Source organism: Bos indicus x Bos taurus, chromosome 11, assembly GCF_003369695.1.
Source record: "Bos indicus x Bos taurus breed Angus x Brahman F1 hybrid chromosome 11, Bos_hybrid_MaternalHap_v2.0, whole genome shotgun sequence".
In the NCBI taxonomy this organism is placed as follows: domain Eukaryota; kingdom Metazoa; phylum Chordata; class Mammalia; order Artiodactyla; family Bovidae; genus Bos; species Bos indicus x Bos taurus.
Genome location: NC_040086.1, coordinates 12,813,396 through 13,083,118, shown reverse-complemented (window position 1 = coordinate 13,083,118; position 269,723 = coordinate 12,813,396). Strand labels below are relative to the sequence as shown.

General features: G+C 49.5%; 1 protein-coding gene and 1 pseudogene across 24 annotated transcripts; both read left to right on the top strand.

Moving 5' to 3' along the window:
* The first annotated feature begins 31,916 nt into the window (after positions 1-31,916).
* On the top strand, positions 31,917-256,390 carry DYSF (dysferlin). Of its 24 annotated transcripts, none has more exons than XM_027554906.1 (59): positions 31,917-32,544; positions 57,768-57,823; positions 60,147-60,238; positions 83,555-83,660; positions 91,443-91,557; positions 92,712-92,804; positions 93,143-93,354; positions 95,313-95,441; positions 95,829-95,891; positions 96,554-96,604; positions 98,400-98,430; positions 99,036-99,151; positions 104,626-104,752; positions 107,412-107,515; positions 115,471-115,539; positions 115,685-115,728; positions 119,109-119,191; positions 126,435-126,476; positions 128,060-128,175; positions 128,682-128,795; positions 130,230-130,407; positions 130,943-131,067; positions 132,960-133,066; positions 138,155-138,347; positions 140,686-140,841; positions 144,089-144,220; positions 144,305-144,471; positions 145,275-145,389; positions 145,667-145,772; positions 146,023-146,165; positions 147,856-148,029; positions 162,729-162,822; positions 163,265-163,342; positions 171,645-171,826; positions 174,505-174,645; positions 175,450-175,479; positions 177,132-177,161; positions 183,518-183,583; positions 186,184-186,285; positions 186,395-186,556; positions 187,583-187,748; positions 188,202-188,278; positions 194,847-194,909; positions 219,684-219,695; positions 221,042-221,140; positions 226,911-227,039; positions 227,356-227,511; positions 230,851-230,942; positions 233,778-233,948; positions 234,561-234,703; positions 236,723-236,862; positions 238,085-238,173; positions 238,413-238,508; positions 238,922-239,063; positions 242,937-243,036; positions 249,086-249,264; positions 250,895-251,004; positions 252,399-252,546; positions 256,124-256,390. In XM_027554906.1, the coding sequence occupies exons 1-59, from the start codon at positions 32,457-32,459 to the stop codon at positions 256,160-256,162; spliced, it is 6,483 nt and encodes a 2,160-aa protein (XP_027410707.1). In that variant the 5' UTR covers positions 31,917-32,456; the 3' UTR covers positions 256,163-256,390. The 24 variants fall into 24 exon arrangements, with proteins under 24 accessions (XP_027410707.1, XP_027410722.1, XP_027410718.1 ...); XM_027554910.1 differs by lacking the exon at positions 31,917-32,544 and adding an exon at positions 44,196-44,414 and having other exon boundaries at positions 183,518-183,559; XM_027554905.1 differs by lacking the exon at positions 31,917-32,544 and adding an exon at positions 44,196-44,414.
* Positions 39,941-40,344, top strand: LOC113900667 (annotated as a pseudogene).
* Positions 256,391-269,723: the final 13,333 nt, after the last annotated feature.

Sequence of the window (269,723 nt, the reverse complement as noted above, 5' to 3'; positions counted from 1 at the left end):
TGAATTAGAAAGATACTTTTTCTGCTTCTGGTAACAGCTGTTTTTGCCAGGACCCATTTAAGGTGATTCCTAGCAAGTCATTTTATATTACCTTGAAACTGTGAAGACAGAACAGCTTTTACTTCCTATAGACCACAGGAATTGCTTTGTAAACCGTTTGAATTATTATTGAATATGTTCGTAGGGAGTTGTAAAAGTGCAAAAAAGGAACTCACTGAATTGTTAGGTGCTGGACACAGTCCTGTACTGTGAAGTTGTAGATGAAACTGTGCTTCAGACATAAGCCTACTGACTTTGAATTTTTAATATCTGATCCTTCCATCTCTTAATATTGCTGTTGTTTGAGTTGCTAAGTCATGTCTGCCTCTTGTAACCCTGTTAACTGTAGCCTGCCAGGGCCCTCCATCCGTGAAATTTTTCAGGCAAGCATGTTGGAATGGGTAGCCATTTCCTTCTCCCAACCCGGGGATCAAACCTGTGTCTCCTGCATTGGCAAGCAGTTTCTTTACCATTGAGCCACCAGGGAAGCCCCTCTTTTTATTAGAATGCACCAATTAACAAAGAGGGTGAATGGAAGGAAACAAAAAACAACTATTTGTTTAGATCTCTTACTCCCATAACAGCACACACTACCTCACAGTCAGCAAGAGAGAAATGAAGAACACAAGACAGCATATTTCTGTTGTTGCTCACCACACTAAGTGCACACTCAGTTCACACTTAACCATAGCCTGAGCAAAATGGCATATTACCACATGCGACAAACTAAGGAATGGTGTGTGGAGAGGGATGGCCTATGAATGCCAAGAGTCTATTATAATTATTAAAACCATATAGCTGAATGAGGTGACAAGAGAGAGAAGAACTCTTAAAACATTGGAGTATACGGTGCTGGCAGGCACTTTCACTGCCAAGGCTTGCATTCATTCATTCCCTGGTCTGGAACTTTTATTTTTGCTGTGCCTTTTCCAGCAAAGGTCCATCTAGTCAAAGCTATAGTTTTTCCAGTAGTCATGTATGGATATGAGAGTTAGACTGTAAAGAAAGCTGAGCGCCAAAAAATTTATGCTTTTTGAACTGTGCTGTTGGAGAAGACTCTTGAGAGTCCCTTGGACTGCAAAGAGATCAAACCAGTCAATCCTAATGGAAATCAGTCCTGAATATTCATTGGAAGCTGAAACTCCAATACTTTGGTCACCTGATGCAAAGAACTGACTCATTTGAAAAGATCCTGTTGCTGGCAAAGATTGAAGGTAGGAGGAGAAGGGGACAACAGAGGATGAGATTGTTGGCTGGCATCACCGGACTCGACGAACATGAGTTATGAGTTACCTCCGGGAGATGGTAACAGACAGGGAATCCTGGTGTGCTGCAGCCCATGGAGTCGCAAAGAGGTGGACACAGCTGAGCAACTGAACTTAACTGAACTGTGGCTTTCAGAATCACAGTTCCCCAACCAGGGACTGAACCCAGGGCATGGCAGTGAAAGCATAGTCCTAACCACTAGATCACCTGGGAATTCCCTAATCATAAGAGTTTAAATGTGAAACACTGATTTCCTTCAAACTAGTTATCGGGACATTGAGATTCTAAATTAAAAGGAGCTGTTAAAGTGCAAAAGTATAGTAGAGGTGATTTATGTGTTTCATCCTAGTAACAGATGTTGATATTTTCACTATATGTAGTAAACAATGTCCTCTCTGCTGCTGCCCATATTTAAAACTGGGAAGTTTTATCTTAGGGCTCCAAATACGAAAGATTTTTATTTATATCCCCCCCCCCCCAATAAGCATATATTCTTTGCATATAATCTTAGAAGTATTCTAGACTTTTCCAGAAAAGCTTGAAAATATCTCCCTTTATTGACACTACACACATGGACTGTCATTTGCATAGTAGTTCTTAATAAGCAGGATATAATTGGATTGCAACTTTTATCATTTCATCATAGTTTGTGTCATTTCTTTATCTAGACACCAGAGCAAGAAAAGGTTGTGTTCAACACCTCTATAAAAGCTTTTAGATTTTTTTATCCTTTCTGTCAAAGAATGTGGTGGAAATTTGCCTCTCCAAAACGGCTCCTTTTGAGTTCTTTTTAAAAAAAAAGTATGAGAGTCAGGTTTTAAAACTTAGAATACAGTAATTTATTTATACATACTAATTACCTAGTTTCACTTCTCATTGTAAAGTAAATCTCAGCATGTCATTTTACCCATAAATGTTTCATTATGTATTTCTAAAAGATAAAGATTCTTAACCGATAATATGATTAAAAATATTTCTTAAATAAAAATCGAGTTCACATTTTCTACTCTTTCATAAATGATTTTTCTTTTACTGTTTTAATCAAGATCAAAGTTAGATCCATATATTGTTAGTATTCATAGGTCTTTTAAATTATTTTTAATATATAGACTCTCTTCTGGTATTTTATATAATAAAGAAATGAGATACTCAGTTCTGTAAAGCCATGCTACTCAGAATTTGGTCTTTGGATCTAGGGCCAGTCCACAAACTGGTATTAGTACAGAAATTGAAAGTGTTGGGAAACTTTATCACAGTTTGACAGAGACTGTCTCTTGGATCTAATAATTTTTAAAATTGGGCTTGTATTTTTTTTGTTGTTTTTTATTTGATTAAAAAAATTGTACAAATATTAGTCTGTGATAGATTGAAAAATAGGGTTAAAAATAGATTAAAAACTAAACTGATCCATCACATAGTTTGAGAAGCAAATTTTAAGTATTTGAATTCATAAATCTTAGTATATTTGTTGCAAAACCTTTGCAGTATTAGCCTGTTGATGTTCAAATTGTTTGATTTTTGGCCTTTTTGATTTGACTTTTCATTCTTTTTAACATGACACAAGTAATTTTCATAGGTTCCTTGCTACTCGTATGTGAAGGTTTTGCACACTTGTTTTATATACCTCCTGCCCTAGATCTGAAGTCAGCCATTTCTTAAAGAACAGTGGCTATTTAGGGTGTTCATTGCTTGTATTTGGTTATTGCTCTTTAGTAGATGGAACTTGGAATTATATGTTTTGTTTTTAAAATAAAATGCATCATGGAGACTTCCCTGGTGGTCCAAAGGGTAAGACTGCGCTCCCAATGCAGGTGACCCAAGTTCAATCTCTGGTCAGGGAACTATATCCCCCATGCCACAACTAAGACCAGATGTATTTAATCTCTTCTGTCTTAAATCTAAATCAATCTTTGTCCTATGTTAGAAATTCTGATTCTTAAGGACATCAGTTAAAATTAACAATACCAAGAGCACAACCAACAATGTGATTATTAAAAACAAAATTTTAAACTTAAAAGCTTTTCCATATAAAAAGAAGCCATAAGCAAAATGAAAAGATGATCCTCAGAATGGGAGAAAATATTTGCAAACAAAGCAACCAACAAGATTAATCTCCAAAATAACTGGGCTGGCCAAAAGGTTCTTTCAGGTTTTTCCAACCTGAGCAAACTTTTGGGCCAAACCAATACACAAACAGCTCATGCAATTCGATATCAAAAGAAACAACCCAACAAAAAACAGGTGAAAAATTTTAATAGACATATCTCCAAAGAGACATATACATGGCCAAAAAAGGACATGAAAAGATGCTCAGCACCATTAGGAAAATGCAAATCAAAACTACAATGAAGTATCACCTCACACCAGTCAGAATGGCCATCATCCGAAAATCTATTAATACTAACAGAGGGTGTGAAGAAAAGGGAAACCTACACTGTTGGGAAGGTAAATTGGTATAGCCACTTTGGAGAACTGTATGGAGGTTCCTCAAAACCTAAAAATAGAGGTACCGTATCATTCAGTAATCCCAATCCTGGGCATGTATCTAGAGAGAATCATAATTCAAAAAAATAGATGCAGCCCAGTGTTCATTGCAGCATTATTTACAATAGCCAGGACATAGACGCAACCTAAATCTCAATCGACAGAGGAATGGATAAAAGAAGATGTGGTACGTATCGACAATGGAATGTTAGCTGTAAAAAAAAGAATGAAATGACCTGATTTGCAGCAACAGGAATGGACCTAGAGATTGTTACACAAAGTGAAGTAAGACACAGACAAATACATGGTATCGCATATAAGTGGAATCTAAAGAATGTTACAAATGAACTTACCTACAAAACAGAAATATGTATTTGTATAACTGATTCACTTTGCTGTATACCTGAAACTAACACAACATTGTAAATCAGCTGTACTCCAATAAAAAAATTTTTTTCTACTTTCCTTTCACGTTGTCTTCAAAGTATAGGGCTTTCAGGTCACCTCCAATAGTTAGGCTGTCATCTAGATTAACATTGAGGTTTATTTAATTTCATTTTTATTTCTAAGGGTTACCTTTTCAATTTAATTTTGTGTTACATAAAACATTTTACATGGTTCTAAAGTCACACTTAAAAAGAAGCCTGGCTTCTATCTCCATTCTCTTGGTTTTCTTTCTGATACAAGTAACCTTTCTTTGTTAAATTTGTAATATATTTTTATGTATATATGCAGTCATACCCATGGGATAATCAAATAACCTTGTGCTGTTGATTGCTAACCTAAATGGAGATCTTGTGCATGCTTGTGTGCTCAGTCATGTCTGACTCTTTGTAACCGTATGGACTGTAGCCCACTAGGCTCCTCTGTAGGATTTTCAGGCAAAAATACTGGAATGAATTGCCATTTCCTATACCAAAGTATATTGCTGACCCAAGGATCAAACCCATGTCTTTTGGGTTTTTGGCCTTGGCAGGTAGATTCTTTACCACTGTGCCACCTGGTAAACCCAACCTTAATGGGGATCCAGTGACAAAAAAAAACAGGTTGAAGGTGGAGGAGAAGCTGGGAATATCTGAATCCTTTATAAACATAGGAGGGGATTTGCCAGATGCTGAATCTTTCATATATTACAAAACTGCTGAAGTTAAAATTACATGTTCCATGAGCTGAAGTACATCTTTTAATAAAACTTTAGTATTTTTTTTCTTAAAGGAGTGGTTTTTATAAGAAGATCTTAAGATTTGAAAGGGGAGAGTGGGAAATGGAAAACGAATTCTGTGCTACAGAGTCCATGAAAAAAGGGAGATAGGGTTCTGTGATTGACTCTCTACCATTATACTCTGCCCTGACATCTATGAATCTTGATCAGCAAAACATTACAGGCTTCTGAGGTATTTGCTGAACTTTTAAAGGGTATGTGTATATATATTGTATGTAAATCATGTTCCTGTCTTTTTCAAAGGATTATATGGTAACAAAAGCATAAAAAGAGAGTTGACAACTTCACGTATGCTGAATGCTGAGAGGTATAGATGTTGAGAGTTGGAACATATGGAAAAGTAAAATATGGAATAACATGGAAAAGTAAAACATGGAAGTAACATACGGAAAAGAAAAATTACAACAAAGGGGGAAGGTTAGTAAAATGGAATTATGCTGTTTTTAATTTTTATATTACTTGTGAAGTGGTATAATAACTCAAGATAGATGGTGATAAATTAACCATCTACCACCAAACCAAAAAAAAAAAAACATTTAAAAAATCAACAAAGAAGATAAATGATTACTAAAAAATAATATACCACCCCCCCCCCCAAAAAAAATGAAAGGGCAAATAAAGGATTAAGTTTTCTATTTGAAAACATACAGAAAGATGATAGACTTGGACCTTATGTGTATCAATAATTTTATGAAATGTCAATGGACTATACATTTCAATTGAACTAAAGTATACTTGAGGCATGAACTGAAACTAAGTGGTTGGCACATCCTCACTTGGCCAGCTTCTTGTACTGTGGTGGGCACGAAACTTGTAGATGAAGGTTTTACTTGTCTTAAATTTTAAGTTTTCATACAGAGAAAGTAATACAACCTGTGAGTAAACAACTCCAATGACTGTAGACATATAATTTGTATGAAAATTCTTTCTTATGTAAGATGAGCTAATTTATCAAACTAGACATTGGAACTAGAGTCAGGAGTGAGTGGAAAAAATAATAGTGTCTGGTAGAGTGTGGACTTGTAGTATTTATTTCTCATAATCTAGGAGTATGTGGAATATGAATCTTATTTATGTGCCAGAATGCTAAATGTTTTGCAGCATTCTCAGTTAATCCTTGAAATAATCCTAGGAAATTGATGCTATGATAATTCCCATTCTACTTAATGAAGAAGCAAGCTCAAAGAGATGGTGACTACATCTAGCAAGTGTTAGCACTGGGATTGAAAACCGTTATCCCAGAGCCCCATGCTTTTTTTACCCTTCAGAGTTCTGGTCAGCTGATTAAACTCCTTGGAGTCATGAGGAAGAGAAATTGATAGATAAAACATAGTGATGGAGTCAAGAGAAGGAAGAAGGATGGCCTTCCTTGCGTAGGGATGGAGTATTTTGTTTACTTGGAAAAGCATTAGTGGATAAGGTGGAAAATCTTGGTAGCTCACTGGTAGGAGTGGTCTCTGGGAGGGTAGGGTATTTTATTACTAATATTGTATAGAGTTGCCTGCAGTAAATGATGATGATAAAAAGCAGTCATACTCAGTTTTTTTTATTTTTAAGTATTTTACAGACTGCCCCTTTCCCAATTGGGCCTTTATGGAATAGACTATGCCCATTGCTCTGCCTTTGTACACTCCTGCTAGTGGGCTGCATCCCCCTAGCAGGGGCAGCCCTGCTGCATCTAGGGTGACTCCTTCAGCCTGTAGAACAGCTGCAGCCTCTAAGCCTCTCCTCACTTGCCAAGAAAAGCTTCCTTGTGGGCAGGAGGGGGCACCTGGAGTTTGTTGGTGCCTTTTTGGAAAGATTAGCCAGAGGCTTGAGTGGAAGTGTAATTGTAATTCATGCACCACCTCTTCCTAGGCTTGGTTGCAGCTAAGACAGCCTCTTGACTCCAGGTGTGTGTAGGCCCCAGAGGTGGCGCTAGTCATGATTTAAGGACCAAAGAAAAGATGCCTGGCTTGTAACAGACACTGCAGGGACTGACTGGGATGTGCACTCAAGTGTTATCTATCCTGTTATGGCCCTGTTGTCCGAAACTTTCTAATTTTCAGTCCTCTAACTCCCAACAGCGGAGAAGGCAATGTCAACCCACTCCAGTACCCTTGCCTGGAAAATCCCATGGATGGAGGAGCCTGGTAGGCTGCAGTCCATGGGGTCGCTGAGAGTCGGACACGACTGAGCAACTTCACTTTCACTTTTCACTTTCATGCATTGGAGAAGGAAATGGCAACCCAGTCCAGGGTTCTTGCCTGGAGAATCCCAGGGGCGGTGGAGCCTGGTGGGCTGCCATCTATGGGGTCGCACAGAGTCGGACACGACTGAAGCAGCTTAGCAGCAGCAGCAGCAGCTCCAACAGACCTGTTGCCACCACCTTCCCGAGGCAAACCCCTGTGGTCAGCTGTCACAGCCAAGGAAGGAGGGGGTCAAGACACCACAGGGATGTTGCAAAGGTGAGGTTCAAACTTTTGCACTGAGATACAACTACTCTGCGGTTATAGAAGTGGCGCCATACTTCACTGTGAGCTGCTGGGGCTCTTGTTTAGTGTGACCCAACCAAGTTCTTCTAACTCAGAATATTTAAAGCTATATTATGTTAGAAAACTGAGGAACACTTAGACAAAAGGAAATGGAATTCAACAGAACAATGTTGAATCTCCTTTTCTTTCTTGGAGCCCTTGATTAAGCAATTAGCTTGTATTTCAGGACTTTCTTACTTAAATACATTGTGTCATTAAACGTGGAATTATACCTGTGACCTACAGTTTGAAGGAAGGCAAAAATCATGCCTTCTTGTGTTCACCCAGGGCACCTTTCTCCTTGAGTAGAAGAGCTTAGTACCTAAGTATTTCAAACTTCCAATCTTATCTGTCCAGCATGTCAATTAAAGGGACATATACTGTAGCTCCAAGACCTGAGAGAGAAGGGTTGATGTGGTGGGGAAGTGAGGATTAGAGGTGGGAATGAAAGGTACTTAGGAGGGCTTGTATATGTGTGATTACTGATGCTTTCTTGTGAAGCACTCATTTCTTCCCTTCTAGGTAGTCCTGCCACTGGGGACCAACGTGGAAGCCACCCTACCTCTGGGTTTTCAGTTCTGAGAACTAACACATTTTCTTAGGTTTTGTCAGCATTCTCTCAGACTCATAGCTTTAGATGTTGAGGTAAGGAATTTGAACTTCATCCCATCATCAAGGGAAAATTTGCAGAGTTTTGAGAGGAAATCTCATATTTAGGAAAATGACATTTACACGGTGATTTTTACATTCCACCTGCTCTGACGCTGATGTAAGGGAAAGGCTTTTTCCCCCCATATTTTCTGTAATGTAATATTACTGCTTTCCTTGTTCATCTGTGGCTGATGTCCACTAGTCTCTTATCTCTTTCATCTCAGCCTTGCTTCAGGCATCCACACACACAGAGTAACTGTCATATCCTGTGGATAACCCCAGTCTGCTTCCTCCGACTCCCGCCTGAGCCCTGATGCCAGTGGTTAGGACCTCCACACTGCCTGGTTTCCCTGCTTTTCAGGCTGTTTGTTGTGGTTGTCTTGGCAGTGGAATCTCAGTTCTGGGAGGGCTGTCAGAGGTCACCAAAGCAGTCCTCAGAAGCTTGAGATTCTCTGTGGCATTTCTACCACAGAGTGTCCATTGAAGGAGTATTCTCTAGGGCCTGGGTGCTCCCACTGTGGACAGTTCCAGTTTTAGATAGATATAGTTATTATAACCCTCTCTTTATAATTTGAGTGTTATAAACCTAGAGATAATCCAAGAGAGAAGTCCTTCAGGTTAGGAACTGTTAAGATATTTTTTGTTTGGCCTTCCAGATCCACTCTACCCTTTCCCACCCTGCTTTCTGCCTAAGAGGCTAACGTATGTGAACTGCATCCCTTGCTTGTCCACTTCTTACTGGCTTTGAATAATGAGGAGCCAGGGCAAGAGATTGAATAGAATGAGGTTAGAGTATTTCTCCTGGCTCCCTCCCTACAGGATCACCTCAGACTGGCTTTGTACTTCAACCATAGATCAATATTTTTTATCAAGGCTGTGTGTTCTTGATCAGATCAGATCAGATCAGTCGCTCAGTTGTGTCCGACTCTTTGCAACCCCATGAATTGCAGCATGCCAGGCCTCCCTGTCCATCACCAACTCCGGGAGTTCACTCAGACTCAGGTCCGTCGAGTCAGCGATGCCATCCAGCCATCTCATCCTCTGTCGTCCCCTTCTCCTCTTGCCCCCAATCCATCCCAGCATCAGAGTCTTTTCAGTGAGTCAACTCTTTGCATGAGGTGGGCAAAGTACTGCAGTTTCAGCTTTAGCATCATTCTTTGCAAAGAAATCCCAGGGCTGATCTCCTCCAGAATGGACTGGTTGGATCCCCTTACAGTCCATGTGACTCTCAAGAGTCTTGTCCAACACCACAGTTCAAAAACATCAATTCTTCGGCACTCAGCCTTCTTCACAGTCCAACTCTCACATCCATACATGACCACAGGAAAAACCATAGCCTTGACTAGACGAACATTTGTTGGCAAAGTAATGTCTCTGCTTTTGAGTATGCTATCTAGGTTGGTCATAACTTTCCTTCCAAGGAGTAAGCGTCTTTTAATTTCATGGCTGCAGTCACCATCTGTAGTGATTTTGGAGCCCAGAAAAATAAAGCCTGACTGTTTCCACAGTTTCCCCATCTATTTCCCATGGTGGGACCGGATGCCATGATCTTCGTTTTCTGAATGTTAAGCTTTAAGCCAACTTTTTCACTCTCCACTTTCACCTTCATCAAAAGGCTTTTTAGTTCCTCTTCACTTTCTGCCATAAGGGTGGTGTCATCTGCATATCTGAGGTTATTGATATTTCTCCCGGCAATCTTGATTCCAGTTTTTGTTTGTTCCAGTCCAGCGTTTCTCATGATGTACTCTGCATATAAATTAAATAAACAGGGTGACAATATACAGCCTTGACGTACTCCTTTTCCTATTTGGAACCAGTCTGTTGTTCCATGTCCAGTTCTAACTGTTGCTTCCTGACCTGCATACAAATTTCTCAAGAGGCAAATCAGGTGGTCTGGTATTCCCATCTCTTTCAGAATTTTCCACAGTTTATTGTGATCCACACAGTCAAAGGCTTTGGCATAGTCAATAAAGCAGAAATAGATGTTTTTCTGGAACTCTCTTGCTTTTTCCATGATCCAGCGGATGTTGGCAATTTGATCTCTGGTTCCTCTGCCTTTTCTAAAACCAGCTTGAACATCAGGAAGTTCACGGTTCACATATTGCTGAAGCCTGGCTTGGAGAATTTTGAGCATTACTTTATTAACATGTGAGATGAGTGCGGTAGTTTGAGCATTCTTTGGAATTGCCTTTCTTTAGGATTGGAATGAAACTGACCTTTTCCAGTCCTGTGGCCACTGCTGTGTTTTCCAAATTTGCTGGCATATTGAGTGCAGCACTTTCACAGCATCATCTTTCAGGATTTGGAATAGTTCAACTGGAATTCCATCACCTCCACTAGCTTTGTTCATAGTGATGCTTTCTAAGGCCCACTTGACTTCACATTCCAGGATGTCTGGCTCTAGGTGAGTGATCACACCATTGTGATTATCTGGGTCGTGAAGATCTTTTTTCTACAGTTCTTCTGTGTATTCTTGCCATCTCTTCTTAATATCTTCTGCTTCTGTTAGGTCCATACCATTTCTGTCCTTTATCGAGCCCATCTTTGCATGAAATGTTCCTTTGGTATCTCTAATTTTCTTGAAGAGATCTCTAGTCTTTCCCATTCTGTTGTTTTCGTCTGTTTCTTTGCATTGATCGCTGAAGAAGGCTTTCTTATCTCTTCTTGATATTCTTTGGAACTCTGCATTCAGATGTTTATATCTTTCCTTTTCTCCTTTGCTTTTTGCTTCTCTTCTTTTCACAGCTATTTGTAAGACCTCCCCAGACAGCCATTTTGCTTTTTTGCATTTCTTTTCCATGGGAATAGTCTTGATCCCTGTCTCCTGTACAATGTCGCGAACCTCATTCCATAGTTCATCAGGTATTCTATCTATCAGATCTAGGCCCTTAAATCTATTTCTCACTTCCACTGTATAATCATAAGGGATTTGATTTAGGTCATACCTGAATGGTCTAGTGGTTTTCCCTACTTTCTTCAATTTAAGTCTGAATTTGGCAATAAGGAGTTCATGGTCTGAGCCACAGTCAGCTCCTGGTCTTGTTTTTGCTGATTGTATAGAGCTTCTCCATCTTTGGCTGCAAAGAATATAATCAATCTGATTTTGGTGATGTCCATGTGTAGAGTCTTCTCTTGTGTTGTTGGAAGAGGGTATTTGCCATGACCAGTGCGTTCTCTTGGCAAAACTCTATTAGTCTTTGCCCTGCTTCATTCTGTATTCCAAGGCCAAATTTGCCTGTTACTCCAGGTGTTTCTTGACTTCCTACTTTTGCATTCCAGTCCCCTATAATGAAAAGGACCTCTTTTTTGGGTGTTAGTTCTAAAATAGGAATCTCCATTTAGGTTCCAGCAGCTAGTAACTGCTGATACTCATCCTAAGGTGTTGAACTACCCACTGTTCCCCCAGAGCCTCCACACCTTTATTAAATCTTCCTAATATCAGTATGCTATTTCTTTTTTCTTTTCAAACTTAATTGTATTGGGGTATAGTCAGTTAACAACGTGGTAGTTTCAAGTGAACAGCAAAGGGACTCAACCATGCACAGACATGTACCCATTCTCCCACAACCCCCGCTACCATCCAGGCTGGCACATAATGTTGAGTAGACGTCCATGTGTTATACAGTAGGTCTTTGGTGGTTATTCATTTTGAATAAGGTGTGTACATGACCTTCTCAAACTCCCTAACTATCCCTTCCCTACCAGCAACCGTAATTTCATTTTCTAAGTCTATGAGTCTTTTTCTGTTTTGTAAGTGAGTTCATCTGTATCATTTGTTTTTAGATTCCACATATAAGGGATGTCTTATGTTTTTTCCTTCTCTGCCTGACTTCACTCGGTGTGACATCCCTAGGTCAATCTATGTGGCTGCAAGTGGCATTATTTCATTCTTTTTAATAATTGAGTAATATTCCACTACATATATATATATATATATATATATATATATATATATATACACACCACATCTTCTTTATCCATTCCTCTGTTGATGGACCTTTAGGGTGTTTTCATGTCTATTGTAAACAGTGCTGCAGTGAACATTGGGGTGCATGTATACTTTCATATCATTTTTTTTTTCTCCAGTGATATGCCCAGGAGTAGGATTGCAGGGTCATACGGTATCTCTATTTTTAATTTTTTAAGGAACCTCCATACTGTTCTCTGTAGTGGCTGTACCAATTTACATTCCCCTCAACAGTGTAGGAAGGTTCCCTTCTCTCCACACCCTCTCCAACTTTTGTTGTTTGTGAAATTTTTGATGATAGCCATTCTGACCAGTGTGAGGTGATAACCCCTTGTAGTTTGATTTGCATTTCTCTAATAACTTGTGATACTGAATATCTTTTCATGTGCCTGTTGGCCATCTGTGTGTCCTCTTTGGCAAAGTGTCTGTCCAGGTCTTCTGCCCATTTTTTAAGTGGACTGTTTTGATGCTGTAAAATGTCATAAACTTTTTAAATTTTGGAGACTAATCCCTTACCAGTCATATCATTTGCAAATATTTTTTCCCAATCGGTGGGCTGTCTTCATTTTGCTTATCGTTTCCTTTGCTGTGCAAAAGCTTTGAGTTTAAATAGGTCCCATTTGTTATTTTTGTTTTTATTTCCATTATTCACTGTGGTGTTTCTTACTGAGACAGATTGAAATCAGTACTGGAAGTGGCTCTAGGAAACTGTACTTCAAAACTGGGCTACCAGTTCTTTTAAACTGGCTATATTAATATCAGATAATTATACTCTAAAGCAAAGTGTATTACTCAAGACAAAGAGAACATTGCATGACAATAAAAAGGTCAATCCACCAAAAAGATGTAGCAATCTATGTGTTTAAAACCAAGCAAGAAAGCTTTAAAATGCATGAAGCAGAAACTGATAGAGCTAAAAGGAGAAGTAGAAAAATCAGTTATTTTTGGGAACTTCAACACCACAATCTCACTGACTGATAGAATTGCTAGAGAGAAAATCATCAAGGATATAGAAAAACTGATGAAAATCATCATATCAACAGGAACTAATTGGCAGTCATAGAACACCCAGCTATAGCAGAATACACATTCTTTTCAAGCACATATAAAATGTACACCAACATAGACCATAATGTGGACCATCAAACAAACCTTGACAGATTTAAAACAATCAGAATAAGGCAAAATAGGCTCCTTGATCCTAATGGAATCCCACAGAAATCAACAACATAATGGCAATAAGAAAATCACGAACACTTGGAAATTAAACAATTTAAATAATCTATGGGTCAAAGAAGATTTTTGAAGGAAAAAAAGGAATGAAGATGAAAACATCAAAATCTGTTATTGTTCAGTCACTAAGTCACATCCAACTGTTTGCAACCCCATGGACTACAGCATACTAGGCTCCCCTGTGCTCCACTATCTCCCAGTTTGCTCAGATTCATGTTCATTGAGTTGGTGATGCTATCTAACTATTCAATCTCTGCCGCCCCTTCTCCTTTTGCCTTCAGCCTTACCCAGCATCAGGGTCTTTTCCAATGAGTTGGCTCTTCGCATAGCTTCAGGATTAGTCCTCCCAATGAATATTCAGGGTTGATTTCCTTTAGGATTGACTCATTTGACCCCTGCAATTCAAGAGACTCTCAGGAGTCTTCTCCAACACAATTCAAAAGCATCAAAACTCTTCAGCACTCGGCCGCCTTTGTGGTCCAACTCTCACATCCATACATGACTACTGGAAAAATCACAACTTTGGCTATACGGACCTTTGTTGGTAAAGTGATGTCTCTGCTTTTTAATATGCTGTCTAGGTTTGTCATAGGCTTCTTCCAAGGAGCAAGCATCTGAATTTCATGGCTGCAGGCACAGTCTGCAGTGATATTGGAGCCCAAGAAAATAAAATCTGTTGCTATTTCCACTTGTTCCCTATCTGTTTGCCATGAAGTGATGTGACCAATGCATGATCTTAGTTTTTTGAGTGTTGAGTTTCAAGCTGACCTTTTCACTCTCTCCTTTCATCAAGAGGTTCTTTAGTTCCTCTTCACTTTCTGCCATTAGGGTGGGGGTACCATTTGCATATCTGAGTTTGTTGATATTTTTCCTGGCAATCTTGATTCCAGTTTGTGATTCATCCAGCCTGGCATTTTGCATGATATACTCTGCATACAAGTTACTTAAGCAGGGTGACAGTATACAGCCTTATCATACTCCTTTCCCAATTTTGTACCAGTCCATTTTCCCATGTTTGGTTCTAGTTGTTGCTTCTTGACCCACATACAGGCTTTCAGGAGGCAGGTAAGGTGGTCTGGTATTCCTGTCTCTTTAAAAATTTTCCACAGTTTGTTGTGATCAACACAAAGGCTTTAGCATAGTCAATGAAGCAAAAGTAGATGTTTTTCTGGAATTTCCTTGCTCTTTCTGTGATCCAGTGAATGTTGGCAATTTGATCTCTGGTTCCTCTGCCTTTTCTAAATCCAGTTTGTATATCTGGAAGTTCTTGGTTCATGTACTGCTGAAGCCTAGCTTGAAAGATTTTGAGCATAACCTTGCTAGCATGTGAAATGAGTGCAATTGTATGGTAGTTTGAATATTCTTTGGCATTGCCCTTCTTTGGGATTGGAATGAAAACTGACCTTTTCCAATACTGTGACCACTGCTGAGTTTTCCAAATTTGCTGACCTATTGAGTACAGCACTGTACTGAGGGAAATTTAAGTGCTTACTTTGTAAAAGAAGTATCTCAAATCACTTAAGTTCATAGTTAAAGAAGCTAGAAAAAAAGCAACAGAAACCCAAAAAAGGAAATTATAAAGAGCAGAAATTAATGAAATTGAAAAGAGGACTATGAGAGGGAAAAATTAATGAAACAAAGCTACTCCTTTAAAAAAACTCAACAAAATTGATGAACCTCAGCAAGATTCACAAAAAGAAGACTTCCCTGGTGGCTCAGATGGTAAAGAATCTACCTGCAATATAGGAGACCCAGATTTGATCAGTGGGTTGGGAAGATTCTCTGGAGAAGAGAATGGCTACCCACTCCAGTATTCTTACTTGACGAATTCCATAGACAAAGGAGCCTGGTGGACTGTAGTCCATGGGGTCACAAAGAGTCGGACATGACTGAGCAACTAACAAAAAGAAGACACAAGCTACTAATATCAGGAATGAAAAAGGAAATGTCACAACAGATACTGTAGTTATTAAAAGAATAATAAAGGAATACTATGCTCAAATTAAAAAACTCAGAAGAAATGGACAAGTTCTTCAAAAATCTAAAGCAACCAAATGAAGCCAGGATGAAGTAGAGAACCCAGATAATGCTAAAATTGAATTTGTAATTAAAACACTCTCAAAAATAATAATAACTCCAGGACAAGATAGTTTCCCTAAATAATTTTTTGAAACATTCAAAGAAGTACTTTATACAATTTCTTTCAGAAAGTAGAAGGAATACTTCCTAACACATTTTGTGAGAGATTTATTCCAGATGCAAGGCTGGTTCAATATGGAAACTCATCAATATAATCCAACATTATCAAGAGGCTAAAGCAGGAAAGAGCCATATCTTTTTATTCAGAAATGACATTTAACAAAATTCAGCACCGATTCATGGTTTAAAAGAAAACATTAAAAATAGATGGGAAATTCCACAGTCTCATAAAGAGAATCCAGTTTGGAAAATCTACAGCTAGCATACCACTTAACACTGACAGTTCTCCCTCTCAGATCACAGGTAATGAAAGGCTGGCCACTCCCACATCTGTTACTCAACATAGTACTACAAACTGTAGCCACTGCAAGAAAAAATATATAAGCACAAATTAGAGGAAATAGAAATCTGCAGATCATATGATTGTCTACATAGAAGACTCCAAAGAACCTACAACAAAACTTCTAGAACTACTGTATTAGTTCATTAAGATATATGAGGAATAAAAAATGAATTTTTATGTATTTTCTATTTACTGACAATAAGTAGAAACCAATTTTTTTTCAAATTCAGTACTGTTTACAATTGCTCCAAAGAAAATGATTTAAATGTAAATATACCAAAACATGTCAGAGAAGGCAATGGCAACCCACTCCAGTACTCTTGCCTGGAGAAGCCCAGGGACGAGGGAGCCTGCTCTGCTGTCTACAGGGTTGCACAGAGTCGGACATGACTGAAGCAACTTAGCAGCAGCAGTACCAAAACATGTACAGGATCTGTGGGTGGGATGAACGGATAGAGTAGCACGGAAACATATACAATACCATGCATAAAATAGATGGCCAGTGGGAATTTGCTGAATGACTCGTAGCTCAAACTGGGGCTCTGACAACCTAGAGGGGTGGGATCAGGTGGGAGGTGGGACATATGTATACCTGTGGCTGATTCATGTTGATGTATGGCAGAAACTAACACAATATAATAAAGCAATTATCCTTCAATTAAAAATAAATTTAAAAATATGTTCAGGATCTATTTTGAAACTTACAAAATGCTGATGGAAGAAATTAAAGGGAGACCTAAATGAGAGATTTATTATGTTCATGGATGGAAAAATGTAACACAGTAAAAATGTTAATTTTCCTCTAAATTTTCTATAGGTTGGTGCAATTCCTGTCAAAATCCTAGCCAGCTTTTTATTTCTGTAGACATAGACAAGTTTGAAGTGAAGTCATTTGTGTCCGACTCTCTGCGACCCCGTGGACTGTAGCCTACTACGCTCCTCCACCCATGAGATTTTCCAGGCAAGAGTACTGGAGTGGGTTCTACTGTATATATGGGACACATAAAGTTGGAAGAGTGGAGAAGGATTGGCCAAGATGCTGGAGTAGAAAGACCCTGAGCTCACCTCCTGTCTTGGGCACACCAGAGTCACAAATACTTGCAGAACAACCACTGGTGAAAAGACCAGAGCCTATCCAAGATAAAAAAATGATAAATCATTTTCTCATGTTAAGTCTTAGATTTAGGTGCAGCAATCACTAGAGCATGGTACTGGTAGAGGGAGAGGTACAGAGAACAATGAAACAGAAAACCTGGAAATAGACCCGTTCAAATATACCCAGTAAATTTTTTACAAAGAAGCAAAGGCAATTCAGTGGAAGAGAAGTAGCCTTTACATTAGATGGTTTTGGAGTAGTTGGACATCCATCAGCAAAAAATTGAACCTCAACCTAAACTTCAGACCTTACATTAAAAATGCAAAAGTGATCATGGATTTAAATGTAAAACATAAAACTATGGAACTTTGAGAAAAGAGTGTAAGGAAAATTTTAAGGATCTAGGATTTGACCAGAGTTCTTAGACTTGACACCCAAAGTTTAATGCACAAGAGGAAAAATGGATAAATAGGATTTCATCAAAGTGAAAACTTCTGTTTTGTGAAAGACCTAAAAGGATAATAAAGGTAAATTATAGATGAGCAGAAAATATTTACAAATCACAAATCCAACAAAGGTCTTATGGTTAAGAGTCCGTCTGTCAGTGCAAGGGACACTGGTTTCAGCTCTGGTTGAGGAAGATCCCACAAGCGGTGGAGCATCTAAGCTCCGTGCCACAACTACTGAGCCCGAGCTCTAGAGCCCATGCTCTGCAACAAGAGAAGCCACCATGATGAGAAGCCTTCACTTCGCAACTAAAGAGTAGCTCCCACTTGGCTTGATGAGAGAAAGCTCGCTAGCAGCAAGGAGGATCCAGCACAGCAACCAACCAATCAATAAATATTTTTAAAAATCTATATTAAAGAATGAGAGAGAGGATAGGTGTAACTATAAAGGGGTGATGTGAAATAGTCTCTGATAGTACAATTGATTTTCTTGACCATGGTGGTGGTGATGCTGCTGCTAAGTCCTTCAGTCGTGTCTGACTCTACGACCCCATAGAAAGCAGCCCACCAGGCTCCCCCGTCCCTGGGATTCTCCAGGCAAGAACAATGGAGTGGGTTGCCATTTCCTTCTCCAATACATGAAAGTGAAAAGTGAAAGTGAAGTCACTCAGTCGTGTCTGACTCTTCACGACCCCATGGACTACCAGGCTCCTTCGTCCATGGGATTTTCCAGGCAAGAGTACTGGAGTGGGGTGCCATTGCCTTCTCTGTGGTGATGCAAGGCTATACAAAAAAACTGCATAGTGCATATACACACAAGTGCATGTATAACTGGTGAAACTGAAAAAGCTTCATGGGTTTTACTAATAGCACTGGGTGATTTTCATATAGGTCTATAGTTGCTTAAATGTTAACATTGGGTGGGGGGAGTTGGCGGGAGGGTGCATAGAACTTCCCTATGCATTTCTTTGCAACTCCCTATGAATCCATAATGATTTCAAAGTGAAAATTTTTAAAAAGTGGATTCTTGAGTTGTGTTGGTCATTTGTTTGAATATTATGTAACCTCTTTGCCAGGGATGAATGGGACACGGTCATCTGGTATGCAGTGTCCTCACAATTGTTCCAATTATCACCAGTGGTATCAAGGAATGATACTTTGTAAAGATACCTTGTATAAAGGCTTTGGAAGACCAAGTATCTGTGGCACTTAAATCACTGTAACAACAATAGTGATTATAGCACATTTAGGGGAGAAGAGACAAATTATTAGCCTACAATTAAAACAGGCATGGAGAACCAGAAGGCCTCCATAGCAATTCTGAAGTAGTACCTCATTCGGTGTCACAGAGCAGGTAAGGGTGAGGAGCCCCAGTATGACACATTCCCCACAGATCCTCCCAGCCACTTGGTAGCCTGTCTCATCATTGAGGGTACAATGCTTTGTCCTCACCAGGGATACATACACATTTGGGGTATGGATTTGTCTTCCCTGAACTCAGGACTTCTGATCGTACCACCATTTTTAGACTTTTGGATGGACTTAACCATCACCATGGAATGACATTCAACATCACTTTGACAAGGAGATGTGTTCTTTGGTAAATGTGGGCCATGGGCTCATGCCCACAGATTTCACAAGTTTTACCATATGCTGCGTAATGCAGAAGCAGCTGGCTGATAGGGACAATGAGCTGCTACAAGATTAGTTACAGCACAAATTGGAGACAACATTTGGAAAGTGCGGTTGTTGTCTTACAGATGCTTTATATACCTTAGATAGAGGCCAACAGGTACCATCTCCCCCAGTGGCCAGAATGCATAGGTTTGAGAACTAAGGAGTAGTAACACAATTGAAGGATTTTTATTTCCCATCTTTGTGACCTTGGCCTCAGTCTTTGGAAGTTCAGGCACCCAAAGGAAGGATGCATCCACCAGGATGAATTGGAAGCTGAGTGACCCTGTCACCTTTTGGGGTTCCTCATGCCACTGGACCAACAGAAAGGAAAAGAGATCATTGTACCTGATGGGTGATTGTTTTTGTTTACTGGGGAAAATGAGTTGCTGCTACACAGTCGGGGTAAGAAGGGCTATGTTTGGAAGCCAGGAGATTCATGAGAATATGCTTCTTACGACTCACTTGGCCAATAGCCCTAGTCAATGGAAAATTGCAATAATCCAATAAAGACAGGACCAGCAAGGACTCAAATCTTCCCAGCATTCATGCTGGGAGAGCATAAGCAGAAAATGGAATGAGTAATGGGAAAATTAAACTGTGATTATCAATATGGGCCTTGTTACCAGATATAGAAGTGGAGACCATAGCAATCATGTTATGTGATTCTTTTTAAAATCTCTTTTCCCTCCTATTATTTTACATGCTGGGTGTGACAAGCTAAGGATACTCTGATGAATACCCAATTCTAAAAGCAAGGGACTTGAATATTAGTAAAGATTGATCCCAGAGCCTAGGCTTGAAGAGGATCACCGTGGAGGAGAAAGTGTTCTCAAATGTTAGGATGCCAGTAGATCTGATCTCTAGATCAGACATCAGGCAATGATTGGGCAAGAAAGAAGAGCAACTGTGAAGTGCTGTGGCTGGGTAGGAAGTAAGAACCTCAGTATCTTCCTCAGCTGACGCTATAAAAAGAAAGCTCTTGGTAAGGGTGGGAATTTGCCAGGATCAAGGAGTTAAGTGGATTCCCTGGATTGGAGCGAGCCTAGTTGTGAAGAAAGTTGTGGAAAGACAGAGTCCTACTGAAATCACAGAGTTTGAGCCTTGAAAACCAGTTATCACCCTGGGTTGTGTTCATCCAAAAGGTGATTCTCCCCAGGCTTCCTCTTGTGCCTGCTTCTCCAACCAGTTCTTTCTTGTCGGGCAGGATTATGCTCCATCTAGCAGGTCCGTTCTTTTTCAGTTCATCTTCTAAGTGATGGAATGGTCCCTGAGGTAAGTCGAGATATTACTAGATGTGTACATCTGAGCTACTGTAACTTCCCCCAAATGTCTAGAGAGTGGAAGTCTCTCCTCAGCACCTGGGCCAGCCCTTACCCTAGAATCATCATCTCTAGTAATCATTTTCTCCAGTGTCCCCTCTCCTGTATTCCTCACCTACAGCCCCTCTTGCATGAATCTTGGTGAGGATTTCCATGCAGGACTATATCTTCTTGATCTGCAGCACTCTCTCCTGCCTCCTGGTAGTTATGCTACTTGGAACAAGGAGTATCTTCCACCACTTTTATTGTTGTTCAGTCGCTAAGTTGAATCTGGGCTTCCTGCGTGGCAGGTAAGAATTCTACCACTGAACCACCAATGTCATGGCTTTACCACTTTGGATTTCTGCAATACTTCTGTTAAAACCATAAATGCTTCTGCTATAGTCTGAATGTTTATGGCCCCTCAAATTTACATGCTGAAATCCTAACCCCTAAAGGTGATGGTATTAGCAGGTAGGACCTTTGGGAGGTATTTACATGAGAGTGGAACCCTTATGAATGAGATTAATGCTTTTTAAAGAGGCTCCAGAGATATTCCTAGTTTCCTTCTACCATGTGAGGACACAATGAGAAGTCTGTGACCCCTGGAAGAGACTTCATTCAACCACGTGGGCTCCCTGAGGTGAGACTTCCAACCTCTGAGTGAATCCAGGTAGTCTGACTCGAGTCATCCTTTTACACTGCTGCCATTGTCCTTTTCTTGTCCTACTGGTTTTACTGTTTTTAGCTGAAAATTATCTTCCTTACCTTTTCTCCTCCTCCAAATGCTCCCTTTCTTCACTTCAAGCCAATCTCCAGATAAACATCATCTTCTCAGTCCTTGTGAAATGTACACCCTCTGGATTCAAGAGTGCATTCAACTGTCATTTAAAGTAATAATCCAAAGAGCCCAAAGCCTGTGTTTTGACACTATTTAGGTCAGTGTTTCCTGGTCTTTGGTCCATATGAGAATAACTGGGGAGCTTTTAAAAGCCAGATTCCTGAGCCATTTGCAGACATTTTGATTCAATAGTAATCGGGAGTACAGAGGAACCCAGGTGTCTCCATTTTTTACAAGAATTCAATAAGGAGACTTTTGGATCAAGCACACTTTAAGAAACACTAATGAGTCAGATGTTCACTTCTCCTGGTGTCCTTTCTCCCAAAGTCTCAGCCTTCAGGCAAGGAAGGCACACTGAAAATGCCAACGGTTTGTTGCCCTCTTAAGTCCTGGAAATATTCTTGAGGCCTTTTCTGGTGGTGTCTGCCCAGGTAGCAACAGGAGTCCTTTGGTGTGTAAGTTTCAGAAAGCTCTGTGGCTCAGCCCTGCCCAGAGATGCACAGTAGGTACCCCTCACTGCTGCTGCTCCTCTTGGGCACCCACTCTGCCTAGACCTTCAGCTGTGCCTCAGCAGGGAGCCACTTATCACCAGGACCTGCCTCCTCCTCTCTGCCAGGGCCTGGAACTGCATCCTGGGATGTTGTTGACTCTTCCCGAGGATGAATAACCTTACTGGAAGAAGTTTATCTCTTGTTCTTTTCCATCATTACCTCGGTTTGCACTCTTGCCCTCTCTCCCTTCCTCCAATGCCCCACCCCATGTACCTGTGGATGTGTGCTTTCCTCCATCCTCTCTAGAGACTCCCCATCTTTTGGAATTGCTTTGAAAGGAGGATGGTGCATATAGATGGACCTGCTTCTGGTAGTCCCGGGGCGGTTCTCCCTGCACTTCAGCCAACAAGCTGCTGGGGCTCTCAGGGAGAATTTCAGACCATGGGAACCCCAACCCTCCTCCCATTCTGAACACACACCTTTCAGTATCCCAGCCATGCCTGAATGGATAAAAATAGTCTGTCTTTGGGTATTTACTAAGTGTTTCAGTATTGGGTATTTACTTGGTATTTCACTTCAGTATTCTTGCCTTGAGAACCCCATGAACAGTATGAAAAGGCAAAAAGATAGGACACTGAAAGAGGAACTCCCCAGGTCAGTAGGTGCCCAGTATGCACCTCCACCTTTAGTGGAGAAATAACTCCAGAAAGAATGAAGAGATGGAGGCAAAGCAAAAACAGCACCCAATTGTGGATGTAACTGGGGATAGAAGCAAGGTCCAGTGCTGTAAAGGGAAGTATTGCATAGGAACCTGGAATGTTAGGTCCATGAATCAAGGCGAATTGGAAGTGGTCAAACAGGAGATGGCAAGAGTGAATGTCGACATTTTAGGAATCAGCGAACTAAAATGGACTGGAATGGGTGAATTTAACTCAGATGACCATTGTATCTACTGTTGTGGGTACGAATCCATTAGAAGAAATGGAGTAGCCATCATAGTCAACAAAAGAGTCCGAAATGCAGTACTTGGATGCAATCTCAAAAATGACAGAATGATCTCTGTTTCCAAGGCAAACCATTCAGTATCACAGTAACCCAAGTCTATGCCCTGAGCAGTAATGCTGAAGAAGCTGAAGTTGAAGAGTTCTATGAAGACCTAGAACTAATACCCAAAACCAATGTCCTTTTCATTATGGGGGACTAGAATGCAAAAGTAGGAAGTCAAGAAAAATCTGGAGTACCAGGCAAATTTGGCCTTGGAGTACAGAATGAAGCAAGGCAAAGGCTAATAGAGTTTTGCCAAGAGAACACACTGGTCATAGCAAACACCCTATTCCAACAACACAAGAGAAGACCCTACACATAGACATCACCAGATGGTCAACACTGAAATCAGATTGATTATATTCTTTGCAGCCAAAATGGAGAAGCTCTATTACAGTCAGCAAAAACAAGACCAGGAGCTGACTGTGGCTCAGATCATGAACTCCTTATTGCCAAATTCAGACTTAAATTGAAGAAAGTGAAGAAAACCACTAGACCATTCAGGTATGACCTAAATCAAACCCCTAACAATTATACAGTGGAAGTGAGAAATAGATTTAAGGGACTAGATCTGATAGAGTGCCTAATGAACTGTGGACAGAGGTTCGTGACATTGTACACGATCAAGACCATCCCCAAAGAAATGCAAAAAAAGCAAAATGGCTGTCTGAGGAGGCCTTACAAATAGCTGTGAAAAGAAGAGAAGCAAAAAGCAAAGGAGAAAAGGAAAGATATACCCATTTGAATGCAGTTACAAAGAATAGCAAAGAGAGATAAGAAAGCCTTCCTCAGTTATCAGTGTAAAGAAATAGAGGAAAACAAAAGAATGGGAAAGACTAGAGATCTCTTCAAGGAAATTAGAGATACCAAGGGAACATTTCCTGCAAAGATGGGCTCAATAAAGGACAGAAATGGTATGAACCTAACAAGCAGAAGATATTAAGAAGAGGTGGCAAGAATACACAGAAAAACTATACAAAAAAGATATTTACAACCCAGATAATCACAATGGTGTGATCACTCACCTAGAGCCAGACATCCTGGAATATGAAGTCAAGTGGGCCTTAGAAAGCATCACTACGAACAAAGCTAGTGGAGGTGATGGAATTCCAGTTGAGCTATTCCAAATCCTGAAAGATGATGCTGTGAAAGTGCTGCACTCAATATGCCAGAACATTTGGAAAACTCAGCAGTGGCCATGGGATTGGAAAAGGTCAGTTTTCATTCCAATCCCAAAGAAAGGCAATGCTGAAAAATGCTCAAACTACCGCACAATTGCACTCATCTCATATGCTAGTAAAGTAATGCTCAAAATTCTCCAAGCCAGGCTTCAACAATACGTGAACCGTGAACTTCAGATGTTCAAGCTGGTTTTAGAAAAGGCGGAGGAACCAGAGATCAAATTGCCAACATCCGATGGATCAACAAAAAAGCAAGAGAGTTCCAGAAAAACATCTATTTCTGCTTTATTGACTATGCCAAATCCTTTGACTATGGGGATCACAGTAAACTGTGGAAAATTCTTCAAGAGATGGGACTACCAGACCACCTGACCTGCCTCTTGAGAAATCTGTATGCAGGTCAGGAAGCAACAGTTAGAACTGGACACGGAACAACAGACTGGTTCCAAATAGGAAAAGGAGTACGTCAAGGCTATATATTATCACCCTGCTTATTTAACTTACATGCAGAGTACATCATGAGAAACGCTGGGCTGGAAGAAACACAAGCTGGAATCAAGATTGCCGGGAAAAATATCAATAACCTCAGATATGCAGATGACACCACCCTTATGGCAGAAAGTAAAGAAGAACTAAAGAGCCTCTTGATGAAAGTGAAAGAGGAGAGTGAAAAAGTTGGCTTAAAGCTCAGCATTCAGAAAACTAAAATCATGGCATCTGGTCCCATCACTTCATGGCAAATAGATGGAGAAACAGTAGAAATAGTGTCAGACTTTATTTTCTTGGGCTCCAAAATCACTGCAGATGGTGACTGCAGCCATGAAATTAAAAGATACTTACTCCTTGGAAGAAAAGTTATGACCAACCTAGACAGCAAATTAAAAAGCAGAGATGTTACTTTGCCAACAAAGGTCCGTCTAGTCAAGGGTATGGTTTTTCCAGTGGTCATGTATGGATGTGAGAGTTGGACTACAAAGAAAGCTGAGTGCTGAAGAATTGATGCTTTTGAACTGCGGTGTTGGAGAAGACTCTTGAGAGTCCCTTGGGCTGCAGGGAGATCCAACCAGTCCATCCTAAAGGAAATCAGTGCTGAATATTCATTGGAAGGACTGATGTTGAAGCTGAAACTCCAATACTTTGGCCACCTGATGCAAAGAACTGACTCATTTGAAAAGACTCTGATGCTGGGAGGGATTGAGGGCAGGAGAAGAAGGGGACGACAGAGGATGAGATGGTTGGATGGCATCACTGACTCAATGGATGTGAGTTTGAGTAAACTCTGGGAGTTGGTGATGGACAGGGAGGCCTGGTGTGCTGCCGTCCATGGGGTCGCAAAGAGTTGGACACGACTGAGCGACTGAACTGAACTGAGCTGAACTGCTAAGTGTTTCTTATGGTAGAGCCTCTGGAAGGTCCCTTTCACGGCAAATTGAAAGCTTCTGACACTACCATGAGTTGTTCTCCTCAGGGAAAGCAGATGAGATGACCAGAGTATGATCAGGGTCTGTGGTTCTTAGCAAGCTTGGCAGGGATGTGCGTGGCTGAGAACATCAAAGTCATGGAGTGTTTACAAATGCTTTCTTCTTAATTGGCAGGTAGTTGGCAGGTACTGAGTGGGCATCTCTGTATTTGATAAGAAATAAAAGATGAATAAAATATTTGGAGCAGCCTCTGTATCCCGAAATGTTGCAATTTTTTAACCTACTGTAATTAAAAAAAAAAATCCTATCCAGTCCAGAAAAGCTTTAAAATAGTGTTTTACATGTATTTTATCTTCATTTTACCCTCACCACAAACTGTGGTTGTATTTATCTTATAGATGAGGTTGTATTTATCTTATAGATGAGGAAACTAAAGCTCGGTGATATTAAATCTGACCATCATATCATGGTCATACGACGACTGGGAGCTAACACTGATACCACCCCTGCTTTCTGTCCCCAGTACACCTGACTCTGGATTCCAACACAGAGCATGTGGTCTTAGAGGAACTGAGCTCATGGAAGCTAAAATAGATCGACCTTGAAGATTCAAATAGTTTTTAAATTGCCTAAGTTGGGAAGGGTTCTACTTATTTACTTTCTTTCCCAAAGGAGAAACCAAACTGTAACACCAGAGAGAGTTTTAAGAATTGAAAAAACCTTACTGGTAACTATAGGTAAATCTAAGCAAATCTTGATAAATCTAGGTAAGTCATCTTGTAACCTTGGATGAAGCAGGGATTACTTATCAAGACAACAAAAGTAGACGCCATAAGGGAAAGGACTGATAAATTTAACTACATGAAGGTATATAACTTCTGTATGTCAGCCAAGCTATCTACAGAGTAGAATTCAGCTTTGAAGGCTTCCTGAGCTGAAGCTGACTGACTGCCTGTTTAGTACCTTTAGCTAGAGATCCTGACTTTGACAGTTATGGTTTAGGAGGGTCAGCATGTATCATTAGTTCAGTGCACTACCTGTGCAATCGTACCTGGCAGCCCCTGTTATTCTCTCATGATGCCCCAATTAAGGGATAGACACTAGCCCACAAACTTCTCCCCCCCAACAAAAACACACAAACACACACACACACCCCTAGGAATTTTTCTGAGTTACATCAAAGCTCTCAGTCCTCATGTTCTCCACTTCTTTATGTCTTTCCTGATCTGATCCCGACCGTAGTTCCAAAGGAGAGAAGATATATAAGACTCTAGTGGCGCTTCATATACCTTGAAAGTCATAGCCAAGGTTTTTTTCAATAGCAAGAAACAGAGTTATGCTTCAAGTTGCCCTAAATAGGATATGGATGGATTCACTCTAAAGACACTGGGTACAGTTGGATTCTTGGCTGCTAGCAGTCTCACCCAAGCCTGGGCATCTGAGTCAAGAGAGTATTACAGGAGAGCTTTGGGGGTTCACAGAATGGAGAGAAGCTGGCAGTGTTGGCTTGGGAAACAAACAGAACTCAGGGCAGCAAAAGTCACAACTGTGATCCTTCATCCTATAGGAGGAAAAGACTGGTCATTTGCTTTCACGGCAGCTGTCATGTCTGACTTCCTGCTTAAGCTCCTTAAGGACTCTGAAGCCCTGGGAGAGACTGTCCAACTGGCTGAGCCTTGGCCACACTGCACAGTGACAGGAAGGGGGTGGCCCTGACTCTGAAGTTTCCAGAGAGGTGGGCATTTCTGCTCTGAGACCACTTACGAGAAGTGGTGAGAGGTGTTTTAGGAAGGAGAGGTTGAAAGCTGGGAGCTAAAAATGATGAATATTCACCTCCAAGGCCATCTCATAATTCATGGGCAGAAAGACTCATGAGGGATGGGATCCACAAATGCCTGAAAGTGTGTCTTTCTGTCCTCTGTCCCAACCCCTGTGATCTTTTTTTCTCTGACTGCTGAACTTTCTCCATTTCTCCCTGCATGGGGTGCCTTCTGAGCCTCCATTTTAGTCATCTGAGTTCCAGCCACGCACAGAAGCTAGCATCTCTGTCCCAATTCTAAATTCTTGGGCGAGATCATCAAATTGCTTTGACTTGAATCAAGTGTCCCCCCAGGGGGTGGTCTCAGAGAACATGTGTCTTTTAAATAGAGAAGAAAACCCAAACGTGCCCTATGTTGAGCAATAAAGTTGGGGGGCATTCCCACTAGGGGTTCATATCTGTACAGATGAGGCTGTGCATAACAAATTTGAAGAGAAATTGTTGCATGAATAAACAGCATAGAGAAGTTGCAAGGGGGATGTTCAACCTATAAAGAAAGCTGGTTCCTTTTAAATCACTTTAGTCACCATGTCTGCAAGCAGCTAAATGTTTCTTGGATCCAATTTTAGCTCAGCCTTACAGCAGGTTCATGTTGCTTTATGCATCTGAATAGAGCCAAACTGTACTTCTTTAAAAATAGACCATAATTTGGACTTTCCCTAGAGCAATAGGGCCTCTTGTCCTTCTTCCCATTGAAATTTTTACTCCCTACTTGGTACCCTCCTCTAAAACTGAAATCTGCACACCCTGCCATATATGAGGCACCCTATACATATTGGTTAGGGTTTCCCCAGTGGCTCAGCAGTAAAGCATCTGCCTGCCAATGCAGGAGATGCAGGTTCAATCTCTGGATAGGGAAGATGCCCTGGCGAAGGAAACAGCAACCCACTCCGGTATTCTCTTCTGGGACATTCCATGGACGGAGGAGCCTGGTGTGCTGCAGTCCATCGGGTTGCAGAGGAGTCAGACACGACTGAGCGACTGAAACAACAATCCATATTGGTGAATAAATGAATGAATCAGCCAATGACTTCATCCATGCCACATGTTTTTTCTCCAGTAACACATAAAGGCCAAGTTGAACAGCAGGAAACTTGATCTCCTCCACCTGCTCACAGAATGACCCTCCTACTTCCTCCCAGCTTTAACTTCAGTTCCATCTCCTCTTTCACCCCTGTGGGCCAAGTCACCACCACATCTCACTTTGACCCTCTGCTGTGGCTTCTAACTGGCCTCTTCACCTCTTCACCACTCTGGCCCCTTGCACCCCATTCCCCCAAATGCAGCCAAAGGGAGATGCTGAAAAGTAAGCCAGGTCCTGCCATTCCTCTGGACTTGGGCCACAGGCAGCTTCGCACAGGCCCTGTGTGCTTCTCCAACCTCACCTCCTCCAATCCTGCCTCCTCCCAGTCTGTACTCCAGCCAGGGTGTTCTCTCTTCCCTCACTCTTCCCAGGACCTTGACTCAGAGCATTTCCTTCCTTCTCTTAAGAAACCTCTTGTCCTCTGCTCCAACCTCAGTCTTTACAATCTGAGCCACCAGGGAAGCCTCCAGTCTTGCCCAGTGAACTAATTGGCCTTCAGATCTCACCTCAAATACCTCTTGCTGTCCCAGGACTGGATAAGGGCTCCTTGCTATCTGCTGTCACGCACCACCATTTTCTCTACTTTATTGCACTTACTGGAATGGTGTGAGATTGGCTTGGTTACTTGATAAGCACCAGTTTCCTCTACTGAAGTGGAAACTCCTTGAGGTCTAGGTCTATGTTAGTTTTCTCTGGCTGCCATAACAAAATACCACAAGCTGGGTGACTTAAAACGACAGAAGTTTGTCTTCTCACGGTTCTGGAGGCTAGAAGCCTGAGGTCTGCTCTCTGCTGAGGTCTCTCTCCTGGGCTTGCAGATGCCCTCTCCTTGTAGTGTCCTTGCATGATCTTTCCTCTGTGTGCATGCCTCCCTGCTACTAATATCTCTTCATTTAGCCAGATTTCCTCTTCGTATAAGAACCTGTTGGGTTGTATTAGATTAGATCCCACTCTAACAGCCTCATTTTGACTTAATCACCTTCTTAACTGAGGTCAGTGCTTCAATAGCCAAGTTTTGAGAGAACACGATTCGGCCCATAACAGGGACAATGTCATGTATGTTCACCTTTGTGTCATCACCCAGGACAGAGCTTGGCATGCTCTAGGACTCCATACATATCTGTTAAATGAATGATTAAGCCCGCTCATTTTCCTTCCCCCCCAATCACATATTGTGCTAGAGGCAAAGAGGCATGGATTGTAGCAGGAGGACCATAAGTGATCACAAGAAATGTCTGCTATTCTGATCTTAAAATCACAGTTCTTTGGGGAAGCATTGCTACCTCCTGCTACCTTCACATGAGGCAAAGCCAGCATCTGATCCTTCCTGCCCTGGGAATGTGTGCTACCCTAGTGGGCTCTTGGGGGAGGAGTTTTGCTGACAGCTGCTCACCCACACCCATCCAAATGGCCCACTTTAGAAGGTGAGTCACCCAACTGCTGGGAGTGGGTCCACACAGCTCCGGGAAAGCAGTTTAGCAACAGGTACTAGGACCTAAAAAAAGGCATGTCCTGTGCCCTTATAATTCCAAAGCTAGAAATCCCAACTGAGGAACAAGCAGAGAGGGGCTCAAGACAGGTATATATCCCAGTTTTTATATAAAAAGCAATTTCTCACTACTATTTCTCACTACTGGAAAGAACCTAAATATGCTGCAAGAGGAGAAAGCCTTGAGAATTTAATATATTCATATGATAGAAAATTAAGTAGCTATTGAAAAAAAACTTTATAAAGAATATTTAATAATGCAAGGAAATATTACTTGAAAAAGCAGGACACAGCACTTCACAGACACTTTGATGTCACTCATACAATAAAGAACGTAACAACATGCATCAGTTCAGTTCAGTTCAGTTCAGTCGCTCAGTCGTGTCCGACTCTTTGCGACCCCATGAATCGCAGCACGCCAGGCCTCCCTGTCCGTCACCAACTCCCGGAGTTCACCCAGACTCACGTCCATCGAGTCAGTGATGCCATCCAGCCATCTCATCCTCTGTAGTCCCCTTCTCCTCCTGCCCCCAATCCCTCCCAGCATCAGAGTCTTTTCCAATGAGTCAGCTCTTCACATGAGGTGGCCAAAGTACTGGAGTTTCAGCTTCAGCATCATTCCTTCCAAAGAAATCCCAGGGCTGATCTCCTTCAGAATGGACTGGTTGGATCTCCTTGCAGTCCAAGGGACTCTCAAGAGTCTTCTCCAACACCACAGTTCAAAGCATCAATTCTTCAGCACTCAGCTTTCTTCACAGTCCAATTCTCACATCCATACATAACCACAGGAAAAACCATAGCCTTGACTAGATGGACCTTTGTTGGCAAAGTAATGTCTCTGCTTTTCAATATGCTATCTAGGTTGGTCATAACTTTCCTTCCAAGGAGTAAGCATCTTTTAATTTCATGGCTGCAGTCACCATCTGCAGTGATTTTGGAGCCCCCCAAACATAAAGTCTGACACTGTTTCCACAGTTTCCCCATCTATTTCCCATGAAGTGATGGGACCGGATGCCATGATCTTCGTTTTCTGAATGTTGAATTTTAAGCCAACTTTTTCACTCTCCTCTTTCACCTTCATCAAGAGGCTTTTTAGTTCCTCTTCACTTTCTGCCATAAGGGTGGTGTCATCTGCATATCTAAGGTTATTGATATTTTTCCCAGCAATCTTGATTCCAGCTTGTGCTTCTTCCAGCCCAGCATTTCTCATGATGTACTCTGCATATAAGTTAAATAAGCAGGGTGACAATATACGGCCTTGACGTACTCCTTTTCCTATTTGGAACCAGTCTGTTGTTCCATGTCCAGTTCTAACTGTTGCTTCCTGACCTGCATACAGATTTCTCAAGAGGCAGGTCAGGTGGTCTGGTATTCCCATCTCTTTCAGAATTTTCCACAGTTTATTGTGATCCACACAGTCAAAGGCTTTGGCATAGTCAATAAATAAAGCAGAAATAGATGTTTTTCTGGAACTCTCTTGCTTTTTCGATTATCCAGCGGATGTTGGCAATTTGGTCTCTGGTTCCTCTGCCTTTCCTAAAACCAGCTTGAACATCTGGAAGTTCACGGTTCACATATTGCTGGAGCCTGGCTTGGAGAATTTTGAGCATTATTTTAGTAGCATGTGAGATGAGTGCAATTGTGCGGTAGTTTGAGCATTCTTTGGCATTGCTTTTCTTTGGGATTGGAATGAAAACTGACCTTTTCCAGTCCTGTGGCCACTGCTGAGTTTTCCAAATTTGCTGGCATATTGAGTGCAGCACTTTCACAGCATCATCTTTCAGGATTTGAGATAGCTCAACTGGAATTCCATCACCTTCACTAGCTTTCATATATACATGCAATTCACAGGAAAAAGTCTCAGTTGGTAAATAACCAAAGTTAATATTGTATTTTTTTTTCAGACTCAGCGATTTCTTTCTTTTATGCTTTTTGTTTAAAGTAGTATGTGTTGTTTTTACAACCAGAGAAGAAGGGTAGAAAGTTTTTAAGGCAGCCAGCGCTGCCTCTCAATGAAATTCCTCAACTCTGTCTGGAAAGCGCCGGCCCTGCGCCTGCTCCCCAGAGCTCCCCGGGGCGGTCTGGCTGGCGGCGAGGGAGAGTGCTGGAATCCCCGCGGTGGGAGGCCACCGGATTGGAGTCGCGCACTGCCCGAGGTGGAAGGTCAGGGGAGGGACCAAGTCTTTCTCCCGTCCTGGAGCGAGATCTGGACTGCGCTGGGCGCCCGCAACCCTGGTGCAGTCCTCAGCCGTCGCGGCCGCCGCCCAGTCCGCTGTTCCACCGCCAGGTGCAAAATGCCGTGTCATTGGGAGAGTCTGCGACCGGAGCATTGAATTACAGCTTAGCCAAGCTCGCGCAGGGCGGCGCGGGTGGAAGATGAGCAGAAGCCCCTGTTCTCGCAGCGCCCGCTGACAAGCGGGCTGAGCGTAGCCCGGGGCGCGGACCGAGTGGAGGCCACTGGAGCAGCCCGAGACTGGCCTGTTTTTTCTCCTTCAAGAGCCGTTGCTTTGAGCTGGGAGTCAGTGATCCAAGCCAGTCTCCCTCCACCAGCCCTCTGCTGTGAGGGGACCCACGAGCTGCGCCTCGGCAATCCCCAACCTTCCCCAGCCCTCTCCGCGCCCTGGGTGCTCGGGATCCTGACTCCCATCAGTCATGCTGAGGGTCTTCATCCTCTACGCGGAGAATGTCCACACCCCTGACACCGACATCAGCGATGCCTACTGCTCCGCAGTGTTTGCAGGTAGGAGGGGCCCGCGATCCTTCCCGGGAAGAGGGGGTGGGAGTTGGAGAGGGGACGCCGCGGCTCTCCACCTCGAACACCGGAATGTGAGAGATAAGACTCCTCGGCCAGATTGACTTTGAGTGTTCCAAAAACACACTCACTCGGAGAGAGGCGACTCGGAGAAATGGAAGCAAGAGGCAGAGGTGGTCAGTGGCCCAGAAGCTGAGCCCCGGCTGGGGCTAGGAAGGGCCTAGGGGGCAAGACCAGCATCTATCCTCCCACTCGCTGGATCTCTTAAAAGAGACCTTTTTGCATTGTGTGCTGCAAAGCGTTGTGTTGCAGGGCTCCCCGCCTCTCCCCGGAAGACTGGTCCCAGGGCTATTTATAATCCAACTCTCTTGCCTTGGCCGGGGCCTGGCGGCTGCCCTCGCCCTTTACTCTCTATCACAGGCTGGGCCTGCAGGCAGGCGCACACTGGGGACAGAGGCACCGCCCATCGGTCCAGGGGTCCTACTCTTGCTTTCGGGCACAGGATGCGGAAATTCAGCATTTTGGGGGTGGCATCCCCGTCATCAGGTGGAGGAGCCTGCTCCCCCATCAGACTGAGACCTTCCACAGGAAGGTCTTTCATGGTGATGAACGGACTCCTCCAGGAGGTGAGGGCTGGGCTCAGGCTGCTTCTCTGGGACTTCCTGTGGGCGAAGCCAGAGCTGGGGTCTATGGGCCTGTGTGTTTGGAGCCTTACTGGAGGACAAGGACCAGAGGACTTGTGTGGGCCCGCTGCCCCACCCACCCTGTAGGTTTGCTCTCAGCCTCTATACCTGTCACTCCCTTTCTCCTTCAAGATCTAGCTACATCCCAGGCCTCCGGAAATCCCTGGCCATCCAATGGACTCGTTTTAGCTTCATGAGCTTTTGGTTCCCTGTTCCCAGACACCCCTGTGCCCATAGGCGCCCAGACACATGCACACATGAAATGCAGGTGACACTTGCAAGTTCCAAGGAGTAGAAACTCACAGAATGCAAGCATGTGTCCACAGCAATGTGCTTGCGTGCGCACACACACACACAAACACAAGCACACACACACTCCTGGGGGTGAGATTTCAGGTTTCTCGAGGAGGAGCTGCTGAATGGGCCCTTGGCCTGGAAAACAATGTGCTCCAGGGTGAGGGGTAGGGGGTGGTGACACTCTGGATGTGCTCTTTTCTTGACACCTTGCTTTGAACTGTTCTGACCAGTTTCCTACAGTTGCCTTCGGAAATGCGCTTTATCAAGGTGTTTCCAGGGGGAGAATGAGGGCGTGAATGGGGTGGTGGGGTGGGGGTGGGGGGTGTGCCTCCACACTTCTTCTACAACCTCAGCTCTGTGCAGGCCAGGACAGTGGTTCATCTGTAAGGGCCGGATGTGCAGCCTAGCTGAGGGCCCTGGGCTTGGAGCTGCAAGCTCCTGGGAGCCCCGTCCACTCTGTAAATAACCCCCTGGCTAAGGGGATGTGCAGCCTAGCTGAGGGCCCTGGGCTTGCAGCTGCAAGCTCCTGGGAGCCCCGTCCACTCAGTAAATAACCCCCTGGCTGAGGGGAAGGAGGATATGCTGCTGCCAGAGGGAAACAAGCACCCTGGGCTTTGAGCATCCGTCTCCCTCAGCTCATCTGCCCCACCCAGCCCTTCATCCCTGTCCCAGGGCTGAACCCACCCTGTGGATGGCACCCTCTGGAGCTGTCTAGTACAAATGAAATGCAAGAAGGGCCACTTGGGCGCTCCTGCCTCTGTTCTCAGGGGCCTTGTCTCCTCTGATGACCACTCAGCTTGAACCAGATTTTCATTCACCTTCTCTGACCACACTCCCACCTCCCAACACCTCCCCACAATACACACACACACTTTCCCCAGATTTCACAATGCCCCCACCCAGACCAAGCTCAGAACCCTAGTAAGAGAAAGGAAAGAATGAAGAATGGTTAATGAAAGGGGAAGCACTTTCTAACCTTGGAAGTGCTTTACCCACCGGAAGTCCCTCTGGCATGGTTCCTCTCCTTTCATAATTTCCTACTTCTGCCCCAGGGCTGTCTATGGAGCAATCGCTCATCCTTTATCCTCCCCCCACATGAGTCCCGCCCCCCCATCTGTCTGCTGTCAGTCTGTAGTCCTCCCCTTTGTCTGCAGCCAGCTCCTCTGAGAGGGCTCCCCCTTCCCTGGCGGTAAAGGAAATATGTTGTCTGTGCTGACTGGGAGTGCCCCCAGCCTTCAGAGGGGGCTGTCTGGATGCCCCAACTCCCAGCCATCACAATCACTGCCAGGCAGTCATGGGGAGCTCAGGCCCTCCCTCCCCCAGCCCTGGCCACAGTCCACCTCCTGTGTGTTGGCCAAGCTCTTAACTTATGTCCAAATTCGGCCTCCCCGCAGCATCAGACTAGCTCCGCCTCCTCCTCCCGGCCAGGGACAGGTTGCTAAATGATTACACAGAAGGCTCTGGTCTCAGGGACACACTACTCAGAGCAGAATGGCCTTCTGGGAAGCCTCCCCTCACCAACTGGCTGGGAACTGGCCTTCTCAGACCTGTTGGGTTTGGAAACCATGGACACCCCTTCCCCCTCCACCCCGCCTTTGGCTACCTGTTTGGAATATCCTGTAATTTAACAGGTGCCTCCATGCATGCCTAAATTCACTTCCTGTTCACAGTAGCTTTGTGAGGCCATTGGGCAGGGATATTATCCCCTTTGACAGATGAGCAGAGCAGATAGGCCCAGAGAAGGGCAGGGGCCTGGCCAAGGTTACACAGCGGCTAAAGCACCCACCACACCACCCCCATCATCATGCCCTCTGTTGTTCTCAGCGTCTGTGCTCATGAATAAGAAAGTGCTTTGAAAAGCATACCATGCACTGCCCACACACGAGGCACCCTGGACCCCAGCCAGAGCTAGGGAGGGCTGTGCGTGGGGTACCCAGGCTGGGCTGAGTCAAAATGGGGGGAGTGCCAGGCTGCAAGGAGTGCAGTGTATGACAAATGACCCAGAGATGGGGATTCTGATTCTGAACATGTGTATTCATCACAGTGAGAGAGAATGGTCATTCATTAAGCACAGTGTACTATTTTCATACGCTGTCTCTTTAAAAGCCACAACAATCCTATGAGATGTACTTAACTGATACTGTGCTTCCTAGGTGTAAGCTCTGTTCTAAATAGAGCTCACTTACTATGAGCTCTATCATGTTCAAGTTGCTCAATTTGTACCAGGCCCTTATATGTATTAAGGCCCTCCTTAATCCTTCTAGCAGCCATATATGGTAGTAACCATTATCACCCACACTCTACAGCACACAGACGTTAAGTCACACTAGTCATTAGTGGAGTCAGGATTCAGGCCCACATACTCTGGCTCTGGAACCCTGTTGTCTTTAACTGCCCTACCACTTCCCTCTGGCCTTGGCTCTGATTTACAAAAGAGTGGAGAGACAGCAATGAACCCGGCTTTGGCTCACACCCTGGAGCCCCTCACACCTTGTCTTGCCTCACACTTTTTGTCCCTGCTGCCACTGGCTCTCTTTCTCCCTCGGACTCTGACATCCTCAATCTCATTCTCTGGTCTGAAGGATGCTTTCTTATCTCAGAGGGGTCTCTGCCCTTCTGCATCTTGCAGAACCAGTCACCGCTTGGTCCAGGGTGCTCCCTCTGGGCAGAACTCTTGTGTTAGGCCATTTCAAGCCTTCTGTTAGGCCTGTGGTGGCTCTTAAGGGTCTGATAAGCTGAGGCTAGGGTCATGCATCTCATGGCACTGAGGTGGGCAGCCTGCAGTGGGGGTGGCAGGCACTTGGGGGGCTCTGAAAAGGGAGCACTGTAACCTTAGGCCCCCAGCTTAGCCGATCCATTGAGGGTGGGGTGGTGGCACTCAGGAGTGAAGCCTCAGTCACATTCCAGTGGGATAAGAGCACTGAACAAGAGCAGAAGAAGGATGGTAGCCAAGAGTTCTGGCTGTAGACCCAGACTACCTGGGACCTTGGGTGTGGAATTCCAGCTCCGCTACTTTCCAGCGGTGTGTGTGACTTTGGGCAAGTTACTTAACTACTCTGTGCTCGGTTTCTCCACCTATGAAATGTTGATAATAATAGTACCTGTTTTGGAGGGATGGTTCTGAAGAGTTTATGTGTTAATCCATATAAAGCACTTTGAATAATGCCCGGCACATAAATACACATTAACTATTTCACTATTATAATATATGATTATATATATTTAGCTCAGACAGTAAAGAATCTGTCTAAAATGCAGGAGACCCAGGTTCTATCCCTGGATTGGGAAGATCCCCTGGAGAAGGAAGTGGAAACCCACTCCATTATTCTTGCCTGGGAAACCCCATGGACAGAGGAGCCTGGTGGGCTACAGTCCATGGGGTCACAAAGAGTTGGACAAGACTGAGTGGCTAACAACATTCTAATTATTATCATGGTTAGCATGTATTGTACATATACTAAGAAATCATTGCACACATCCAAAAAGTCTTTCACAATCTTTTTGGCCTGGTCAGTCCTATCACCAGCTCTGTTGGTTCATTTACTGTCCAATCAGACTGGGCACACTGTGCTGAGCAGTGAGTGGTCACCCCTTCAGCCCCAGGGGACTCTGGCCCTGTCTCCTCTGGGAGCCCTCCCCAGGGCAGTCCTTTCTGAGGCCAAGGCATTTGTCTACTTACCTAATGGCTGGCTGTGGCCATCAGGCTAGCTGGCCCTCCCCATCGGACTGGATCTTCCTTGGAATGAGCATCGCTCCTGTGACTCCCTGGGCCCACAAACCTTCTCAATCTCTCTCTCCAGGCCCAAATCTCTCTCTCTCTTTTCTTCCTGCATACTGGTCTCTCCCCAGACGGGTTCATTAGGTTGAAATGTTAACAGTTGTGCATCTCCTGTGAGCCAGGCAGGCTCTGGGCTGGAAGCCCTGGTGTTTGCTTTAACCATCCCAAGAGCTCTGTGAAGTAACATTCTCTTGATTTTACAGAAGTGGAAATAGACTCCAAAAGGTCAGATCTCATGCCTTGGGACACACGGCTAGAAAAGCAAGGACTGCAATGGACGCCCAGGGCCATCTAATTGTTCCTGCAATGGGCTATTCTTCCCGGGCAGTTGGTCATGTGGTCATGGCCGTAACCAGAATAATTGTTGCCTGACACCCCTGACAGACATGTGTGGGTGCCTCTCTAATCCCAGCTGGTTGTATTGGGATATCCATGGGACACAATTTCTTCAATGAATGTGGAGGTGGGGCAGAAGGATGCATTGGACTGTTCATACTCCTGTGAGTCTTTGGACTTGGATAAATGTGCCCTGAGGAATCCTGGAAGCTCACATGCAGAGTGTTCATCTCAAGGTTGGTGTTACTGGAAGCAGAGGGCAAGGTTTATTTGCTTCCTGGATAACCCATATGAGGCTTTGGGGAAAAACAAGGCCCAGATATTAGGAGAACTGAGCTAGAGGAGACCAGTGGACCAACTCCAAGAACAAAAAGAGGCTCTCCTTGAAGTAACTCGTCTTGACTGGCAGGGAGGAAGGACCCCAAATAGGGGACAGAAGAGGGTCATAAGCCCACATCCCCAGGGGAGCATGGCAGGTGGTATAACTAAGGCCAGAGGGAGGAGCACATGCATATCTGGGTGAGTGGTGGTGTAGGGCGAGCTGAGATGCACACTTCCAGCCAGAGGTGCTAGGTAATAAGTGTTGGGCAGATAATTAGGGCTCACAGGCCAGGTGTTCTGATTTTTCAACAGATGCTATAAATCCAGATCTCATAATGTTTAAAGTACAATTTTGTCATAAAATGTTGTGTTGATCAAAGACAACAGGTCTCTGTGCTGGGTGTGTCCCAGGAGACACCAGTGGCAGGATCTGATGGCTTCCACTGTGTTTAATCCTGGAGACCTAGGTCTGTGTCTCTTCAGGGAACAGGCAGCCAGGCTCCTCACTTGAGATGATCAGGCAGCACCTATCTGTGACTACACCACTGGGATGGCAGGGGTGAGCTTTAGTCCCCTCCCCTCTTACCTTTGTTAGCTCTGAAATGTCATTGTGGTTAACATGAAATTTTAAGTAAAAACTGGGCTTGCTATGCAAACTCAGCTTCAAAACAGGTCCCTTTCAGGCAGGAGACAGACAGGCGCCAGGCTGAACAGCTAGATTTTGTCTGCTATGGACAGATACCCCAAAACAGCAGGAGGGAGGAGAAGCAAAGCATGACCAGATAAGAGATCAAAGACCACATATTCCTCATTCTTAAAATCAAGGACACCTTCCCAGTTACACATGTGCAGAAAAGCTCCTTGGAGGTCAAACAGGGAGGGGCCTCCACCCCATAGTAAGTGATGTCAACCTACCCATAGGCCTCTTGGCTAGAATCCATCTTGGCTAAGAGATGCACACATACATGGGAGGACCCTGAGATAAACCAAGTACAGATCAGAACAAGGCAAAGCAAGATGACTGGCCACAGGAAACCCAGAGGAAATGCCCCATAAAAGCAATTTAAACTACCATGAGGGTGCGGCTCTCTCGCTTAGCCTGCCTGTGTGTCTGTCCACATGTCCTCTTTTCCCTCCTTGTAAACACTGTTTCCCTACTTTGTTTCTTTGTGGAAATTCATTTTCCACAAAGCCATATGGGCCAAGGTCGTTTCAGTGGCCAGTGGTCTCGCGGCCAGGACTCAGAGCTCTCATTAATTACTGTAGCCTGACTTCAGTCTCCGACTGAGAACCGAAATTGTGCTTCAAGCCACTGTAGGTCAAGAAGACCTTTATCCACTTGCTCCCCGATGGTGACTCCTAAGCCAGCCCTGTCGCCTTTGCAGTGGGGCTGGAGTTGTCTAGGGTGCTGAGGAGCTGCCCTTACCTGGGCCCTTAGGTAGGATGCAGATTTGGCTGTTGGTTAGCCAACCTTAACTGAGGGTGGGGGGCATGCATGATGGTCACTCTCGTAATGTTTGCTGCATAGGCAGCCCTGACTGGTAAAGTTCTGACCCACTGGGCTGCCCAGGCCTCCGGATCCTTCTGTCCTGTTTCTCTGCTATAACTTGTGGTCCCTTTGACAACATGGTTGGTGTGGTGGACATTGTGCTTGGCTCTCCAGTGTCCCTTCCATACCGTGATGAGGCTAAACCAGTGGTTCTCAAAGAGGATAGTACTGCCCCCAGCGGGTATTTTGCATATGATGATTTGGGATATGTTTCCACTGCAGCCTGGGCAGGACAGCATTAGCCTTCCTGTTCATTGAGGCTTCCCTGGTGGCTCAGACGGTAAAGAATCTGCCTGCAATGCAGGGTAAAGAATCTGCTTGTGCTTAAAGCTAAAGCCGGGACGTGAGTCAGTCATCTTAGCTGGGTGAGTGCTGTGGTCTGAGCAGGGGCAGCAGGACAGTGGGAATAGACTGAAAAAAATGTAGACCTCCGGAGCACTACTCAGTCCTCCCGCTCTGATGTGCTCTTGTACCAGGGGTCTGATCAGGCCTGTGTCTGCCTCCTTCCTGAGTAGGCCAAAGAGCCCATCTGAACAGCCTTCCTACAGCAGTGTCTCACTCCGGGTGGCTTGACGGAAATTCCAGACCAGTGTTGTCTCCTGGCACACTGACACAGTGGCCAAGTTTACTGGCGCTGGGGCTGCCACAGTTGGGATGGCTGGTTCAGGGGCCGGCATTGGGACAGTGTTTGGCAGCTTGGTCCTTGGCTATGCAAGGAACCCATCTCTGAAGCAGCAGCTCTTCTCCAGCACCATTCTGGGCTTTGTCCTGTCTGAGGGGCTTTTCTGTTTATGGCCACCCTCCTCATCCTCTTCACCACATGAGGCTCCATGGAGGTCACCTACCCGCCGCTGCTGCTTTGACTCCAGGCCATGCTCAGTGCTGGAGCGTGCTAACTTCTACCATTAAACACAACGTTTCTCTTTAAAAAAAAAAAAAAAAATTGACTTGCAATGCAGAAGACCCAGTAAGATCCCTGGGTCAGGAAGATACCTGGAGAAGGGAATAGCAACCCACTCCAGTATTCTTGCCTAGAGAATTCCATGGACAGAGGAACCTGGCAGGGTTTGCAAAGAGTAACCCAGTCCATGGGCTTGCAAAGAGTGGAACACAACTGAGACAATCACTTTGGTGTTGGAGAAGACTCTTGAGAGTCCCTTGGACTGCAAGGAGATCCAACCAGTCCATTCTGAAGGAGATCAGCCCTGGGATTTCTTTGGAAGGAATGATGCTGAAGCTGAAACTCCAGTACTTTGGCCACCTCATGTGAAGAGCTGACTCATTGGAAAAGACTCTGATGCTGGGAGGGATTGGGGGCAGGAGGAGAAGGGGACTACAGAGGATGAGATGGCTGGATGGCATCACTGACTCGATGGACGTGAGTCTGAGTGAACTCCGGGAGTTGGTGATGGACAGGGAGGCCTGGCGTGCTGCGATTCATGGGGTCGCAAAGAGTTGGACACAACTGAGTGACTGAACTGAACTGATTGTATAGGTTATCATTTGGAATGCTGGCCACATCCAGCTGTGAGGGAATTCTGGGAAATGTAGTTTATCTATGTGGGTGACCATGTGTGCAGGTCGGAGTCCTTGGAACATTTCTGTGGAAGGAGGGGAGAACGACTTTGAGGGGGACAAGTGGAGATCTCAGCACACTGTCCACAAGAGCTACATTCCTGATGCAAGTCCCCTTGGGAAGAAGCCCCAAGGATTTGAGGATTTGGCTCCAGGATGACGTCTCCAAGGGATCAGTCAACCATCCAATCAGGGAGAAGTGAAGTTGGAAACTGGAATGGGAAAAGAAGCCTCAGGAAGTGTCCAGGGCTCATGCCACCAGCTGCTGTTTTTCTGGTGTACAGAGCAACTGTGTGAAGACCCTGTTCCTTGGAAATAAGCCAAGTGTTTGTAAAAGTTCCACAGATTGCCTATGCTGCCTCTGACCCAATTAGAGCAGGTCTGGGGGGCAGGGTGTGGTGTGCTGGGGAAAACAGCAAAGCCAGGAATTACTGTGATGGTAAAAAATATCCATAGTCATCATATCCAAAATTCCCCGTAGAGGGCAGTAGTATCCTCTTTGAGACCTGCCTGCCTAACCATATCCTAGGGTGGAAGGGACACCGCCAAGTACAACGTCCACCACACCAACCCCAGGCCAGCCCTTGCTTGCACTGGAAAGACTTGGCTGCCTGAGACAAACTTGGTCTCCCCTCAGTGACCGACTTCACCGTCTAGCTAGACATCAAACCAGCAATAAACAAATAGGTATTGCTTACAACTGGGGTGAAAGCTAAGAAGGAAAAGTGCTGTTGTGCAGTGATTTGCCAGAAGAGCCAACCTAGATCAGGTCAGAGGCTTCTCATGGAAGCGATGAGGCCTGAAGGATGAGTGGGGGTGGCCCTTTAAAAGAACGGGAAGGCAGGAGAGCTCTGAGTTTGGAGGGAGCTCAAAATATTCCAGAAACTGGAAGTCACTGGAGCTCAGAGAGTGAGGGGCTGAGTGCTCTTACCTTGTATGCAGGGGAAAGGGAGTTGGGCTTTATTCCAAGAGCACGGGAGGCCTTGGAGGGATTTTACAAAGAGTGTGTGTTTGTGTGTGTGTGTGTGTGTGTGTGTGTGTGTGTGTGTGACTGATTATATTTAAGATCACCTGGCTCCTGTGTGGAGGCACATGGATGCTGTGGGCACATAGACGGTACCAAAGTCAGCAAGGATATTTGTAAGTGAAATCCTATCTCAAAATGACTTTAATAATAAACAGTCTTAAAGTGATCTTCATTCCCAATACAAGTCCTCTGGGGAGGAAGCCCCGTTAGTATCAGGCCCCAGTATGATCCAGAGACCTGGTGGGCTCTGGGCACATAGAGTGGACAGCTCCAGTCATCCCGGACACAGGCAGACTCCATTTTATTTTTCTCTGGTCTGCCATCCTTGGTGTCTGCTACATCTTAGAGCTGGCTGACAATTGGATCTACACACTTCCTTATTCTCACAAAGTGGAACAGGGAGTTGGGCTTGTCCAGTCACGAAGAACAAGTTATCCCTCCAGGAGAACAACTTGGGACATATATGCCCATCGCTGAACCAAGAGCTATTGCCAGGTGATGGGCTTAGTTAGGTCAGGATCTGGAGCTAGGGCTGGAAGTAGTACCCAAATAGTTGGGTTCGGTTGAGAGAGAGGAACTTTGGATGTTGGAGAGGAAGTAAATGGCCATCGTATTATGAGAGTGAGTGGGGTCACTCAGGGAGAGCGGAAGAATCAGGAGGAAGAGGGCAGAAGCCAACTGGAGGAGGGATGGCCTTTAACTGGGGAGAGGACAGCCTTAGACTTGTCATTGAGTGGGTGAGGGGGGTAGGATCTAGCGCCCAAGCTCCCAGCCGGGCTTTGCAGTACAAACGATTCATTTATTAACAGCAGGAGAGCAAAAGGTTTGGGCACAGAAGCTGGTGGGGTTTAGGAGCCTGGGAGCCTGGGGCGTTCTCTCCTTTGCATACAGTAAGCAACCTGAGAGTGAGGGTGGTGGTGGGGTGCTGTAAATTTGGGGAGTGAAAAGTATGAGGTCGTTGTCTAGGAGAGAGTGTGATTGATGAGACTTCGGTCATGTAGGGTCACTGCTTATTGGCAGTCAGGATCCCCCTGAGTCTGGGGTGGGACAGAGCAGGTGAGGCTGGTAGGGTAGCTGTGTTATTCTCCACCAGTTAGCGCTTAAGGGAAGGGGTGGAGGAGGTGAAGCTGGATTTCACCAGGTGGCAGTCACCTGAAAATGCTGGAACCTCAAAACAAGACAAGGGGAAGAGAGTTGGGGTCTTGTGCAGCAGAATGGGGATGACTGGTCACGGAACGGAGGCCGAGTGAGGAAGCCATTGAGCACCTGGGAGGTGGGAGGAAGGGCAGCGCCTGTCCAGCGCTCGGTGCAGGTCTACAGGTGGGAAGCCCGCCACCTGTGGTCGTCAGCTGGAAAGGAATCAGACTTAACACGGGAACGCATGCTAAAGGCTGTCACCGCTCGAGGCTCACACTAAAAGCAGTTCCCCCCATGGAGGGGGGGTGGGGTGGGGACAAGGGACCTAGAGATTGCTTTCGGGATGTTGCAGAGCAGCTCCAAGAGAACAGGACACAGACCTCCGCCTCCGGAGATGAGTGACCCCAGATCACTGATCTGAGAAGGCTCAGAGGCCCTTCCCCAGAGTTCGAGCGTCGGAGTCTCTCGGGTCTCCGGGAGCACCGAGGGTGGGCCAAGGCGAGCGGCGCGTGGGGGCGGGAGGTGCCGTTCGGCCTTCTCCTCCTTTAGAGCTCCCAGCGCGTGCAGTTTTCCGCGGACACACTGTGGTCCCTGCAGCCAGGTTTCCCCCACCTCGCGCCTTCACACCCAGTTCCTTGGCGCGCCACCCTTTGCGCTGCGGCAGGAGAGCAGCGCACAAGAAGGCCCTGGTGCGCTCCGGGCCCAGGCGCTGGCCGCTCTGGGAGCCGGGATGGTACTGACTGCCGCTTCCCTGCTGCTCAGCCGAGCGGTGCGCCCGGCGTCAACGGCGCTTCCATTCCTGGCGGGGGCGGGGACCGGCGGAGGGGACCAGCGCCCCCGCCAGCGCCTGTCTGAGCTTTGGCCCGTCCCGCCCCCCGCCGGCAGGGCGGATCCGCATCGGAGCCGGAGGGGAGGGTCCACCCAGAGGGTGTCCGGTGTCCTCTCCGCGGCCTCTCCCAGGCGTCGGGACTTGTCCGCGGAGGCCCAGCGGAGGCGACAGCTCGCTTCTCTTTGGCGCGGCTGCTGCGGGGCCGGACGCTTGCTCGGCGGGGGCCGGCCGAACCATGCTGAGCTGCCAGCTGGTGAGGGCCAGCAACCTCCCCAGTCTGAAGAAGGACCGGCGCAGCGACCCGGTCGCCAGCCTGACTTTCCGAGGTGAGAGCCCCTTGGCCGCCGCGACCGCTCGCCCTCGCCACCCGCCAGCGCGCGCACCGCTGGGTCGGCCACCCCAGCTAGCGCACTAACCAGGCCAAAGTTTCCTCCCCTGTCAACAAGGACAGAAATCTCAGAGAAATCTCGGTCCTGTCTTCTTCAGAGGGGGCAAGGAGGATGCAGTCGAGCAAGAAAAATGCCATGGTGCTCAGAAATTTTGGAAACCGAAAGCGCCGTAATATGTCGATAGTTGCACTTCTAAGACCGATACTCAGGGATGATACCGTGCGAGCCTTAGCAGGCAGTGATGAGGGTGGGCTGGAGGATGAATGCAGAGAGAGAAGAGGATTGCTTAAAAATTGGGCGTGGAGACCGTGAGAGTTGTGTCTTGGTTTCATTCATTCATTCGTCCGTCTTTCTTCAACACTGGCCGCCTTGAATTCGTCTCAGTTGGGAGGAAAAGGGATAGAATAGGGTGGATATGGCTTTGATACAAGGAATTTTGAGTGTTTTAGGAAGTCTTTTAAAATGCCAAGATCCTAAATGCCGTCTGTGGGTAATTAGTCAAGAGAGAGTCTACAGTTTGGGGAAAACACCCCAAAGGACTCACATCCGCCCCCTTCTCACCAGACACCCGCTCACTTAAAGGCGGACATTCCCGTGGGAGGAGGTGTCTCGAGAGGGGAAAGGGAAGAGGAAGGATCTGTCAAAATTAAGAGAAGGAACAATGGCTGTGAGTCAGGACCCCAGTTCTGCAAAGAAAGATAATTAAGGAAAGGGGAGAGGGTTTTCCTCTTACCATATCCTATGGCTTTGTGGAAGTACAAATATCCTGTGGTTCTGTGGAATTAAAAATTTGCACAGCACAAAAGGTGGTCAAAGGTAGAGGGATAAATGGCTGGTGTTTTCAGGAGGCTTGGAAAAGGTGGGGACACCATGGCGGCTTTTTAGTTCTGACCCATGATATCCATCTGCTCCCCCCAGCACCCCAAAATAGTGATAACCATAGATGAAAGACACAGTTTGGCAAAATGAGAGCTAACTGTAGCTTTTATTCTTTGTTATGGGACAGTTTTCATTTTATTTCTTTTTTGAAAAGTGTGAGTTGAAACAGTTTAGAAAACCTTTCTGCTTCCATTAATTGGTGCTATTCCTGGGTGCCTACTATGAAATGCAGTGTCAAGACGAGGTCCCTAGCTGTCCCTTAGGCTCAGATTCTGACTAAGCCATTCTTGTGTGAAATTATAGGGTCAACTGGCTGGGAAAGACTTCCCAAGGACCCTGAGCCCAGGGCCCTTTATCAGCCTTGAGTCTCCTAGATGCTTTGGATCTCTTCTGCATCTTTTTACCACTCTCTTTCCCTGGTTCTCCAACAGTTGTGTGGTGGCTACTAATCTCCCTGTTCTTCAGGCAAGGAAATGGAAACCTGTGGAAGTTAATTAAATGCTGTGTCCCAATCATGGCAGGGAGCACTTGAGTGGGCAGTGCCCTTGAGTCCAAATCTATTGAGGTCCCTCTCTGCAGTTGAACCTGCCCAACTGAGCACGTGCACCTGTTGTCCTCTCCCCAGCTCTGCATTCCCCACCCTTTATAATGCCTTACTATTTATTCTCACTGGTAAGCTCCTAGCAAAACTGAAATATAGTGGGATGTAGCATCTCCAACTGTTCAAAGTCTGTTCATCTTTCAAAGCCCAGCTACAATGCCACCTTCTCCGGGAAGGCACCCAGGAGTCCCTTGACTGTCATTAGCCTCTCCTCTCTGGATGCACAGCACCTTGTTGCCCTCTGCATACCGAGTGCACACACCCCTGCTGACCTGTGCTCAGTACTCTGCTCCATAGTTAAGATCACATGGCTCCTTGCTGGTAGCGACTTCACCAGGATTCCCAGTGCTAGCAAACAGGGTGTATTCTCTAGTGTGTGCCCCTTCTGGCCCAGTTTCTTACCATCTTCCAGAAGTGCCTGGGGGTTGCAACAATCTGGGGGGAGTGGTCCTTATGTTTTACTGTGCCTCAGAGTCTTCTGGAGAGTGTGCTTGACAGACAGATTCCTGGGTCCCCTCCGTAGAAGTTCTGATGCAGCAGATGGAAGTGACCTAAGAATCAGCACTTCCACACCTGAGGCAGGTCATTTTGGAACCACATCTCGAGAGAAATTGATGTGAGATGTGGTGAAAGGTGAAATTAATGTGACTTCCCCCACCCTATGGGGATATTCATGCTGGAGTTTGGGGCTGAGTGGATGCTTAGGGAAAGAGGCTGTTGGAATCAGACCCAGAATTTACAGATCCTCTAGCCTGGGGTACTTAGCCCTGGCTGCACATCAGAATTGTGTGGCGGAGCTTTTTAAAAGACCACAGCCAGACTCCTTGTTCCTCCTGTCTTGAAGCTGAGTTTCTGGGAGGAGGGGCCCAGATACAGGTATTTCTAAAAAATCTCCAAATGTTCAGGAAGCGTACTTGTGGGGTGAGAAGCCTTGCTGGAGCCTGTCACAGCACAGAGGGGATGGGCCTGCTTGCAGAGAGGTGGCCACACCGAGTGCTGGGCTCCCATCCGGAGTCCGAGGTGCAGGCGCCTGGTCAGGCCCACTGTCTCACAGTTGTTCCTGGCATTTCAGGCTCGGATGTAATTTCAGGACCTGCTTCCCAAAATAGACTATGAGCTCTGGGAGGTTGGACTCTGAGGGTGCTTTTTTGGGCTCCCTCTCTGGGGGCTTTAGGATAGAGGCTTTTAATGAATACTTACCATCCCTTTGTTCTTGTGTTAATTAATTAGTTAGCATGACTAACTACTACTACAAGTCCCTGAGCTGTGGTAGAGATAGTTCCCTGACCAGCTTCGAGAATGAACAGCTTCATTTCCTAGAGCATTTAATGATCTGTATCTTTCTTCTGCCCTCTCTATTTTCCACCCTCTACAGTCATGATTTATATCCTTTTATTCACTCATTTTGTTACTGAACAAATATTTATTGGGTATCTACTACATGTTGGGTGATGCTTGGGGGTCTGGGGATACATCCAAGAACAAAACCAGATCCCTGTTCCCTTAGAGCTCAGACATCTAATTTCCTTGAGGGTTGGCTCTGCTGTGCCCCCACTTAGTAACTTTCTACCCTGCTTCCCCCAGGCTCACCAGCCAGAACCCGAATCATGACTGCCCTTTCCTTCTGCTTCCTCCCATCAGGTCCTCTCTTCCTCCCTCTGTCTTACCAGTTACTCCCTCTCCCTTCTCCCTCCCCTCTCTTCTATCTTCTGGGGAATCTTATCGATCCATCTGTAGGTGGACCCACATGACTTACCTGTATAGGGAACGTGGGATGCAGGGCCACTGGACTCTCTGAATCTGGATTTTTGAATAGTAAAAGTAACTTTAAAACATTGACAATAGCTCATTTTCTTTAGATGAACTTAGTATGTAGTCAGTGTTAAAAAAAAAGGATATATTACATAAAGGAATGGGGCTTCCCTGGTGGCTCAGACAGTAAAGAATCTGCCTGGAATGCAGAAGACCCGTGTTCAATCCCTGGGTCAGGAAGACCCCTTGGAGAAGGGAATGGCAACCCACTCCATTATTTTTACCTGGAGAATCCCATAGACAGAGGAACCTAGCGGGCTGCAGTCCATGGGGTCACAAAGAGTCGGGCACGACTAAGTGACTAACACTTTCATTTTCATGAGGCAACAGTAAAAAGTAGCCCCCCTGCCGCCATTCTGATGCTTCAAATTAACTTGTTAACAATTTGACATATTTCCACCAAGATTCTTTTTCCTCTTTTTTAAAAAAGCAATGTTAGTGTGAAATTTAACACCTAAGAAAGTGCATAAAATACACATGTACAGTTTGATGCAGTGGTTCTCAGTTGGGGGTGGTTTGTTCCTCAGGGGCATTTGGCAATGTCTGGAGACATGTTGGGTTGTCACCACTGAGTAAGAGATGAGGTGCTATTGGGATCTACTATGGGGGGAGGCCAGGGATGCGGCTAAACATCCTAGAGTGCTCAAGATGGCCCCACAATACCCATAACAAGGAAGTATCGAGGGCCAAGGTTGAGGAACCCCACTTCAATGGATAAATTATGAAGGGAATACTCATGTACATTGCCCAGGTCAAGGAATTGAACCTTACTCATCCCCCCCATCCACCAGAAGTCCCCAGACCCCTTGCCTTCCTCTCTAGAGGTAATCCCATCCAGATATCTTTTTCTTTCTTTTTTTTTAAATAATTTTATTCAGACATCTTTTTCAAATGTTTGCTTATTTACATTTTCACTTAGTAATAAGCCAGGGAGATTTTTGTATGTCAGTAAATATTCTACACACTTTTCATTTTTATTATAATATGAAAGTGAAAGTGAAGTCGCTCATCGTGTCCGACTCTTTGCGACCCCGTGGACTGTAGCCCACCAGGCTCCTCCGTCCATGGGATTCTCCAGGCAAGAGTACTGGAGTGGGTTGCCATTTCCTTCTCCAGGGGATCTTCCCAACCCAGGGATCGAACCCAGGTCTCCCACATTGTGGGCAGACACTTTAACCTATATTATTATATGGGTGGACCATAATTCAGTTAATCAACCCCCTATTGAGGAATGTTTAAGTTGTATCAATTTTTAATATTTATATCCAATGCTTAAGTTATAGTGTTTCTGCAAGAAGTATCCTGGCAACTAAATCTTTGCCCAGATATTTAGTAATTTCCTTTAGGTAAGTACTGGAAGTGGTATTGCTGTGTCAGAAGTTATAGACATATTTAAGACTTTGCTGTTTCCCAAATTGCTCTCCTGATGATCTGTATCAACTTTGTCTTCCCGTTAGCTGACTTCAGGGGCTTATTTTCTTATAATTCTGCTAACACAAAGCATAATTATATTTTTATGATCAAAGCATAATCAAATTTTTAACAATTTCTTAGGTTCAAGTAGTATTTGTGATGTTTCAATATTATTGCCTATTTGTATTTATTTCTTAACGAATTGCTTTTTTAATTAAAACATTTTTATTTATTTATTTTTGACTGTGCTGGGTCTTCATTGCTGCGCGTGGACTTTCTCTAGTTGTGGGAGGCAGGGGTCACCCTCTAGTTGCCGTGGCTTCTCATTGCAGTGGCTTCTTTTGTTGCAGAACGCAGGCTCAGTGACGCATGGGCTTAAACAATTGCAGCTCGTGGTCACTACTCTGCAGCATGTAGGATTTTCCTGGACCAGGAATTAAACCCTTGTCCCCTGCATTGACAGGTGGATTATTAACCACTGGACTACTAGGGAAGTCCCTACTGCTTTTTAATTTGCCCAGTTCGGGAGGGAAGAGATGTTTGTCTTTTTCTTAATTAGTTTATGAGTACTCTTTACATATTAAGGACATTAAGATTTTTGTCATCGGTGTTTCAAATATCTTCAGATATCTTTGATAGTTTCAAATAGAACTATCTTTCAAAGTTCTGTTTGGCCTTTTGAGTTTAAAGACGTCTCTTCTCAGACAGCATTCCATCATAGCCCGTGTACCCACTTGCCACCACTCTTTCCTGGCTACTTGTTTTCTGGAAAGTATATTTTCAGTTAAGATTTAGAAAGGCGGAGATTGGGATGGGAGTTCTTGAGATGACAGGAGTAGGGCTCTTATAGGGAAGGCGGGGAGTGACTGCTGCCCAGTCTCAGGGTGTGCAGGCTTGAGTTAGGGAACAGGTGGCGGGCAAGTATCAGAGTTATCTGAGTCTGCCGACCCTTTTTGTTAGCGGGTATCTGTGCTAAGAAGTAAAGCAGACCTTCTTTCAGCAGAAGCCATTCAATTTCCACCATGTTTCGGTTTCTGCTGGTAACTTTGAATTCTTATCGCTTTGATTATCTAATGGGTATTCTAATGAGGTGTCAAGAGAGTGCCCAGGACAGAGCAAGTCCTCAATAAATATTTGTGGACTGGATTTCCCTGATGGTATAGTAGACAAGAATCTGCCTGTTAATAAAGGAGACAAGGGTTTGATCCCTGGTCCAGGAAGATCCCACATGCCACAGAGCAACCAAGCTTGTGCGCCACAACTAGCGAGCCCGAGTGCCTAGAGCCTGTGCTCTGCAACAAGAGGAATGACTGCAATGACAAGCCCGGGCTGTGCAGCAAACAGTGGCCCTCGCTGCAACTGAACAAAGTCTGCTAGCAGCAGTGCAACACCCAGAGCAGGCCCTGCTTCCCCCAGATGTTTAAAAATATGTTTGTGGAGCAAATGAGAGGCTGCATTGAGGCTGCCTGCAAGATCTAAAGGTGCCCTGCATCTCCATAGTGGATCTGCTACCTGACTCGTGGGCAGAAACAGCCCGTATCTCCCTCTCTCTGAGTCCCAGACGTCCCATCTCCTCTTCCATCTGCTCCATCTCTAGGTGAACGGTCCCTCCAGCCACCCTGAGTGCATCCATGTCAGAATCTGAGATGGGCTTTCCTCTTGCCCCAGCCCCCTTCCCCACCCAGTTAGAAGCATGGGAACAGGTTACAGACTGTGATGTGCACTCTCAGTGAAGGCCCTTGCTTTGGCTTTTATCTTCTCTGTGATCCCACCAGCTCTGAAGATTCCACTGAATGAGTGTTACAAAGACAAGCATTTTGTCTGCTTCAGAAATGTACCTCAACCTTATCATTGTGTAGGGGGAGGGAGTCTGTCCCATCACTGCTATGGGGAGACTGCCCACTTGTTCTGCCAGAGATTGGGGTGCTCCCTTCCACTAGTAACCCCCATCCTTATGTGTTCAGGCCTTAGCAGTGGGGGCGGTTCACAAGTGTCCTAGACCATTGAAAGGGGCTTGTTCCCCAAGTGCTCTGTGTTCAGTAGCTTGATCATGTCTGATTCTTTGCGGCCCTGTGCACTGTAGCCCACCAGGCTCCTCCATCCATGGGATTTCCCAGGCAAGAATACTGGAGCGGGTAGCCATTTCCTCCTCCAGGGGATCTTCCAGACTCAGGGATCAAACCCTCATCTCCTGCACTGCAGGCAAATTCTTTACCAACTGAGCCATCCGGGAAGCCCTGTTCCCACAAGATGGGCTTGAAAAGGTGAACGAGCCATGAGGCCCAGACGGCAGCAGGGACAGCAACTGGCTGCTGACAGGTAGACCTCACCAGGTGGAATGTGGTTCCTTGTGTGAGGCCATGACTGTGTCTGATGCTCAGGTGTCAGATGTGTGAGGCTCCTTTCCCCTGTGGAGACTGCTCAGCCGGGTGGCCCCAGGCACCGGCTGGGCAGGATGGGCTGTCCTCTTAACTTCACTTTGCTCCGTGTCTCTAAGCCTCCTTCCTATATCCTCTCCCACAGCCCATGGTCTTAATCAGAATTGGCTCCATAGGGGGCTAGGACAATGTACTATATCTTTTTCTGTTACATACCTTGCCTCTCAACATTCAAGGGCCAAGATTTCTTTGTCCTCCAGTTCTCCTCTGACAACCTTCCTTTAAGTGATCATTTTCAAACTTTGGGGCTGTTATCTACAACAAGAAATGTATTTTACATCAAGATAGACTACACACATAAGTATATATGGGAAAATATAACCAAAAGTTTTGAGTAATAGTACTTTCACATGAAAGATGTGCTCTGACATTTTCTTCTCTAGTCTAGCCTGTCATTAAAAAGACATATTGGTTAACTCACTCAGCTGATGTCATGGGCTGCTAATGGTTCCCAGTGAGCAGTTTGAAAAACATTACCCTACAGCCATGGGTGACTCTGGTAGGAATGTAGGGTTGAGGTGGGGTGGGTGGGTAGGGGAAAACAAGTGAAGAATTTCCATGGGGCACAGAAGAGTCCTCCCATGGTAGGCTCACTCCTCTTCACTGAGTCATTCAGTCTGGAGGGACACTCCAGGGTTCCAGCATGATTCTCACAGATGCCCGCCTGCCCCCAATTCTGCAATCCCCTCTCCACACCCCTGGCAGGAGCTGTGAGTGCTCATCTATCTTTAACTATTGAGTCTGTTTATTTATACACATAAAGCCACATCTCTCAAGGCCAAAACTGATGATTAAGGACAGGAAAGGTCTAAATCCATGATGAGGAAGAAACTATTTCCTAATTAGCAGCCTGCCTTCCTTTTCCTCTGTGTCTGTAAGTCATGTGATCGTGCGGGGTTAAAGTTTCGTTTCTTTCTGTCCCTTCTTTGGGGCTGTAGAGTCTATCGGTGGCCCCTCCATTCACATCATCCAGACGGTCCCAGAGTCGGCTCTTCTCACTGGGACTTAGTGTAATCATATTGAAGGCCTTCGTTCTCATCTGCAGGGAAGGCAGAAAGTAGAAAATGTCTAAAAGACATTTTGCACAGGGCTGGCACATGGACACTGCTTATTTGCGACTAGCCAGAAGCACCAAGTTATGTTTCCAAGTGGACAATTCAAGAGAGGCTGCAGATGGAATTTTCCATGTTACTCCTGTAGGCCATGGAAAGTTGATAGGGGAGGGGAAGTGAACACTGAGATAGCATCTCATATCCCCTCAAGACCAGTGAAGTAGAGATTCTTTTTTTATTATCATTTTACTGCCAAGGGAGCTAAGGCTTTTGAGAGGTGCCAAGTTTTACTTTAGGTCACTTAGTAGTGCCTGCTGTTTGAATGACTCCAAAGCCATGTGTTTAACCCCAGCTGGAGCCACACCAACATGGCCCTCAAGGGGATTCAGAGCGATTCAGTCAGAGCAGGCCTGGGACAGCTTTCATAAGATCACTGGGCCCCCTAAGGACATCTCCCCCTCCATTGTGCCTCCTTTACCCCTCTGTCTGTTGACATATAGCCAGACTGTGAATGTAGTCTCTGACGTTCCCTGAGAAGCGTGGCTCTGCCCTCTAGTGAGGACGTGAACTTGCACCCAACTTGGGAAACAAAAGGACCCATTCATTTCACACTCAATTACTGGGTACCTTGCTATAATAATCTGACCGCAGTGCGGGAGATCTGGGTTCGATTCCTGGGTTGTGAAGATCCCTGGAGAAGGGAATGGCTACCCAGTCCAGTATCCTGGCCTGGAGAATTCCACGGACTGTATAGTCCATGGGGTCGCAAAGAATCACAACTGAGCAACTCTCACTTGCTATATTCTAGGGTTCCTACCATGAGTAAGGCATGGTGCCTGCCCTCTGAAGCTCACACTCTAGTTGGGAGACAGACATAGAAGTGCAGCGTTGTCCTGCTGTTCGATATATGTTTTCACCGATTGCAACCATCTCTGTCTGGGGGAGTCAGGGGAGGCATATCAGAGCAGAAACAACTGAGCTGGGCATTGAAGGATCAGTAGGAGTTCACTACATGCAACAGACTGAGGCTCAGAGGGGAAAGGAGGGGAAGCGAACTCACACTTAATGAGCGTGCTGTGTGCCAGGCACCTCTCTCATCCTATCTTGTTTAATTTTCATGACAACCCTGTAAAGAAATATTATTATGACCTTATGCTAAGTGCGTGGTGCTAGTCGTAAAGAACCTGCCTGCCAATGCAGGAGATGTAAGAGACGTGGATTCGATCCCTGGGTCAGGAAGATCCCCCTGGAGAAGGGCATGGCAACCTTACAGGTGAGGAAACAGATGTTCAATGAATTTCCTGAGAGGTTCTTCAACTGTGGTACATGGACCTGTGGGGGAAATCCCCAGAACTTTGAGCAGGTCAGCAAGGTTAAACGTGTTTCCACAATAACACTAAGATGCTGTTTGCGCTTTTCACTGTGTTGATATTTGTACCACTGGTGCAACAGCAATGGAAAAGTGAAACTGATGGTGCCTTAATACTAACAGGGCTTTGGCACAAAAGTTGTACTGGTTGTATTTTTCACCAAAGGTCCATCTAGTCAAACCTATGGTTTTCCCAGTAATCATGTATGGATGTGAGAGTTGAACTGTAAAAAACGCTGAACGTTGAAAAATTGATGCTTTTGAACTGTGGTGTTGGAGAAGACTCTTGAGAGTCCCTTGGACTGCAAGGAGATCAAACCAGTCAATCCTAAAGGAAATCGATCCTGACTTTTTGTTGGAAAGACTGATGCTAAAGCTGAAATTCCAACACTTTGGCCATCTGATGTGAAGAACTGACTCCTCTGAAAAGACCCTGATGCTGGGAAAGATTGAAGGCAGGAGGAGAAGGGGACGACAGAGGGTGAGATGGTTGGATGGCATCACTGACTCACATGAATTTGAGCAAGCTCCAGACAGGGAAGCCTGGTGTACTGCAGACCATGGGGTCTCAAAGAGTCGGACACGACTAAGTGACTGAATAACAGCATGTAATTTGAAGGGGAAAAAAAGAGCCAGTACTCACAGTTTGAAAAAGAAAAGCTAGTTTTATTGAAAAATGTCCCTGATAAAGCTGTGCAATCATTGATTTTACTAATCTTGATCCTGGAGTACCTGTTTTTGTAATGTTTTCTGTGTTGAGATGGGAAGTATGCCCAGAGCACTTCTGCTGCCCCTGGGGAAATGACGATTGTTGCAAGAAAAATCACTTGGTGACTGCTCAAGTGGCATGTTGAACTAGCCTTTTGTTTTAAAATTTAAAAAGTGGAATATTGTTTTTACTTGAAAGAATGACTGACAAGCTATGATTATTCAGACTTGGGCATTTGATAGATATTTTCTTGGAAATGAGTGAGCGAGCCTGCTACTTTAAACTGACATTTATCATTTGTTACCCATCATAAAAGTTGAGCTTTCAAACAAACATTGGAATTTTAGAACACTTCTGTCTTGCGTTTCCCAGTATTTAATGACTTTTCTGATGAGATTACTTCCCAAATGACCAACGCAAGATGTTACAGAGTCCTGCATGGGTGAAAGAGTTATTCAAAATGCAAGATAGGACAACAGATTTTAATGTAACAGTACGAAATGTTTATCACTCTGCTTTCAGATTTCACTCTGCAGTTAACCTTTAAGAAATACTACTTGTCAAGTTTTGGTGTAGTATGAGAGAATATCCACAGTTATCTGAAAACTTATTAAAATGCAACTCCTTTTCCATCTATATGTCTGGTTGGATTTTCTTCATAGATGTCAACTAAAACAAGACATCTCAATGGACTGAATGTAGACAAAGATATGATAATCCAGCTAGGCATTAAAGAGTTCTGCAAAAAGTAAACAGTGTCACTTTCCTTTTTCCTTTGTTTTGGAAGTTATAGTTATTTTTCATAAAAATATGTCACTTATGTTAACATGTACTGGGCTTATTTTTGTTAATGTAAAATTAATTACCAAATAAATATTTTAAAGTGCTTCAGTTTTAACCTCAAATACAGTAAAAGTCGATAGATACAAGTTACCTTAGTTTTACTTAAGCTCCTTAGGGTTCTTAATTTTTAAGAGTGACATTGTGTGACCAAAAACTTAAGAACTGCTGCCCTAGGGTCTCTGATAAAATAAGTGTTCTATGGTGATCGGTGTCATCTCAAAGTCCACGTGCTTTTCCCTCAACAATGATTTTCAGCAGGTGGTGGAGTGGGTGGGGCTCATCCTCTCCCGCTGGGGAAGATTTATCAGGACCTCTGAGGGGACTCAGGGGGCCTGAATCTTTGTCTTAAGTCTACCAATCCTCCATTGGATGTTTCTTTCTCCTCGATTTTCTTTACTCCTTTCTCTGTTGTTGCATGCATGCGTGCTCAGTCAGTTGTGTCTGACTCTGTGACTCCATGGATTGTAGCCTGCCAGGCTCCTCTGTCCATGGGATTTCTTAGGCAAGAATACTGGAGTGGGTTGCCATTTCCTTCTCCAGGGTATCTTCCTGATCCAGGGATGGAACCCGAGTCTTCTGCATTGGCAGGCGGATTCTTTACCACTGAGCCACCTGGGAAGACATTGTTCCCTTCCTCCAAATCTGTCCCCAGACCTTGCCTGTGTCCATGACCCCAGCTGCTCCCCTCTTCCCTTCCTGCTCGGAACTGGGCCGTGGGGGCTGGACCTGCAGAAAGGAAACAGACTGCTCAGCTTCAGAGGACTCAGGGGTCCTGGGGGATGTTTCCAGAGGCTCCAAGGGTCAGTCCAGGTAGGACACTGTGAATGCTGAGCAGTCTGGGTGGAGCCACAGGCTTCTCACTGAAGGGTCTTGCACAGTTGGGGTTGAATTGGTGATCTTTCATATCCAACCCAAATATAAGTTCTGTGTCTGGCTGAACACTTTAAATCGTTTATTAAGCACAGAATCATTCCCGTCCTGATGCTTAATGGAAAAGCCAGACACGTTTGGCCCCTCCTGTTCCTCTCATCCACCCCTCAGGCCCAAACACCACAGGAAAGGCTCAGCAGGCTCCCGCCTGGGGCACTCAGCAGCGTGAGTTCTTGTCCCTTCTGTGTCCACTCACCCTAGCCCTCACGAGCAGGTAAAATAGCCCGTTTCAGATAGATGCCTTCAAGGTGAGAGAGAGGAGGATCCTTTTTTTTAGATTGAGGTAAAATTCACAAACCCTAAAAGCCACCATTTTAATAATTTAAAAATGTACAGTGCAAATGGTCTTTAGTACGTTCACTATGTTGTACAATCGTCATCATTATCTAATTTCAGAACATTTCATCACCCCGAAAAGAAATCTCCACGAAGGATTCATTTGCCATTCCCATCTCCCTCTAGGCTCCTGGAAACACCTAACCTATTTTCTGTCTCTGTGGATTTCCCTATTCTGAACATTTCACATAAATGGAATCATACATTATGTGGAGATAGATTTTTTTAAAAGAAAAATGGAATATTTTCTATGAAGATCATTCATTCTTAGAATCAGAAACTTGACAATTTCAAGACTTTATTTAGAAATTCTGGAGGAACAATAACAGACTCATTAAGAAGAGTCAGGCTGAGTTTGGGGAGAATGTAGATGTTGGCTGAGTCCCTTTGCTGTCCACCTGAAACCATCACAACATTGTTAATCAGCTATACTCGGATACAAGTAAAAAATTAAAAAAGAAGACCAGGCTGGCACTTCCCTGGTGGCCCAGTGACTGAGACTGAGCTCCAGTGCGAGGGGCCTTGGATCCCTGGTCAGGGAACTAGACCTCACATGCGGCAGCTCAGAGTGCCCAGCCACAGCTAAAGATCCCATGTGCTGCAACTAAGAGCCAGAGCAGCAACATAAATAAATAAAAATAAAATATTGAGAAAAAGAAGAGTTAGGCTGGGTCTTTTCCTTTAGATGATCCTTCAGATGGGGCTGCTGTTTCTCCATCCCAGGGCTGAGAGGCGTGTGTGATTGGCATTGGGCTTTCACTGCAGACCAGGGGCATTCTCAGGGACCTGTGGGTTTTGTAAGGTTTCCTTTGGGGGCCGGCTGCAGTGCGCGTCTGGGAACTGGTCCTCACTTGGGGAAGGTGCAGAGTGGGGTATGTCTCTTCATTCACCTTCTGTGTCTCTTGTAGGTGTGAAGAAGAGAACCAAAGTCATCAAGAACAATGTGAACCCTGTGTGGAATGAGGTATGTCCTCTGCAGGACGAGTCAGGGGGCTCGGTGGCTTTTCCAGTGGTGTTGTCATCCAGAGGAGGGGCTCTGGTCTGGCTCGCCAAGGAATCCTCCGGGCACGAGGAGCCCGGGAGGAGAGGCGGTGGCCTGGCCGGGGTCTGCCCTGTGTTGTGGCCGCAGCGTGGAGAGGAGTGAGGCGTGCACTTCTCTGCTCCTCTCTGGCCAGGCCAGCCGGGTGGAGGCTGTGTTCAGATCGCCTGTCTCCCTTACACAGGCTGTTGTCTTTACCCAGAGCCTCCTCCTCCCCACGTTGCTCCCTGGCTCCTCCTCTGCCTCCTGCTGGCCTCTGCCCCCCTCCTCAACCAGCTTGCTTGCTTTTCCATTTTTAGTTTGGGTTACATTGAATACATTGTTTTAGAAAAACTGACAATGTTTAGGTAATTTAAACCACAGGAAGTAATTGCCTGTTTGCAGTAACTTATCTGTGCAAATGATTTGCTTAAAGCATTTTGCAATAGGCTTTAACAGTTTTAGTGACTAAATCTCTGTTGGGAGATGCTCATTTATTTGCTCACCAATTCAGGTTCTTGTCGGTCAGTGTGTTATCTGCTCAGAGATTCATCATTCTCTAATTGGCAAAAGAATTGGCTCCCATCGGCTGTATAACTTGCTCTTGTTTGAGACTTAGTCAGCCAGCTTTCTTTATATGGCTCCCTGGTCATCTTTGGAAGCCCTGGCTGCCTTGTGTGGGTAGGGTCGAGGTGCATGGGGTGCCTTTGCTCTGAGAAGGATCCTGGGATTATGGGAGACCTATGTGGCACTAAAGCATGCTGTCACCAGGGGCCTGACTGCTCCATGAGCACATTGAGGGCCCTGCAGAGTCACCTGGCGTTTTCCCCATCTCTGCTCCTGGTGACTGGTAGAATTGAGTTGTGGGGAGGGGGTCACGGGGGTCTGGCCTCTTCTGCTGCCTTCAGCTCTCGCTGTCAACTTCTGAAGCCCTGGGACCCTGCCACTCACGTATTCATTCTTTTTTTTTTTTTTTCTCTAATTTTATTTTATTTTTAAACTTTACATAATTGTATTAGTTTTGCCAAATATCAAAATGAATCCGCCACAGGTATACATGTGTTCCCCATCCCGAACCCTCCTCCCTCCTCCCTCCCCATACCATCCCTCTGGGCCGTCCCAGTGCACCAGCCCCAAGCATCCAGCATCATGCATCGAACCTGGACTGGCAACTCGTTCCCTGCATGATATTTTACATGTTTCATTGCCATTCTCCCAAATCTTCCCACCCTCTCCCTCTCCCACAGAGTCCATAAGACTGTTCTATACATCAGTGTCTCTTCTGCTGTCTCGTACACCGGGTTATTGTTACCATCTTTCTAAATTCCATATATATGCGTTAGTATACTGTATTTATGTTTTTCCTTCTGGCTTACTTCACTCTGTATAATAGGCTCCAGTTTCATCCACCTCATTAGAACTGATTCAAATGTATTCTTTTTAATGGCTGAGTAATACTCCATTGTGTATATGTACCACAGCTTTCTTATCCATTCATCTGCTGATGGACATCTAGGTTGCTTCCATGTCTTGGCTATTATAAACAGTGCTGCGATGAACATTGGGGTACACGTGTCTCTTTCCCTTCTGGTTTCCTCAGTGTGTATGCCCAGCAGTGGGGTTGCTGGATCATAAGGCAGTTCTATTTCCAGTTTTTTAAGGAATCTCCACACTGTTCTCCATAGTGGCTGTACTAGTTTGCATTCCCACCAACAGTGTAAGAGGGTTCCCTTTTCTCCACACCCTCTCCAGCATTTATTATTTGTAGACTTTTGGATCGCAGCCATTCTGACTGGTGTGAAATGGTACCTCATAGTGGTTTTGATTTGCATTTCTCTGATAATGAGTGATGTTGAGCATCTTTTCATGTGTTTGTTAGCCATCTGTATGTCTTTTTTGGAGAAATGTCTATTTAGTTCTTTGGCCCATTTTTTGATTGGGTCGTTTATTTTTCTGGAGTTGAGCTGTAGGAGTTGCTTGTATATTTTTGAGATTAGTTGTTTGTCCGTTGCTTCATTTGCTATTATTTTCTCCCATTCTGAAGGCTGTCTTTTCACCTTGCTAATAGTTTCCTTTGATGTGCAGAAGCTTTTAAGGTTAATTAGGTCCCATTTGTTTATTTTTGCACGTATTCATTCTTCTGCTCGTGCATCCCTCCCTCCCCCAGCAGTGGTCGCAGATGCCCCCTCAGTGCCAAGGGGTAACCAGACACAGTCTCTTCTCTTCTAGGAGCCCACGGATTAAGACATCTTTTCTCCTTTTCTTCCAGGGATTCGAGTGGGACCTCAAGGGTATCCCCCTGGACCAGGGCTCCGAGCTTCTTGTGGTGGTCAAAGACCATGAGACAATGGGGAGGAACAGGTGAGGCCATGGTGAGGGGGGGCTCTGTGACCTGTGGGTTTGTGTGGGTAGGGTCGTGGCAGACGCCGATTCCGGAATCTGGACTCTGGAGAGCTGGAGTTTAGTGAAGACCTGCCACTCATGGGCCTGGCCCAGAGCGGGAGGGGAAAGGCTTGACTGCAGCATCAGAAACTCAGCTGGGGTGAACTGGCAGGGAAGGAAGATGGGCTAGAGTCAGATGGGAGCGTGTTTCCCAGGACAGCCTGTGCCCCAGGGAGCAGGGAAGAGAAAGCTCTCTGGGTCCTGCTGCAGCCCTGAGGTGCCTGGCACGGCCGTCTCTCCCCACCCACTGCCGGTGACGGGCGAGCAGAGCAGCCACTGGCGGGAGCGCTCCAGGAGGGCTTCATGCAAGAGGTGGGACTCGAGGTGAGAGCTGTGGTTTAGAAGTCAGGACAGTGATCGCAGTCCACGCTGGCTGCCCACCGTCCCGTGGCAATGTTTCCTGATGTCATTTCATGTGTCATTGTGTAGTGGGGAGGGTTTCCAGGCAGGGGAAATAGGAGGAGCAGAGTTCCAAGGTTTGTGGTGGTAAAAGTAGGCTCTTTGGCCGATGGCAGGTCCTTCCTCTTGTACTGAGCTCCTGGCCTTTTGTGTGCTGGTGGTCAGGGTGCGGGGAGTGGGCATGGCCAGCCGAGCTTGCAGACTGATGGCCCTGTTGATTGCGGGGTGGGGTGGCCTGGGAGATACCAGGTGTGAGGGCACCCAGTGCTGAGCCTTAAATGTGATGGTGGGGGTTCAGCAGCCGCTGCTGGGTCTGACGGTGCCGGCAGGAGTGGGTTCCTGCCCTCGGTGCCATTGGCCGAGGTCCAGACCCAAGAATCAGGCATGGGCTTGGCTGTTCTGTGACCTGCTGACAGTGGGGCTTTTGTTTGGGAACTGGGTGAGCCGGCGTCTGGGGCCCGGCTGTCTTTCCCTGGGGTGGGGGAGGGGAGAAGGGAGGAGGGAAGATTCTGATCTGGGGAAGGCCCACAAGGGTCTCAGGCTGCAAAATATCCGGAAGTTTGAAATCTTAAAAAGCTTGGAAAAAACCCAACGGCCACAGTCTCTGCGGGCCGTGAGTGCAGAGCTTGGTACGTGTGGGGAGGACGGGGGTGCTTTCAGTGCGCCCTCCCAAGGTGGGGCTGCAAGTGTGGGGCCCAGGGCGTCTTGGGTCCGTATTGTCCAGTCTGGACCTCAGCAGCCCCCACCTGCACAGGAGCAGGGTCCGGAATTAGTTCACACTAAACTACTCCAACACAGTCGTTTTGTGGGAAAAAGGCAGCTTCTGACAAGTATGGATGGTGGACCTGCGGGTGAGGGGGGAGCAGCGCTGGAAGCTTTCCAGGTAGTCCTGGAAAGCTTCTTGGAGGAGGGCCACACAGGCTGAGTCGGAGGCCAGAGTCGGCTTGAGAGAGGAGAGGAACGGAGGGCCTTCCGCTGTCAGTCACACAGGGCCGTGGGCTAAGGCCTTACAGGTAGGACCGAGTCACACAGCTTGTGCCGCCCAGTGAGAGGGGAGCAGGGGGGCCCGACTGGGAGGGGGCCTCCAGCATCAGGCTGAGGATAATAATAGCAAATCCACAACAGCTGATGTTTACCGAGAGCTTAGCCAAGTGTCTGGTCCTATGCTGAGTCTTTATATAAAGGATCTTTTTTAATCGTTAGGGGTTGCTGTTATACCTGTCATCATTACAGAGGGAAATCGAGGCTCCAGGAGGCCGGGTGATTTCCCTGAAGGTTAGTGATGGCAGAGCTGTGATTGAAGGGCGGGTCTTCAACATGGTCAGAATCACTGTGTCCCTGCACCTCTCAGAGTCTCCCGGAAGCCCCAGGCGGGTGCTAGGCCCTTCTGGAAGGAGCTTAGCAAGGCAAAGGCATGCATTTCCTCTGAAATGCAGGTTTCATTTTCATGATCATATTCAGCATTTTTCAGGCCCTGTGGGGAGATTTCTAAGACCAGGAAGGCAGCAGGGTTCAAGAACACATTTTTGATCAGTTCAAGAGCCAGGCTGGCCTTCGGGGTGATACCAGGCCAGTGTCACACATGGATCGGCCTGGCCCTGTGGGTTGGAGGTCACAGGAGGGACAGGTTGGATCGCACCTTGGAACCCTCTCGTTGGCCCCTGTGGGTGTCCTTTAGCTCCCAGGGGGAAGTCAGCTCTCTGAAAACCAGTTTCCCCCATGACCAGGTCACTGTGAGACCAGTGTGCTGGAAATCAGTTCCTCAAACATTAGTCTGCAGAAGAGCTAATTGACAAAGCTTTCTAATTTAAACAGAAACTTCTTTCCCATAACTATTTGATTGTTATTTTTTGAGTTTTATAAACAGTTATCTTGATTTTGTATTTCTAGCAGTTAAAAATTATTAATGGGCTTCCCTGGTGGCTCAGCTGGTAAAGAATCCGCCTGCAATGTGGGAGACCTGAGTTTGATCCCTGGGTTGGGAAAATCTCCTGGAGAAGGGAATGGCTACCCACTCCAGTATTCTGGCCTGGAGAATTCCATAACTATAAAGTTCATGGGGTGGCAAAGAGTCAGACATGACTGAGTGACTTTCACTCCACTTCAAAAATTATTAAAGTTTAATTCAGCTGAATTTAAAATTACATTCACAAACACCTGAAGAATTTCAGGAATAATAGAGTTTTGGTTTCGCTGTTGGAGCTGTTGCCAGAGTGGGGTATGCAGGCTGGAGAGCAGTTTGACTGGATGGAAGGTGTATGGGGGTAAGCCCGGTGGAGCCGCAGAGGGGAGGCGGGTACACACAGGTTCTTCTGTCAGGCCCCCATGGTTGGACCACACAGCACATTCACTCTGCTCGTGAAATGTGAGAAAAGAATCCCAGATTAAAGTTATTAGCATTTCTAAGGCTGTGAAAGTGAGGAACCTTTCCAGGAAGCGACAAGAGCAGCCACATGACATTTTACATTCTGAAAGATAAAAGGGAAAAAAAATAGTGAATTCAATTTAATGAACATTTTATGTGAAACACCTACTTACTACCCTCAAGTTGTCAGTGTCTGGTCAGGAAGCAAATAGGGAAATAATGGGTGTGACGTTGACCGTTGCCATCAGACTGTCCTCGGTGTCAGTGAGGCCCACAGGGTTGTCACGCAGTGGGCCCTTCATCCCTGGCCGTCCCAGGTACTCTCTGAGCCCCACCAAGGGTCCTCCCAGGTCTTCTTCCAGCGAAGCCTCTGCCTCCCCTCTGCCTCCTCCTCTCCTTCTGCCAAACCTCCATCCCTGCCTCCTGCTGTTCCTAGAGTCCCCTCAATGCCTCACGCATTCTTTCCAGCCCCTCACTTGCACCTCTGTCTCCAAAGGTCTTTGGCTTTGCTCCCTTTCCCTCCTGGCCCCTCTCCTTTTATCCGTTCTCTCCTATGACTCTTCCCCCACTTCCACTCTCCTCTCTTTCCCCGTGGTTTCTGTGTTTCCTCCATGGCTGCTGGCAGTTTTGAGTGACCTTGTTGTGCCAAACTGGTCTGCTGGCCTGGAGTGGGGTCTTGGAATCTCTCAGGAGGGGAACCTTTCAGGCGGGTTACTATCTCTGGGCCATTTAGCATCCCACCCACCCTGAACCGACTGCAAGGGTGGATCAAAACTGTGTCCATAAAATCAGATTTCAAGTGCAAAAAGGAAGCGTCACTCCTCTGGATGGGAGACACTTGTGCCGATCCAGCTAGGGTGGGTCCTGGACTTGTGTCCCAGGCTGCATTCAACAACTTCCTGTTTACTCTGGGCTTCTCAGAAGGATGTTGGAGGGGAAGCTGACCTTGATCCCTGACCAACTGCTTGACCGCTGGAACGCTGAGCCCAGAAGTTCCCAATCCAGGCTATGAGACACAGTAGCACCATTGGCGGTTTTGACACAACACACCAGTGCCTGGCCCACCTGCAAGTTCTGACTTAACTGGGGCCAGGGCCTGTGCATCATTACGAACTCCCGGGTGTTAGGGAGTGAGAACCAGTCATCTCCACTCTAGACCAGTGCTGCTGGATAGAACTTACTGAGATGATGAAGTCATTCTGTGTTGGCTAGTGTAACTGAGGAACTGAATCTTAAATTTTGCTTAATTTAAATTTAAATAGTTCATTTGCATGTGTAGTGGCTCTTTGCTGTGTGGGACAGTGCAGCTCTAGATTTTTGGAACAGAGCTCCAACCCTGGGTGCATCTTAGAATGACTTACGGGCTTTACGATAGATCAATGTCTGGGCTCTGCAGCAAATTGACTAAAGGAGAAGGTAGAGTCGAGTGCAGGCCTCAGCACTTCTTGAATCCGCACAGGGGAGGGGAGGCCAGTGTGCACCAGGGCTGAGCACCCACGGCATTAGCGCAAGGAGTGGCTCTCAGTTTTTTCATGGATTAACTAAGAAGTAAATATAATTCTTGCTGTAGTTTATCGATGTAGTTATTGGTAGAAATGATTACCATACAATAATCATGGGCAAAATTGTTAAGGAAATTAAAAGACTGACTGAGGGATTCCATTGGTAACTGTGAACATTGGCCTGAGAGAATTAGACTTAACAGAATTCCACAGAAGAAAACTCAAGAATGGGAGAGACCTATAGTTGATAAAGCTTGATCTTTTTGTACCAGAAGATGGAAAAAAAAAAAAAAACAAACAAACAGCTTTGCACCAAACCTATGTTGGGAATGTAAATAGAAAATAATTGTTACCAATGAGAATAATTTAGGTAAAATAAAAATGAAGATCGAAAAAAGGAAAGAGTTTAATTACACTGTATAGAAAATACATCAACAAATTAAATGGGTTTAATTTAATTTGTTCTGAAAAATGCCTTTCCAGTGGAAATTAATTAATGTAGGTGTATTTTTTTAAATTTAAATGTTTGGTAAATATAAATATGGACACAAAAGTCTCCTTGGGGTCAAAGTATCCACTTGTCAAAACACCAGGGTTACAGAATTCCCTGGTGATCCAGTGGTTAGGATTCTGTGTTTTCCTGCTTTCACTGCTGAGGGTCCAGTTTGATCCCTGATCGGGGAACTGATATCCCACAAGCTGAGCGGCATAGCAAAATCAAAAACAAGAAGCATGAAACATCTGTGTCAAAATGATGCTCATCTTGATTACGGTAACTCACTGGCTCCAGGCCTAGCCAGGCCTGGGGTAGGGTGGCCAGATTCAACAGAGAAACATACAGGACAGACAGTTAATTTCGAATGTCCCAAGTATTGCATGAGACATACTTATATTAAGAAATTCCCCATTGTTTATCTGAAATGAAAACCTAACAGTCAGTACTGTACTTGAACTGGCAACTCTACCCCAGGGGGCCTGTGCACCCAGGCCCTTCAATCAGACAGTAAAGAAGGAGACCCAGGTTGACACCAAGAATCAGCTAGAAGGCACATTACTGTTTTCAGGAAGCATTCCTTTAGGCGCTCACTATAGCATTTTCTTTGGACAAGCGTGGTCCACCCCCAACCTTTCAGCAACCTGGTGACTCTATAAAGTGGGCCATTGAGGGCTGTCTCAGCCACACACAGAGGCTTGCCTGCCTTCGTCTGCCCTGCGACCTGGGTTGCCTGTGTGGAGTCTGCCACTGAGGAGGGCCCAGAAGGCAGCTCCCCACGCTCGGTGCTCCCCGTTCTTCCTCCTCAGCTGCTCCTCCTCCCACCCCCTCGTTGGGCCCCGTGAGCTGATGGAGTGGAACCAGTATAGACTGTGGGAAGATGTGCAGTCTAGTCGCAATAGCCCTGCTGCCTTGGCGGGTCCTCACGTCAGCTCCCTGAGCCTCCATCCCCTCCTCCTTATGCAGCGTTAACTCAAGTGCACAGGCCCATCTCAGGGCCCTGCAGAGGGCTGCTCCATAAACGGCAGGTGGCACTTCCTCCAGGCACATTTCCTTTTTGTCCCTCATGTGCTGCCTCTGGCTGTCCCGGTTGCTTTGAGTCCCACTGCCCCAGCCCTTTCCAATCAAAGGCTCCTCTTAGCTGTCGTTGAAAAAGACTCATTCATTCTCAAGTGTCGGTGGCAGCCTGTAGCTTAACTTTTGCTTTTTCTTAGACATGTTGGGGATGCTGCTTTATTCCCCAGTCTCTGCTTAGACCAAAAGAGAAATGATAATGGTGAGGGGTTAGGCACCACAATGGGCTGTGAGGAGACATTTTGGGAACGGTGGATCTTCCTGACATAGGTGACTGTCTTCTGTAGGGACAGCACTGAGTAGGTCTTGGCTCCCTCCCACCCCAGGTGGAGGTGGAAGGGGTATCCTGGTGTCTCCTGGGACAATGGGCTTAATCTGTGGAGGGAAAATGGGGCTTTCCAGGAAGAAGCTGAACATGAGTCAGTCGCATGCAAGAATGTAAGGAAGGCCGCAGAGGCACCTGGGGGAGCAGGTCTGGCCAGTGGGTGTCTGCCACTCACCCCTGGAGTGGGTTGATGTGGCTGAGGGGTCCCATCCTGGCAGGAGCTGGTGGTCTTGGTCCTCTAGGTTGTCTGCATAGCTGAGCAGGGCAGCAGTGGTGGCTGGCATGAGTCAGGGTCAAAGCTTCTCTCAGGAACTCCTCTGTCAGCAGTGAGTCTCATCCTGGCACTGCCTATGACCTGGACCTCTCTGAACCTCTGTTTCCGCATCAGGACAGAGGCAATAACCGTACCATAATGCAGAGTTGGTGTGGATGTTTTAATGCCTACCCCATGCTTGGCACATTGAAGGTGCCCAGGATGTGGTAATAGCAGAATCCATATGGATGCACATAAGAAACCACACCAGCGTGTGAATATTGCAGCAAGCACATGCTGCATATGGACGCGTGCTATACATCAATTTGCACACATTCTTTTATTTATTTAGCTATGTCAAGTCTTAGTTGTGGACGCTGGATCTCCCTTGCAGCACTAGGGCTCAGTAGTTCCGCAGCACGTGGAGTATTAGCTTTACCGTCGAGGATCAAACTTACGTCCCTGCATTGGAAGGTGGATTCTTAACCACTGGACCACCAGGGAAGTCCCTGCACATATTCTTCTGTTTAAAAAAAATTTACAGAAAGCCCACAAGAGTACAAAAATTATTTTTAGAAACATAAGCATAAATAAGCTCCATTCTTAAAAGGTCACAAAGGAAATAGTCATGTTCTCCCATTCACTCCTTCCCTTCCCTACAGTGATGTCCACTGTTGATCACTTGGTGCGTGTCTTCTTCATCTGTGAGCATCTGTTTACATACAAGTATATACATTTACTGACACAAAAGTGAGTCACGCCGTGTAAAATGGTCCACGTTGTGTTTTTCGTCATTTTATCGTGGACCGTTTTCCCAGGTCAGAGGGTATTGATCAACCTCATTTTCAGTAGTCGTGTTATGTTCCATGGCATGAGTGTACCATAGTCTATCCCATTGTGCCCTTATCCACTGGTGTTTAGTTTCTTTCCTGGTTTTTCACTGAACATCTTTAACCAAATGTTGTTATGTTCTTATACTGTTTTTCCTTTAGGATAGGTCCTTAGAAATGAAATAGCATTTTCATCAGTTCTGACAAATGACTTTTCAAAGAGATGTCCTGGTTTACATCTATCAATAGTATTAAAAAAAAAAAAATCAGTGTTTTACGTTTGCTAGGTGTTTCCTTGATTGCTTGTAAAGTTGGGCGTCTTTATCGCCCAGTCGTATTTCCTCTTCTGTCAGTTGCCTGTCCTTCTGTTTTGAGGTGCTTGTTTTTTTCTTACTCATTCCCAGTAGTTTGTACACGTGGGATCTTGTCAGGAATATTGACCCCCAGTCTGTTTTAAGTGTGGAGGGTATTTTCTCTCTGTCTTTCTATTGGTTGCTTTGTCCTGGTGTCTTTCTTACACGGGAATGGATGTTCACCCAAATGTGCCTGTGCGCATAGGCATTAAGAAAGGCAGAGAGGCAGTCTGTTGTTGCTAGAAGTCGGGGAAAGTAGGCCTATGTTCCACTTCCAGGTTTCAGCAGGCCAGTTGGCTGGCCTCCGGAATCCTTGGGAGGAAGGTGATTTATTTCTTTATGACTGCTCCGGTCTTTGTTGTTGCACGTGAGCTTTCTCTAGTTGCCGCGCGCGGGCTTCTCGTGGTGGGTTCTCTTGTTGCGGAGCAGGGACTCTAGGCATGCAGTCTTTGGCAGCTGTCGTTCATAGCCTCAGTATTTTCAGTGTGTAGGCTCAGTAGTTGTGACACATGGTCTCAGTTGCTCTGAGGCATGTGGGATTCTTCCAGACCAAGGATCCAACCTGTGTCCCCTGCATTGGCAGGTGGATACTTAGCCACTGAGCCACCAGGAAGCCTGGCAGGCAGACTCCTAACTACTGGACCACTAGGGAAGTCCAGGAGGCAGTTTTGAGGCAGGAATATTTATAGTTCACCATCCTCTTGTTCCCAGCATCCTCAGAAGCACTGACCATATCCTTATTTTCCAAGGATTTTTATAACTATGCATTTTGTCCCGGATTCTATTCAGGATATCCCTGGGTTTCAGAATAGTTTTTCTTTTGTCTTTTTTTGGACTGAAGTGGACAACTATTTAGAGTTACCCTGGGCACCCCTGGGGAATCAGATCCTGGCAGGAAGGCCACCAGAGGCCAGGCAGGCTGGGTGTGTGTGTGTGTGTGTAATATCCGGCTCTTCTCATTTCCTGCTCCTCATGGCTAGGTATGCATGGCTGGAGGGACCACCACTCATGGTGTCTCCTCACCGGTGTCCTTAAACTTCCCCCGAGTCTGTGTGCCTGCGTGTGTGTGTGTGTGTGTGTGTGTGTGTGTGTCCTGCCAGGTCAGGGGCTATCTGACTTTCCTGTTGTGCTAACTCACCAAATCTAATGAGGAAGGTGCAGCTGAGTCACTGATGAATTGGTTTGAGTGGTAATACATATATTTTTAGTTGATATGTCTTTTTCTTAGTTTAAAAGATAAAGAATGAGAAACTGACACATGGAGACCCTTCTAGAGTTTATCTGGGGAAATAATTTCAAACCCAGAGAAATTTCAAAAATAGAACAAAGAACATTCACACACTCTTTACTCAGATTCACTTATTGATAATGCTCTATTCCATTTTTTTTATTATTCCATTTTTTATTCCATTTTTTTTATTCTCCCACTATCTCCTCTCCCTCCTTCCTCTTCTTTTCTCTCTCTCCCACTTGATGGTAAGTTTTACTCATCATGGCCCTTTATCTTTAAATACTTCCATGTATATTTCCTAAAAATAGGGATTTTTTTTTACATAAGTGCAGTAAGTTACCAATTTCAGTAAATTTAACACAGTTGCCTACTTTAATCTACTGTTTGTATTTTAATCCCATCAACTGGCCACATTATGTCTTTTATAGCACTCCCCCACCCCCTTTTCCTGTAGAGGATCTCCAGTCTAGACTCTCACACTGAATTTCATCATCATATTTCCATAACCTCTTTTACTTTGGTTCACTTCCACAGTTGTAACGGTTTATATTTTTGAATAATGTGTGCATGTGTGTGTGTGTGTGTGTGTGTGTGTGTGTGCTTAGTTGCTCAGTCATGTCCGACTCTTTGCAACCTCATGGACTGTAGCCCACGAGCTCCTCTGTCCATGGAATTCTCCAGGCACAAATACTGGAGTGGATTGCCTTTTCCTCCTCCAGGGGGTCTTCCTGACCTGGGGATTGAACCCAAGTCTCCTGTGTTTCCTGCATTGCAGGTGGATTCTTTACCTGCTGAGCCATCCAGGAAGCTTTGAATAGTATAATACCCCAATTAACAAATCGAACATTCCTCAAATGAAAAAAGAGTAGTCCTCATTTGGAGTTTGCCTGATGTCTTTCTCATAATTAGATTTATGATCAGATTGGGTTACTGACTCCTGGCTGGAATCTGTCATAGTTTATCTCCTACTTGTGCCACAGTTGTGTTTTGTCTCGGTATCTGGAGATACATGGTATCCCTCCTTGGTGATATTCATTTCAATCACCTGTCAAGGTATTGTCTAATTTTTCCATTGTGTCTTTACTTTTATTTTTCCCTCCTTGAAGTATATTAAGAGACACTTTAATACTCTGCAAATATCCTGCTCCTCATCAAAATATCCCTCTAGATTTAACATCCACCGGTGCCTCTTGACTGACTCAGTCTTTACCATGAAGGTTGTGAACTGGTTCTCCACTGCCAGCACTCCCTTCGTAATTCACCAGTCTGGGCTGTGGAAGCCTTTCCCGTGGGAGGCTGTTGTCTTCTTTGGACTGCTGCACCTGTTCATTCTTCAGCTCATGGCACCACGGCAGAGGGGAGACCTGGAGTACTGATGGGGGATACACACCCTTGCAGGTATGGAGGCCACTTTCAGTGGAAGAGCCTCTCTCTTAGCCTCTCCCTCAGCCATGCCTGCCACAGGCCCGGCTGCCTCTCTCTGGCTGGCTGCTTTCTCCTGGGGTCTCAGCCAGACCTGTTCCCCACACAGGACCCTTCCCTTCCTGCCTCTCATCAGTTCCCTAGAGGAGGGGCAGGCACTGGGAAGCACCAGGGTCAGTCATGAGGCAGAGGGGGTGAGAGGAAAGCGCGTACAGGAGCCTTTACTGTGGTTTCCTCAGAAAAGAAAGGGCTAGACAGGGTAAGCAGAAAGCAAAGAGGAACTAAAGAGCCTCTTGATGAAAGTGAAAGAGGAGAGTGAAAAGGCTGGTTTAAAACTCAACATTCAAAAAACTAAGATCGTGGCATCTGGCCCTATCACTTCATGGCAAGTAGATGGGGAAACAATGGAAAGAGTGACAGACTTAATTTTTTTGGGCTCCAAAATCATTGCAGATGGTGACTGCAGCCATGAAATTAAAAGACACTTGCTCCTTGGAAGAAAAACCATGACCAACCTAGGCAGCATATTAAAAAGCAGAGACATTACTTTGCTGACTAAAGTCTGCCTAGTCAAAGTTATGGTTTTTCCAGTAGTCATGTATGGATGTGAGAGTTGGACCATAAAGAAAGCTGAGTGGTGAAGAATTGATGCTTTTGAACTGTGGTGTTGGAGAAGACTCTTGAGAGTCCCATGGATGGCAAAGACATCCAACCAGTCAATCCTAAGGGAAATCGATCCTAAATATTCATTGGAAGGACTGATGCTGAAGCTGAAGCTCCAATACTTTGGTCATCTGATATGAAGAAATGACTCCTTAGATTGAAGGCAGGAGGAGAAGGGGACAACAGAGGATGAGATGGTTGGATGGCATCACCGATTTGATGGACCTGAGTTTGAGCAAGCTCTGGAAGTTGGTGATGGACAAGGAAGCCTGGCGTACTGCAGTCCATGGGGTTGCAAAGAGTTGAGCATGACTGAGTGACTGAACTGAGCTGAACTGAGGCAGGGTGAGTGGGTTTAGGAATGGCTGTGAGAGTGAAAGTGTTAGTCGCTTAGTCATGTTTGACTCTTGGTAACCCCAAGGAACTGTAGCCTGCCAGGCTTCTCTGTCCATGGGATTCTCCAGGCAAGAATACTGATGTGGGTCGAACATGGGTCTCCTGCATTGCAGGCAGATTTTTTAGCATCTGAGCCACCAGGGAAACCCTTAGGGATGGCAGGTCTGAATAATTTCAGTGGGCTGTGGGGTGCTGGGCTGCATGGAGTTTTGTGTGCCTGGTCCTGGGGTTTCAGGGCAGGGGAATGTTGGCTGAGTGGGAGCACTCTGTAGAGGAGTGGTGGGGGTGTGGGCTCTGGACTGGTTGGTTTGCATATGAAAGGTGCAGTTGCCAGTGAGTCCTTTACTGTCTCTAGGAATTGGCCAGCCCTGGGAAGGGCAGCCTCTCCAAATGAGCAAAGCCTTAGATGTCAAAATATGTCATGAAAATATAGAAAATAAGAAGGCATGATTAATACACCTCAGAATTAGATTTTTTTGAAAAAGATTGCACCATATCAAATTTATAGCCTGGGTTCCTGTTTCCATGGATGAGGCAAACCAAGGATTTTTTTGTGTCTTTCACGATGTGCTCACAGGGCTCCGAGGTATGTCCGCTAGTCCATGATTGGGTCTAAGGCCAGGCCTTTGGATTCTGGCTCTGTCTGTTATTTGTGTGAAATCAGAAAAGTTAAATGCCTGAGTCCCAGTTTCCTCATCTGTAAGATAAATTGAACTAACACCAGTACACTACCCCACCGCTGTGACAGGTATAGTTGTAGAATGCTTGGCAATGTATCTAATGTACACTCAGTCAGGAGGCAGGCAGCTGTTAGTAGAATGTAAGTTCCATGAGGTCAGGCCCAGTATTTTGTCTGATGTGCTAAATAAGTATTTGTTGAATGAATAAATTATAAAATTTAAAAAATCTTTTTATGCTCCATTTTTAAATTTAATTTTTTAGTTTGAAAAAAAAAATTAAGGAGCTATAAAACCAAAAATGATTTTTAAAAATGCAGCGAAATTCTGCCCTTTGTTTCTCCATCTGGTTCCATTTTTCTCTCATGGTTATAACTGTTTTTTGTTTCTTCTCTATCACTCATATTATTGCTTAATCACCAGTATAAATTCTGACTTTCCTATTTTCACACAATAGCTAGTATATTTATTTATTAAAATAGACTTTTTTGTATTGTGGTAAAATATAACATGGACATGGAACAACAGACTGGTTCCAACTAGGACAAGGAATACATCGAAGCTGTATATTGTCACCCTGCTTATTTAACTTCTATGCAGAGTACATCATGAGAAACACTGGGCTGGAAGAAGCACAAGCTGGAATCAAGATTGCCAGGAGAAATATCAGTAACCTCAGATATGCAGATGACACCACCACCCTTATGGCAGAAAGTGAAGAGGAACTAAAGAGTTGGCTTAAAGCTCAACATTCAGAAAACTAAGATCATGGCATCCAGTCCCATCACTTCATGGCAAATAGATGGGGAAAGAGTGGAAACAGTGGCAACAGTGGCTGACTTTATTTTTCTGGGCTCCAAAATCACTGCAGATGGTGATTGCAGCCATGAAATTAAAAGATGCTTACTCCTTGGAAGGAAAGTTATGACCAACCTAGACAGAGTATTAAAAAGCAGAGACATTACTTGGTCAACAAAGGTCCGTCTAGTCGAGGCTATGGTTTTTCCAGTGGTCATGTATGGATATGAGAGTTGGACTATAAAGAAAGCTGAGTGCCAAAGAATTGATGCTTTTGAACTGTGGTGTTGGAGAAGACTCTTGGGAATCCCTTGGACAGCAAGGAGATCCAACCAGTCCATCCTAAAGGAGATCAGTCCTGAGTGTTCACTGATGTTGAAGCTGAAACTCCAATACTTTGGCCACCTGATGCGAAGAGCTGACTCATTTGAAAAGACCCTGATGCTGGGAAAGATTGAGGGCAGGAGGAGAAGGGGACGACAGAGGATGACATGGTTGGATGGCATCACCGACTCAATGGACATGGGTTTGGGTGGACTCCAGGAGTTGGTGATGGACAGGGAGGCCTGGCATTCTACAGTCCATGGGGTCGCAAAAAGTAGGACATGAGTGAGTGACTGAACTGAACTGAAGATATAACAATTACCATCTTAACCATTTTTAAGTATATATATAGTTTAGTGATATTAAATACATTAGCATTGTGTAACCATCATCCCCATCCATCCCTGTAACTCTTTTCATCTGTAAAACTAAAGCTCTATACCCATTAAACAGTAACTTCCCATTGTCCCCTCCCTCCAGCCTCTGGCAACCAGCATTACACTTTCTGGCTACTCTAAGTAACAGGTAGCATATTATACACACTTTTTTGAACTTGGTTTTACACTTAACAATGTATGTTTAAAAAAAAAATCAATCAATATTAAAAAAAATTGAAGTATAGGTGATTTACAATGTTGTGTTAATTTCTCCTGTGCAGCAAAATGATTCAGTTTTACATGTATATATATTTTATATCTATATATACACACACACAGACACATATTCTGTTTTTCTAAAATATTCTTTTCCATTATGATTATCATAGGATATTGAATATAATTCTCTGTGGTATATAGTAGGACCTTGTTGTTTATCCATTCTGTATATAAAAGCTTATATCTACTAACCCCAGCCTTCCATTTGACCTACCCCCCCAACCCTCTCCCCCTTGGCAACCACTGTCGGGAGGCGCGTTAGGCATTACTGACAAAATGGAGGCACGGCCCTAACCCCCTCCCTTTGTTCTGCAGGCACGGACCTGGAATGAAGGAGTTAGGCTTTATGATTCTGACTTGTTTTTTTCCTTTCCTCAGCTGAGTTGACTGAAAAGAATATTAAGGTGCTTATTGTTTTTGAGAGGAGCATGAGAAGGCACAAAGCCTTCTGCAGGCCGTAGCTTGAGGCCATGGGAGGGATTGCTATCTGAAGCCCATTTGTGAGGAAAGTGTTTATGGCAAAGGAGTTCGCTGAATTTAGGGCTTAGGAATAATTAAAATAGTTAGAAGCTAAAGAGTTAAGGATTGCTGTAATGTTAGCATATTCTACTATAGCTTATAGAAATTAGGGACTTTAGAGATTATTAGCTGGAAGCCCTTTCTAAGTAATAGTGAGCTTAGGATACGAGGGGCAAACAGGACTTAGAAAATAAGAAATAAACTGAGGAAGGTGGTATGCAGCCCAGACATTAGCATGAGTTACAGTGTATTCACAAGGACACATGAGAAAAAGTAGATAAGAGAATCGCTGAGGAAGGAGCTCCTTTTGAGGGGCAACAATGATTTATGGAGACAACAAATCTGGGTCAGTGGGAACTGAAAATATCAAACCTCTGACCTAATGCTTTTGTAAAGGTATAAAAGAGAATCATAAGCTTGAAATAAACAGGCAGTCCAAGAAAACTGAGAGGCTGCCTCAGTTTCTCGCCGACACTGCTCATCCCTTCAGGTTGAATCCCTGGCTGCTGGAGCTGGACTCCGGCAAACCACCAATCTGTTCTCTATGTCCATGATTCTATTTCATGGAGAGGGTCATTTGCATCATAGTTTAGATTCCACATATAAGGGACATCACATGGTATAAATGACATCATTCTTTTTCTGACCTACTTCACTTAGTATGAAAATCTCTAGTTGCATCCATGTTGGGCTTCCCTGGTGGCTCAGACAGTAAAGCGTCTGCCTGCAGTGTGGGAGACCTGGGTTCAATCCCTGGGTTGGGAAGATCCTGTGGAGAAGGAAATGGCAACCCACTCCAGTACTCTTGCCTGGAAAATCCCATGGACTGAGGAGCCTGGTAGGCTGCAATCCATGGGATTGCAAAGAATCGGACATGACTGAGCAACTTCACTTTCACTTGCTGTGAAATGGCATTATTTCATTTTTTATGGCTTAGCAGTGCTCATGTGTGTGTACACCACATCTTCTTTACCCACTCATCTGTTGATGGGCATTTAGGGTGTTTCCATGTCTTGGCTATTGTGAATACTGCTGCTATGAACAAAAAGGTGCATGTATCTTTCTGAATTATTGTTTTGTCTGGATGCATGTCCAGGAGTGGGCTTGCTAGATCATACAGTAATCTGTATTATCTGTATAATCACACAATGTAATTCTGTTTTCAGTTTTCAGAGGTACCTCCATACTGGTTTCCACAGTGGCTATTCCAACTTGCATTCCCACCAACAGTGTAGGAGACTTCCCTTTTCTCCACACTCTCACCATCATTTATTTGTAGACTTTTTAATGATAGCCATTCTGACTGATGTGAGGTGGTACCTCATTGTAGTTTTGATTTGCATTTCTCTAATAATTAGCAATGCTGAACATCTTTTCAGGTTTCATTTCAGTAGGCCATGTGCCTACTGGCCATCTGTATTTCTTTTTTTGACAAATGTCTGTTTAGGTCGTCTGCCCATTTATCAGTTGGGTTGTTTGCTTTTTTGTTGTTGAATTGTGTGAACTGTATGTGTAGTTTGGAAATTAAGCACTGTTGGTTGTGCTGTTTGTAAATATTTTCCCCATTCTGCAGTTTCTCTTTTCATTTTATTGTTTCCCATAATGTGCAAAAGCTTGTAAGTTTGACTAGGTCCCATTTGTTTACTTTTGTTTTTATTTCTATTGCCTTGGGAGACTGACCTAAGAAAACATTGGCATGATTTATGTCAGAGAATGTTTTGCCTTTGATCTCTTCTAGGACTTGTATGGTATCACGTCTTATGTCTTTAAGCCAGTTTGAGTTTATTTTTGTGGTGAGAGGGTGTGTTCTAACTTCACTGATTTACCTGTGGCTGTTCAACTTTCCCAATACCACTTGCTGAAGAGACAGTCTTTTTTCCCATTGTTTATTCTTGCCTCCTTTGTCAAATATTAATTGGCCGTAGGGGTGTGGGTTTATTTCTGGGCTGTCTATATTCTGTTCCATTGATCCATATGCTTAACAATGTATCTCAAAGAATTTCCATACATTATAAATCTACAGTGTAATATTCCCATTATTTTTATAGCTGTAGATAGTGAAGGACAGGGAAGCTTGGCATGCTATAGTCCATGGGGTCGCAAAGAGTCGGACATGACTTAGTGACTCAGCAACAACATGGTATTCTGTTGTATGTCTAAACTTATTCATCTTCTCTGCTTGACATTTGGGTTGCCTCCTGTGTTTTGTTCTTATAAACAATGATGTAAAATGGCCCACTGTTTTATTTATTTACTTATTTATTTTAACTTTTATTGCAGTATAGTTGATTTACAGTGCTGTGCCAGTTTCAAATGTATAGCATGCTGAGTCACCCACTACATATATCTACTCCTTAAGATTCTTTCCCCGTATGTGGCCAGATGTTTTAAAATAAAATTGTTTCGATTTCTTTGTGCTTTGTTAAAATCAACTTACTTGGCCACCTTAATTCTTACCCTCCCACTTAAGGCTCAGACTTGGAGGTCACCACCTCCCATTTCTGGCAGGACAGTAACCTGCCTGGGTTATGAGTTTGAATGAATTCTTTTTTCATGAGGAAAAGTGTGCCTGTCAACATGGAAGCTGCTTTTGACCTTTCCCTCCCTCCTCCATGCTGATTCCTGACCTCACTTTCTGTCTTTGGGATGGCAGCAGCTCTTTCAGCCCCCAAACTTGTGCCCTCACATGCCAGTGGCTTCAGAACACAGCACAGCCAAGAGGGATGACGGGGTCTGGAGAGGCTGGGCAGCGCATTTTTCTATCAGTAGGCTGTGAAGAGTGGGGGTGGTGGGGCAAGGCTCACAGGCTTTTATTCCAGCTTACTGGGCTCCATACACACTCAGAGCTGACTCCCAGGCCCCCAGGCCCATCCTTGCCTCATTTGTACTGAATCCTGCCTGCCACTAAAGGTTGGTACCCACCAAGTGTGCAGCATCCCTCTTATGCAGAAGGCTGGGTGCCCTAAGTTCTGTGTCTCAGTGTTGATCTCAGGATGGGTTGAGTCTCCTCAAGGGTCTGCATCCTCCCAGGTCTGATCCCCCTGAATAACACCATGTCTCCTCTGTCCTCCGTGAAATGATTGAATGAAGAGTGGCCCATCAGGGTTTTTCCATCTCCATCAGCCTCAGACTGTCCCTCTTCCCTCCTTCCTCCACCCACTCAGAGGATGCTCTGCCTTTCTCAGATCTTGACCCCACAGCCGGCTTCTTAGGCTTAGGGACGGGCATTCTGCCTCCAGACTTTCCTTCTGGAGGAATTGGGGGCTTGTGAAGCCACCCAGCCCCTCGGAAGGGCTGACCCCAGGGCCTATGCAGGGCTGGGAGGTGGGGGTATTTTATGACCCAGAAAGACGTTAAAGGGAGGAAATAACAAGCAGTCCAAGGAGCAGGCCATAGAGGTGCCTGTTCCCCGGGCTGGCAGGGGTGGCGTCACCGCTTCCTCCTGCATTTCCTCCCATTGTTCCCGCCCCGCTTCCGGGAATTCTCCTGGGCGGAGGGCTGCGCGGGCGTCGAGGGAGGCAGAGAAGGCTGGGCTGCTCTGTGCTCAGCGATCCGCTGCGTTCCGGCTGCAGCTCCCAGGTTGCACCGCCAGGCCTGCCATCCCTCCGCTCCCTTGCCCACCCTGCCGCTCTGGGAATTTGGGGACCAAATTTGTCAACCAGAAAATAATGCACGAGGCTGCAGATAAGAAAATAGTTTATTTGGGATTTTAAGAATTGCATTTCAGGGGGCTTCCCTGGTGGCTCAGCGGTAAAGAATCTGCCTGCCAATGCAGGGGACACAGGGTTGGATCCCTGATCTGGGAAGATCCCACATGCCTTGGGACAACTAAGCCTGTGGGCACAACTACTGAGCCTGTGCTCTAGAGCCTGGGAACCACAACTCCTGAAGCCCGTGGCCTGCACCCTTGGGGCAGTGCCCACAACTAGGGAGCAGCCCGGCTCACGGCAACTACAGAAAAGCTGAGCAGCAATGAAGACCCAGCCTTGCCAAAAATAAATACACATTAAAAAAATGTAATATGGGAGACACAAATTCAGGTACCTGTGAACGTATTGGGAGAAAGAAGGGCTTATAAAGACAAAAAGCCTGGAGATTGTTAAAAGTTGCCCAGAGAGAATTGTGGTTGACTTTGACAATATTTGTGCTTTAAGTATTACAAGTTGTTTCAGGGTAGGGGTCTGATCGATGGGTAGACTCTCACTGAGTTATTTTAGGGTAAAGGTCCCATAAATATCTTGGCTTCTGGCAGGTGTTCTGGATGACTTCATCAGGTCAAAAGGTCAGATTAAATCCAGGACGAGCCATATATGAATCACACTTCATTAGTGACCTCCCAGCTCCACCTTAGAGCTCTTAGCAGTACCGACTCTGTCGCACAAGTTCTAGGGCAGGGTCCTCCATCTACCATCTGCTCAGGCAAGTCCCTCCTTTCTGCTGCCCTAGGTTTTCAGTGTCACATTGCTACCCAGAAACTGGGTTCGCCTCTTAGCGGGTATAGAGCCGAAAGACACAACGGAGTCAAAGATAGGGAGAAGGAAGGATTTATTTCTTGCAGCAAGTAAGGAGAACATAGGGAACGTTTCCCAAAGCAGTGTCTCCCCAAACAGCAGAATTGGGGAAGTTTTAAGCTAAAGGGTATATGCATATTCATGAAAGGGTTTGGGCAGTAGGCAGAGTCCAAGTTTTAGTTGATTGAAGGACGAAGGGTCAGAGAGGGTCAACATCGTTATCCCTTATATTCTAGCTGACCAAGTTGTTGCTGTTATTTAATCTCTATGTTGTGTCTGACTCTTTTGCAACCCCATGGACTGTAGCCCACCAGGCTCTTCTGTCCACGAAATTTCTCAGGCAAGAATACTGGAGTGGATTGCCATCTCCTTCTCCAGGGGATCTTTCCGAACTTGTGTCTCCTGCTTGGCAGGTGAATTCTTTACCATAAGTACCCAGGAGTGGTATTTAAACTGCAAAACAGCTCAAGAATGTGCATTAAGCTAGTCTTTACCATTGAAATAGAACTGGGAGTCTTTACAATTGATTTATTTTTGTTATTATTACTTTCACCTGGTAAGCTTGTCCTTGTGTTTTCTTAAGACCATTATTATTGAGACTTGTTCAAAGACAAGTACTGTGGCCAGGCTTAGATCATCAAATGACTTAAGCCCCAAATGGCTTCTGTTGTGTCAAGAAAGCCATTCCTCGTTCTCTTTCTCCCAGGGACCACTACCCTGTCTGCTTTCAGCATGGATTCCTGGCTCCCTACACTTACTCTCTGGTATTCTTGACATTGCTCTGGTTGTGAGAACACTTCAGTCAACACACTGGTGACAGGGACCTTCCTCTTGCTGACTCTGGGGTGGAGACACTCCAGGAGGCCTGCCTTAGTGAGCTATGGCAAAGCCTGCTCTGCTCTGCTCTGCAAAGGAGCATAACACAAACTGTTGCAGGAAGGAGGACCGCGTCCAGGGCCCAATAGTGGGCTCTTGTCTAACACTTGGAAATGAACTGTCCCAGGAGACACGTGCTGCCAAAGCAAGAGATTTTATTGGGAAGGGCTCCTGGGTGGAGAGCAGCAGGGTAAGGGAACCCAGGAAAACTGCTCTGCTACCTCACTCACACTCTCGGGTTTTTCCCGGTTGTCTCTGGCTAATCGGTCTGACTAGGGTCCTTCCTGATGGTGACATTTGCATCATTCAGCCAAAATGGAGTCCAGTGAGAAGGATTCTAGAAGGTTGAAAGAACATATGGACTGGCATCTCCCGTCTTTTGACTTTTCTCTGATTCTTCTGGTTGGTGGTGTTCCTTACCAGGACCTCCTGTTTTGTAAGCTAACTCATGCCAAGTGGTTACTGTCAGGCCTGGCCAGGGTAAGTCAGTTTCAGTCAGCGGTTCCCCTAACAAAACCAGTCTGAATTCTAGAAAATGTGATTCCTAGCATCCTGAGTGGTTTTAGAACTCTGGAATGAATATTAGCAAACACCTCTCCCTTTAGCTTTGTTGAAAAACAAAATTGAACCAAGTAAATCTGAAGATCTAATTGGTTCTATTCAATAACTCATGAATTGACTGGACTTCTTTGGTGGCTCAGATGGTAAAGAGCCCACCTGCAATGCAGGAGACCTGGCTTTCATCCCTGGGTTGGGAAGATCCCCTGGAGAAGGGAATGGCTACCCACTCCAGTATTCTTGTGTGGAGAATTCCATGGACAGAGGAGCCTGGGAGGCTATAGTTCATGGGGTTGCAAAGAGCCGGACAAGACTGAGTGTCTAATACTTCCACTTTCACAATGACTCATGAATTTAAAGCAACTAGAAAGGTGCTCCACGGGGTTGTACAAAATGGAAAGTTTTATAGGCAGAAGGTAGGTGGGGCAAGAAGATATTAACAAAAGAAAATAAAGGGTTATTTTTAAGCCAGGACATCAAGTTTTTGGGAGTTGAGAAGGGATCAGGCAAGGGTTTATCATGCTGATTACCTTGTCTTCCACTGGCTGTGGTGGGGGTGGGGTAGAGAGGGCCCACATGACACATGTCCATTTTGGTGCTTGACCAGAATATTCCAGACTGGCCTATTAAGGTTACATTTCTGGGAAAAGTTGAAACTGCAGTTAGACCCATAATTAAATCTAGGTTTGGTACTATGGGCTTTAGCAAGAATGACACCATTTTGGGCTTGTGGTTTTCTTTTTTACGGCATCTTCTGTAAAGAAATGTTAGAAAAATTGGTCTTGAGTAAATATCAGGCTGGGCTTTCCCGGTGGCTCAGTGGTAAAGAATCCACCTGCAATGCAGGAGCCGCAGGAGTTGTGGGTTTGATCCTTGAGTCAGGAAGATCCCCTGCAGGAGGGCATGGCAACCCACTCCAGTATTCTTGCCTGGAGAATCCCATGGACAGAGGAACCTGGCGGGCTACAGTCCATAGGTTCACAAAGGATCAGACACAGCTGAAGCTATTTAGCATGTACACACGCATGTATGTGTCAGGGTTATTGCCTTGCTAACAAAGAAACTTGCAAAGCAACTAAGAGTCTGCTGGTTCCAAGAGGGATGGAGATAAGGGAATTTTATTGCCAAGAAACTTACACAAACAGCTAGTTTTTAAATTTATTTTTATCGTGATAAAACATACATAACAAAACTTACCACTTAACCGTTTTGATGTTCAGTGGTGTTAAGTACATTTACAGTTTGTGCAGCCATTGCCATTATCCATCTCCAGAACTTTTCATCTTCCTTAGACTGAAACTCTGTACCCCCTAAATAATGACTCCCTCTTCCCTCATCCCCTGCCCCACATAACCACTAATCTGCTTTCTGTCCCTATGGATTTAACCCCTCTAGGTCACCATACAATATTTGTCTTTTTGTGTCTGTCTTAGTTCACTTGGCATAATATCTCCCAGGTTCATCCATGTGTAGCAAGTGTCAGACTTTTCCTCCTCTTTAAGACTCAGTAATACTCCATTGTGTACATTTACCACATTTTATTTATTCATCTATTGTTACACACTTGGGTTGCTTCCTCCTTTTGGCAATTGTGAATAAGGCTGTTACGAACCTGGGTGTCCAAGTATCTCTTTGAGTGCCTGATTTAAATTCTTCCGGGGATCTACTCGGAAGAGGAATTGCTACATCCTATGGTAATTCTGTGTTTAAGTTTTTGAGGAACTACCCTGCTGCTTTCCATACTTGCTGCAGCCTTTTCCATTCCAACCAATGTTTCAATTTCTCACCACAAGGGTTTCGGTTCCTCAACATCCTTGCCAACATTGGTTGTCTTCTATTTCTTTTTTTTTTAACTTTTTATTTTATATTGAAGTAGAGCCGATGAACAATGTGGTAGTTTCAGGTGGACAGCAAAGGGACTCAGCCATACATGTACATGTCTCCCTTCTCTGCTTTCTGTTTCTTGATAGTAGAAGTGAATGTGAAGTGCTACATCATTGTGAACAGCCAGTTTTAACAATTAGTTGATTAGGTCAAGATGGAAGTTTTATTTCATGAGTCATAAAAATTCATCTTCGAATCAGGTGTTGTAGACACCAGGAAGATGGAGGTCCCAGATAACAGGTGTGCTACTTACCCATCAGGAAAAAAATTATGAAGCAAATGATGAAGCGCATCTGTGACTGGTCGTTCAGGTCCCGACAGTAAGGTGCGGAATCATGCCCAAGTTGGATGCAGACACAGCCGCAGTTCTGACTGACCAAGCCACTTGCTGCTCTGATGACCTTACTGCTGCAGAACACACTTTGCTCACTTTTTGGCTTAGAGACACAACCTTTTCCCTTGGCCCCCTCGGAAGGGTCCCTTCACTGGTCATCAAGTGACGACCTTCTCTTTCCTAAGAGACCATCCATTTATGGGCCCTCTCCCCTTGGTCAGAGATATGGCCTCGCATGTGTGGGTGATAGTCCTGGGCCTCTGGGAGTGGGGCAGACTTCCCCGCTCCAACTTTCCTCTTTCCCTGTGTCTGGAGATAGGAGGGTCTGTGTGTTTTCCCTTCACCCTCCTTGCTGGCCCAGCTCGGGGACAATAGGTGGAAGGTCTGTGTAGTGGCAGGTCAGGAGAGCTGCGGAGGGAGAGGAGAATGCAGGTGTGCTTCCAGGAGGGGCTGCTCTGGTGGACTGTTTAGGTCTGAAGGGTAGGACAGCCCAGGCACGTGGGGGTGGTGATGTTGGGACTCTGGGGAGAGGCATAAGGGGTCAAAGTTGACCTTGGGGGGAAAGGAAAGCGTCTCTTATTCTTCTGGTGCCCGGCAAGGGGCCTGGCCTTCCAGGCCTGGTGATGGGGTAACCGCGGCAGACTGCAAGGGAAGTCCTGAGGGTTCCTAGGTGTTCTAGGCAGATCAGCCTGTCCATGGGTTATCTGAGAGGTGGCAGTGATGAAGGGTATTTGGGAGAAGAACAGGGCGCATTTGGCTGCTTTTTGACTTTCTACTTTTCTCTCTTCTCAGGTTCCTGGGGGAAGCCAACATCCCCCTCCGGGAAGTCCTCGCCACCCCCAGCCTGTCTGCCAGCTTCAATGCCCCACTGCTGGACACCAAGAAGCAGCCCACAGGGGTAAGTGTCCACTGGCCTCTGTATCCGGCCGGTTTCTGTCAGAGGCCTTGCTCTCTGACCCCAGTCATGTGTCAAGGTCCAGCCCCCAGCACCCAGGCCTAGCCCACCCTGATTGAAGCTCTGGGTGCTCAGGAGGGGCCCAGGGGTGGCTAGGATGGGAGGGGCAGAAGAGGGAGCTGGGCCCCACCAGCAGGGCTCGAGCCAGCCTTGCCTCACACCAGTCTGCCCCGGGTCACCTCCTGGGACTGGTGTTTCACTGGAAACCTGATGCCTTCCCAAGCTTCCTGGCGGCTTTGCTTACGGCACCCCAATCTCCCTGGTAGTCCTTCCTTATCATCCAGGCCCTTCTTCGGGTCTGGAATAGCTGAGTCATCTGGGTCACAGATCACAGCGGGAGGGAGGCAGACATCCCCCTCCCCTGCCCGCCGGGACCTGTCAGACCCCCCTACCGTCCACCATTGTTCATCCTGCTCCTCCCCCAGCCTTCCCAGTGTTCTCCTAGCCCTCCCAGACAATTCCCAGCCCTCATCCCCGGCCTTCCGTTATTTTTAGTGAGCTAAATATACCCTGCGGGGTCCTTTCTTCATGGTCTGTAGAATTCCTGACCTTTCCTCTGGGTCAGCCCCACCTCCCAGCATGCACTGGGGAGTATATTGATTTGGAAATACTTCCTCTCGGTGGGGTCCTGGGGAGTCTCTCAGAGTGTGGCCACCTTGTCGAGTGGATTGTGTGTGAGGTTGGGGGCTCTTGGCTGGCTTGGTGAGTCAGGAAGTGGCCGGTCCGGGCAGAGCTCTAGAGAGTGGAAGCACTGCTTGGAACTGGGAGCTGGAGGAAGAGAGTGAGTGACTGAAGTCACACGGTGAATCGGTGTCCAGATGGGGACGAATCAGGGGGTGTGTCTCCTGACTCTCAGTGGTTGAAGGGACTTGAGTGGACTCTGGGGTCACTGCCCTTCTGATACTGGAGTTTTCCCCAACCATGTCTCAGGCTCCTCAAGGCTGGGATTCTTCTCTGATGGGGAAATGTCTCTTAGAGAATCCATCCCTGTCTCAGACAGTGCTCACTGGTAGAACATTCTAGTCCGTGCAGAGTGCATCGCCTGCTGAATCCCTTTTGTCCTCCCTTGGAACTCTTCAGGAAGAGCTCTAGGACTTCTGAGACTTCTGAGCTGGCCCTTCTGGGGATCCTGAAGATGGCCAGGGCAGGCTCCAGAGACGCAGAGCACTGATGGAGGAGTCAAGGAGGGCATCGAGGCAGCAGGGGACACAGGTGTTTGGAGTCAGGGGATCTGCCTGGTGGTTTCCCCCTGCTCTCAGGGATGGGGGGTGCCCACTTTGCCGTGTGTCAGGCCCCCAGTGCCTCCAACCAGAGTCTTTCGCTTCCTGACTGAGCTGCTCAAACCTCTCTTCTCTCACACCCTCTGTGCATCTGTGAATTGGTGTTTTCTGCCAGCCTGCCCGCCCCTGCTCCCCTCTAGCTCAAGGGCCCCCCCAGCCCCTGAGACACCGACCATGGGGCTGAGCCTGGCTGTGACTCCCCAGCTGCCTCACCTCACCTCCTCTCGCTGTGTTCTGGCACTCTGTCTGCACTTCCCAAGCACCAGCAAGGAGCTGACTGCCTTCTCTTCCCTGGGCTGGGACTCCTGGCTGGCTGTGGAGCTTGCCACTCCGTCCCAGACCATGTCTCCAAGAAGGGTGTGAGAGCCAGAAGGTGATGGGTGGGAGTGGAACACGGGGTCCCTCCCGGACCCACCTCCTGGACCCACCTCCAATGTGTGTGTGTGTGGAGGCTTCTCCATGCCAATCAGCAATGCCCAGATACCAGCTGGGTAGCAATGATTCAACTCAATTCTGACACCATCTACCTGGCTATAGCAGCAGATCCTGAGGGTTAAGGGCTCAGGCCTGCCCCCGCCCCCTTTCAGATGCTAGTGGCAAGCCCAGGCTGTTACCTGTGCTTCTAAGCAACTGGCTATAGATCAGAGGTTCCCAGGACCTCCTCCTCAGGTTCAGGGAATTTGCTAGAGTGGCTTACAGAACTCAGGGAAACATTTTACTTGCTGGATTATGGGTTTATTATAAAAGGATATATCTAAGGAATAGCCAGACAGAAGAGACACCCACGGCAAGGTCCAGGGAAGAGCACAAAGCTTCACGCTCTCTCCAGGAGCACCATGCTCCCCAGTCTCCACCCAGAAGCTCTCTGAATCACATCCTTTCGGGATTTCATCGCATAGGCATGGTTGATTAAATCACTGGCCATCAGTGATTGATTCAACCTCCAGCCCCTCTCTCATCCTTGGAGGTTAGGGGCAAGACTGAAGTTACAACCCTCCAGTCACAGGTTTGGTCCTCCTGGCAATCAGCTCCAGCCTCAGATGAGGTCCAGAAGTTACCACATTAACATAACAAGAGATACCTTTGATACTCTCAACACTTAGGAAATTCCAAGAGTTTGGGGAGCTGTAAGCCAGGAAATGTGGACAAAGACCAATTATATATGAAAAATATGCTTTGGTCGTCTCAATGACGCAATATATGTCTTATAAATTGCAGTATAGCCTGGTACCTCCTTCCCTTCAGCCCAAGAGGTGTCTCTGGCCTGTGGAGAGTGTCTGGGACCACCCTCTAGCCTCTGTGATAGAGCTGAGTTCCACTGCAGCCCCAGGCAGGTCCCGAGACCCTCTGAACTGGGACTCCCCACCCGGGCCTGGGGCTAGTTGCACGGCAATCAGGAGCACACAGAGCAGGGGATGTGGTCAGAGGGACGGAGAGCCCCGTCAGCAGCTGTGGATTCTCACTGGCCATTTTCTGAGGTTGGTTTCTGGGCTGAGTCTGGCGGGCAGAGCTTGCCAGACATCCCCAGTTAGCTGTGGCTCAGATGACCTCAGAGGGCCAAAGGAAGCTGCTGATGGTGTGATGGGAGATTGTGAGGCTGACTGTGGGATCGTTAGGAAACCCAGCAAGACTGAGGAGGAGGGGGGAGAGCCTGCAGTGGGCTGGCCTGTGGGCTCCACCTGCCTGTCATTCTCACCCAAGTCCCTTCAGACGTGGCACACTGGGCTGTGTGCCACGAAAAGATGCCAACTTTATCCAGACGCCTCTAGCCTGAAGTGGACAACACTACCCTTGTCCTGGGGGAGTCTCTAGGCCCACGAGGGCACTGGACACACATAAAGGAGAGCAACATACTCACAAATGTGTTTCCATTGCAGCTTACTGATGAGGGTGTGGATGATACACCATGAAAACCATGTCAGTAGCTCCTCAGCCTTACAAGCTAGAGTCTGATCAGAAAGGGAAACCCGCTGGGTGAGAAGAGCGCATGAAACCCAGTGGCGGGATGGGCCGGGGAGCCAGATGGGCCCTGCATGTTGGGAGCAGGCACTGAGGTGCTCTGGTGAATCCCTGAGTATCCTTCAAGTGACCGAGATGCCGCCAGCCACCCCTGCCCCAGCTCAGGACCGCATCTTATCTTCCTGCCAGCTTCTGGGTGTTGTCTGAGGGAAATGTAAATGTGACCCAGGCGTGTGAAGTGTGTTGGGAGCGGTGGGGGTGGGTGGGTCCAGGGTTGGTTTTCCTAAGCTCAGGGTTGGAGGGCTGTAGCCCAGCAAGCAGGCAGTGAGCAGTGGGGCTGAACACGGCAGGGTAGGCGAAGGATCTGGGAGTTGGGGCCTGTAACCTGTAGGAGGATCTGATGAGGCTGTCTGTCTTTTTGCCTTTCCTGGTGTCCTGGTTTCCTGGACCCTCTTAGCCTGCGGGCCAGACAGGACCTTCCAGAATTCTGTGGTATTGTTGACTGTGAGCCCCAGATAGCAGACCATGTAACTGAGGTTACCTGCTCCAGGGCAGCATGCTTTGATGGGCTCATGACTGACTGATAATGGCCTGTGACAGGATGCATGCGTGGTCACCGGTGCTGGGGCTGAGGAGCTGAGGGACAGGGCTGTCAGATGGAGTGCCTTGATATGGAGGGCCTTAAAGAGGGTCCCACTGGGGGCTGGGGGCCAGGGTCACTGTCTAGGAGAGCATGGGGCTCACATATATCCCACAGAAAGAGAATCTCAGCTCTGGTTATGTCTAGAGAAGGGGACAGGCTATGAGATATGATGTCCCAGTGAGGATGGGAGGTCCTGACCCTGAGTGAGGCCCACAGACAGGCCCCGTTTCCCTAACTCTCAATAGAGCTAGAGGTCTCCAGAATTAACCAACCCTGGGCATGAAGCAGTGGACCCTGGAGCTTGCCCCCTGCTGCGAGATCTATTCTAGATCCCGGGCTCTAGGTCCTTGGAAGCTGCCAGGAATGTTCCTGTTGCTCCTTGATGGGCATGTAAAAGATGGAACTGGCTTTGTGCCTGAGGTCTCTTCACGTGCCTGGAGCCACCGGCATGTTGCTAAGTCTTCAGGAGGTTGGTGGAGGCTCTCAGTGTGGAGATCTGATGCTCAGGAAACTCCAGGAGGGGAGGGATTACTTGGATGGTCTTGGGCTTCAGAGGCTACTGCTAATGGCACCCAGTCCACAGCGTGGAGCAGTTACACTCACACGGCTCCACTTCTGCACAGAGATGATGTACCGGAAGCCCCCAGGTGGTGGCTGGGCAAGGTGAGCCCTGAGAAACAGGAAGTTCTTGTTCTTCAAAGGAATCTGGTCCTAGGGTCAGAAGCCCTCAGCCACCACATGTTAGGGGGGCTTCATTCATCTCTGTTAAATGAGATTCCTGTGGTTATAGCAGAAGCAAATTTCTCAGATTTTCAGAACCTTCTATTTTAAAATAATTTAAGATTCAGCAAAGCTGCAAAAGTGGTTGAAAGAATATTTTGTTCTAAGCCATTTGATTCCTTCTCCTGACTCCTCATCCTGAATTTAGTGTGTATTTTCCCTGATTAAGGACTTTCTCCTACATAACCATAACGAAACCTTCAAAAAGAGGAAATTAATGTTGACGTGACACTACCATTGAACCCACAGATTCTCATTCAAGTTTTATCAGTTTTATCAACAGTGCCCTTTATAATAAAAGGATCCAATTAAGGATCATGTGTTGTGTTAGTCGTTTCCATCTCTTTAGTCCCCATCTCCCTGGGAGAATTCCTCAGTCTGACTTTTATAACCTTGTCACCTCGAGACTTTGGGGAATCCAGGCCAGTTTTCCTGTAGGATGTCCCCCTGTTCATATTTGCTTGCTGTTTCCTCATGACTGGGCTTCCCTGATTGCTCAGATGGTAAAGAATCTGCCTGCAATGCAGGATTCCCAGTTCGATTCCTGGGTCAGGAAGATCTGCTGGAGAAGGGATCGGCTACCCACTCCAGTATTCTTGGACTTCCCTTGTGGCTCAGCTGGTAAAGAAGCTGCCTACAATTAGATTTAGGGTGTTTATCTTTGGCAGGAATAGAACACCGCAATGCTGTGCTGACCCCATCATGTCCTAGAGTGGCAGGATTTTGATTTGTTTCATTTCTGTGTGATTACCCTGCATCATTTGATCACCTGGCATTTGCTGGGTTTCTCCACCAATCTTGCATCCATTCCCCTTTCTAATAAGTAAGGATTTGGGGACAGGGGGAAGGTGCTTTGTGACTCTAAATACTTTGTTCCGTATCTAATATTTATCCAGCAGGTTTAACACTCACTGTTATTTCTTGGTTGGATTGTTGCTTCGATGCTTGCCAAATGGTGGTTTCTTAAATCAATTATTAATTTTTTTCTGCATTAATCATCTGGCATTCCACTGTAAGGAAAAGTGTCCTCCTGTCGTATTTATTCATTTATTTCTATATGGATTCATATATTCCTGTTTTATTCAGTGGTTTAGTCTGTTACCATCATCATTCATTTTCATGTTTAAAATAGCAAAACATGTCAAAAGGTCCTGTTGGCACGTTTCTATATTTCTTTGAATATTTCCTTGTTTTCTGGCACAAAAATAGATGTTCCTGGGTCATCTACCTTCTCTGGCCTAACCCTGGAATTCGTTACTGCTCCGAAGAGCCCAAATTGCCTTTGGATGAAATGAAGAAAGGCCACCCCAGACCGGAATTGGCGGCTCAGGGAGATGGGCGTGGCTGTGGGCGGGTCTGGTTATCTGGGGCCGCCTGAGCGCCTGTTCTTTGTGTCGCTAGAGCTTGGGGTTGGGGGCGCGCTGGCAGCTCAAGTGGCGACACCTGGTGGTGGTTCAGGAACCTGCACGGCCGTTAGGATAATGCCTTGGATCTGGGACTTAAGGGTCTCATTGCCTTGCTGGGCCTCCTACTAGGGCTCCTGGGATGGCGAACTGCGTCCAGCCTCCTTCCTCAGTGTTCTGAGCACCCTTCCTCACCCACCACACACACCCCCGCCCTGCTCTCCCTTAGCCTGGCTGCCCAAGTCCAGGCCCCAGCCTGAAGGGTTCAAGCTCCAGAGGTGGATACACCCAGGACTGTGAGCTCCTTCCATCTCAGGACCAAGATTCGCTCCAAGGGTTTCCGGACATCCCTAACATTACTCAGCAGAGATGGCTGTCTAGTGAATTACACTGAGTTGCTCAGAAGATATTATGCATCATTAACAGTTATATTTATAGAGTTTATCAAAATTTGGGGAAATGCTTATTGTCTCATAAGAAGTAAAAGAAAAATATTTGATGTACAGCAGAGCCTGGTAGGCTGCAGTCCATGGGGTCGCTAAGAGTCGGACACGACTAAGCGACTTCACTTTCACTTTTCGCTTTCCTGCATTGGAGAAGGAAATGGCAACCCACTCCAGTGTTCTTGCCTGGAGAATCCCAGGGACGGGGGAGCCTGGTGGGCTGCCGTCTGCGGGGTTGCACAGAGTCGGACACGACTGAAGCGACTTAGCAGCAGCAGAGCTGAACATTATTCATTTAAAAAGACTGGAGAGAATTATATCAAAATGTGAATAATGGTGGGATTATGCAATTTATTTTCTTTTACATTTCTTTTACATTCTGAAACTTTCATGCTTTGGAGTTTTTCTTACTCTGATGGATTAAAAGGCTGCCCCAGGAGGCCTGCTGGACCAGGGAAGGCTTGGTCAGGCCTCCACTGGCCTGGGAGCAGCAAGGCTGGAGAACCTGCCATGGCTGTACCTTTTCTTCAGGCCCTTTGAAGGGTGCTGGTCTCCTGGTGGGCTTGGCTGGGGTGGGGGCACAAGGCAGCCTCCCCCGTCCGTGTGAACGGCCTGATGGGTCACCCCTCCTCGCTGATCAAAGCCAGAGCATCTGGGGGTTGCTTCTGGGAGGAAAGAGGGCCTCATCCTTTCAGTGCTGTCTGGGCCTGAGCAGAGAGAGGCTGAGCTGTCTGTGGAGAAACAGGGGAGGACCCTTGACTGAGCAGAGTGGCCAAGGGGGCTTTTTTTTTCTGAAGATGGGCGTAAACTGAGAGTTGAAAAATCCTGCAGGTGAAGTTCATTCACTGATGCATTTATAGAAGCTTGCTGGGCATTCAGTTCACTAATTTAATCCTCATTTGACCCTATGCCGAAAGTGCTATTGCTGTCACCACCCCTGTTTTACAGATGAGGAAACTGAGGCCCAGAGAGGTTTCAGATCTTGCCAAAGTCACCCAGCTTCTGAGTGGTGGAACTTGATTCCAGATTCAGTGCTCCTAACCACGTGACTATGTTGATGGGCCCCTGGGGGTGGCTTTGCTGAGCCTCTTGCAAACCAGACTCCATTCCTGGTTTGGAGGAAAGGAACAGGGATGCAGGAACAGGAAGCATGCTGGAGGGCGGTGGTCGGAGGCCAACACAGTAACCCGCTGCCCTCTCACCCCAATCTGTTCCAGGCCTCGCTGGTCCTGCAGGTGTCCTACACGCCGCTGCCTGGAGCCGTGCCCACCTTCCCACCCTTAACACCTCTGGAACCCTCCCCGACTCTGCCTGACATGGATACGGTGGCTGGTGAGGAGCCCACCCTCACCCTGGCAGGGCTGGGGGGATAAGCCTAGTGGTGGCACCTGAGCCTGGGAAGGGGGTGCCTTCCTAGATTGGGGGCTGCCCGGGCCTGGCGAAGAGAGGCCGTGGGTGGGTGGGAAGTCTGTAGAACTGACTTCTGTCTTACAAAATAAAGCAGCAGGAGGCATGCCCTGTAGGTGCCACTAGGGTTAGCGTGAGGACGTCCTCCCAGCGCCAGCTGTTTAGGGAGGGTGTTGTGTGGATGCTGGGTACCCGGCCCTCTGCAGCTCCAGAGAGGTGGGAAGTTTAGAGGGCGGGCCTGTGCTGGGGAGCAGGTCTATCCTAGGAGACGCCTGAGCCCTGCCCGCTGCCCAGCACGCTGCAGGTCTTTAGCAATGACATGTGGTGAAAGAGTTGGACTTTCCCTGAGAGCCCTGAGCTGATGTCAGGGGATGAGTTCCTGTCTTGCCTTGACACCAAGTAGCTGTGTGGCTTCGGGCCAGTCACTCCCCCTCTGGGCCTACAGTTTATTATTTGTGAAAAGTGAGCAGACTGACCAAGCCTCACAGTTGCCCTTTACCTACCTCTCCTGGCCCTGTGAAGTGAGGACCAGCCCGGGTGGCTGGCTTGTCAGTGGTGGCTGGGGGGGACATGACAGTTCAGCCTGCTGGAGTGAGTAGGAAGCACACAGATGGGCCGGGTGGGGTCTTGCCCCTGGGAAAGATTCCAGCCTTTCTCCCTTGGTGAAGGGAACCCATCCCAGGTGTGCCCTGAGCCCCTCCTGGGGCCCGTGTGGGGCTCCTGGTGGGGGAGGCAGAGCGGGGCCCCTCTTGTTGGCCTTGGCACTGTCTGAGCTCAGAGGTGGGGTGATCCCTCTGGACTGGGGTTGAGGGAGGAAGAAGGAGGTGCTCCTGGTGAACGAGATGGAGAGATCGAGGGTCCCAAATGTGCTGGGACCACTTTGAGGTGGATCTGACAAAGTTAGGCTCTGCCCCGAAGGTGGCGAGAAGGTCCGTCTGGACAGACAGGGCACCTGTTCCGGAGCTTTGTGTCGGGCAGGGGCAGGCGGGGCGGGCAGGGCTGGTGGGGTGGGGGGCCCTGGGTTGGCTTCCCTCACCAGCTCCCTCCCCTCCTGGGGCTGTGCCCTGCCCATGTGCCAGGTGGGGGCCAGAGCCTGGCCGAGACCTGGTCCCTGCTCAGTGACAGCACCGTGGACACGAGACACTCTGGAAGGAAGTGGCTGGCCCCCACGGGTGAGACGCGGGCTGGGCTGTGCCGGCCCTCGCGCCCGTAACCAGCTCACTAGCTGCCGCCATCAGCTCCCCAGAGCGGGGCGAGGCAGCCAGGAGGGCTCCTCCTGCAGGTCCTGGTGGGGAGGGCTGGGGCCATTCTGTCTCCTCCTGCCTGCTAACCGGACTGACCACCCTCAAGTTTCAGCTGTTGGAAGCTCTTCTTCTTCTCCCTCATCCATTCTGGCTGACCGCTGGGGAAAGAGAGGGGCGGGGGAGGTGGGTGCTGGGCCATCGAGTCTGCCGTCAGCTGGGACCCAGGGGCCAGAGGGACCCAGCCTCATTACAACCCTCTCCTCCAGACACAGGAGGAGAGGAGGACACTGAGGACCAGGGGCTCACGGGAGACGAGGCCGAGCCATTCCTGGACCAGAGCGGGGCTCTGGGCCCGGGGGCCCCCAGCACCCCGAAGAAACAACCTTCCCATCCGCCCCCCTACCACCCCGGAGGGGGAAGGAAGAGAAGCGCGCCTGCGCCCAGCAAGCCTCTGTCGGACAAGCCGCAGGACTTCCAGGTGACCGCGGTATCCTCCTTCAGCCAGAGGCAGCCTCTGAGGCCAGCATTAGACCTGTCTGTGTAGCCGTGGGGCAGGTCCTAAGAGGGGAGTCTGGTTCCCCTGGGTCCTGGGCAAACGCTCGATGGGGAGGCCATGTCTTGGGGCCTCTAGAAAAAGCCTCTGCCCAGCCCCTGGTTTTACTCTTAAAAAAAGGCAGGGGGGGGGGGGGCGTCACTGCAGAGCGCCAGCATCACCACAACTGTTACCTGTTTGCCCAGCCAGATGCCCCCTAGCCAGTGCTCTGGCTCCCCTGTCCACGGGATTTCCCAGGCAAGAATACTGGCTGGGAATACTTGTTCAAAGTGACGAACAGCACGGCTGTCACCTGGGGGCATGCTCAACATGACCCACTGACTCAATCTGCATTTGAACAAGATCCCCAAATCTAAGAAGCTCTGCCTGTCTTTTTTTCTCTATCCGTTCCCCCTGTTAACAGTCATGGTTTTTCTGAAGGTCATTTGCAGTTTGAATTTGTTCAAGCTTGTCACAGAATAAAACTATGAAAACCAACCCTTTGATTTATTTTTATCCAAAAACCTATCTCATTTAATTTGGGTCTTTTTCTTTTGTTTTTTTCTTTTCTTTTCTACAGAATTTTCCATTTTGATATAATTGCATTTAGTGATATTTAACTTCAGAACTATTTTAAAAATTAAAAACAGGAAACATCAATATTTATTTATTGAATGCAATGAATTATAAAACTATATTTCAGTTCCAAATTGTGGTAATTTCAGAAAAGTTTTAGTTATAACCCACAATGTTTGCCTGCTTCCCGGATGACTCAGACAGTGAATAATCTGCCTGAAATGCAGGAGACCCTGATTTGATCCCTGGGTCAAGAAGATACCCTGGAGAAGGAAATGGCAGCCCACTTCACTCTTCTTGCCTGAAAGATCCCATGGACACAAGAGCCTGGTGGGCTATGGTCCATGGGGTCACAAAGAGTTGAACACTACTGAGTGACTAACACTTTCGTGTTTGCCTGAGACAGAATTCTAATTTATTATTATTTGCAAGACGTGCCATTGTTTTCTCCTTAAAACAAACAAACAAAAACTTTTGGGACTTTCCTGGTGGTCCAGTGCTTAAGACTCCTAATGCAGAGGGCCCAGGTTCGATCCCTGGTCAGGGGACTAGATCCCACATGCCACATTTAAGACCCAGTGAAGCCAAATAAGTAATAAATGAAAAAAATGATTTTTTTTGGTAGAAAATTTGGAAAATACAATGAAAAGAATGAAGATCACTCACTCCCTCTTCCCATTGCTATTGATAATATATCCTACAGCAGCTTATTTTTAAAATAAATAATTGCTGGTTAGAAATTAGAACCAGTAAACACTGTATTTTTTCATGAAAGTTTTAACACTTTAAAACGTAATATTCTTAAATCTTTTGCATAACTTTGGAGGCACAGATGTTCTTGAAACCCTCATTTATTGAAAGTTCAATGAAGAAAACTCACTTCTAAGAATGTCAGACATTCTGTGCTGCATCTTATACTATATAAGGATGAAGTGGGGTTGCATCACTATGTAGCTCTGACCTCTGAGGGAATTGTCAGTGAGGAGTATTCAAGTCCCCCAAGAACATCACCATCGAGGGGTCTGAGATGGGGCTTGTGCAGGAACTGAACAGGGACTGGATTCTCGGGCCACCCCTGGAATTTACTGCTGGCAGCTTACCTGGGGCAGCCGGGCAGCTCTTATGAGGCACCATGGAGTGTTATAGATGCCAAGGACCTTGGTGGGAAAATACTGTTCTTACGATGTTCTTCCTAATTCCTTTTTAATACCTGTCCCAAGAGGCTGGCTGTGAGGGTGGGCCCTGAGATTTCTGACTCTCGCGTAGGGGTGGGGGTGCGTGCCTGACTTCTTCCTCTCCTCTGGCTCATAGCCTCTCCTGGCTTTCAGATCAGGGTCCAGGTGATCAAGGGACGCCAGCTGCCAGGGGTGAACATCAAGCCTGTGGTCAAGGTCACCGCCGCTGGGCAGACCAAGCGGACGCGGATCCACAAAGGAAACAGCCCCGTCTTCAATGAGGTGGGAGCCCCTGGGTTAGGGCTTGTGCCTTGGTGGGAGTGCACAGCAGACGCCTGGCAGTTCACTCAGGTTTTGCAGATGGCACAAACATTGGGTGGAGAGCAGTGCCGGTCCTGAGTAGGTTATCTGAGGAACTGGAGAGAGGGCTTCTGCTCTTACTCCTGCCTTGGGCTCCCCCTGCTCCACACCCCCACCATCCGTGGGGCCGGCCACCCTGTCCTTGAGATGACCACTTCCGTGAGGTTGAATTCCCAGAGCCTGGTGCTGGGTTGAGCCCACCGCACACTCACCGTGTGGACCAGCCCTAGAGGCTGGGTGGTGGCCTTCTCCTCCTGGCCCCGGGCTCAGCGGGCCTTCATCTGTCTCCCTCTCGCCCTGAACCAACAGACTCTCTTCTTCAACGTGTTTGACTCTCCCGCGGAGCTGTTCAATGAGCCCATCTTCATCACGGTACGTGCCAGCCATCGGACGCTTTCTGTGGGCTCCGTGTGTGTGTGTGTGTGCGTGTGGGAGAAGCTTAGATGCCGAGCCTGGGTGACAGGGAGCAGCTCACAGCCTCGTGCTCCCCACTCCCAGTCCGCTTGGCACAAAGATGCCTTCGGGCTTGGATGCAGGAGGCAGCGGAGTGGGGAGGCCCTGACGCCGCCCAGCTTCCCCAGGTACCAGACTCATTCGTGCTGTGGTCCTTTGATTTTCATCTTATTTTGTTTGTCTATATGTCTGCTTCTGGCCAAGGTTTTGTTTCACTGGACCTTAGCTCTTTCCATCATCCTCGCTTCCTCTGAAAGGCAGTATAGTTGAGTGGCTAGAAGTGTGGGCTCTGGAGCCAACCTATCTGGCTTCTAGTCCTGCCTATGCCAGGGAGAGGACATGTGATTCTGTACAAGTGGCCTCTGTGCCTCTTTCTTCATCTGGAGAATGGGAACGATAATAGTACCTACTTGTGGGGTTCTCATGAGGGTTAAGCATTGCTTGGAATAATCTCCGGGATAGAGCCAATGCTGTCGAAGAGTGTGGGCTGTTATTATTTGGGAAGGAGGAGCAACTGGGCTGGGACCTGTCTGGCCCAACGTTTACTTGTGGACAAGAATTTTAGTTTGTTTTCCTTTCAGGTGGTGGACTCCCGTTCCCTCAGAACAGATGCTCTCATCGGGGAGTTCCGGGTAAATGGTTTATTCTCTTTGAAAGCAATCAGTTCTCATTTATCCATCCACATTAGCGGAAACTCTGTGGATGATGGGCAGGATTGGTGCTCAGAGACCTGTCTGTCTTGGTCTGTGTTTGGAAAAATACGATGATAAAATCTAAACAAGATCTTCTCCTAACCCAGAAATCCTCTTCACAAAGGTAGTAGAGAAAGAGAGCGCTTTTGTTATTGAATAAGCATTAAACCAATACGATGGTATTGTGGGCCATCTGATAAGAGATTGCAAAGACAGAAAGAAATCCTGTATAGAGCCAAGCAGACACAACCCATTCCATACGTATTCTTGAGATGAACAATAAACAATTACTAATGCCCACGTGAGTGGCCAGGATAGCGCCTTCAGTACACATGGTTCATCCTGACTTTACCTGGTAATTGGGGTGACAGTCACAAGAAATCAGAAAACAAACTTGCATTTTTATGATGGGAGGTAGTTTTACAATTTGGTTAAGGTAGGCCCTTCCCTTGCCAGAGATTGGAGAGCCTGGGGAAAGGCACTCCTGGGTCCTAAAGCTGAGGAATGACTTATCTGGCTTCTAAAAAGATACATTTCAAAGAGTCAGGGAAAGTACTTATATTGACAAGTTTTCCAAGGAAAACGTTCTGAGAAAAAGAGAGGAGAGGCAAATTGCCCCCCTTCTCTCCAACAGGGGGAGTTCGGCTTCTTACTGTTAATCCACATTTGTCTTTGCATCCTGGAGAGGCAGTGTGGGCCCTGAGTTTGGGCAGCTCTCTTCCTCAGTCTGGCCATCTGGGGCCAGCGCGACACCAGTGCTCAGTACTCTGAGCTCACCAGGGCTGGGGAATGGGTCCAGATTGGGAGTCGCCCAGGAGGCGGTATGGGGTGACCCTGCCCCTTCATGTGTCCCAGACATGCAGAAATGAACCCACAGAGGACCTTGAACTGATAGCATGGGATGTGTTTAACAGATTAGCGTCAAGGCAACGGGTACTGGAGATCTTCACAAATGGCGTTTTAATGTCATTCTTATTGATTTTCTCAGTTTTGAATCTTCAAGAATTTCTCAAATGGAAAGAAAGGGCACAGGTTTATTTGACCCTCCTTCTGCTTTCCAAATAAAATACGGCCCCTTCTCTGAGAAATAGTCACAGATAGAAAACGGAATCTGTTTTTCTAGAGAAGCAGTTTTTTTTTTTTTTTTAAAGAATGGATTGAGCTTGAGTCATTCTATAATAAGCGGGGTCTTATGTTTTGTGTCTCTTATTGTAAGAACCCAAGGGTGAGGTTAAAAAAATTTTTTTTTCCTAATTATAAAAGTAATCCATGATTTTAAAAAAACTTTGTAGTTTTTGAGAGCAATTTTAGGTTCATAGCAAAATCAAGTGGAAAGTACAGAGTTCCCATATGCCCCCACCCTACACATGCATAACCTCCCCTACCATCACATCAAAACCTGTAGGGTTTTTTAATAGAAAATTATATAATATAGGAAAAAATAAGAATAAAATAAAAATCACCCAAATCTGCCACCCAGAGGTAGTGCAGTTGCCATCCAGCATGTTTTCTTTGCTCTGGCTTTTCTATGCATAGATACACTTCACCAAACTTCAATCAAGATATATTCCACTTTTTCCCCATGTAATAACAGGTGACCAACATTTTCTCATGTCTCCAAATGTTCTTGAAAACATGATTTTTAATGCATCAGATTTTTGATTTTCATGCATCATACTTTGTTTAACACTCTGCTGGCAGGACCGTGACCTGTGCCTCTTCTGTTTGCTTTCAGCTGGACGTGGGCAGCATCTACCGAGAGCCCCGTGAGTTGCCCTGTCACCCTCTTGGGCAGGTCTTTGTATCTGGGTTCCGGCTACATGGGGGCACCCACTTGGGACACTTATCTTTTCTTCTTGGGGATTTTAGACTTTAGAGGTGGAGTCTGATCTTGGAGGTGAGGCTGCAGGAATAAAGAGAGGGCAGCTTTCATTTTCTGGGTAAAACAGGTCCCCAGGAATATCAAACCCTCATGTGGGTTTCAGCTGGCTCAGTTGGGATGCTAAACTGGAAGCCCTAAGCAAAGATTGCTGGAGGCTGGGGTCCCTCCAGATGGATGAGTCATTTAGACGACAAGTCTAGGATTTCTCTGCACCTTGGTCTCTGGTCTGGTCTGGTTACTTCCTGAAGGGGAGGAAAATGGCCTGGGGTCTGGCTTTGGCAGCCTCTGATAGTGGTGTCTGTTGACATTTCTGATTTGGACCTGAATGAACACTCAAAATACCTTTTATTTTAGAACTGGAAGTCCTTCCCCCATGTCTGGGTAGATGAGTTCTTCATCTCACCCAGTGGAGTCCACCCTGGACTCTCCGGTGTGGTCGCAGACTTGGGTCCTTCCAATTTGGGGTCACCAAGGGTGTTGTTCCCTTAGGACATGCCTACCTCAGGAAGTGGCTGCTGCTCTCAGATCCCGACGATTTCTCTGCTGGGGCCAGAGGCTACCTGAAAGCGAGTCTCTGTGTGCTGGGGCCTGGAGATGAAGCCCCCGTGAGTACATTCCTCGTCCTCCTCATAAGCACTACCACTGGGCCATGGGGGCACCAAATGAACAAACAAAAAACTTTAGCTTTTCTGATTTAAAAGAATACATGGCAATTGTGAGAAATGTAGAACATGTGGGAAAGCATAAATATGAAATGAATCACTCATCATTCTGCCCATCAGAGAGAACCATCATTAATACTTTTGTGCATATTCTCCCATCTATATATAGGGTATATCTATTCTTTTTCAGATTCTTTTCCCTTAGAGATTATTATAAGTATTGAGTAGAATTCCCTGTGCTGTACAGTACGTCGTTGTTTATATATAGTAGTGTGTTAATCCCAAATTCCTAATTTATGCCCCGCCACCTTTGGCAACCATAAATTTGTTTCCTAGGTTTGGAAGTCTATTTCTATTTTGTAAATAACTTCATTTTTATCATTTATTTGGATTCCACGTATAAGCAATATATGACGTTTGTGTTTCTCGGACTCACTGCACTCAGTATGACAATCTCTGGGTCCGTCCTTGTTGTTGCAAATGACATTATTTCATTTTTTTTTTAATGGATGAGTAATACTCCAGTGTACACACATACACTCACATATACACTCTCATGCACAATACACATACACACACAGACAAAACCAAAGGATTTCGGAGCAGACACAGGAGCTGGAGGCTTTGTGGGAAAGCCTCCTAATACTCAGTGGCCAGGACCCAGAAGGTAGGTGGATGGAGGCGCTGTTAGGCATGGATGAGGCAGGCGTGGTGGAGGCATGGGGCTGGGGAGCTGATGAGCCTGGCAGGGAGGGTGAGGGAGGACCAGCCTGATGAGGAGGACAAATAATAGGGAAGGGCTAGGGAACACACATTTTTTAAACCCCTGCTGTGTGCCAAGCTCTGTGTTGAGTGCCTCCCGTGGTATGAGGGGGATTGGAGAAGGTAGATAGTATGGAGGCTGTTTTTAGAGAAGTGTCTCAAGGTCAAGGTTTTCCTGGAGCGTTGGTTCTGAGCGGCTGGAGATTTGAGACGTGGCCGTTCCTCTGGCAGCTGCAGGGGAGGGAAGATTAAGATGCTGTTGGTGGAAGACAAGGACCTGTGTTGGTGAGTGACTTGTCCTTGTGGATATTGACTATCTCATGGGAAAACTGGAAATCAGATACACAAATGGTGAAGCAGATACTGAAATGATCAAGGCAGGGTGAGGCAGGAGTGGGGAAAGCGGGTCTCCAGGGGAGGGCTGGGGAGGTGGAGTCCCTGGGGAAAGCCGTGTGTGATGGGGAGGTGGAGGGCAAGGTCCCTGAGGAGGTTAAGGCTGAAGAGCTGGCTGATGATGCAGGCTCAGGCACCCCGGTGGGAGGGATTGGGGCAGCCCCAAGTGCTGTGCAGGGCCCGGCAGAGCTCAGGTGGCCCAGTCCCTCCCAAGGGCGCCTCCCCTGCCCTCTCATCCCCTGTTCCTCTGCAGCTCGTCTCTCCAGACGCTGTGCCTTCGTGCTCCTGCAGGGCATCTCTGAATGTGTTCTCCTTTCCTAAAACACTCCTTCTTCCGCTCCCCATTCATCGGACCCTGGTTTTTCCCAGATGAAACCACTTTTATTGAGACCGGCTCAGAAGGAAGCCTGTGTTTTCTGGTCCAGCTCACCATGGTCTTTGGAATGGGAAGCGTGGCCATCTTTTGGTTTCCCATGGCAGCTTCCCAACTTCAGCACTGCCTTCTTCTCTGAAACCCGCCTCTCTGGTTATTTCCCTCCTTCTGGTCTCCTGGACTGTTACCTACCCCTGGGGCAGGAGGGTCCTTGCTGGCAGGTTTCCCTGTTTGCCATTGTTCCGAGACCAGTGTGTCCTCCCTGATGAGCCGTCAACGTCTGATCTTACCTTCTTTAAGCCCTTGAGCTGAGAAATCCCTCTCGCCAGCAGTTTCTTTCTGCCTCCTTCCCTCCCTCACCCTCAGTGAGTGGTTCTTCCTCACTGAGGTTACAGCCCTGACCCCTGTCTGTTTCCCCGCCCATCAGCTGCCTCCTGCAGCCTGGTCCCCGGCTCCCATCCTCTATCTCGCTTGGTGCTCGCTAGCCCTGGGGTTTGCTGCTGTATCTCCGTGTTCCCCACCCTCCCCATGACATACTGTCCACACCACCCTTTGGTCAGCTTTGGTGGCAGAAGTCACCTGGAAGTGCTGTCCACCTCTTCTTTTACTTGGGTGATGTTTGCTTCTTATCCCATTCTCCATGGTGGCTGTTTCCTAACTTTCTGGTTTTTCCTAAGCTCCGGCCTCCGCTCCCCTTAGAGAGGCAGAGTTGCACAGTGGCAGAGACGTGAGGGCTGAAGTTCCTCTTCCCTCCCTCTCCCTCTCCCCACCTCCCTTGCATGTGCTTGAGCCCTGCCGGCTTTCTTGTTCAGTCTGTTCTGCCTCTTCTCTGGCTCCTGTCCTCTGGTCTGAACGAGGCTCCAGATTTCCTGATCTCAGAATACCTTGCTTTCACCCCTCCTGTCCAAGTTGTTTTCCTCGTCCTTTCAGCCATCCTCAAGGCTACCTAACTCTTGAGAGGACCCCACGTCCCCTTTCTCCAGTCCTTCACCAGCTGCTCGCTCCTTCATTGGTTCAGTGTGCCTCCCATCACCTTCTTCCCTGAACCACTTGCCTAAGCCCACCCATTGCCAAGTCCCGGGAGCTCTTCTCTCATTAATCTGATCTGCTGCTCCACAGTGTTTGATTCCAGAGGCATGTCTTACCTGAAACTCTCTCCTCCTTCAGCATCTATGACTCCCCTCATTCTTTTCCTTTTTTTAAAAAACTGGATTCTTCAAATTCAGCAGCTCAATAGGATTTCACTGCCTGCCTCTCTGCTGTGCCTCTGACATGACATTCAAGGCCCATGACAATCTGGCCTCAGCCAGATTTTGCAGCGTATTTGTCTGTCTGTGGAGGAGCCCGTCTCTGTCCACCTGGGCTCCTAAATTGCTCACCTCCAGCCTGGATCCTTGCAGCTCCAGATGCTCGGTTTCAGTTTCCTGTAACAAAGCACATAAACACGTCCCTTTGGCCCCTCTGACTTCACCATGGGAACCCAGTATCATTTGGTGACCACTCCTATATTAGGTGATATCTTGGGAAGTGGCAATCGTCCCCTTGGTCCCCCAGGTCAGAGCCCTGAACACCCTTCCTCATCCCTCAGTCCAAACCTGGAAGTCAAGATGCACACAGTTGGCCAGTCTCGTTGGTGTGACGATCACGCTGCATGCTTCTCCTCTTTCCAATCCCAAGACCAGAGACCAAGGTCAGGCTCTCACATATCTTATCTGGGCCTTCCTGTGAATAAAGATGTGGTTCAGCCGCTGTGAATCTAGTTAGCCTCCACATTACCACCAAAGTCACCTTCTTTAAACCCAGGTACAATCTCGTGATGGGCTTCCCAGGTGGCACGACTGGTAAAGAACCTACCTGCCAATGCAAGAGACATAAGAGACACAGGTTCGATCCCTAGGTTGGGAAGATCCCCTGGAGGAGGGCATGGCAACCCACTCCAGTATTCTTGCCTGGAGAATCCCATGGACAGAGGAGCTTGGTGGGCTATGGTCTATGGAGTCGCAGAGTTGGATGCGACTAAAGTGACTTAGCATGTATGCATGCACAAATCACGTGAGTCTCCTCTTAAAAATCTTCCAGTGACCCACCCTGCCTGCCAGTTACTTTCGGGATGAAGTCCAGAATCCTCAGCATCACATTCAAGGCCATTAGCATTTGGCCTCCGGCTGATTTCGCAGGGCCACTTGCTGGTGTGTACCTGCATGGACTCCGTGCTGTGGCCACGCCAGTCAGTGTGACCCTTTCCAGAGTGTACTTCCGTCCTTGTCTTTCCACCTGTCGGAAGGCCTCCTCTGCCTCTGTTGACCAAAAGTCACTTTGTTCTTCAAGACCCAGTCCAGATGCTACTTCCTCCACGATGGCTGCCTTGTCCTCCAGGGAAACTGATGGATCTTTCCTTTCGGTCACCACCCCATGTTTCGTTAGTTTGGTTAGCTGTTGTGTCCGTCTCTGTCACTGAGACTCAGTTTCTTGAGGTCAGGGAGAATATAGTAAATAAGGACCCTTTTATCTCCCCTCTCGCCTAGTACAGGTCTTGGACACAACAGGTGCTCGATCAGTGATCGTAGCCTGTGGGAACGAACAGTGGTGTGGATGACTGAAAGCAGAGGAGGGGATCATTTTCTTCCCATGTGAGCTGAAGAAAGTGTAGAGCTATTAACAGCTCCTTCCCGGGCTCTTGTGTGACACGAGGCACTCTGGGATGGAGAATTTGGCTGCGGGGATTCTGAAGTGGGTTTCTACATGCAGACGGAGTGAGGATGGTCCAGGCAGCTTTGCAAGGAGTGGACTGCTGGGCATGGCCTTGGGCCACCTCTCCTCTATCATCTGCCCCTCAGCTGCCCAAGTGCAGCAGGTGGATCTTTTGTTCCTCAAACTGCACGTCAGCCCTTGCTCTGCACGAGTTGGTGCCTCTGCCTGGATCCATCATCCAGGTCTCAATGCTGGGCTACCACCAACACTGTTCCCTCCCCCAGTGTCCATAGTTACCAGCCCTCTTGCTCCGTTCTCCCTAAATCCCACCCCCCCACCCCCCGCCGCCCCAGTTCTGCATCCAACCTCTGTGAACTCTCATCCAGCTTATCTGTAAAGTGGGGTATTCTAGGCCCTGGCCCCCTGCAGCATGGACATCACTTGGGCACTTGTTGGAATGCAGAGGCTCGGGCTCCCCCCCAGACCTGTTGAACCAGAACCCGTGTTTTAGTTGGAATGTGCAGCAGTAGTCCACAAGACACTGACTCTCCTGTTTCTAATGTACAGCCAAGTTTGAGACCCACTGCTCATGGGGCTTGCTGTCAGAATTAAATGAGAGCATGTATAAAATCAATACATATTATTTTTATTATTACTGTTCTAATCAAAACACTCAGCACATGCTGTTGCAGTCATTTGCTTAAAGGTGTCTTTCACTGTGAAATGGTGAGTGCCACGCAGGCAGGACCTCTGTCCAGCTTGTCTACTGCTACATCCGTCGCCCCCGGCAGGAGGCTGACACTTCTTAGTTGTTAAATAAATACTGGTCAGGTGAAGGGACAGACGTTACTGAAGACAGTGGCCAGCCTAGACGGCTGCCACTTCTGCGCTATTTTTAATGGGCGGGTTGGGAAGGAGACGGTGGTTCTTGAGTGCCTGCTGGTGACACGTGCACTGACACATTATTGAAGTCGACCCTCCCAGAGCCTGGGAGGTCAGTGTCATTGTCTCCACTGTCCAGATGAAGCTGAGTCTCAGGCTAAGGAACCTGCTGCAGATCACAGGCTACGAGTGGGCAGGATGAAATCTGCCTGTCTTCAAGATGCGCTGTTTAAGTGTGTTGGTTGAACTCTCAAAAAGGAAGGGAAAACGCTGTGCTTGGGGACTCATTAAGTAGTCCAATTTGGTTGTATTGTAGCTGGAGAGAAAAGACCCCTCTGAAGACAAGGAGGACATCGAAAGCAACCTGCTTAGGCCGATCGGCGTGGCCCTCCGTGGAGCGCACTTCTGTCTGAAGGTCTTCAGGGCCGAGGACTTGCCACAGAGTGAGTGTGGGGCCCTTGCTGGGTGACTGTGACGGGGGGACCCTGGGCTAGGCCGCCTCAGATCCCGGCAGGAAGGAGAGGGAGGGGCTGGCCCCCGGCTCCCTCCCTGCCTCCTCCTGGCCTGGCTTCTACACCCAAGTGTCTGCTAGATCTGTGCCAGCCCAGCTTCCCTTATGCTCTGCTGTCTGGGCAAGCCTCACACCCTCTCTAGACTATTCTTAGGAGAAAAGCAGCCAGAATTAATGAGAAGTAATATCAATGCTGGTGAAGTCACAGAGATGGAGGCAGTCCTCAGAGTACTAGCGGTCCCTAGGTCCGGTTCAGCATCTCCTAGGCCTGGTCTGGCTGTTCGACCACTCCATGCACCATTTTCTTGGCTCACACTAGGGGAGAGCATAGTTTCAACCAACAAATACAGAATGTTTTATACCTGTATTTTAATCCCATTACTTATTTAAAGGGTTTCCCCATGATTTTGGTTCAATTAAATGTGTACAGAAGGAACCCATTTATTGGTGTCATTAGTCAAAGCAGAAACCCTCAAACAATTAGCTTCACGCAAAACTTGTAAACAGGGACCCAAGGAGTCCCCGACTACTTGTTCTCTTGGACTCAGCTAACAACAGCGCCTGGTATAATTCTGCTAATGCACGCTGGGACCCTGGGCTGGGCTGCCTCAGGTCCCTGCAGGAAGGAGAGGGAGGGGCTGGCCCCCGGCTCCCTCCCTGCCTCCTCCTGGCCTGGCTTCTGCACCCAAGGGTCTGCTAGATCTATGCCAGCCCAGCTTCCCTTCTGCTCTGCTGTCTGGGGAAGCCTCACACCCTCTCTAGGTTTCCCAAGGGTTTGGGGACTGTTCTTAGGAGAAAAGCAGTCTCCTGCACCATTTCCTGATGCTGAAAAGCATCAGCACCATTTCCATTCTATTGTGTGCCTGGCTCCCACCGATTCTCCTTCCCTCCTCTAGAAAGCCCCCGGCTGAAGACTGGCAGCCCCTGGCTGGGGAAGCAGTTGCTGAAATGTTAGAAGGGCTCAGTGTCTCCACTGAGTGGAGACTCCTGGGTGTCCAGTTTGCCTGGGACTGTCCTGGTTTCAGCACTGGAAATCCCACATCCCAGGAAGCTCCTCCTTCCCTGATAAACTGGACAGCGGGTCACCGTAGCTGTGGCCGAGCCTTCATCACCCCGGGAAGGCTATGGTGGCCACTGCCTGGCTTCTCAGAGTGGCGAACCCTGTGCTAGCCCTGCTCTGTGTGCTCAGTGCATGCTGGGGGAGTTATGCTCAATATTCTGGAGCCGTGGGGGTCAACCCAGACTGTATATTAAATCACCTCTGGAACTTTAAGGAAGTGCAGATGCTGGGCCCTTCCCCCAGTGTTTCAGATTGGCTTGGTTTCAGGTGGGGCTCACCCACCGGCAGTTTTAAAAGGCTCCTGGTGGTTTTCTTGCTGCAGGCTATGAGCCGCCATTTTGGAGCGTGCATTAGCAGAATTATACCAGGCGCTGTTGCTAGCTGAGTCCAAGAGAACACGTAGTCAGGGACTCCTTGGGTCCCCGTTTACAAGTTTTGCATGAAGCTAATTGTTTGAGGGTTTCTGCTTTGACTAATGACACCAATAAATGGGTGCCTTCTGTACATGCTTAACTGAACCAAAATCGTGGGGAAACCCTTTAAATAAGTAATGGGATTAAAGTACGGGTTTAGAACATTCTGCATTTGTTGGTTGACACTATGCAGAAGTGAGGCTGGGGAGCTTCCAAAGGGGGCTGGGGAAACAGAAATGTCTGCTTTGCTCAGGTGAAGGGGATGATGATGTTTAGTTGTCTGCAGTGTTGTTTAAATATAAATAAGAAAAGAATACATGGGTAAATAGAACATAAACATTTGCTAAATATTTGTTAACTGTTGTATTCATGTAGACAGACATTGGCTAGTATACAGTGGTTAAGTGTCCCCTTCTCTCATTTTCTCATTCATGTACACGAATTTGCTAGTCAGTCAGTTGTGTCTGACTCTTTGCAACCCCCTAGACTGTAGCCCGCCAGGCTCCTCTGTCCATGGAATTTTCCAGGCAAGAATACTGGAGTGGGTTGCTGTTTCCTTCTCCAGGGGATCTTCCCAACCCAGGGATTGAACCTGGGTCTGCTGCATGGCAGACATATTCTTAACCATCTGAGCCACCAGGGAAGCCCTTCATATACATACGTACCATTATACAGAGCATATATATATATATATACACACATACATGCATATACACATCTATCATCTATAAATACATATGTAAAAATACAGGTAATTAGTAAAACATTGGTTTGAAGCAGCATAGATTAAATTAAAAAAACAAAACAAAACAGAATTGACTTATTGGTTACCTTCAGGAAAATCACTGAGCTAATGGATATAAGGGAAAATGTCAGACAGGCACTGGTAATGGGATATTACAATAACAACGTCCAGTCTTTCTCTGGAAGCTGGGCAAAGGAGCAGCACAGTGCCTTCAGGAGCTGCTGTTTGGAGATGGTCCTCCTTCCCTAGAACCCTGGGCTGAGGGGCCCGTGGCCTCTTGGGGAGTCCCCAGACTGTCGGGAGACACAAGTGGGAAGTGGGGGTTTTGAAGATGGAGAGCAGCAGGCAGTGACCAGCATGTCTTTCTCCTCAGTGGACGATGCCGTGATGGACAACGTGAGGCAGATCTTCGGCTTTGACAGTAACAAGAAGAACTTGGTGGATCCCTTTGTGGAAGTCAGCTTTGCAGGGAAAATGGTAAGAAGCAAGTAAACAAGAGGACTTGTGGGAGGGTGGCAGCTGGCGTCTCTGTGGATGGGTGCTGGGCATCGTCCTGCCGTGCAGCACAGAGTTCGGGGTGCACAGGGCCTGCCGTGGGAGGCTGCGTGCGTGGGGAGTGGGGGCACTGATCACGGGACACGGGGTGAGACACGCAGGCCCAGCTCTCTGGGGCTAACGTGCACACACGCAGGTCTGCCCACGTGTGTGAGACAGACAGACAGGTGTGGATGGACACGGAGGGGACACAGGGATGGTGGATAGAGACAGGAATATTTGGGGGAAATTAGGCAATAGTACGTAAAGCAAACCAGATGTGAAGGCACAATGATAGGGAAACAAAAAATATGCAGTAAAACCATAATGATTATTTTTAGAAAGTTGTGCCAGGAGTTGAGTGGAGTAAGGCCACTCTGGTGGGGGTCCTGGGGATCACATACCTCTCTTCCTTCCTGCCCAGAGCGGGGCTGTGGCTCCTGTCCCTCCTGACTTCTGCTGGGACTCTTTCCTCCATTGCACTTCTCTCCCTGACAGCCTCAGCTGCTCCCAGGCTTCAGTCATCGCCTCTCACAGAGGAATCCACAGCTGTGTTTAACTCTGAGCCTTCCCTTCAGCTCCGGAACTCCCTGTGCCTTTCTCTGTGCTGCCCACCCACCTCCCGCTCGCCCTGTAAAGGCGTCATTTTCTGCCTATACCGCCCCACTTCCAGAAACTACTGTCTTTACCAGTACCACCATCAAAGGCAGAAAATGCGGGCCTGCCTTGATTCTTCCCTCTTTTTTTGACCTCTCTACATCAAGATCCCACTGCTAGCTTTTGCCTTTAAAAATCCCGAGCTCTTTTCCTCTCTCCATGCCCCTAGCCACTGTCATCTCTCCCCTGGGCCACACAACAGCCTTGCGTCCGTTCTCTCGTCCGGGTTCTCGCCGTAGAAATCCACCAGCATATTTAGTGTAAAAGACAGCCCTGTCTGTAAAATGAAGTTCAAACCGCATAACCTGGTTGACCAGAGCTCACCCAGCCGAACTTTCTGGCCTCATCTCCATGGCCAATATTAGCTTGTACAGTCTTTGTGCGAGTGCGGAGCATCGCGCCCCCTCCTGGGCGGACGCGGCCCTGCAGCCCGCTCGGAGGGCGGAGTCGAGCGGGTTTCAGCGCCACTGGCTCGCTCGCCGCGCTCAGCTTCGGGTACAAACCGCACAGCCCGCACGTGCGCGTGTGTCTTCTCGTCTGCCCTGCGGTCACGCCTCTAGCCTTTCCCCGGGCCTGTGCACTCCTGGCTCCTTCTTGGTCTTCCTCCCCGCAAAATGTGCTGCATCGTTCAAGATCCAGCTTCCGTCACCCACACAGGCTTGCTGTGTTAATTCAGCCCTCGGGGCTCTACGCGGCCTTAGGCACTGCTCTCTTTAAGTCCGTTTTCCATTGCTTTAGGTTGTTCGTTAGCATCTGTTCCTCGGGAAACAGCCCGATCGCGCTTACTCTGTAACCTCAGAGCAGAGACTGTGGTGGAAATACTGGAAATGGGGGAGAATGACATTTCCGGAGGGCTCGGCCTCCGCCCCGGCTCCTGGAACCCCACTCCGCTGGGCTCCCGGGTCCCACCATTGGAAACGGGCGGGCAGAGCAGAAGGGCTGAGGACCAAGCGCGAGGGCTCGCGCCTGCAGCCAGCTGTGCTTTGCTCCGGAGGCAGAGGCGGGGAGCGGGCATACAGGCAGGCGTTGTAGGACAGTTAGGGGAGCCTTTACAAGCTTAACAACAAACGCTAAAAGCGAGGGTGATGATGGAGGTGGTGTGCGCTCCCATTCACACAGCACTTTGCAGTCTTCATTTTCAGTTAATCTATTCTTACGTTCATTTTGGAAACAAGGAGGGTCTGCCTGCCCATCCCACCAACAAAGGACCTTTGAGGTCAGGGGACCAATTGCTGAGGTCCAGGTTGATTTCAGAAAGGAGAAAGGCCTTGGATAAGCTTATTTCCTCTGCCTGCTACCTGATACCACCACCCTCCGCCTCCCTTATTTTGTTTTCTTTCTTCTTTTATTATTGATGCACACATTTATTAAGGAATTTTGAAAACTACAGGAAAAAGTAAATAACATTACCGGTAAAGCATCATACAAGATTTATGTTTGGTGCTTATCTGTCTAGCTTTTTATTTTATTTTACTATGTATCAATATTAGATGCTTTATTGAAGCATTTTTAAAAATTATTTAAAACCACAAAATCTGGAAAACTGTTCAATGAACATGTACCCACTGGTACAGCCTCCACTTAGATGAAACAATTGTGAATGTTTTGCTGCATTTACTTTCTCTCTATGTATATGGATATTCCCCACCCGCCCCCCACCACCACCTGACTGAATCATGTGAAACGTAGTTACACACTTTGCCTCTAAAGGCTTCAGCATACATCTCCTGAGAAAAAGAAAATTCTTTGTAACCACAATAACATTACCACACCTAGGAAATTAGCAGTTATTTTCTATTCTTGTCAGATATTGGCTCATATAAATATCTTTGATTATCCCCCAAATGTCTTTCAGAGCTGGTTTTGTTCCAATCTAAGACCCAACTGGAATTTATGCTCTGCATTGGTATCTTCTGTAACAACCTTACTCCCATCTCCCCTCCCATTTTTCTCAGCCCATGAGATTGCATCTTTGAAGAGCACGAGCCATTTGTCCATGCCCTGGGTTTGTCCCACCATTTCCTTCTGGTTTTGTTTAACTTGTTTTTCTGGCCCCTGTATTTCGAAGTTAGGTCTCGGACCAGATTAAATTCAAATGAACTATTTTGGCAGGAACACATCATAGGTGAGGTTTCGTACATTGCATTTGCATCACAACAGGAAACAGAATGTCAGCATGTCCCATCGCTGGTTACTCGGTTAAGGTGGTGTCTCCAGGTCTCTCCCTTGTCAAAGCACACACTCCGCTTTGTACTTTGCAGGTAATCTGTGGGCACAATCTCAGTCTGCTGATATCCTGTTTCTCAACAACCTCTTACCTAATGGGCAACCTAGCCACTGACCTCCTTGCCCGAATTAGTCATTCACTGGGGGTTGCAGAGGGGTGATTCCCTCATTATCATTCCTTCTCTCTTTATTAGCATTTTTTTTTTTTTGTAAAGCAGAGCTTCTCCTCCCTTCTTCCCCTTTGAGTGTTAATATGCTCCTTCATACTTATTAATTCAGTGTGTTAAAATCAGTCACTATGGTGCTGGATATGTGACCCCTCCTGCCTTCGAGCTGCTCCTCCAACCCAGGCTAATGCAGGGCTCATGGGAAATGTCTGTGAGAGGGGGAACACGAATTTTAAACTCATTCACACTGGGCTACAAATGCTCGCTGTGGGTCTTACACAAGTGCAGTTTTGGTTTGGGCTTTGGGTCAGAGTCTGATGCCCTGTACCTGGCCTTAGAGGGACTGTGATGGGATGAATGAAGGCAGGAAGGAAGCAGGCAGTTTGGCTGGACACTGAACTCCAAGGACCAGAATTAGTTTTCCCAACTTGAGAGATAGGAAAGTCATGTCTCAAGACATGTGTTTTTCTTCCACATTCCCAACATAGTGGGGTGCTGTGATGAAGACTAGAACCAAGACTGGCCTGCCTTCAGTTCAGTGGCTTTCCTTGAAGCTGAATCTCAGCGCTCTGAGGCTCCTAGCTGCACCTGGCTCCTTGCAGCGCCTTCACCTCCCTAGGTCTCTTCTGTTCTGAGATGCCCTTGGCTGTCCCTGGGGCTTTTTCTAGGAAGGTACAGATGTCTGGGCTGGGGAAGGGTGGTGGTGATGGGGGTGGGGGACCTGGCCCAGGCAAGGGAATATGTCAAGCTGGTTGGTGTGGTCCCTAGGCCTCTGTGTCCGCCACTGTCTGCCCCAGCCACCTCTTCGTGGTCTCCCCTACTCTCTCTGCTGCCCTTATCTCCAGTCTCATCCTACCCGTCCCTCTCTTTGGCCTGGTGTGTCGCTTTTTCTCATTACATCCGATTCAGTTGTCCTGGGGATTTGTTCCCTGTGTCGCCCTAGCCTGGCCCTCTTTGCATTTCCTCTTATGGACACTTGGTGTCGCTGTTATCTAGGCTGCGAACCATACCTGGTTTGGCCGTGCTACCGAGGGGCTAGAAAGGTGTGTGTGTGGTGCATCCTCTCACGCACGTATCACACTTCTTCATGGTGTGGGGAAAAGACAGGGGAGGTACTTGGAAGGCAGAGTGGGAGGCTTTGAAGCAACTTTTTTTTTTCAAGAATAAAACTTATTAATCGTAAAAAAAAAAGAAAAAAAATCACAGAAAGCAAGGAGAATGAAAAGCAATGCCTCATATTTCTGTACTGTGCACCACCTTGGAGATGAGCACTATTCACGTTTATGTTTCCTGCCGCTCTCACGCCTTCCGTCTGGCACGCCAACCCCTCTCCCCGTCCGTTGCCCTCACCACCCTGCCCCACTGGAAAAAAATTGGATTCATGATACAGTTGGATTCAGCATACAGTCTGTCTTCGTTATTCACAGAGTCTGTTTGCAGATTTGCCTACTTGCTAAAATTTGTTTGTAATCCCCAAGCCAGTCCTTGCAGTGCTTTGGTCATCATGTGCAGAGCTCCGGACAGTTCGATTTGGCTGAGGCGCGTGCTGCCAGCTGAGCCGGGCGCTGTGCTCCCTTGCGTGTTTCAGCGCTCATCCTGTAATGTGTTTTTTCCTGGTCTATTCGGTGTCATTTTTTGTTTTTGCGTTTTGGGGTTTTTTTTTCCGCTGGTGATGTCTGCGTTTACAGTGGCTCCCAAGTGTAGTGCTGAAATGCTGCCTGGTGTTTCTCAGTGTAAGGAGACTGTGAGGTGCCCCATGGAGAACCACGTATTTGGTAAATTTTGTTCAGGCCTGAGTTAAAGTGCTGTTGGCTGTGAGTTCAGTGTTAATAAACCCACAGTATATTAATATAATGAGAAAGGTGTCTTGAAACAGAAACACACATAAAACAAAGTTACTGGTCAGTTGACCAAAAAAATGTTGTGACAGAGGCTTGCAGGCCCCTAACCCTGTGTTTCCCTTGGGAGCAATGCTTCAGTATTCACTTACAGAATGTGTAACCACTGCCAGAATAAGTCAACTATATCTACTTGGTTTGGTAAACTGCGTTTGTTGTCTAACTTTCCTTAGGTTATTAAATAGCCTTTGAAGTAAATTTTTGCTATCTGCTATATTTCATTAAACGAATATAACATGACATTTAAACTATTTTTGGATGTCTTTTTTTTTTTTTTTTGGAATTTCCCTCTTTCATGAACAACTCTGTGAGGAACATCAGTATATAGGAATCTTTGTCCACACTCTGCCTTTTCATAGGGAAGTTTCTAGAACCAGGTCAGAGGGCATGCTTATTTTTGAGTGTTTGATACAGATGGCCAAATGGCCTTCTGTCATGAAGGGAAGGAGAGTTTAAAAAAAAAAAAAAGACACAGATAAGAGGAGGAGAAGGAGGAGGGGGAGGAGGGAGCTCGGTGTGGGGAGAGGAGGCAGGGGTGGAAGGCTTCTGGGTGCTTCTAGGGCCAGAGGTCGCGCTGGCCTGTGGTGTGGCGGGGGCCCTGCTATTCAGGCTACCGCACACACATCTTGGTGGCTCTCTCAGAGGGAACCTCCAAGGGCAGATAGGTGGAAGTGCTTGCTGGGGAGAAGGCCTGTGGCTTCCGGGGGCAGGGCTTGGGGAGGGTGGGGACCACCTGTGCCTCTCATCCAGGGAGCTGAGGAGCGATGTTGGCAGGGCCTGTCTGTTGTGTCTGATGAAAAAGTCCTCCATTTCTTTCTTTTTCTCTTTTGTTATTTCAAACTTTTGTTCATCTAAGTTTTGAATTAAATAATACATTTATTATGTACACCATATCCATTTACTTATCATCCATCATGAAAACCCTACCTCTCACCCTGTACCTGTCCAGCTGTCCTCCGGTCATCTCCTCCCTTGCACAGGAAATCATTGTTGGTTTCTTCTGCGTCATTCTGGCTTCATTATGTGCATGCCACATGTCTGACCATGAATTCTTACCTTTACACCTTTAACGCACATGCTTGCACATGATACTTACTGCTCTGCACCTTGGTTTTCTTCACTTTTCACCTCAAAAGTTGTTTCATACCGTAGAGTGGTCCTCATTCTCTAGAGCGGCATAGCGCCCCATTCTGTGGATGGGCCGTTCTTTATCCAAGCTGTCCTCTGTTGGTGGCTATGCGGGTTGTTCCACGTCCTCCCTAACTGGAGTCATGCTGCAGAGAATAATCTCAGTTCAGTTCAGTCGCTCAGTCGTGTCCAACTCTTTGCGACCCCGTGAATTGCAGCACACCAGGCCTCCCTGTCCATCACCAACTCCCGGAGTTCACTCAGACTCACGTCCATTGAGTCGGTGATGCCATCCAGCCATCTCATCCTCTGTCGTCCCCTTCTCCTCCTGCCCCCAATCCCTCCCAGCATCAGAGTCTTTTCCAATGAGTCAACTCTTCGCATGAGGTGGCCAAAGTACTGGAGTTAGACGCATGTTATTCTGCACATGTGCAAGTATTTCTGTAGGATAATGTCTAGAGGCAGAACTGGTAGGTCAAAGGGCATCTGCATTTGTAATTTTTGAAAGGTAGTGGCCAATTGCCCTTTGGAGAGGTTGAGTTGTTCTCTCCCCCACAAAATCTGAGCGAGCAGTTTCCCATCGCCTTGCCAAGACAGGGCTGACAGGCTTTAGAGACTTTTATGACTCTGATAGATGAGACACGGTATCTCATTCGTTCTGTCTGTGTTTCTTCAATTATGAGGGAGACGGCACATCGTTCTGTGTGCTTTTACAGCCCTTGGTGTACCCGCTCCTGAGAACTGTGAGTCCCACTCTGCCTTTTGTTCCATCTAATTGTTGGATTCTTTTCTTTCCTTACTCCTTTCTTTGCTCACACAAGCGCCAAATCCTGGCACCCATCCCTACCCCCAGACTTTGCCTGGGCTCTTCTCACAGGGAGGAGGGGACGATGGGCACGGGGCCGATATTGGGTGGATCAGGGATGAAGAAACAGTCCTGACCCCCAGGGAAGCCACACTCTCATTTGATGGAGAGTCTTGTCAGTTGCTCATTAGATGAGATAATTATGTAAATGCTTCGCACAGTCAGGGCCCACAGTCAATGCTCTGAGGAAGGCTGCTCCTTATTTCCATGTAGGACACAAACCTTCCAGCATCTGAGGCAGAGCCTTCGCCCGCTGCCCTGCATGGGTACAGGATGCCCCGGGCAGCATCAGTGCCTCCCTGGGGACTCCTGCGCAGAGTAGAACCTGTGAGCTGCTAGTTTGGACCCAGTTCTTGCCTCTGCTAGGTTTCTTGTTGTGGAAAGCCCGGTCTTTTGAGCAGGGCTGATTGGAGGCAAACTGTGGCCTATGAGGCTTGTATCTTAACTGAATTTTCATCTTCCTCTCAGAATACTGGTGTATGGCCCCCTGCCCAGCCCTTCAGCTCCCTTTTCCTCTCCCCCTCCCCGCGTGCACAGTCTTCCAAAGGGGCAGGTGATCTGCGCTGATGGGCGAAGGGAATTGCCTCAGATGCTAGGACTCCTGGGAAAGCTGGTCTGGACTCAGGGTTGTGGCCATACTTAGGGTCATGGCCATAATGGGAGGGAAGGGAAGGGAACTTCCAGCCAGAGGTATGAGATAAGGGAGAGGCTTGTGACTTTCAAACAATCTGTCCCTCCCTCCATGCCCCGGTGGGTCTGACCTACCATTGAGCTTTGTCTCTGGAAAGATTCCTGGTGTCTAAGCCCACTGCCTCAGGTTCCATAGCCCCCAGGGCCTTCTGCCCAGCCCGAAGGGTGGTTAACTTGGCTGACAGTGGGTGCCCTTTGGTGTGGTGGTCCCCAGGGGTACCCAGAGTCCCCTCAAAGCTCCATTCACCTATCCTCATTGTCTTCTAGCTCTGCAGCAAGATCCTGGAGAAGACGGCCAATCCTCAGTGGAACCAGAGCGTCACACTGCCTGCCATGGTGAGCCTCACCTCCATGAGCCGGGGCTCCCAGCCTCCCGCTCCCAGGAGGGCCGGGCTCCCAGCCTTCCCAGCTCCCGCCTGCCTCCCAGATTTCCACTTCTTCAGAAGGCCTCCACCCCCACACATCTCTCTTCCCTCCTTAGTTTCCATCCATGTGTGAGAAAATGAGGATTCGTGTCGTAGACTGGTGAGTCCTGCATCTGGGGACCTTTAGAGGTGGCTGTTGTCAGGGGTCACTGGGTCCTTCGGTTTCCTTGCGTTCAGTCTGCATGTAGCAGGGGAGTCTGTTTCAGGTGAGGTGGTGTCCTCACACAGAGGCCAGAGAAGGAGAGGGCGTGGGCTGCTAGGAAGCTTACTCACAGTGGGTTGGGACGGCTCCAAGAACCAGAGATCCCTGGGGCCAGAAGGGCCCAGGGAGCCTTCCTGGGGGAAGTGGGGTTTGGGGAAGTTCGAGATGAAGGCATCCTAATGAAGAGAGGATCATAAGCAGAGGCAAGGAGGCTGCAAAGAGCAGAGCTTCCAGGAGGGTAGACTGAGACTCCCCAAGGGCTGGTAGGATGGAAGAGATCTCCAGGCTGGAGAAGGGGGCCAGGTTGCCCAAGCAGGGGATGGCACTGCTGTCAGGAGCAGGGGAGTAGCCACAGGGCCATCCTGGAAAATTAGTATCTAGCTCTTGTGAGTGTCTGTGTGCTCCAGGCCCTCTGCCCAGTGAGCTCTTTACACGCCCGTCTCACCTGATGCTCAGCTCGACTCTGGGTATGGCCCGACCTTACAGACGAGGGAGCATGTCTGAATAGATTGAGTGCCCTGTCTGGGGGTACAGCTGGAAGCAGCTGAGGCCAGGCTCGAACTCAAGCCTGTGCTTAACCGCCGGGCCATGCACTGAGGTGCCCTGTCTCACACCGAGGGCTGCAGGGGTCCCCATGTGCCATCTCCAGGGCCTTCCCTACACCAGGCTTCCCCCAAAGAGAGAGCTGTCCTTTCTCTGCCCCCAGAGAGTCTTGGCTGTGTGGTTCCCAGCGTGTTGTCCTTTGGTCTTCGGCCCATGTCACCCCCAGCCAGGAGGATAATGAGAGACTGGGGAAAACCCCCAGGCCACAGAGCCATTAAAGTGTGCGCCAGGTCCCCAGCCTGAGAGAGAACAGCTTGTGAGAATTAGAGGAGAGGAAGGCAGTGTGAGGAGGGCCAGCAGGGAGAGGCCTCCGGGGCCCCGACCGCCAGTCTGCTCTGTGGGAGGCGGTTTGGGGCGACGAGCTCTGCGTCCACAGAGCTGTCCCTTCGCCTCGCTGTGTGCGTGCACGAGTGTGCCCTGGGTGCAGGTCTGTGCGGCAGTGTGAGTGAATGCACGCGGGCGCCATGACCCCTGTGTTGTGGATGGGTCCCGCCCGAGTCCGTGTGAGCCGTGTGAGGCACCGACATACTGTACAATCCAAACACATTACGGAATCTGGTGGTGGCTTCTCTGGTTTAGGTTGAAGTGGCATTTTTATTGTGAGTCTATTTTCAGACTTGCTGTATTTTCCAAAAGCAACCCCAAGCCCCAAAACCCAACTCTTGGCCAGAAATCATTCTGCTGCTGCAAGTTCCTATCCAGAAAAGGGCTTTCTTCCCAGAAAACTCAGATAAATTTGTACTATTACCTGAATCCTAGAAATACGATATGGTCCACATGGCCTTTTCTCTGTAACTTAATCTTTCATTCAGTTCTTAAAGAATTCTTTTCATTAAAAACCAAAACCCCCCAAAACTACCCCCTCCTCCTCAAAAAAACCTGACTCAAAACCTCTCTCTTCCCATTCAGATTCAGGTGAGCCCAGAGGTCAGAAATCCTATTTTGCTCCAAGAGCTATTGGTCTTCTCTAGGGTTTGGTCGTGAAGGCAGTTTAGAAGTGTCGTCAACTGTCAATTATCTGGTGTTGATAATCTCATTGTAAAATGTTTAAGGGACTCTTTACTTCCCCGTTTCTTGTCACTCACCATGAAAAGTGATACAGATCTGTGCTGACAATTCACTCCTCCTAATGTAGCCCCCGCCCTGATACAAAACTTTAACGCTTAACCACCTCCCTGGGAAATACAGAGAGGAAGGAAGGGAGCAGCAAAGATCTGGTGTCTCATGGCTGTCAGATTTAAAAGAAAAATGACATCACCATGCTCAGGTGGGTCTTTCACCGTGAAGCACGTGGATGTCATCTTCTGAAGCTGCCTGTGGTCAAGGGATGCACAGCAGGAAGAGAGGGCTACTGGGCTCCAAGAGAAGGGAAGATGCACATGGGGAACCTTCTGGAAGGAGATAGAGCCTGCCCCTCCAGTCTTGGCACTGTGGTGTTTTTGGACTGGAAACGTCTTTGCAGTGAGAGACTGTCCTGTGCGTTGTAGGGTGTTTGGCTACAATCACGGCCTCTCTCTATGGCTCCCCTCTATACCAAAAATGTTTCCAGGTGCCAAATGTCCCGGGGTCAAAAATCTCTGGGTTGAGAACTCTCGGTCTAGCCTGACAGGGAAGCAGCAGGCTTCTGCAGGCATGGCTCTGGTTTCCCCATGAGGCGTATCTTGCTCAAGTCCCACCTTTGTCATCCTGCCTGCCTCGGCTTCTTCTCTAGACTGGGGCTGACTGCAGGGCCTGCCTCAGAATCCTGCCTCAGGATTAAATGACGTGACAGTTTCAGCACTGTGCTTGGCTCTCAGGAGGTGCCCAGCAAAAGGTGCCCAGCTGTTACTACATATGGTTGTCAAGGGGGCAGGTGTGGGGCAGAGGAAGGGTCTGCACAGAAACGCTCAGTCCTGGAGCTTCCCCCACGGTCCCCTATGATGGGTAGGAGGGGAGAGGCCTTCTTTGGGGAGGCAGGACCAGTCCCATTTTGGAGCCAGAAGCTGTGTGGACCTTGTTGAGAGTGCTGGGCCAGGAGTCAGGATACCAGTTTCTGTCCTGGCTCCTCCCCTCCCTCCTGGGCTGACCTTGGGCGAGGACTTTGCATCTCCGAGTCTGTTTCCTTCCATCTGTGCAGTAGAGATTTAATAAAAGTACCTATTCCCCAAGGCCATTGTAAGGATCCTTGGTGATCAAGGAAGCTAGAAGTGCTTTGTCACATACAAAATCAGATAAAAAAAAAAGAGCTATGTATTAGCTACCCTAAGCTAGTTAAGACTGTGGGCTTCCTTGGAGAGAGTTTCTTTCTGGTCCCCTGGTTTTTCTCCTTCGTCTGCTATGTCTTAGCTCTCAGAGCCTTGCTCTCCCTGGGCTTGGGGGTCTGGCTCCCTGGGCGGCCTCCTGCTCCCCTGTACTGCTCCTGCCTCAGGCCTCCTCCTTTTCAACCTGCAGCTGTGCCCACAGACTTCCAGCTTGGCTGCTGGGATGCTGATGGACTGGGTTCCCCCCAGAGGAGTCTTGAGTAACACTTTCTTTCCAGTCTCTTTTTGCCAAACATTACTAGGCCTCCATAACATCCCTGGTGTGAAGACTGGGACCCCTAACAAACGATGCATAACTCCGGCCATTTCCTCCCTGGGTGGGTTGTGGCCTGCGAATCCCACCCGTGTTCAGGCCCTTTCTGCCCCTCGCTCTAGGGACCGCCTCACCCACAACGATATTGTGGCCACCACCTACCTGAGTATGTCGAAGATCTCTGCCTCTGGAGGCGAGATAGAAGGTGAGTGCCCCTCTGTGCTGCCCTCTGGTCCCCATGCTCTCCCCTGTCCCACTGCAACTGTCTTACACCTCTAGCTTTAAGAGTTTGCAGAAAAGGGAAGTCTATAAGGTCTTCGTTGCCCATTTCCCAGGAAGAAGGGCTTTGGCCAGTGAAAGAGATAGGCTTGTGTTTAGGACTGGCCTCACTGTGGAATGATTCCTGCAGATGATCTTGGGGCTGTGGCCACACCATCCACCGGGTTCTCTGTTGGCTGACTGTTGGCTAGCAGTTCCTATTTTGAAATGGCTTTCATTGGTCTGTTAGAAAGTAGTGCGTGATCATTTGTACAATTTAAAAGAGATAATCTGAAAGAACAATATACAAATTTACTCACAAAATTATCCATCAGCCTCTCCTCCCAGACAAGAGGTAAATATTAATATTCTGGGGCCTGTTTCTGTGTATGTGTGTATATGATAAACAGTGTTTTGAACAATTTTTAATTGTTTTGACAATTGCTTTTTGTCACTTGGCAATATAACATAGACGTTTATTCATGCTATTAAGTATTCTACAATATGGTGAACGCGCCATAGACCACATTAACTAAATGTTGAATATTTAGGTGTTTTCTAATTTTTCCATTTTATAAGGAGCTAACTTGATATTGAGTATTTTTGTAGCTGAATCTTTATGTAATTCCTGATTTTTCTTTTGCATAAATGCCTTGAAGTGGAATTGCTGTGTCAAAAGATTTGAACATTTTAAAGCTTTTAGTGTATATAAAAATTGCCCTACAAAACGACTGGACTCATTTATACTCTAATCTCTCAAGCTTATTTTGCTGCATCCTTATCAACACAAAGCAAGATAATGATGTTTTTAAAGAACTTTGTCAATTTGTTGGGTGCATTTCATTGTTGCCTTAATTTTATTTCATTGGTATCTGGTAAAGTTGACCAATGTAAAATTTAAAATATTTAATATTCATCTTACATTTGCAAATTATATATTTTTTACAAATTATATATATTTATATACTTTAAAATTTATTCTGCTGTAAATTGCCTATTCATGCTTTGTCCATATTTTTGATGGTATGTTTGTATTTTTCTCATTGTTTTTTAAGAGTTCTGTATGTAGATGGAGGTTAACTTTCTCCTGTCATCTATGTTGTGAATAATTTTTGTCAATTTTATCATTTAATAGTTTTAACTATTCAATTTAAAAATTTTACATAGCCAAATATATTAATTTTTTCCTTAGTGAATTAGGCAAGGGTTTAACATTACTTTTTAAAAAATTGTTCTTCTTTGGTGATACCAACACTGTATGTTGAATAATCTTTTCCCTACATTTTGAAATGCCACTTTTATCCCCTACTAAATTCCTAAATGTGTTCTTGGTCCTATTTCTTGATTTTCTATTATCTTTAATTGGTATGTCTGCTTATTATTTCTTAGGTTTTGGTATCTGGGCTGTGCTGGCTCTGTAAAATTAATTGGAAAGATTTAAAGTCTTTTCTAACATCTGGAACAGTTTATATAACATAAGAATATAGTCTTTTGAGGGTTTGAAAGAATTCACCCATAAAACCGTGTGGGCTGGGTGCCCTTTCTGAGTGGCTGTTGCACTAGCTCTAAAACCTTTTCAGTTTCTCCTGTGATCATTGGTATTTTTAGTTTGTTACTTTTACTACAGTTAATTTTGATAATCTACATTTTCCTAGAAAAATATTTATTACATTGAGGTCTTCCAATTTTTTTATAGTGTTGTGCAGAGCAATCTTTTATGATTTAAACAATTCTCTCTACTTTCTTATTTCTAATGATATGAGTTTGAATTTTCTTTTTTCTTGATTAGTCTTGTTAGAAGTTTTTCTTTCTCCCTCCTGTATTGAACTTTTCAAAGAAAAGTTTTTGGACTTAGATATGAGTTCTAATGGGCTTCCCAGCTGTGCAATAGTAAAGAATCCATCTGCCAATGCAGAAGACACAAGAGACTTGGGTTTGATGCCTGGGTCAGGAAGATCCTCTGGAGTAGGAAATGGCAACCCACCCCAGTATTCTTGCTGGGAAAATTCCATGGACAGGGGAGCCTGGCGGGCTATAGCTCATGGGGTCGCAAAGAGCTGGACACATCTGAATGAATGTGCACAGGCACACTTTAGTTCTAATATTTTCTAATTTTTTATTCTCTCATCTTTTAAATCTTCTCTTTAACTCTCTTTAGACATATTTTGTTGTTTCCTTTTTAACTTTCTAATTGTGTGCTGAGTTGCTCAGTCATGTCTGATTCTTTGTGACCCCATGGACAGTAGCCCACCGGGGTCCTCTGTCCATGAGGATTCTCCTGGCAAGAACACTGGAGTGGGTTGCCATGCCCTCCTCCAGGGGATCTTCCCAACCCAGGGATCGAACCCAGGTGTCCTGATTGTAGGTGGATTCTTTACTGTCTGAGCCACCAGGGAAGCCCAACTTTCTAGTTAACTTGTGTTTATGTTCAGTATTTCTTATTTAAGTAATGGAAGTGTGGTTTCTGCCACATATGTCATGCTTTTGGCCTTCAGGAAATCCCAAGGTTGTATTTATCTCTATTTTTTACTTTTATTTTTTACATTTAGATATTTAATCTATTTTGAGCTTCTTTTGATGTGTTTTCTGAGAGCAGTTTGATTTGATTCCTTTATAGACAGTTTTTCTTCTTTTCTGGCTTGTAGGAATGTCTCTTTTTACTTGTAGTTTAAAAAATTATTTTGTTCGGTCTAGGAGCAAGACTCTTGAATTTTTTCTGAGACACAGTGAATTCTTAAATCTGAGTTGAGGACTGATTTCATCTACTCTAATATTGTTGTCTGAGCAGCTGAAGACATGGAGAGGGGTGGGATAAGAGCTGTTCTGGAGCCAGGGAGCTCCAAGAGAGTTGTTCCAGTCTCCTCCCACCAGTCCCAACCTTGTAAGGTCCTTACAAAAATCCAGTGAGACTATAAATGTCACATTCTGGAACACAATAAACCCTAAAGTAATGTTGCTCTTTAGTATCATGATTATTGGCTTTCTGCATCCCTATTCTGATTTTTCCCCCCTGTACCAATTCTGCTTTTTACTGCTTCCCATGTGGTTTAAGACTGGCTATTGCATTTTTAGTTTCTTGTTATGCCTTCCTTTCCCTCCATCTTTCCTTTTATATTTTCCTTTTCCTCTTTGTTCTCTCCCTCATTGTGTTTTGTTCCACAAAAGTTACGTCTTCCTGCACTCTACTGAGGATTCCAAATCATTTCTTGAGAGTTCAAGGTGAACACCCTCCTGAATTTTACAGACGCTGTTTCCTCCCTATTTCCCTATCCTGGTTGGCCCTCTGTTTTTCCCCTCCCCTTTTATTCACTCTCACACACTCTTGCAAGATCTGGCCAGTGTGGTGTCTTTCCACAGACAGGGTGTGTGGGTCTCTGTCCATCCATCTTCTCAGATCTTTATCTGGAGGTCAGGTTAGCATGCCCAGTTTCTGGCAGATTCCACCTAACACTTCTGAAGTTGACCAGTCTCCTCCAGATTCTCTGAAACATTTAAATATATATATATACAAGTAAAAAATCTGCAATGAACTTCCAGTTTCCCTCCCGATGCGTTAACATCTAGCTGCCATGCTCATTTCATCACTGATACTTGTCATTGTTGGAGTATACCAAAACTCCTTCCCAGAAGCCCCTGCTAAAGGGCTTGTCCTGCCCCAGCCCCTGCCCGTCCTGACTGTGGGAACTGCTGGTCCCAGGATGTGGTCCGCCTGTAGTTGCTGTCCGATAGTTGGATGCAGAGCTAGAAAGATGGGAAGTGAGGGCAGCGTGTCATGCAGGTGGGTGGGAGAGACACTATCCTAGGCTCCCCATGGATCAGAACTCCTGCATGGAAGGAATCTCTTCTCCAGTTTGCCGGCTCGTGCCGTCCCTGTCCCTGAGTCCAAGGGCAAATGTTGGCAGAGGCACAAGGTGCCTTTCTGACTGGTTTCCAGCAGCCACTGTTTCACGAGGCTACAGCTCTGCCAGCTGTCAGCCACCCGAGGGAGAGTTTAGATGCCTGTGCCCCCATCAGTCTTCATGTCTGGGGGTGGTGTTGACCTTGCCCTTTTCCAGGGTCGTCATGAGTATTTGAATGCGAACATGAGAAAGATGTTTATATGGTCACTAGATGGCGCTCAAGCCATGGGCAACCCATTGTGGTTCATGGACCACAGGCTCCCACAGTTTGTTTTGGACATCAATGAGAATCTTCTTGTCACCAGCTAAGCAGTTTTAAGTACAGTTAAATAGCTTGATCTCTGTAGCAATAAAACAGTTAGACTTATTGCTCAAACTGGAGCCGTTCTTCTCAAGCTCTCTCTAGGCCTGGAAGGTTAGCCGTTGCCTGCCTCCCTGCCACGCTTCTCCCGCTTGTCCTGAGGCCACCTCCGAATGTCACTCCCACTTGTCCTGAGGCCACCTCCGAATGTCACTCCAACTTTGAGCTCTTTTTGTTTTTCTCCACCCTAGGGTGTTCCAGAATATCTGGGTGATGTGTGGCCCTTGCTTTTCCCACTACTCTCAAAGCTCAAACTAAACCAAACTATAAAAATGGATTCTTTCTCTATATTCTCCAGCCTCACAGTTCACCAGATTATTTAATCCAACCAGGAATTTTTGTTTTCGTGTTTTGTTGTTATTTCCAGCTAGGACAGGACCTAACGCTAGCCTCTTAAGCACTTTTGACTGCAGGTTTGCCTGGCACACTTAAGTATTCCTTGGACCCTATGCTCCAAAGCATTTAGTAAAAAATTTATTTGTTTTTTTTTTTTTTTTTAATGAGGAGTGCTTTCCTGAGAAGCCTCAGTCCTTTTGAAAGGTAGCAGGCACATGAGCCCCATTTAACGTAGGTTCCATGGTACAAATTCTTTTATAACTTTGTACATATGAAAATCATGCTACATAAATAGCACTCAGGCAGTTTTTTCCATGGCTACGAAATCCAAAGTTCGTTTCTTTTTGTCTTTGGAGCATAGATGATGAGGATTTCCCAGCAGTTCTTGGTTTCTTCTCCTGCCTGGCGCTGGCTGGAGTCAGGCAGCCAAGCCGTGGGCGTGGGAGATGTGCTGAGAGGCAGAGGGAGCGGCTGGGCTGGCCGCAGGTAATGGCCTCAGATGCTCCAGGAGAAGGGGGTCCTGAGCTGGGAGGGCCTGCCCTGTACTTCCACAGGTGAGGGAGCTGGGCTGGGCTGCTCAGGCCACAAAACTGGAAGCGTTCATCTGTGTTCTGGGGCTTCCCCAGCCCCTATTCCTTGGGCTTAGGGAAAACACACCAGAACACTTGTGTTTTGGCAGAAGAGTGGTGAGGACTAAATAGAGGCTTTGTCTTGGGTGGCTTCACTGATGACTCTGCCCTTGACTTTATGAGCTGTCTGCAGACACAAGCATGATCCTCACACCTGGAGACCTGTGACCCTGCCCCCAAATTAGGAGTCGCTGGCCTTAGTTGTCGGCAGGGCCCTGTCTCACCATGCCTCATTCTGTGCCTGTTAGGTTTGTGGAGCAAACCAATGAATGAATGAGGCAATTAGTGAAAAGGTGTGGTTGGGAACCAGGCTGCTTGGAAGCCCCTAGCTTGGTCCTCCCAGCCACCAGAGGCACGTGTTGTTCAGATGACCGGGACTAGGGGCCAGCTGTGTCTGGGCTGGGCACTAGTTTGCAGCCAGAACGCAGAGTTGGTCTGTGGGTGGAAAGCTGTGTTTGCTTCTGTGAGGAGCACACGGGGGTCGGAACTATGACCTTGGCCTCATTAGCCCTAGATAACTGGCCAGGCCTGTTTGTAATCATTTGAAGGAGCTTAAAGTGGAATCTGTTTCCTTCCGGCGGGCCCTGGTCGTGCTCTCCTGGGGGTGCAGCTGTGCCCGGGTCGGTCCTCTGTGGTTGCTGAAAGTCTCCTGTGACCAGAGGCCTTGCTCCCCTCCTGATGAAAACCTATTCCTGTGGATATGAAAATGGCCATGAATTATGGTTTATGCACTCTGACTCCTGCCAGCCGGCATTCCTAGCTGAGGCCGGCTGTGGAGAGTGAGGGGCCGGGTCCCAGAGCCGCAGGCCGCCCCCGTCCTCCGTGCCACCTCTGTGCTCACTTGGTCGGCTCTGACCTTGTGCCCATGTTCTCTCTGCTCCATGCCCTTTCTTCCTGTGTCTCTGCTCATTCTTCCTTCCTGCCACAATGTTCTGCTCAGCTCTTGGCTCTTAATTCTGATAATGGAGCTATAGGGAAATAGCAATAGGTATTATTTCTTGAAGGAGACCAATAGGTAAAGGTGATCAGTGAATGAAAATAATTAGGTATTTCACTAAACACAACCCCAGGTCAATCAGGACCCCAGACTGGGCCACACTTGGATGGTTGGAGGAGGAGACAGGGAAGGTCAGAGTGTGGCAAGAGGCAGAACCAGAGAGGACAGTGGAAGGAGACTGAGGATTGCATACTCCTTTGGGGGTGTCTTGTGCTTGTCTTGAAGTGAAGTTGGAAGTCTACCGGAGCATCTCCTTCCTTGCTTCTTTTATTTCTAGACCCTCCTTACCCGTGTTTAGGGTACAACCAAGAGTAGAACATTCAGCTAATGGACAGTGTCTGGCACTGTGCTTCATTCCAAACAGCAGGCGCTGGAAGCCTCCTGTTTCAGAACTGTGCCCAGTGCCTGCTGTTGTGAAAATGCAACATGGTGCCCTTAGTGGTAATTCTACAAATGACCACTAGGTGGAGATCTTGTGCCTTGAAATGCCTCCACTCCATGCAGTCAACCTGCCTGTGGGGTGGAGAGCTGTGTGTGCCTAGCTCTGGCCCTTCCACAGTTCCCTCACCCTTTCTTTGCATCTGAACTTTGTTTCCCCCTCTTATCTGGCTATAATATGCCAAAGCATATATATATATATATATTTTTTTTTTTTTTTTCTGTGTTACTCCTTTAATGTATTGAGTCAAGTTTTCAATCGACAAACAACATACAGCCTTGCAGGCAGATGGCGGCGTGCACGCCGGGGCACTGGGACTGTGTCTCGCTGAGGGGGGTGCACTGATGACTCAGTGTGTGATAAATTCACAGCTGGGCTGGCCTTGGGGTCTCGGCCCACATCTGTTTCCCGTCCAGGAGCTGTTTTCCTTCTGTCTGCCAGCTGTCCATCCACAGTGCCTCATTTACCTAATCGGTCCTCCACCCAGCCATGCCCATCCTAACCCCTCTTCCATTTCTTTACGCTTCAGAGGAGCCTGCAGGTGTGGTCAAGCCTCCTCCAGCCACAGAACGTACGTGCTCTCACCTCTGGGATGACGAGGGAGTTGGGCCTTGAGGTTTTTACTGGAGGGGCAAGGGCGCTGGTTGTGGGGAAGTGTTCCATTTGCCTGTGGTGGGCTGGAGACTCCCCACCACAATCCCCAAGCTTAACTTTGGCTGTTACCTCTCAACCACGGTGGAATATGTAAATTGCTGGGAACGCTTCAAAGGCAATTCCCTCCCACTCTCTAACCCCCTTGCCCAATGTGCCTGGGCCCTGGAACTCAAATGAGTTCATTCTCTCTAGCAGGGTGGGGGGTGGAGCAGGCAGGGGGTCCATGATGAGGAAGGGGAAGTGTGAGTCCTCTCAGGGACCGGGAGGAGGCCGGGGTGAGCTGAAAACTCTTAAAGTTGAAATGTGCAAGGTAAATTACAGTCAGGATGATTAGTATAAATAATTAGTCACGCTTACAACAGCTCCATCACGTCTTTCACCCGCATCCCCAAAGCCAGAGTGGGTGCTGGGGACTGGAGGAGGAGGGATGCTGGGTGCAGGGCTCTGGAACAGGCATGCTCCTGCGTCTAGTTGGGAAAATCTTGCTGCTCAGGGACGGGCTCAAGCCCAGGGTCCCTGGAACCCGCCCCCCCAGGGTCTGAGCACTCAGAGTCATCTCAGATAGTACCTGCTTCTGGGCCCACCTCTCACCTTTGCCATTCTGGAAACGGCCTCTTCCTCCTTCCTATGATGGGGCACCCTGGCTTTTCAGGATTCTCAGAGTTTGGCCATTGAAATCCCGTCCTAGGAAACTTGGCTGTCAGCTAGAAAGTCATGACATTAACAAAAGAGGGCTGTCAAAAAAAAAAAAAAGGATGGAAATGATGTGGAGGAAAGATTTTGTCTCATCATTAGTGTAATTCTCAAACTCTCCTCCAACTTGCTCCACTGAAAGATCCTTCTTTGCACAAAGTGGGGAAGAGGAGGAGATGCCAGGATGAGTCAAGGCTATTAAATGGTCTGTCTCAACTTCATAAGGATACAGGGGTGGAGGAGACATGTGCCTGGGGCTGCCCTGTGTGTGGGGTGACATCGAGTTGGGCCCCCTCCCTGGCATCCAGGAGATGATGTCTCTGGTGACCAGGCTCTTGGGCCTTCTTTGTGCCTCCCCATAGGCTGGATGGCCTGAGACACAGATGGAAGGGCAGGGTGAGGAGGGGATGAGCGTGGGCTGGGAGGGGCAGGGCAGTGAGCCCGAGCCCAGCTTTGCATGCCGGCTGAGTGCATGAGCTTGAAGGTGAGACCGCTGGGGTCATGCCTCTTTGCAGTCATGTGCTCCTTTTCATCCCTTGGCCTCAGCTTCCTCATCTATACAACGAGACTAATAAAAACAATACAAATCTCCATGTCTCGACACAGTGAGGATTAAAGTCCCGCAGGGGAGACAGCAGTAGCTCTCATGGGGTTCACTGTCCTTTATACGTTTGTGGGGGCCGCATCCTGTGCACGTGCGGGGTGCTGAGACCGGGGATGGGCTTGGCCTGAAGGTAGCAGGGCTGAGCGCTAGACATCTCGGCTGGGCCAGCCCCTCTGATCTGCACCTATGTCTGTGTCTCCCAGTGGACGACCATCTAGGCTTCCTCCCCACCTTCGGGCCCTGCTACATCAACCTCTATGGCAGCCCCAGGGAGTTCACTGGCTTCCCGGATCCCTATGCAGAGCTCAACACGGGCAAGGTGAGCCAGACAGGAACCCAGATCCTGGGGCCTGCCTGGGCAGTATCTGAGGTCAGCCTGGACTCCAAGGGCCTGGCGGTGCTTGAGCGGGCCCAGGGCCAGGCAGCTACCCACTCAGAGACCCCTTCTTCCTCCCAGACCCCTCCTGGCCCCTTCTTCCCTCCCATTCTCTTCTCTTTGCCTGTCCTTCAGGGCAAGCCTGACATCTCCTCCCAACCCCCCACACCCACCCCTGCTAATTTTCCTGGCCCCCAAGGGGCCCAGCTTCTGTCTGTCTCAAGTTTCATTCTCCCCTGGCGAGGTTGGACCCTGGTGCTGACCATCAGGGTGGCATGGCCCTTGAACCCTCTGGGCCACCGTTTCCTCATCTGCCGAGTGACGGGGTGTGGCTCAGGGCCCTGCTGGTTTCCTGGGAGATGGGTGACCTCTGGGCCAGATGAGGTTCCTTCCCTTCCCCTTCTCCCCTCCTGGTGACCTGCTCCTGGTGACCCTTCCTCCCCTCTCAGGGAGAAGGCGTGGCCTACCGAGGCCGGCTCCTGCTCTCCCTGGAGACCAAGCTGGTGGAGCGCAGTGAACAGAAAGTGGAGGCTCTCTCTGCCGATGACATCCTTCGGGTAGAGGTGAGGGGCGTGGCCCTGGGAGGGGCCAGAAGGGCGGTGGCCAAGTGGGGCTGGTGGAGGAGGGCTCAGCTCCACCCATACTCACAGGCCTTCTCACCTCTGGGCCTCAGAGTAACCCAGCACCTGGTCTGCCTTCCTGAGGAATGTTCAGAGGCTCAAAGAAGATAAAAAGTGGAAAGTGTTCCTGAAATGAAAGTGTTAGTTGCTCAGTTGTGTCCGACTCTTTTCAACCCCATGGACTGTAGCTTGCCAGGATCCTCTGTCTATGGGATTCTCCAGCCAAGAGTACTGGAGTGGGTAGCCATGCCCTCCTCCAGGGGGTCTTCCCGACCCAGGGATCGAACCCGAGTCTCCTGCATTCCAGACAGATTCTTTATCGTCTGAGCCCAAAGAAGATAAATAGAAGTATTTTAAAGTCTAGAGCTTGATGCAGGATGAGAGGCTATTTTAAAATAGCTAACACTTATGAATCTCTGACTGTTTGTCAGACACTATGCTGATGATACTGCTGATGTCACTGAGTCCTCCCAGCACCTGCCACGTGGCTGCTCTGAGTATCCCCATTTTACAGATGAGAACACTGAGGCTCAAATGTAACAAAGCGGCAAGTGGTGGAACCCGGCCTTATTTCTAGGAGGCAGCTATGTGGAGTCCTCATGAGGGATTATACCCTCTCACCCTGTAGTCAGTGGTGCTGGTTTGACTTCTGGCTTGTCCACTTACCAAGTGGGAGTAATAATTATACCCATCTTAAAAGATTGTTGTGAGAATGAAGTTTATTCTTACCAGCACGCAGTAGGTGCTCGATAAGTGTTAGCCATTGTCACTGTGTGCTTGACCTAATAAACCAGTCATGTAACCCCTCTCCCCTCTGCCTTCCACAGAGGGGATTGTAAAGTCATCTTGGTTCAAGCCGGGATGTGTGGTTGGGTGCTGGCCATGTCCTCAGCCTGGTGCCTGATGCCCAGAGGGGACAATGGGGCTCATTCATCCCATGCGTGCGGCAGCCTGCGATGCTGCAGGGCTGGCCGGCGTGGTGGAGAGCCTGAGTGGTGCGGAGTGGGTGTTCTGGGTGGGCACATGGTGCGTTATGGCCTCTGGCCCCTTCTGGAAAGGCAGAGGCAGGAGGCCAGGCTCCCCGGGGTTGTGGTGCCTCCGCTGCTGGTTTGGATTAAGGAGCTCCATGACCTCGGAGGCGCGGACCTTAGTAGAGGAACACGGCCAAACACACAGGCCTGGAATGAGTTTGCTCAGTTACTGACCAAATCTGGGCTCTGGTGCAGAGCTGGAGCACTCACCACCCGCCCGTCCAGCCAGAGTTTATTGGGTGCCAGGCTCAGCCAGGGCCTCCCAGCCACGTGACGCCCTCCCCGCCCCGCACTGGTGTCCCTGTCCCTTCCCCCGTGACCCCGAGGCTGCCCTCTCTGCCCCCAGAAGTACCTCCGGAGGCGCAAGTACTCGCTCTTTGCCGCCTTCTACTCGGCCACCATGCTGCAGGATGTCGATGACGCCGTCCAGTTCGAGGTCAGCATTGGGAACTATGGCAACAAGTTCGACACCACCTGCCTGCCGCTGGCCTCCACCACCCAGTACAGCCGGGCGGTCTTTGATGGTGAGGCCGGAGGCTGCGTGCCTGGCGGGGGACCCAGGCCTCAGAGTAGGGGCCGAGCCCTAAATCCCATCCCCTGCGGAAAGCTTCTGGAGGCTCGCCCAAAGGCACACGGGTTCGGGGGACCCCTAGTCTGCTCCCCGCTGTGCTGCCTCCCCGTGCTCATTTCCAGGTGCATCCCTCCTGCTGGGATCCATAGACTGGGCTCCTGACACCAGCAGTGGTCGGCCTTGATCTTGACCTTTGGTGACCACTCATTCCATGGTGGGTGTGGGGCTTGGCGTAGAGATTTTGGAGAGCGTGGGATTCCCAGGGTCCTTCTGACAGCGCCTTGGTTTTGATGTGCTAAGGAGTCCAACTGAGAGCAGCAGCTGTCTGTTCAGCGTGTGAAGGGAACTCTTGGCACCTTGTCCGGGCACTGGGGAATACAGGTCGTGCCACAGGTGTCTTAGCTGGGGGGCAGGTATTTGCATCCGCCGCCTGCCTCGGCCCCCCACGCCTCTGCCCGGCTCAGCGCCAGGCCCTTGCGTCCTTCCAGGATGCCACTACTACTACTTACCCTGGGGCAACGTGAAGCCCGTGGTGGTGCTGTCGTCTTACTGGGAGGACATCCGCCACAGAGTTGAGGCTCAGAACCAGCTTCTCAGGATTGCCGACCAGCTGGTGAGTGGAAGCTGCCCCCACCCACAGACCCCATGCATGCACCTCTCCTGCCCCATGGGTGTCTTCAGTCCTGCCTCCACAGGGGCTAAGCCTGCAGACCTCACGATGCCTGTGGTCCCTGTGTCCTGACCAGGCCAGGCTTGCAGTCCTGCCCTGCACACTGGGAAGAGAGGAGAGGGAGGGAGCACAGCTCTGGGGGGATCATCCCTAGTCTGAGGTAGGAGACAGCACAGAGAAACAGCTGAGAGAGACTGAGCTGGGAGCAGAGGACAGAGCCTGCAGCCATCCATCCACCCATTCATTCACTCATCGAATGCCTTTGACTCTTAGCACAGCAAGGGTTGTGCTGGAAACATCTAACTAGAGGGTGGATGTGAACAGGATGCTGCCCCTGACTCCAGGGGTCAGCTTAGTAAAGGAGTAGGCAGGTTCATCCACCCCTCTCCTACAGAGGCTGGAATTTCAGTTCAGACGTTGCTCCAGGAGTCCCTAGGGAGGGGGGCTCAGAGGAGAGAGGAGGCCAGTTAGCATCAGGAAAGCAACTCAGGGCGGCGAGGGGCCGCATCCAGTGAGGGGAGTTGGGGGCTAGGGGAGTGGCTCTGGGAGGGAGCTGACCTCAGGGAGAAAACAGAAGGGGTTGAGCTGCAAGGACTTGGTGGTCTGTTGGACTGGGGAGCAGAGGCTGTGAGGAGGGCCTCCAGTGGCTGGGAGCTCAGGAGAAGAGCAGGGCTGTGAGGTCAGGGATGTGTCCTGTCCTGGATGTGGCTGGGGGTTACTGGTGGATGCTGGGATTTGCAGGCCTGGTGTTTGGCCAGAGAGCAGAGGAGAGTCAAAGTGGGCAGAGGGGAGAGGCCAAGGGTGGAAGATCCTGGTGGTGGCCCCTGGCCATTTCTGTGTGTGCACGGGGTGGAGGCTCACCCACGAGGTGTGTGGCCCGTGAGAACGGGGGGAGGCAGGTGTGCATGCTTTGGGGGCCCACAAGGGCAGCAGGGTAGAGGGCAGGGCGTTGAGAGGTTTGGACAGGTGGAGGAGGTGAGCATGGTGAGAAGGGAAGCGGGGAACGGGGATTTTAGAATGGCTGGGAGGGGTTGTCAGCCCCAGATGGGGACCATGATGACCCACACTTTCCCTGAGACCCGCAGTTCTCTGGGAGGGAGGGACCAGTCCACGCCCAGGTTTGGGAGAACTCGGAGTCGATTTTGTGCAAGTCCAGCATCTTCTTGGCCATCTGTTCTCTCCCAGGCCATGCCTGGCAGACAGGGGCTGGCTGTCCTTCCAGGGCCTGTCTGTCCGCAGCGTGGTGGGCCCAGGGTGGAACGCAGGCTCAGGAAGGCAGAAGAGGTGGGCAAGGGGGTGGGGATGGAGGGGCAAGTCCTTGGCTGAGCGTGACCTGTTGGGAGATCTGTCTCCCAGTTCAGGCCTGAGACCTGGGGCTGGAGCGCCCCCTGGAGGAGACCAGTTGCGATGGGGGCATGAGTAGGAGTTTGGGGAGGGAAGGCCCGCCGGGCCGGCTGTCTGAGCGCTCCCGAAGGAAGGAGCATGGGATCCAAGCCTGCTTGGGTGGTAAGGTTTGAAAAGGAGAGAGGGTGCAGGTGGGACCTGGAGCTGGCTCCGAGGTCGCTTACCTGTGAGACCTGGCTTGACGGGGCCGTGGAGAGCGAGATACACAAGCGCGGTGGGAGTCCCCAGTCTGGGAATTGGATGTTTGTTGCGGGGAACCCTGCAAAGTTCTTGAGCCACGACAGCCGCTGGCTTGTGGGGTCCGTACTCTGCCTTCTTGGCTCTCACTGTTCTTGCCTTTTTGATTCAGGGGCTGGGCTGTGGTGACAGGACCTGGGGATGGAGGGTCCGCCCCACGGTGACCTTCCTGACCCTGCCCGCCCATTCCACAGGAAGCCGGCCTGGAGCAAGTCCACTTGGCCCTGAAGGCTCAGTGCTCCGACGAGGACGTGGACTCCCTGGTGGCTCAGCTGATGGATGAGCTCATCGCAGGCTGCAGGTAGGGGGTGCCCGGCACCCATGGCGCCCTCCCCTTCTGGCTGGCCGGCCCCTTTCCCGGGAGTGTTCGTGTGTGGCGGTGAGCGACGGCACGTCTCCCCGGCCACGCTTGGCTAGCAGTCCAGCCCGTGCTGAGTCCAAAGGTGGTGGAGCCAGCGCGGGGAGTTGAAAAGGTGACATTTAGAGCAGGTCATAAATCTCCCTGCAGCAGCGGCAGCTGCGGGCCCAGGGCGGCCCGGCTCACCTGAATGGGGAGCGTTGTGTCTCTGATCCCCGACCTCTTATTTCCCTGATGGAATCTCCAGGAGGAGCTGGCTGGTGGGGGTGACGGCGCCCCTCCTCCCCCCAAGGCTGTGTCAGGGACCGGTGTTTCTGTTTAGCCTTCTATTGACATGGCTGATTGTCAGCTTCAGGAAAAGGGAGCCCAGGGGTGAAGGAGAATGGGGGTTCAGGGCCCTGGTAGAAGGGGAAGCATCTGAACCTCTCCTCCACAGCTGGGTGATTTGGGGCTCACCACCCACCTGCTCTGAACCTTGGTTTCCTCATTTCAACCTGACATTAAGAATATTGTAACCACTTTATAATGTCACATAAGCAAAATGCCTGGCCCTTAGGACGTATTTAATAAATGATAGCTGTGATTATTATCAAGCAGAAGAAACATTAAGGAGACTTAGATTCTCATCCTTTTACCCACCTTTGTGGCTTTGGGCAACTTCACTTCTCTGGGCCTCAGTTTTCCCAGGTATTAAATGGACTTAATAACAGACAGCAGTCTTTTTTCTTACCATGGGATTAAGTGTGAATGTATGCAGATATAGTCTACACCCTCCTCTAAATCGTCTCACCCCAGCCCCTGTGGAATGTATGAGAAGTGCTGTGTGGCTGCCTGCCCCTTCTGGTCCTTTGTACCCCAGGTAGGAAGCACACCTTTATCAGAAATGGCCCTGTGGCCTGCTGCCCAGATGGGTCATTCACTCCTCCAAACTTTCCTGAGACCTGGCAGGTTCCAAGCGAGGAGCCTAAAGCGTGTTACAAGGGTGCAGCTTCAGCCCTCTCGGGGGTGATGAGGCAGAAGTGAGCAAATGAAGGAAAGTGTTGGGGGCTCGAGGCATGTGCCCCCGGAGCTCGGAGCAGGTGCATCTTGTGAAAATCTATAGACACTTCCTGGAGGCGGTGGTGCCCTAGGAGAACTCTGGAGGGGAGGAGTCAGCCTTTGGGGAACGGACTTCTGGGCATGGGCGCAGGAGCCTGGGATACCTGCTGCCTTCTGGGGGTTGTGAGGGGAGCTGCAGTCCTGTTGGGACAGGCCTCAGGGGGTTGCTAAGGCAAGCCCAGAGCTGGGGGCAGCGGGGGCCCAGGGATTCCTGGGGTTCAGACACTCACTCTGGCTGCAGTGAGAGTGGTGGGCTGTGGGTGGTGGTGAGGGGTGACTGATGAGGGCATCACCCAAGGCAGGGGACTCAGGGACATGGATGAGAGAAGTAGAGGGCAACGTGGACTGTTCAGGAGGCGCTGTGGTGAGTAACAGCCTCGTGGGGACCACTTTCTGTGCCAGGTGCGGTTCTGAGAAGTTCACCTGTATTAACTGATCATAAGAATCTTATGAGGTGGGAAGTAGAGGGATCCACATTTTACAGATGAGAAAACAGGCTCCGAGAGGTTAATCGCCCAGATTCACACCCTAGTAAGTGGCTGACCCCCTCGCTGTGCTGCTCTGTACTGGACAGGCTTTGATGGTGGATTGAGTGTGGCGGCCCAGGGAAGGTCCAGAATGGTCCCTTGGCTCTGGCCAGAGCAGGAGGGTGGAGAGCAGGGCCATTTCTGGAGGGGGACAGTGGGAGAAGAGCAGGTTTGGTAGAGGGAGAGGTGCTCGGGGCTGGCAGTGCTGAGTAGCAGTTGTCTGTGGTCTGGAGGTCGGAGGTCACTGTGAAGCTAGAGGGGGTACCCTCAGCAGGGGCAGCCGCAGAGTGCCTGGCTGTGCCCCACTGCCCGACCTGACAGCTCGGGTGCGGAGGGCGGGCCGGGGCTCTGGGTTCAGCATGGTCTGCTCATGACTCATGCGCGGTGTGGACCTTGGCAGGTCCGAGGGGCCTGACACATCTGAGACGAGTGGGTCCCGGGCCCCTGGGCCGCTGCACCGCTCTCCCAGTGCCCCCCTCTTGATGTACTTGTCTCAAAATGCCTCTGCCAAAGCCTGGTCTCCTTGAATCACTCTCCTGGGGATAGAAGGTGGCTGGGGGCCTCCTGGAGAGCCCTGGTCTCAAGTCAGGGGCTTGTGAGGAGGGTCCCACCCCCTCAGGAGGGCACGCACGGCTCTCTGTGGAAGATCTGTTCCCTCGGCTCCATCTGGGCCACCAATAGCCTTGGGGCCGCAGAAAGAGAGCTCCCCTCCCCCACCAGGCTCTGTGTTGTGCATCATTGCAGCCAACAGCAGGGCAGCTGGGTGCAGATTACATGAGCCAGCTTGCCATAGATGACCACCAGCTGCTCACGGATTCCTCCGGCCAGCCCCCGCCCACCACTCCACCATCAAGAGCCCTTCGTTTGCACAGATCCCTTTCTGCTGCATCTCCTGGGAGCCCCTCTCCCCGCTGTGCCAGTCTCGCCCACTCTGCTCCTTTGGCCCAGCCTTCTCCTCTCATCTCCTGACCCATGGACCCATCTGCCAGCCACACCTGGGTGTCCACCGGCACATCCTATCATTTTCTGTGATCTTCCTAAGCCTGTGCCCTGCCACCTCCACTCCAGCACTGCAGCGGCTCCCGTTGCCTTCAGGAAAAGCCAGCCTCGTCTGACACGTGGACTTCTCTGTCTCCACTGCCTGCTCCTGGACCTCAGCAGTCTCACCCTCCAGCCCCCTGGAGCCTCCGTGCTGGCTCGCTCCCTTGCATGTGCTCCCCCCGCCTCTGAGTCTTGTCTTCTGCACATTCTGCTTCTTCAGCCAGAAGGCCCTTCCTGCTCTGCTCGGCCTGACCTGCTTCTGCTGACCTGCCAGTGCAGCTTGAGTCCTCTTCCTCCAGGAAGTACTCCAGACTCTGAGAAAGCTCGGGGAGGGGGGGGCGGGGAGCTTGTCTGTTCCAGGGCCTTGTCTGTTCCAGGGCCTTCCTGAAGGTAGAGCTGGGTCTCATCCCTGGGTCCAGTCTCTGGTCAGGACCGACAGAGCTGTTCCTCGTGAGGATTGAAATGAATGACCCAGTGCCCAGGGTATCTTTCAGGCTGGACACTCTCCCCTCCCAGGCAGCATCCCTGATAAAGGCATCCAGTCTCCGTGGGGGCAGACAGCCACCTCGTGGACAGCCCAGCTCTGCTCCTAGCCTGTGCTGGACCCTGTCCTGGGCTGGCCTGTCGTTTCCAAGTCATCCAGGGTTGGTAGAGCGACTGCCCCTGCTTGGGGTTGGGGCCCTGTCATTGGCCTCCACTTCCAGGTCTCCCTTTTCTGGGCCTGCCTTGGGCTTTACGGGGTGGGAAAGGGCCGGGGCACCTTGCTTGTGGCAGTTACGGGTCTCGACTGTTTCTTGGGGAGCCTTGTTTGGGCTGGTGGCCTCCGTGAAAATCTCCCTTTGGTGGTCTGCATGGCAGTCCCTCTCAGTTCCGGACCCAGGCTGGGAGCATAAATCACCCTGGTTGGCTCGCCTCTCCATATCCCACTCCAGACCCGCCTGCCCCCGCCCTCAGGCCCACTCAGGCCTCCTTCCCAGCAGGCCCAGCCCAGGAGTCCGGTCGGGCCCCCCTTCACCCTCCGAACATGCCCCTCCGCCATGCTCTGGTGAGCTGGGGATGAAGGCCGCCCCTCTCCTGGCCTGGGGCAGCCCCATCCGAGGCACCCTCGGGGCAGTAAATATTATATTACCACAGGGTGTGCAGTACGTGACCTGAGACAGGCCCCAGGGCTTAAGTTTCCTGAGATGGAGTTTGCGTACTGCTCCCCCCACCCTAAAAATTCAATTAAAAAAAATAACAGGAAAAATGTAGTGCGCCGAGGGCCTGCCAGAGTGGTGTATCTGGCGGCGGCGGTGCCGCTGCGCTCGGCGGTAATTGGTTCTGCATAGCTCGGGGAAATTGGCAGAAAAATAAATCAGCCGGGAGCCGGGAGTCGAGACACCGCGGGGAGGGAACGTGAGGTGGGGGGTGGCTGCGAGTGGTGGGAGCAGATCTGGTGAGCAAGCGGGCTTGACTGATGTCCTGTTTGCGAGTCAAGGGCTTAGAGGGGGTGGGGCGGCCCGTGCCCTGGAGCCCAAGTAATCTGGAGGAGTCCTGCCCGGTGAGAAGAGCACAGAGGCCGCCACCCGCCCCTTCCGCCCTCTGTGACCCCTGTGTGCGTACTGACTGACCCTGGGCCTTGGTGTGGGCCGGAGGAGCCGTATAAAGGGGCGCCCAGGCAGGGAGCCCAGCCTTTGGATGAGGGTGGTCAGAGTTCTACGCCTCCAAATAGGGTTGAGTTTAAACCCAACCCCCCTACTGGAGGCTTGGGGCCGTGTTTCTGGGACTGCGTGTACCCCCACCTCCTCTCCAAAGGCTTCCCAAGGCAGAGGGTTCTGGGAGGGGTGCTGTGGGGCCGCCCTGGGTCGACCCATCTGTGCTGCTGGCTGCTGGCCTCCCCACAGCGTCTGCAGTGGCTTGTCAGGGGTCCATAAATTTCCTTCTTGAAGAAAGTGTGTGTACAACAGAATGGATTCGTTTCAGCCAAAGGCAACTTAGTGCTCAGGCCTCTGCTCTAGGAGGGTGCAGCGGGGGCAGGAGGGACCTACTGGGCCTCTGGGGGCTTGCAGTCAGTTGGGCAGAGGGGATGCACAGGTGAAAGAGGTCACAGAACTGGAGGCTGAGAGGGTAGGTTCCAGACAGGCAGCCTCAGAACAGAGAGGTACTTCAGAGCAGGAGGCACTCTGGCCAGGGTGGTTGGGGCAGGCTTCCTGGAGGAGGTGGCTGGAGGAGGCACCCAGGGCAGGTGGAGCAGCCAGCAGGAGGCTGAGGGTTTGAGGCCTCTTGTGAGTGCCTGTGCACACGTGTACACGCCTGTGTGTATGTCCGGGCCCGGGTGAGTGCTGGGCTCTGGCTCATCAGGCAAATCCGTCTCTGTCCGTCATAGCCAACCCCTGGGTGATGTCCAGGAGATGCCCTCTGCCACCCACCTGGACCAGTACCTGTACCAGCTGCGCACCCGCCACCTGAGCCAGATCACCGAGGCGGCCCAGGCCCTGAAGCTCGGCCACAGTGAGCTCCCCGCTGCCCTGGAGCAGGCTGAGGACTGGCTCCTGCGGCTCCGTGCCCTGGCTGACGAGGTAGCTGACCCTGGGAGGTGCCTTCCTTCCTGCCTGGGATGTCAGAGCTGGGAGGGGCAGGGGGATGTCTGGTCCAAACTGGCTCTGTTGCTGGGTAACCTTGGGGAGGTGACTTAATCTCTCTGAGCCTCCATGTTTGCCTTCAGAGGGGATACTGGGTGTGGTGGGGCCCAGCCCAGAATCTGGCATGTAGTAGGTGCTTGATAAATGCCCCCGAAGAAAGAAAGTGAAGTCACTCCGTCATATCTGACTCTTTGCGACCCCATGGACTGTAGCCCACCATGCTCCTCCATCCATGGGATTTTCCAGGCAAGAGTAGTAGAGTGGGTTGCCATTTCCTTCTCCAGAGGATCTTCCCGACCCAGGGATCGAACCTGGGTCTCCCACGTTGTAGGCAGATGCTTTACCATCTGAGTCACCAGGGAAGTTCAAAAATGCCCCCAAATATGCTCAATAAATGTGCTTCATAAATGCTGCCGATGGCTTCCCAGGTGCCTCAGTGGTAAAGAATCCGCCTGTAGTGCAGGAGTAGCAGGAGACGTGGGTTTGGTCCCTGGGTCAGGAAGATCCCCTGGAGGATGGCGTGGCAACCCGCTCAAGTATTCTTGCCAGGAAAATCTCATGGACAGAGGAGCCTGGTAGGCTTCAGGCCAGAGGGTCACAAAAAGTCACACATGACTGAAGAGACTTAGCGCAAATGGTGCCAAAGTATGTCAGAGACAGAGCTGGGACCAGAATCCGGGGCGCCTGGTCCAGTGCCAGGGTCCCCTTCCCCAGGGACCCAGCCCCACCTCCCCACCTACCTGTCTGCCTCGAGCCTGCCTCACAGGACCCTGTGTTTCCTGCCCGCCCGGATGCTCCTGAGCCCCAGGCTTGAGGAGGCTGCACCTGTAGTAATGTTGCATCTACACCCTGAACCCTCTGCCCTCTGGGGTCAGATGCCCCCACCAGGTCTCCAGGGAAGCAGGCAGGCCACAGATGTGTCTAGAATGAGGAGAAAGGTCTGCCCATATGTCATGGGTGGACACAGGTGCTGACCGCCCTGGCCAGAGCCATGTGGGACCCCCAGGGAGGGAGGTCGTGAGGCATGATCTCTGCAGAAGGGGTGTGCAGAGAAGGCCAGAGCCTGAGTGGGGAGAAGAGGGCCCAGGAGGTGGAAGGGGTGGTCTGGAGGGGAAGTGGCCTGAAGGGTCCGTGTTGTCTCTTCCCCAAGTGGGGCCTCTAACATATGACTGGTTACTTGGGTGCCACTGTGCTGCTCAAGCCCAGGATGACCCCTGGAAGTGGCTGTGGACCATCCCCTGGGGTCACAGACTGCCTTCCACATCTTGGCCCAGACTCCGGAACCCTCAGCGCAGACTGTGTCGTGGCTGGGAGTGGTTAAGGTGACAGGAGCACTAAGGATTGTGGAGGAAATGGGAGGGAGCCTTTCTCAAATTTGAGTGTGCTTCAGAATCCCCCGAAGGGCGTGTCAGCACAGGGTCCAAGCCCCACCTGATCTCGCATCTGGGGTGGGGCCTGAGCATCTGCACTTCCGGCAAGTGTCCAGGTGGAGCTGCGGGACCACACTTGGTGCTGTGGTTAGGGACACATATTTAGAATCAGAAAAGCCTGGCTCCTCGCCTCTTTGAGCCTGAGTTTCCTCGCCTGTGCTGCCTCCCGGCTGCAGGGGGGAAGTGACACGCAGGGAGACGCTAAGGGAGGGTGCCGCCCAGCAGCCCCTCCCACAGAGCACAGGCCTTGGGAGCAGATGGATTTAGCCGACGGACCACCTCTCCTGAGTGTGGCATCTGGGAGCAGTTCTCCCTAGAGGCGTGGAAGCACTCCAGGGCCCTCCGTTTTCAGAGCCCTGTGTCAGTGGCCCCAGAAAAGGGCCAGACCCCCGAGCCCCTGCTGTTAGAGGGAGAAGGGCCCGGTGTCCTCTGGGAAGAGGCTCGCCTCTTCCAGCAGATTCACAGCTGCTGTCAGGAGTCGGGAAGGGGGTGGCTCTTAGGTGTAATGTCATCTCTAGGGTCAAGTCAGCATTTCTCTACTCCCCAGTGGAGGGGTCTAAGAACTTGGGGCTCCAGGCAGGAGGGTCTCTTCCCAGAAAATGTGAATGCACAGCAGTGAATTCCTGGTGGGCTACTCCTGTGAGCTGGGGGCAGCCTGGCATCCTCTCCTTGAGGGCTCATAGCTGCTGAAGATACAGGTGCCCAGCCAGCCCTGGGGAGTCAGGGGACACCCGAGGGTAGGAGCTTGGAGGAGAGGCCTGCGGAGGCTGGCTCACTTGTGGTGGGCTGAGGGCGCGGGCTGGGAGGTACCGTCGTCCCTACCCTGACTGCCACCCTCTCTCCAGCCCCAGAACAGCCTGCCTGACATCGTCATCTGGATGCTTCAGGGGGACAAGCGGGTGGCGTACCAGCGGGTGCCTGCCCATGAGGTCCTCTTCTCCCGCCGGGGCACCAGCTACTGTGGCAAGAACTGTGGAAAACTGCAGACGATATTTCTGAAAGTGGGTTGTTTTCCCTTAAGTTGTGGTCATACTCTCTTACCCCTAGGGTGGTCCACTTCCCTCCGGTTCCCTGTTTTCTGTCAGGCTCAGAATTTCAAGTCTCTGCTCTCTGAAGGGACCGAGGGCTGCCACAGAAAGACTTCCCTTCTCCCCTCCTCCCACAAAGTCCCTAGACCCCATGCACTTGGTTTGGAAAGCGAGTAGGTGAGAATCAGGGGGTGCTTGGAATGAATGGGGGGCTGACCCCGAAGGCTGTGCTCCTCTCCAGCCAGCTCCCTGGTGGGGGCGGCCTCAGCCCTCAGCCCCCACGGCCAACCTTTAGGAGTCCTGGCACAGACCTGCTTCCACCCTCCAGAGGGTTTGGCTCCAGGCAGAGTCACACTCTGGTTAGAGTTCCTCCCCGTGTTAAGGCTGATGTGTGGGCGCTGGCTGTGCCCGTGGCTCTGCTCATCGGAGGCCTGGGACCAGATAACCCTGTCCCTTCCATCCTTTGGTCCCCACCTCCCCTGCCCTTTCTCCTCCCACCCATCCTTGCTCCCCCACCGTCTTCTTTCAGCCTTGGGGGTGGGTGACAGGGAAGTGAGCAGGTGCCTGAAGATGCCTGCTTTCTTCTCCGGGTTCATGTGGGGATACACGAACCTTGGTCAGGGGGCTGTGGCCGGCTGGTCGGGACACAGTTCAGGGACACCCCTCTCTGAGCTGTGGCTGCTGCGGCCCAGGCGAGGGTCTGCGTGTAGAGAGCCGTCACTGAGGCTGCTCTGATCGAGGAGGAGGCCTGGGGAGTGAGCCTGCCGCTCACTGCATGGGGCTGACTCCAGATGGCTCTGCTGGCATCATGAACTGCCTGGCCTTCAACCTTCCCTCCCCTGTCTCTTCCCATCCACACCAGAGCCTCCTTCCATCTCACCTCTTCCAGGAAGTCACTGTGGACTAACCTTAGCCTCCAACCTCTGAGTGGCTATTGGCCGATCCATTCATACACTGGCCAGTCATTCTCGCTGCCCTCTGAGGTGGGCAGAGGAGACAGCTTTCAAAGGCACAGTGTGTGTGGACAGGTTGTAGGTTGGCTGAAATACTGTGTGTCCTTGGGCAGATTGCCCAATCTCTCTGAATGCTGTTTTCCTACCTATAGAATAAAGATCAGACTGCCCTGATTACAGCATTGAGCATGGAATTAGGTAGCACAAGTCAAGGATCTTCCTGGAACTAGGTGATCAATGAATACAATTTTTTTTCTTCTCTTCTCCCCTTTTCCTTCTGGGGAGCTCTTTGCCCCCTGGGGAGAGGAGGCTCCACCAGCATCGTGACTGGAGGCCATCACAAAGCCAGGGATGATCAGAAGTCTACATGCAGGTCATTGGTGCTTCAGAGGACAGCTGGCTTTGCCTAGAAAGAGGGCAGGGGTATGAGGCAGTGGGCTGGCCCTCCCACCTGGGACATTTTCCTCGTGAGATCCCAACCTCCTAGCATCCTGCTTTCTTCTCTCCCAAGCCAGCTCCTTGCCTGGTTGGGCAGATGGGAAAGGAACTCCAGGAGCGGCCACATCTGAACAGGGTTAACCAGACTGTCAGGCTGCAGTGGAGGTGAGGCTGCAGGAACGGGCCTGGTAGACGCCTGTGAACGGAATGAGCATCAGGCTCTGACCTCTTGGCCCTGCAGCCTCAGGGAAATGCAAACTGAAAAATTTTTCTGATCCCAAGCAAGAAAAAAAAAAAAAAGATATAAGATTGTTTCTCGAAGTCTTCCCCACTGAGTTTATGAGCCCCGCCAGTAGCTCCTGAGCAAGCTCTACAAAAATGTTGGCAGCAAGCAGAGACCAAGAAAACATTGGTGTTTCTTAAGTTAAACCAAAGTTGGAAAAAATGAGCACCAGCAGAGAGGGAGAGGAGCCCCAAACTAGACATTTCTTTATTTGCTGTTGCTATTTTGGGTCCAGCAGGCTGGCCCTGTCTGGGGGAGGGCAGGGGAGAGACTGGGGGCGGATGGGGGAAGAGGGGGGTCAGGCATTCCTGCCATCTCCCTGGGGCTGGTGGTTTGGAGGGGAAAAGGCTACTAACCACCCCAGGGGAGAGGACACCGAAGCAAACAGTCATAGGGAGGTTTCCGAGGGGTGACACTTGGGGTCAGGGGCTCCTCTAGGCTTCACTGAGGATGAATCAAGACAGAGAGGCTGGGTGAAGGGTGAGATTGCTGATGCCCTGGCATGACCACCCCTTTCTGATCCTCTTACCTGGCCTGGGCTCCCGCTCTGGGGATCCAGGCCTCTTCTACTGGTTGGAGAGACTCCCTTTCCTCCTCTAAACCCACCAAAGTGACTTTCTCATCTCATTCAGCTCCATGTCCCAGCAGAGACACTCCTCCAAGCTCAGGCACATGAAGCCTGGATACTTAATGTGTTACTTCCTCTAGGGGACTGTGTGTTATTCTGAAAGTGAGGCACTTCTGTTCCTTAGGCCGTATCTGACCCTTGATTTCAATCAAATGGTGAAGCAGTTGTGGAGAATAAATGTTTTATGTTGGGTTGTTGTGGTTATTCTGTTTTGGCAGAGCTTCTGAAAGTTTCAGGATAAAAAGCAGTTGAAGACCAGTGAATAGCGGTTAACATGCTGATAAGCACTTGAAAGGGTGGGGATATCAGATGATACAACATCCAGCCAAAAACCCCTGAAAAAAAAAAACAAAACCCAAAACTGAAACTGAATAGAGAGGCTTTAACCTCTCCCCTTTTCAGACCTTTCTTTCTCTTATAGAGACATGTTCTAGAACCGCACCATCCAATATGCTAGCCATATGTGGTTATTTAAATTTAAATGAAATAAAACTAAAAATTTAGTTTCTCAGTCATACCAGCTACATTTTAACTGCTCAGTTGCCACATGGAGCTGGTGCATTGAACTCTGCAAATGTAAAAAGCCATTTCCACTGTAACAGAAATTTCCACGGGACCATGCTATTCTAGGAGAGAGCAGAAGTGAGGATGCAGTGGGAGAGGGGAGAATGGGGCTCCTGGTCTCGACACAGCCCGTCTCTGCAAAGAGCACCTGGATGGGAGGAATGCCGTCTTCTCTTTTGATGGGAAGGAATCTTGGTGAGGTTTCTCAGTCGTCTGTGAACTTCTGAGAAGTCCCCCAATAGGGCCCACCCTGATGGGGTGACAGGCTGGTATGCCCAGGCCTGGAGGCCCTGCAAGTTGAGACATCCTGACTCTGAAGGGGACTGTGGGTTTCTTTCCTTCTCTGGTACCCAGTATCCGATGGAAGGGGTGCCCAGAGCCCGGATGCCGGTGCAGATTCGGGTCAGGCTCTGGTTTGGACTCTCTGTGGATGAAAAGGAGTTCAACCAGTTTGCTGAGGGCAAGCTCTCCGTCTTCGCTGAAACTGTGAGTGCCTGACCGCCTGCCCACCCTGCCCCCAGCCCCTGAGCTACTGCAGGCCTGCTCACTTCCCTGTTGCTCACTCTCCAGTATGAGAACCAGACCAAGCTGGCCCTGGTTGGGAACTGGGGCACAACTGGCCTCACCTACCCCAAGTTTTCTGACATCACGGGCAGGATCAAGCTACCCAAGGACAGCTTCCGCCCCTCAGCTGGCTGGGCCTGGGCTGGAGACTGGTTCGTGTGTCCAGAGAAGACGTGAGTTGTGGGCAGGGAGGGCTTGGAGATGTGGGCAGGGAGGGCTTGGAGACCCCCTCTGCCCCAGCCATTTCTGTGAAAGGGTCTCTGTCTGCTCTGCCCCTACGTTGGTCATAGTGACTCCCTTGAACTCTCCTGGGCTCACGAGGCAGCATTCTCTGCTCAAAGGGCTCTAATGATCAGAAAGTCCTTTCTGATTAAACCTAAGCTGACATCCAGTAGACTTTGCATCCATTGGTTACAGCCCTTTCCTCCAAGATGCCAGAGAAAGCCTGCTCTCTCCTCTGCATGTTAATCCCTCTCCCGTCTCGGTCCCTCTCCCGTCTCAGGCCCCCTCTCCCTTAGTGCCTCTCAGAACAGCCTTATCCTTCTCCAACTGCATTGCCATCTCTACCTCTTCCTCCTCTCTCTTTTTCTATTTCGGTTGATATTCAACAGTTTTTTTTTTTTTTTTTTAACTCTTTAAAAATTGAAGAGCAATGCCTATCGTAGTCACCTACTCAGATCTTAAGTATGTAGCCTGATAATCTTTGACATTTCTGCAACTATCTACTGAGCTTCAAATTCCCACAGGGTATTTGGAGTCTTCAGTTGGTTTCCCTGTTTCTTTCTCTATCTTGGTGGTGACGTTGTCTTCCGTCCCCTTGACTCGCTGCCCTTCCTGTCTCTTCCCCTCATCTCTCCTGTTGTTGGTTGGAAGTGAGGCTGACACAGAAAGGTTGGCCCAGGCCCTGGAGTGCTCTGCCGGAGGGTGTGGATGGGTGGGGGTGTTGGCAGAGACTCTGACTCACCCCTGTCCGCAGACTGCTTCACGACACTGATGCTGGCCACCTGAGCTTCGTGGAGGAGGTATTTGAGAACCAGACCCGGCTCCCTGGAGGCCAGTGGATCTACATGAGTGACAACTACACGGATGTGGTAAGGGGGTGCTCTGGGGGCAAGTGGGCTCTGCTTTCCCAGGGTCCTGGGCATTTAGGCCCAGGAAGGGCCTGTGACTGAGAGAAGAACGTTCTCCCCTGCTCCCACAGCCCCAGCACCCACGCTTGGGCTTTCACAGGGCCAGTGAGAGGTCTGGCAAGGGTCGGACACGGACCCCAAGTGACACCTGGGGCTTTGAGAGTGTGCAGCGTCAGGTTGCATCTTCTCATCTCCCCATCCGTCTCTTCTCACGCTTGCCTGACCCGTGTCACTCTAGAACGGGGAGAAGGTGCTTCCCAAGGATGACATCGAGTGCCCGCTGGGCTGGAAGTGGGAAGATGAAGAGTGGTCCACGGACCTGAATCGGGCTGTCGATGAACAAGGTGGGCGGCGTGTGGAGCCCCCTGAGCACCCAGCAGTCTTGTGAGGCATGTTGGTGGGGACAACTAGAGGCAGAGCCCTTGGACTTGGGGTACTGGCCTTCACTGGGCTAGTTCATCTGGGGGACCTCCTGGGGAGTCCTTACTTCAAACTACAAATCGGGAATCGGTGGCCACTTGAAAGTCTGTGAATGTCCTCCAAATGCTGAGTGGGAGATGGCCAGGCCATGAACGATGGGCGCCTCTCCCCCAGGCTGGGAGTACAGCATCACCATCCCGCCGGACCGGAAGCCGAGGCACTGGGTCCCTGCCGAGAAGATGTACTACACACACCGGCGGCGGCGCTGGGTCCGTCTGCGCCGGAGGGACCTCAGCCAGATGGAGGCGTTGAAGCGGGTGAGCCCGGGGGTGGAGGTGGGCAGAGGTGAGGCCCTGGGCAGGGGAGGCCAGCTGGGCACAGTGCACACCTCTGTGCACACACGCACGCAGGGGGCGTGTGCAAGACAAGCACTCGAGATGCTCGAAGATCACGTGTCGCTCACACAGGTGCTCATGGACAGAAAGCACCCAAACGCCCACGACTATGCGTGGGGATGTGTTCAGCATCCCCTGGAAGGGGTGAAGGTGTGCCTCGGGCGTGTCTGTGGCTGGGTGGCCTTGGGGCAGAGTCTGAGATAGGAGCTTGGCTACCTGCAGTTTGTTGAGGCAGAGCTCTCGGGTGCCAAGAGCAAGACTGTGGTCCCAGGCAAGACGGTTTTGACTTGAACTGTGGCTCAGAAAGGGGCTCAACCTGGAGCACCACAGCGCTCTCCTCACCTGGAGGCAAGGGGGCTGGGTTTGTACCACCTTAGCCATCAGTCACTGACTGGGGTTGCTGGGGTGGGCTAGCTGCATACCCTCCCCAGGAAGCCTGTTCCCTCCAGCATGGCCAATTCCGCGGAGAAGGGGCCTGCTGCGGATGAGGGTGCTGCTAGTCAAAGAGCCTGGGTGGGCTCAGTCAGCATTTACCAGAGGGCATGTTCAAGTGTGAGCACCCCTGCCCACAGCCATGCCCAGATACCCCAGGATGCAGACAGGTGCAGAGCGAGCTTGTGTGAGCACACACCTGCCTGCACCTGCTTCCGGGGTCACCCAGACGCTCGCGTTCTGCGTGCCTGCCTCCCCGGAACCCTCTTGGCCTGTGTCCTTCCTTTCCAGGCACACGTTGGAATTTTGGCTCGAGAACTAGGCCTCCCCTCCAGTCCAGGAATAGCCTTTGGCATGACCCAAGTCCCTTCTCTCTTTGGTTACAGAGACTCTAGAGAGGAAGGTCACTGGGTCCCAGGAGAGGCCAGGCTTTTGGGCTGTTCCTGGTGTCATGAACCAGACAGACGCCACTGTGCCTATGAGGGCACCCAGGGGACAGAGGCGAAGTCTTGCCAGGCGCTGTGCCTCGCCTGCCCCCTCACCACCGGCATCGCCCCGCAGAGGGACACAGCCAGCCTTGGGACTGGCGCTGAGCTCATGGCCCTGAGGATCATCTCAGGTCATGAGATGGTGGGAAGGGGCTTCTGGGACTCCCTCCAAGATGGGAAAGGGCCCCCTTGGAGGAAGTCTGGGGGGTCTCTCCGCACTGTTGTAGGTCTCACCTCGTGGAGAAACAACCTATGTCTGGGAAATGAGCTATTCATTTTGCCTCCGAATTGCAGATCCATTTCCTTTTTTATAAGTCGGAATATGAAGAAGAAAAAGGAAATTACAAGGAAACCTTGGGTTCACGAAATCCACCTAGAATCCAAATAAACAAACAAACCAAAAGCCCAGTGTTTTCATCACTGCTCAGTCTACCTTCCTTTCTTGGCTCCTTGGATCTCCCCACAGCCCAGGGAGCCTCTGATTTCCTGACCTGGGACTCTTGTCATTGCAGAAACCGCTCAGAAGCCCCTCCTCCAGGGGTCCCTCCCAGGTTTTCCTACCTGCAGGGTGATGATGCAGGGTGTGCGTGTGGGGAGTCCCGGAGGGCAAGAAGGGCACAGCTGGAGCCCAGCCCGGGACTCCCTGCCAACCTGCCAAGCAGCCCCTGAGTCTGGCCTGTTCTCCCATGCAGCACAGGCAGGCGGAGGCAGAGGGCGAGGGCTGGGAGTACGCCTCGCTCTTCGGCTGGAAGTTCCATCTGGAGTACCGCAAGACAGACGCCTTTCGTCGTCGCCGCTGGCGCCGCCGCATGGAGCCCTTGGAGAAGACAGGGCCTGCGGCTGTGTTTGCCCTTGAGGGGGCCCTGGTATGTGGCCATGCCTTTCTGGGGTCGACTGGGTGCAACATGTTTTTCCAGGGCTGCTTAGGGCTGACGAAGGTGAGGTGCAGGGGGCCCCGGGATGGGACTGTGAATTTGGTCCCCTGGGGTTGCATGTGGGGATATGGACACCACTCTGGGTATTCTCCTGAAACAGAATAGCTTGTTTCTTGGCACCAGAAGACCCACTACTACTTTGGCAATTGAGATGGGAGCAGGGAGAGGGCCTGGACTTCTGGTGCTCTGACCTGTGACTGAGGCCAAGGGACCTGTCTCCTCTGAAGAGGCTAGCTGGCCTGGGGATGGGCCTGGGAGGCTTTGGCCCGGCCCAGGGGAGTAGCCAGAGGGGTTCAGAGACCCTGAATGTCCTCGGGTGGACTTGGATCCTCCTGAGGCAGAGGCTATCTCGTGGGCGTCCCGAGAATCTGGGGAGAGAGGTGCCTTAGAGACCCCTTCCCAGAGCTAGTGGAGTGAGGGTCAGATCAAAGTTATCCAGGGTCTGGATGATGTGTTCCACAGAAAAGATGTGTTCACGCTTCCTGGACGGACCAAATGGGGACATTTGGGACCAGGGGATAGCCTGTCCCCTGCTCTGTTGGTCTGGGGATTTCCAGAGTTGGGGGTGAGATGCCCATGAGGAGATGTCACCTCTGAAATCCAGATAGGACAGCCTTCCCCCTGGGTGGGGGACAGGCCTTTGCGCTGTGACCCATGGGAGTAGGTCTCACCAGCTTTACTGGCTAATAGAATCTGAGTGTGTCTTCATGAGCCCACTGTGTGTGTATTTGAGTACATATAAGTGTTTGGTCTGGGTGAGGAGCAGTGGGTCTTAGCCCTCAGCCAGGAAGTACAGTGGGGAGGGCCCCCCGACCTGATGGGATGGCTACAGAAAAAGGAGTGGAAGCTGGCAGTGGCCCTGAGGGGGCCTGGGCAGGGCCTGGAAGCTCGGCCACTCCCAGGACCTACGGGGGGCCATGTCCAGGGGTGACGGTATGGGAGATGGAACCCCCTTGGGGCCGGGTGATGTCAGAGGCTCTAGAGGGAGCCCCTCCCGGTCTGGGGGCCAAGTGGTAGGGAGGCTGAAGGAGGGGGCGGAGCTCTGGGCTCTCTGGGCCCCTGAGCTGGTGCTCAGGCTGGTATGGTGCCGGAGGGCAGGGGGTTGGAACTGCCACCCAGGCTGGAGCAGCCGCGGCCGGGGATCTCTTTGTCCTGTTGGAAGGGGCCTGGCTCGGGCACAGGGCAGGGCGTGGGGGAGCTTGTGTGGCTTCCACTGAGGGGCAGGGAGTAAAGACCTTGGCAGACCTCAGAGGCAGGGCCAGGTCTGAGGGTGCTGCCCCCTACGGGGACAGGGCTTGTTTTCATCAGATAGAAATGCAACCGAAGTGGGCTGAAGAGAGGAAAAGAGCTTAAGGCTCAGATGGCTGGGAATCTGATTCACCACGAGGTGAATCAGGCATCAGGCCTGGCAGGAGCCAGGGGCTCACACAGTGTCCCTGGGACTCTGTGTTTCTGACTCGCTCCGCGGCCTTGGCCCCATTCTCACACTGGCTTATTCCATGTGGTGGCAAAGATGGTGCCCGTGACGGAGGCTGCCACCGTCTTTACAGCCAGCAGAGCCCAGCTGGCCTTCTCTCTTTCCTCACAGCTGGAGACCCCAGGGGGGAGAGTGTACTTTCTCAGGGAGGCCAGGGCCATCTCGTGTGCGACTGACCAGCTCTCCTGGGCCCTGTGCCCATGCCAGTGCCTGAGCCCGAGGGCGAGGAACGGAATGTTCTGATTGACTGTCTTGGTCACGCTCCCCTTTTCTTTGTGGTCGACAGCCCCACCAGGTTGGGGAGAAGAGCATCTGAGAAGGAAACAAGACTCACCGGTGCTGGGCACAGAGTGCAGATGACCACGGTGCTCTTGAATAAGCAGTAGGGAGCGAGTGTGGACTGTCAAGGGGAGGAGGAGCGCCCTGGTCAGAGCTGGGATTTAGGGCCCTCATCAAGTAGCCATGGAGGATGGCAGGGGAGGGAGAGCCTTCCATCACGAGACCCCCAGGAGGCTTGGTTAGAGATCTGGGAGCAGGTGACCATCTGGGGTGGGAGCCAAGAGAGTGGAATGGACGGAGGTAGAGTGGCAAGGCTTGGGGAGGGAAGGGTCAATCGGGTGTCAGAGGCTCCGCCGGATGGGCAGTAGGGCCACTCCCCTCGCCAGGCTGTGGGGTGGGTGGGCCTGGGGCTGCGATGAGTTCACGGTTGGCCCTGGTGAGTGTGACACACACCGTGAAGTGCTGTGTGAGGAAGATGGATCTGGCGGCTGCCTGCCAGGCGGCCCCAGGGCAGGGAGACCGGGTGTGTGGGGGGCTGAGCGTCAGCTGCGAGGGGAGGGAGGGGGCTGGGAGGAGAGAGGGCGCCAGGCCAGAGGTGGCCCCGAGACACGTGGAGGAAAGCGTGGACGGCTCCGGGGCTGGCGGGGATTGAGGGGAAGAAGGCGAGCGAGGCTGGGGGACCCACTGCCAAGCTTTCATGGCTCGGTGACTGGGAGAGTGAAGGCGGGCATTTCCCAGAACTGAGAAACGAATCCGTTTACTCTTTACGTGGGAGAAAATGTTGTGAGGGAGCCCTGAAATCAAATGTCAAGTCAAATGGGAAGGTGACTGGTAGTGATGCAGATGTGAGCCGCCTGTGATCTGTGGAAGAAATCAGGGCAGTGAAGCCTGGAGTCCTGGGGGAGCTTTGCTGATATAGGGAGCCAGAGGCGGACAGTGGTCAGAGTGGCTGGATCTGTGAAGACTGGAGGACACAGTCTTTAGGTGTGACCAGCATTTGGACAGGGCCACAGGCCCATTGGATAGGAACTGACTAGATCACTCTACTTGAGCCAAAGACCACCCCTCATCAGCATGAGAGCACACACACAGATGCGTGCACACACACACACACACACACACACTCACACACACACACTGTCCTTCCATGGTCACGTTTACCTGCCTCCTGCCAGGACCAAGGACAGCCTGGGTGCCCATTCCCGAGTCTGCTGTCCTTCATCCCGGGGAGAACTGATGCTCTAGCATCAGGGCAGACGGTTGGGTTTTCTGGACGTCAGGACCAATCTAATTGTTCCAGGTACTGGCCTTTGCCCACTGGTCACTGATGCCTGCTGATTCCCTTGGCAGGAGTGTGGAAGTGGGTGGGTGAGGCTTCTGAATGGCACCGGTTTGGTTTGAATGTTGCTTCCTCTGCTTCCACTAAGGATAGGTTACTTGTCTCTTTAGCAACTCTGTTACCTTATGAAAATTACTACATCCATGGGTCCTTGTAAGGAATGAAGACATAACCCATGTAAAGAAGTGATTCTGTTTTAATTGAACTTAGGATCCATCTAGGGATCTTGTTAAAATGCACACTTTTGATCTGATGTCTGAGTGGGGCTTGAGAGTCTTCATTTCTAACAGGCCTCCAGGGATGCTGACATTGCTGATCTCAGGACCGTCTTTGAGTAGCCAGGATGTCAGCTGCATAGAACATCCTGAAGATGAGGGAGGCAGTCATATCGGCCCCCTACTTGAATGAATGCCCCTCTGGGGGAGGGGGGCTGTCTCTTCCGGGCTGAAGGTGTGTGGCCAGGGTCCTAGAGAGGGAGGCAGGGAAAGGTGACATGTCCTCTCTGTTTCTTTGTGGGAGAAGGTGATCTTTTCTTCTAGTGATCCGTCTGATGGACCTGGCTCATGGGAGACCCCAGTCTGATTAGGAGGAGGGATATTTACATCTGAATGCAAATAAGCCCAACACAATCTGCATCTTTGAAGTACAGACTGAGAGTCATTCCAGAGTGACGGCATCTAATGAGGGGAGCTTCTTGGAGGAGGCCCTGGGGAGGCAGAGCTTGGAGGAACCCAGGACTGTGGGTGGTGGCCAGGTAGCCTTGCTGGTAATCTGACATTTCTAGATGTCTGGGCCCAAGGGCCAGGCCTATGGCGCCCCCTTGCCTCCTACTGCCCGTCCCCTGGCCCATGAGTCCACCAGCAGGCCGGGCCTCACTTGCCAGCTCCCCTCCTGAAGACGTCTCGCTGGAAGGCAGGCCCTGTCTGCTCATTAGCACGGGCAGCCTTTCCCTGAAACCTTCTGCCGGGGCCAAGCCTGGCTCCCTCTGCGGAGCGGGAGGCCCTGGCTCTGTCTGCTAATCGTCTGCTGTCTCCATCGCGAGCATTATTTTATTTTCGTATTATTCTTTTTCCAGCTAATATCCTGGCATTCCCAAAGACACCGGGTTTCATAATCTTCCTGGCGTTCCCAGGGAGCTGGGAAGCAGAGTACAAAGCTGCTATTATAGCGTGTTCCATCCAGCCTCCCTCTCCTCGCCCCACACCCCTCGCTGCCGCCGCCACCGCCACCGCCGGCTCCGACCCAGTCACCCCCTCCCGACGCCACCGGCCTCTCTGAGAACCCTGGTGACGGCTGCTGGGGATGAGCTCACAGAATCCATCCTGTGGCCCTTGCCCTGTGCCTGCCCTCCTTGCGCGAGGATTTTTCCAGAGCCCCGTCTCTGCGCTCGGCCTGCAGAGTCTGGAAGGGTTTTCTGAGATGCCTGAGCCTGGGCAGGGAGAGGAGGAGATGCAGATTCGGCCAGTGCACTCCTCACCCAGGAGATTTTTAGAGCTGGAAGGAACTCTCCATCTGGGTGCTTGACATTGGGTGCAGAGCTGTGAGTGTGCATGTGTGATCTGTGTGCATGTGTGTGTAAGCCTGTGTGTGGTGTGTATGGATGTATATGGTGTGTGCAGTGTGTGTCTGTGTTGGGTAAGGGTGAGGCCTATGATTTTCTCCAGTTCTCAAGAAAAGCAAGGGTCTCAAATAGAGTAAGAATTACTAAAATCTCTTTTGCCTTGTGCCAAAGACCAGGTTGAGAGCTATATGTTCATTGTCTCATTTCATCCTCACAGTGACCCCAGAAGGCTGGATTTTATGATTATACCCATTTTATAGTTGGGGAGACGGAGGTTCTGGAACTACGCTAATAGCCAGGTGTGGCTATTTAAATTTACATTTAAAGTGATTAAAATAAGAAAATTCAGCTCGCCAGTCACACTGGCCACATTTCAAGAACTGAACTGCCATGCCTGGCTAGTGGCTACCATTGGACAGTATAGAACAGTTCTGTCTTTATGGAAAGTTCTGTTGGACAGCGCAGCTCTAGAACTCTGAGCCCTAATGTGATCCCAGAAGAAACGGGCCTGAGAAGGTGTTTGCCCTGCAGCACGGCATGGTCAGTTCTAGAACCAAGGCCAGGCTTCTCAGGTTCATCTCCCCACTGCTGTTAGGGCATGAAGTCCTCCCTCACAGAGGACCCTTGAGTGGGGTCCCAGGGAGCTTCCTGGGCAGGGTGCAGCCCCCTCCTCATCTTGTAGCCAGGCAGCGTGCCCTCTCTGGGCAGTTGGAACCACTGACTCCAGCCATGAAGCCTCCAATTGGTTGGCAGGGCCGTCTCTATGGGTCCTGACCTGAAGTGCGGAGGATCCATAGAGACAGGAATCCCCAGCACCAGTCAGGGGCAGAGAAGGGCAGCTGGGGAGTTGGAAATGGTAGGAAGGGGGTCAGGGAGAGGTTGGTGCCAGAGAGGAGTAATTTGGGGTTTGAACTGGCTGAAAAGGAGGTCAGATGTGGGTGGGGAGGGCAAGGCCCATCTCTGGACCTGGATGAAATCTGGTGTTATGTGCAGGGCACCTAGGCATACTTCCTAGAGTGGGTACTTTGAGTGAGGGCAGCTCCCGGGAGATGAGAGGCCTTGGCCTTATTAAGTGGCCAAGGCCCCTGGCTGGGTGTGTGGGCCATTGGAAGGTGGCTCTGTGTCTCTTGAATGTCCTTGTGGAGCACTTGTCACACCTGGTATTGTGCTGTGGGGAGAGTTGAGGGCTGCTGACTCCCTGCATAGAAGGACCACCTGCATGAATCCTCTAAATATGCAGACTTCGGGTCTATCTTGCTCAAGAGCTGGATGCTGAAGCCTGAGTGTGTCTGTTGAAACGTGTGTGTCCATGGACCTGAGACAGAATATCAGCACAGGGGCAAGCCTGGACCGGGTGTTCCAGTGGGGTGAATGTGACAGGCGTCCCCATGTGTGCCATTATACATGCATGAGGGTCTGCGTCCACAGTTGCTAGGGCGACCTTATAATTTATCATCTGGTCTGCATGCATGCTAAGTCGCTGCAGTCGTATCCGACTCTTTGCGACCCTGTGGACTGTAGCCCGCCAGGCTCCTCTGTCCATGGGGATTCTCCAGGCAAGAATACTGGAGTGGGTTGCTATGCCCTCCTCCCGGGGATCTTCCCTACCCAGGGATTGAACCTGTATCTCTTATATCTCCTGTATTGGCAGGAGGTTCTTTACCACTAGCGCCACCTGGAAGCCCATTGTCTGGTCTAGAGACTTAAAATTCATGCTGGAAAACAGGCTAAGCTCGGACCATTCCAGGCCAACCAGGATGTACAGTTGTCCTGACTACAGAGGCACTCTGGCATGGCCTGAAACCCATTTGAGTGTGCTCTGCAGACTTCAGAGACCTGGAAAGCCTGGAGGGACACACACGTACACACAAACACAGACACTCGCGCCAGCCCACACGTGGCATTGTGGATTCTCCAGGTTTCCTAATTCCACTCTCAAGTTCCCGGGGGGCCGGCCAGTAGCTTTGTAAGGAGTTTCACAGCTGCTTTCAAGCCCTGGCTCCAGCTGTAAATTAAATGGGGTTGCACACTCGCCTGCTATTCCACTTAAGGTTGCAATCAGCCCTGATTGGGAAGGGAGGGCTGTGTGTTCCAGAGCTTCCTCTTTCACAGGGTTCTCCTCCTCTGGCCTGGCCTGTGGGCCTGTGTGGGGTTTCCCTGGAAGCTGGGGCCAGGCAGCCAGGGCAGGGACGCGGGTGTGGACTCCCCAGGGCCTGACTTGGCACTTAGTCCCATCCTACACAGATCTCTGCTCAGGTGCTGAGCTCTGATAGGAAAGCAGGAGCTGGGAAGAGCCCTGAGGGGTCCCGGGAGATCCTGGGCTCTGCCAGCGGATTTCCCAGGCGACCTGGGGGAACACATGAATCTCCAGGCCTCAGCTTTCTCACTTAACTCACGGAGGTGCTAACAGCACAGCAAAAATAACCATCTCCCCTACAGAGTGGGCGCTGGCAAACGGCGGCCCGCGGCCCAGTCCGGCTCTCTGCCTGTTGGTATAGACAAGGCTGTGTTAGCGCGGCCACGCTCGTCCTTGTGCACGTGGCCTGTGGCTGTCGTCCGGCCGCCACAGCCACTGGGTGGCTGCAGCAGAGCCCTCGGGCCCTGTGTGGACAAAGCTGAACTGTTCTAGAGCCCGCGCTGCGTGCCAGGCAGTGCCCTCTGCCCTGTTCGTGTGCCGTCTCAGTTAGGCCTCCTGACAATCCTAAGAGGTAGGTGTTTATCGGTGCTCCCATTTTACAGAGTAGCAAACTGAGGCACAGAGGAAACAAGCAACGATTCTTTTAGCGGTATTTCCTCAAGTAATAATTCTTTTTCACACCTGAACATTATGGAAAATCTTGCGGATAGTGGTGGGGTTGTACAGGGCTTAGAGCGCTCTTCTCTGTATCTCCATTTGTTGATTGCATGTCCCAGCAGAGCCCAGGTGAAGAAGAGATCCTGGCGGGTCACCTGAGGCCTGTCTGTTGTACAACTGGCTCTCTGGAAAAAACATTCAGAAAACAAATCCAGCTCTATCTGCAGCATTTGCCGATATGGTGTAACTATCCGTGCCATGGCCAGTTTCAAGCTATCCATGTGAAGTCACAGACCGTGGGTATGGAGGAGACGGGCGCAGCTCACCGCCACACAGCGTTTATACAGTTTCCACCTCACAGACACGCGAGATGGAAAGCGTGTCAGGAGCAGGTTCACAAAGGTCGTGGGGTAATTTGGAAGTGATGAGTTGGAGGATTTATTGCCTTTCTTTTAAAAATAATTTCTGAAGTTACACGTTCATATGATTTAATTTTTACAAATGGCTGTGTTTAACAAATGGCTTGCGAATGGCCGGAGATTTAATGATCTCCCCTGAGTCATGCCAGCCGGCTCCAGCTCCTGCTGCTCTCGAGGGTTTCCTGATCCTGTCTACTTAAAGCAAGAGATGGGGGCTCCCCATTGCAGCACGCTTCCTGTCTCTTTGGCTCCATCCTACGAGGGAACTGAGTCCTTCCCATAAGGTGGAGGTGGGGTGCGGCTGGCCCCTGAAGCCCATAATCTTGACTCTGCTGGAGCAGGGTCTCCCTGGGGGCCCCTGGAGCCACCTCGCAGGCTCCACCGTCTCCTGGCCGCCGTGAGCGTGGCTTCTGTGGTTCTGTCCCCCACTCACTGAGCCCTGCGGAGCCCTGCTGCTCAGCTTGTGTCTTTTTGCCGCATCCACCTTGACTCTGGCCCCTTCTGCTCCTCCCTGCCTCCACTTTCTAGATCCTGAACCAGACCTCTGGGCCCTGTGTGGGGGTGTGAGTGTTGTCAGAGGAAGGAGGCATGTGTGTGACAGCCCATGTGCAGAAAGACTTTCAGAAACACCAGTGGTCTGGTGCTTGGTCTTGGATCCCCTTTAGGTGGGTCAAGGAGTCCCCTTCCTAGGCTGCTTCTTTCCAGAGAACCTCCCTACCTCCTCCCGGTGTGGTGGCCGGGGTACCGGGACGTCTGCCTTCAGCAGAGGAGGTGGCTTGGCCACTGGCTCGGGGTGGGGGTGGCCTGAAGGAGCCAGGTATACCTGGGAAGGAGAGTTCCTCACCCTCCTGAGCTCAGGCACCTCCAGGGAGCCGAGGCCGCCAGCAGGGCAGCCGCGGGTTGGAGGCCGCCCAGTCCCTGGGTGAGCAGCAGGCTCCCTCCCACAGCTAGCCCCAAGACCGAGTGCGTGGCCACAGACCGCGTGGCTGCCAGCGCCAGCCTGGGAGTCACATCGGCATGAGCTATGGAGGCAGGAATGTGACTGTGGGAAACCCAATGCCCTGGGCCTGGCCTGGGGAAGAGTGTCAATGTAGAGTGGGGGTGAAGGTGGGTGGGTGGAAACCAGACCGTCAGCCGGCCCTGCAGCCTGGCTCTGCTCAGGGCTCTGTCTGAGTGAGAGCACAAGGAAGCCAGCCCTACTTCTCCCAACTCTGCCCTGCCCTGGCCTCACTCCTGTAGTCAAGTCTTCCTGATCTTGGGGGTGGGGGTCAGGCCTTCAGCGTGCTGCTGTTCCTCCTGTTCAGCACCCTTCTTTCTTCTCCTCCTCCTGAAAGCCTTCCTGAACAGGGGGCCCACTCTGTTCCATTCCAAATGGCCCCTCCTGGGGGGTAAGTGAGCCTACATCCCGCTCTTTCTCGGGTGACATCTGACTCTGAGCTCCAGGAGGGTGTGAGGTGCTGTCTGATGCAGTTTCTTTCCCTTTTCCTGGGACTGTAGACCCGAGCGCTGTGCACATACCTTAGGGTGGGGATGCTGGTGATCCATGTGATAAATCTTCGCTGGATGCTTACTAAGTGCCAGACGCTGGGTTGGGTGCCGGGGGATGAAGAAATGTGCGTGCCTTACTTACACACGTGGACAGATGGATGCAGCAGAGATGTCTGGAGAATTTGGGCAGGGGCTGCTGAGGAAGGCAGGGCAGTAGTCAAGGAAGTGTCCAGGCCTCTGATGACTGAGCTGAGGAAAGAACTTGTTAGCTTGTCTGGAGGGCATTCCAGGTGGTGAGAACAGCCAGTGCAAAGGTCCTGCGGCAGGGGGATGGTGGTGGATTCCAGAGTTAAAGTCAGAGGACCGGGATTAAGGCGGGGGAGGTATTTCTTAGCGTGAGACTGGTGAGATGGAAGAGTTAAACTGGCACCACTGAATCTGATTATGTGCCAGGTACCTGTCCAGGGCCGTGGTACATTTCATTTAATTTCCACCAGTGGCTCTCAGCTGAGGACAATTTATATCCCACGCCCACCCCAGGGAACATTTGACAGTGTCTGCAGATGTTTTTGGTGGTTACAGTGGAGAGCTGGGGGCAGCTATGGGCATCTAATATGTAGCTTCCAGGGATGCTGGTAAACATCCAATGTACAGGACAGCCCCCATAACAAAGAGTTATGCAACCCCAAGTGTCAGCAGTGCCAAGACTGGAAACCCCTGCATTTGCCTCAGTAGCCCATCGAGGTGAGTGTTACCACGATGGCCACTTCACGGTGAGGAATCAGAGTTTCAGGAACTGGATTTTCCGGTGGCATCCCCAGCTGCCTCCTCCGACCCATGTGGTGAGCTCCAGGCACATTCCCCCCACCTTCCCAGTGTGTGACATGGAGCTCGATGCCCGGGGGCTGACAGCCTGATGTTCTCTATGTCGAGCTTCAGGGTCTGTAAAATGAATGAGTTGCCCTGATGGTCTGCTCTGCGCATGCTCACTGCAGTGTCAGGGAGCTGCAGGTCGCTCTCCTGCCACACGGCAGTTGCCTGTGTTTGCCGGCATTGAGGACAGAGCAATGACAATCCCTGTTGTAAGGTGGTAAGGTGTTGGCAGGATTCCGAGGTGAGGATGGATGCTGAGGGTGGCACCTTGGGTCATCTCCGCTGAACCTTCACTGGTCTTCGCTTCTCCTCTCTGCTGACACCATCGCTATCTCAGGGTGTCCATCCCTCAAATCAGTCTCCACCCAGAAATTTTCTTTAGCCCCAAATAATTCTCTCCAGAAAATATGAGATAGGAGAGGCACTCACAGAGACGGGGACTCAGGCCTGGATTTTATTCCTTGATCAGTAAATGTTTGCCGAGGGCTTCTCTGCTCCGGGCGTTGCAGCAGGCCCTGTGGACATGGCAGTGCCCTTGTGAGGTTTGCATTCTACAGCCCGGGGAGACAAGAAACAAAAATGTTCATATAGCAAACACGCAGGGTGGTGAGTGGTGTGAGGAAAAGGAAAGCTGAAGAGAGTAGAGGGCTGTTTTGTGGGGTTGGGGTGTGTGGGCTGGGTGTGCGGTGGTGTGGATGTGCGGTGGTGTGGATGTGAGCATGGCTTTTGACATTCGGACGGGGGTGGCCTCTCTGGGGAGCTGACATTTGATGTCTCCACAAGCAGCAGTACCCCTTTTCCAACTGGAATGTGGGAAAGACCTGGCACAAAGCACGTGTTTAATAAACACAAGCGGAATGTCAGAGGGGAGGGCAGGCGGGAGGGAGATGCTTCCCAGAAGTTCCCAAACCAGCTTTTCATGAGGCTGCATGGTTTGCTTTGAGAGAAATTCCCTGAACCTGAGCTGTGCACGTCCACACGTGAAAGCCGAAAGTACTCTTCCAAGTGGAAAAAGCGTGGCGCTGGATTATCTGTGTTAATGCACAGGTTGATCCCCTGACCTGGGCGATGGCTGGCCTTCATCATCAGCTCTCCCCAGAAAGGTGTGTGCTCATTCATTCATTCATTCACTCTTCCTCCAGTTACTCCTTGAGCACCGCTGTGGGTGAGGGTTCTGCTGGGTACACGGTGGGAACTGCCCAGAGCTCTCTGTGAGAGGGGCAGAGAAGGAAAACAGAGATTTACAATGGAAGGTGGTATATGTAGTAAGGGAAAAATGTGGGGTTCTGTGGGAGCACCTAGGAGGTGCCCAACTCCCAGCAAGGTGACCTTGAAGGTGAGACTGGACATCTGAGGAGATAGACAGGGAAAGAGTAGGGCAGAGTGAACACTGCAAGGGGCCTGGGGTGGGAAGGGGGCCCTGGGGGTGGTTTGCGTGTGGAGGCAGCAGGGCTCTGGGCCTATGGGAGTGAGTGTCCTGACTGCAGCGGACTCAGTGCAGAGGCTGCAGCCAGACTGGGAGGAGGGCTGGCCCCCACTCTGCTCCCAGGGTCTGAAGGGGATGTGTGAAGAGCCCAGGTGCCCCTGGGAGGGTCATGGGGCCGGAGGATATAAAGCCACTGGCTGCTGCGTGGGTAGAATTCTGCCCAGTGTGAAAACCAGGCTGACTTCAGGACTGGAGCTCTTCGGGGTCACTGAGCTTAGCGGGGGCCCCTCAGCCCGGCTCAAGGTGTGTCTGTTGCCCTGGTTCTCCCAGCTTCTTCCCACCCTTGGCAGCAGATGGGGATGGGGGTGGACAGAGGCCCTGTGGACCAGGGTGGATGGCTGCGGGCCCCTTCTGAAGGATGGGCGGATGGAGGCGCCTCGGCAGCATGAGGGCCATTCCTGGAGGAGCGCGGTTCTGCCTCTGGAGGGTGTCACCATCGGTGCCAGGGCCTGCCAAGGGCCAGGACTGAGCTGCTTCTGAGGCACCTGGCCCTGGCCTTCGTGGAAACCCCAGGGAGGAGGACGCTTTTCTTCATCACAGGCCGGCAGCCCTGCCTTTGGACGGAGACCCAGAAAGTGCTGCCGAAGGCCCAGCCACAGGCCGTTCAGTGGGGCATGGACGGCCCTTGCTGGCCCCCGGCGGGGAGAGGAATCGGGGGCCCATGGCTGCCAGAGGTGGCTTCCCTCCTGACACTCCCCTCAGCGCCCTACTTGTGAGTGGAGTGCGTATGTGTGTGTGGCTGGCTGAGATGAGGGGCTACAGAGTCCCTCCAGACTCTCCCCCCGCCACCACCCCAAGGTTATGAGCTGCTGGGGGCGCTGAGCCCTGTGGCACCTGGGGGCTGGCCGCACCGTTTCTAGCTTCCTGACCTGCTTTCCTGGGCGTCCCTGCACCTGATGGGCCCCGAGTCGGGCCCCGCCTGCGGCCTTTTAGACCCTGTTACCAGACCCGTTAGCTGCTGGACTTGGCAAGGGTGGCGGGGCCGGTGCTGCAAGGCCGGGCTCACACCTGCCGAGACCGAGGATTGTAAACGTGGTGGCTTTTGGGCTCTCACCTGTGCGCTGTGTGACCCCCTCCCTGCTCTCCTGTGTGTGTGTGCACATGTGTGGATGTGTGTGTGTGTATGCACGTGTGTGTGTGTGTGTGTCTGTGTGTATTGAGAGAGACTGACTGCTTGACTCACTGATTTTGATTTCTTCCGGGACTGTGGCTCTGTGCTGAAATGTCCACTTTTCCAGCTCCTGGAATAATTTTGAACAAATACAGGATATATGAATACCACCCCTGAGCACAATTACTGACTTCATAGTTTATGACCTCTCCCCTCACCCCACCCCATGCTTTATTTCTCTCATAAGATCATTAATAGCAAATATTTATTGATTTATTATGTGCCAAGTTGTGTGCCAACACAGCATATAATTCATCTTCTTAACAATCAGGCAGCCTATGAGACACACTGTAGAACTCTCCCACACTCACAGATACTTGGCGCTTCCCTGGTGGCTTAGATGGTAAAGAATCTGGCTGCAGTGTAGATTCTGGGTCTCCTGTAGGAGACCCAGGTTTGATCCCTGGGTCGAGTCAGGAAGATCCCCTGGAGAAGGAAATGGCAACTCACTCCAGTATTCTTGCCCGGAGGATTCCATGGACAGAGGAGCCTGGTGGGCTACAGTCCATGGGGTCACAAAGGGTAGGACATGATTGAAGGGGACAGGTGTCCAGGGAGGCTTCTTGGACCAGGGGCCTGGAGCTAGGCCCTGAGGGTGGGCACGGTTTGGAGAGGAGGAGCATGTCAGTGGCCGCGCCTCTTGTATTTGGAGGTGTGGGTTGGGGTGGGGGGTGGGGGTGTAACTGCAGGGCCTGGGGAGAGGTGGAGATTCCTGGGAACTGGCTGCTGCTGGGTAGAGGGCAGTGTAGCCCAGCAGAAAGGCCTTGGGGAGTGGCTACGCTGGGTGGGCCTGGGTGGGGTGAAAAGGCCATGGGAAGGGAGGCTGGGTTTTCTTTCAAGGGTGGGCGTGCTTGGGTTTTGGAAAGAGGGACTGGAGCAGATGACAGTGTGAGGAGAGGGGAAGGGCCATGCAGAGGGATGGCAGAGGAAGGCTGTCCAGCTCTCCCTGGCCCTTCTGCTGGGCTCCTGCCATGAGAGGCTGGTGGAACTTATGTCCTAGAAGGCCAGGTCTGGAAGGGCGGGCTGCCATGTGATTGGCACAGTTCCTGTTTTTTCCGGGGGCCTTGACTCCTGCTGGGGCTCATCCTCGATGAGGGGGTGCCATGTGGCAGAGGCGGTGGTGGAGGGATGCAGGGCACCGGGAAGGCGATTTATGGCCCAGTGGCCAACGAGGACAGGGGCGGGGACTGAGCATCTAGGTTGATGCAGAGCTTCTGAGCCTGAGTGTAGATGCCCACCCCCCCCATGCCCTTGTCCCCAGCCTCAGGCTCCTCTGACCCTCAGCACAGTGGGAACTGGTAAGAGATGAGAAGACACAGCGCAGCTTCTCTGCAGAGCTGGGGACCCAGCTGCGTGCCTGTGTGTCCCCACACCAGCCCTGTGTCCAGGCAGGGGAGGACAGAGATGCTGTTTGAGGCCCTCCAGACGTGGGCTCCCCATAACCCCTACCCTGGGCAGACCCCTGATGGATTCCACCCTACCCCAGAGAGCCCCTTGAGTCCCTTCTTCTATCGAACTTTAACCTCTTGGGCTGGAACAACTCAAAACCCCCTTCTGGCTTGTCGGGTCTCCGCTAGAAAGGGAGAGGCTTTTCCCTGTGGACTTGACATTGGGATCTGGAGTGAAATTAGCGCTTTAGAGCCTTGTCTAAAGGACCTTGGAGACCTGACTATCTGAGCCAGTCTCCCCACCACCCCCAGCCTCTGGGGTCAGAATCTGCTGTGACCAGCTCTGTGTCTCCAGGGTGGCGTGGTGGACGACAGGAGTGAAGATTCCGTGTCCGTCTCCACCTTGAGTTTTGGTGTGAACAGACCCACGATTTCCTGCATCTTTGACTGTAAGTGATGTTTGGAGGTATCTACAGGGGTGACACGGATGGGTCACCCTACGTTCCTGGGTGTGTGGGTTGCGTGATCAGGTGTATGTGTGGGGGCTGTGGAGAACTGCGTCTGTGTTGGTGGGTCAGTGTCGTGTGTGTGTCCGTGTGTGGTATATGTGTCAGTGCTGAGCCTGAAGTCCAGCACTCAAGGCACGGTGGTTCATTTGACCCCTTCCCCCTTCCCTGCCCCCTTCCCAGTGCTCACCAGGCCCAGGACACATTGTTCTGTGGCTCCGCCTTTGGGCTGTGGTCTGCTCTCCTGATCCTGAGAGTGTGGCACGTGTAGTCTCTTTCGTCCAGCCCCTCTGTCCACTGCTTTCTAGAGACGCGCTCCATCCTCCAGCCCCTGATCCTGTCACCCCCAGCCCCTCACTCGGCATCTGTTTCTTCTCTGGTGCAGATGGGAACCGCTACCATCTACGCTGCTACATGTACCAGGCCCGGGATCTGCCTGCAATGGACAAGGACTCTTTTTCCGGTAGGTGGGGGGAGTGGGGAGAGCTGGGGACCAGGGACTGAGAGCTGGGAACAGAGGCGTAGGGCCTTCGGCCCACAGGGAACGTGGCCTGGGCTTCCCCTGATCGAGGCGGGGTGCTGTGTCTGTTGGGTTTGTGGAGGTGGGGGCTGCTGTCAGCCCACTGTGTCTCCGGGTTGCAGGGGCCTGCTTGACCTCTGTGGGGTTTGGCTTTACTGGCTGTCGCCCCCTGAAAACCCCTCTGGCCTTGGCCCTGGGACACCCCTCTTTCTTGGCCTCCTGCAGCTTTCTGCTCTACCTGTTCCTGATCAACCACTTCACTGCCCCTTGAGCCTGATGCCCCCGAGGAGTTCCGTGTGTGTTTTCTTCTTTGGACACTGGGGTCCCCCTACCAACCCAGGAACTGCTCATGTCACGGAAACTTCCAGGTCTTCAGTTTCTAGAAGCCCCTTATACCACCCATATTTTCAGTGTCTCCCCTGGAAGACTCAGAGTCACCACAGTTCATCTTGTCCAAAACGAACTCCTTGGGCCCCCTTCCCCCAGATCCAGGCCCCCCTTTACTTCCTCCCTCGGTCCTGGCATCACATCAATGTGCCTGTACTGCCCATCAGGCTAGAAACAAGCAGGTGCCCAGCTCTGTTGATTCTGGCTCCCGAGTCTCAGAGACTGTTCCCTCCTGTTCAGCATTGTGGCTACTGTCTCGCACTGGCCATGGCCCTTTTATCTGAGCACTCTGGTCATTTCCTGGCCTCCCTGTGACCTTCCACACTAACCCAGACAGATCTGGTCATGTCACTCCCCTGATTTCAAACAGATACTAATACATAAATGGGCTTCTTCCCTGGTGGCTCAGATGGTAAAGAATCTGCCTGCAATGTGGGAGACCTGGGTGCGATCCCCGAGTCAGAAAGATCCCCTGGAGGAGGGCATGGCAACCTGCTCCAGGCAAGACTTTGCCTGGAGAATTCCATGGACAGAGGAGCCTGGCAGGCTACAGTCCGTGGGGTCGCAAAGAGTCAGACACAACTTGGTGACTAACATTTTCACTTTCACAACACATAAATCCAGAACTCTTAAGTGGACAACTCCTTTGTGATCTGACTCTGCAGACCTCGCCAGTTTCATCTTTTCCTGGTTCTCTCTCCACTAGGCTCTGGCTGCGCCGGCTCTTGTCAAAGCTGTCTGGTTCTTCCGCGTTCCTGGCCATTGTGTCAGTGCCTGGAACACAGTCCCTCCCTATTCTTGGTCCAGTGAACTCCTACTCGTCTTTCAAGACCCAGCCCACATGCCCTCTGACCCTTCCCCAAGCCGAGCTGGTTGCTCCCCCTCAGTACTCGGTCAGGACCTTGCCAGCACCCCTCCCAGAGCCCTTACCCACTGCATAGATGAGTTGCCGTGTGTCTCTGTCACATTCTTTCCACCATGACTCTGAGCTCCTCAAGGAAGAGACCTGCACTTACCTTGAACCTGTAGCGCTAAAGAACTAACACCGAGTGCTTACTCTGAGCCCAGGCACGTTACTGGTGTTATTTCAGAACCCTTACAACTGTTCTATGAAGTAGGCTTTAACATCCCCATTTTACAGATGAAGAACCTGAGACTCAGGTAGGTTAACTAAATTGCTTGAGCTGAAATAGCTGACAAGTGATGTACCCCGCTTCCAAACGCTTGGTGCTTAATTGGGTGAACTGAGCTCCTCTGGGAGAGTGGCCTTCTGTTCATAGACTGGGACTCAGCTCACAGCCACCCATCCATGCCCCTTTCCAGGTCCTGCTCCTCCCCAGCCTGGGGAGCGACCTTGGTTCCTCCCCGGCAGCTGTACCTCCTCACCTTCCTCTCCTCTCAGTGACCTTTTCTCTAGCTCTGTGTAGCCGGACTTGGGGTGGGTGGAGCAATTTCTCTTCTGTGCTTTGGGTTCAGGGTGCTGAGAGAGTGTGCACGCGCAGTGCAGGGGCGTTGGCAGGTGGGAGGGCGGTCTCTGCCACTGCAATTTCCTGGGAACCGCGGCCAGGATGCTTTCTGACACTCAGCACCTACTCTCAGGAAAAGAGAAGTGGCCTAATTCCCAGTCTTGCTTCCTCTTCCTTCAGGGGAGAGTGTGCGAGGTGGGGGTGCAGGTGTGGGAGGAGTGAAGTGGGGTGCAGGTGGAGGACCCCTTCTCCGTGGGCTGTACTGTGGCAGACCTGTTGGAGGGGAGCTCCCCTGGGGGACCCGCACCTCTGGGGACCGCAGGCAGGGTCAGCCTGGTACCGCCCGCAGGAGACGTAACACTTTCCATCCTAGCTCCACCCCCGCCCCCAAATAAACATCCCTTGAGTTTTGAGGGCACTGCCCAGGGCTTCCTCGGAGGCCACTGGCTTCTGAATGAAAGGCCTGATTGAGCAGCTGCTGGAAAGGAAAACAGCAGCCAACACGGGTGAACCTATAAAACCCAGAGTGTTTATTTTCACTCCCAAACCCTAAACCAAAGCAGCTTCTCCCCTGGAACTGACCCTGGGGCGGCTGGCGGCTGGAGGCTGCGCACGGCCACCAGCTGGCATTTCTCAGAGGAAACTCCTGTGTGCATCAGGCATGTCTGGGGCCGGGGGAGGGCCCGGGGCGGCAGAGTCTGTCACGGGTCCCACCTTCCAGCCGGTCTGCTGGTGTCTGCGGCCGTGAGGGCCCGCCTTGGGAAGCCCTCTGGCTTTTCTCCCAGTGGGGGCTCCCGTGGCCCTGGGCTCTGACCTCTGCTTGTCCGTTGTGGCGTGGCCTTGGGACTGTCCCAAGGCTGGTGCTGTGTTTGTTTTCTTCTCCTTGGCCGAAGGTGTGGGGGACATACAGGAGTTGCCCAGGAAACACTTGTTGAGTGACACTGAGCTCAGGTGGGGAGGGAGGCTTGTGGCGATATTGCTGTGCAGGGAGCCTGAGGATTTTGCCTCAGTGGGGTTTGCCTGGAGGGCCAGCACCAATCCTCTGGACCCCCGAAAGGGTGTGTGTGGCCTGTGTTTGTGTGGTTATGAGTGTGTGTGGCCAAGGTAGTGATTAGGTATAAAAAATGTGAACTGATGCTTACTTCAAATGACTTACATTGGGATAGGGTTGCCACTGCTGGGTGAGCATCTGGACTGTGAACTGGATCCATTTAGAATGGAGAAGATAGGACTCCAGACCTAGAAACCACACGTCCTCAACGCCATGCGTCATGGGCAGTAGCGTAGCTCTAACCAGCGCTCAGAGCTGAGTTGCTCATCACTATGGATGGATATTTCTTAAAGAGGCTTGGGGAGGACACTGTCTCCTTTGCCCAGTTATACTCCAGGGAGTTCTTCTCTGCTTTCTCCCCTAGCCTGGAACCACCTGTGTGGTTTGAGGGAGCCACAGGCTCTGCTTCCAGGGCTGCCACCACGAGGACCCCTGGGCAGCTCATAGACCAGGGCACCGCCCTTGGCTTGAGGCCCCAGAAATTCCTCCTTGCAAGTGTCATGGGTCAGTGGGCTCAGGGGCCGGGCTTGGTTAATGAAGAAAATGAGAGGCTTGAGGATCAAATGCCAAGTTATTAATTTCTGGGGATGGGGTGTCTGCCAACAAAGTAGAGAGTCCAGTGCTCTCTTTGCTGGCCTTATGGTTCCTGGGAGGTCAGAGCTACGTGCTAGTTGGGTGGTCCTGAGGGGTGTTGATGCCAGGCCAGGCCACAGTGAGGTCTGCTGAACTACGGTTGCCCCCTGGCTCAGGTCACCTCTGTGGGCCCCCAGGTCCAGACTCTGTCCTGAGTGGGGCTGGGGAGTCCTTGCTTGTGGGCTTCCTCTGTCTGGACTCCAGTCACAGCCCACCCCTCTCTTCTGAAGCACAGCTTTCTGTTAAGGTTGGCTCTGGCTGGGGGAATTCTCCCGATGAGCTTAAGAAGCTGTTTTCCAAGGTGCACTGGAGGCTTGTGAAACGCTCCACTTAAAAAGGGATCCTGAGTGAGAGAGGCTGGGAAACACTGCACGCTTAGCGATTTACAACGCACAGTGGCACTGAAGGCTCTGGGGTGGCTGCAGGGAAGGAGCCCGTGGAACTTGTTTAAGCGTTCCTTCATTCCCCCGAGAACGCGCCTTGCTTAGAGCATATTTTGGGAAACTGATCGACAGGATTCAATCCAGCTAGCTCGGTGTGAATCCGGGACCGTGTGTGGGCTGCCCGCCTGCCTTCTCCTTCGTCCTCTATTCCTGCAGCCCGGGGTGCTCCCTCCCTCGCCGCAGACAGGCTCGCTGTCCCCCCAGTGCTCTTTGGTGCCTTTGCCCATGCTGTCCTGGGTGCCTGGACGCCCCCTTCTCCTTGGTCTGTCTTGGTTACCTCCTTATTCTTAACACTTGGGGAGGCCTCCTTTGGAAGTATTGACTTGAGGCCACCAGGCTCCACAGCCTACCCCAGCCCCTAGTGCCTTGAACACTTTGCTAGGAAGCTGCACATCACTTGGGTTATAATTGATGTTTAGTTACCATTTCTAAGCAGCAGTCATGATCTTAAGAGTCTGGACCATGTCTCATGCGCCTTCATATTCAAAGCACTGTGCTTACCTACCACGTGCTGGTCAGTCAATAACTGTATATTGAACGATGGATTGCAAATAATGCTGGAGTGAACATCTTGGTTCATATAGCTTTTTGGTTAATTTGGATGATTCCCAGGAATATGGGAAACGGTGTAAACAGTTTTATGTTGTTCAAGGCATACGGCCCAATTGCTTTCCTAAAGGGTTGTTGAATTGCTTCCAGCAATAAAGGAGAATACCTATTTCATCAGCTATTCGCCAACACTGGATTTTATAAATCTAAACAAATTTTTCTTAATTTTATATGAAAAATACTGCTGTATTGTAGTTTTTCTTTGCATTGCCTTGCTTACTAGCAGTCTACTCCACCCTGTCTTAAGGGGCCTTTTACCCTGATCATGACAGGAAGGAGCCCTGACTTGGAGTCAGGGAGTCTGGTCCCAGGCACGTGTCAGCAGGCACTGGAGACTTAGTCTTTCTGAGGCAAAGCCCCCTCTTCTAACAAGGGGTACAACGCCTCCTGTCCTGTCCCTCACCCTGGTGGTCTGAGCTGTTGCAGGGAGTGTATTGTGACTGGAGAAGGGTCCTCCTCGGAGCTCTGGGAATGTCGCAGAGATTGGGCACAGGGCTGCAGGTCCAGCAGTCACCTGTCTGGGGCCTCCCACGGTGTTGAATTCCTGTAGAACCCTTGTGTGTTCTTGGCTGGAGCTGCCCGGACAGCCTGTGGTCCTCCAGAGCTCCAATCCAGCTTCCGCCTCAGGGGGATCTCCGTGCGGCTTGGCAGGTGAGGCTGGAGGCTGATGCTAGCCCTCACCTACCGGCATGGCCCTGGGAAGAGCCGGCCTCTCCCCTGCCCTCCCCCTCTTCTTGAGACCTGCCTCCCTCCTCCTGGCTTTCCTGGAAGAGGCTTGTGTCTGTGCGTCTGTCTGGCTTCCCTTCATCTGACCACCTTGCTTCAGCAGCACCCCAGCCCCCCCTTGTTTCTTTTCTGTCGCGGGGCTGGGCCTTGTGCGGGAGAGGCCAGGCCCGGCACACAGTAGCCCAGTGTCTGAGGCCCCAGGCCTCCAGGCCTGCTCCTTACAATGCCTTTGTTGTGTGTTTTTTCCTCCCCTGGGCGGGCGGGGCGTGCGTGTGGGTCTGGGTGATTTTTGTTTGAAAGCCGCCCCCTCCCTCCCCCGTGCTGAGCTCATTGCCTGCGCTGATGGGGCTGCTGGAAGGAGTCGCCTGCGCGGGGGCCAGCGTGGGGGGGGCTGCCAATACCAATACAGCGTGCCCGGCCGCCACAATGTGCAATTGTGATCTCTGTGTAAACGCGGTCGGTCTGGGGCCCCCGTGCTTATAAAAATAAAGCGTTGGGAAGCACAGGGGGTGGGAACAAAAGGGGCTTTTTCGCTGGCTCTCTAATATGGTTTTATTTATCGGAACGCGCCCTCTTTCCCTTACTGGAACCGGGGAGAGGTTCTCTGCCGAGCTTGGAGCTGATGGTATCACAGCCAGACGGTTTCATTAAACGCACAGACGCCGTTGGGCCCTGCCAGGGGCAGAAAGGGAACGGCTCGGGCAGCCCTGCCAGGCTGGTGCATGGGAAGGGAGCCCCGTGCCAGGGAGGCCTCCACCAGGTGGAGGTGGTGAGAGGTGGACACGTCTCTCCTGCCCCTTCTTCTGCCAAGGTCCTCCCAATGCCCTCTTCTACTGCCAGAGTCAGGTTCAAAGCTGATTTCCTTCAGGAAGCCCTCCAGCATTGACCCCACTGTGCCTTTGTGCCTGAAGGTTGCGAACTGGTCTTAGCCTGGTGGCTGCCTCCCATTAGCCAAACCCAGCATTGTTCGGCCAGTGAGTGCCCGTAGCTTCTGCCTCCTAACTCAGATCCCCCCATCACCCTTAAAACTAGCCCCTTGGGCAACAGCCACAATCCTGTACCCTGTCCCTTGGTGGGAGTCCTCCTGTTGCTCACTCCAACTTTTCCACTCCTCGATGGTCACTGTCTGCCGCCTCCTGTAGTGGCTGTGGCATGCCGCCTGGTCTCTTTATGGACAGGGATCCTGGCTTGCCCCTCCCCATGGTGGGGAAAAGCTGTCTCCCCAGCTCAGCCCCAGAACCAGCTGGACATCTAGGCACTAGATGTCTGGTGTTGAGGCCATCTGAGGTCACACCGGGGCCATCCTGTGGGGTGCAAGGTGCTGCGGGATGGAGAAGGTGCTGAGTGTAGAGGGTTTGTGACAGGGCATTTGGGTTCAGCCCTGCCAGCCATTGGGCACCCAGCCTCCTGCACCCTCAGACTTCTCTGTCCACGTGGCCTCAGCATCTGGCACTTTGAGTCTTACAGAATGGCAGCACATGGACCTTGCCCCCTAATGAGAGAAGCTGGGAGAGCCCCTCCTCCAAGCCTTTCGCTCCTGTCCCAGATTATATGCACTCAGCCCCATGGGCCCTTCTCCTGCCTTGGTTCCCAAGTGTAGCCCTGAAAGGCAGCATCGGCACCACCCGGGAACTTGTTAGGAATGTCAGTTCTCAGGCCCCACCCCAGACCTGATGAAGGAGTCTCTGAGGGTGGGGCCAGCCTTCCAGGTGATATCTCTGCATCCTCACATTGGAGAACCACTGCCCTAGAAACTTCTCTAGTGACACCTTGGGACCAGGCAGATGGATGACTCCTGGTGGGTCCCAGGCCAGCATGACTGGGGCTGGCAGGTTAGAAAGGAGTTTGGGGGTGTCAGGAGCTGCTGGGATCTTGAGGTTCTCCTCACTGCCCCCCAGCTCCCAACAGCCCTCGAATCCCTTTGTTTCTCTTTAACTCCCCCACCCGTCTATGCTACCACCCCCTCTGCCTGCACCCTGGCAGCAGTTTCATAACTGGTCTCCCTGCACCCACTTGTGCCCCTTCCAGTCTGTTCTCCCGTGACAGCCAGCAGAAGCTTGCTGAAATGCAGACCTAGGCATGCCAGTCTACCAGCACCTCCCTCTCCACTCTACTCTGCCTCTATTGAGAAAGCTAGATTCCTCTCTTACACACCACTGTACCTCATTGCTATTCTTCAGAGCATGATCAAAATGGCAATTTTATGTTTTTTTTTGTATAGATTTTTGTATTGCTCCAAATGTGTTCTCAGTCTTTATCACCTAGCCCTGAGCTTTGCCTGCAGAAGGCACTCAGTAAATGCTTTCAGGATGAATGTCAATAATTCCAAACCATCTTGAAGATGTGTGTGTGTGCATGCGAAGTTGCTTCAGTCACGTCCCACTCTTTGTGACTCTATGAACTGTAGCCTGCCGGGCTCCTCTGTTCATGGGATTCTCCAGGCAGGAATACTGAAGTGGGTTGCCATGCCCTCCTTCTGGGCATCTTCCTAACCCAGGGGTTGAACCTGCATCTTGTATGTCTCCTGCATTAGCAGACAATTCTTTACCACTAGCGCCACCTGGGAAGCCCTGGATGAATGAATGAATGAATGAATAAATGAATGCACCATCCAGGCTCTTACCTCCTTCAACTATACTTTTGCCCCCAGCAACCAGTCTAGAAAGGAGCCCACAGGGGGAGCTCTCTGGATCTCTGGGCCTGCTCTCCTGGACCTTGGCCCCATCTCCCTGCAATTGTCACCAGCTTGACTCACAGAAGCCGGGGGTGGGGGGAGAGCCCCCCTGGGACATGTCTCCAGCCTGGACATTGCTGCTCCAGAGCGGCAGCCACAGCCCTGCTTCAGCTTTGTGGCCACATGACTCCTGAGCAGGCGACTCTCACGGTCTCTGCTGTGTCCTGTCTCCCTTCCCTATGCCCGGCCCACACAGATCCCTATGCAGTCGTCTCCTTCCTGCACCAAAGCCAGAAGACGGTGGTGGCTAAGAACACCCTAAACCCCACCTGGGACCAGACGCTCATCTTCTACGAGATCGAGATCTTTGGCGAGCCAAGCAGCATCGCCGAGCAGCCTCCCAGCATCGTGGTGGAGCTGTATGACCATGACACCTATGTGAGTCTGCCCGCCTCCCTCCCCCAGCCCTCATTGGCCACCCTCTCCAGAGCCCAGTGCCCGGGGGGAGATGCTGCTGTGAGGGATGGGTGCCCCGCCAGATGGGCGCTTCCCGAGGCTGGGGCTGGTGGCCTCTCCCCGACCCCACAGGCTGCAGAGTGGTGAAAATTTCAGAGTAATTACAGTGAATTGCTGGCAAGTGTGCTGGGCCCATGAGAGAGAAAGGGGACAGATCTGGCCAGGGTGCTTCACTGTGGGTTGGGAGCCTGGGTTTTTCTCTGTCTCTAGCTTGCTTATAAGATCCCAGGTGGGTTCCCCCTCCTCATCGGAGAGCTGCGTGGACTCCGCACATTGTACTGGGCTGAGTGGCCCCTCACATGGGGCTCCCAGTCCAGGTGAGAGCCGGGGCTCAGGGGCCACAGGGCAGGGGCTCCTCCAGGGAGCCAGCTTGTGACACAGGCTGGGTCCTCTCTGGGCACAGAGCAGCGGGTGGCGCTCTCCCACAGAACCTGCTGCGCTGGTGGGAAGGCTCTGCAGGCGTGCTGCCCAAATGAGGGCCACTTGCAGCGTGTGCTGCTGAGCAGTTGAAATGTGCCTAGTCCAACCGAGAAGACGGATTTTCCTTGTTTTTCAGTGTAATCCACTAACGTAAATTTAACCACTGGATGCTGCTGGCTCCTGTACTGGACAGGAAAAGTTCAGGAGGGAGAGAGTGGTGGGCTGGAATGTGACAGGCTCTGGGGAATGTGAGATTGAGGTGTTGGGATGAGGCAGTGGGCATTAGCACAGTACGAGGGAGGGCCAGGGCCGGGAAGGAAGAGCAAGGAGTAGAGGTCAGGGGATTGGAGGCGTAGCGGGGTCAGGGAAACCTTTTATAAAGGAGGGTTGGGATGCTATTGGGAGAGAGAGAGACGAGGTTGGCCAAGGCGTAGGTGGCCAAGAGGCTTTACCTGGGTAGCAGTGGATGAAAGGGAAGGGGCCTGAGTTTTAAAGATGTGTCCAGAAAGAGTTGCCATGCCTGGGTAGGATGGTGTGATGACCAGAGGGTGGCTGAAGGTGATGCCAATGAGGGCACCCCTACCAGGTGACAGCGGGCAATGCAGGCCTGGACCTGAGGCCGGCCTGCTGGCTCTGCCCTTGGAAGAAAAAGCTGGCTCCATGGGGGTTGAGCTGCTGGAGGAAGGGCCTTTTGGGGAAGAGCTCAGGGCCTGGAACCCTGGGGGCAGGAATGAGCGGGAGGCGGCAGGACTGCAGGGTTCAGGGCCAGGGGACGTCACAGAAGTAGGTGCAAGTGCTGGCATGGGGCGGGCGGGAGGCGACCGGGCTTGGTCTCTCTCTTCCCATAGAACCTCACCTCCACTTTCACCAGTGTCACGCAGATGTCACTCTCTGCCCTTCAGGCCAGTGCCTGCGAGGGACCCCAGTGGTAGAGCACCATGGCCTCTTCTGGGTGGGTGGGCCCCGGGGTCCTGCTTTTTGATAACATAGTCAGATGAAGTTGTACCTGTTGGCAAATATCCATTGCTCTGAGCTCCTGCGGTCCTGGCTGCCCGGGCTCTGCAAGGATGCCCCTCCCCCAGCCTCTCCATGACCCAGTGGCTAAAGGGCAACACTGGGCCCAGGGGAGCCTCTGGGACCCTCCCCACCGCTGTGGCTGGTGCCCACTCTGAGGGTCTGTGCTGGACTCTCACTCACTGAGGGGGACATCTAGCTGGTGACCACTCCAGATGGCTCTGGACAATGTCCCCAGCAGTGAGGTGACCACAGGTAGGGATGCCTCCCAGCCCTGGCCAGGATTTTTCCGGATGAGTGCCTTGGGCAAGCCACCAGGGCTTGTGATGGCTGCAGCACCATCTGGCTGAGACCCAGGTTCTGTCTGTGGCCCCTGTCCTGGGGAAGCTAACCATAAGGCTGGAGTTCACAGGTCAGCAAGGTCCCAGGGGTCCACATCAAAGGGCTGAGCTTGGGCAGGGCTGTGGGTGATGGCTGAGAAGAGCAGAGTGCAGCAGGGTAGGGGAGTAGCCAGCATAAAGGCTGGGGTGAGGCCAGCTGAGGGCAACAGCCAGGGTAGAAAATGTGTGGGAAGGGATGAGACAGGGGCACGAGCAGGCTCCAGTGAGCGGCCCTCCATGCCAGGAGGGGTTCAGACCTCATCCTCTAGGCATTGCAGGTCATGGAAGGCACAGAGCAAAGGAATGAAAAGATGCAAACATCATTTTAACAAGATGCATTTAATTTGATGAGCATGATCACAGACTCCCCATGTGGAAGCTGGAGGAGGAGGGGGAATCTGAAGGTGAAATGAATAGGAGACACAAAAGTCCCGGGAAATGTCAAGTGCTTGTATTGCTGAGGACATTCGAGAAATGCTAGGTGGCTATCACTTTTGACTCTAATGAGCTTAGAGCTTGGTTAAATTGAAGCAAGGTGAATGCTATTTGGACAAACAGAGGGACTCCGAGATGGGAGTCAGCTCTAGCAACAGTGGCAGGAGGCCACTCACATGTTTTCCTCACATCCTTCTAAGGGAGGCAGAACTTACCATTTTGCACCAGGGGCTGCCCCGGCTCTGAGGCCCTTTCCAGTTCAGGTGGCCAGGTGTAGGTCTGGTGACAACTCTGAGGCCACCAGCCCCGGGGCTGGGGGACGCTGACTCTCCTTCTCCACGCTTGGTCTAGGGTGTAGATGAGTTCATGGGACGTTGCATCTGTCAGCCGAGTCTGGAACGGACGCCTCGGCTGGCCTGGTTCCCGCTGACGAGGGGCAGCCAGCCCGCCGGTGAGCTGCTGGCCTCTTTTGAGCTCATCCAGAGAGAGAAGGTGAGGCTGGTCCACGTCCGGATTCAGGAGGCCCAGGTCTGGAGCGCCTGGCCGGGGAGGGTGGGAGGCCCAGTGAAGGGATGGTGTGATGGAGGGGAGGGGCCTCGGATACATTCTTCCCTCACCAAGGGCCTGCGTTTAGTGGAGAGCGCTGAAGGGCCACCTCTGGATCTCCTGCCGGAACCAGTTTTGTCCATCTTTTCTGAGCCCCAAATCAAGAGGCGATCTACACTGGGGCAGAAAGTTGAAATCTGAACTGTGTTCAAATGTCTGAGTCCTCTGGTCATTGCATGTGTTTTTCCTGACACGGTTTCTGGGAGAAAGACCTCTGTCATCTGGTTAGGGGGCCTAATTGTCCCGGGGAAGGGGACTTCAGGGACAGGGCAGGACAGGATGTCTGTTCTAGTGCTGGCTCACCACGGCCTCGCTGTGTGACCCTGGCCAGCCACTTCCCTGCTATAAAATAGGGGGTTTGGGTTAGAGCCATGTCTTCAAATTTGCTCTTAGTGTGATGTGAACCTCTAAAATGTAAGCTGGTCAGAAGTGAGGCTGCTGTGGTGGAAGTGTCTGGAGGGGACATGGCATACTGCTAACCTGGCTTCCCCTGCACCTGCCTACCAGGCACTTCCCAGGAATCCCGAGGCTTCCTAGGAATAGTCTGCAGATCCTGGGACTGTCCAATCACAGACATATCCACAAGTGTCAACTTGTGGTTGGGAATGTGTTTGCCTGGCCAGGGCAGGAAGGACGCTGGTGGGGCCTTGGGTGACAGGCACCTAACCAGAGCTCTTTTTTTCACCCTAGCCTGCCATCCACCATATTCCTGGTTTTGAGGTAAGGCTCACTCTTAGCTTTGCTTCTTCAAGCTCGCCCCCTCCCCGTGTTTGCAGCCACCTCCCAGGCTAGGAAGGGCAGTAGGCACATGTCACCACCATCCTGCCTTCAAGCCGAGGAAGGTGTGGGTGAGGTCTTAGGGGCAGGGTGGGTGGGGGCTGGGGTCCGTGCTTAGCTCAGGCTTCCCTGCCTTTTTTCCCTGAGAAGTCCAAGGATCACAGATGACTCAGATGGAAGGGACCACGTCAGTCATCTAGCCCAGTGGCTCTCCTCTGGGCTGCGTGTTGGAATCCCTTGGATAGATTTAATAATCACCAGTGCTCAGTCCCAGCACAGACCAAATGCAGTATGATCTTTTGGGGGTGTGGCTCAGGCACTGGTATCTTTCAAAGCTATGCTGGAGATGGGACTGTGCAGCCAGAGCTGAGAACTGTTGACTCAGGCCAGTGGTTCTCAGCATAGCATCACTGAGGTAGGTATTGTTAGAAATGCCAAACTTGGGTCCCACTTTGGACCTACTGAAGCCAACTCTGAGAGGCAGCACAGTACCCTGGGTATTTTCGAGCCCTCCAGGGGATTCCCTTTAAGAATCACTCACCCTTCAGAAACTCTGATCAATGGACCGTAGTTCCCAGCTCAGTGTTCCCACCGAGATCCAGTTTTCTTTCCTCTGCTAGTGATGGGGACTGTGTTCCCATCACCCTCCTCCCCTTCCTTCTCCTGAGGGTCATGAAAAATGTACACCTTTTTCTGGTACCCGGGCTGACTTAATTTGGGAATCATATACTTGGCCAAGGGTTGCCCAGCTGCAGCTGTGAGCCCAGGCAGCTGGGCTCTGTCTAGATGCCTCCCTGCTTATGAGGCAGGGAAGTGAAAATGTTTAGTCACTCAGTCGTGTCTGACTCTTTGTGACTCCATGGACTATAGTCCACCAGGCTCCTCTGTCCATGGGATTCTCCAGCCAAGAATACTGGAGTGGGTAGCCATTCCCTTTCCCAGGGGATCTTCTCGACCCAGGGATCAAACCTGGGTCTCCTGCATTCCACGAAGATTCTTTACTGTCTGAGCCCCCAGGGAAGCCCTAAGAGGCAGGGAGCCCAGACAAATTTGCAGATAGTTCTTCCGTATAAGACCTCCTCCCATCCCTTTTCATCTCACTCCCTCCCTGCTCCCTGTCCAGTCCAAGCGCCTTCTCAGGTCTGCCAGCCCTGCGCATCAAGCTTCTCCTTGGTTCTCCAAGTCCATAGCTCCAGCAGCAGCTCCAGGGCCGGGCCCTGACTGCATCCTGGGACTGACGCACAGGGTCTGGGATCCTCCCCCCACCTGTCAGTCCGTCAGTCTCCTTTCTTCTGTCACTTTTAGAGATGCCTGGGCTCTAGGTTCATGCTTGGCCTCTCCCAGCAGTTTCTCTGCATCAGTGTCTGTTGTACCTTCTTTCTTCATTGCAGGGACCAGGCAGAGAGTGTGTCTGGGCAGCACATCCCCCTCACCCTAGATGGGAAGCGTTTTCTGTTGGCTCCTTTAGGGGGATATCTGGCATGTTGATCTCTGCCCCAGCCTAGTGCTCCTTGTCACTAATGGTGAACTTCTTTCCTCTTGCTCTCCTCCCTCCACCATCTCCTGGATGTGGACTGCCCCATGGTGGGGTCCAGGTACAGGACACAACAGGGATCCTGGAAGAGGTGAGCTGGACCCTTACAGCTGGCGCCTGTGGCTGGGTGGGTGGGCAGAGACAGAGGGAAGAGGAAGGCCATGCCCGGGAGCCTTCCTGGTTCCTGGTGCTCCAGTGTGTGTCTGTCACATGGACTCCTGTGTGGATTTCATTTCCCGCTCTTTGCATGGATCCAGGGTTGCCTGGGCTGTGTCCTCATGTGATTCTGGCCTTAAGTGGATTGCTGCTATGTTGGAAGTCACATTTACCCAGACCCCAGGGACAGCAGTACGGAGCCTCATCTGGCTGAGTACCAGATGGAATGTTTTCAAGAATAAACATGTTCATAAGGGGACAGAATAGTCAAAGAAGCCTTGCTGGTGGAGGTGGCATTAGGCAGACATTGTTGCAGTGCTTAGGAAAAAGGTGGGGAACGTGCCTTTGACCCAACAGAGCAAGTGCCAGTTTGGGGCCTGGCCGGTTTAGGGTACAGGGTGGGTTGGGGATTCCTAGGTTCTGGGAGAAGCCTGGGGTTTGCATCCAGAAGGAGCAAGGCTGTGTCCTTTGCTATGGCGGATGAGGAGCACCTTTCCTTACGGCCTCCTGCGAACGTGTGAGTGGGCGCTCCTGACTGAGCTGGGGCAGAGGCCCGGGCAGAGAGACAGGAAGGAGAGCCCTGGTCAGATGGGGGCTGGGAAAAGGGCAGCCACTTCCTGCTGACAGGGAATCCCCAGGCTGGGAGCGGACACCGTTTGACATTTTCAGTGCAATTTGGACTTGAAGCACAGGGTCAGGATGTGGGATCCGCAGGCCCGGCGCCCCTTACCTCACTTCCTTCAGCTCCCAGACCGAGGTGGGGTCCGCCAAGTGAGCTGGCTGTAATTGCGCCTGACAGGCAGCCTCCTACTTCTGGCTACAGTTGCGAAAGACTGCCGATTTGGAAAGGGGACCAGAGTCCTGTCCAGGGAAGCAGCACGGAGCCCTCTCTCTTGATTGAGAGCATTCTGTGGCCAAAACCCACAGCCTGCTCTGAAGAAGACCCAGCCCAGGGATGAGTTATTAAAAAAAGTTAAAATCCTTAATAACTGGATTTGTAATATATAACAGTGGAGGCTCAGATTCCAAGAGCAGGATCTGGCTGTGGTCTTGTCAGGAAGCAAATCAAAATCTGCAGCTTCGGGGCCAGAGCCCGACAAGGGCCAAGTGTCTTGCCCCAGGGCCCGCCGGCCACAGGCCGAGGCGGGTATGGGTTAGCAGCACCAGAGGAGGGCAAGTCCTGGGGGTTTGCTGGGCACAGGCCTGGGCTAGCACCTCCCAAGGGTCCTAGGCCCAGGAGGGTGGATGGAGTATCAGCTGGCTTAGGGAACCATTCCAGAAGGTGATCCTTGACCTCTTCATCCCCAGAGGCGGCCCGCAGCTACCCTGTCCCTCTGCATTTGAAGGCTAAGGTTCAGGCCGAGGTCCTGAGTCCTTTCTGGTTTTAAGAATCCCTGGGGACGGGGTGGAGGCAGGTTAGTCTTCCTGCTGCCTCTGGTCCTGCAGGAAGCCTGACGCCTTAGCAGGATTTTTCTGTCTTCCTTGCTGCAGCCAGCTCCTGCTTGGTATCCCTCGTTCAGTCCCCTCCAGGCTCTCAGCTTGATCCCTGTGAAGAGTGCTCCAGCCGTGACCTGCAAAAGCCATGCCGGGAGCTTAGATTCTGGGCCACTGGCTGTGGGAGCCCTCGAAAGTCTGGGAGCAGAGACGGGTGTGTTAGGAAGCTGGCTGGCTGCAGAGAGGTGTGGGTTGGGGAGCGAGGGGCAGGAGAGCCCAGCTAGGAGGCTTTTGAGACAGATGTGATGGGGGCCTAGGCCAGAGAGAGGAATGGAGAGGAACAGTGACTCTGGAGGGTGGTTTAAGGACAGCCTTTCCAGTGGGGACGGCCTCTGGGACAGCACGCGTGGGTGGGAGGCGGGAATGAGGTGAGAGGCCACTCCCCGGGCTGAGGATTCCTACAGCTGGAGGCTGGTGGGGATGGCTTCCTGGAAAAGATGACTCTGTGCTCCCTTTGGGGGTCCAGTGCCTTGGGCTGGGGCATGTCACCGCAAGGGGCCAGGGTGGTGGGCAACGAGATTTCCCTGATGCCAGGCATTTTGCCCACCTGGAGGTCCCCTCTCCGAGTGCTCTTGGTGGGGACCAAGTGCTCTCAGTGTTGCGTTGCATCTTTGAGGTTTTGCTGTGGGGAGACCCAGGTCCTCGTGGAGGGAGGGGAGGGCTGCTTCCCATGAAGCCCCCAGCCTTCCTGTCTGTCCCTCGCTGTTGGCTCCTCTTCTGGAGCTTCGCTCTTCCCCTTGTCCAGCTCTGCCTCTGCGTTTCCCTCTTTCTCTGTTTGCTCCTTGGCCCGGACCCGCTCTCTCCCTCCTTCTCCCGCCTCTTCTGAGCCCTCTGTCTCGTTTCTTTTCCTTTTTGTCTGGAGAACAAAGGCGGTCTGCGCTGCCAAGGGGAATGAGTTCAAAGAAACTGCAATTTTAGATTTCCTGAAAAATGGAGAGCACACAGGCACGCGTGAGTGTGTGCAAATGTGTACACTCATGAGAAGCATGTATATGTGCATGCACGTGCGTGCACACACACACACACACACACACACACACTGCACAAGAGGTGATGGCAGATTCCTTAATAACTGAGGGCCCCTGAGCCAGTGCAGAGGAAGACCCTTTCTTGGGACACTTTAGGTGGGATCAGGGCTTGTGGTCCTGAGTACCTCAGGGGGCGTGGTTCGGAATACTGCCCTTGGTTCTGCTACTCCTGTCTTGCCCCGTGGATGGATGTCCTGGAAGAAGGAAGAGCGGACTCATGGATTTTTTGCTGTGACTTGGGGGCCAACCAGATGTCACTGCATCCCCCTCCTAATCCAGGCAACAGGCTATGGCTTTTAGTCTGAGATATCCAGGAGATGTACCCTCCTGCACCCCCAAATTGTCCAGAAGGAAAAATTTGGTGTTTTGCAATCAGGAAAATAAGCCCAGTGGTCCCCCCCCCACCCCCGACCAGCCCCCTATCCCTCCCCCAAGGCTTTAATTTAAAACACTGTTTTTCCTGGGAAGTGTAATTAGAGCAGCATGTTGTTCCTAACGAGCTGGGTGGGGCAGGCAGACAGTGGAGCCCTCCCAGCCCGCCCGCCTGGAGCTCCCCGAGGAGCCAGGGTCTGAGTGTTCAGAGGGTCCCCTGATTGTGCCCTGCAGGGTGGAGTGGGTGTCTATGGGCTACTGGTGGCGGTGCTGCCCTCGGTGGCTGGAGGGCCCGCCTGCACTTGCCCCTCCCCTGGGATGAACATAAGGCTGTCTAGCGTGGTGGCCTCTAGGACTGGGAGAGGAAGCAACCCTCATGGCCCATGGCCTTGGTTCCCTACACTGAACTGGCCAACAGGGTGGACAGATGAAAGTGGGTAGAGGATGGATTCTGCTCTGGGGAGGACAGAGCCTCATCTGTCCTTGAGACCTTGTCCTCTTGGCCTGCACTATCTCGGTGAGCACCCTGTTCACCTGTAGAGCCCCATCCGTGCAGCAGCCCTGCGTCTGCCCTCCATTCAGGCAGGGTGCGGAGGGTCAGCATGGAAAGGGTGCACCCCACCATGGAATGACTCATCTAATTAGTCTCCTGTTGTGTGGCTGCCCCTGAGGTCTGCGGTCCTCGGAGTCCAAGGTCATACTTAGGACAGTGCATCAGGACACCACTGCGGTGTTTTCAGCCTGCATCCACCTCCTCCCTGGCTGGCTGTGCTGACAGGGGTCACAGCAGCCCATCCCACTGAGAATCGCTGCCCAGGAAGGAGGTACTGTGCCTCTCAGATGGGCTCGACTGGATGGAGAAACTTGGGCACAGGAGTGGCTGTTTGGCTGGTACTACAGGACTCTTAAGTGTGAGATGTTGGAGATCAGTCAGGACCTTGGGAAACCGGAGCCCAGGGTCACTTAGAGGAAAAAGAAGTCAGAGAGAGGATAGTAAGGAGTTTCTGGAGTGGTTTGGGAGATTTTCTGGAGGATGTAGAGTTTGAACTAGGCCCTAAAAGATGTGGTTGATTCTGGAAGATGGCAAAAGAAGCCCATGCAAACAGAGAGAGCCCTGAGCAGGCCCAGGGGAAGGAGGTTGGTGAGGATGCAAGGCTGTTGCAGACAAGTGTTGGGAAGGATGGAGAATGTGTTGGAGTAAGTTCTTTCTCCTCCCAGCCCCCCACCATTCACCCTCTGCCATCCCTCTCTCCATTCAGTTATCTGATCCTAAGCCTCTATTGGACAGGGGATTCAGCTGTGGTCCCTGCGTGCAGAATTGCCAGTTTAACAAGTCGGCTATGGTAGTTTAGTCGTTAAGTTGTGTCCGACTCTTGCTACCCCATGGATTGTAGCCCGTCAGGCTCCTCTGTCCATGGGATCTCCCAGGCAAGAATACTGGAATGGGCTGTCATTTCTTTCTCCAGGGGGTCTTCCCAACCCAGGGATCAAACCCATGTCTCCTCCATCTCCTCCATTGTGGACAGATTCTTTACCACTGAGCCACCTGGGAAGCCCATTGGTTAACGTGGGACACAGACAAATGAACACATGGAAACGACACAGGGTGATGTGTCTTTCAATGGGACAAGTTGCTCTGGAAACTGCGGGGTGCTTAACTCAAACCTGGGGCTCCAGGGAAGACTTAAATGGACCCAGAGTCTGAGTTGGAGGTAGCCAGATGAAGTGGGTGGAAGAGTCCTTCGGCCAGGAGGACCAGTGAGCTCCAACCTCACAGAGAATCTGGTGCCTCCTGCAGCCTTCTGGCATTCAGTAGGATGGGTGTTGAGTGTTTCTGGGGAGGTGGCTGGGCACTGCTTGGGGTCCTGCAGTGGAAAGTTAGTGGTGAGACGTGAGACCGGAGAGGTCAGCAGGATTAGAAGATGAGGGATCTTGGAGGCTGCATCAAGGAGTTTGGGCTTCATCCTGAGTGGGTGGGGAAACTTTGAAGGGTTTTAAACAGAGTGACATTCTTAGAAATTACCTCCTGGCTGCAGAGTACAGTTCTCATTCATTGTTGGAAGGCGATGCCAGATATCAGATGCCAGATGCCAGAAAGCAGATGCCAGATAGAACTTACGTTGTTGTTGTTTAGTCACTAAGTTGGTCTGACTCATTTGCGACCCCATGGACTATAGCCTGCCCAGCTCCTCTGTCCATGGGATCTCCCAGGCAAGAATACTGGAATGGCTTGCCATTTCCTTCTCCAGAGGATCTTCCCAACCCAGGGATTGAACCTGCATCTCCTGCATCACAGGTGGATTCTATACTGCTGAGCTGTCAGGGAAGCCCAAGATGTCACTTAGGAGGAGGCAAAAGAGAGTAGTGAACCAAACTCAGGAAAGAAGACAGGTGTGTGGATATGGGAGAGCTGTAGGAGACAGGTCTCTAAGGCTTGGGGGCCAACAGAGGGGAAGGAGAGCCAAGGTGGCATGCGGCTTCGTGGCTTGGCTGTCCGGGTGGATGGTGGGACTGGCTTCTGAGATGACATTTGAAGAGAGTGGGTTTGAGGGGGAGCTTAGAGAATCCAGTTTGGGACAAGTTCAGTGTGAGAAGCTGGAAGGACACATGGATGAAATAGCAGTAAGGCTGGAATGTGAGTCTGGGGCTTAGGAGAGACGTGTGGGAGAAGAAAGCCTAGGAGAGGGCTGGGCTGAGGAGCGGGTAGAGAGGGCAGAGAGGCCAGCGGTGAGGAACCAAAGGGACCGTTTTAGGAGGGAGGCTGAGGTCAGCGGGCCAGATGCTGCTGGGGGAGGGGGAGAGCTAGGAGCCTGAGAGCTGCGTCTGAGCTACCGGCAGGTTGTTGTTCATTTTGGAGAGAGAAATTTCCAGGGAGCGGGTGCAGAGGACAGAGCGAGTGCGTGGGGCCGAGGGTGGCCTGGAAGTGAGGCAGGGGTGGGGGATGGACGCAGCCCTTTTCGGGAAGCGAGGGAAGAGTAGGCACAGACAGAAGGTGTGGACAGACCCGAGAGGCCATCTCGGGACCATCTGTAAACGGGGAAGGGGAACAGGCAGCGGATAGCGTGGAGAGCTGGGGAGGGCTGGATGAGACCAGCTCAGGGAGCAGAGCGTGGGGAGGCACAGACGCACCGTGACGATGAGAGGCGCCTGCGTGCACTGCAGTGTGCTCAGTGGGGAGGGGACAGAGGACCGCGTGACACCCGGCAGGAGGAGGGAGCCCCACAGAGGTGGGAATTCTGGGGAGTGGCAGCAAAGGGCTCCTGAGGGAGGCATGGTGGATGGAGGTGGCCTTAGGATGAGAATGGGGGGCCTTGTGCCTGGTAAGCTGCCCCGTGGACACGCCCCTAACCGCTCTTTCTGCTTCTCTCCTCCTGCCGGCCGGGCCTGGCCTCCGCAGCTGTGTGCACCTGCCTTCTTCCTCCAGGGCCTCCTGCCAACGGTATTGGAGCCCAGTCTTCTCCAGGTTCTTGTTCCCTGTCCTCCTCCGTGACCAGGTTCCTGCAGTGGGGAGCCTGGGCCGCCGCACGGAGACACAAGTGTCCTCATGGGGAGCTCGGGGGAGCCCAGCAGGACGGTGGGCCATGGAAGTGAGGGACAAGCAACCAAAGGGACACGGCCCAGAGTTTGGGGGCCTGGAGAGAAGTGTTCTAGGGGGAAATATATTCCTGAGTTTTCCCGGTGATTTCAGGAGAACATTGCAACCGTGTGAGGAAGGTTTGGTCTTCCTGCCTCCCCACCCAGGAGCCTGGGGTTGCTCCCTTCCTGACCTCTTCTACTTGTCCATTTTATCATGGACTTTTGGCCTTGGGCCCACGGTTGGCTGGGCATTGGCCTCGAGCAGGCCACGAGCAGGCTTCCAGGCATAACCTTTTTAAAAGTGAAGTGACCCCTGCTACGCAGTTGTCACAGCAGGCAGCCTTGGAGTGCCAAGGGTGGACACCAAGTCAGGCACATCCGCAGTGGCCAGGCCACTGCGGGCTCTGCCCCCACCCTCTGGGGCACCAGTCATGTGGACTGTGGCGTGCACAGCAGCCCCCAGGTGCGCCCAGGGCCGCCCTGCTCATCACTCTTCCTTCTGATGGCATCTGTTGCTCATTCTGAGAATGTGGGTGCTTCCTGCATCTTGTCACCTGCCTTGGGGTCTGGAGGAAAATGATGAATTTCTTCACATTGTGCTTTGGTGACACTGGGATAGCTATGAAGCTGGTGCTGTTCTGAGAGGTGCCTCTGATGGCTCAGCTCTGCTCAGTCAGTGGGGTTGGTCAGCAGCAACACTAGTGATGAAAACAGTGGCACTACCAACAGTGCACTGATCACTACAGTCCCTGCTCTTGATTAAGCCCCTCTCATGTGCCAGAAGCACTTCATATTTGTTCTCTTGTTAAATTCTCAGAGCAATTTTGTAAGGGTGTCATCCTGGGTCTTCACATGAGAGTCCTGGACCACAGAGTTTGAATAATTTGCCCAAGGTCAAATAGCTCAGAAGCCGCAAGGTTAGGACTAGGACCAAGGTCTGGTTTGATTTTAGAAATCAGCACTGCCGCAGGTCAGTGTGCTGTGGGCAGGAGTGACAGCTGGGGTTGGCTGTGAAGGGCCGAGGTGGGAGGAAGCTGATGTGTTTCAGTGCTCCAGCTGTCCCCCCATTGACGTCAGAGCATCTGCAGATGGATGCAACATCCTTTGAGAAGGAACCCAGAGCAAGTCAGCTTGGAGAACGAATCCGATGACTCCATTGTTTCTTAATGCAGTTATGTGAGGCAAGCTCTGTAGAGCGCACATCACAGCCCTTGGATTTGTGGCTGACGTTTCCTGGGTGTCAGGGCCTTCGTAGACGTGTGTTCAGGTTGTGCAGTGCGTGGGTGCACTGGGTCTCCGGGAGTGGGACTTCCAGGGCAGGCATCGGATATCGGTATTTATTATAGCATTCCAGCAGGTGGCAGTAAAGTGTCTTGTTCCAATAAACTAGTGACCTAGGATGATTTTCTGACATGGAAGTAAAGAGCTTTAAGAAAGGGACATCTTTTTCTAATTGTCACAAAGTTGCCATGTGGACTCCTATTGAGAGTTTACGTGAACCAGGAACTCTTTTAAATGTTATCAGCTTCTTCAAGCCTCACATCAAGCATTAGAGGTTGATAATTTTTAGTAACCATTTTGTAGATGAAAACCCTTGAGCCATAGAGAAGTGCAATAACTTATTTAACTCCGTAAGTGGTGGAGTTGGGATTCATTCACACCCGGAGCCCGTGTTCATAACCACTGCCAGACGTGGTAGTTGTCTAATCCACAGGGATACCTGTTTCTAGTGCTTCGCCCGCTTCCCTATGTATTAATAGTTCTTCAGGATTCTTGCCCTGGTCTTTTTTGGCTGCCCCATAGCAGGCAAAATTGCCACCCTGACCTCTTGCCCACGGTGTGGAGGCGCCTCCCCAGTAGGCCCTTTGGTGCCTGGCGTGGCAGGCTTTTCTAGCCCCTCCTCCTGTTTGTAAGCACCTCTTCTGGCTCGCAGTGCAAGCGTTCTGCTCAGGTGTGTCACACCTCAGGACAGGTGCGACAGGTGGGATTTGGGGGCTGGCCGGTGTCTGTGGGTGTGGATCTGTGGGGGCTGGAGATGGAACACAGGGTGGGTGATCAGTTGGGAGGGTCTGAGCTGGACGCGGGAGAGGCTAGCAGGTGGGCACGTGGTCCTCTCGGGACTGAGACGGGCTGAAGTGGACGTGTCGGGTTGGGCTGGACGGTGCACGTGTGTGCACGTGTGTGTGACAGGGGCTGGGACCCCCGGACGGCTCATTGGCGGGAGGAGTCGTGGCCCAGGGCTTGTCTGAAACAGACTCACCTGATCCCTGGGCCGAGGTGCTGGGGTTGTGACCTGGAGAAGGGGGTGCCTGGGAAACTGACAGCTCTTGTTCTGTCTGCCCGCTTGCCCCCTTCTGTGTCCCCGCCGCTCTATTTCTGTGTCTCTCCACACATGCACTTTCTTTCCATCCCGTCTGTCCTCCTTTCTTGTCTTTCTGCCTTGGGCTTCCTCCTGCCCTTGTCTCCCTTCTACCCCGTGCCCTGCAGTCAGAGGACACGGACCTGCCCTACCCGCCGCCCCAGAGGGAGGCCAACATCTACATGGTCCCCCAGAACATCAAGCCGGTTCTCCAGCGAACCGCCATCGAGGTGAGCCTGCCCCCATCACGGGGGTCGGGGTGAGGGCCTCCCCTTTCCTGGCCCAGCCTTGCCCGGGCCTGGGGCCTTTCCAGCTGCTCTTTTCACTCTTCACCCCCAGATCCTGGCGTGGGGTCTTCGGAACATGAAGAGCTACCAGCTGGCCAGCGTGTCCTCCCCGAGCCTGGTGGTGGAGTGCGGGGGCCAGTCTGTACAATCCTGTGTCATCAAGAACCTCCGGAAGAACCCCAACTTCGACATCTGCACCCTCTTCATGGAAGTGGTAAGCCTGACCTCCCTGCAGTCTGCTACCTACCGGAGTCCTGGTGCTTAGAATTTCCTCGCAGCCCCAGGCAGCCTGGGCTCCTGGCTCACGGTCTCTTTCCCACCTCCTTTGAGAACGGGAGGAAATGCTTGCTGTCTCCTTCCTGGAGGAGCTGCAGCCTGCGCGCAGCACAGAGGGCGCCAGCTTGGTTCTGCCTCCCCAGATCCCGAGTCCACGGGAGTCCCAAGGACCCACCCATGGCTGTTTCCTCTCTCAGGGCAGGCCTCAGTCCCCCAGTGCCATCTGCCAGGGCTCTGACCTTCAGGGATTCCTCCAAATCTTCCTGGACCTAGTCCTCCCCAACCCCAGGCCTTGCAGAGGCCACCCCCGTGGCCCTCGGCCCCAGCCCCCTCAGCAACCTGGTTTGCCTGGGCTTAGTGACCAGAGTAAGGCAAGTCTGAGGGAAGGAAAATGGTTTGCAGGATGAAAGTGCTTTAGAAATTCCAGGCCCAATGGCTGTCAACAGGAGCCTCCTTTTGGCTGAGCCAAAGACGCCACCGAAGGAGAGAATATAAATCATTTCAAGTTGTGTTCAAAGTGCTTTTAGGGTTGGGGGAGAAGAATCTGGGTCTGGAAGCCAACTCTTGAGTATCCACTTGGGGGGGTCTGTCTGCGAGAACTGTTGAGTCCCGGGCCAGCTTCTCCCTTCTCCCCTTCCCCGGCCAGTAAGGGTTCAGGGAAAGGAGACTTGTTTTGACTTTGGGCTGAGTTGGGTGTGTTTGGGGGTTAAAGCTTGAGGGGAAAGTCAGCCTCTGCATGCAGCATTCAAGAGGCAGACAGAGGTGGGTGGCTTCTGCCCCACCGGCCCTCTCCTGGGCTCAGCTGACCACCGCTTTGGATTGACGGCCCTTGGGGGTTAGGTGTAGGTTGAGAGTCATTTTCTGCTCCTTGGACTTGTCCTGGGAAGAAGGGCTCTCCTCCTTCTGAGACCGCCCAGAGATGAGGTCAGGCTGCTGTCCAGAGCTTCCCTCTTCCTCCACCCAGATGCTGCCCAGGGAGGAGCTGTACTGTCCCCCCATCGTGGTCAAGGTCATTGATAACCGCCAGTTTGGCCGCCGGCCCGTGGTGGGCCAGTGTACCATCCGCTCCCTGGAGGGCTTCCTGTGTGATCCTTACTCAGAGGAGAGTCCGTCCCCACAGGGTGGCCCAGGTAGGGGAGGGGCTCTTGACTGGTGGAGGGGGCGGGCAGGGGGTGCTGGGGCAGGTGGGCTTCCCAGCTGAGACACGTTCTGAAGCCCTCCTCTTACCTGAATGAGAATGAATTTTGCCCAGCTGATGGGAGGGAAGGGCGGGAATCTTGTCTTCCTCAGGGCATCATCTGGCCCCAGGCTGGATCCTCCAGGGAGTGGGGGTCGATGCTGTGGTAAGAGACCATGTGGAAAAGGCCACAGGAGAGGGAGATGCAGGGATCAAAGGGATGAGGAGAGAGGGAACTGGGGAGACGGGGAGTGTGAAGGATAATGCTGGGAGAGGGAAGGACGGGGGGAAGAAGAGGAAGACATGAGTGAGAAGTGTGGTGAGACCCAAGGCCGAGTCTCACGGCTCGGGAAGGGTGAGTCCCCAGGGGAGCCCCTCTCAGGCCTGGACACTGCTCTCCCTCCAGATGACGTGAGCTTACTCAGTCCTGGGGAAGATGTGCTGATTGACATCGATGACAAGGAGCCCCTCATCCCCATCCAGGTAGGAAGGGTCCCTGGGGACAGACACTGGCTCCATCGAGAGCCGCCTGGTTTACCCTCTCCCCCCGCCTTGCTCCCCTTCCTCATCACACAGCCTCCATAAGACACTCTCCCATAACCTGGTGGCTGACACTTGACAGATGGAGGGACCCAGTTAGGAGCTTTCAGCCTGGATGGGAGCAGGGCGGGGGCTTGTGGGAAACCCTGTGGGTCTACCGGGCAAGACCCAAAGCATCTGAGAAAAACGGCCCTGCACCTTGAAGGCCACGTGGAGGGCTTGCCCCTGGCGATCACCAGGAAATCAGGTGAGAGGAGCAAGAAAGAGGGAAGGACAGGGTGAGGAGTGACTGGCAGTCTCCGGGGTGCCCAGCCCCATTGCTAGGACCTTCCTTGGGCGGAGATTCATCTATGGGCTTGTGCTTGGTGGCACCCTGGAGGCAGCTTGAAGGACGGGTCTGTGTTCAAGCCAGTAGTCCCTCACACCCCATCCCCTCCACCTGCGGGAGCGAGTAGGGGCAGGAGAAGGGCCTTGCTGCCAGGGTGTCCAAAAGGCAGTCCTTTGCTCTGTGCTCCACCTGGTGAAGTGAAACTTGCTCTTTGTAACTCTTTCCGACTCTTTGTGACTCCATGGACTATATAGTCCATGGAATTCTCCAGGCCAGAATACTGGAGTGGGTAGCCTTTGCCTTCTCCAGGGATCTTCCCAATCCAGGGATCAAACCCAGGTCTCCCACATTGCAGGCGGATTCTTTACTAGCTGAGCCACAAGGGAAGCCCCTTCCACCTGGTGACCCAGGCGTCAATGCCAAACAGATGGCAGGCGAACTGTGGCATCTCTTACTGAGGGGGGATCACTCTTCCCACCTTGGGCTCTGGGTGGCTGTGGGTCCTGTATGGCTGGGCCCACCCAGCCTTATCGCAGTGGAGACGGACACGGACCTCACTGTGAGCACCAGCCTTGAACAGCTCTGTTCCATCTGCTCCAGGTTGTCACCCTCCTCTTGGCTTTGCTTGACTCTGGCTGCCCCATGGCACCTGGGGCTCCCAGAGCTTCTGGGCTGCCTAGAGCAGAGCCTTCCAGCCTACGTAGAGTACGCATGTGTCCTCAGGCCCACAGCCTATTTATTCACTAGGGAAGGGATGGCATTTTGGAAGGGTTCAAATTTTTTAAACAATCAGTCAAGTATTAGCCTTGAGAGCAAGAGGACAGCCTTGGGTGCTGGGTCAGTCTTGGGGTCCTCAAAGCTGTCCCTGAGATGTGCTTACAGGGGCTTCTGTCTGACATTTAGGGTGAATTTCTGCTTCTTTCCATGCACTCATCTCTCACTGTTTTGCTGCTTCCAAGGGGATATTGCTGGTGTTCAGTCCTGGGCCACACTGCCGCTGACACAAGAGCTTTATAGTTGCTCTCAAGTGTCACAGGAGCTAAGCATCCCCACAAGGTCCCAGCTGCCCACTTCTCCCACCTCTCTGGCTCTCCAGGGCCCCACCCCACCACCCTTTCTGCTGGGGACACCTCTGGCCAGCACCGGTCACTCAAGACTCAGCCTAGGTGAGGTCATCTCCTTCTAGGATTCTGCCCTGGCTCCTTCACTTCTTCTGCAAGTCCTGTCTCTATCTGGGTCACTGCACTTGCCTTAAGTCATGCTGATGCTGCTTTAAATGTTAGCATGTTTCCTAGGCTAGGCTCAGGGCAGTGAGTGGGGCCCATTCCTTTTTGCGTCCTCAATGCCAGCACAGGGCCTGGCTTAGAGGACGCATTCGAAGAAAGTCTGCCTGCCCAGATGGACAGATGGATGAGTGGATGGATGAGTGGATGGATGCATAAGTAGATGGGTGGGTGGGTGGATCCTGCCTACTCTCTGTAGGAGCTTAGGAGGAGCTTCTCTTGCCTGGGACACCCAAATGGAAATTGCAAATACACAGAATTCAGCTGCACTCAAGGCCTGGGTGGGTGTTTGTAGCTGAATGAGGCAGATAATTAGCCCCAAGCTCGGTGCCCAGCGCCGGCTCCCACCCCTCAGCGGGCTGTCTGAGTCTGTGTGGGGTAGCACAGAGCTGGCCCAGTAGGATTTCCGTTCTGTGTGTGCTGCCCTTAAAATGTCCACAGACTCAGATGGAGAGGCGCTGTGTCAGGTCCTGCTGGCTACAAGCACAGCCAGAGGCAGACAGTGAGTAGGCCCAGGCTGGACGTCCTCCCGGCGTTGACATGAGTGAACCGGGGCCGGGGTAGGAGCCAGAGCAGGGTCGGCACTCTTTGTGGGAGGACACGGCTCACGCTGCTGGCCAGGCGGAGGGTGGGGCTGGCTCACAGGTCCACAGGGAGAGGCGGCAGTGAGCTCCACCTGCTCTGGTGGAGGAGGTTTGGATCCTGCCCTCATCCAGCTCCCTGTCTGATGGCGGAGGAGACATAACCTTATTGTCACAGAGCCCCAGGCCTGCAGGGAGACCCGTCCCAGTCTCTAGGGAGCCCTGTCTTGATGGGGTCTGATGGCAGCTTCAGGAAAAAGCAATTCTGTGTCGCGCTTTTCTCTGAGATCACTGATCTGATTTGGCTGGTCCAGAAATCTTTCACTGACTCCATCTTGCACATCCCCCATGCAGGACTTGGGAGGACCGGGGCTGACTCAGGACACCGTGGGTTCCAGACCCAGTGGTTTTCCACATAGTTCTGGCTGGGCTCTTGTCCCCTGTCCCCTTCCCCACTGCAGGTGGGATGGAGGGCCCTGGTCTCTGGGGACTGGAGGAACACGAAGTCTAGCAGAACTGGGACTTTTCTGGCTCCTGTTTGTCTAACCTGTGTCTCCAGGCCAGCTTACCATTCCCACTGTGACACAGCCCCTCCGCTGTGCTCACCAGCTGGGGCTGTGGACCCAGCAGAAGGCTCCTCCCCAGCTCCAAATGCTCTCTTAGCACATCTGGCTTCTGTCTTGGTCCCTCCTGTCTCCTTGCTCTGTCGCCCCTTCTTGGCCAAAGAACCGTCTCCCCATCATTGCCCATTTCCTGGGATGAGCTGCACATGCTAGAAAGTCCCGATGACCTGATGCTCAGGTCACTGGGTTGCCCACCACGGCCGAGTGTTTCTCAGGTTTCTAGAAATCTTTTGGTCTGTCAAGAGTGGCCAGTTCTGGAGATGATCTGAAATGGATGTATGAGACAGAGCTGTCCACTTGGCCTTCCAGGGTTCAAAAGTGGGCACCCATCTCTGGGGGTGAGGAGGGTCGTGGCCTCCTGGACTCTTCTCTAGGGGACTGGGATAAGATGAACTCTCACATAGTAACCCCTCAGTGTATTCTCGGTCTGTGCGGCTGTCCTTTGTGTAGATTTCAGAACCGTAGGCTGGGGATGGGGTGGTGTGAGTGTATGTGCGTGGGTAAGTGTGCATGAGAGGTGGGGGGCGGGAGCAGATGTGTGTGCAAGCTCAGTGCTGCTGCTGTAAGTGTCGTGGCCTTGATGTCTGACTTTCTGAGGGCAGGCCAGGGGTGTCCTCACAGAGGGGCTCAGAGGTGTTTCATTCTGTCTAGTGCGCTCCTCAAAATAAAGGATATATTCATTTTTCTCTGATTATAAATATATGTCTGTTGTCTACAGTTGGGAAAATATAGAAAAATAATGAACAGACAGACAATGCCTCCAACCAGGAAGACAATGTGAATGAACCGCTCCCAGCATTTCCTCTGTCCTGTCCTTCTCCCCCCGCCGCATCCCCCACTCCAGGCTGCTCTCCCTGTCTCACTCTGCCTCTGAGTCTGACCCCGCTGCCTCCCCTACTCCAGGCTGCTCTTCCTGTCTCATCTGCCTCTGAGTCTGAATCAGGCTCTACTTTTACCTTCAAACAAACCTGGGGTCTTCGCCTCCTCATCTACTAGTTCTTGTGTTCTGAAGATGACAAGGGGAGGAGAAGTGGTGCAGGAACACACCTGGAGCTGGCTCCCCGCCATTCCCTAGAGGGTCTTGAGGCCCACGTCAGGGTGACACCCCTTGCCTATCCCCCACATCACCCACCTCCAGGCATGGGAGCCGCCAGTCAAGGTGACCCTTTCCTGTTGCTCTGAGAGACCACCATGGGTAGGAGTATCCTCTTGGAGTCTCCAGGGACTCGGGTGGGGGGATGTGTGTGGCCTGAGGAAGGGTAAAGAGGAAGAGAGAGCTCTTGGGAAGTCTCCCCTCTGGTGGGCAGAAACAGGAGGTTGGTACTGTGGATCCATATGAGATGATGAGAGTGATGGCAAAGCTGTGAATGCTCACTTAGCAGGGACACCAAGATCTGGGATTCTGGGCCTGCAGGGTCAGTGTGGACTAGATCATCAGGGGAGCTTCTCTGAGGGGGCTGGTGAGAGGGATTAGAACAGCAGTGGGGAGAGGAGGCCTTTTCTGGTGGGCAGCTGCTGCTGCTGCTAAGTCGCTTCAGTTGTGTCCGACTCTGTGCGACCCCATAGACAGCAGCCCACCAGGCTCTCCTGCCTCTGGGATTCTCCAGGCAAGAACACTGGAGTGGGTTGCCATTTCCTTCTCCAATGCATGAAAGTGAAAAGTGAAAGTGAAGTCTCTCAGTCGTTCCGACTCTTAGCCACGCCATGGACTGCAGCCCACCAGGCTCCTCCATCCATGGGATTTTCCAGGCAAGAGTACTGGAGTGGGTTGCCATTGCCTTCTCCCCTGGTGGGCAGAGGAGTGGGGCAAAGGCTTGGTGGCAGGCGGTGTGTGTATGTTGACAGTGTGTGTGTTGACTGCGTGTGTGTGATGGTGTACTGAGTGCGTGTGTGTGTGTGTGTATGTATGCACTCATATGTGTGTGATGGGCCTGGGAGGCTCTGGGGGAAATGCAGGCTAGTGTGCAGGAGGAGTCGGGAGGCTTGCTCTCCACGGGCATGGGGTGGGGTGCTGGGGCTGGCTGCTCCCTGGCTCCCGGCTTGGGCTAATTTTGAGCCGCCTGCTCCGGTTTTAGTCTCTGGGACGCCGTGAAGGTGGGAACGTGCTCCCAGAACCGGAGCAGCAAATTATGCCCGGATCCCAAAGGAGAACGTGTAATTTCGGAAGCTGGCGCAGACCTTTGGAGCAACTATGTTTAGCTTTATTTTTTCTCCCTCTTGCACTGGTGAACTGCCGGTTTCCCTCTCACCTTTCTAAAAACGATCTGTATTAAAAATAACAATAAGGCTTCTGTGAGGTTCAGGATGAGAACCAGAGGGGCAGAGCTGCTGCCTGGCTGGGCCAGTCTCTGGGCCGCCGAGGGCTTCACGTGGAGTTCATCTGGTCGATTCAAGGGTCACGCCACATGCAGCCAGCCCCCTGGAATCCTCCAGCGGCGTGGCTGCGTGCCCGGCCGTTCTGCCCTCCTGCCTGTGCTCCTGGGCCTAAACAGCCGAGGGCTGGTTTAGGGGAGGCCAGGGTCCCCCTCAGTGAGGCTCTCTTCACAGATCAGGGAGGGGACTGTGAGTTCCCAGACGACTTCTTCTGTGTTTCCCTGACCCCAGGCGAATGGGTCTCCCCGCACCTTCCTGCCAAGGAAGGAAGGACACTGGGGCTTGGCCTCTTGTGGAGACTCCCAGAGCCCCCTGCCCCAGGCTGCCCCCCTGCCTCCCTCCTGGCAGCTCTGGGCCCCCGCTTGTCTCCTCCCCGCTCCGGTCACTCCCCCTTCACCTGTCTCCCGGACTGTTTACCCTGGCAGCGCTGCTTTATTCACACCTCTGCCCTTCACAACTCCTGTCTCCTCTGCCCACAAGGCATCTCCTGGCCACCTCCACCTAGACTGGAATGTGTCCCCCCAGGACCCCATCACCTCTTCCAGAACTGTTTTAGTGGGCCCCCAAAATGTCACCCTGCCTGTAGCCCTGACCCCCACCAAGGCTCTCCTGGACCCCGCAGCCCAAGGATTCATCCTATAAACTGGATTCACCATACCGCGAGATTGCAGGCAAGGATCTGATGCCAAAGGAGAAGGCAGCAGGTTTTCTGTATTAAGAGGTGGCACGTCTATGAGATTGGTTTGGGGCGAAGTCATACGATGCCCTGATGTCTGTCCTTGAGGACAGAAGACTCAGAAACCCGCACTGGCTTAGGAATGGTGCCCAAGCAGGAGTTGGTGTGGCTCAGCTGTTAGGAGAAACCACCAGCGATGATGCAGAGCTTGGTGGATGTCTGAGGTTAGGATGATTGAAAGGCTGGGAGGGCAGGTGAGCGTGGAGTCAGTGGCGCCCAGGGCTCTAAGAAAGCAGGCGGGAGACAGGCATGGACTGAGCCCTCGCGTGTGCCTCACCTTGTCCTCGGTGTGCACAGCCTTCATCTCATCCACACTCGCTGCTGCTCTGTGGCAGTTCAAGGCTTGTGCCCGTTCTCCAGACGGGGATGCTGATGCAGAGAGGTCAGGGTCACGTAGAGCACTGGGGCCAGGATTTGGAGCCATACTTGTCCAACTCCAAAGCACACATTCCTCCCACAGCTTTTGTACCTCCCTGGAGAGAGAGCAGAGGGTGCCTACTCGGAGAGTTCTGCTTCCCTGGGACCATCTAGTCTTCCCTGACTTGGCTTTTCTAATCCTGTTGCTAACCAGCGTGTTTAATTTGTAGTTTGCAGATGGTCTCTCGGGCTTGGCCCCCACTAACATGGCATCTTCTCCATCCAGTCTTCATGTATGTATTGTTTACCTATTTGTGGGCACCTTGATTTCCCCGGGGGGACTGGGTGGGGTTAGGGAGTTAGGAAGGGAGCAGAGGAGGTGGGGGTGGGAGGGGAAGAAAGGAGTTTTCTGAGCCCTGGCAGAAAACAGTTAAGCTGCCCTGTGCAGTAATGGAGGGATGGGGAAAAAGCTAAGGGAAGAGTCTCAGAAACAGATGGGGCTTGGTGCATCCTGGGATTTACCTTCATTTTGCTTCCCTGTGTGAGGGCTGAGGTCTTGGTTGGGATTGCATGGGCCAGGGGAAACGGGGAAGTCTCTGGACCCTGACCGCTGGGATGCAGGACATGAGAGGCCTCTGTGGGCAAGAGGCCTGTGGTACTGCAGAACCCTGGCTGTCCCCAGCAGGTGCTGAGTGCTCTGCTGGGCCCGCAGCTCACACCTGCAGTTCCCGTTAGTGCTGCTGCTGTCCTCCAGGGCTGATTTCCTAGGTGTTATCTTTAAGGGTCATGGGTCTTTCCAGGAAGATGGCTGTTGTGTCTAGCTTTCAATATACACTCCCGAAGTCTCATGCTGAGGGCCAAGGGGAGCCCCAGGCCCGTAGGGGGAACCTAAGATATAGGACCTCCTGAAAGTAAAATTTCATTCACGGTGTCAAGAGGAGACATTGCTGTATGGGGTGCTTTATGGCTTCTAGGAGGAGGCAGTCTATATTTTAACTGTTTTCTGATTTATCTGTTGTAGAAAATACAGAAAACACAATAAAGTATAAGGCAGGAAAGTTAAAACCACCTGTATTCCTACCAGGTGGAGAGGAACACTTAAGATTTTGATGTGCCTCTATTTATAGATATCTCTTATGCACATTAATACTTACAAAATAAAATCTGAATCTTATCAGACTTTAAAAATCTGAATTTTCTTTTACTTAAAAGTATATCGTAGATGTTTTTCCATATCTTTATATTCTTTACAAAATGCTTGCCTGTCATTCCATTGTGTGGATATCCATAAAGGTTTAATTCTTCTCCCATCCCTGGACATTGAAGTTCTTTTTTAAAAAAAGACTGAAAGATTCTGTATTTGTTTTTGACTGCACTTGGGTCTTTGTGGCTGCGTGTAGGTTTTCTCGTTGAGCAAGTGGGACTCCTCCTTGCGGCGGTGCACGGGCTCTCGCTGCAGTGGCGACGGGCTGTAGGGTGTGCGGGCTCCTCCTTGCCGCGGTGCACGGGCTCTCGCTGCAGTGGCGATGGGCTGTAGGGTGTGCGGGTCTCAGTAGTTGTGGTACCTGGGCTTAGTTGATTCGCAGCTTGTGGGATCATCCTGGACTGGGATTGAACCCGTGGCCCCTGCACTGGCAGGTGGATTCTTAACCACTGGATCACCAGGAAAGTCCTAATTTCTTAATTTTTATAACTGTCTTATTTTATGTCCCTTGGAAGAGTTTTTTAGTTTACTTTAAATAGGTCTAGTGCATTTCTTGTTAAGTCTATTCCTAGGCATTTTATAGCCTATTTTGCTACCCGAATGGAATATCTTTTTTTTTTCTTATTATTTTGTCTAGCTGGTTATTGCTAGAATATGGAAAACAACATTTTTTTTGTATATTTACTTTGAAACAGACTCTTGATTAAGTGCCTTTGTTACTTCTGACAGTGGTTAATTGATTCAGTTGAATTCTTCAAGCAGCTAAGATTGTTTTCTTCAAGCAATAATAAATATGTCACTTTCTTTGTAATAGTTTTACCTTATTCCTTTTTTCAGAATAACATTTAGTAATTGAGATGCTAGTGAGCAAATTTATTTAGTTACTGATTCTAATGAGAAATTCTCTGTCATTTTCCCATTAATTAATTATGATAATGATTGGTAGTTTCAGGTAAATATTTTTGATCTTGTGAAGTGAAAGTCACTTAGTCGTGTCTGACTCTTTGCGACCCCATGGGCTATACAGTCCATGGAATTCTCCAGGCCAGAATACTGGAGTGAGTAGCCTTTCTCTTCTCCAGGGGATCTTCCCAACCCAGGGATTGAACCCAGGTCTCCTGCGTTGCAGACAGATTCTTTACCAGCTGAGCCACAAGATTAATAGCTTAAAAATTAGACATGGGAGTTTAATATTATCCAGTGCCATTTATCAAGATGATCATTTTGTTTTCCATTGTTCTGTTCATACATATATATATTGATACATATAATTATCCTGCATTCCTGAGGTAAACCCAAATCAGTCAAATGGTCGTGGTATTATAACTGACTACAAATGAAGTCTTCTTATGCAGTCAATCAGGATAGGTAGTTGGTTGGCTAACTGAAAAAGTCGGTTTAATAGGAACTCATTAAAAGTCAAATATAAGTACCATAAACATTTTCTTTTTAATCATATCCATGTATCTTCATTTGACAATCATTTGATATATGCCAAGGCCTCTTTAAATTCGAATCTGCTATTGGAATGTTATGTTGTCCTTCTGGTATAAAACACATCTAAAATATATTACTTATAATTTTTCCTTTAGGTTTATTAAAGTTTTTGAGATCTTAATGGTAGGTGCAAAAGAACCTGAATGTGGAGTTCTTTTAATGTTTAAGATCCCCTCACACCTTTTTTTGGTCGCTTCACTCATACTTAATTTTCACCATTAAAAAACATCAATTTACCTAAATTAATCAATAGCTAAATTAAAAACATCAATAACTAAATTAATTTTCATAGATAAAATGCCCTTTCTTTTAAAATTCAAATTATATGTATTTATAATGCTTATTGATCCAATTACAAAATTAATACAACTGGCATGAGCAGATTTGGGAACAAACAATTCTTGGTGAACATTTGGCTCATCCCTGGGACCGGCAGTGGGTAAATTAGATTAGCTGCAGGCTTTTGTCTGCTCTGGACCTTCAATTGTTAGCAGAGAGAATGGTTGGTTTTTGTTAATCCTAGTTAAGGGGAAGTTTGCAAGGAGAAGTTTTGGTATGTGTTAGTTATTGACTTAGATTTGTTATTATTTATGTAGGATTTTTGCGTATTTGTTCATATGTATTACTTTTAGGTTGTCTTTGTTAGGTTTTGCTATCCGGGTTTTAAATGAGTTTCATAAAATATTTTCTGAGGTGTACTCTCATTTTCTATGCTCTTGAACAGTCTCTAAGAGATGAGAATGATTGTTTAAAGGTTTAAAAATACATGAGAGGGATTCTTTATGAATCTGAATCATGCAAATTGGAAATTGCATGGTATTTTAATAGCCTTGTTTTGTGTATAAAATGTGTAATAATGTGAATCAATCTAAATTTAAAAAATGATTAAGAGTCATGTAATTTAAAAGGTGGTGGCCAAATGAATTGTATTTATGGTTTAGCTGGTAAACAGGATACCTATCATCTTTTCTTGAAAATGGTGGTTATATGATGTGAGTTTTGAATTATAGGAGATCTTCAGGAATACATATTTTATACAGTTGGGTAAGATGTGTCTGCTCTGTACTCATTTTATAAGACTGGGCCCAGCATCTATTTTTGGGAGGAGATTCTTTGATCACTTTCTACGTCTTCAGTCAATTTGGTGCCTTAGATGTCATCAGATATTGTTTGTTACATTGGTATGGATTTACACATATTACTATAATAAAAGAAAATGCTTCTGTATCTGTTCCGTTTTTTTATCTGTTCATTCCTGATTTTGTAATTTATGCTATTTTATTTTATTTTTTGCTTCATTAGGCTTAATAGCATTTCCTCTATTTTATGGTTATTTTTCATCCAAAGAACTGGCTCTTTAAAATTTTTGATTCTTCTGTGTACTTTTAATTTCTTTTTCTTTTTAACTATTTGCTTTTCTTGTCTGACTGTACTGACTAGGACCATAAGTTTAATACTCTGTATAACTGAAAATAGAGAGTATTCTTATCTGATCTAATTGAAAATGGAATATTTATATTTCGCCACCAACTATGAAATTTATAAGCTGTGTGATTATTAACAAGCTAGGAGTTTTTATTATGAACGATGTTACATTTTATTGAATGTTCTTTATGGATCTGTTGAAGTGATCGTATGTTTTTTCTTTTTTAATCTGTTATTGTGGTGGATTACATTAATAGTTTTTTTTTTTTTTTTTTTACTGCTAAAACAACTTTGCAGTTCTGAAACTATCTATCCTGGTCATGTTATATTATCTTTTTTCTGCATTGCTGGGTTCAGTTTAACTTAGGAATTTTTTTGCATCAATTTTTAATGAATGATAATGGCTTGGGACTTCTTTTTCTGATACTGTTTTTTTCAGGTTTTGGTGTCTAGATAATACTAATCTTATAAAATGATTTGAGGCATATTTGCTCTTTTTCTAGTCTCTGAATAAATGACAAAAGCCTGACATTATCTGTTGCATGAAGGTTTTGGTAGATTCATTGGTAAAACTGTCTAGACTTAGTGTTCTTCTTGGGGATATTTTAAACTGCTGATACAATTTTTAAAAATGTTTATAGGACCTTTGAGATTTTCTGTTTCTATGTGAGTCACTTTTGGTGATTTATATTTTATAGGAATTTATCCGTTTCTTCCTAAAATTATTGACATAGGATTTTTCATAGCAACCTCTTACTTAAAAAAAATTTCTTCACCTTCTATTTAGGTTCCCTTTCATTCCTAAGGTTATATTTTATTATTCTTGCTAGAATTTGTCAGATTTAAAAAAATCTTTTCAAAGAACCAATTTTTAGCTTGCTGATTTAGCTCTATGGTTTCCTGGTTTTCTAGCTTCCAGTTGTTTCCTTTATTATTTTCTTTGCTTCCTTGGTGGCTCAGATGGTAAAGAATATGCCTGCAATGCAGGAGACCTGGGTTCGATCCCTGGGTTGGGAAGATCCCCTGGAGAAGGGGATGGCAACCCACTCCAGTATTCTTGCCTGGAGAATTCCATGGACAGAAGAGCCTCATGGGCTACAGCCCATGGGGTCACAAGAGATGGATACGACTGAATAACCCTTTCCTTTGATGTTTAGAGGGCTTGTTATATTTTTAACCTCTTTAATGCGATGTCTAGTTCATCAATTTTCAAACTTTCCTCTTTTCTAATGTAAGCATTTAAGGCTATAAAATTTCCTCTAAGTATTGCTTTATGCATCCCACACGTTTTGATACATGATATTTTTGTTGTTTTCTAGTTCTGAGTACTTTCTTATTACTGTCATATTTCTTTTTGACACTTGAATTGTTTAAAAGTATGTTTTAGAAATTCCTAACTTATGTTTGTTCTTCTTTGTGATTTCGGTCTACTTTTTGTTTATATATTTGATGCTGTGTTATTAGGCACAATTGTAGCATTCTTTTATCTTCCTAGAGATTCAATCTTTTAATGATATGTAGCAAACCTCCAGTACTCTTGCCTGAAGAATCCCATGGACTGAGGAGCCTGGTGGGCTGCAGTCCATGGGGTTGCTAAGAGTCCGACACTACTGAGCGACTTCACTTTGACTTTTCGCTTTCAAGACAAACCACCACTCCTTGCTTTTTAAAATCTCTACTAATGAGTTTTGCCTTAAACGCTGCTTTGTCTCATGTTAATACAACTAAACCATATTCTCTTGGTTAGTATTTTCCTAATAAATCTTTTCTGTCTTTTTACTTTCAATTTTTCTGTGACTTTACGTTTAGGTATCTCTCTGATGAACAGCAAATAGATGGATTCTTTTTTTATGCATTCTGACATAAACTCAGAGAGTTGACCAGTCTAATATGTTGTGTTTTACTGATATATTTGGATTTATTTCTGCCATCTTGTTCTGTGTCTCTATTAGTCCTACTTTTTCTTTTTTCTCATTTTTTGTATTGAAAAATCCCCCCATCTTTTCATTCCTTCTTCCCTTTTCAGTTTCAAAGCTATACATTGGTTTTATTCCTTTAGTGATTAATATAGAAACTTTAACATGTATCATAAACTTAGCAAAATCTAAATTTAATTGGTATTTATAGCTACTTCCAAAATATTACAAGGAACTTCAGTTCAGTTCAGTTCAGTCACTCAGTCGTGTCCGACTCTTTGCGACCCCATGAATTGCAGCACGCCAGGCCTCCCTGTCCATCACCAACTCCTGGAGTTCACTCAGACTCACGTCCATTGAGTCAGTGATGCCATCCAGCCATCTCATCCTCTGTCATCATCCCCTTTTCCTCTTAGGATGCTTTAATTCTAGTCACTTACCAATTATGAACTTTTGTTCAATATTTTAGTTGTACCGCTATAAATGACATTTTTAAAAGCAGTGTTGTTTTTTTTAAGTAATCTTTTTCTTCTTTTAGCTAGACCCACATTGGCTGTTTTGTTTGGTAGACCAGTCTTCCTCATCCTGGGACCGTCTTTCTTCCTGAAGAGCCTACAGAAATTCCTATAATTAGGATCAATTCATTATAAACACCCTCACTTCTAAATTATTTTTTGGAAGTATTTTTGTTTCACCGTTATTTTGGAACTGCTAGTTTCACTGACACTTAAATCCTGCCGTCACTTTGGAGACCCTATCTCACTGTCTTCTGGCTGCCTTCGTGTTGTTGTCTTCCTAAATCCGAGGACTGTCATTTTGCTTTTAATTAGTTATCTCTTCAAATAGTGCGTGTTTGTCATTCTCTCATTTCCTCCTGGAACTGATTCGATCTGTGATGGACCTGCTCTATTCTCCATGGCAGTTCAACTTTATTTCACATTTCTTTGTGTTGCACTCTGGCTAATTTCTGAAGATATGTCTTCTAGTTCACTAACTCTTTTTAAAGACTTAATCAGGATATAGCCGATTAACAGTGTTGTGAGTTTCAGGTGAATAGTGAAGGCACTCAGCCACACATATACATGTGTCCATTTTCCCCCACGGAGAAGGCAATGGCACCGCACTCCACTACTCTTGCCTGGAAAATCCCATGGACGGAGGAGCCTGGTAGGCTGCAGTCCATGGGGTCGCTGGGAGTCGGACACGACTGAGCGACTTCACTTTCACTTTTCACTTTCATGCATTGGAGAAGGAAATGGCAACCCACTCCAGTGCTCTTGCCTGGAGAATCCCAGGGATGGGGGAGCCTGGTGGGCTGCCGTCTATGGGGTCGCACAGAGTCGGACACGACTGAAGTGACTTAGCAGCAGCAGCATTCTCCCCCAAACTCCCCTCCCATCCAGGTTGCCACATAACATTGAGCAAAGTTCCGCATGTTATATGGTGGGTCCTCATTCACTAAGTCTTAAGTTGCTTCTAAAGGCTAACCCCATCTATTGAGTTTCTAGTCCCAGTATTAATATTTTTATTCTAAAAGTTCTCTTTTTTCCCCCAAATCTGCTTGTTGATTTTTGCAAGTCTCTTATTCCCTTGCCATATTTTTAATGCCTTTTAGTTTTAAACAGTTTTTTTTCTTAAAATTCTATTTGTGATAATTCTGCTTTCTATTGTCACAACAGGCCTGTCTGCAGTTGTTTCTAACTGACTTTCACTCATGGTGCCTTGTTCATTATGTCTCACTATTTCTGACTGTGAACTCATGTTCCTTGGAACTTTATCTGAGAGTTCTTTGAGGGCTGGATGAAAGTCACATTCTTTCAGGGAGTACATGTGTTACTTTTACCAAATGCCTGGAAATATTACAAATCCAGATTCACTTAAAACTAAATGTTTGGCTTGGGCTTCTTGGACCCCACAGTCAATTTGCATTTTGGCTCCTTATTTCTTTGGCTTTTTGCTTTTTCATTTGCACCCAAGTATCTTCTTTATATTCCCATCAGTTCAGCCACTTAAAAAGGATTTTAAACAGATATTATTTGTTAATTTAGGTGTTCCCACTTGGAGAGTTTCTCTGGTCCTCCAGTTTGCCATTTTGCTGGGTCTCTGTTAGAGTTTTCAGTTTGACAGTCATGATGTCTTCATGCACATTCTATTTCTTTCAGGACCAGTACTCTAACTTCTTGTTTATGAGACCCTCTGGAGACTTCCTGAGACCATAAATTGATCATTTGTTTTCTTCCATTTTTACTCAACTCTTTAACACTTGCCTTCGTCCTCATATTATCCCCCTTATTTTGAACCTTCATCTTTTCTTCCTGTTGTTACACAGGGAAGTCCTTGCTTGTCGAGTACCAGGAGCTCAGATGGCACTTCCATTACTGCGGAGGCCCCTTCTAATCTCAAACTCAGATGAAAGGAAGAGAGAAACAGTCTAAAGTTGGCCAATTTTACTTTGTCAGCCAGGAATCCAGCAAGGTGAGAGAAGTAAGAGGGAGAACAGGATCAGAGGCTGTCCTCCTGGGCTCAGCAGTTTGTCTTCTGTGGTGGTGGTGGCAGTCAGATGCTGGCTGGCTAGGTCAGAGTGCAGTTCTTGTGCATGGACCCCGATATAGGAGTTTCTTAAATAAAGGAGAGCTGACTCTTTCCCAGAAGGGAAAGACCAGGCAGGTGTGTTGCTTTCAGGACGTTTTTATAGTCTTGGCTGTGTGGACCCTTGACGCTGTGAGTTTAGACACTTGATGGGTCCATTTTCTTGGGGCTAGATGCATATTATTCAAGTTTCTAAACCAAGGTTGCCAGTTTATGATTTGACAGTGAAAAATACTTCTGTTTGGAGGAGGATGTGATCTTGGGATCTGGCCTGTGGTCTCTCTAAAAGGCTCAGCAACTGGGAAGTCAAATTGTGACTGGAGATGAGTAAAGAATCAGAATGAGGAGAGAGAGTACTGGGATCTGAAATTGAGTGGGCAGCAGTCCAAAATGGATTGAAACATCCATCTCCAATGGTAGGGACAGCTTTAGTCCCTAAGCTGGGGACCATCCCCCTGGTGATGCTGGTGTAAACAGATAGGAACAGTCAACTCTTACTCTTCTTTTCTATTTCCAGGACTGATCAGGTTGTTTTTCCCCTGACATAGTCTTTCCCTAGATGTATTAGTACAGTCTACCCACTATGGTTCAGGCTCAGTGTAGAAGCCTCTCCTTGCTCTGAACACCCCCCCCCCCCACCCCCTCACATTGATTTCATGGTCTGATTCTTTGAGGGCAGCCCTATTTCCCTTAATTCCAAGGTTTGGGGGAATGCTTCATTGCAGCTCATGGATACTGACAAGAATTTATCCAAAGACTTTGAAGCAAAGGTTTTCTGAGCAAAGGAATCAATTACAGGGTGTGGCTCCCAAGTGAGGAAGCATTTCCAGAAGGCAGCCAAGACACTTTGTCTCAGTGCAACGTGCTTGCATCTCTGACCTTGAGAGTTTCAGGGGGAGTATTTTAACTTTAATATCAAGAAGTCTTTTTACCTGTACTTTTGCATATATCAAACGTGCTAATTAGGAAAGTACTTACCTTCTCCTTAGAGTAGGTTTCTTAAGGACATGTATTTGGCACTATTGGTTCAGCAAGAATTATTGTATGTACTTGAAAGTAACAAAACTGTACTTCTTTAAAAATATCTCTGGTTCAGATGTGTTGCCAGTGCAGCCCGGCCTCCCCCCACTCCCATTAGTTCTGATTAGGGAGGTTTGATGCCTGTCACTGAGTGTAATCTGGACCTTCCTTTGTGAGTCATTCCTTCTCTCATTTTCTCAGAGCAAATACAAATCGCCCATCAAATGACAAGTGAAGGCACAGGGGAGGCAAGGGGAGGGAAATCAGAGCCGAAATCTGTTAGCTATTTGGAGTAATTGGTTATTTGCTGTGTTTGCTGGTTGGGAAGCAGAGCACATACTTTACGGTCTCTCCTGTTACGGGGGCTGGAGTCACCCGCCGATATTGGATCCTCGTTGTCGGAGCCCTTGGCTCCGGGCGCCTTTCCCCTGCTTGGCATTCCTGTGGTCTCCTCGGGGGTGCACCCTCCTCCCTCGATGCGCACTGCAGGGGGGACAGCCCAGGGTGAGACTTGTCTGGCAAACTCCAGGGCCTCCTCAGGGAGGAAGAGACCCTAGCCCCCTCCCAGAAGCCCTCCCTGCCTCCCCCCACCCCCCCATACTTCCTTCTTCCAAAGAGGTCTTTTTCCTGATCCACAAGGGACCTGTTTTCCTACTCAAAGGAAAAAGATTCATCTCTTCCCAGAGGGAAATTCTTGGCTTTCCTTGAAATCTACAGGACAGGAAGTTCTCTCTGAGGTCTAATTTAATGCCTTCCTCCCCCTGATGGTCCTGTCATCATCCCTGCCCCCTCCTACTCCCCAGCCTGGGTCCAAACAGCGCTTGGAAGTTGGTTCAGTGCTCACCGCTGAGTACAAGTGCCCCAAAGGAGCTTATCAACCTGCCCAGTGACGTGAGCACCTCTCTTACGTTCACGGAGGCATGGGAAACCAGCTTGAATTAGCAGCAAGTTCAAAATATAGAATATTTGGAAAGTGATATGACTTTGTGTATGAAAACTCACACAGTAACTAGAAAGCAGGTTGACTTTGGCACATAGTAGGCTCCCCCAAAATACTTTTAAAATTGAATTTAAGATAGCTAAGATTAGTGTCTGTAGTTTGATGAATGCTTCTGCAGCCCTGGGAAGGCCTTCAAAAATAGTTTTTCTCTTAAGTAGCTGGTTGGAACTTTTGTTAAGCAAAACTGTCTACATAAGCAGAATGAAGGTAAGACAAGCTTTTGCCCAGGCCTTGTTGGAATCATCACAGATTCTGAGTTAGCCGTGTCTCATTGTTTTCTTCACAGGTTTGAAGACTCTGATTGTCTTTCATTCACCCTACTGGGTAGATTCCATTTGTTTGGGCTTTCTACATGGGTTATGGGGTGATGTTGTCCTTGGAGGACTAAGTCATGGGCTCACATACATACCTTAGGCTTCTGAATTTGGAAAGACATTTCCCACAAGTCTCCCACCTCACTTGGGCCCTCCATCTGGAACAGGCCAATAGTCAAATTGTCAGGTCCTGACCCTTTTCTGTTCACCATCTGCTTGACTGCCAGATTTCGGGCACACTTTTTCACTGGGCCTTTTGGAAGCAATTCAGCATTTTGGTTAAAGGTCTTCCTTTCCCTCCCACTTCTGCTGGTCCAGCTTGAAGTCAGAGTAAGCAGAGTAATGATCCCTCGACAGACATGGAGGCAGAACTGCAGGGAGTGTCAACAAGAGGCTGAAGGCCCAGTGCTCCACTTGTGGAAATAATTAAGTGATTCTTTTTGTCATGAGAGTGTAGAGTTCGGCAGAATCAACATGGTGGCTGGCTGTGGGCATATGTCTTTATGGTTTTGAGGGGCATGAAAAGCTTAGTGTGCGTGGGGTGGGGTAGGTTCTGAGTTGGGTGTTGCACGTCTAGGGGTTTGTCTGGTTTACATGTAGGTGTGAGCCCTTGTCCATTACATCTGTGTTTGTATTAATGTGTATGTGAGCAGATGGACTCAGTTTAGTTTTGAAATCTTAGGACGTTAATTAAAGAACTAGACAATCATCATCTCATCATTCCAGTTCTGCAGATGTTGAGCTATGGGGAAACAGCACCGGGGGTCTAACTGGTGATGTTGACAATATCAACAAGAGCATTGATCATGGTCAACTTTAGAGGTCAACTTCGCAGACATCATCTCGAAGCCTACACTAGTCCCAGTGTTGGGTTCTTACGTTACGACCTTGATGATAATGATTTGTGCTAATGCAGAAATTCTTTTCAACACCATCTAGGATGGCTACCTTCTGGTTGACATAGGCAATGAAGGCCTGTTTTAAAAAATGGACTTCTTTTTTAGAGGTGGGTGTATAGTTCCCTATAGTGACCCCAAGGTTTGACATTGTAACCTGGGTGATGAAGGAATTTGACCACAGGCTCTTGTATTTGATTTAACTGGTCATCCAGGGGAGAGAACACAAGTGATATCCTCTGTCCTCCTCAACTCTCCTAACATCACAGAGAGTCAGGCTTAGAATGATTGTTGTCAACTTTGCCATTCATATTCATGAAATGCATTAGGCTTATTGAATGAAAATGGGAGATTAAACGTTCTGACTGTGCCGTGCTGATTTGGGTCTTCAGAGGGATTAGGGTGCCCATTAGACTGGATCAAGCTTGGAGAAGCAAGTCTTTGTTACATGGCTCTGGTTGCTCAGGAACTGAATGTTGGCTATTAGCTGAAACTGGAGAGGCCGCCAGTCTGTGCCTTGATCAGACTTACTTGTTCAGCGGGCTGAAGGGTGAAGGACCCTGAACCTTGGGCACAGGGAGATAAAGCTCTGATGGCCAGACTTCTTGATGAAGCCTGAGATGACACTTCAACAATCAAGCCTTTTGCATTTGTTTTTCCTCCTTTCCATGTTCCAAGACTAGATGCTTAGCTCTTGCAAAATGAGGTCAAGAGCATGCTTGGAATTAGAAAACGTATGACCATTTCCCTTTTGGAGCTTGGAATTATGGAGCCTTCCACAGAGGGTTGCTTGGCTTTGGTGCATCTGGGATAATAAGACATGGGAGGACTCTCCTGTTTCTGTGGGGCTCATTCTTATGTGGGGGCTAACTTCTTCTTGGGCTTCTTGAGGAAGGGAAAGAAGACATGGTCATGAAGTAACTCCATCAGAAGCCAGGTTAGTGAAATAGCAGGGATGATATTTTCAAGTCACATCTGTGAGAGTGTTGAAAATATGACTATTTTTCTGTAATTCAACTTAATCTGTCTTTTGAGCTCACATTTTTCCTGGCAGAAAAGTCATAGTAATTCTTCAACCATTTAGGTTTAAGCTTTAGTTAGTTTTGGATTTTTCTCCCTTGTCCTTACCCCTGGGAAACAGCTAAATTCTGGGTTGAGCTTCCATAATGTCATGACCTCCACACGAAGGGGCCCCTGGTCACTAGTGTGTGTGCACCCTGGATCTACTGGGCACACAGACCATACAGACACTGTCTCATTATCTCGACCAGAAGGCCCTTTCAGGTATCCTGGCTTCCTCTCTTTGCTGCCTTTCAAGCCTTTCTGGGGAGCATGGTATCATATGACAGCTTCTTTGTGACTCTGGGGTCTACAGGATGTGATGAGGACTCCTTCAGGCTCTCTCTCCCATGACACCCATGCAGCCATCTGTCAAAGGCCACAAGCCCCAATTTCTCTGGCAGTTTTTGAATGGTTGCTACTTATCAGATCCCCAAAGTTTAGGAGAGGTCTCTTCCATGTATACTTTGAGCTAACCTATGGGGGAAGGTATGGGTATGCCTTATCAGAAGTCACCACAAATTTTAAAGAAGATGTGGTACACATATACAACGGAGTATTATTTAGCCACTAAAAAGAATGAAATAGTACCATTTGTAGCAACATGGATGGGCCTAGAGGGTGTCATACTGAGTGAAATAAGTCAGACAGAGAAGGACAAATATCACATGACATCCCTTGTATGTGGAATCTAAAGCTGTCAGAACTTACACAGGACTGGGAAACAGAGTCTTGGAGGGCACAGACAGAAACTTGTGCACCAGGACTCAGGAGAAAGGAGCAGTGACCCCACAAGAGACTGACCCAGACTTGCCTGTGAGTGTCTGGGAGTCTCCAGCAGAGGTGTGGGTCAGTGGTGGCCTGCTGCAGGGTTGGGGGCACTGAGTGTAGCAGTGCCTGCATGGGACCTTCTGAAGGAGGTCACCATTATCTTTATTACCTCCACCATAGTTTGGCTGCAGCTAAATAGCAGGGAGGAAACACAGATCCACCCATCAACAGAAAATTGGATTAAAGATTTAGTGAGCATGGCCCCGCCCATCAGAACAAGACCCAGTTTCCCCCTCAGTCAGTCTCTCCCATCAGAAAGCTTCCATAACCCTCTTATCCTTCTCTATCAGGGGTCAGACAGACTGAAAACCACAATCACAGAAAACTAACCAATCTAATCACATGGACCACAGCCTTGTCTAACTCAATGAAACTATGAGCCATGCCGTGTAGGGCCACCCAAGACAGACGGGTCATGGTGGAAAGTTCTGACAAAATGTGGTCCAGTAGAGAAGGGAATGGCAAACCATTTCAGTATTCTTTCCTTGAGAACCCCATGAACAGTATGAAAAGGGAAAAAAAGGACACTGAAAGATGAACTCCCCAGGTCGGTAGGTGCCCAGTATGCTACTGGAGATCAGTGGAGAAATAACTCCAGAAAGAATGAAGGGATGGAGCCAAAGCAAAAACAACACCTAGTTGTGGAAGTGACTGGTGATGGAAGCAAGGTCTGATGCTGTAAAGAGTGATATTGCATAGGAACCTGGAATATTAGGTCCATGAATCAAGGCAAATTGGAAGTGGTCAAACAGTGGATGACAAGAGTGAACGCTGACATTCTAGGAATCAGTGAACTAAAATGGACTGGAATGGGTGAATTTAACTCAGATGACCATTGTATCTACCACTGTGGGCAAGAATCCCTTAGAAGAAATGGAGTAGCCATCATAGTCAACAAAAGAGTCCGAAATGCAGTACTTGGATGCAATCTAAAAAACGACAGAATGATCTCTGTTCGTTTCCAAGGCAAACCATTCAATATAATGGTAATTCAAGGCTATGCCCCAACCAGTAATGCTGAAGAAGCTGAAGTTGAATGGTTCTATGAAGACATTCAAGGCCTTCTAAATACCCAAAAAAGATATCCTTCTCATTATAGGGGACTGGAATGCAAAAGTAGGAAGTCAAGAAACACTTGGAGTAACAGGCAAATTTGGCCTTGGAGTAAAAAATGAACAGGGCAAAAGCTAATAAAGTTTTGCCAAGAGAATGCACTGGTCATAGCAAACACCCTCTTCCAACAACACAAGAGAAGACTCTACACATGGACATCACCAGATGGTCAACACCAAAATCAGATTGATTATATTCTTTGCAGCCAAAGATGGAGAAGCTCTATACAGTCAGCAAAAACAAGACCAGGAGCTGACTGTGGCTCAGATCATGAACTCATTATTGCCAAATTCAGACTTAAATTGAAGAAAGTAGGGAAAACCACTAGACCAATCAGGTATGACCTAAATCAAATCCCTTATGATTATACAGTGGAAGTGAGAAATAGATTTAAGGAACTAGATCTGATAGATAGAGTGCCTGATGAACTATGGACAGAGGTTTGTGACATTGTACAGGAGACAGGGATCAAGACCATCCTTAAGAAAAAGAAATGCAAAAAAGCAAAATGGCTGTCTGAAGAGGCCTTACAAATAGCTTTGAAAAGGAGAGAAGCAAAAAACAAAGGAGAAAAAGAAAGATATACCCATTTGAATGCAGAGTTCCAAAGAATAGCAAGGAGAGATAAGAAAGCCTTCCTCAGTGATCAGTGCAAAGAAACAGAGGAAAAGAATAGGCTGGGAAAGACTAGAGATCTCTTCAAGAAAATTAGCGATACCAAGGGAACTTTTCATATAAATATGGGCTCGATAAAGGACAGAAATGGCATGGACCTAACAGAAGCAGAAGATATTAAGAAGAGGTGGCAGGAATATACAGAAGAACTGTACAAAAAAGATCTTCACAACCCAGATAATCATGATGGTGTGATCACTCACCTAGAGCCAGACATCCTGGAATGAAAAGTCAAGTGGGCCTTAGGAAGCATCACTAGGAACAAAGCTAGTGGAGGTGATGGAATTCCAGTTGAGCTATTTCAAATCCTGAAAGATGATGCTGTGAAAGTGCTGCACTCAATACACCAGCAAATTTGGACAACTCAGCAGTGGCCACAGGACTGGAAAAGGTCAGTTTTCATTCCATCCCAAAGAAAGGCAATGCCAAAGAATGCTCAAACTACCGCACAATTGCACTCATCTCATATGCTGGCAAAGTAATGCTCAAAATTCTCCAAGCCAGGCTTCAACAATACGTGAACCATGAATTTGCAGATGTTCAAGCAGGTTTTAGAAAAGGCAGAGGAATCAGAGATCAAATTGCCAACATCCACTGGATCATCAAAAAAGCAAGAGAATTCCAGAAAAACATCTATTTCTGCTTTATTGACTATGCCAAAGCTTTGACTGTGTGGATCACAATAAACTATATAAAATTCTGAAAGAGATGGGAATATCAGACCATCTGACCTGCCTCTTGAGAAATCTGTATGCAGGTCAAAAGCAACAGTTAGAACTGGATATGGAACAACAGACTGGATCCAAATCGGGAAAGGAGTATGTCAAGGCTGTATATTGTCACCTTGCTTATTTAACTTATATGCAGAGTACATCATGAGAAACACTGGGCTAGATGAAGCACATGGGAAGGCAATGGCACCCCACTCTAGTACTCTTGCCTCGAAAATCCCATGGATGGAGGAGCCTGGAAGGCTGCAGTCCATGGGGTTGCTGAGGGTCGGACACGACTGAGTGACTTCACTTTCACTTTTCACTTTCATTCATTGGAGAAGGAAATGGCAACCCACTCCAGTGTTCTTGCCTGGAGAATCCCGGGAACGGTGGAGCCTGGTGGGCTGCCATCTATGGGGTCGCACAGAGTCAGACACGACTGAAGTGACTTAGCAGCAGCAGCAGCAGATGAAGCACAAGCTGGAATCAAGATTGCCGGGAGAAATATCAATAACTTCAGATATGCAGATGACACCACCCTTATGGCAGAAAGTGAAGAAGAACTAAAGAGCTTCTTGATGAAAGTGAAAGTGGAGAGTGAAAAAGTTGGCTTAAAGCTCAACATTCATAAAACTAAGATCGTGTTATCTGGTCCCATTACTTCAATGCAAATAGATGGGGAAACAGTGTCAGACTTTATTTTTTGGGGCTTCAAAATCACTGCATATGGTTACTGCAGCCATGAAATTAAAAGATGCTTACTCCTTGGAAGGAAAGTTATGACCAACCTAGACAGCACATTAAAAAGCAGAGACATTACTTTGCCAACAAAGGTCTGTCTAGTCAAGGCTATGGTTTTTCCAGTAATCATGTATGGATGTGAAAGTTGGACTATAAAGAAATGTGAGTGCCGAAAAATTTATGCTTTTGAACTGTGGTGCTGGAGAAGACTCTTGAGAGTCCCTTGGCCTGCAAGGAGATCCAACCCATGCATCCTAAAGGAAATCAGTCCTGAATATTCATTGGAAGGACTAATGTTGAACCTGAAACTCCAATACTTTGGCCACCTGATGTGAAGAGCTGACTCATGTGAAAAAACTCTGATGCTGGGAGGGATTGGGGGCAGGAGGAGAAGGGGACGACAGAGGATGAGATGGTTGGATGGCATCCTGAGGACATGAGTTTGAGTAAACTCTGGGAGTTGGTAATGGATAGGGAGGCCTGGTGTGCTGCAGTCCATGGGGTTGCAAAGAGTCAGACACAACTGAGCCACTGAACTGAAAAAAAAGATACAAATGAACTTACAGAGACTCAACAGAGACTCACAGACTTAGTAAAGGAACCTATGGTTCCTGGGGGAAAGTGATAGTTAGGGAGTTTGGGATAGTCATGTACTTACTGCTATATTTCAAATAGATAACCAACAAGGACTTATTTATAGCACATGGAACTCTGTTCAATGTCATGTGGCAGCCTGGATGGGAGGGAAGTTTGGGGGAGAACGGATGCATGTATATGGCTGAGTCCCTTCACTATTCACCAGAAAACTATCACATCGTTGTTAATTGGCTATACCCTTATGGCAGAAAGTGAAGAGGAACTAAAAAGCCTCTTGATGAAAGTGAAAGAGGAGAGTGAAAAAGTTGGCTTAAAGCTCAACAGTCAGAAAACTAAGATCATGGCATCTGGTCTTATCACTTCATGGCAAATATATGGGGAAACAAGTGGAAACAGTGTCAGACTTTATTTTTTGGGGGCTCCAAAATCACTGCAGATGGTGACTGCAGCCATGAAATTAAAAGACGCTTACTCCTTGGAAGGAAACTTATGACCAACCTAGATAGCATATTGAAAAGCAGAGACATTACTTTGCCAACAAAGGTCCATCTAGTCAAGGCTATGGTTTTTCCAGTGGTCATGTATGGATGTGAGAGTTGGACTGTGAAGAAAGCTGAGTGCCAAAGAATTGATGCTTTTGAACTGTGGTGTTGGAGAAGACTCTTGAGAGTCCCTTGGACTGCAAGGAGTTCCAACCAGTCCATTCTGAAAGAGATCAGCCCTGGGATTTCTTTGGAAGGAATGATGCTAAAGCTGAAACTCCAGTACTTTGGCCACCTCATGCGAAGAGTTGACTCATTGGAAAAGACTCTGATGCTGGGAGGGATTGGGGGCAGGAGGAGAAGGGGATGACAGAGGATGAGATGGCTGGATGGCGTCACTGACTTGGTGGACGTGAGTCTGAGTGAACTCCGGGAGATGGTGATGGACAGGGAGGCCTGGAGTGCTGTGATTCATGGGGTCGCAAAGAGTCGGACACAACTGAGCCACTGAACTGAACTGAATACAAAATAAAAAATTAAAAAAACAAAAACAAAACTGTGAACTCTAGATATTTAAGAGATTTAATCTTAATTTTGAGCAGCTCATTCATTTAAAAAGAGGAAAGATTGAAATATACATTAATAACAAAGCAAAAATATGAAAAAAGTCCTCACAAATCTCTGGTTCTTGCTTCCTCTCCCTCTCTATACTGTCATCTCTTCTGTGTATAGTGTGAGAAGGGCTGAAAAGAACATCCTTTTAAACCTATTTTTTTTAATGGCACATTATCTGCTTTAGGAAATTTAAAAGCCAAGGGTCCAGCCTTCCCACCCCTGGCTGTTTAGGCATTCATATATCCATCAAATATTTACTGGCCTCTAGATACATGCCAGGTAATGTTCTAAGGATTGAGGACATAGTGTTAAAAAAGATAGAGATCTCTGCCATTATGGGACATAATAAACAAGAACCTAAAAAAAATATATGGAGTGAGTGCCTGATGATGATAATTACTAGGGAGAAAAAGTTAGGAAGGGAGAATGAGAATTGCTGGGAGATGGATCATGATTTAAAATAAGGTGAGTAAGGAGGGTAAAACAGATCATATTTAGTCAAGACTTGAAGGACGTGATGAAGTGACCCATGGCTCCATCTGTGGGAGGAATCGAGTTCCTCATGGGAGGAGCCTGAGAGTGCTGGCAAGGTTCATGGACTGGGTGGGCCATTGGGGTGGGAACAGCATGAGTGAGGAAGAAATGGGAGGACATGAGATGCGGGAGGTGTGAGGGGCTGGTATAGCTTGCTGTTGTAAGGCCTTTGGCCTTATTCTGGGTGAGTTGGCAAATCATTGGAGGGATTTGCTCAGAGAGGCGACGTGTTCCGATGTGTGTGGCTATTGTGTTGAGAATAGATTTTGGGGCAAGAGAGAAAGCAGAGAGGCCAGTTAGGAGACTATTGCGATAGGTCCCGGTGATGGGGACTGGGGCCATAGTGATCAGGGAGAAGCGGTCTGGTTCCAAATGTGTACTGAAGGGGGTGCCAATAGGATTCGATGATGGATGGAATGTGGGGCATGAGGAAGAGGCCAAAGTGACTGTTGGGGTTTTGGTTCAAGCATCTGGAAAGAAGGAGTTGTACTTGCTTCTATGAGGAAGACTGTAGAAGGAGCAGGTGGCTGGGGGTGATTAGGAACTGGATTCTGGAGATGGTACGTTCAAGAAGCTTATTAGATGTCCAGTTGGAGATGTTAAATAGGCTGCTGGAGTTCAGAGGAGTCATGCAGGTTGGAGAGAGTCATGTTGGGTTCCTCAGTGTATATGTTATTAAAGACACCAGACTCCAGGAGAGTCCCGGGGGTTGAGAGTGGGTGGGGAAGAAAAGAGGTCTGAGCATGGAGCTCTGGGCCACTCAAGTGATCAGAGCTCAGGTGACAAGGAGGAATCAGCAGAAATTGAGATGGTATGGCCAGTAGGGTGGGAGGACCACGGCTATAATGCTCTGTAAGGCAAAGGGAGCCTCCCAGCCAGACATCATTTTAAGCCAGAAGACAGAGGAGTGACTGCCTACATCAGATACTACTGCTGGTTGACTAATGAGGCCTGAGTCCTCGGTGACCTTGACAGTCATGTTTTGGTGGCGCAGAGAATGGAAAAACAAGAATTAGAGACATGTGTAGACAACTGTAGATGTTTTTCTGTAAAAGGGGAAAGAAGATGAGAACCAAAATTGGGATTGGAGAGTTTTCTTTTTAAATAATGGAAACTAGTGTTACATATAACACCAGTGGGAACGATCCAGGAGAAAAGGAAGTGTGATGACAAGGAGAGGGTGAAGAAGATCACGTCCTTGAGGGGATCAGAAGGCATGAGTGCAGGGGTAGCCTTGGGTCAGGGTGCAAGCGGAGTCACTTCATAAGCAGGAGGGAAGACAGGTGCGATGCCAGTATTGGTGCGCTTGTGGAGCGGTGGGGTGGTCTCTTCTGATGCTTCTGTTTTAAAAGAAAGAGGAAGCAGGGTCACTGCCACAGAGTGATGACAAGGAGGAGGTGTGAGAGGGCTGGGCAGAAAGGAGAAGATATGGAGAGCTGGTGTGTTCCGAGGAAGGAGAGCAAAGACCCAGGGAGCTGAGATGGAGTGGATGGCAACACTGGGCCCCTTTGAGGCTGTTACACGAGCTTGGAGTGAGACCAGCCTCTGGTTTGCTCTTTTTCAGCTGCATTGGATGTGATGGGAAAGAGCTGGGTTTAAACCTAGGTTGGGTTGGCCAGAAATACAGTGGAACAAGAGAGGGCCCAGGGAACTTACAAGTGGGGGAGGGCAAAGGGGCGAAATATAAACCAGCTAGGATGTAAATTATGATTCTGCAACACGTATGATTTCTGTCAAGAATGAGGGCAAGTGGAAGAGGATTTCCCTGTGGGATGCAGGATAAAAAGGGGACGAAAGCCACTGAGCAGCCAGTCAGCTGGGTTCACCAGGGGTTAGGAAGGTCACTGGCTCTGCTTCTCACCAGTGTGCTTAAGGAGAACCAGCCATAGAAATCACCTGGAACTTGGAGGGAGGAAGAAATTACAGCTGAGAGTTCTTGGGGAAAGTTGAGTGTGGTAAGACTTAGGTCCTGTTTGGTGGTCAATTGCTAGTTCTTCAAAATTTTTTTAAACTCTGATTTCTGCTTTTGTTCTTCTTTTAGAGGTTATCTGCTTGTGTTTTATCATCTGTTCTTTTTTATTTTAACAGCTTTTTTTGAGATAATCCACATATACACAAACCCCTATTTAAGTGTGCAATTTAGTGGTTTTTAGTTTATTAACAGAGTGGGGCACCCATCATCAATTTCAGAATGTTTTCAGTTATTCCAAAAAGAAATAATGCACCCCAAGAGCAATTGTCTCCCGTTTTCTCCCAACCATTAATCTACTTTTTGTCTCTATGGGTTTGCTTATTCTGGACATTTCATGTAAATGAAATTATGAAATATGTGGTCTTCTGTGATTAACTTCTTTTATTTAGCATAACATTTTCAAGGTTTATCCATGTTGTTGCATCTATCAGTTCTTCATTGCTTTTTATTATCAAATAATGTGCCATTGTTTGGGTGCATCACATTTTCTTTTCATTGATAGACATTTGGATTGTTTCTACTTTGGGACTTTTATGAATAATGCTGCTATGAACATTCATGTATGAGTTTTTGTGTGGACATAAGTTTTCATTTTTCTTGGAGGAGAATTCCTGGGTCATATGGTAGCTCTCCGTTTAATCTTTTGAGGAGCTGCCACCCTGGTTTTTAAAGTGACTGCAATACTTTAAATTTCTACCAGAAGTAAACAAGGTTCTGGTTTCTCCACATCTTCATGAACACTTTTTATTATCTGACTTTTTGGTTATAGGCGTCCTAGTGGTGTGAAATGTTCTTTCATTGTGGTTTCTATTTGCATTTCCTTGATGGCTAACGATGTTGAGCATCTCTTTGTGTGCTTATTAGCCATTTGTATAACTTCTCTTGAGGAATGTCTATTTTAATCCATGGCTCATTTTTATTGAGTTGTTTGTCTTTTGATTTTTGGACTGTATGAGTTTTCTATATATTCTGTTTATAAATCCTTTATCAGATACACACAGGCATATATTTTCTCCTGTGAATTATCTTTTCATTTTCTTGGTGGTATGTTTTGAAGTATCCTGTTGTTCTTTATTTTCAAAAGGTTTCAGTTTTTAAATTATGTAAGGAATACATGTACACAATCAAAAATTATAAAACTTTAAGTGATACACAAAATAAAAGAAATAAATAAAACATTTGTAATTTTATCATTCACAGATAATTGCTGTGAACATTTGGGGTTAGATCTTTTAACTAAAAAGAATTCTCATTATTCAGTTTTTAACCTTTTGCAAATCTCATCAGCTGTGAATAACTTTTCATGTCAGTAAACATGTTTACAACATCATTTTTTGTTGTTGTACAAGTTTTAATCACATGGATGTACAATTTACCCCAATAAGTTCCTTATTGTCAGATGCTTAAATTGCTTTTCCCTGTTAAAAGTGTAGTAAGTCTTTATACATATCTCCCTTCTTTGAATAGACTTCTAGAATTGGAGTGAGGGATCACAGTGTAGGCACATTTTTAGGGCTATAGGAGCATGCAGCTAGATTGCCTTCTGGAGAGATTGTGGCCAGCTATGCTCCTGCAGTCAGGGAGAGAGCCAGTCCTTGGCCAGAAGCTAACCTGCTCCACATAAAACAGTGTTGTTGGTAACACTAAGTGCTAGGCACTGTCTAAGCACTTTATACATATGACTCATTATTCCTCACAATAACTCTATCAAATTGGTACTAGTGTTTTTCCATTTTACAGATGAGACACTCAAGGCACCGAGAAGTTTTGTCCAAGCTCACACAATTAGGAGTGACAGGATTTGAACACTGTGAGATCCAGACTCCTTTCTGGAAGAAAGCCTGGTACTGTTAAGTACAATGCTGGCTGTTGCTTGAAGATAGTCTTTGTAATGCAAAGAAAGTTCCCTTTTATTCTTAATTCATGAGAGTTTCATTTAGAAATAACTGAAGAATTTAACAACGTCTCACATCCCCTTCATTTTTGCCTATTATAGATCACAGATTGGCAAACTTTGTCTTAAATGGCCAGATAGTAAATATTTTAGGTTTGGGGTCATAGGGTCTCCATCACAGCTACTCAGCTCTGCTGTTATAGTTCAGAGGCAGCTACAGGCAATATGTAAATGACAAAGCCAAGTGGCTGGCTGCTGGGCCATAGTTTGCAAATTTCTGTTATAGACGATCATTTGGGTTTTCTGTCTTTGCTTATTCATACTGAGTCACTCCTGCCTTCTGGAATAATCCAACCTGACCATGCCAGATATACCGCTGCAATCTATTCATTAGTATTTTTATCTAGGATCTTTACCTTGTGATTCAGGAATGGGACTGATTTGTGTGTGTGTGTGTGTGTGTGTGTGTGTGTGTGTGTGTCCTGGTCAGCCTTCACAAAATGAATGGAGGAAACTCATCTTTTTTCTGTGCTGTGCAGTGATCATTTTTTTCTTTGAAAGACTGATAGAAACTGCCTCCAAAGAAACCACCTTGGTCTGAAGTCTTGGAGGTAGTTCTCTGAGATCTCTTCCACTTTCAGAAAGTTATCTCTTCATATTTCCTATTACATTTGAATCAATTTTGGCAGTTTGTATATTTTTTAGAAAGTTACCTACTTCATCTAGATTTTCCAAGGTTTTTCCACTGATTTGGGTGTAGCAAATCTCTTAATATTTTTATTCTCTCCATAATATCTTTTTATTTGATCTTATTCCTAATGGTGTACCTACTTTTTAACATTAGATTTGATAAATAATCTAATGTTTGTTTTATTGGCCTTTTTGAAAGTTTGCTCTGGGATTTGATTATCAGTTACAATATCCTCCATAATTCTACTCATCATTTTCAAATTTTGATCTTCCTATTTTCCTTTTTCTAACTTTTAAAATTATCAGATTATTTATTTTCATTCTTTTTGTATAAGAGCAAGAATATTTAAGACTGAATTTTCCTTTGAGTACAGACTTAGCTACTAAATTTTAAGGCATAGCCCTCTTACTGTTGGTATTTTCTAAGGACCTGTGATTTTAGTTTTGTTTTTTTGTTTGACTCAGAAAAGTTTTAAGAATACATCTTTAAATTTCTGAAAGGTTGGGATTTTTGAGTTTCTCATTCGTTTCTAGTTTTATTATTACATTGAGATCAGAGAGTGTGACTGATAATGGATTTATTCCTTGGACTTTATTGACATTTGCTTTGTGGCTTTTAATGTTTTTGAAGTGCTCCAATGGTACTGGACAAGAAGGTATAAGTTCCGTTTTTGGAATACATGGTGTTTGTCTATTTAAATGACACTGTTAATCATATTACTCAGATTCTCTGTTTCCATATTCTTCTTTTTAAAAATTTACTTGGTTTTTCAAGACTGAGGGAAATGTAATAACTTTCCCACAACTATTGTGTTGCTGTCATTTCTTTGTACAAAACACACTGGTTGTTGTCTGTTTATGCCTGACTCTGAGCCTGAGTCATAAAGGCAAATCTTGAAGTATCTGATCTTGGGAAGAAAAGATAGACTTAGGAGGAAGCAAACAGCTAACGTGAATTCCATTGTGACCACTCCTACCTCTGTGTACATATTTGCCCGTGTGTTAGCGTGTGTACTTTGTGGTGTGGGGGGTATATGTGCATTTCAGCATATATATGTCTCTTGGGCATGAGTGTGTAAATATGTTCTTTCATGTGTCAGTGATTGTATGAGTTTGATATGTGTGTGTGTTTATGTTTATTCATCCATCATCTCTTTTATTCAAATTGGACTTAAAACATCAGGACTGGTGTCTGCCTTGCTGGCTTTTTTGAGAATGGTTACAACTCTGAAAGCTCTGCTACTCTGTATCTTAACCCCTCTGAACCTCTTTTCCCCTCTCTGGCTGCAGAAGATCCTTCTGGTAAGTTGGTCAGACAGAGATTCTCTGTAGACTCAGTGTGGCTCTGGCGTCCACTAGTGTTGTGTGTCTGGGTACCACGTTCTGGCCACACAGGCAATGCTAGGGCCATACTTCCAGAATGGGTCGAGACTCTGAGAACCTCACTTTACCCTCTCCCCACTCCACCTGTTCATGTTCCATTGGCCTGCCTCCATCTTGGGTCACCCTTGAAAACCTAGAGCTGGATGGGCTAGGCATTGGTTTAAAGGGAGCACCAGCATTCCCGGAAACTCATGATGGAATTCAGTTCATTTTATAGAATCAGAGCAGGCTCCTGGGAGATCCCTTAGTTGACCGCCTCATACAGAGGAGGAAAGCAGGCCCCAGAGTGGGCTTCCTGATGCCTTGTCCAGTGCCCTTCCCATGGAACTGGGTGAGCTTTACTGGAACCAACAGCACAGACCCAGGGCCTGGGCCTGTGTGGGATTTTGGTGGAGGTCCAGGGAGAGTGACAATCCCACCTTCAGGGAACTTGCTGACTCCCTGAGCAACGGGACACCTGGACAGGACACAGCCGAAGGAGCATTCTAGACACAAGACCCAAGAGGGCCTGCAGACACACCACGTGTAGGAGAAGTTAAAAATGGGGCGACACCAGTGTGGGCCCCAACAGGCCTGCCCACTTTTGCCCACAAATATGAGTATGTGAAGGGGCAGAGAATGTGTTATCCCAAACTTCCTTTCTGCTCACCTCATTTCTCCCATCTAGCACAGTATTTTTTTTAAAAATAATGAGCACTTAGCATTTGTTGAATTTCAGGGGCTCTGCCCTGATCTGACCTTGGGGGAGGCTAAGTTATGATTTTGGAAGCTTTTATTTTTTGCTGGAGTCTGGAGGTTGGGGATCAGAATAGTTCTTTGGTGTCTTAAGTTTTCCTGGGTCTACTGTAATTTTTTAATAAATAATATTTTATTGACATTTCCTCCCAAGGAGTTATCCAACATATGGTCTGAGTTTAGCCTCAGTATACTCCTGGAATGCAGGGGGGACTGTGATGAAGAGCCCACTTCATAGAAGGGAAAAGGAAGGCCCCAGGAGCTTAACAGAAGCACATGGTGAAGGTGGGGCAGAGTCAGGGCGAGAGCCTCTGCTTCTCAACACCAAGCAGGTGTGAAGACCTTTTTCCTGACTGTGCAGTTGGCCCCTAAAGAGGCAGGGAATTCCAGTTCTTTGCTCTTTTGAACTCACCCAGCAGGAGAGAGCTGTGGTCCAGGCCAGCCCATCAGCCTTGCTTGGTGTTCATCCAGAAGAACCTTGCTTGGCAAGTTCTGTTTCTGAAACTGTTTCTCGTTTTCTACCCACTCAGGAGGAGGAGTTCATTGATTGGTGGAGCAAATTCTTTGCCTCAATTGGGGAGAGCGAAAAGTGCGGGTCCTACCTAGAGAAGGACTTTGACACTCTAAAGGTAAGCCCTCTCCACAATGTCCTCTTCAGTCCAGTGGTCCCTGGGGACCAGGAGTTGCAACCAAAAGATAATATGCATCTATACATACATGTTTATTGGTGAAAAGCTACCTGGGATCTGCTTAACTTTCTTAAATGCTTAAGAAAAGTAAGGATGAGTTATTTAGATGATGTGGGTTGCCCTCTGATAGATTTTCAAAATATTAAAAATTGCAAAATATTGAATTATTAAAGCTTGAAGATGAGTACTCAGGGATTTGTTATACTATTCCGTCTCTTCTAAAGTTATTTGAACTTTTTTTATTATAAAATTTTTCCATGAAAATGAAAAGGAAAGTCAATGTGAGAATGTACCTCTGACTCCCCCACCTCTGCAATTAGGATAGAAATTACCCAGCACATATAAAAATATGGTAAACTCTGTTTCTGTGGAAAAAAAAACCCCAGAGCCTCAAGAACAACACAAAACCAGGAGTGAGTCAGCCAAATTCTGGTATTTTGAGGAAATTCCACAAATATGGTTGTACTTTTTAAAAGCAGACTCCTTTAAAAAAGATAACCAGAGGTGACTCAAAACTGCTCCTTGAAGAAAGTTATACAGTGTCCTGGAAGAGGTTTCCAGGTAAAATTCAGGATGCTCAGTTACACTGAATTTCAGGTAGATAATGAATAATATTTTATTCGAATCTGAAAAAAAATATGGAATTCAAAATTCAAATTTAACTGGGTGTCCTGTATTTTCACTTACTAAACCTGGCAGCCCTTCCTAGAGAACAAGAGGGGCAAAGGTTGTCAGACGCATGAGAAGACCCCAAGGAGCTCCCTAAAGGGGACTGGATGAAGGGAGCTTGAGGGTCGTTGAAGTGGTGGGTGGTCACTCCGGAAGGCCATCTCACAGGGTGGCAAGGGCTGCCTCTGGCACGCTGGAGGCCCCTGTGTGATTGTATCTGGAGACCTGGAGGGCAGAGATGAGCCTCAGGGCACCAGCGGTCAGAAGGCTCAGGCCTTCCCAGGCAGCAAGTTCTTTGTTGACTTGGTAGGTGGGTGTATGAGGCTGGGCAAAGAGACAGAACTATTTGTGTACCAGGAAGAAGGTCCGACACATTAAGTCTGGCATGTGGTCCTGTGGCCTTGCCAAAAGAATGAGAAAAGCCATGTAAGAATGAGGACTCCTGCCAGGGTGGCCCATGGCCCAGGCACCCTCGCTGGTTCCTCAGATGCCAGATGCTGAACTGGCACCCAGCCCACCTGCTTGACCTCTCTGAGGAGCTCTCTGGCAGTTTCCAAGTGAAAGTGGGTTATTTAAAAACAAAATGCATTCAACCTGTTTCTGGGGGGGAAGCAGACCTGGAAGAAACACTGATCCTTTAGGGACTGTTAACCACCACCAGCAGTATGGGTCTTTGAAAAATAGCGTTGTAGCATTATGGAGAGAATGGAGTACACAGTGGGTGGGGAAACAAATCACCGTTTGGAAATCACTTATCATAGAGGGGAAAAGACAACTCATGGTCTCAATAGGGAAAGATAGAAAACAGAAGATACAGCAAGAAAGCATAGAAGAAACGAAATCATATAAAAACAACAGAAAAAGAATAAATGTTAGTTTTCCTATAAATAAAAATGGGCTACACTCTTTTACTAAGTGATAAGGACTCTTAGACTACAGCAAAAGTAAAATTTCATTATACTACCTTTAAAAGACACTTCTAAGGCAATACAATTTAGAATGGCTAAAAAAGCAAATATTTTGGCAAACAAAATAAGTGCAAAGAAAGGGGAAACAAATTGAAACTAAAGTCAAAAGCAAAGGAAGCAAAATGGAGTGTTTTGTATAAATGAAAGATGTACATCTCAGTGCAAAAATTCTAAACGTTAATGTATGGAACAGTAAAGCTTAGAAATCCTTAAAGCAAAAGTGGATAGGAATATATAAAGTAATAAATGTGAAAGTATGAAACTGCAGAAATTAAAGTTGCAGTGGGATTTTAATGTACCTTTTTTTTAGACAGATGAAACAGGCAATCAATAAATAAGGAAATGAAAGATATGAATAACAAGGCAAACACTTTCTAAGCTACATCAAGTAGCTTTAAAATAGAGAACAAAAATAATTAAAAATTAGAAAATACATTTTTCCTAATGCTCAGAGAACACTTAGAAAACTTGATCACATATTAGTTTAGTAATAAGTTACCCAAAACAGAAATCATACAAGGCAGATTTAAATGCAATAAAATGAGAAATTAATAACAAAAGTTTAAACAAAAAGACCAACCACTTGGAAATTTAAAAAATATTTTATTGGGACTTCCAGTATGAACATGGCTGCATAAGTCAGCGTTTTTCCCTTTTTCTCTTGGAAATCATTCAAACCCACAAACTTCATTTTCAGTAAAAGTTGGAAACAAATAAAACCCGCAGACTCCAAAATACATGTAAGGGCTGTCCAAAGGCAACTGAGATTGGGTAGAAGCCACTCGGCCATAAATGAAGAGAAGATGCACGAAAATGATGAAAGGTCATGGTGGTAGCAGACATCAGAAAACCTCATACTTCCTAATGAAAGAATGCTGATAATTATTTAAGACAGACTTTATGGATTCATGGGGACTTATTATCTATTCTCTTTACTTTTGTGTGTGCTTGAAGCTTTTCATAACAGTTAAAAATATAATTCCTGAAATTGAAGTTTTACTGTAAAATATAAAACTTATATTCTTTGTTCACAACAATGGACATGGGAAATTTGGAGACAGGTTCAGGCTGGTGGCAAAAGCCTCTTAGATCTGGTTTGGATCAGAGAAATAAAGAAGGTGGAGTTACACAAGAATCACGTGGACGAGCCACATTTATAGGGAACAGCCTGCCTTTGCTGTGGGAACTAAGGAAATAACTGGTCTAGGAAAATTCAACACATTTAGTGACAAGTAATAAGAAAAGAAATAGTACAGAATTATTTTAAAAATCTAAGGAAAAAAGAAAAGAAAATGTAAAACAAAAGTTAAGCAGAAGAAGAGGATAGATACCCACCAGAAAAGTGTCTCCAAGGGGCAGAGGGGATGAAAGACTTTGCTGTGAACTTTTTAGAAATAGGGCAGTATGAATGCAAACAGAAATGAAAGCACTCAAGGGAGGATGAGAGGAGAAGGGGTGAAGTGTGAGCAAGCGGGACTCAGGAGAGAAGAAGAAAACCTGGCATTGGAAGGAGCAAGGGGCAGAACGGCCACGCTGGAAAACACAGGAAGGGGCGCAGGGGACAGAATGAAACGGAAGTAAGTAATTATAAAAGGATGACGAGAAAGTGACAGATATTAGTAGTCAGGGAAAGGCTATCCAACATTTGCATAACTGGAGTCTCTGAGGAGGACAACCAAAACAATGAAATTAAGCAAACAGTTAATAGTTTAATAAAACTTCACCAGAACTGAAAGGATACTTGAATATGCACATTAGAAGTTCTGCTGTGTCAGAACGTCAGAAAAGATTGACCCAGATCGGTCAACTCGGGGACCTATTCCCACTGTAGTTACTGAACTTTAGAGATAAAGAAAAACATCCTTTGGATAGTCATATCTTCTCTCTCCACAAAAATTTAAATAATTAAAAAAAGGAAATAAATCAAAGTGGCTTCACTTTCTCTATGACATTTAATACTCAAAGATGACAAAGCACCATGTGTAGGATCGTCAGGCAGAGAAAAGGTGACCCAGACACTTGACATTCAGCCAAGCCGCCCTTCATGCATAGCTGCGGCAGACACACAGGTAAGCACACTGAGGAGCCGGGTAGTATGGCTCCCAGGAGCCTGTTTGGAGGGACTCCTAGGGGATGAATGGAGTAAAGGATGAAAGAGGATGGGATAGAGAGGAAGGACACTGATAGTCGTGTTATAGACATAAGGAGAATTGACAGATATTATTTAAAACTGCAAATCATGAAATGTGGAAATTACCTAAATGTCCATTGAGTGATGAATGGATAAACCAAATATGGTAAATACATACAATGGAATATTATTCAGCCTTAAAAAGGAAGGAAATTCTGATACATGCTACAACATGGGTGAATCTCTAAGACATTGTGTTAAGTGAAATAAGCTAGTTGCAAAAAGACAAGCATTGTATAATTCCACTCTAGAATACCAGAGTAATTATTATTAAGAGTATTATTAGCCTTATTGAACCTGGTGGCTTGAAAATAGAGACACCCCTATGGCACATTTACAAAATTGACATATATACACTACCATGTGTAAAATAGATAACTAATGAGAACCTACTGTCTAGCATAGGGAACTCTACTATTTTATTCTATGGTGACCTAAATGGGAGGGAAATCTCAAAAAGAGGGGATATATGTATAACTGATTCACTTTGCTGCACAGCAGAAACTAATGCAGTATTGTAAAGCAATTATACTCCAATAAAAATGAATAAAAGCAATAAAAATTGACCACGTAATAAGCCATAAGGAAAATCTTAACAAAGTTAAAAAATGGAAGTACTACTGACAATGTTTTCTGCTTATAAGGCCCTAAAATTAGAAATTAATAACAAGCTCAAAAGTAAAAAAAAATTCTATCTGAAAAATTAAAAAGAAAGCAACTCTGTTCTAACAATTCTTGGTGAAAGAGAATATATAAAAAAAAATTGTGGAATATTTGGGAAGCAATGATAAAACACTATATGTTAGACCTTAGTGCTTACAGTTAAAGCTGTATTCAGAGGAAGCTTATAACCTTGAACACGTATGTTAATTAAAACAAAAGGATGAAAACTAACTATACATCTAACTCTTAGATCAAAAAAGTAAAAATGAGACTATTATTATGGAATGCCAAGAAAAGGAAAATGAAAACATTATATATCAAAATAAACGGGGTCATGCTAAGGCAGTAGCAATTTTAAGTGTTTTCCTTATCAGAAAAGAGGGAGCAAAGTAATTAAAATTTCAACTGAAGAAATTAGAAAGAAAGAAAATGCTTAAAATAGTATGAAGAAGAAAATAATAAAACTAGAAGCAGAAATAAGAAACTGGGTGTGGAATCTGCAGATGTGGAGGGCCGACTATCCTGCTGGTCAGTTTCAGATATACCAATTAAGCATGCATATTGAGTGGGTTAATATCACTATTAATTAGGTACATTTTATCATCTATATTAGAAAACCACCGCTTCATTTAAATCTAAGCACTACTCTAACAAGTAAAAATCATTGGCTGTTGAGAGGAGAGAAATTTGATTCACTGCCATTTGGACATCCTGGGCACTCAGCATTTTGCTGACTTGTGAATTTTCTAGAGTTCTGTCTTTGATGTTCAAATAAAAAGTCAGTTAACTTTTCATTTATGTGTTTGACTGTGATCTTATTCTCAAGAAATGCACCACTCATGTACATGATGACTCTTGGGTGTTTAGAATATTGGATTAATCAGAAAACCCTGTTTTTCAATGGTGCTGAACAAATGTCTTCCCCTTTTATTTCCTTCTCCTGTTTTTTTCCCCCCTTTCTCTTGCTCATCTCATCTCCATGACTTGCATCCTTTTCCTCTCCTTCTCTGCCTCTCTTGCTGGTCCCCTCTCTTCCCTCCACCCACCCCACCAACCTGCCCTCCTCTTGGCTTTTTTTCTCTAAACTGCTTCTGGTCCCCCCCGCCATTTTTCTTTCTATCCCTTCTGTTACTCAAACTCTGTCATGCTTCCTTTTTCCCTGCTGTCCCTCTACTTCTCTCTTTCCCTTGTCCCCCTCTCTCGTCCCCACATGTGGCAGCTCTATGACACATCCCTGGAGAATGTGAAGGCCTTTGAGGGCCTGTCTGACTTTTGTAATACATTCAAGCTCTACCGGGGCAAGACACAGGAGGAGACTGAAGACCCATCAGTCATTGGGGAGTTTAAGGTAAGTCCTTGAGGACATGTCTCTAGCCCAGGGGTCCCAACTGTGGAGTAGCAGCAATGAGTGAAGGAGGGGCAGAAGTACTGTAGTAACATCAGCAGTGACCCCAGTGCTGAGATTGGTGGCTATGCGGGTGATGGAGGTGGTGGTGGTGACGTTGAAGCTGCTGATGCAGAATCTGATGGGGGTAATGGGATTGCATTGGGCTTCATAATCACAGTGGTGATGACTCTGACAGATTTGAGAGTAATGGATGTAGTGGTGAGTGTCTTGGTGACAATGATGATGAAAGTGAAAGCTGACCCCTCCTTCTTTTCAGGGACTCTTCAAAATTTATCCTCTCCCAGAAGACCCAGCCATCCCCTTGCCCCCGAGGCAGTTCCACCAGCTGGCTTCCCAGGGGCCCCAGGAATGCCTGGTCCGCGTCTACATTATCCGGGCGTTTGGCCTGCAGCCCAAGGATCCCAATGGGAAGGTAACATCCCTGAGCTCTCACCTCCCCTAGAATAAATAGCAGGCTGGGGTATCAAGAGGCTGCAGAATCTGGATATAATCTTTGCCCCAGGGAGTTCACAGTAAGTGGGAAACCAGACAAACATGGACAAAATTGAGATGTTATGGTGTTGGAGTTCTATCAAGGCCAAGTGCTCCAGGAGGTCAGAAAAGCCCAAAGGCAGTACACAACTTCGGGACAATAAGGAAGACTTTCTGGAAGGAATAGAATTCTTAAGGATTGAGAATTAAGTTTTAATAGGTGGGGAGGGAGAAGAAAACCATATTTTAGGAATTAAAAACATTGGGAAAAGTTTGGGAGCAAACTGCTTAGCATAGGTTTAGCACAAGGATAAGGCATAAGGACAAGGGACATTAATGGTGTTGGTGGGACTTTCAAGGGTGGGATGGGAAGGCAAGAAGGAGGGACGGAACACGATGGGCAGCTATGCCAGCCTGGCCATGGTGGAGCCTGGGGTAGAAGGAAAAACAAATAATCTTGGTCCTGTCTTTATACAAAATTTTGATGTTTTATTCATCATGGACTGTTGGTATTGATTTTAATTTTTAAAATATCACATTAAAATGTTTATCTTGATTACTAAAGGTTTTTGTCCTTCCCTTAAATTTTATGCCTGAGTCGAGCACCGCTCTGACTTCCTCTAATCCTGACTGTTGAGTGAAGGAGTGGAACTGAGGGAGAGCCTGAGTCTGGAGCTGTGGGGAAACAGGGGCAGGGGCAGAGTGTGGCTGTGAAGAGAGAGAAAGAGGAAGAGCTGGGGCAGAGTGAGGGGCCGTGGGGTTCAGACATGCGAGCTAGGGTCTTCTCTTGTCCCCTTAGACAGGTGCAGGCCTAGCCTGTGTCCTAGGTTGTGGGAGGGCCCTCGTGTCCCATCCCTGCAACCCTGCTCTTCAAGGCGAGAAAAGCTCCGTTGCCCTGCTGGGAGATCACAGGGCGGGATGGAGCGGTCCCAACCCAGGCACCATCCACGGCCTCCAAGATGTGGTTGTGGTCAAGTTCCTACACCTCAGCCCTTCCTGGTGCCGAGATTGACCCAAGCACTCTGGCCCTGGCTGCTTCTGAGGCTAGTTGAGGGAATGCTGCTGCTCGTAGGAGGCTAGGTTGGGCTGAAAACATCTGGCCATTTCTCTCCCTTTCTATTGGCTGAAGCAGAGGTCACAGACAGGACCCCAGCCTGGCCCCGTCACATATGTCACACAAACTGGTATGTTTCTGGGGGTATGAGCCTGGCCCCCACCCACCCTTTCCTAAGGGGGGCAGTGGACTGGGAATGTGGAGGACTTGGGTACCCCATTTCCACTGGTGGAGCAGAGGCTAGAAGCACATGTTGGGGCGGTGTGCATGATGGGGCTGCTGGCCTGGCAAGTGGCAGCTGCTTCTTGTTTTTTGCAGGTATATTATTTATATTTATATAAATATTATATATATATAATTATATAATATATATATTATATATTATATATATATTATATAAATATTATATATATATATTTATGTGATGTTAATGAACCTTTAGTCTATAGTAATAGAAATTAGTTATACACTGGAATCCAGATAGATGGGAGAAGCATTAACAACCTCAGATATGCAGATGACACCACTCTAATCACAGAAAACGAAGAGGAATTAAAGAACCTCTTGATGAGGGTGAAAGAGGAGAGTGAAAGAGCTGGCTTAAGACAATGTTAAAAAAACTAAGACCATGGCATCTGGCCCCAGTACTGCAGAAAAGGTGGAAGTAGTGACAGATTTCCTTTTACTGGGCTCCAAAATCACCACGGACAGTGACTGCAGCCATGAAATCAGAAGGCAGTTGCTTCTTGGCAGGAAAGCAATGACAAACCCAGACAGTGTGTTGAAAAACAGACATTACTCTGCTGACAATGGTCTGTATAGTCAAGGCTATGGTTTTCTCAGTGGTCATGTATGGATGGTGAGAGCTGGACAGTAAAGAAGGCAGAATGCCAAAGAATTGATGCCTTTGAACTGTGTGGTGCTGGAGAAGACTCTTGAGAGTCCCTTGGACAGCAAGGAGGTCTAGCCAGTCAATCTTAAGGGAGATAAACCCTGAATATTCAATGGAAGGACTTATGCTGAAGCTTCAGCTTCAGTATTTTGGTCATCTGATGCAAACAGACGACTCATTGGAAAAGTCCCTGATACTGGGAAAGATTGAGGGCAGAAGCAGAAGAGGGCATCAGAGAATGAGATGGCTGGACGGCATCTCTGATGCAATGAACATGAACTCGGGCAAACTCTGGGAGACAGGGAGGGACAGGGAGGCCTGGCGTGCTGCAGTCTATGGGGTCACAGGAGTTGGAAACGACTGGGTGACTGAACAATAGCAACAACAATAGAAACTAGAATGGTGGTTGCTTATGGGGTAAAGAGTGATTGGGTGGAGGAATGAGGAAACTTTCTGGGGTGACTGAAATGTTCTGTATTTTGAATCATGTGTTGGTTTGTTGGTTACACAGATACATACATACACACACACACACACACACACATATATATATGCTCTAAATATACTATATATATATATCAAGTATGAAATATTATTTCAGTAATGCATATGTATATATGCTATGCATATACATGATATATATGTATATGTTACAATGTATATGTATATATATTATGTGTATATAATATGAATTTATATACTACATATGGGCTTCTCTGGTGGCTCAGATGGTAAAGAGTACTACATGTACATTAGTCAAAACTCATCTAACTATATGTTAAGATTGACACATATTATTGATATAACTTTTACTGTAATTTAAAAAACGAGGGGAAAATGCTTAGGCTAAGGGCATGGACTTTGTTTCACTTTCTGGGGCTGGGTGTGGTTGGCAGCTCACCGGTTGGGAGCATGGAGGCTGGGCAGAGAACGAAAAGGTAAATCAGAGCACAGCAGAGCTGGGAGTGAGGGAGGGATTTCATAGCTATCCCGAGTATGAAACTTGAGGGACAGGCAAAGCTGTCCAGGAAGGCTGTTTAGGGAATTCTCTCTGTTGAAAGTAGTGAGAAGACTCTGGTCATCCCCTTCAAGAAAAACTAAAGAGCTGTTATTCTTCTTGGCTTTCAGAGTAGAGTGGCATTCATTTGAAAGTTTGGCGTCAGAGGACTCAGATTCCTAAGGGTTTCAGGAGGCATGCCCAGAGGATTCCAACTCTCTTGTTTAACCCCCAGATGTGGTGGGCCCCTGACCCCTTTGAGAGCAGAGCAGTGAAGGAGCCTCAGAGACGTGTTGGGAAGGTGATTTCACTGAAGCGTTTCCTTCTCTTCCTGCAGTGTGATCCTTACATCAAGATCTCCATAGGGAAGAAATCGGTGAGTGACCAGGACAGCTACATCCCTTGTACTCTGGAGCCTGTATTTGGAAAGTAAGTTGGAGTGGCTTGGGGCTTGGGGTGGAGGTGCCAGTCTGGAATAACCCACAGCCCAGCAGGAGAGATGTGGCTGCTGCTGGGAAGTCCCTGTCTCCTGGAGCAAAGCTTTGTTCCCTAAATCTTGCATGTCTGTGGGGGTGTAACCTCAGCTAGCTCTTCCTTAAGTCCTTGCAGAAGCTCCTAGTTAAACAGTTACCTCAAAGATCAGAAATCTAAATGGAAAGCCAGAGCATGCATTTACTCCTTAGTCTCTTTTTTTTAGATCAACTTTTACTTTGGAATAATTTTAGATTTACAGGAAAATTGCAAAGATAGTACAGTTTTTGTATACCCATCACTCAATTTCCCTCACCATTAATATCTTACCTAACATGTATCAAAATTAAGAAATTGATATTACTGCATTACTATTAACTAAACTCTAGCCTTTATTAGGATTTTGCCAATTTCCCCATAAATGTCCAAACATCCTACTGTTTTAGGATCTAGATCAGGATTCCTATTGCATTTAGTAATTATTTTCTTTTATTGTTCCTGGTTCGTTTGTGGAAGATAGTAGAATGACGTGGACTTAAGGGAGTGAAATACTTCCTAAAGTCTAAGAATAAGGAAGGAAGAAGCAGTGCTCATTGCAGGGACTAGCTCCCAGGCGTTCTGACCTGCTTGCTGTTTGGATGTGAGCTTATTTAAGTCAATGGGCTTCCCTGGTGGGTTGGTAGTAAAGAACCCACCTGCCAATGCAGGAGATGGGTTTGATCCCTAGGTTGGGAAGATCCCCTGGAGAAGGAAATGGCAACCTACTCCAGTATTCTTGCCTAGGAAGTCCCATGTATAGAAAAGAGAATCTTGAGAGAGGTTGGCGGCTATTTCTCTAGCACCTGTTGGAGAAGGCATGTACTGATATTGTCAAGCAGCACACTGGATTCATGAACCAGTGTCATGCCTTTCTTGGAGGGGAACCAGCCCGGGCCAATGATGAGTCACCGCCTAGCTGGAACTGGAGGGCAGGGCTGTGGGGAGGATGGCAGGTGTGAGAGAGGAACCCTGTTTGGTGCGCGTGGCTGGCATGGGGCCCCAGGCTGAGGGGACCACACAGGGCCCAGGGCAAGGTGGGAGCATGAGTGTAGAACACGCCTCTTCCTCGCCGTTTGCCATCTGCCCCCAGATCACGATCACCTGCTCTGTCTGTGGTTCAAGCCTCCCCAAGTCCACAGCAGAAGCTCTTTGTTTCTATCACCCACGTGTTGACCAGCCCTAGGCATGGGACATAATCAAAGACAACTCTGATTTTGTCTACCAGTTTCCTGTGAACATCTGTTCTGTAGGGTGATCTTCCTCACTCCCTGAGTGGAAGCCGTGGCAGGCAGGCCACTTTCCGGCTCGGGTTCAGACAGTCCACTTTGCTAGAAACCCGCTGTCTCAAGTTGGTAACCAGAATGCGCATTCATGTGTTGTCAGGAGCGTGTGAGACGGTGGAGGGTCCGCCTTGGGCACAGCATGTACATCTTGGGCAGGGGTGTGCAGAGGGGGGGAGGGGCTTTGCCCAGTTGCCTCCCCCTCTAGCTGCCCCCGCTGTTCTTGCAGGGAGCATGTGGGAGAGGAGGGGCCCATCTCAAGTGCAAACTTTGCTCATCTGACACCCTTTGGGTGGCAGACGTTTGCTTTCCTGTGGATGCTTTCCAGAGCCCTCCTCCCCCCACCAAGCCCTCTTAACATAGCTCCTGGGATGTGTCAGGTGCTGTGTCCCTTTAGCTGGCATCTCCCTCTCATCCACCCACCCATTCTCAGATGCTTCTCCCCACAGCCTCTCGCCGTCAGAGCCCCACATCCCATGGGGTGGGCTTCAGGCAGCCCCCTACACTGCAGCTCTGTGCCCAGTCAGGACAGGCACACAGCTCCTCCCAAACACACGGCACCTCCTCTCTGCCACTAGCTGCTTGCACTTTGTCAAGCACAACTAGGGTGCCAGGCTGTGTCTCCCTCCTGAAGGGAACTCATTTCAGAGGAGAAGAGATAGCACTTCCACACTTGATCTCCGTGGGAGGTGGGGCTCTCAGAGCACAGCAGGGGCTCTCTCCAAAGAAATCTCTGCACAAGTCCTCTTTCCATCCCACTCCGGAAGCAGTGGAGAAGGCCCAACGGTCCCGAAAGTGGATTCTGGGCCACGCCCTTGGTAAATTCTAGAGCTCTGGCACCTCGCTCTGGAGTTTCACATCTTGTCTCTAGGTGTCCTGGTGGAAACTTCATTAAAATTTTATTTATTTATGTGGGTGCATCATCATCTTCCTTGCATTGTGCAGGATCTTTCTCTGAGGCATGCATACTCTCTAGTTATGGTGTGTGGGCTTTAGGAGTTGCAGCACACGGGCTTAGTTGCTCCACCACATGTGGGATCTTAGTTCCCTAACCAGGGATGGAAGTTGAGTCCTTTGCATTGCAAGGTGGATTCTTAACCACTGAACCACCAGGAAAGTCCCTGGAAACTTCATTTTTAACCTTGTGAATGAACCCAGTTCATTCGTCCATTCTGTGGTCCATCAGGCAGGCATCTACTGATTATTTGAGAAAACCACGTGCACACACACACACACACACACACACTGAGACAAGCCCCACGTCGGGAGTGCTGTGGGTGGTGTGCTGCAAGAGCGGTGGAAGGTCTCAGGAGGGTGGACTGCAGGCCAGTCCCGCAAGAGGAGGATGCCAGTCCTGCAAGAGGAGGACGCCTTTCCAGCCTGTGCGCCAGCCTGGCCACGCCCTCGAGGTCCTGCTGTGTCCAGTGACCTCTGGGAGCTGGTATTGTCAGGACAACCCCCTCCTTCCTCGCAGGATGTTCGAGCTGACCTGCACTCTGCCTCTGGAGAAGGACCTGAAGGTCACCCTCTATGACTATGACCTCCTCTCCAAGGATGAAAAGATTGGGGAGACGGTCATTGACCTGGAGAACAGGCTGCTGTCTAAGTTCGGGGCCCGCTGTGGACTCCCCCAGACCTACTGCGTGTAAGTGCACGGTGCTGGTTACTTCTCTGACTGTGGGCTGAGCACTGACTGTGTGCCGGCCTGATCCTAGCCCGGCACAGACGCTTTCTCAGTCAGTCAGCCCAGGTCTCATCCCCACTCCGTAGATATGGACACTGAGGCCCAGGTTTTTAAGTGGTGGGGTTAGGATTTGAAGCTGCTTATCTGACTCTAAGAACCCAACTCTTCATCATGTCGTTACAATTCTCCTGAAGGCACCATCGAGGTGCCTGGAGAGGGGACGGAGAAGGGAAGCAGACAGTGGGATGGGTCACAGAGTCTGGCTGGGCCCTACAGTCCCCACTCACTTCCTGCCAACTTGGGTCTTGTCTGGGTCTGATTCTCTAAATCTGAAAATTGGAAACCTTTCAGTTCCAATCCCATGCAAGTGTAAAGGAGTCTTTTTGTCCCTGGGCCTCAGTCTTTCTGTGTGTGAAATGGGCTCCCCAGTCATGATGAACAATCACATAGGGTGCCCATGGTCACAGAGAAGGGCGGCTGATGCCATGTTTGTGGGCACATAGGCCACTGCACGCCCCTCTGCCCCATCAGTGTCCTGGAGCGTCTCATGTCTGTGTTTTGCTTGGGCCTCAGCTCTGGACCCAACCAGTGGAGGGATCAGCTCCGCCCCTCCCAGCTCCTCCACCTGTTCTGCCAGCAGCACCGAGTCAAGGCCCCCGTGTACCGGACGGACCGCGTGGTGTTTCAGGATAAAGAATACACCGTCGAAGAAATAGGTGGGCTCTCCCTCCAACGCCCTCTGTCTTATGGGTCCTCTCCTGTCGTAAAGGGGCTTGGACATACCCACTGGACAAGACTGCCCCGCCCCCCGCACAGTGTGGTCTGGGGTCTCTCCAGGGCAGCACAGACGGACTCAACTTGCCCTTGGTGTTCCTGGGACCAGTACTTACCCGGAACACCATTGTGAAGATTAGAGGTCAAAGTTGGGGCCAGGGTTGGGGGTGCATCAGAGTTCAGCCTACGGCCAGGTTGGGGCCTGTCTGAGGGGAAGATGAGCGGGGAGCCTGAAGCCAGGGTCAGGGTCATGGTTGGGATTGGGCTGCTTCTGGCTTTGGGTGGTCAGACTGGTCAGAGATTGGGTACGGCCCACCACTGAGAAGGTTTTCTGCTTGAATCACGCTAGCGTGCCACTTTGACCTTGGCAGTGCCTTCTGAGCCCCTAGCCACAGCTCCTGCACCTGGTGCATCCAGAGGGTGGCAGGAAGCCCTGTAGCCCTCGTCTTGCCTGACGCTTTGGGTCTGTCTAATGCTCATGCCTAGGGTGCCGCCGTGTGCTCCCTGCGTGTCTGAGATGCTCACAGGCCTGCACGGCCCACCCGGAGCAGCTCAGACTCCCCGGAGGTGTTTACAGGCCCAGCTGGCCCCTCGCCTCCTGCTGCTTTCAGCGATGTTTGATGTCAGAGCTGGTGGTGAGGTTGTAAAAGGGGAAGGAGGCTTTGGCTCCCCCATCCCCAGCCCACCCCTCTTCTGTTTCTCTGGTTCTCCAAGGTCATGGCTGAGTCAGGCTCCTTTCCATTAGGCCCTGACCCCACCCCCGTTCTCTTTTCCTGTAGAACTCGCATCTGTTTTAGGGGTGGTCTCATTTCCTTCTGCTAGTCTGTGAGCAGCTTAAGCACAGGGACCAGGGCTCATGGTCATAAATTCATAGGAAAAGAAAGCCAGAAAGCCAGAATTCTGCCTGTTTTTGCAGATGAGGCCGTTCAGACCAAGAGGGGTTGACAACCTGCCCAAAGTCACCCAGCCCTTTAGAGGAAGAACCAGGTTCCCGGCCCAGTGGTCCTCCTGCAGTACTAGGCTGCTTCCTTAGTGGCACCTATTAAAGTGGGTAGGGCGGGTTTGACGGATGAACGCGCGTGTGTGTGTACACGGTGTTAGAATCTGTGCTGGTGAACATGGGCACACCTGAGTGCACATACCTGTGTGTGTACATGTGTATAGACACAGGTGGACCCTCCTACTCCCAGTCAGGTCTCTGTCATGGGAGCTCCAAGTTCACATTGCTGGCTGATCAGCCAGCCTTCTTAGGGTTAGAAACACTCCATCCACAGTACCAGTTCGTGACCCACCCCCTGACAGGTAGAGCTACACGTGGAAGCATGCAGGGGAGGGTGGGTATTCACGCCCAGTTACACACCTTTCCTAATGAGGGTGTGATCTCAGCCACCCCCTGCCCAGGTGTGACTGCCTGCTGCTTCATGTCTATCACCTGTGAAATGGGGCTAATAATAGCACTTACCTGTTAGGGTTACTTTAAGGATCAAACCTTTAATATCTATGAAGAACAGTACCTGGCTCTTGATTTAAATGTGTTCTCTGTTATTGCTAATGCTTTAGCTACTGCTACTAATCAAAGAGATTGCATGAACCACAGAATAGTACTGAGAGCACTTAGATGCTTTATCTGGCAGAAGAACTTGGAGAGCCTCAGAGCTGAGAGCAGTCTGGAAGGGCTTCCTGGAAGTGGTGGGCTTTGGAGGGTGGGGAGAATTTATAAGAAGAAGAGCTTACAGAAGGTGCTTGGAAGAGGTGATGGCAATGGGGAATCTGAATTTTAAGCCCAGAGCCTGTGGACAGGGAGATTCCCGCTACAGAGAGTGAGACATGAGGGCCAGAAGTGTGTGTCTGGGTTTAGGGTGAGGCTGTGGGGTTAGTGGCTTCCCAAGGCCCCCAGGCACCCCTGCCATCTCCTGCTCACTCAGTCCTGGCAGTGTTTTTCATCTTCTTCCTGGGGTTAGAGGCTGGCAGGGTCCCGAACCCACACCTGGGCCCAGTGGAGGAGCGTCTGGCCTTGCACGTCCTCCAGCAGCAGGGGCTGATCCCTGAGCACGTGGAGTCCCGGCCTCTCTACAGCCCCCTGCAGCCGGACATCGAGCAGGTAGGACCTCCACCCACAGCCCCAGAGCCCCTGACCCTCAGCTACCCTGCCCCAAGGACAGCATGGATACCTCAGAAGCACAGTGGAGAGCTCAGGATTTGGCTAACCCCTCCTTGCCATGTTTTTCTGATCTGAGTAGTTACCACTGACCACTGTTGGCTTATGAGAGAGCCCCCTTGAGCCTAGCCTTTCTGGGCTACCTGTGGACCTTGGGGCCTGGGGAATGAGCTGCCTCCTCCACCCGCATGTAGGCCGAATCTCTGACTGCCCATGAGTCATTCTGAAGCCTCAGTGTTTCAGCCTGACCTCAGGGTGTCCTCCCCTACCATCAGTCAGTGATACCCCAGAAGGCCGGCCCTGTGCTGGGCTTGTAGGGAGTTCAGATAGGTCGACCCTATGACAGAGAAGCAGAGCAGCCACCAGGAAGGTCAGGGGAGTCCTCCCAGGAAGAGAGAGGGTGAGCAGAGGGACAGAAGACCTGGGCTGACACAGGAAGGCTTCCTGGAGGGAGTGAGCTCAGGTCTGGGGCTTGGAGGAAGAAGAGGAGGGAAGGGCTTACAGGCAGAGATGGGGTGATGCAGCTATGCAGGTGCCTTTGTGCACAGCAGAGAACATCCTCTCTGTTCTTTGGAGCTGAGTCCTCCTTCCCTTGGTGGCATGGCTACCAGCTCCCCAGAGTGGCACTTCAGGTATTGAAATGTCAGCTCTTTCATGCTCACGTGAACAGAAGTTAGGTCAGTCCCTTCTCCTCCTCCTGTAAGATGGGGCCAGAGGTAACAGCTGCTTGCAAAGAGGGCACGAGCTGAAGGGTGGCAGGTAGAATGGTTTCCTGTCTGGAAACCCTCTGAGCCCCTATGACCAAACCACACTCTCTGACCGTCTACAACTGTGCCCACCATCCCAAGGTTGGAGTGCCCCCTACTCCTTCCCACCTGGCAGCGTGAGACCCAGCAAACATCACCATCCCCGGGGAGCTTCCCTGACCCCGACCCCTGACCCCCAGGCACTCCCCAAGTCCCTGCCACTGCGGGGTGGGCTCAACCCTGTTGTTGGCCCTGTAGTCCCGCTGAAGGCACCTCCCCTGCTGGATGCTGAGCCTCGCCATGCAGGCCTGAGTCTCCTCTGTCCTGTGCTCCAAGTATCCAGTGCAGAGCAGGTGGTTGGGAGATGTTGGTTGAGTGAAAAGGCTGGTGAGAGAGCAGGGTCGTGTCTCCCTCCCCAGGGGAAGCTGCAGATGTGGGTCGACCTGTTTCCGAAGGCCCTGGGGCGGCCGGGACCTCCCTTCAACATCACCCCACGGAGAGCCAGAAGGTGACTGATGCGGCCTGGGCTCGGGGCTGAGCAGGGTTGGGGGTGGTTGCTGTGGGTGGGACCAGGAGGTGGTTCTTGGGCCGGGCTTTTTGCCACTCAGGCGCCACTCCTGTGTGACTTTGACCAAGTGTCCAGCCAGGCAAGCAGCAGTCTTGGGTGAGCGGACTTCTTGGCTTCTTGGTCAAGGACTGCCCACCCTTGGTGGGAATCCGTGTGGATTTGAGTCATTTTCTCTACAGGTTTTTCCTGCGTTGTATTATCTGGAACACCAAGGATGTGATCCTGGATGACCTCAGCATCACGGGGGAGAAGATGAGCGACATTTATGTGAAAGGGTGGGAGGTCACCCTTCTTTCTACCCGTCCCAGCTCCAGGGTGTTTCCTCTGCCCCCACGAGGGTGCTGATCAGTCGGGAAAGGGGGTGCTCTGGTGTAGGGAAGGGGGAGAACAAGAAAGCAAGGACGGTCTTATGGGAGTGTCTCTGCCTATGGGGAGTTGAGCCCCACCAGATGTCTTCTTCCATGCTAATATTTGGGATGACCTTATAAGGTTTGAGGATGCTGCTCAAGAGAGAAATTAGAATATTGTGAAATTTATGGCACATTTGGTATACTGTGGAGATTTCTTGGGGTTTATTTTTCCTCTATCATTTACCAAGTTCAATGACCTTCTTAATTCTTTAAGCTGAGGATACATATTGTGGTAGAAACCTCAATTAGCTACGTTCTCTCAAATGTGTTATTTCTAGTTGGATGGTTGGCTTTGAAGAACACAAGCAAAAGACAGATGTACATTATCGGTCCCTGGGAGGTGAAGGCAACTTTAACTGGAGGTTCGTCTTCCCTTTTGACTACCTGCCAGCTGAGCAGGTCTGCACCGTCTCCAAGAAGGTGAGTGTCCTTCCTGTCCCCAGTGGTGCTGGTCCCAGGGCTGCAGCTGTCAGCCTGCTCGCACCGCCCGTTGTGGCGTGTCACTGTCATATTCTCAGCCTGTCCCACCGCTGCTGGAACCACATCTGCCACCATGGCGTGACGACCACGACTGCCCCATCACCACCACCATGTCCTTCGTGCCCGCTCCTCCTTCCTCTTCTGCCACCTTTGCCATCTTCAGCATTGCTGCCACTCCAGCCCTCAAGGCCCCCACTGTTATGTGTAACTAAGTTCAAATCCTAACAATTCAACTAGCAGGGAGGGCCTTGGTGTCAGAGTGGGGAGGACATTGTAGGGAAACTCAGCAAGGTCATCAGAGGGTCGGGGGGGGTACCCCCTAAGGCAGGGTGGCCCCAGAGGGCTGGGCTGGCCTGAGGTCAGCTTGTTGATGGGGTCAGATGCTGCTTAGCCAAGTTTCCACTGCTCCCTCCTTTCTCCCATTTCTGTGCCTGAGGCCTGGGCCGCCGTCCAGGCTGGTCTCTCTCAGGCCTGGGGAGGTCCGCCCGGTGCATCAGCTGGGGTCAAGGGGCTGCTCCAGAGCTCTCAGCTCTTTGTAGGTCCACATCTCTTAGTTTAGGCCTCGTCTGGGCCGTAAACTCTTTCTTCCTGAAACAGGTGGGTCCTGAGGCAAGTGGTGGCCCCGAGCCAGGCCTGAGGGAACAGCCCCCAGAGCATGGTGAGGAGGATGCCACAGGCAGTGGCTGCCCGGAGGCGGTGGGCATCTCTGCTGGAGCCTCTAACCACGCCTCCCTCCTAAATCTGTTTTGCCTGGAGGTGCTCTCCTGCTTGATTAACCGGGTGAATGCCCGTCTGGACTTGAGATTCTGAGGGTCCCACTTCCTTCCAGAGGTGGTGCCCGGCTTCTTCTTGTCACAGAGGCAAACTCCTGTGACTCCTCTTTCTGTCCTGAGTGGCTGTGTGGCTTAAGGAAGGGAAATATGTAGCATACCTCGGCTGCCATGACCCCTTCCCAACCCAACACACAGCACTGCACTTCAGAGAAACCGGAATGTTCCGGTGAACATTCTGAAACCATCAAGCAAAAGAAATAAGGGCTAAATAAGGCTAAATGAATTCTTTCACCTGGGGATTGCTGCCGAGTGCCTACTAGAAAGCAGAGAGTGGCAAGCCCTGGAGGCTGTACGGTCAAGGAAAGCCAAGCCTGTTTGTAGGTTTCATCCTGTTTGCCTTTGCTCAGTGTGTTTTCCCGACAGAGCAAATGCTGCATCTGTTGGGGGCGAGCTCCAAGTCCAACAAACAGCGCCTGTCCTTGCTGTGGACAGAGAGGGGGGGAATGGGCCCTCCATGGGGCGAGCTATGGCTGGGGAACCGAGGCCGTGAGATGCCGATCGGCCTGCTCACAGGGAAGGCCGGACCACCTCTCTGTTGTGACGGGTGGAGATGGGGGCAAGGAGTTGTAGGAAGCAGAGGCTTCTGCTTATTCTGCAAAGTAGAAAAAGAGAGAATCTCCTGGTGTTGTGGCAGGTGACTGAGACAAATGAAAAAGGCTGGAAGCGGCTATTACACTGAGAGAGGGAGAGAAAGATCTACTAGGTGTTACCCAGCAGTTCTGAGAGCCCAGTGGGGGTTGCTGATAAAGAGTTTGAGGTGGCCCCATTCTGGCAACAATGGGCTTTCATTTCTGCCCTTTAGTCGCAAGCAGGGAAGGAGGGAGTCTGAGTCACAGTGGAGCTCCAGAGGAAGAGAAGGGCTGAGGGAAGGGACTGGTTGGCCCGATGCCCTGCAGGCCGGGTTGGTATTGAGAGAATGAGAAGGCCAGGAGGGCTGCTAAGTGGTGAGGAGGGAGAGAGGTCTGGGGAGGCCCACGGCGGGTGGGGAAGGCTGAGGGACTCCCACCTGCATGGTGCCAGGCTCTGGAGAGGGCAGCTGGAGTGAGGGGTGGCAGAGGTCAGAAGAGGAGATTGGAAACAGGCAAGGGGTTCTGCAGTCAACCAGGAAAGGGAGGGAGGAGCTGGCTTGACCCGAGAGGGCCAGCGGGTCCCTCTGGGAGAAAAGACCCTGGGAGGCAGGGGAGACATGCCCGCAGTGGGGCCCCAATTAGCTGGTCTGGGCTAGGGGACTGAGTCTGCTGGGGGGTTACTGCAGGGGCACTGCACAGCCTCTGGGTGTCCTGGTCCTGCTGCAGAGCCAGCCCTCTGCTGAGGGGTTCAGGGCCTCTGGCAGGCAGGCCCTCCAGGGACCCCATTAACCAGACGAGACTGTCATAAAGTACAAGGTCTCCTTTCATCCGGCGGCTTTGAACCACCGCTGCTTGCCCCGGCCGGCTCCCCACCTGGAGCCCAGCACATCCACCGGGGCCTGCCTGCGCGTCAGGCACCCACCCTGCAAATAAACAGCTAGTAAAAGGGCCCAGACTGGGAGCATAATGAGTGCCCGGGACCTGGGGGGGCCATTCCCCAGGCTGGAGCCCCAGCCCAGCTGCTCCCACCAGGGGCCGTTTGAACCTCTGGCTCATTACTGAGCCCATAAACCGGGCCGGCCAGAGGCATGGGGGAGGCTGGTGGCCTGTGCAGGAGGGCCTGTGGAGCTGGCCGTAAAAGCCCCGCCAGAGGAGGGAGGCACCTGCAGGAGGGCTGGGGCCCAGAGCAGGGGAGGCACCAGACGGGGGCTGGGGCGAGGGGCCAGGTGGGGACTTGAGCCCCTTCCCCAGCCCGCCAGCAGTCCAGGCTGCACCCGGCTGCTTCACGAGGTGATGGTTCCTCAGGGGGCACTGGTGCGGGAGCTCTGTGGGGTCCGTGTGATCTGGAGTGGCCACCAAGGCTGTGTGTATAGGGCACCCGGACCCAGACAAACCCTGGGTGGTCAGCAGCGCTCCCCGACTCCTGTGGAGTCTGTGCCCTTGAGATTGGGTCCCAACCCCTGCTGTGACCTGGCACCCATCAGCGGGATGTGGTCAGATTGTTTCCTCTCCTTGCTACTCTCTCGGGTAAAGCTACAGAGGACAGAGAACAGGTGTGAGCAGGAAGGCCCCAGGGACAGTCCTTTGGGTTGAGTGTGACTGGGCCCAGAGATGGATCCAGGCCTCAGGGGGCCCAGGGCCCACACTCAGCTGCTCCCCGAGGCCTCTGTGGAGAGAAGGCCCAGACGATGCTAGTCCAGGCTGATTGGCTTGAGGGAGGGGGAGGCGGGGGAGTAATGGGCTGGTGATCTTCCTAGCACTGGGGGCTTTTGATCTGCCCTGGGGTAAGATCTTGGAGATGAAGGTGGGCTCCTCAGTGCCAGTTCCTTTGCAACAGTGTGTTGAGGGGAGCCCTCCAGGTTCCCAGCCAGTCCACCCTGTTCCCAAGATCACACTGGTAGAACACCAGTAAGAGGTGAGAGTGGAACCCCAGAACCTGACTGCCTGGGTTGGAATCCAGCTTACCACTCCCTAACTGGGTGACTTGGATAAATTACTTGCTGTGATTTCCTCAGCTGTAAGGATAGTATCTCTCTCATAGGTCATTGGAAGGATAAATGATTTTATAGTGGAAAGGGGCTGGTGTATGAGAAATGCAATATTAATGTTTTTATTAGCTGTCAGAGCCTAGGCAAATTATTTACTTCTCCAAGCCTTTGTTTCATCATCTGTAAGACAGGAATGAAAACCTTGATTCATGGAATTGTGAGCATTAAAGGAACTACCTTACATCAAATGAACACTGCCCTCTGGGGTCTCAGCAGTCTTCTTGCCAGGACCTGGCTCTGGCAAGTCCCTCAGGGATGTCTCCCTACACTGCCTCCTCCAGGCAGTCCTCCAGGCAGGAAGGGACCTCTGCCCTTCTCTAACCCTGTTCCCCTGCTTCCTTCTCTGCTTCTCCTCTGGGCCAGGATGCATTCTGGAGGCTGGACAAGACGGAGAGCAAGATCCCTGCACGAGTGGTATTCCAGATCTGGGACAACGACAAGTTCTCCTTCGATGACTTTCTGGGTGAGCACCATTTCCAGTCTACTATTCTGCCTGTCAGCGTGTCCCAGAGTCCCTGCTGAGCACGCGTGTGTCTCTCAGGCCTTTCGGCAGGGCTGGCAGGAGGATCAGGGAGCTCACAGTCTCTGGTCCCTGGTGCTGAGTGAGGCTGGTGACACAGAGCGGCGCCGCAGGGATCAGGGTGGTCTGCCGGCAGAGGTGGCCTTGAACGGTGGGCCGTGGTGGGTGGTGGGACCCGAGGAAGGAAGAGAAGGGAGCACGGGGTGAATACGTGCGGGCAGGGGCTGGGGGTCACTAGCTGTCCGGCTCCTGGAAAGTTGCGCTGCATCCATACAATGGGGTGTTATTCAGCCACGAGAGAAGTGAAATCCTGACTCATGGTGCACCATGCATGAACCTTGAAAACATACCAAGTAAAGAAGTCAGACGCAAAAGGACAAATATTGTATGGCTCCTTCATAGGAAATGTCCACAATACGTAATCCACAGGGACAGAAAGTGGTCACCGGGGACTGGGAACAGAGGTGGGCACGATGTGTCTCTTAGGGATGATGAAAATATTCTGAAATTAGATCGTGGTCGCGCAACTCTGGGAATATATTAGAAGCCACTGAGTTGTACACTTTAAAATGGTTACAACGGTGCATTTTATTATGCAAATTCACCTCAGTAAAATAGTGAGCGTGTGAAAAAGGCCTTCCAGGAGGTAAGGAGTCCTGGGTTCCGGTTCCGCTTTGCCACCTAGGAGCAGAGCAGGCTTGGATGAATCACTGGAACCCTCCTTGGGTGACTCTTGATTGGAGGATTAGCCGAGCTCTTGGCCCTCCCTGCCTTGCCCCACCACAAAGGACATTCTGACAAGCAGCCCCAGCAGGAATGGGGAAGAGGGCTTCCAGCCCGTCAGGCTGCTCTTCATCCCACGTCCCCCCACACCCAGGCTGGTCCCCTGCACTTGGAGGACTGAGGACTGCTCCATGACATCACTGTAAAAGATTCAGGGTGTTAGCATCACAGCACCAAGTTGGACTTTTGTTCTTTTACTTATTACATAATTCCTGTAGCCACATTAGAAACTGGAGATAAGCAATGCCTCCCTTTCCTATTTTATTATAATCTCCTGCTGCTGCTGCTAAGTCGCTTCAGTTGTGTCCGACTCTGTGTGACCCCATAGACGGCAGCCCACCAGGCTCCGCCATCCCTGGGATTCTCCAGGCAGGAACACTGGAGTGGGTTGCCATTTCCTTCTCCAACGCATGAGAGTGAAAAGTAATAATCTCACTACCCAGAGATAAACTCCACTAATACTTTGGGGTATGTTACTTCTTATACAAGCAAATACGTGTTATATGCATATTCTTCCAAAACATTTTTTAAAATTATTTATTATGTATTTTACTTTTTGGCTGCACTGGGTCTTTGTTGCTGCATGGGCTTTCTCTAGCTGTGAGGAGTGGGGGCTACTCTTTGTTGTGGCTTCTCATGGACTTCTCTTTGCAATGGCTTCTCTTTTTGTGGAGCCCTGGCTCTAGGACGCATGGGCTTCAATGGTTGTGACCCACGCAGCTTACTTAGTTGCTCTGCTGCAAGTGGGTTCTACCTGGACCAGGGATCAAACCTGTGTCCTCTGCATTGGCAGGTGGCTTCTTAACCACTGGACCACCGGGGAAGCCCTATATGTGTCTTTTATACATATACATACACACACATGTATGTATGGCATAGAGATAGCAAAATGAGTTTATGTGACATACTATTTTAGATCTGGATTTTGTGGGAAACAATACATTGAGAATGTTCCTACTGTCAGGAGTTATCCATCTCCATTTGCATCTGCATAATGGTACTTAACGTCCACCTGATGACCCCTTGCACAGATGGATCCTCTCCTGTCTCACTAATCCCGCTTTGGTGCACTCTCAGCTCATTTCCAGGCTTTCCTGTGTGAGTGACAGCCTAGGCTTACATCTTTGGACCATTTGTGCATATCTTCCCTAAATTTCCCTGGTGGCTCAGACGGTAAAGCATCTGTCTACGATGTGGGAGACCAAGATTCGATCCCTGGGTTGGGAAGATCCCTTGGAGAAGGAAATGGCAATCCACTACAGTACTATTGCCTGGAAAATCCCATGGACAGAGGAGCCTGGTAGGCTACAGTCCATGGGGTCACAAAGAGTTGGACACGACTGAGCGACTTTACATTCCCTAAATTTTAAGGAGCAGATTTTTAGTCTTAGAGTGGTTTTTGAAATGTTTTGTTCAATTGCCCTCTAGATAGATTTTACATTTTTATTTTATCATCTGTTCTCTATTTGCCCAAGGGCACTATTTTCCTTAAACTTTTGCTAAAAGTGTTATCTTTTTTTAAAAAAAAGCTGCCAATATGACGCCTCATTTTTATCTTTCTTTGCATTTCCTCTTTACTTGTAAGGTAGAGCTTTAAAAACATGTTTATTATCTATAGTGTTGTTATTTTCTTTTTCATGGTTTTGGGATATTCCTCTTTTATTATTGATTTTCAGAGCTTTTTATATAGTAAGGACACATTACAAATAATTTTGCCATTTTCAATTGCTTTTTAATTTTTTATAGACCCTCTTTTGCTTGCAGACTAAAAATTTTTTTTAGTATCCATCTATCATTCTTGCCTTTATGGGATGAGACTTTAGAAAACCATTCTTAAAAAAAAAATAGAAAACCATTCTTTTTTCTCATTTTATTTTTTAATTAATTAATTTATTTTAATTGGAGGCTAATTACTTTACAGTATTGTGCTGGTTTTTGCCATACATCAACATGAATCAGCCATCAGTTCAGTTCAGTTCAGTCGCTCAGTCGTGTCCAACTCTTTGCGACCTCGTGAATTGCAGCAAGCCAGGCCTCCGTGTCCATCACCAACTCCCAGAGTTCACTCAAACTCACGTCCATCGAGTTGGTGATCCATCCAGCCATCTCATCCTCTGTCGTCCCCTTCTCCTCCTGCCCCCAATCTCTCCCAGCATCAGGGTCTTTTCCAATGAGTCAACTCTTCGCATGAGGTGGCCAAAGTATTGGAGTTTCAGCTTTAGCATTCCTTCCAAAGAACACCCAGGACTGATCTCCTTTAGAATGGACTGGTTGGATCTCCTTGCAGTCCAAGGGACTCTCAAGAGTCTTCTCCAACGCCACAGTTCAAAAGCATCAATTCTTCGGCACTCAGCCTTCTTCACAGTCCAACTCTCACATCCATACATGACCACAGGAAAAACCATAGCCTTGACTAGACGGACCTTTATTGGCAAAGTAATGTCTCTGCTTTTTAATATGCTATCTAGGTTGGTCATAACTTTCCTTCCAAGGAGTAAGGAAATTTCATGGCTGCAATCACCATCTGAAGTGATTTTGGAGCCCCAGAAATAAAGTCTGACACTGTTTCCACTGTTTCCCCATCTATTTGCCATGAAGTGATGGGAACAGATGCCTTGATCTTAGTTTTGTGAATGTTGAGCTTTAAGCCAACTTTTTCACTCTCCTCTTTCACTTTCATCAAGAGGCTTTTGAGTTCCTCTTCACTTTCTGCCATAAGGGTGGTGTCATCTGCATATCTGAGGTGATTGATATTTCTCCCGGCAATCTTGATTCCAGCTTGTGCTTCTTCCAGCCCAGCGTTTCTCATGATGTACTCTGCATAGAAGTTAAATAAGTAGGGTGACAATATAGAGCCTTGATGCACTCCTTTTCCTATTTGGAACCAGTCTGTTGTTCCATGTCCAGTTCTAACTGTTGCTTCCTGACCTGCGTATAAGTTTCTCAAGAGGCAGGTCATAGATGTACATAGAAAACCAATTTTAATAAGACAAACAAAAACTGCATTCTAGTGAATGAAAAAATGGTGTTCAGTATAAAATTAAATAGGATCATTTTGTGTTTTTAAAAATAAAGACACTAAAACTACTTTTAAACTCCACAGATTTCTTTTAATTTGATGTTTATGATTTAATTTAATTTGATCTATTGTGAAAGGATCAGCACAATAAACTGCATAGCTAATTTTTTTTCTTGTGAAGAGAAATTTTAAGATCTACTCTTTTAGCAGCTTACAGCATTATTAAGCCATTTCCTTTTCCCTCTTCATAATGTATTTTCTAATTACATAGTTTGTTTCTTTTGAATAGTTATTGCTTTTATTTTAAAAGTAATAGTTAAGATCTAGAAATTTTGCCATCAAGAAATAATCCTGTGTTTCCTTATAGTCTTTATGATATACTATCTATGTGTGTATATATAGTTTACTTTATGTTGATATATTATATATGCACTGTGCTATATATATGTTTTATATATATATATATATATATATATATATAAATATAAACCTTATGTAGATATACAATATCCGGAGAAGGCAATGGCAACCTACTCCGGTACTCTTGCCTGGAAAATCCCATGGACGGAGGAACCTGGTAGGCTGCAGTCCGTGGGGTCACTAAGAGTTGGACACGACTGAGCAACTTCACTTTCACTTTTCACTTTCATGCATTGGAGAAGGAAATGGCAACCCACTCTAGTGTTCTTGCCTGGTGAATCCCAGGGACGGGGGAGCCTGATGGGCTGCCATATATGGGGTCGCACAGAGTCGGACACGACTGAAGTGACTTAGCAGCATCAGCAGATATACTATATATGTGTATATATGTATATATAATATATAGTATATATGTAGATATATATGATATATGTGGGCTTCCTTGGTAGCTCAGATGGTAAAGAATCTGTCTGTAATGCAGGAGACCTGGGTTTGATACCTGAATCAGGAAGACCCTGGAGAAGGGACTGGCAACCCACTCCAGTATTCTTGCCTGGAGAATTCCATGGACAGAGCAGCCTGGTGGATACAATCCATGGGGTCGCAAAGAATCAAACACAACTGAGCAACTAACACACACATATATATAGATATACGTATAGAGTATACATACTATATATAATATATATGGGTTATGTAGCTACATGGTTTATGTAGATATCCTGTATACAGTTTAATATATAATATATATTAATATAATTTATATATAGATTTAATGTAATATTTAATATATTAAACTATATATATGATTTAATGCCCTATATTATATTGAGACCATATTTAAAATGAGAAATAAACATTCATCTGTAGTTGAGGGATGGAGAGATGTGTAGATGGGTACATAGATTAGTACTGATATAGAGTTGAACAACTGTTGGAGGGAATAATAACCTGATTAATGGAGATATAGTGCTCAGCAAATGTTAGCTATTGAGGGATATAGATAGTTAAAGCAGATAGCTGCATGGAAGGATAAATGGAGGAAGGGAAAGAAAAAAAACTACAATAATAGATGCAGTCACCGAATACTTGCAGTAACTGAGCATTCCACACTGAAAAATAGTCTAATCTCCTTTGTGTGGTATTCAAAAATTTCTTTAATATGGCCTCAGTAAATGTTTTTTAGATTTATCTCTCTCACTTAATCCCTTCAGTAACCTGTGCTCCAATCCCACTGATTTCATCATGTTGTTGGAATTGGATTAGGTGAAACCACATGAAATTACTGTTTTTATACATCAAAGATAATTGAATATCAGAATTTTCATGTGGCTTAACCCAAAAGCTGGATCTGTTCTGGGAGAGGAGTGATAAAATAGATGAGCAGATGAAGCAGTATGGAAAGATAGCTGTGTGGATAACTAGGTGGGCAGATGAACAAACTACAATGAGATAACATTTGTACCTATATCAAAGCAAGAACAAAAATAAAAAATGGGAAATCACAAATGTTGGAGAGGATGTGGAGAAATTGGAACACTCGTATACTAAGTAAGTATAATAAGATGAATAATTGAGCAGTTGGGAAGCTCTGTTAAAGGCGATTGAATAAGGGCAGATTAGTGGGCATATGGATGCGTGAACAGATGGAAGGGAAGCTGAACAGATGGAATGAGAGGTGATGGATGGAGAGTGGAGTTTGAGCCACAGGGTGGTCCTAGGCTGGCAGTGACTGAGAAAGCCTGGTTAAAGCACCCTTCTTTGCCACAGGCTCTCTGCAGCTGGACCTTAACCACATGCCCAAGCCCGCCAAGACAGCTGAGAAGTGCTCTGCGGACCAGCTGGAAGACACCTTCCACCCAGAGCGGTTTGTGTCTCTTTTTGAACAGAAAACAGTGAAGGGCTGGTGGCCCTGTGTGGCAGAAGAGGGTGAGAAGAAGATACTGGCGGTAAGTCAGCTCCATCTGGCCGGTGGAGACATGGGAGTGGCTCCTCCATAGAAATCACAGGTGCAGGCGTGTTCCTCTCCCTATCTCCTGCCCTCCTTGTCTGTTTTCCAAGACCTGTCCCTCTCCCTTGCCACTTTCCAGCCTTCCTGTCCTTGAGGGTTGTATCCCAGCGAAGCCTATTTAAATCAAAGGTGCCTTAATCTCTGTGGATCCTGTTTAATTTATACTCTGCTCTTTGGCCTTAACAGTAATCTGTGTCCTGGGTTCCCCTTTGGCTAGACTTCTGGAAGAGGACAGGCATCATGCCGCTCCCATTTAAGCAGGACCCTACAAGGGACCATCCTTGAGGGACTATTCCCTCTGCCCAGAGGTCTGTCCAGGGGTGTGACTGGGGACCATGAGGAACTGTCCTGCCTCTGCAGGGGAAGTGAATGACAGTTTATTATTGTCCCTCAGTATCCACAGGGGGTTCGTTCCAGGAGCCCCGTGGACATCAAAATCCACGGATGGTCAAGTCTCATAGTTGGCCCTCCATGGTTGGTGGAATCTGTGGATTGAAACCTGCAAATGAGGGCCGACTGTATATTTATTAAAATAATATGTGTATAGGTGGATCTGCATGGTTAAAACCTATGTGGTTCAAGGGTCAGTTGTACCTGGAAACAGCAAGCAGCCAGCCAACCCCTCAGGTGGCCCTTGAAATAAAATATCCATGTTGTGTAACAAATTATAACAATTAATAAGAAACACTAATGTCTCAAAAGAAAAATGAGTGTGGTGCATGCATAGATAATACACAAAGAAGTAGAGTGGCCATTAAAATTTAAGAAAGTTCATTTCCCCTAGGAATTACATAAAGGAATATTTTAAAATGTGAAAACATCTTTAATGTATTATAGTAGAATGTTTTAAAAACAGAAATGCTCATTGCTAGCAAGGATGCAGAGAGACTCCCCCCTCATTTATTTTTGCCCGGCAGGCTAATGGTTTTACATTTGGGGAAACAATTTAGTAATATATAACCTGAAACTTAGCAATATTTATTCCCTTTGAAATTTTTTATCCCACTTCTAAAATCTTTCCCAAAGAAATAACCTCATTAAATTAAAGCTTTACGGTTCTAGGGTGTTGGTTGCAGCATTTTTTTTTTTTTTTTTACAACAACAAAGAGTTGGAAACAACTTAAATGAACCAAAATAACTAGTTTACTAAATAAATTACGGTCAGCCATTGCATAGAATGTTTTATAGCATTAAAAGCAAACTTTAAAAGAGTATATAATTATATAATAATAAAATATATTATTTTAAGTGAAAGAAACAAGCTATAGAACTAAATCTACACAGTATGGTATTTCATATACTTGCAGAGAAAAATAAGTCTGATGGATAAAATAAAAAGATAAATGTGAATTATCTTTACATAGGGAAAGTATGAGTGTCCTTTCTTTATACGTGTCTGTAGTTCCTACATATTCTGCTAGGAACGGGTACTTTTATGATCAGATCACCCTGTTATCACTTTTCAAAAACATCATAAAGTGACCTTGACCTCTGTCCTGGCCTGGCTCCTCTCCAAGCCACAGTGCAGAGCCTTTGTGTCCCTGACCAGGTCCCCCTTGTCCCCACAGGGCAAGCTGGAGATGACCTTGGAGATTGTAACAGAGAGTGAGCATGAGGAGCGGCCAGCCGGCCACGGCCGGGATGAACCTAACATGAACCCCAAGCTCGAGGACCCAAGGTTGGTGCCCAGCCCCTGACCGCTGATGGCCAAGGGGACTGGGAGGTGCGGCTGCAGTAGAGGAGGCACCCGCTGCATAGCCACACAGAGGTCCCGAGGCCCAGAGAAGGGTGTGACTCATCCCAGGGTACACCTTGGTAGGGAGCAGGTGACCGACATCCTTCCAGGACAGGCTGGGCTCATCAGTTCTTTCCAGAAGCCAGCACTGTTGAGCAACTGGGGGTTGTAGGCCAAGCGTGCTGTCATATGGCTTGTGTGTGTTGAGTCCTGGACCCTTCCCTGCTGGGCCATCTTAGCATCCTCACTTTACAAATGAGAAAACAGTCACAGCAAAATTAAATAAGGTCATTCCAAGGAAAGTGGTGAAACAAATTCTCACACCTGGGCTGATTGGCTCTGGAGCCTGACCCAAGGTCTTTCCCCTGAACGAGCTGCTTTTGTGGCTCTCTTGTGGTGTCAATGTGCCTTTCAAAAGGTCTTTCAGTTTTCCCACCTGTGAAATGGGGGCCTAGCCTCTGCCTCCCCTACCTCCCAGATAAGGGATATAAGCCAATCCAGTGGACATAGAAGGCTTGAAGACAGTTATTGGAGCCTGAAAGACGGCTGTTGGTGGCAGGGGTGTGTGTGAGTGATCGGGCTATGTTTGCTGGGTCCTTTCCCACGGCCTGCTGAGCTCAAGTCACACTTAGCACAGACAGCCCACTTTGTCACAGAGCTGTCCTGACTGCCACAGGCTGGCCGAGCAGCAGGAGGCACCCCTACCCAAGGGTGCTGGGATCTGGGTGGAAAGATGAGGGAGACCCAGGAGAGCCAGCGGCATGCAAGTGAATGTCAGAATGGCCATTACCGAGACACAAAACCTGCCTGCTCTTTGAACTGTGAGACTGGTCTAGGGGAAGGATCTGTGGTTCTTGGTTGTGAGAGACAGTCACCTTTCTGGGTTCAGTTCTAGCCATCCTTCCCTGACCGTGGACCAGCCATATACATCTAGGCCTGTAGCTGAGCTTATCTGGAGCTCGTGGGCCGTAGCTCAGCGAAAGTGGAGCCCCTCGAAGCTCTGTCCAGTCCCCAGGTCTCTAGTCTGTGACAAGTCCTGGGTCAGGAAGGGGAGAGCGGCAGGGAAGGTGACCTGGACAGGGTGACTGATAACTGGGTCCCTGAGGGTGTGCAGGGCTTGATGGTGTCAAGAAGAGAAGAGGGGTGCCAGCGGGGCTCATGCTGTAGCCAAGGCCGGGAGGAGAAGGGGATGCAGATGCAAAGGGACAGGGGCTGGGGGCTGGAGGCTGGAGGGTCTGGGGGCCTGGCTGGGGAGAGCCAGGGTGATTTGGGGGCAGGGCTCCCAGGGAGCAGCACTGGTGGGGGTGCCCTGCTGACCTCTGGGATCTCCCTTGCAGGCGGCCTGACACCTCCTTCCTCTGGTTCACCTCCCCGTACAAGACCATGAAGTTCATCCTGTGGCGGCGGTTCCGCTGTGCCATCATCTTCTTCCTCATTCTCTTCATCTTCCTGCTCTTCTTGGGCATCTTTGTCTACTCCTTCCCGGTAAGCTGGCCCGAGGTGGGAGGCAGAGACCCTGTCTCAGGGGAGCTCCTGGTCTGATGCGGGAGGTATAGCTCTTGGCCTCCAGCAGCCCCTGGTCTCAGAGGAGCCTGTCATTGTCCTCCAGTGTACTGGGTGTCTGATGGAGAGGCAGCCTCTGTCCTTGGGGAGTCTGTAGCCTGAGGAAGGGGACACAGGCCCTACTCTGGGGGTCCCCAGTCTGGTAGGAGACCCGTGGGGAGTTCTGAGTTCTTGCCCTTAATGGGGAGACACAGCATGCTCAGCAAGCCCCTGACGGGCTGTGTAATCAAGAAGGTGAGGCCCTTGGGCAGACGTGGGTGGGAGAACCTTCTTGAAAGAGGGCGTGCAGCTTGGTCAGGAAGGGAAGGGGAGGTGTAGATGGCGGAGAAGAGGGGAAGGCCCTGTGTCTGTGAGGACAGCACCTGCTGAGGGACTGGAGAGGGGCTTAGGGTCCACCCGGGGACCTGAGCGTGTGCCTGTTTTCTGCAGTGGGGTGGCCTGGGCCGGGGGGTGAGTGAGGATGGGGTGCGCCAGGAGCCTCTCCCCGGTGCAGTGAACACTGGGCCCCTTTCCCTGCTGAGTGCCTGACAAGCCAGCTGATGCCTGACAGAGAGCGACCAGGGCTGCTCTGCGGGCCCCTCCCAAAAGAGAATCTGGAGCTGTCTCCCTTGCCCAGGCTCCCTGGGTCCTCACGGCAGCACCTGAGTGTCTCTAGAACCTCAGACCTTGAAGGGATCACAGGTTCTCAGGCTGATACCTGAGTTTCAATCTCTTCTAAATTTTTAAAACTTTTTAATATGAAAATTTCAAATCCATGTACAAGTAGAGGAACGGTGTGATCAACTCCACGTCACCCTGACTTGAATGGAAAGAAACAGACACCGAGAGAGGGGAGGAACCAGCTCAGGGCTGCAGGGCAGTCTGTGTACAGCTCCCAGGCTGGGGTTCCAGCCACAGCCCTGGTCAGCACAAGGCCGCCGGCCACGTGCACGGTCCCCACAGCGGGCAGTGGAATTACTCACCTGTGAGCTCTTTGCTCTATGAGTCCTCCAGGAGAAGGAGGGGTCCCAAGCGCCTCTCCCAGTATAGCTGGCGAGGCCTGGTACCAGCAGAGAGCCTCCTGAGGAAGACAGTTAAAACGGCAGAGCATCCCCTTCAGGCCCTGATACCATGAACTGTGGGGTTAGCAGAGGGGAGCTCTGGTTCAGACACCCAGGCCCTGGCACCCTCTGGGCCCTGAGTCACAAAGGACGGTCTAGAGCCGGGGTGGCCATGGGTCAGGCTGAGGGCCAGGTCCTTTGAGCGGGCTGAGACTGTTCTAAGTCTTAGTGAGAAGACCTACATTGACCAGATAGGCCTGAGGCTCAGGGGTGGGTAAGGTTATGGGGGTCAGGCTTGTTTGGTTTGGGTGCCCTCTTAGTGAAAGAAGACAAATTACAACTGTTAATACAGGGTTAGCTACTGGGCCCTGGAAGAGAGCAAGTGGTGCCTAGAGCTTAGCTGCCCTGGCAGTGACCTGGGCTCAGGGGTCAGGCCCAGGACTCCACCTCCATGTCTCTTCCCCTGGGGCAGGCCCAGGTGGTCCGTTGGGGAGGCACAGTGCCCCTTGCCTGGCCTGTCCTCAGGCTCACCTCCTCTCATGTTGTTTATGCCCAGCCACCATTCAGTTCAGGCAAAGACTGTGTCCGGGAACCAAGGGTGAGTTCTGTGGGTGATGGGGGAGTGGTGAGGCTGGTGCTCCGGTAAGCTGGCGGTCCACGAGGAGACACAGTGATGCCAGGACCACAGGGAGAACAGGGCACAGCCTAGTGCTCCATGGTGAGGCCGTGCCAGGGAGTGCAGGCAAGGTGAGCTGGCACATCCCCACGCTCCTGAGCAGGTGGTCTGAGAAGCGAGCACCAGGGAGAATTGTAGAGCCCTGGCCCGCTCCAGGCCTGCTGGGGAGAATCTGCCTCAAACATTCTGGTTTGAGCATCACTGTTGTGTGAGATGGAGCTCCACGTGGAGTCATGAGCTGGTAGCTGCTTTTGGCTCTTCCAGGGACTCCCCAAGTGACCTCGGCCGGGACCCCCATAGGCATGAGGCAGGGCTGGGCTGGGTCAGCACTGACCTGCTGTGACAAGCACTTTGTGGAGGGGAGCTGTGTGGGGAGGGGGCTGCATGTCAAGCCAGCCTTCTGCTGAAGAGCCAAGGGGAGGGCAGGGCAGGGCCGGGCCCCAAGTAAAATGCCCATCTCCTCGCTATGCCTGGGCCTGCCTCTGGCCAGTCGGACCCCACCCTGCAAGGCGCCTGGGCAGCGGATTGGCCTCAGGGACCTGGGGAAGGGGAAAGGAGGTCCCAGCTGCCTGGCTGGGAGACAGAGGGAAGATTTCCAGTCACTTCCAGCCTGCCACCCTTTCTCATCTCAGGGGCAGCCTTAGCCCCAGACCCTGTGGGCAGGCCCTGGGCAGAGCCTCTTCCCTGTCTCCTGGGTCCCCAACAGCAGCATCCATCTCTTTTGAGATCTTCTGGGAATTGTCCTCTTCAAATACCAGCCCTGCCTTCTCTCCCAGGGCTGGTGTGTGGGCTCGGCTCCCAGGCGAAGGCTTTGGGGCCAAAGGGGCAGCCTGGACCTGAGGCTGGTGATGCTCTCACCTGCAGTTCTTTGCCACAAGCTGGGCATGTCCAAGTGGCTTGGTCACCTGGTGGGTGCCAGACCCGTGCCCCTCGCCTAGCTTGCAGGTTTTGGGGGCGGAGGCCTTGGTGGAGAGGGGCCCGGGGCCAGGGCTGCCACCTCCTCCCCCGCGTAGACCTAATCTCCCATCCCCTTGGAAATTCCCCCAGGAGGGGGACAGGAGGGCAGCCTGTCTGTTTCCCCCCAGCTCTCCCCCAGAGGCCGCCGGGAGCAGGGCCAGCGTGGGGAGGCAGGAGGCGAGCTGGCGGGGAAGGAGCGGCGGCTTTGTTTCCAGAGTTGGCTTTCCCGGGCGGCGCTGGGGAACATACTGTCCCAATTAGGAGCCCTGTGCTGTGTTGTATGTGTTTTCATGGTTTTGGGGGGGAGGAGTGGGGAGGGGAGATTCCTGTCAGTCCTGCAGCAGCCAGGGCTTAATCAGGGGTGACCCGTCTCCAGGGCTGGCCTGTGTTGTGGGTCATCCTTGTAAACCACCCCTGCCCTCGGCTCTCTCTTTGCTTCTGGGGCGGGAGCATGGTGGCCATTGAGCCCGGGGTTCCTGTGTGTGGGGAGTTGGGAGGGGGGTGGGGAGAATCCCTGCTGTGCCTTCGGGCCACCTGTCTGATGGAAGGTGCTGGGCCTGGCCTGGCTGGGGCAGAGTCCTCTGGGCAGAGCGGACACTGGGAGTGGGCCCTGGTTGATGGGGGAGAAGACTGAGCAGTTCAGGCGCCGTGGCCCCCAGGAGAGTGTGGGCTGGTGTGGCAGTGAGGCTGGAGGGTGCAGTGTTGAGTGTGGCGCATGGCGGGGGTGGTGAGTGCGAGGTGCAGGCAGGTGGCTGAGTCCTCTCCCAGCTCCTTTTCCCCCGCAGCTGTCACCACCTGTCCCTACCTCCTCCCTCCCTCTCTCCAGAACTATGCTGCCATGAAGCTGGTGAAGCCCTTCAGCTGAGGACTCTTGGGCCCAGGACTGGCTTCCTCCACTGCCCGGCTCAGTAGAGCTCCTCCAGATGTTCAAGCCTGACTGTCCTGCCGGGGCGGGCAGATGGACTGGCACACGCACCGAGTGCTGTGACGTTGAGCCCTGGGATCACCGCTGTCATCATTTCTTTCTCCCCTGAACCAAACCATTTGGGATCAGCCCATGTGTATTTCAGTATAAAACAGTTGGAACCACAAAGCAGCTTTGGTGTGTGTCTCTGTGGCACCTGAGTGGGGTGACTGAGCAGGGGATGGGTCCGGGTGGGCGGGGGTGTGGGGTGTGCCGTCTCTGCTCAGTGGGCCCGCTGGAGCTGTGGATCTTTTGACAAGGAAAGTGGGGGTGGCCTGGGCCTGCCTGGAGACCCAGCGTGTTCTGCTCCCGGACTCTGTCCCCTCTCCCGTGCCCTCCTCCCTCTGGCATCTCCTCTTTCTCACCCACACTTCTCTCTGCTTGGGTGGGCAGTTACCTGCACCACGCCTGGAAGAGGTTTCACGTAGGCACATGGAGCCCCAGAAACTCTCCAGGCAGGGGTAGCTTCTGGATTCCTGGCTGTGACCTTGTCTCCTGTACTCTTGGGATGTCTTAGGGCTCTCTCCCTGTTTCCACGCCCTGCTCTGGGCTGGACAAACACACCCTTTTCTTGTGATCCGAGCATCTCATTAGCCATTGGTCTGACATGTCTTGCAGGGATCAGGCTTCATCTACAGGAGCAGCACGAACACACTTAGAGAAAAACCAAAGAGTATGAAAGCATTGTTTCCAAAATAGAGGCCTCTGCCTCTGTCGCCGGAGGGGCTGGAGCTCTGGAGCTCAGCCTGGTGGCCTCCTCCCCTGTTACCCAGGAGGGCTTCTCTTGTTTCCTGCTGTGAGCTGTTCCCGTGGCCCAGGACCCAAGGCCCCAGAGTGAGCCTTCCAGCCCCTCTGGCTCTTCCCTGCCTGCTGGGACCCAGACAGGCCCTGCCTCATCCCACCTGGTTGGCGGGACTACCAGGGGTGACTGGGATGGGGCTGATGGCCTGAGCCCTCCTGAATGAGGGAGCTACATCTTGAACACAGAGTGGTTCTCTCTTCAGGAGAGGGTCTGACAGAGGATGCCCTCAGTGTCCAGCTCCCCGTGGGCCCTGAGAACCTGGGTGGCCAGTCCTGAACCCTGGAGCCATGTGGCCATACCTTGCACAGAACAGGCAGCAGGGACCAGAGTCACCCATCTCTTCTGGGTCATGAGCCTTCCATGAATATCCACCATGGAGGTGGTGGATCAGTGATTCCATGGAGAGGACTGGAAGTAAAAGGAAGAGGTGGGCCTGCAGCTTCAGGAGGTGCTGAGAAAGCTTTAGGGTCTGGGGAGACCTGAGAGTGTTTGAAGGTAGGGAGGAGGAATCCACTAGGGAGGGAAAGATCAAACATACAAGAGAGAAAATGGGATAATTAATGGAACCAGCTTCCGGAGAAGGAGGGGAGGGTGTTATCTTGGAAAGAAAGTTCTCTTTTTCTTACAGGTGCAAGAAGGCTGGAGGAAATACATGCATACATGGGACTGTCACCTGGGTTAAGTGAATTTGCGGGAACACTGTGCCCACTCATTAATATTTTCTTTTATTCATTTGCTTTTTCTTGCTGCTTTGAGTTGCAGGTAATAGAAACCATTACTTAAACTAGTAAAAGGACTATAATGGCTTTATAGAAATGAAACTTTCAGGATTGGCTTCAGGCAAGGGCTGATCCAGCTCCTCAGTTAGGTCACCAAGACTTTGCATTCTCTCTCTGCTCTGCCCTTGTCAGAGTTGCCTTCTGTCTAAAGCTGACTCTATTCCTTTGGAGTCTGGGGTTAAAGCTGCTCCTTGGAACCCTATAGGCTACCAAGCAAAATTCAGGGGGAATGAGGAACAGATAGATGGTGAGGGGATGTTGTGTCCAGCACATGTTTATTGAGAGAGTCTACACAGCAGCCCTAGAGCAGGTTCTGAAGATATAGCAGTGAGTTACTTATGACTCCTGACCTCCCATAGTTCCCAGTGTTGGGGGAAAAGTGGATCCAGAAACCACGGTTATTTTTACTCTTAGGAGCATATCAGAGATGGGCCACCCCAGGGCAGGGAAAGGATGTCATCTGAGTGGAGCGTTGAACTGCCCCCAGTGGCTAAGACTGGAAAGCTGTGCTGAGCAGTAGAGATAGAGACCAAGACTCTGGCTGTCCAAGAGCCCAGATCCTTTAGGGTAAGGCTGAGTGTTGAAGGGCCTGTGTCTGCAGCTGAGGAGTTAAAACTTCATTCTGGAGATGAGAAAGTGGCACGGAAAGAATTCAAGCTGTGGCCTTGGTCAGAGTCGTGGCTTCTCAGTGCTTGTCCTGGGAGGCAGGAGTCTTCTGGGAACACACGATGGTGCTTCAACTTGTGTAAGCCTATGGCCTTTGACAGGGCGAGGGTCCAGTGGTCTCACTCAGTTCTCAACAAGGTCTATGATCACAAGTGGTAGAGAGCAAACTCTCAGGGTGCTGTGTGGCCAACTGTAGAGGCCATTCTAGAAGGCTGGTCCATTAGTCCAGGAGCCAACTGGGAAAGGTCTGAAAGGCAGGGAAGGAGTCATTCATTCATTCACTCACTCATTCAAGATGTACATACATACATACACGCACACACACACAGAGCCGTCTGTGTACCAGTCAAGGTGCTAGGCTTTAGAGATGCAATACTGAGCAGGATATACATGGTTCCAGAGCTGACAATTGAGTGAAGGGTGGGGGGAAGCAAACAGATAGGTAAAGGGTGACAAGGTCAAGGGCTGGGTGTGGAAAAGATGGTAGAGAGAGCAAAGACTAACCATGACCAGAAATGGTTTAAAGATCTGTAAGAGTCTCCATAGGGCCCAGAGCCGTTGTTCTCAGCCAGGGCTGATTTTTGCCACCTTGGACACATTTGACAGTATCTAGAGACAATTAAAAAACATTTTTTTAAAATTAATTAATTTTTGGCTGCACTGGGTCTTTGTTGCTACAGATGAGCTCTCTCTAGTTGAGGCAAGTGGGGGCTGCTCTCTAGTTGCCATGTGTGGGCTTCCCATTGAGGTTTGCAGAGTTTGGGCTCTAAGGCACGCAGGCTTCAGTAAGTGCAGTGCACAGGCTTAGTTGCCCCATGACATGTGGGATCTTAGTTCCTGGACCAGGGATTGAACCCACGTCCCCTGCACAGGCAGGTGGATTCTTAACTGCCGGACTACCGGGGAAACCCCTGGAAGATGGTTTCATGAGTGGTGGGACCATTCATGAAGTCCATTTTGGACAAGAAATTTCATACATCTTTGGAGTGCCATCAAAATACTCTTCCTGCCCTCCACGTCTCCCTGCTGGTCAGTCTCTTCCTTCACAAAGTTCTAGAAAGCATCATCTACACTTCCTGTCTCCATGTCCCTACCTTGCATTCACTCCATCCACTGTTATCTGACTTCATTCCTGTGGTGGAGTCAGTGGGTCTCCTTCTCCAACAGTCAATCTCTCTCTTTGCCCCTGTGTCCTTGTGCTGAGAAAGGAACCCGGGCCCAGTCCTCAGGGAAGGAGTTGTATTCAATCAAGTCAATCATAGTTATTACCCTTGTTGATGATTGGTTTGGGAAGAGGTTTGTGACTCATATATGGCCAATGAGGTGAGAGGAAGGTGTGGTGATTACTAATGGAAAGGTGCTGGAAAAGTTTCTTAAAAAGTTTTATCCCCAATAAGAAAGAACAGATCCTTCTCTAGAGGATCTTCCCGACCCAGGGATTGAACCCAGGTCTCCTGCATTATAGGCAGACGCTTTACTGTCTGAGCCACCAGGGATGTCTAAGAAAGAACACACAAGGAGGCAAGCCTTCATCTTTTGTCTTTTAATCTTGTTATGGAAAAAAGGTGATGCCTGGAGCCATGGCTGCCATCTTGTGATAATGAGGGGCAAGCCCGAGAAAGCAGGTTGACACATAGGATGGCAAGAACCCGATGCTCCAGGAGGCTGTCAAGAAAGAACCAGCTCTGGCACTTCCCTATTTCCAGAGGTCTTTTAGATGGTATCATAAATTCCTCATTGTTAAAGCCGTCTTTGGTTGGGTAGTGTGCTACCCACAGCTCAAATCATCGTTGTTGATAGATTTCGTTCTGCTCCCCTGAAGACTGTTTTTACTGCAGTTGCCAATAACCAGGGCGGCCGTGTACAGGCACCACATCTAAGACATTATGAGTTTATTATTTATTATAACAATTTTCCCACAGATGGCAGTAAAGTGTTTTGTTCTAATAAAATCAGCGTGTTACGGTTTTCTGATAGAAGTAAACTACCTTGAGGAAAGGGCACCTTTTTCTAATTCACACCAGGGCCCTGTCTACCCTGGTTGTTAAATCTGTGGACGCTTATCCTTCCGACTCTCTGCAGTGGCTGGAAGCACTGCGCGTGCTCTGCTTCTTGATACACTTGCGGCTTTTGGCTTCCATGGCACCACATTTGCCCAGTATTCCTCTTCCGGCCTTGCCTTCTCCATTGGCCTCTAGTGTTTCCCAGCTCTTACTTAACTGGGCCCTCATTCTTACTCTGCACACCGCCTCGGCCGCCTCACTCACTCCTGTGGCTCTGATTGCTCTCTACAGACTATTGACCCTGAAACCCCTATTTTGAGCCCATTTTTGCCCTGTGCTGCAGCCATGTTATCCAACTGCTTACCCAGTGGGCGGCTCCCGCAAAGAGACTTAACAAGCACCGCAAACTCAACCCCTGCCCACCACCCCTGCTCGACATCTCTGTCCTCCACTCCATGAGAACAGGCTTTGCCCTGCTGTTCCCTCCACTGACCCCGTTACTGGAGCTCAGTGTGTAGGAGGCATCCCTGAGTCCTACCTCTTCCTAAGCCTATATCCCAAACATCGGCATTTCCCACCAATTTCCCGGCTCTTGAATCTCTCTGGATCAAGCTACTTTTCTTCCCAATGCTGCCACCCCCATTGACTATCAGGCCCCCAGCAGGCTGGTCATTGGAACCTAGGTGCCGCTCCATCAGTCTTCCCCTTCGCCATGCCCCAGGTCACTGTCCACGGGTGGCCAACCCTGGACCCAGCTGCGGCCCCTCCTCCCAGCCCCCATCCTTACAGGGGAGGCCGACCACGCTGGCCCAGGCTTCTCAGAGGATGATCCTTCTGTCTTTCCTGCCTCACCTGTTGCTTTTCCCTGTGGTCTCCTAGATGCAACCCTGAACAAGCCTGGCTTTGGCCCGTGGCTCAGGCTTCAGCGTGGTACCTTCCTCTAGGGGGTCTCCCACGACCTGTCCTGGTGCTCATCGACCACCGAAACCCCGGCCCACTTGACTATCCCCGCCCCCTTCCCCCCGCCCCCACCCTGTGCCTCCAGGGCTGAAATCACATCCTGGTCCTTAATGAGATGTCTGCTTCCTTCACTAAAGGGACTTTACTGAGTGTTTCATTGCGTGTTCTCTGTAAATAGGCAGGCCCTTGGAGCCATGGCAAATTGGATTTTTATGTTCTGAAATTTGGTTAGTTTTCAGCATTTGAGACGTATTCTTTTGCAAGGTGGAGAATCACTCTCATCTGTTAAAAAAAAAGGTTCAGTAAAACTTCATACACCTTTTAAATGCAGAGTACTCAGCTCCCTGCCTTTATTTTCTCTGCTGGTGTTTTGAAGAGAGATATTCTGCTCACATGTACAGACACACACATGCATGCACACACTCACCATTTTCTGTTCCTTTTCCAGGGCTCTGTGGACGGTCCAGGCTGGAGTGACAGGGAGCTTGGACAGACAGGAAGAGCTAACTGTAACCCAGCCCTGGCCTGCAGCCACCTCCCCGCTGCCCCTGCCCCCAGGGAATGCAAACTTGTCTCAATCCTCTCTCCACGTGTTTCATAAATGCAGGATTAGGGGATTTCCAGGGAGCCAGGTGGGCATCCCCTGCCTGGGACGTGGGGACAGCCCAGGAAACATTTTTTTTTTTTTTGCTCTCGGGTGAGAACAGGGTAAGGGCCAGGGTCTGCTGCCAGGTGGGCCCTTAACTGTGGCTGAAACTCCCGCATGAAGAGTGGGAGCCTCCCTCTCCCTCCTTGCCCGCTTGCTGCTGCTCCGTCCTGTCCTCTGGGGGCGTCTCACTGCAGTTTCAGCGCCCTGCGGCTTGGCCCCTTGTGGGCTTCATGCTGTTTCTCTGCCTTTGTTTTGGTCTTGATTTTTCATGGTGTACGTATGTGTCTGTGTGTGTGTGCATGCACGCACGTGTGTGAAAGATAGACAACAGTTGCTGCTGCTGCTAAGTCGCTTCAGTCGTGTCCGACTCTGTGCGACCCCATAGACGGCAGCCCACCAGGCTCCCCTGTCCCTGGGATTCAGATGTAAAGAGAGAGAGATTCATGATGAGAGACAGAGACAGACACACAGAAAGTGCAGTGGGGACAAGAAAGAGACCAGAGCCTTTCTTGCACGTGTTAGATGCAGCATGGCCTCAGCTGCCCTCATTCCTTCAGAGCTGGCTCTTTTCCGCCCTCCACACTGGCTCCCAAGCTTATTTGGCTAGACACAGAATATAGGAGGAAGAGAGGGGCAACCTCCCTGGTCTGGCCACCCCACATCTGGTCAGGGAAGCCTCACATCACATTTCCTTGGAAACCCAGCAATTCCTCATAGGCTCCATCAGTTACCTGGGGCTCCGAGCCCCTTCACTCTGCAGGGCTGGCCAGGGTGTGTTTGGGGTGGGGTGGAGCAGGGCGCCAGGGTTGGTTCAGCTCCTAGGCAGAGCAGCTGAGTGCCACTCCTAGCCTGGCTGGTTCTCCATGTCTCCATCAAGAGTCTGGGGCTGGAGCCTCATCACCCTTTCCCAGTGCAGAGTCAGGAGACCGCTGGGGCCGCTGGGGGCCTCTCCTGAGGTGACACACGGTGCCTGACTCACTGTGAGAGCTCTGTTTCCTTTGAAGAGGAGCTCTGAGCTGCCTGGGGCGCTGGGACGAGGGAGAGGGCTGAAGAAGGCAGGACAGGTGGGGGACTCCCCTTTCTGGGGGGCTCCTCCGCTGCGAGGGTGACAGGGGCCCCATTTCTTTGCTCGGCAAGGACAGGGCTTGTTGCTCTCTGGATGTGGGAAAGCGCAGCTGTCCTGCCAGCCGGGCAGTACCCACCACATGGGCCATCTCAGCCACCACATCTGGGCTTTCCTTTCCTGGAGAGCAGCGTGACCTCAGCTATTCTGCCTGCCACCTTGGGAGGGGCTGGGTCACACAGTCCCCCACCAGTGACCAGAATGGGGATCCCTACAGTAGTGTATACTAGAGAGACCCCTTAGAGACCCCTTAGAGACCCCTAAGAGACCCCACCCCATAAAGACCCCTTCGGCAGATGGCCATGGCCAGTCACGCTTGGACCTGCCCAGGAAGCCCCGTGCTCTCTGGGACGTGGTCGTACATGCAGTCGTCGTCACAGGCGCATGCCTGTGCACTCAGGACACACGTGTGTGTGTGTGTGTGCATGTGTGTTTCACATTTTTGGCCAGAATACACTCTGGAAACCTAAGCAGAAAAGAGCGTGTGAATGTGGCCATCATCAGGGATAAATTAATCCCAGACATGTAAAGGGTTTTCTTTTTTCATTCTCAGCCCGACTGCAAATTCAATTATAACTCTCTGCCAGCTACTGAAATGAGGGGACCAGTACGGATGTGGCTGAGCCTAGAAAGTGGGGCAGGCCAGTGGACGCTCTTGCTCCCCTCCTGCATCCCGCTCCCCTGCTGTCCAGGACCCAGGAAAGAGTTGCAGTCACTCCTGGATACCACACACTGGCAGGGCTTTGGGGCAGCAGCCAGGTACCAGCCAAGAACATGGAGCTGGTGGAAGCAGAGCTGCCCTCTGAGACCTGAGCAAGGAAATGGCCACATGTGGGGTCAGACCACAGGCTGGCAAAGGCTCTCTTATGAGGCGACCGTTCCCAGGGCCTGGCCAATCTAGGTGGCACACGTATCCACCCACCCGGGGAGAGAACCAGGAGACTCACCTTGACTGGCTCAGGGGAGAAAGTCTTGGCTGGAGGCCCCCTTGGCAAGGCTTTTTACCTGCCATGGCTATTGAGCCCTGTGGCCATGAGAGCTTGACTTTTCCCCTCACCCTCGCAGGCAAACTTCTGATGGTGATTTGGCTTCCAGCGCCCGCCTGTTTGTCGGGCAATGCTGTCCCTGCACACTGGCCCGCTGGCTTTGTTTGTGCACCCTTTCTGAGCCCTGCTAATGACAGTCTCCCCTTGGAGCTGGACCCGCCTCCCTCAGACACATAATAGGGGTCTCCGCCTGAGTGTGTCTGCCTGAGACCCCTTAAGAAGTCCTACTCAGGGAAACTGCAACCAGTCTCTCCTCGGTCATACCCTTCGCTTGGCTGCGGGAGGTTTGGGCATGTCTGTCTGCTCCAGGCTGAGAACAAAGAGTGTTCCCTCTCTCACTGAAGCTTGTTCTTCTGTGACAGCTGCCTTCTCATCTTATTCTTCCAGAGGCAGGGAGGGGAACTGAGTTACTTCAAGGGAACTGCAGGGATGGAGGGTGGGGGGAATTGGGCATTCCACATGAATTCCCAAAGAAGGTCAGGTGAGGCTAGTTTTAAAAGAGAATGGATGAGTTGTCAGAGATTCGATTTTGAATGGGGGTTTGGGGGGGGCGGGTCGTGAGTTGACAGTCCGGGGAGGCTGGGAGGGAGGTGGGGGGAGGGAAGAATGGTCCTGGTGACCCTGAACAGGGAGATTGAAGGGGAGCCAAGGGGCCCATAGGAAGAGGCTTGGAGGGGCAGGCCTCAGGCTGGAGGTAGGGGCTCTGTCTGCCCCTTCCCTGGGGCCTCTGGGGCCTTTTACATAACCTAGGCCTGGCCAAGGAGAGCTGGATTTTCACAGTTAGGCTCAGGCTGCCAGAAGAATGAGAAAAATGGGCCGGAGGGAACACCTCCACTGCAGAGAATAGGAGGGAGGAGAGTAGGAGCTAGGGATGGTGCGCGCGCGCGCGCGCGCGCGCGCGCGTGTGTGTGTGTGTGTGTGTGTGTGTGTGTGTGTGCGTATGAGAGAGAGAGAGAGAGAGAGAGAGAGAGAGAGAGAGGGAGGGAGGGAGAGAACTCTGGCTCTGTGAGCTTCTGGCCAGGTCTGGAGGAGCCCAAGTACCTGCCTCCCCCAAGGGTCTTAGAACAAGGAAGCTCCCACTGAATCCAGTCAGTCCGGCTGCCTCGGATGCCTGGGACCCTATCCCACCAGGTCAGAGAGGCACATGCCCCTCTCCTTTCTTATTCCCATCAAACTGGGGGAGCAGGGCACTCCTAGGAAGACTCAGGTCTTTCCAGCCTCAGTCCAGGGGTGAGGATGAAGTCGGAGGTTGGTCGGAGAGGAGCCCTTGGCTACTGAAGCACTCTGCTACATAGTGTCGCCTTTAACCCACACCTGTGAGAGGTAGCTGTTTGGAGCCCCATATAAGAGACAAGAAAACTGTGACTCTGGGAGGCCGCACATTTGTTAACGGAGGGTGTGCCCAGCCATGGCGATTCAGAGTCCTTGCTCTCTGCACCCCATTGCCAGGCCCAGACACCTCCCAGTTTTCACAACTGGTGATGTCCTGACCAGACCCAGGGCCTCGCCCGGTGTGGGAGCTGTGGGAGGCAGCAGGCAGGTGGGGGTGACTGTGTGTGGAACTGGCTCAGATATGGTGACGTTTTCTGGTTTTTCATTCACTCAGCAAGCATTTTTTTTGAGCACCTGTCCTGCCCAAGCTCTGCTCTAAGCACAGGATTCTTACCCTTGTAAAAGTTCTCTGTCAGGGAGCCAGAACGAAAAAATCATTTCAGGCAGTAATGAATGAATGCTGGAGGAAAAATAAAGCGGAGGGAGAGATAGAAATAACAGGGGGTCATTTTTCAAACAAGTTTGAGGCAAAGCCCTCTGGAAATGCGACACTGGCTGACCTGAAAGAGTGAGCAGGCAAAACCAGGGTGAGAGCACCCGAGGCCCAGGGCGGCCCAAGTGCAAAGGCCGTGAGGTAGGGCTGAGCTGGCTGCGGGCTGGCTCACACTGGTCTCTGCCTGGGAGTTGGTCGCCTTCCCCGCCACGCCTCATCCGGAAATCCTGGTCTCAGCATTGTCATCAGGGTTCACCCCCGTTGCTCCATGTGGACTGACGAGGGCGCCTCGGCCACTCTGGGCCCACTGTGACCCAGACCCCCAGCGGGCCTCTTCCCGGGGTTGGCAGCTTCGGGAAGTGCTTCCAGCATTCACACTCCTCACTGCCCACTCCCAAATCAGGCAACATGCTACTTCCAGATGGGCAAGGGTGACTATTTATTTTATTGTTAAAAATAGCTTTTATTGGTTTTTGTCTTATTACAAAAGTAATATACGTTCATTATAGAAATCTGAGAAAACAGCTAGCAAAAGGAAGAGTATAAAGGAGGCACTAACTAATCCCATTACCCAGAAAGAACCACTGTTGGCACTTGGGTATCTCTAGAATTTTCCATGTGAGTATAAAATATATGTTAGTATTTTTTAAAATATGACCTCACTGTTTATAGTGGTTTGCAACCACCATACTGTGACTATCCATCCGCATCACTGAGTGTGCCTCAACCGCACGGCTTTATGGCTCCATTACAGTCTATCATTTGGATAAGCCAGGGTTTATTTAACCAGGCCTCTACTGATGGACTTTTAGGTAGCTCCCCCTGCCCCCACCCCCTCTTTGAGCATCTTGTCCACAAGGTTTTTTCCTAGCCATTCTAGGAGGCTATCTGAAGTATCTGGAAAGTTCTTGAGATATCACGCACGGCAAGACACCTCTGGATGCCAGAGGTCAGGACAGGGGTTTGGGCTGGTGGGTGGGTCTCTGCTTCCTTCTCGGAAGGGGATCAGGAACCCTTTAGGCCTCTTAGCCACCCCCAAGCCCAGGAAGAGTCACTGGGAAGACCGAGGAGACAGGATTTAACTAAGAAGACTGTGTTTTCCCTACAGGCGTCTATAACAGTGCCGCTTCTGGAGAGAGGAAGCTTTAGACCTCTAGCCTGTCTGAAGCAGGCTTGGGGCAGGGAGTGAGGGGGAGGGGTGGGAGGGGAACTGAATCCTAGAGCAGGGAGGGGCCTGGGAGCCCAGCATCTCCTGCCCTGAGCTGAAGGTCCGAGAGTCTGCAGAATACAGATGCTCCCAAAGCCTTGCAGGAAAGCTGCTGCTGGTGGTGGGAAAGGGGAGGACACCAGGGGAGTGGGGTGCCGTATGGATAGGGTGGCTGCCCAAGTGCCACTGAGTTCCAAACCCCTCTTGCCTCCTCATGAAGCCGTCTCTGGTGTCTCCACCGGGGCAGGCTTAGAGACTTTGCTGTCATAGTTTGTGTCTCGCTCAAAGCCTTCACACTTGCTGCTCACCATGCCACTGGTTCCTGGGGTCAGCCTGAACTTGACTGCCAGCTCTCAGGATTCTCTCACCACCATCGTGAGACCTGGGACAGGCCTGCTCCCTGCTCCGAGCACACCAAGTGTGGAGTCATCAGACCCCCTTTGGAGAGTGCGTGTGAGGCCCAGAGGCCAGGAATGCAGAGTGTGACATTTGATAGATACTCAGTTATAAAATACTTCTTTTGCATTTTCTTCTCTCTCCTTAGGCTAAGACTTTGAGGGGAATAAAATGTCTTCACCATCGCTTATGTCTTCCCCTATGCCTCAGTGGGTCTCCACACACTTCAGGATGTGCACCACACTTCACTGGGTTATGGGAAGAAAATATTTATGAAATCATCGCCATCACTCTTGCCTAATTTGCAGTGTTCAGATTGATCTTGACCTTCATTTATGCTGTATGGCAGTTGGGCATGGGTTTTATGTCATGGGGTATTAGAAGCATCACCGTTGTTAATTGTTTTTTTTTTTTTTGCACATTAGCTTCTGGTGTGAGCTTGGTGAAGAGAATTGACACATTACATTATCTGAATTTATCTAAGTAACCCTCACAAAGAGGACACTTGGCTTAGAAAGATTCCTTCCCTGAAAACACTCTGACTAAAGATAAGTTAACAAAGCAGACAGAAAAGAAAAACAGATAGAAAAGAAGCTAGCAATGCAAAGCAAAAATGCCAGACAGAGTGGTACACACATCTCCTAGCCCAGCAAGGGCTCAACTGACAAGTTCATTAGGAAGCAAAACAAACTCAAAGCAACGAAGACTTAATCAGATCTGACAAGAAGTCAGTGACACAAACAGAGATACTGAGAGAACTGGTTGAAATTGGGCCTGTCCCAGTGAACCTTGTCCCAAACGTCAGCTCATGGCAGCTGTAATTTACGGAGAGATAAATAGCCATATACTGAGAGTGTTTGGATTTTTTAGTGCTATCAAAGGGTTTGGAGACCCCTGCCCCCCGGCCTCCAGTACCAGGCCTGGCCCCCAGCGGGGCTCAGGAAGCTCGTGTGGGGCTGACCTGTGCCTTCTGTGAGTGTGTGTCTGTAGGAGGTTTTTATGGCTGTGCAAGTGTTCCGCTCCCTCCCTCATCTCCCTTCCTCCTCCTGCCCCCCATTACTTTTCCTCTCATTTATCCCCTCCTGCCAGTGGGTGCCCCTGCCTGACCCTCATTAACTCAAAGTGTAAAAACCATTTGTCTGCAGCCTGCTTTCTCCCCACCTCCCCACGCTGGGGCCAGGCCCTTCTTTCCTCCCATGACTGTCTGAACCCAGGTTTCTGTGGTTTTTATGACTTAGATTCAAATCTGCGGGGCCCCAGAGAGCAGGCAGGCCCTTAGGGGACAGCTGCAGGGCGGCCTGGAAGACCTACAAAGAACGGACGATGCCTTTGGGGGAATCCAGATCTGCCTCTCTCCTCAGAAGGCTGCACAGCCACGCACCACTCACCTCCAAGGGCTCCAGCCTTCAGAGCAGCGATGTGGATGACACCGCCCCTCCTCAGGGCTGGGTGGGACATGCCTGGTGCAGCCATGTGTGGACACCCCCTCCACCTCTCTCCTCTCCATCTCTGCCCCAGCCTCTGGGGCAGCTCCTGCCCCAAGGCCCTCCGGCCCCAGCCTTCCCACCTGGAGGGAGTGACAGGGAAGAAGGGTGGGAAACTGGGCCTGGGATTAAACCAGATAATAAATGTTGAGTGGTTGGAAGCATGTAGAAGTGTTTGCTGAGGTGCATATACCACAGGGGGAGAGGGCCTGTGGCCTTTGGGTGTGGCACTAGAGTTGCTGAGGATGGAGGGGACCACATTCTTCCCTCGCTCGGGCTGCCTGAGGGGCCAACTGCCTGTCTCCCTGAGGGCGGCCCCGCAGGGCAGGCAGAGGCGAACCAAGCGGAGGTGTCCCTCCTCCACCCGCACGCTGGCAGTGGCCCAAGGGAACCTAGGAGTCAGAAGTGGGTCCAGGGTTTGTGGCCAGGAGCCCAGCCTGGCCTGGCATAAAAAGGTGCTTGAATTTTCCTCACTCAGGGGGAGCCACAAATTGTCTTGATGAGCGTGGTTGGGTTTATGTAACATAAACACCTCAGCACACAGCATCCACCTTTCGGGGAGGGCTGCTGGAGGCACTGGAA

Excerpts from the sequence above, each read along its gene's own strand:
- DYSF (XM_027554905.1), top strand. The coding sequence starts at position 44,324 with ATGCTGAGCTGCCAGCTGGTGAGGGCCAGCAACCTCCCCAGTCTGAAG. Across the intron at positions 60,239-83,554 it reads GAGACAATGGGGAGGAACAG|GTTCCTGGGGGAAGCCAACA; the intron begins GTGAGGCCATGG and ends CTCTCTTCTCAG. Across the intron at positions 138,348-140,685 it reads TCCGTGCCCTGGCTGACGAG|CCCCAGAACAGCCTGCCTGA; the intron begins GTAGCTGACCCT and ends CCCTCTCTCCAG.